We start from the raw sequence: 283,017 nt of genomic DNA on the forward strand, positions 1-283,017 counted from the left end.
ATGATGCAGCGAGTGTGGCTGGGCATCAGAGAGGCCTTGGTTTCTGGGCAGACCCTGCTGCCATCGAGTGGATGCCCACGCAGTGACCCTCCAGGACAGGGTCAAACTGCCCCTGTGGGTTTCCGAGACCAGACGCTTTACCGGAGTAGAGGGTCCCAAAGCCCCTTCTCCACCCGTGGAGCGGCTGGTGGTGGGGAACCATTGCTAAATACAAGGCTTGCATGCTAAATTTTAGCACAACCTCTGCTGCCTATTCAGAAACCTTTGGGGAAACAGGAGAGCGGTCCTCCCCGCCAGCAGGTGGCAGCAGACTCAATTGCTGGTCGCTGCAGAGCCAGGGGTTCTGTTCGCCCGGTTTGTTTTCTGCGAAAGGAATCAAGTGCATCCAGAGATGGTTTGCATACAGGAGCTGGGCAAGTTTGTCCAGCCGGGGTTGCACTGCACAGATCCGATGTCTTCCCTCTCCAGGACAGGGTTCTTGGTGACAAAATCCAAAATATGTTTAAATACATCCAAGCACTTCTTTTTCTTTTCTCACCCCTGAACGTGTTCTGTTTTGCAGTGCACTTAACCCCTGTGGCAGTTACATATGGATTAAGAGTGTAGGGGTGGGGTCTAGCCTGTCAATCAGGATATAGCTAATCATGCCTCTGTGTGGGCACGGCCTTCTCCTGAGGATTCTGGGAACTCCTGTATTTCTTCCTTGGGGGCGGGAAACACTCTTCCTCACTGCTCACTCCCTGGGAGACATCCCTGTGGAGAAGACACATGGAGAGAGGCTGATGGAGCCAGACCTCTGGAGCTGGAGAAGCCAAATGGAGACCCCTGCCAGAGCTGAGATGCTTCCACCGCTTCTGGATCCACAAGACTTTGCACCCACTGGCCTATGATCTTCCTGCACTGGGAGTCATTGCATGTGTTTCCTGAGTCTGAAGAGGACTTTATAGATATCGGCATGGGACATATGGGCTCATATCGAACTTATAGACTTGATCTGGACTGGGCTGGGATGTTTTCTCAATATTCAATTTCTCTTGTAGATAAAGCTCTTTCTCATACGCACAGGAGTCTCCCTGGATTTGTTATCTAGTCTACCGGGACTAACACATAACCCAAATACAGCTCTGTTTAGGGGCAGTTCTACTCGGTCTCAGTCTTGTGCTAGAGTCCGAGTCAACTCAACAGTAGGGCTTGGGGAAGGAAAACCTGGAGGAGCCCTTGTGGCACAGTGGTTTCGTCACTCGACTGCTAGTCAAAGGGTTGAAGGCATCCCTTACCCACCCGTCACCCCCTCCCTGGGCCCAATGCACACTGTGTTGCAATCTCGACTTGGAACCCCAAATTACAACCCAGTTCCTGAGGGGAAGTGGATTTCCTTGCATAAAGTAAGTACAGCCCTTTATCCAAGACCCACTGCTATTGAGTTGACGCCAATTCACAGAGACCCAGCAAGACAGGGTGGGAGTGCCCCTGAGTTTCGGAACCTGTTCATTCCTTACAGGAGTGGAAAGCCCTGACTTTCTCCCCCCAGGAGGGGCTGCTGGTTTTGAACTGCTGACCTTGCTGTTGGCAGCCCAGGGCATAACCAGGACACGCCTCCAGGGGTCCATGAAATAACATGTTGTTGTTATTGGTTTGGGGGCCACCGAGCCGATTGCAGGCCATAGCCGCCCTGCGACACACAGCCATCCAACGAGGCACTGCTCCGGTGCCTGAGCCCATTGCTGCAGAAACAGTGCCCATGCCTCGCCTGGAGGGCCTTCCCCTTGCCCATCGCCCCTGCTTTACCTAACACGAGGTCCCTCCCCAGGGCCTGGCCTCTCCTGATGATGGACAACGTATGTCAGGCGAAGCTCTCAACCTGCGGCTCTCAACCTGTGGGTCACAGCCCCTTAGGGTCGCCCGATTCATCACAGTAGCACGACAGTGATGAAGTGCCAAAATACATAATGTTATGGTTGGGGGTCACCACCATGTGAGGAACTGTATGAAAGGGTCGTGGCATTAGGAAGGTTAAGAACCACTGGGCTAACCGACGGTCCTGCACATCTGGGAGAAGGCCCCTGGTAGGCGCAGTGGTTCCACATTGGGCTGCTCACTGGAAGGTCAGCGGTTTGAAACCACGAGCTGCTCTGAGGGAGAAGACAAGGCTTCTACTCCCGATAAGAGTTACAGTCTTGGAAACCCACAGGGCAGTTCTCAGCCGGCCTCTAGAGTCACCATGAGTCAGAAGTGACTCGAGGGAAATGAGTGCATGGGGACAACGGGACAGTCTTCCACAGGGAGCCTTGAGACCAGGGGATCCAAGAAACGGGCTCCCCACTGCACCTGAGACAGGAAATGTCAGTTGTCAAGGGCTTTGACTTGCAGAGATTGGACACAACTGACATGGAGACTCTACTTCCGACCCTGTGGCTTCCCCTCTCCACTAGGCTTTGTAAAGACTCGTTCATTCGACAGCTGTTCCGTGCGGGCTGGGTTTCAAGGTGTTTGGGGTGCACGGGTGTGTCAGTCTGGGTGGACTAGGGAAACAAATTCACAGACACACTCATATGTGTATAGGAGAGACCTTTAGAGACCAGAGCAATTGAATATTGAGAAAGCATCCCACCCCAGTCCAGATCAAGTCCATCAGTCCGCATCAGTCCGATATTAGCCCATAGGTCCGATTCCAATCTATAAAGTCCTCTTCAGACTCATGAAACACATGCAATGACACCGAATGCAGGAAGATCACAGGCCAGTGGGTGGGAAGTCTTCTGGATCCAGTGGCATTGTAAGCATGAGAGAGAGGTCTCAAGCCTCCAAGGAGAAAATACAGGAGTTCCCAGGATCCTCAGGAGAAGGCCTCATTGGCTAGGACCTGATTGACAGACTAAACCCCACCCCTGCACTCTGAATCCTCTCAAGTCCCAAATCGACACCAGATTAGGTAGTTACCACAACAGGTACCTGAACGAAGACTTCTTCCCTCGTGGAGTTTCGGGTCCTGTGGCTAATGAACAGGTGTGGCACTTACCGGCGGGCACGCCTGAGACTTGGCACTCGTTCATTAGCCCTGGGAGACGCTGTTACCTCTGTAAGTGAAGGGCTCGCACTGCAGGACGTCTGGCTGTCAGCTCTGAGAGCGCCATGCAGTTCCGTCTCATCAGCCCTGCTGCCTTTGCCATTAGCGTGAGGAGGAGCGGAGCGGGCAGTGTGCTTGCTGACCTCTGAGGGATGCACATGGCCCCCAGACTAGCCCTTGCAGTTATTTAATGAGCCAGCGTCCCTTCTGCGTTACCGAGTGGCACCAGGTGTGTGTGCGTTGAGAGACTAACCGCTTAGATCATTTCCTTGTGCGGGTGTGCGGTTCAGAAGAGAAAGCTGGCTTGAAAACGTGGATGTCCTGGAACTATGACCCCCTGGATAAAGAGGGATGGCTGTATTCCTCTCTATCATTTTTCGTATAATTTCTCAAAAGCAGTATTGTCCCCTCTAGAAGGTCCTATTATGTGGTCCATAGAAGAATCATAGAATGATCGAGGTGAAAATTATTTTAGGATAGCTATTCTAACTCGCAGGACCAGAGAAACGACTTGCCACCAGTTAAGACAAACCTTGGCTATGACCTGGTGTGGTGTGGCATGCCAGGCAGAACTGACATGAAACTTAAAGAAAAATGTTAATTAGATTAATAACCAATTGAGTGGAACACTTCAACACTTCCACACAATATTTTCATCTGCTAACTTTTTCAGAGAGTCAAAATTTCACCTTAGCAAGCTTCATAAATGCTTGGGTGGGGGGTCAGAAAGAATCCAAATGTAATGTTTGGTTCCTCTCTTTCAGCAGAGAAGCTGTGTGAACTACTTTTTAAATGAGACTTTAAAAAAATTCGCTAATATTTTGATGAAAACATAGGAAAACAAAATTAGTCACATTTGTGAGATGAGGCCACAGGTTAAAAACAGAGAGCAGTAATATTATATATCATTGCAAATTGCTGAATTATGTAAAATTAGATTAGTTAAGACAGTGGTTCTCAACCTGGGGGTCTTGACCTCTTTGGGGGTCGAATGACCCTTTCACAGGGGTTGCCCAATTCATAACAGTAGCAAAATGACAGTTATGAAGCAGCAACAATTATTTTATGGTTGGGGTCACCACAACATAACTGTATTAAAGGGTGGAGGCATTAGGAAGGCTGAACCACTGAGTTAAGAGGTGCTAACAACTTTCTGCCTCTTTGGGAACTTCCAGCGAATCCACTGGTCTCAGGTTTGTTAGAGAACACTTTGTTTTAATACTCAATGCACTAGCACTTATACCTTTGCTGTTAGATGAAATGTAATTTCACCTAAGAGGTGTTGGGTGTGAGAAAAGCGTTAATTCCAATGATAGTAAAATGCAAGTTCGTAGCAGAACAACATTCCTATTGAGAATAATTTTACAAAATCTGGCCAAGATACCAAAATGAATGAGCGAAGGAGCAGATGCAGAGCTGTGAGACAGGCAGGATGTGGGAACCGAAACGCAAGATGGAAGGGAAGCTGAGGTGAATCCAACCACCTCCTGCTGCTGGTTTTCTTCTTGGGAGTGGCGTTTGCTGGGTCCTGAGGGAAGAAGACCAGAGTCATGCATGGGGAAGAGGGGCTCACGGAGAGAATCACATTTGCAATGATTTTTCTGGCTGAAGGACTAAAGAATGAAAGAAAATGCGCAGCAGGGATTCTGTGATAGTTAGGTTTGTTGTGCCAACCTGGCCAATAGGAACATGCTAATCAAGTCACAGTTTGATTGGAGGGCCGAGATAAATGGCTCTGTAAGCCTCCCTCCTCCCCCTCTCTGGTGATCAGAGCATGCTGGAAAGTGCTGCTGCTAGCTAGTTCTCTGCCCCAACCTGTGAACTACACTACCTGTGGGCCAAGACAACCCGTGGGTAGTGTGTACATTGTTGGTGTGTGCATCCCTTGAGCTTGAGGCTGGAAATCCTGTTGCCTTGCAATACTTGCATTTGATATCCCATCCTGGCCTGCTTCATTAAGCTCCCGAGCCAACGCAAATGCTGTGTTCACAAGCCTGCAATAAGTGTGTGACACGTAGATGCGTGGGCAGACATGCAGGCTGAGGGAGGGAGGGTGAGAGAATGGGAATACACTAATAAACATAAGTAGGCTAGACAGAGGACACGTGTCTATTAATTTACCTTTGCTGAAAATAGATGTATGTGGTCGAGAATACGGGGCTGGGGGGGCGGGCAGAGGACTTTTTAGATAGAACCAAACTCCTTGAGGAACATACGAAACACCAGGATGGGGAGCTCCCGGTCCCAAGGGCTCATGACTATCATCTTGGGGCGACATTAAGATCAAGTTGTAGAATGCAGTCCACAAAGACATTGTTTTAAGCCTATTCTTGTGAACCCTAACACTCTCATGGGTTCATAAGCGCAACTGTATGGTTATGATATATAAAGATTTTAATAAAGTCATAGACAATAGAAGAGATAGGAGAGTAAAATAAAGGAGTCAGACACATTTCATGGTAGCATGCTCACCTCGGCTCTTCTTGGAGGTCCATGTGGGAATGTGGGAGGAGAGGGCAGGAGGGAAGGTGGTTTATTTCTAACCAAGGCTTATATCTCTTTGGGGCATGTAAGCCCCATTACAGGTAATGACCTATGTCACTGGAAGGGGTTATACCATAGGCAATACAGCAATGGAAAGGGGATGATTTAGGGATATATACACTCTAGGAAGAGGAGGGATTAGGGGTATACATGTGACAAGATGGGTGGATACTAGATTCAGGATGGCAGCCTAACCTTGGATGTCACTGAGCTGGTTTGACCTGTTCCCTGGATCTCCAGGGAATCAGTAGGGTGTGAGCCCCACCATTGGTGGACCAGACAGTAGTCTGCTTGCTCTGGATGGCTGATGCCTTTAGGGAGAGTATCTTGACAATCACTGACCATTAGTTGCCAGCAGTGTCCTAGGTCTGACATATATTTGGGGAGACGAGTTGGGGAACAGCCTTTTGATATCCCACATACTCTGGTGAGCAGCAACTATTGGCCTCTGTGCTGGGAAGAGCAACATGAAGTATATGGAAGCAGCAGGAGAACAATTAGGACTATGTAAGCATCAGTCTTCGTGGCCCTGAGAACAGCGTTAGATGGTGCTCACCGACCGGTATCAACTTCTCTGAAAGGGATTACATTAGAAAGTCCGGGGTGGAAGGGGAGAAACTTGTAGAACAGAACTCGAAACCAGAGTGATCAGGCACAAACTGGGCTAACAAGTAATGGGGGCACCCCTCTTTAGACACTCCCCCTTAGTCACTTTTCAGGCCTAGAAATGAGCTCACTCCCGTGGCTCATCTGAACCATGCACAGGCCTATAAAGGGAACGACAAAAAGAAAGGTTTCTCAGACCTTAGAATAAGCAACCATATGGGAACAAAAGGACACATGTCCAAGGGCAACATTCAGAAGGGGTTGGGAAGGAGGGATGGAAAAGGGAAACGCAGGAAAGAAGCGGATGGTTGCTACCTTGTGGGGACTGTAACCAAGGAGATGACACAAAATGCGGACGAACTGTTCCATGGAAAACTGATATGCTCCGTACACCCTCACCCACCTCACGATCGGAAGGCTCAAAGAAATCCGTGACTCCCACTCACCACAATGGAAAGTTACCTGCCACCCCCACCGCTCATCCCCACAAATACAGGAAACTCACAAGAAGCTGCGCCTTGACAATCGGCCACGTTTGGCAAGCATCCTTGTTTGGAACGCGGTTATAGTTTTACCCAAGCATTTGCCAACACAATGTTGTTTATGTTTTTGTTTTTTTAAAGCATGACTTAAGAGACGAGACCCCTGTATTTGGTGACTTCCTCTTTGCGGGATTTTCCAAACTCGTAGGTTGTTCAGTCAAGGTGAAAAGGTTTAAAAGCAAGGAGGACCACCAGGGGGTTGGTTAGTTGGGGAGCTCAAGCCAGGTGCTCAGACATGCCAAGAAGGATGCGCCTCCTGGGGACTGAGTCAGAGATGCGCCAGTCTTACAAACACGGCCAGCTTATTGCTGTCTGTTTTTAAAAATACACACCTGGCATTTGTTTGGGGGGTGGGCCCAGTTATCAAATTTTTCTGAAGCAAATTTTAAATAACCTTAGCCCGTGTGTTCAAAAGACAACAATGGCAAGAGGAACTTCAGTGAACTGAGATATGAAATACAACCCACATTTATTTATCACCAACATAAGGAAACAAAAAATGAAGACCTAAATTAGGATCAGAGACTTTTGCTATTAGCTGCTATGAAGTCAGTCCCTGGCTCATGGTGGCCCCCAGGCGACAAGGAAACAACTCTGCCCTGCCTGCCGGTCCCCCACGGTTGCAGATTGGACTATTCCAGTGACTAGCCCATCTTAGTCTGGGAACTGTGCTGAAACCTACTGAGCATCACATGGTGACACAGCCGCCTCCACTGACAGACAGGTGGTGGCCGTGTAAGGGGTGCGTGGGCAGGGACTGCATCAGGTCTCTCGCAAAGACGGCGAGATGACCACTACACCCCCAGTGCCCCATGAACATTTCTGAATGTACATCGCCGTGCAACTAACTTCACAGGAGCCTCGCAGCCCCGAGACCACACTCGGCTCCGAACCACAAGGCTGGCAGTTTGAAGCCACCAGTGGCAAAAGAGAAGGCTTTCTGCTGTAAAGAGTTACAGCCTTGGAAACCCACCGGGCTGGTCCACCCTGCTCCACAGGGTCGCTCTGAGCCGGAAATGGCGCATTGGCAGCCAAGTTTGGGCTTTTTTGGAAGACTAACTTCAAAACACGTTAAGTAAATTTTGATAGTAATAAAAGGAGACGTTTACAAATCTATAATCGTGTGACCTCATCACCTCTTAAGACTTTAAGTCTTAAGATCCAGAAATCAGAAAAGCTACTGCAGATCTGAAATTCTGATTACTACATTGGACTTAATCAATGATCAACACAATACAGCAGCCAATAATGACAGAATGCACTCTTTTCAAGCAGGCACAGAGCATTTCTCAAATCTGATTATATGCAATTTGATTATATGTGGGTCATACGAGAATGCTAACTAAATTTCAAATGAGTTAAAATGATCAGAGTACGCTTAATGAGCATGTGACATTATATGCTAGACATCGTTTTTTAAAAAAGCTAACTAGAAAACCTCCAAATGTTTGGAAATGAAGCAACATGCTTTTAGGTTCTCCGCAGGTTAAAGAACGGAAAAAAAGAAACAATGCAACAAGCAGAAGAAAACCCACCCCAAACATGAGACTGCTTTGAAAGGCAGCAGTGAAAATAAGTACACTGTAGGATTAAAATCCTGGCATTAGAAAGCCTAAAAATGCGTGAGTAAACCAGCTATGCCAAGAAGTTAGAAAATACACAGCACACCAAAGGACATAAATATTGATGAAATTAATAGAAAAATTATTTGAGCCTTGAGCTTACCTTTGATGGCGTTTATATTCCACTTGAATCTCCAGGGACGCACCTACGATATAAACTAACCTTGTTCCACCTTTCCGAAAGCTCATCACCCCAGCAACCGTAAGCCCACTCTCAGGAGTCTCCATCTGTAGCTATTACATCGCTAGTGACTTGATTTATATTGAGGCAACCATCTGACACTTTCCTATTTTTGTAATGTAGTTCTACAAGAGCATTTACCTATCGAAATACGATCTTATTTACTCCTTTATTACATTACAAACCCTATGCTATACCAAATACATTAATACAGGCAAACGTATACGCATTTCAATTCAGGATAACGTGGAATTAAAAAAACTTACTTCTCTACAACTAGGGACTATGCGGTCGAGAACCACGGGACTGGACTCAATGTCTCAAAGCCCCTTGCTTTCTGAGAAGTGGCCCCAGTATTTCTAAGAGCGGCTTCGACACACTGTGCAGCTAGTATGTGGCAGGCATTTGGAACACCATCTCACTTACAACTAATAACCGCCCTTAGAGCCCCCCCACTAACACCACCACTCACCGGAACGGAGTTCAACTCACAGCGACCCTATAGGACAGAGTACAACGGCTCCCCACAGCTCCAGACAGTCCATCTCCATGGGAGCAGTCTGGCTCCTTTCTCCAGAGAAGCACCTGGTGGGTTTGAACCCACAACCTACCATGTGGTCACCAGCCCAACATGGACCCACCCTCCTGATCGGTACCATTATCGTCATGGCTTATTTGGAGAAACATTCAGACAAGTTAAAAGACATTGGTCTGAGTTCATGTATCTGGGAAATGTGCAGTTGCTTGACTTCTAATGCATGTTGACTCAGGCCCCTACCAACAAAGGTCAACAGCAGATGCTACTTAAGCTAGAAACGTTGGGCCTGGTCTGAGTACGGGAAAGAGGTTGTAGAAGAGATGGCTGCGGAAGAGAGGAGGGATGGAACAGATACCCAGCCCAAACCAAAGGCACTGCCCGAGAGTCCATTCTGACTCAGAGCGACCCCCACAGGGGTCACGAGGCTGGATACCTTTACAGGAGTGGACAGTCTCCTCTTCCTCTCATGGAGTAACGGGTGTGTTTGAAGCGCCAATCTTGTTGTTAGCAGTCTAGCACTTGCCTGACTGGGTAAGTTTTAAAAAGCCAGGACTGATTAATCAAAGGCAGTTAGGAACATGTGACCTTTAAAACATACACAAGTACAATTAAGTTGCAGGCCATTCAAAGTTCACCAAAACATTTTTTTTTATTTCCAGTGTTTAATTGGGTATGCGCACAGGCATGACACAGGTTTGGATTCATACGTCCTCATGCAGAATTATATTCTCTTCACAAAAGAAGCCAGCCAGTTCCATCCAGGATCCACTATCTACACACCTATGTTACAACATTTATATCAAATCTGGTATCTGAAGAAAAGATACACATAGAATATGTTCATTTAAGTTACTTATTTTACAGAAAGATTAAAAATTCAAGTCACACAAAACTCAAAAACGGTATTAAAAGTTTGAATATAAAACTCAAGAGATCCACCTGGAATGACTGAAGAAAGCAAGTTCTGAGTCCACCTGTGTTGAAACTGGTCAACGGAATGGAACTTGTTACCAAGAAACGCATCCACTTATTCAAGGTCAGTTATCTAATTTTAACAATATGGCACCTAAAAACCAAATGCGTGTGTGTGTGTGTGTGTGTTTTGTTGTTTAATGATGAGGCACTTTTTGTTAGTGATGAATCCAAAGAACAAATTTGCTGCATCCTAAATGCCAGCGATTTTCTTCAGTAATCTTGGGCATACACTATGTAGTAAGTTGCAACAAATACTTTATTTGTGTACAACTATCCGATATATCTTTAAATATATATATTTATTTATATGTTCTTCTGGCTGGAGGAATGCACTGTAAAGCTATTTCACAGTGCAAGATCACGAAAGCAGCCCACACGAAGGCTGCGGAGTAACAATTCTGGTACAAGGAGCTATTTACAGAGTTGCAGGCCGTGGAACAGCAAGTAGCTTTTTACTTGCCCGGGTGGGCACACCCCCAGCTTAGAGGGGGTGGTGCAACCGCTGCACTGCCTGAGGTCTCGGGCAGTTTGTGAGGCTGGGCTTTTGATGCCGAACTGGCATGCTGGCTCCTGTCCTGGAAGCTTTCTCCATTTATTTGGTCTGGTGACGGCAGCGGTGGTGCGGGACGAGGGGTCCTGTTCATCGGGGCTGAGCTACCGGGCGAGCTGCGGGTGTCGGGCTGGACCGACGGCGGCGGCGGGGCGTCCGCCGAGGGCGCCTTCTCCAGCTGGGGGTCCCCGAGGTCTCGGCGCGGGTCGGACGCCCCGGGCCGCAAGCGCTCCCGCGCAAGCCAGTCTGAGATGGAGAGATCCTGCGCGGGGCACCTGGGCTTCAACCGGGTCACCGCCGAGAGCTCGGCCTCCCGCTCACCGCTCTGCTCCTGCGCTTTCCAAAAGCTGAGCACGCTCATTTCCGCAGCGTCCCGGTGGCCGCCCAGCGTGTGCCGGCGCTTGATGTTCTTCCTCTTGGCGGCGCCCCCGCTCAGCTTGGGGTCTCCCACCCCGAACATGTCGTCCGCAGGCGCCCGGAGGGGCCGCAGTTTTAAGCGGTCGGCGATCTTGGTTTTCCAGGTGGGCTCCTGCTTCTCGGGCTCGCTTCTGGCGGGCGCCAGCAAGCTCCCGGTGGACTTGCCTTTCTTCATCACGTCGAACGCCTTCGCGGTCGCGGACGGGGCGTCCTTCTCGGCCTTGGCCTCCCCGGGAAGCCCGCTGTCCGACTTGAGCCGGGCCGGTTTTCTCCGGGACAGGGTGTCGCATTCGATGAGTTTATGGGAACTGAAGAGCTGCCGCCGGCCGTCCAGGCTTGGGGTCAGGCTGCCCTCGGCCCCGCTGACCTCGCTGCCTTCCGAGCTCCGCCGGCTGGCGCGGGCCGCGTCCGCCGCGCCGCCCCGGGGCGCCGTCGGGGAGAGGGGGAACTCGCTCTCGCTGTCCGTCTCCGCGGGCCGCCCTTCACTGATGAGCTCGCTCCGCTCGTCGTCCGCCTCGTCGCCCTTGCTCTCCACCACCGACTGCACCTCCGGGCTGCGCCGGCTCGAGTCCAGGCAGGTCAGGTACGCGGGGGAGTCGTCGGGGGCGGCCAGGCACTCGGGGCTGGCGGCCTTCCTGGGGGCACCACACCTGCCCAGGGACGCCTGGTTAGGGCCGCTGCGCGGCGGCGTGCCCGCGTCCGACGCGGCCTCTGCGAAGGGGGCCGGCTTCTGTGTGGCCAGCGCCCTGGGGCTCTCTTTGGGCCGGGCCAGGTGGCCGCTGCGCGCGGGCGACTCCTCCGAGGGCGCGCCGGCGGCGTCTCTCTTGGCGCTGCTCTTTCTGCCCCCTGCCGCCGTCTCGCCCTCTTTCCTGGACTCTCCGCCACGGTCGTCCGGCCCCTGCGGGGCGTGTTCTTTCTTAAAGAAGACGTTGTCCAGCTCGTCTTCCGAGCTGCTGGGCTGGGCTTTCTCCTTGGGCTTCTTCCGCTTGCGGCTGGCAGCGGCGAAGATGGAGGAGACGAGCAGCTCCCGGCTGTACTGGTCCTTTCCGGATCCCCAGGAGCCCTGCGGGAAGCAAGCGGGGACACGGGCTTCAACACATGCGCACCGAACCCACGCGGAACCCAGCCAGCCCTGGGGTCCAGTCGGATGCGGGCGGAGTCAAAGGGCGGGCTCCACGGGGTTCCTTCCCAAGGCTGCAACCTTCATGGATGCAGACCGCCACATCACTTCACCACTGCGCCACCAGGGCGGGCACTGTGCACAGGGCTGGGTCTACTTTCTGAAAAAGCTCCCCCCACCCCAAATACTTCTTACTGAAGCAGCGCTCTGAAACCAAGAAATGCCTCATCAGCTTAAAAACATCTCTTCTGATCCGTTGTACCTAAAAATACTTTTTTTTCTCCCGAAGCTTAGGACTTATTGGAAAAATAGGGAACATGAAAGTGTGTGAATCTTAACTCGGGTTAGGGAACCTGATGGATGCATACTGTAATTCATTCCAACCTCCAGAAAAGTTCATGGGAAACTGAAACTGGGCAGGGCATTCACCCACCTGTTAGCAATAATAGTGGGTGGGAATCACAGAACCCATGCCAGCACTTACAAATCCTTGCATTTAACCTATGTGTTTGAGATGCAAATCATGGAGCTGTTGGTGCACTTAATCCACGTCATCTTCAAAGACACCTTAAAGGCGCAGCAGGAAGACTGGAACTTCAGAATGTGCTTCCATTGGGCTGGCACAGGGACAGCCCAACGGAAGAGAGCCGAGAGTCTGCAAGCCAACACACTGACTCTTGACAAAGTACCAGGTCCAGTCATGGGGGAGACCCAATGAGTGAGTGAGTCAGAGGTGCCATTTAAAGCAAGCAGGGAGGCAGCCAGCTCGCTGATTGCGAGAGACAAGGGTCTGCTGATTACACTATTGCCATAAAAGTCGCAGCCAGGCAAGCTGAAATTATTATGCTGAAGTCTTCAAAACAGAAGCCATCCCCCAGGCTGTGTTGCACTAGAAAGGTCCTTTGAAAGACGAGGGTCCCTCAATAGGACTTTGTTTCTATGCGTCAGAAAGGCTTGCCAGGCGCTGCTGCACGCTGCTGCGCTGAAGGCCCCTGGGCACAGGGCTGACCTGACCTCCTTCCATGAGCTCCTGTGCATGGTGCCAGCATGCGAGACGTCACCACGTTAGTCTTCATTTAAGTGACATGATCAGATTAGACCATCTACAAGGTTTCCTCGAAAATTCTGATTCTGCCTTCTACGTACCCACTGCCTGGTACCGGGTTGTGACTACCTGGAGCCCCTGGGATTGTGTCTTTCTCCTGAAGAGGCTGGTGGGTTTGAACCACCGGTCTTTCTTCTTTCTGTTAGCACGAATTAACTCTCTTTACTTCACATCTGAGAAGCTGTTATGGGTAAGACCTCTTGACTAACCACTAAACGGCAGGCCTGTTGCAACAGGAGGGTTACGATGAAGAAACTGCTGTTAAAATAGGCTTAAGGAACATGTATTTAGAGAGAGGTAAAACAAGGCTTTCAAACAGGTCTGTCTGAATTAAGGTCTTATCTCCCAGTTAAAAAAAAGGGGGGGGGCTAAGGAATTTATTAGGACCTTTGGGAAAATGTACCATATATACCTGTGTATAAGCCAAGTTTCCCACCACATTTTTACTGCAGTTTTTGAAGTACAATTAGGTGCCTCGGCTGGTATTCCGGTCGGCTTATACTAGAGTACATACAGTATATAAAAATTATTCAAGTTAAAATTCCCACGTATGGTAGCCATACTGTGGTGACATGGAGAATGCCCCTGTTTTCAGGAGACTCGTGATAAAATGGGTAAGGCTAACATGTTTTCCAAAAACAAGTTTTCCCATCCACAAGTCCCTCTCAGATGGCAACCAGCCAATGTCAAGATTTGACAGCCGACTGTGTGTGGTGAGCAGGCTTGGATGCTACTTGTTTTATTCTGTAATACAAACATTGCGGCAAAAAGATAGCAAAGATCACAACATAAGCCAGTGTGACTTCTAAAACATTACACATTTCCTTATGACTTTTGGCAACAATAATTTAATCATGTGCAACCCCATTATCATATTAAACATAGTTATGCACAATTCACCTCCTATTCCTAAATATGAATATTATTAGTTACGGATGCTCCCCGTTGCTACTGCCTCAGCAGGGCAAAGTTTGGACAAACAGTGAATACACACTTTCCAAGAACTGTAAGCGCTCTCTAAAAACGACTCATAGTCTTATGTAAGTCTTGATGTTGCTTTCAATGGGATACAAATTATGTAGGTATTTTTTTTAAAAAAATAGACAATTTAGCTCTAATTAGAGCACTTTTATATGGAACGCGTAAAGAGCCTCATGCTTATATTGGTACTGAAGTCTTTGCAGAGGAGACATGAAGCTTGGAGTTTACTTTGAAATCGTCCCAGGAGGAGGCAGGGAGATGGGGCAGCAGGATTGGTCAGGTAATGATCACTGTGGAAGGTAAATAATGGGCACTTCCTGTGCCCTGGAGTTCATCCAGACTCACAATGACCTCCTCGGGCAGAGGAGAATGGCCCGGGAGGGTCTCCCGGTGGTGCTCCCTGTGGAGGCAGAGTGCTCCATCTTTCTCGCGTGGGGAGGGGCAGGTGGGTTCTAATGGCTGACTCTTTGGTTGGCAGCTGGGCACTTAACCACTGATCTGCCTGGCAACTGGATGGGTACTTTCCCCCACTCACTGCCATCAAGTCTAGCACATCTCCGAAGACCCCCACCGGACAGGGCAGAACTCTGCCTCTGTGGCTTTCCAAGGCTGCAACAATTGATGGGAGTAGAAAGCTCATCTTTTCATCAGAGGAGCCGGATGGTGATGTTGAACTGCTGACCTTGCGGTATAAACCACTATCCCACCAGGGTTCCCGGATGGGTAAATTGGGGCTGGTTAGACAATTCTCTCTACTTTTGTATGTTAAGCATTTTTCATATTAAATTGATTTTTAAAAAATAAAAAGCCTAGTTCTTTGTATTAGGGTCAACTACACTAAGAGAAACTTCACATTTCAACTCATCATCCTGTATTCTTCCACTGTAGCCTAAAAGTCACATTTATGACTGTTCGCCACTCCGCCGTCTCATCAGCTACAGCCAGGAGCTGCTTTACGTTTGCATATTAGTCATAACCATCAGCCACACCATCACCCCCTCCCTCCCCTCCGGGGTGGGGGTGGGGGAATCTTTCAGGAGCCTCAGGAAACAATTTACCTTAGATTTTGTTGAGTCACTAGTAGCTGAGTCTGTGAGAAGTTGAAACAAAAAACAAAAAACACACACAGTCAGTATTAGCCCATCTTTGCCGCTTCCAACAAACAGTGCAAAACTTATGGAAAAGACAGGCACGGAACAAAATGGAAAAGCAGAACTCAAACAAAACCAGAGGGCACAGTGGATCATCAGCGCTCACAAAGATGCAAGCCGCACCACAGAAAGCCACCGCCATGGAGGGATGCTGTGAATCGTAGGCAGAACCAGCTCAATGAGAGAGGAATGGCAAAGGAGCCCTGCGCTGAACAGAAACAGAAAGACTATGGATCAGCTCTTCTACAGACTCGATCTAGTAGTCGAGAAGCTCGAAGACCTTTACCAGAAGTGCACTCTGTCCCACATCCTGTGTCAGGAACTGACACACAATGCAGGACGTGTAACCTGGTTGGCTGCCTTCGCTACGAATTGAGACACTCGGTGTGGTCGTCTTGATTTTTGTCAGACTGTTAAATTTAGTTCCTTGAATTTCATTGCATATCCTATATGCACAGGGTTGCGGAGAGTGGCATCAGGATAATCCTGCTTCCAGCTCACTTGGATCATACGAGAAAGCACGCTGACTTCTGGGCTTTAGACGCCACTGTTATTAGCAGTGCAAGTCAGGGATCCTTTTGGCCAGAGTTTGGTTAACTTGCTACCAGTTTCTGTGCACTTGTCCAGTAACAAATGCTATTATGAGAATGAAAATAAAATGGAGACCGTATTTCACTGTCTGGCAAAAACTCAGATTATACAATTACAAAGACGTAGAAAGGGGCTAGCACTGTTCAGGATGGTTTGCAATTTTGGAATGGAGTCTTTCCACACTTGGAAGGAGATAGGTTTTCAAAATGAGTGTGCCGAGCCCCGTGCCACGCCCCTTTTTGACACATGGCTAAGATGCTGTATGACTTTAAGAACTGGGAGACCGTACCATGCTATTTCTCCTCAGGGTCTGCTTCAGAAATAACAAGAAACAGCAGAAAAACTGTTTTAAAAGTCGTCGTGATCTGTTTACAGTCAGCTTACGAGAAATGGCACAGCACAGATGGACTGGGTTTGCATTACAAGAACCGGGGGTTTCTGCAGACCAGGCAGCTACAGTGTGGGCAACAGTCCTCCTTCTTCCTACAGTTCCAGCTGTCCATCAGGGACACCACCGAATCCACTAGGGACATGACCGTGTGATAGACTCCTCCCACTTCGCCTGTGTCAACATCAGTACAGATTTGCCTGTGTCAGTACGTGCTGGAAAAAAGACCCCCGAGGACTACAACAAGAGCTAGAGGCAAAGGGAGAACATTGTGTGAGACGACATGCTAGATTAGTGCAACAGTTTGGCAGGAGAGATTTGTCAGCAAGAGAGACGCTCGAAACGAATACTTAACCAAACCTGAGGGCGCGGCAATCGAAAACAGAAGAGGGTACATTGGGTCAGAGGCTGATTTACACTGTGACTTCTATAGTGACGGATAATATACTGCATTCAAGAAAAGGATGCTCAGTAAGCAGTTCCATACACACATATCTGTCTATCTCTATCTATCTATCTATCTATCTATCTATCTATCTATCTATCTATCTATCTATCTATCTATCTATCCATCCATCCATCCATCCATCCATCCATGTTGCTCCATCCATCCACCCATCCATTCATGTTGCTCCATCCATCCATCCATCCATCCATCCATCCATCCATCCATCCATCCATCCATCCATCCATGTTGCCACTTTTGAAACACAGCTCCCAGCTCCAGAACCAGAACTCTATTTGCATTCTTTCTATTGTCTGGTCAGACCTCCTGCCCTCGGAGCAACCTCATACTCAGTAGCATAGCTCTGTTTCACCTTGTGATGACTTACATGAGAACTGTGAGCTGAAGGGAAAAAAAATGAAGGAAGGAAGGAAGGAAGGAAGGCAGGCAGGAAGGAAAAAGAACAAAAACAGTGTGGTTGGCATGCTCATTTCCCTCCTACTTCCATTCTGACAAGCATCACAAACTCCATGCACTGCCAATGGCAATAGAGTCACGGGTAGATCATAAGATCAATTAGGAAAAGATCACGTTTCTTAGTAGAAAAGAAGGCGAGCAGAACGAAGAAAGGAAAATCACAGGGAATTTGTTACTTAATGATTGATTTGCTCTTTCACGTTATAAGAAGTTAGCTTTGAACCATGAGAGCAATTCTGCTCAGGCAAGAGTTACCTGATACATCTCCCGGGGACACGCCCGTCCTTCCAATGTTGGTGAGCAAATGATCTATGTTTGGCACTGGCTGGGAGTCTACTGTGCTTTCCTCCTGCACTGTTGTCTATGGTTAATAAACAAAGAGCTCTTCATCATCTCTTCAAATGAATTTAACATTCAAACATTTAGTAAAAGACAGATGACTGAGTGAAGCATAGGTGCTGGGCTTGTTTGTTTGTTTTTACTTCACCCTGTTTGTATACAATTAACTGGAGCGTATGCATCATACTTGAATTTTATTAGGTTAGAATCTCAGGGGCTAGAGGCCTGCTTCCGGGGCGCAAAGCAGACAAGCGCGTACAAAGCAGGATGCTGGCTTTGTCGGAGCACCAGGATTGTGGATCCCAAGTGGAAAAAACAGGGTAGAAGCTGGCGGAAAATACTTACAAGAGGCTCTTCGGCACCTTCTTCTGTGAAAAACCAGTCATGCTAAAATTCAAAACGGAAAAGGGTGAAAAGAGAAGTGAAATGCCCTCCCCATCTCAACACAGCTTTATCTTGGAGGGTGGTATGAAAGAGTATTTCAAAACTTTCACAGGAAAAGAAATTATTATAACCCAATCTGTCCAGCCAAATAACAGCTGCTCGGCGAAACGAATGTTGGTAGAGACGGACCGTCCACTTACGTGTTGGATAAGGGTTTCTACAATTTTGTACTGGTCAGGCATGTGGGTCACCATGTGCGTCATGTTATCCTCCGAGCTCCTCACAAGAGTGGGACCAAAAACGATGGCGAGGTTTCGTGGCTCCATCTGAAACACAGGGTAATGCCCGGTATTTTTCTTAACAGGGTAGGCTTAAGTTTCCATTACACACTGAACGGTGGAGTGGTATGCGGTCTGGATTAGCTACTGATAAAATGGATTGAGGGGGAAAAAAAAGAGAAAGAACCATACCAATTCAAAGGGAAGAATGCCAAGGTGACCATAAGATATCTGAATTAGAGAAATGGATTTCATGACTTTAACGTAGAGTTAAAGTGACAGAAAGGTCTACACATAAAGGGGGAAAAAAACTTCCAACAAATTGTTACATAAGATTGACAGGTTCTATTGATAAAAAAAGAATTCAAAGAAGAATATCCAGCTAAACATACAAATAAAACAAAAACAGTGCATCCTCATTAGGAAAACTTTTTCCATAAGAAAGTCTATGTACAAAAAAAAAGTCTGTATACATCTTTTTTCTTACTTTAACAGCAATATGAAATGCTTTATCAGCATACATTCCCCTCAAGAAGTCTTTGAAAGCAATTAATTACAAAGAAGAAAGCAATTAATTTGGTTCCAAACTAGAGTGATTTTTTAAGTCCAAGGAAGCAAACAAAACAGGAAAAATAGGAAAACTCTCTGCAAAACCTGAAAAATATAAGAGAGTGCTGAAAGATAAAAAGAGCTTTGAAATGTGCCCGAGGGCCACCCTAATTTCACACTGTGTGAAGACTCACATGTCTGCAAATACTCCTTTTGATCAGCTTTTATCTTAACCAAGTCTCTGAAGCACTTTGCCTTGTCACACACCAGGCCGAATGCCTGAGTCTCAGTTACTTACATGCTTCCTCTCACGTGACAACATAGAATCACAGTATTTCAGAGTCCACACCATGAACGAGAAACGTTAGGGCAGTTATTAAAGAGAAATACACTTACATCGTCCTGTATATGACTAACATCCTGCTTGATGCATTTTGATGTTGCTGATTTATAAACCTACTTTTGATTGGTTTTCATAAAGCATACCTTTCCACCTAATCTCATTCAAAATACGTTGTCTTCCGTATATACTTTACATACCTTGTTTTTTTCTGAATTTTCTGCCACCGTCTTCAGATGAGCCGAAAGGAATTTAAGTGTTTCAAAATGATGTTCGGGTAAATCATGAATCTGAAACATATTTTTTTCATGAAGAAATTGAAATATTCAAACGATGAAGCCCAGTCCTGCCCCCAGAAATATAAAATAATACCTACTAGTCTTTTTAATGTTTTCAGGCGCTCTAGGGGATCTTCTTTACGGTTGGCGTCAATAAAGTCAGCATACTTATCTGACAACACCAAGAGGCACAACATAGTCATCTCAACCTGCTCAGGTGAGTCATAGTCTACTTTGCCTTTAACGTTCAATTTCAAGCCACAATTATTAAAACGTAAATAAATAATAGGAAGGTCCCAAATCATTTTGGCAGTGTCTCTAAAACTGCTATAACTTCTAAATGATCCTCCAAGCCTCAGCATCAAATAAGACTCTTGGGAAACGTGCCGTGGATTGCATGGTGGATTGAACTGTACCCACCTCCCCCGCATGTGTGTCAACATGGCTGAGCCGTGGTTCTCGGGGGGTTAGCAGTTACGTACTGTGGCAGCTTTGTAATGAAGCCATGTGGCAGCTAGGTAACGGTGCAATGTGGCAGTAATCCAGTGATCTCTCCCAATGGGATCTGTCACATCCCTGATCCTCTGTGAGGGGAGTTTCCCTTGGGTGTGGTCTGCAACATCTATTTATTTTACAAGAGCTCAGGCCAGAAAGAGACCAGCAGAGAGCAAAGGGATGTACTACTACCGAGGAAGCAGGGCTAGGAGTGCCGTACTGCCTCTCGACCTAGATCCAGGGGGAAATGCATGTGAAGACATTGGTGATTACTAAGGAATGACGGGCCTCTGGATGCTGAAAGTAGACAAGGACCTTTCCCCAGGGCTGACAGAGAGCGAGAGTCTTCTCCAAGGCCTGGCCCTCTGAATTCCAGTGTCAAGCCTCCGTCACTGCAGGCGGATACATGTCTGTCTGTCCAGGCCATCACTGTGGCATTCATTCTATTACCGTAGCACTACACAACCAACACCGAGCGTGAGCACCCTCTGGGGGCCATCCTGAATTTTGACAGCCGGCCCTCCCTTTCTGCCCCCGACCACTGCATCCGGGACAGTGTCTCCCACACCATTTCCTTACAGAGAAGATGTCACTCAAGTATTCATCTTGCCTGAAACATATTTTCCCCTGTTTTTCTTTCCTCCCAATAATTGTACCTTGTTGTGTCTGAAGGTTTGGACCAACAATAATAATAGCGTGTTTTCAATTTGACTAAACCCATGGGAGAAGCTGAAAGTAAACATGGATCCCAAACTGTTTTTTAAAATTGAAATTTCCTATGTAAACTTGTCAGGGAAAGAGGAAGGGGAGAATCCAACGTCAAGCCCATAATTATGCTTCTGTCAAGACCATGACTGTGCTTCTCCTACGTGAACAGGAACTAGAATCACTTTTATCTGCCTCTGACATGACCTTTTCCCCCCTGGTTCAATCTAACCATCTATGGTTTTTGAAAGGCCACAATTTCAAACGGCTTCATCTGGTTGTATGTCTCATGGGAGGAAGCTCACCGTTTGTGAAGAGAGGTTCTGGGAGTTTCCTGAAGAAGGATTTTAGTAAACTGCTTATCACATTCAAATCACGCCATTTCTAGGAACAAAATGAAAACACGGTATTTGGGGAGTCAACAGCACACAAAAAAATAAAAAAGTGGGGCAGGCGGACATTCGGTAAGTGTGATGAACACACTTACATCATCTTGTATGTCAATGTCGGCCATTCCCTTGTTGAGCTCCTCCTGCATACTCGAGATGGCTGCGTTGTTCCCAGGAACTCTGTAAATACCTGTGTATTCAAGACCTCTTTCTTCAACTAATTTGCAACATATGTCAACTATTAATGGGATATACTGCAAAACAAGAGATAAACACCTTATTCAATAAAGCACACGCGTGCAGATGTAGCTGGTGGTTGCTTCATCAGTAGCGGGCCTTCGCATTCAAAAAGGAAATAAATAGGTACACTGCCATTGTGTGCACAAGGTAGTGTGGGGCCGAAAGGAGGTAAAGCAGTAAGAGACGCCGGACAGCGGGGCCAGAGAAACCAGGGCAAGACAGAAAGAAAAGGGCCTACAGGGAGCTAAGAACACGGAGACTGTGAGGAAGTCTGGTTGAATAAAGGGGGGAGAAAGTAAAGAAAAAACAGGGGAAAGAAAAACATCCATCAACTCATGACTGGAATCCTACCAAGGGCGGGTGTTGGGAACACACGCGCACGCACGCGCGCGCACACACACACACACGCACATTTACATTTATTATCCTTTCTTAATCAGCTCCTTGTTTTCATCCTTGTTTTAAGATGCGAAAAGCAGAAACACATGAATTTGAAAATAAATGCCTGCCCACCATTTCAGACCTGCTTCGAAGACATGCCTAGTGGATTTGCTGCGTACTTCACACTCAACACATCTGAAACAAGCCTCGAGAGATACAGTCATGCCGCACGCTCGTGGAGTTCAGACGTGTTTGGGAAAGCTAAGGCTTGCTCCAGTGATGAAAACACTCAACAGATCGGCACCCCCCCAAAGACCGTACATTCTTCGTGACTGCAGGAAGCCCCCTGCTGTCTCCTACCCGGTTCGTGTGAGCGGGGGGGCAGTCGTCCAGCCTGACACCAAACGTCCCTGTAGCAGCAGGCTTTTTTTCAAACGTCTTCCTCATGATACTCGGAATACCCTTTCTCCAGGTGCCTTTGTCTTTGGGGGGGCTGGTGTCATCTTTTGATTTTTAGGAAAATCAAACACAAAGTAAGTGAAAATAGTGTTGAAAACATGGCTTTAAGAATCCTTGACAATATTTACATAAATTGGAATCATATCTATATGTACACATATGGTATTTGTCTATTCACATCTGAGGGGTACCCCCCCAAAAGATCCGGAATTGCGCTGGGTGCAGCGGAGCTTTTGTAGTAAGCATTTCCCCCCACTCGGTGAGCATCGAACAACTTGCTCTGAGTTCGTGCACCCAGTGGTGTTGCCTGGGAAGGTTCTCTTTGGCCACAGTGAATCTTTTTGTAAAAAGCCGTTTCACTCAAAGCTCGTTTTTTTGTGATGGCCCATTTAAGAAAACTGCCAGCATGTGGTTGTGAAATTTGTTTCCTGAAAAATGCCGGAGAAACTGTTGTGATGTTGAACACAGCTTACAAAGACAGCACTATGGGAAAAACTCAGGGGTTCTCTCCTTTCAAAAAAGGTGAAATGTCAATTCAGTGGCTCTCTACCTTCCTCACGCCGAGACCCTCTAATACAGTTCCCATGTTGTGGTGGACCCCCCAACCCTAACATTATTTTCGTTGCTTCTTCATCACTGTAATTTTGCTACTGTTACAGATCGGGTGACCCCCGTGAAAGGGTCATTCGACCCCAAAAAGGGGTGCGACCCAAAGGTTGAGAACTGTCGTGTCAAGTGATGAGAAACCTTGTTCTGGATTTCCGTCAACTTCTCGAATGGACGAAAATGTCAACTCCTAGTGCATCTGGGGTTTGTTCCACCAGGTCACACTGTTATTCAAGCTTCCCCTCTAGATCAGCGGTTCTCAGTCTGGGGGTTGCGATCCTTTTGGGGGGTCGAATGATCCTTTCACAAGGGTTTCCCAATTCATCACGGTAGCAAAATGACAGTGATGAAGCAGCAACGAAAATAATGTTATGGTTGGGGGGGGTCACCACAACACGAGGACCTGTATGAAAGGGTCGCGACATGAGGAAGGTTGAGTGAGAACCACTGATCTACAGGTTCTACAAAGAGCGAGTAACAGTGTATGACAAAAAGGCCTGATTTGTGGCAGATGTGGGACTGGTTTTGCCACCACAACAATGAACCTGCTTATGCAGCCATCTCAGTGCAACAGTTTTTGGCAAAAACCAGCACGCCTCTCTTGCCTCATGCACCTGAATTACCTAGCCTTACTCCATGTAACTTGTTTTTTTCCCCCCGAGTGAAGAGGGACATAAAAAGATACCGATTTGACGACATAGAAGAGGTGAAGTAAAACAAAACAAACAAACAAAAAACACGAGGGAGGTGCTCTCAGCTATCCAAACAGATGAGCTTGAAAAATGTTTCTGAGAATGGAATCGCAGATTTGACAAATGTATTAAATGTAATGCAGAGTACTTTGAAGGCGATATGTTTGTTTTGTAAAAAATTTAAATACATAGCTTTGGGGTGGGGGATTTCTGCTTTTTTGGGGGAGTACCTCCTCATATGACTATCTATATGTACTACTTTATTGAAAATTTACCCTCTTAAGATAGCGTGCCTTTTGAGCAATTTAGCAGGTATCACTTCTATATCTAATCTGCCCCATTAGTTTCTTTAACAGGCAAGAACATAAGCTCAGCTCCACAGTGAGATTTCAGTACCAGGGAACGTAACGGTGGCATCTCACAATGACAGATCCGGGCCCTCTGAGTCTTTTAGGTCTACAGTGTCTCTGATAGTGACGCTTTCTGTCCTGCTGTCCTTCCCTTTGTCTTTGTTTACAGCAGCTGGAGTTTTGGACCACACGGTAAAAGGAAAAGCTTCATGGCCCACCATCATCTTTGAGCTAGCTGAAACCAAACCCAGCTCAGTAGAAATGGGACACACACCACTGAACTATTTTGTATAAAGATCTCGAGGGTACATCACTGTATCTGTTCGATCTGTCCGTGCCAGCGAGCATCCAGTCCGCACCTTTAGTGAGGAGCTTCCTCTCCGACTCCTCCTTTGGGGAATGTGGGCTTTGCGTCTTTGCCTCGGATTTAGCACCGAGCAAGGTTTGCCTGATGCTGAGACTCTGGCGAGGCGTTTTTGGCAACTGTTCTGCTTTGCTGCTAAAAAAATAAATAAATAAGCAAACATTGCTTAGCAGCTACCTATTTTTGCATGCAAATGAAACTGCAGGCATGGTGGGAGGCTCACCTCATCAGAGTGTTATATTCTTTTATTCTCCGACTAATTAGATCCGTGTTAGTCACTCCCGTGTCCTGCGGCATAAATAGGATGCAACAGTAGGTTACTTTTTGCACATGAATCGAGAGCCCTATTTTTCTGAGGCTTTCTATCATACTACTTTCCTTCTTCGACACAAACACGAGACTTGACTCAGAGTGAATCTACTTCATACCTCTATTCAACATCACCATATTCGAAATGCCCCCACTGCCAAAGTGTTCCACTTATTTTCGGTATCCCTGTAAGAGCTAAAGACAGCGTTCATGCTTCCTGAATTGGGATTTGTAAGGATTGGGGGGGATAAAAGATTTGGAAGGAGCAGAAAATCGGTTTCTTCTCCCTCCTAATACCCAGAAAAATATCAGCATTAAACCCACATAAAAAAAGGTGGTAAAATACTGCCAGGATTTGTTAATGATTAATCTGTAGAAACAGAGGTTAGGGCGTGGTGTCAGTAGCGGCAGTAAACCCTGGGGCAATAAAAGCGCAAGGCGCATGTTTCAAGTTCAGCGTGCTGTCTTTTATGACATGCCATATGGTAACCCCATAAAATAGGGACATGGCATTCTCTTTCCTGCGTGGCATAAGTTGCTGAGTGCTTGTCAACTAGTGGGGAAGTTGATGGTCTGAACCCAGCCCAAGGCACCTGGAAAGACAAGCCTGGCAGTCGGCATCTGAAGGGTCGCAAAAGCGCTAAGAAGCAGTGCTACTTTACACACCTGGGGCTGCCATGAGCTGGAAACCATTCAACATCAGCCAATAACACCCCCAGACCAAACCTAACTCACTGCCATCAAGTCCATGCTGACTCATCACAGAGGCCCCTGTGGGTTGGCGAGACGCTGTTTACGGGAGTAGGAAGCCCAGTCTTTCTCCCCAGGAGCTACTGGTGGTTTAGAACTGCTGACCACGGAGAATGCAGCCCAGAGTGTAACCACCACACCACCAAGGCTCCTTAATAACAACACAGATCCCAATTACACCCTGACATGTGTCCACATTTCCTTTCTTTTAAATAGTTGCTTCATTTTGATTATAATGAATGACAACAATTTGCAAAGAATGCCGACTTTAGAGTTGAACAGCCATGAATTCAAATAGTCCTCCAATTCCAAGCTGAGCGATCTTATGGCTAAGATCTGGAATAAGATTACCCGGGTTCAAATCTGAACCCTGATACTGACCTGACCTCAGGGAAATTACTTACTAGCCTCTTTCTGCCTTACTGTTTCCTCCTTCATAAAATAAACTCAAACCCAAAGCCATCCAATTGATCCTGACTCATCGTGACCCCACAGGAGAAGAAAAAACCGACTCTGCATTTATGAGACTGTAACTTTTTACAGGAGTAGAAAGCCTCATTTTCCCCCATTCGCGAGGCTGGTGGCTTTGAACCGTTGACTCTGTGCTTAGCAGCTCAGTGTGTAACACACTATGCCACCAGTGAGGATAATAATATTAGTATGTATTTGTAGGACTGCTGAAGTAAGTTAATGCGAAGTACTTAAAACAGTGCCAGACACACGGTGCGTGTTCAGTGAATTCCACTAAGCGGCATCCTTTATAAGCATTATCCATTCGACCCTCAAAACAATCATGTGTTTCACGGACGAAGAAATGGCAGCTCATCAGGGATCGCTTAACTCGCCACCAGCGGGCTGTTAGCAAGCAACCGAGCAGTTACACCTAGGTCTTTCTGAATCTGGGCATGAGATTGCCACCATTATACTCACTGCCTAATAGAAATGCCTAGCACACTGCTGCTGATTAAATGGGAATTCCATTGAACTTCTACTCCCAGCTGCAAGCTACATCCAAGGTCTTATTCTTCCTGAGTAGTTTGCAAAACTCTGGTCTAGGTGCTGTCTTTCTGGTGGACGGTGGAAGTACAAGAGTGTCATGATACAGATCTGATGTTAATTTTTAACCAGAACGAAGGCAGCGAACAAGCTACCAAAGACAAAAGCAAAATCCTTTCTCCTATGGCGTTTTCCCACCATTTGGATGGGATACGGCGGAAGTGGCTAAATTAGGAAATGCGACGTGAATGCTCAGCGAATGTGGGCGTTCCGCTGTACGGTGAGCAAGGAAAGTGAGCTCTGTACAACGGTGACACCAAAGTTCTCTTGCGTAAAAGCCAGACTTAATCACTGCGGAGAGCTCGCTGACAGTGCTGTCTGTCGATAGTTCCTAAGTCCCTGGATGTCAGTCCTCATTTTAAAAGAGGACAAAACAAAAAACTAGTTCATCAGGTGATCTTTGATAATGCTTGTTTACTTAGAAACCCATTATTGTTATGACCTTTTAGTCTCGTCGGTATGAACGTCGTGAACAGTAATCATAGTGCGGTATCTGGGCATGGGCAGCGGTGCGTTTTGATAGGCATTTTCGCTGGGACTTAAGACCTACCACAGCCTGTTTCTATGGTAAGAGAGCAGATTCGGAATCATTCAGACAGAAAGGTAATGGCCAGCACAGGTCTCCTTATCGGTCGCTGACTGCTTCCAAGAAGGCACGCCGAGTATGTGAATAACCCACTTTTCCAGTTCAGCAATGTCCCCATCCCTGGAAATCATTTACAGTAAGCACTTCTGAGTGTGCTTTAGGATGACTGCTACTTTCTGAATGCAGATGTGAGCAACCGTCTCAAAAACTCACACGGAAGCTCACTACCATCGAGTTGATTCCAACCCAGTGACCCTGTCGGGAAAACTGGAACCACCCTGTGCGTCTCCGAGCAGAAAGCCACATCTTTCTCCTGGGAACACAAACTGCTGACCTGCGGTTAGCCGCTCAATGTGCCACCAGGGCTCCGTAAGACACCGTGTGGCATGTTACCATCTTGTTTTCTGAACCCGTTGATGTATCGCTGAAGCACTGTGGTCTTCTCCGGGAGAAGCGGGGTCCGCGTTAGTGTCAGGTGTGAGCACTCACCTCCTCATTGAGGTTGCTGCTTTCCTGGATAGCCTTGATCCACGCTAACATGTCATCCCTGTCTTCAGCCTGAAAGAGGCATTCACAGTCTGACGTGGTCAGTCGAAACACATTCTTCCTCTTGGTCTCACTGTAGGAGATGTCTATTAAACAAGTGTTGACACGGATGGGCTGCTCCTCCTCCAAAGGAGTCGTCTGTTCTCGCTTGTCTTTGTACAAGTACAGGGAATGGCCCCGGAGCACGACGTACATCTGCTTCCAGGGCCGGATACTCCCACCGACTCGCTAGAACACAGGAAAGGGTTCGTGAACGCCTGATGCTCGGCTGCATCACCCCCACACCCCGAGAGGATGGGCCCATGAAGGCACACTGCTGAAATGCACACATGGGTCAGCCACGCAGCAGGTGTCTGGCTGATGTGAAGAGAGGCTAGTTAGGGGAGGAAGGAGCCGTGGAGGAGGGGCAACCAGATCAGGCTGCGTGCTCATACCGAGGTCAAGGATGGTGGGATCCAAACCTGAAGTTAGCGGGGCAGGCAGAAAACAAAGCCACTAAAGTACGTGCTCTGCGATGCTAACGGCCCAGAAAAGAAGCCAGTAAAATAAGCTTGAGACAAGGTATACAGCATGCCCATCATGAATGTGACCTGAAGGACAGCAAGACAATCGACCCCACCGATGAATTCAATTAACGGCGTTCACCAGCCTTGGACGACCAGACAGAAGACCCACACCAGGCGGGTTTTCTTTGTACTGATATTATGACATGGATTTATTTGAAAATATCTGTGAAACAAGGAGATTATGGCGGCCGTTTAGAAGGGTACAGCGAGACGCCAAAAACAAGATGAACCAACGACACCACCCAGGTTCACTGCCATCGAGTCCGTCCCGACTCATAGCGACCCTATAGGACCGAGTGGGACTGTCCCGGTGGGTTGCTGAGACTGCAGCAACTCTACCGGAGGAGAGAGCCTCATCTTTCTCCTGTGGAGCGGCTGGTCGTTTTGAACTGCTGCTATGGTAGCTCGCAGCCCAACGCGTAACCACTACGCCACCAGGGCTTCAACAGAAATCCTAAGATTATGAACAAGAGGTATTGTGGTTTCTTAAAGGGCTAGTCCATCGACAAAACAAAAAGATGACCTAGCCCAAGGATAGTTGACAGGCAGGATGAAAAGTACACCACCAAATCAAGGACTAGAGCTTTTAAAACCATTTCACTTTTGTGTAGAAACATGTGTGTGCGTGCGTGTACAGAAATCACTGTACGCACGGATCGCAGTGTAAATGTGCACATGGATAATGATTTGTTCCAGATCTTTAATCTGGATATTTTCCCCTACGTCGACTGTCTTGTCTGCCATATTTATCAGCGCCTGTGTGTCTCTGAGGTTCATTCCCGTGGCCGCTGGGCAACGACAGACCCTACCTTGCCCTTCTCGGTGACGAGTGGTCGGAAATGGAGCCACCCTTCCTTGGCGGTGTCGCTGAAGACCTCGGAGGCGGAGTCTTTCCGGGATGCAGAGTCTTCGCAGGACTTCTGGCTGTCTGCGATCTACAGGGGCGGCCAAGAGGGCGAGAGTGGGATAGAAATGCCTGCCCTCACGACGGGGCCCATTTCCAGAGTGCTCGAGAGAATCTTTTACTTCAGATTCCACGCACAGAATTATTTCTGAAAAATCCTGAAAGCATCATCAATTACATTAGTAAAACTTTTCTTTCTTTTTAAAAGTGAATGGACTCCCGTGATGTATTGAAGTCATCAGAAGTCTTTTTTATTATCTTTTTAATCTTGGGGAAAAAGGCAACCAGAAGCCGTCTAATCTCCAAGGCTGTGAGAGGGCTACACAGCCACGACTGCCATCGGCGCCAGTTCGGGAACGCAAGCGCAACACGAACCGAGGAGTGAGTAAAAATATAAAATATACAGCGATGGCTCGGCCACGCCGCCGGAGAAAGGAGCTCTCCCTGGGATCACAGCTCAGCTGAATTCTGGAATGTGAAAATAGGGTGGGAAAGGCCAGGAGGGTAGAGAAGTCTGAGGAGCATGTGTAGCTCAGGAAGGAATCTTCTTTGAGTTCCGTTTTCTCACAAACACCTCAAAGCCCCTCGTAGATCCACAATCGCCCCATTAAATGCTCCCCGGCATCCTAAGTGCTGGAAAGCTGCTAACTGAAAATCATACAGCCCTTTTAGATTACGGTCGGAAGCATGAAGGGCAGCGATTGAGCATTTAATCAGGGGCCTAACAACATTCTGATTAGACTGCTCAAAGAAAACATTCTGAAAAGACCGCTCGTCTTTTGGTGCTCGGCTTGCAAACGGACAAGCACACACAGTGTGTATGTGTGTGTGTGTGTGTGTGAATCCAGCAGGGAGCACGGTGGCTGGGACCACTCACGTGACTGAAGAGGAGAGAGGCTGCAAGGACTGAGAATAGGTTTGGGAGGTGGAGTGCCGGGATTTGCTATTTGAGGTAGGGGGGGGGGGGGGAGGAGGAAATGGCCATACTTCTTGTAGTTACAAAATCTGTTGTCAATTTGAAACCTAAGAGTGAACGGGTGGAGTCTAGCCTGTCAATCAGGTCGTAGCTTGATGACCTCATTTGGAAGCCCTAAGGAGAGAAATAGCTCGCTGGAGGCTGGGCACATGCTCACTCCCTGCGAGACATTGCTGTGGAGAGACGCATGAAGCTATGCTGGAGCGCCGGAGCTGGAGGGGCCACGTGGTGACCGATGCCAGCGCTGAGAGGCCTCTACTGACCCTGCATCCACAAGACCTTCCACCACTGGCCTGTGATTGTCCTGCACTTGGCATCATTGCACGTGTTTTGTGAGTCAGAAGAGGCCTTTATAGATTGGTATCGGACATATGGGCTAATATCAGACTTATGGACTTGATCTGGACTGGGATGTTTTCTCAGTATTCAATTGCTCTTGTCGATCAAGCTTTCTTAGACGCACGAGTGTCTATGAATTTGTTTCTCTAGTCTACCGGGACTAACACAGGCTTGAGTAAGTGGGAGGGTGGAAGTGAACCTGGTGAGAAGTACAAGACTGAGATCTCATTCTGTCTGGGGATCATCCAAGTCTTGTGACCTTAAGTGCTTACTGATCATTCCACTGAAGGAAATGCCACACTGGCAGTAGTTTGCACGCGGGTGACGGTTTTAGTAAGCTAATGTTTCAGATAGAGCACTCTTGGGGATCCGAGCATGAAGAGCAGAAGTGTGAGTGGGTGGTGTTGTTGGAGGTCATGAAATAAAGGAGTTCCGTTGGACCATTCCTAGAACCCCCTGCCCCACCCCCCGCCCATGAAGTATGAAGAAAGAGGAGAGGAGAGGATAGAAGTGCACCGGAAGGAGGAAAGGAGAAGGAAACAGTTTTGAGAACAGGACAATGAACGCACGTGGAAATGCAGAGTTGGTAACATGAGGAACCCCAGTACAACAAGTACTGTGCCCTTGATGAATCGGGGGGTGGGGGTGGGGTAACACTCTTAGGGGAAATGACAAAATCAGGAAATAATATTTCAAACAAAATATTTTCTGAATGCAATTTGTTTCTGCAAACCCTTAACGATCACACCCCCGCAGTCCCAGAGTAAAAGGCGCTGTATTAAATGCCTAATGGCTGAAAGACACATGACCCTCTAATAAGCTACAGTAAACCACAGTAAGCAGAAACAGTCATCGTTTACATTCTAGTTTTAAAATATTGAATACCCACCTTGATTCTCTTCAGGCTAGATACAGGCTTAAAGGACCTGTTGAGAAAGAAGTATATAGATATTTATGACAAATGCATACAGTAGCGTGAAGATATAAGAGTATTGGAAAATCACAAATTAACCTTTCGTTAGTGGATCGCTAGTCACTGTAACAGGTAGAATGTTTCACTGTTCAGTGTAAATGAGAAAAAAAACACCTCAAAACCCAGCTAATTTGTTGTTGCCATCATTCTTTTCTAGACATTTACTTTCTATTGGTTATCAACTCTTTCCCCCTCCCCCACCCTCAGAACCCCTTGATAGATTGTACATTGATATTATTTCCATGGCGCACACTGACCACTGTCTCCCTCCCCCCATGTTTCCTGTTGTTCTTCCCCCTGGAGAGGGGTGTATGGTTGTGTCGATGATTGCGATGGGTTTCCCCTTTCTTCTTTCTCTCCCCGCTTTCCCCTACCCTTCTGATATTGCTCTTCCCACTCCTGCTCCTGGATTCCATGTGTCGTGAGGGCCCATCTCTTATCTATACCTGTGTACATGCTCTGGTCTAGTCTAATGAGAAGCAGCGCTGGACATGACAGTGGAGGGTGAGGAAGCCTCAAGGAACCAGGGCCCAAACCCAGCTTATTTTATCGCTATTTCAATTTCATGACACAAGCTATCCTAGTTAAGCTGGTACATTAAAACTTCCTGCTTTAAGGGTGGGGTTTCCCTATCTTGCTTTTAAGAGCCAAGAACAATCCACTTGGGGCAAACGTCACACAGCCTATCTGATGCTGTGTGAGGCATGTGAGGTTGGCACACTGCTGTCACCAGCAGTCAGAGACAGACAGGGCCGCAAGAAAGCCATCCTGACAGTGACAGCCACCACTCTACCCGAGGGGTTTCAATCAGGAGACTGCAGTGCTTGCCGACGAGAAGGCTTGCTGGGCTTTCAGAAGACAGGCTTACATTAAGAGGGCAGTTAACATGTATTCCAGGGCTCTTTTTCCTTTGAAAAATTCTTAAATTCACTCAAGCTTTTATTTAGTCTCGGAAGATGGCATCATCCCCTCCTCCTCTCAGCCCACCCCAAGATGACACAGTATTAAACAAATATGCCAATGCCGTGGTCCACAGTATCGGGGACCAGCTGTCATTTGGAGCCACAGTGTAGGAAGAAAAGTGGCTGGCTGCAGCCACGTCACAAATGGGAGCCACTGGCTCCGAATCTCAAATTTGACCAGGCACGGTTGAGTGGGCGAGGCACACCACCCCATCCCTTGTTTGAAACGATGGGAAAGAGGCCACTGGAGCTGCTGACAGGAACCTTACTTGTCACCATGCGACATGAGGGGGGCAAGAAGCAGTGTGTAGTTGGTGTAGGGTACAGCAGACTCGGAAGTGTGGCAGCACTGCAGCTGCTGGTGTCGTGTGGTGAGGGCGGAGTAAAGGCGAGAGAAGGAAACACTGACACAGCTCACCAACTGTATCCTTAGAAAGATCCCTGCCAGCCTGGAGCCAGGCCCTGACTGCACCTCACGCAAACTTCCGGAGCAGAGCTGGCCCAGGAAGAACTGGTTTTATTAGCATATAAGTAATCATCAAGGGGACCAAGCAGAGGGCCCCTATGAAGATATTACATTAAAAAGACTAGTTGTTCTTTGACAGAAAATATCATGAAGATAACAAGTAGTCCCTAAATGAATCTATACATTAAAATGTGTCAATGGACATAGCCTTATAAGTTTAAGAGCTGGGGAAATAGATCAATGCAAATATGAAAACAGGACAATAGACAGGAAAATAAAGTAGAAAAACCCAAAGAGGAAATACGATAATAAAAACATTAAATAATAGGTGGTGATTGTGAGGGGACCAGCAGAGATGTCTGTACATCACTGGTGGGAAAGAGACTTGGAATAATCTCTATGGAGGACTATTGATAAAGGATACTACAACTACACACTCCTTGCTCTAACAATCTTATTTTCAACTACGTGCTACATAACTTATGTATAAATTCAGCCTTTAAAGTGTTCTTTGTGGTACCACGACATTCCATCAATCGAAATGTCGATTAAGTATATTACGGTACAACTGCTTAATGGAAAATCAGCTGTGAAAAAGAACGAAGGAAGCAGAAATCTCTGCTCTCAATTCTCTCCGACGCACGGCTTGAAGTAAAAAAGCAAAGAAAAAGTATGCGTGACATTCTATCATTGATTTATAAAATTCCTGAGAGTGAGTGGAATGTATTTATGAATTATACAAAAGGAAACACAGCTCTGCCTGAGCGTAGAGCTGGGTGAATAAAGGCTGGCGTGTGATTGGTATATTTTTTGTCCCATGTCTGTGTATCAGTGATCTTAAAAATGAAACGCTGCTTCTTTAAACAATCAATTTTGGACCTCGGGTGGCATCATGTGAGACACATGAAGGCTCTCATTACTCTCAAGACGTGGATGTGAAGCCAGGCTGAACACCCAGATCCACTGTGTACCATCGCATGCACGGCACTTACAGTTTGGCATCTTCTCTGTAATCATCCAGCCCTTCGTCGTAAGATTTGGATCTTTCCGTCTTTGAGCTGGGCTGGCCATCCAGGCTGGGAAGTCCGACAGATTCTGTAATTCAAAGTCAACATTCAGACACTGGCACATGCGCTCCAGGAGCTTCTGATAACGGGAAAATTGCACCAGTCAGCCACACCACTCCGAATCAAATCCTGGGGGTGTGCTGTGGTTTACAGGGCCTTTCCTTTCACCGTACCGTGGTCATGCGAGAGCTGACGTCGGATTAAAGGCGCTGAAGTGGTGAGGCTGGGAGGAACCGTTGCTATGGGAGGGACTTGAGAGGCAGAAGCTGAGATGACAGCGGAAGCAGGGATGTGTGCGAGATCATGATCAATGCTGGGGCTAGTTGGTTCATCTGCAAGGTGGGATGAAAATAAAGACTGGAATGTTAAATGACCATGGTAAAATTAGTCGCTGATCATCGGCATTAAATCTGGTAAAGATTTTGACCTTGAACCCTGAAGGGCACACACATGGTTATTACTCTAATCATTACAAATAACCCCCAGCATATGACATGAGAAATTAAACTATCTGCGTCTTTGACTAGTCAATTCATTCCCTCACTGATTGATGTGATACCAAAATGTACAGAGGTTCAGAACTGAAGCCCCTCAAGTCCAAACACTCCTACACCACCCGAGAGAATTACGTTTCATATTTAAAAGGAGTCACAGATCAACAGTCCAGGAAGCTAAGAGATGAACTGGCTGAGGCTTGGCTTTCAAAGTACCAATGCCTAAAACTTACTCCCACACTTCAATTTCTACAGAAAACCAAGAGAGTACAGTCTGTAAGTTGCCGGAAGAAGTAACATAGGAGGGGACTTCAAAAAGTTCCTGTAAAAATGGAATTAAAAGATAGTGGAATCTTCCCCCGAACGTTTCCGGAGCTTCCTCGTAGGAACAAGTGTTGCTGCCAGTCTGGCTGGCACTTCTGTGCAAATCAAAACACAGACCCGGTTTCCCACACAGCCCATTCATTCACCAGGAGCAGGCCCCACGCACCCCCTTGAGCAGACGTCTTTGTGCCCTTACAGAGAAGGTAGATCTGTTAGGTTCATGAAGTTTCAGATTCTCAAAATCTTTCCAATCTGTCAAAGGCAGGAATACATATGCATGCGTAATAGCAATAGTTAAAAAACCAACAGTTTTTAACAACAAATATTTTACATATACTATTACACTCAATAAGCAGGAAATCCCATCAAGAAGACAGAGAGAGGATTAAGTAATTCATCTACAGCAAGGGAGGGGAATCTTTTGGGTGCCAAAGGTCACTTGGCTATTGATACCATTCTCGGGCCATACAGGGCAAGCATTTAATGAACTCATCCCTAATACAACGGTTAATTGCTGGGCTGCTAACTGCAAGGTCAGCAGTTCAAAACCACCAGACACTTGGAGGAAGGCAGACAGGGCCTTGTACAGTCTCATAACCCCACAGGTACAGTTCTACCCTTTTCTATAGGGCCGCTATGCATAGGCATCAACTCTATGCCAGAGTTTGGTTTGTTGGGGGGGAAATGTGATGGTTGGAACTGCTTCTCTTAGGGCAGGTATATGTTATTGATGATTTATTGATAAGACGGCCTGAGGACTGGCCATTCCTCACCCTGATCTACAGTTTTAAAGCCAAAGGGACAGAATCCGATACCCAAACCACCCGAGGCCAGTCGTCCGGCTTTATAACTACTGTGTTTGTTTTCCAAATTGGTGAGCAATACTTTTGTGCAAAATTCCTACTCCTGTTATATAACATCCAGGGTTTACATTCCGAGATTTTTAGGTGAAAATACTGTAAATTGATAGGATGCTGGAATTAGCCAGAAAATAAAATACTCTACACCTCAGAAGTCCAAATGCAGTCCTTCCTTTTAAGAAAATACTCTCATGATAAAATGGGATTTTGGTTTATTTAAAAACCCAAACCAAAAAAATGAGGAGCTGATGCCAGGAACTTAAGTGCAGAGCAGATGTTTTGAGAATGATGAGGGCAATGAATGTACAAATGTGCTTTACACAATTGATGTATGTATGGGTTGTGATATGAGTTGTATGATCCCCTAATAAAATGATTAAAAAATTTAAAAAACCCAAAAAACAAACTATTTTAATTTTGACCAAATCCCAAGATTACTCTATAATCTTAATCATCAGCATATTATTAAAAAAGGCTACTAATCTTACAAAATTGAATAACTGCTTTGGCTAAAATCAGTTAAGTCTTAACTATCTTAAGCTTATTCAAATGTAAAATTTAAAAAAACCACAACTGTTTATATTTTAACAATAGGAAGAATTTTTCTAAGTATATGATAAGTTTAATCCTATGTATCAATGAGAAAGCAATAGCCCTTTTTCCGAAAGCAAGGAAATAATAATACTGCCTTTTACATTAATTCAAAAAGAATATAAAATTAATTTTAATAAAAGGGCTATTTGCCTCTAAAATTATAATTATAACAAATCTAACAAAGGCTTTTCCATTGAGAAATATGTGTTAAACTAAGCAGGTTTTACAGTCATCAAAAAGGTTTCATGGTTTCCTGAATGACAGGCCTTCACAATGTGTGTGGGAAAAACTTCACTGTCTGATTTTTAATTCTGTTTTTCCAAGAACTTTTTGAAGTCCTTGCTGTGAATCGGCATGGACTGGTACCAGTGTGGACTGATACCAGTGGGGGCTGCTACTGAGGATACCATATGCTCCGTATGGACTGGATGCCCGTAAGTTTGAGTCTTTTGAGTTTTTGTACTAATATAAGTGTGGAAAATGGTATACTTTAAGACCTCTTAGATCTTGTTTCTCCCGGCAGAGTAGCTGTACCTCTCAGGAGGTGGTCGTGAGGTGTGCTATCGTGCGTCTACCAGATGTGCGGGGATAAATCTTCAGAAGAATGAATAGTATGCTTTGCTGAGTTATTGAAGGCATCTTGATATGTGCTTATGTAAAATAAAATAGCATGAAGTAGACTTCAAAATGTACATGGATTAAGCACTCAGCAAGATTTCAAAGGTAATTTTTGGATGGTCCCAGAGATTCCTATATTGAAGTCTCCTAGATAGGGGAAGTGGTTAAGCACTTGACTAGGAACCCAAGAGTTGGTGGTTCAAGCCCACTGACAGGCACCTGGAAGCCAGGCTGTTGATCTGCTTTGTAAAGGCCATGGTCTTGAGAACCTACTGGCACCGGTCACGTAACACACAGTCACCATGAGTCAGAATGTAACTGCACAGCCAACTACCAACAACAGGTTTTCTGAGGGTGCTCATTCAATCCGTTTGACTTCGTATTCTTTGGAGGAGAATTTTGAAGGGGCACGTTGGTTTATTCTGTCCTCTAAGGTAGCTCTGGGGCAGAATCAACTGCTAGAACTCAAGTACACATTTGCAAAACGGTGGGGAATATCTATGAGTACTACTTCTTCTAGGCAGAAGGCATGGGAAACGGGACCTGAACACTGTGCCTACACACTGCAGTCATGTTTGCACTCTTTGTAATAAAGCTCTCTTAAAGGGAGAAAAGGACAGACTACATTAAAAAATATATCACTTAAATCACTCCATAGTTTCTGGATTATACCCATGAATCAAATTCTATATTCCCAGTGCAAATATGAAAACTTTGCTATTGCTTTAAAATCGCTGCTTTGGTTTTAATGATTAATTAGAATAAAAACAAGAACAAGAAACCTAACTTTTATATCTGCTTTAATTATTGCTAGTATGAAGGTTATATAACAAACAAAAAAGATTCAGGCTTATTGCATTTTCCGGTATAAGAAAACAGACATTTAGTAGTCCAAAGAGAAAATGCAAAATTTTCATTCTTTTAGCTATTCAAAATCATTGTGCTGTTAAATTGTGAATTAATTTCAAGACTTATAAACAAACAAACAAACTTATAAGCAAAATCATTGCTCTTTGTCAGAGGCATGTCACATAGTACATTAAAACATTAAGTAATGTCCATAGGCTATATGTTTGTGAATTATATTATCAAGTGGCAAATCATTTACTGGAAACTCAATTAAATAATCAAAGAATTAACGTAAGAATTGAGGACTCTTATGGATTGAACTGTGTGCCCCCTCCCCCCAAAAATGTGTTGTCAATGCTAATCTCTGCCAATGCTTAGACTCCTACTCAGGATGGGTTTTTTGTGGTTAGTTTGCAGGATCCATGGGGCATGGAAGGGTGGTGTCTTGAGTCACTCTTTTTTATTTGATGCAAAAAGAGAATGCACAGGCAAGCAAAAGAATGATAGAATAAAACAGGTGCCACTGTTGATCTTCGAAGAACCAAGAAGCAGGAGATGAAGAGACAAAGGACGTCCCTCCAGAGCCCGCAGAGAGACAGAGCCCTCCATAGAGCTGGCACCCTCAGAGTGGGTGACTGGTTGGGTTACTAACCCCAGAGTAGACGTTCTGCTACAGCCTCAGTCATCAGAAGACCCCAAACAAACAACCATTTTGAGGCGAATGAAGGGGGTCCGAATGGAGCCCCAAAGCCCATCTGTAGACAATTGGACATCCCCTCACAGAAAGGTCACAAAGAAGGGACCAGCCAGTCAATATGCAGTACAGCCCCAATGAAACATATCACATTCCTCCAGTTCTTTCATGCTTTGTCCCCGCCACTATCATGACCCCAGTTCTACCTTACTGTACAGAGCATGTACACTGGTACAGATAAGTGCTCTCAACACACAGAATCCAGGACAGACAAACCCTCAGGACCAATAATGGAAGTAGCTATATCATGAAGGTAGGGGACCGTGGGGGGAGAAAGGGGATTGGCGTACAGCCCTCCCTCCTCCCAGGGGGATGAACAATGGAAACGTGGGTGAAGGGAGGCATCGGACACAAGGATCAATCTAGAACCCCTCCCAGGGGGACGAATAAAGGCAAAGTGGGTGAGGGGTGACTTAGGACAAGTAAGATATGGAAAAAATAATCTATAACTTAGCAAGGGTTCGTGAGAGAGGGTGGGCAGGGAAGGGGGGAAGAAATGAGGGGCTGATATCAGAGAATGCTTTGAAAATGATGATGGCAGCATATGTGCAAATGTGCTTGACACATTGGAGGAATGTGATAAGAGACACATTGTATGGATTGTGATAAGAGACACATGTGATAAGAGACACATTGCATGGATTGTGATAAGATATGTAAGAGCCCCCAATAAAATATTAAACAAAATAAAAGTACTTTATAAATTATCAAGGGTTCACAAGGCTGGGAGGGTGGGAGAGGGAGGAGAAAAGAGAGGAGTTGATACCAAGGGCTCAAACAGAAAGGAAACATGGCAAGGATGATGGCAACATATGTACAAATGTGCTTGATACAATTGATGTATGGATTGTTACAAGAGCTGTAAGAGCCCCCAATAAAATGATTTATTTAACCAAAAAAAGGAAAACTCATGACATGAATAAAAACAGAGTATTAATCTAGCAATAAAGGTATGATATAAATCTAACAATAAATATGAAAAAAAAAGATGCCTCAGAAACCCACCAGAGTCGGTTCTATTCTGCTATAAGGGCCATATAGGTTGGAATCAGGTTGATGGCAATGAATTGTTATCACTGAGTTGTAGCTTCCTCGACTGTGAGTCATTTTCTGTTTATGAGAACCCTCCACTGCTGTGTTTCTGCTAGAGCAGCACGCATATCTAAGACCAAGCTTACATGCACTCTGCTCACTGAAAGCTCCTTGGCACTCGGTCATAAAGAGATGGTAGGAAGGCAAGGAAGATGTTTGTGCATTAAAATCCAGTGTGCTCACAGAGGGGATTGTGGGGACATGGGAGCTTATAGTAACGAGTACAAGAATGCAGAAAAGCTTATAGAATTGATAGTGGTGGCGAGTGTATGATTCTTTTTTACATGCTTAATTATATACTAATAAAACTGCTTTTAAAAAATCCAGTGTGTTCATCACAGGGTTCATCATGTCCCAAACTTTTGCTTTACTTTTGGAAAATAGCTTCTCAGAGATAATATATACTCCCCTAATTCCACAGAGGAGATATACAATCCTTAATTCCATTTGCATTTTTACCTGGCAGGGGCTATTATGTCAACTTTGAGTTGACTACTCAGAATTGATTAAGAAGCTTTTACTATTGTTATTTTTTATTGGTTGATTGTTTAAGACTATCTAAACATTTTCACAAATCAAGAAAATTTGGCAGGCCTACTGTGGAGCTGTAATGCATAGTTGCTATAAAGCCAGTTTTCAAATAGGAAATGGAGAAAGAATGGCAGTCCTAGAAAAATAAGTCGCAGTCGTAAATAGGAACCATTAAGTTTGCAGTGGAAAACGGATGAAGCACACGAAAAGACAACTCAGAGAAGACAGACAAAAGCTTAATGAAAACCTAAAAAAAAAAAAGCCTTTACGAAACTTGTCCTCAATAGTCACATAAACACAAATGAACATGAGCACCACGTTGTTTTCCATTTATGAAACAGGCAAGACTTTCCTCCTGAAAGTGTTCACCGCTTGTCCCCCTTGTGGAGGAGGGCTCTATGTGGCTGAGCAACCTACCTTCATCACAGGGGACGGAGCTGTCACCTGCAGGCCTCACCTTCCTCCAGTCACCTCCCATGCAGGTGGAAGGGCCCATGACCCAGGCCTGATCCACCATGGCCCTGTCTCTCCGGGTTCATAGTGATTTGGCCAAGAAAGGGGGTTGAGGATGGCCCACTTGGGACCTATTATACCGACATATTTTATTAAACTATAAAATGTATAACTATAGTATCTCCACCTGACCCAACCTACACAAACAAACAAAGAAAAGTCACAGCACAGTGACCCAAGAGGACAGAGTAGAACTGCTCCTTTGGGTTTCCAGGGACAGGATGTTTCCTCTGCCTCAGAACAGCTGGTAAGCTTTAACAGTGGACCTTGCAGCTAGTAGACCCACTTGCAATCCACTAAGTCCCAAGGCTCCTGATTGAAAAAAAACCATTACAGCCGCCCTCTTCCCTTCCTTTAGAACAGGAAGTGTATGAATCAGTAAACCGTGAGCTGCCTTCGGCTATCTTCCCCACCACGTGGAGAAAACGCACCTGAGAACAAAGAAAGCGAAACGGAGAAGACACACAACCCTGCAGGTCTTACCCCAGAATGCGGATCCCCAGAATGTGGATGCAGCCATGCATGGAACCAGGTCAACCTTACAACACCGTCACTGCCAACTGACATTCCTTTGTGGCCCAGGTGAAAGAAGTTTCTCGTAAACAACCCAAGGAATTCTGACTAATACAAAAGAAATGCCGTGTATTGCTCGAGCCCTCTGACAAGCACTCCTCCTCACACCCTGGAAAGAGCACCACCAAACAAGGCTGCTTGTAAATGACCTTGCTTAGGACGTCACGGCACCCAGTGTAGTTTATGTTCCACAAGGGTCCCTGGACAGTTTCTCACAACCGAGAGAAATTAGGCTTGTAGAGCAGATTGTTGCAAACTTATGTCAGTTCCTTGACATACCTTGCTGCTTATTTGGCCTCTGCTATGACACAATCATGGCCTCCTCTTAAAATCACATCGGAACCATTTTATCTCCACAATCAGCAGCCATGGAGTAGCCGCTAGGACTTCAAACGCGTTGGGCAAATCTGCTGCAGAAGAATGCTTTAAAGTGTAAAAAAGCAAAGACTCATTTGGAGGGCTAAGGTGCATCTGACAGAGCCCAAGGTCAGGGTCACAAAGGCGGAAAGGTGACAAAGACCTTCCCTCCGACCCAACGGAGAGAATGCTCTGCCTTCTCCTAGAACAGGCAACCGGGAAACTGGGAAAATAATGTTCTGTTCGCTAAAGGCACCCACGTGTGGTAATTCTTCGACAGCACCAGGCGGCTGAGCAACAAGAGCTCTCCATTTAAAAAGGGCAATGGAAGCAGGACTGGGTGATCTGCCACAGGTTTCCGTTTCTGTCATGACTCGGCTGAGTGTTTGCAGACCCACAGATCAGAAAAGCTAAGGTATGGTGTCTGTACGTGTGTGAGTATGTGTGCCCTCGCCTACGTAGTGTTTGAGAAAGGACCCAGCGTGTCCGCTGACAAATAATGGATGTGTGAATTTCAAGAAATTCATGATCTCTTTCAAGAGAACTGCATAAATATCAGGGCACTAGTGTTACAAACCTACCGGTAAAAGTTGTAACTGTAAATTCCATGTTACATAAAAACTGTAAACGAAATAAGGAGAACTGAGCAAGGTGTCAAGAGATTGGGTCCTGGCTTGGTTGACTGCATGAAAGCCATTTGAATTTGGGGTAGTGTTAGATAGTACCTACAAGACCAGGAACTTCAACGAAGTTATCAGAAGGGTCAATTTAGCCCAAGAGGGCTACAATGATAAATCAGCTAAAAGGGTAGAATTACCTGTTCACTGTGAGTAAAAATACAAGACAGTCCTAAGTTTTTATAAACCAGAGGGCTTATCAATCTGGATCTATTTTTAACTGATTGCCTAAATAAATAAGCAGGGTGCCTTACAAGTTGTGCCACAGGTGAATTTGATGCCCATGAATATTTGAGGGAAAAGCTACTGCTATCGCAAAAGGAAGACAGAGCAGCATCTAAAATGACTCATTAGTGAACAGTTTTGCCAACAAACCAGGGGCAGGTAAACTAAGCCAGTGAAAAAGTGCCACCGCAACTTTGGAGCTTCTGAGCTTAGAAGGGTGAACACTAAAGTGAGAATTATTTTTTTAGGCTATGACTTCAAAGAATAAAACCCCACAAATTAAATTTTATTCACATTTTTCGGTTTGAGTCAGAGCCAGCTGTCAGTTACCGGTTGACGGACCTGATGCAAACTACCTCCCGCTCCTTATCCAGTGGGCTATTAATCCCTGCCCTCAATTCCTCATGGGGTTATAAATAAGGACTGGGACATAAAATACTTGGCAGGTTGTAAAGTACCATGCTTGTTTTTATTTCTTATTATGTTAAAAGTAACCACAGATCATTACTCAAGTTCGGAAGCAAAATCTCTAATATAAACGAATTCTAAGTTGAAGTTCCTACCAATGGAGTAATAGTTTTAGAAGGAGCTGATGCATGAGAAACAGGACAAGATGATAAATCAGAGCATAATTACCCTCTTATAAATAGATTATTTGCTTGGTAGAAAGACGTAGAAACCGTGTTAGTTAAAAGAGGGGCTCGGGCACTCCTTACATCATCCCATGAATACAGCTTCCAAAGGTCCTCCTCACTCGTTCCAAGAATCCGTATAGACACTGCGACCCAGCCTTATCTCACACACGATCAAGTGTCTGAACGGCCGGTGCATTTCAGCTTAACATTATCCAAATTATCTAAGCATACGATAGACTGGCCAAATGTGGCGGGAGAAGAATTAGAAGGAAAACTAGAAATATGTCAAAAGGAAGGAAAAATAAATTTGAGGTAACTGTGGCGGGCATGACGCTCACAGCTTAGTAAGCGTCCTGAGGATGACGTAGTGTACACCGTGCTGAAAGCCAAGTTTGGGGAATCCGCTGCTGCTGCTGTTAGCTGTCATTGGGTTGGTCCTGGCTCATGCCCCCCGCTCCACCCTAACAGAATTGCCCCACGGCGTTTTCAAGGCCGTGAGCTTCTGGAAGCGGATCAGGAGGTCCGTCTTCTGAGACCCCTGCCTGGGTGTGAGCTGGCAGTTCTTTGGCACTTACTTATTCAGCTCTCCCACAGGCCTGCTACATAATGCCACATCACTTATGAGCAGTCAGTCATGTTGTTTTGTGCTTGTTCCTCAACTTAAAAGGTTTACGCTACTTAAATTTCATAAACATTATTATGTGAGAGAATAAGTAACCCATATTCCTAATTTAAAAGCAAATAAAATGGCTTATGGTCCTCATTTTTCTAAATCTTTGTGACTTGGGAGAAAGTTTAGGTATTACATGTATCCACAAATGTAGGAATATTTTCTTCCTCTAAGACATGCTATCAGTGCTGTATTCAAATCATAGCCTTGAGCCAATTCTGACGAAAAGCTAAGCAGTGTGGTAGTTACATACTCTGATGTCAACTCGAGACTATTAAGAATGAAGGGGTGGAGTTTAACCCAGGCGTCCTCAAACTACGGCCCGTGGGCAACATGTGGCCCGCTCAGGACATTTTTCTGGCCAATTTTTGCCCCATTTTTTCCCCCACTTCAAAATAAGATATGTGCAGTGTGCATAAGAATTTGTTCACAGTTTTAACTATAGTCCAGCCCTCCAACAGGCCTGATGGACTGAACTGGTCCCCTGTTTAAAAAGTTTGAGGACCCCTGGTTTAGCTTGTCAATTAGGTCACAGCTTGATGACCTCATTTGGGGGCGCTAAGGAGATAAATAGCTCATTGGAGGCCAGACACACTCTCTGCTACACATTCTTGTTGACAAGACACATGGAGCTATGCTGATGGAACCAGAGTCCTGGAGCTGGAGGAACCACTTGGAGACGCATGCCAGCGCTGAGATGCTTCCACCACTGGATAAACAAGACTTCCCACCCAGTGGCCTGTGACCTTCCTGCCTTCGGCGTCATTGCACGTGTTTGTGAGTCTAAAGAGGAATTTATAGACTGGTATTGGATATATGGACTAATATCGGACTTACGGACTTGATCTGAACTGGGCTTGGATGTTTTCTCAGTATAAAATTGCTCTTTGATATATAAAGCTCTTTCTTCTGCACGAGTCTCACTGGATTTGTTTCTCTAAGTTACCTGCACAACTACCACAGGCAGTGTTTCCAAGTCTGTGAATTTTAATAGTAACATAGCCTCCTCATCATTCTCTAATGAAGTGGCTGCTGGGTTTGCATTGCCAATCTTACGGTTAGCTGCCCAACACCTAGTCCACCAGAAAATTAATAGACTTGGGTAATAAGGCTAAGAAATTTCATTGTTACATTTTGCATTGGTCTGTACAATTTTAAAATAACAAAAATAATTATTACAATCACATAGCATAAAAATTTTTTGGATGTGTTGATATAAAAATAAACATTCATTTTGTTCTTTTAAATAAATATTCCATTAATTATAGGTCAACATTTCTCAGGGTGTTTATGATATATTAAATTCACGAGACACTCAAAATAGATGGTTCTTAATCTGTGGGTTGCGACCCCTTTGGGGGGTCGAAAGAGCCTTTCACAGGGGTCGCCGATTCATAACAGTAGCAAAATTACAGTGATGAAGTAGCAACGAAAGTAATTTTATGGTTGGGGGTCACCACAACATGAGGGACTGTATTAAAGGGTTGTGGCCTTAGGAAGGTTGTGAACCACTGCTCTATGTTCAAATACTTTGGGGGAAAATAATATTTAATCCTGCCCAGAAAACTCACAATACTTAATATTACATTGATGATTCTCAGAAGTGGACGTGTCTTTGGAAAGGACAAGGAAAACTAGTCTAACTATTTAATAAGCTCAGCCTTTCTATTCTTCTCTCTTCCTTATAATACTTGTGACCTAAGAGAATTGGTCATCTTGGTGAAAACCTAGGGAAATGTTGAAAATCACCTCTTTTACTTCATTACAAAGCTGTTCTGCTCTCTCAGAAGTATGCATTTTAAGCAACTAAGTGAACAGAGACACATCTAGAGGTCAGATAAAATTGGAAAGCTTGCCAATAGTAGGCTCTCAATACTACGTTTTGGAACTTAAGGATTATGCTTAATGAAATGCTAAAAGTTCTTTTATTGATCAGGTGTTTATATTTTTAACATCTCCAGAGAATTTTTTAGACCACAGAGTTATGGTAAAAGCTTTTCTGTTAAAGAACTGAAGGCTTTTTAGGGCAAAAACTATAGTAAACAAAATATACTTTTAGTGCTATGCTTGAAAAACCAGATAAATGCTTCACTTCTTCCCTCAGGCATTATGTCTAAGACATTCTTCTTCTTTTTGTTAAATAAAAGCCACGGAAAGCTGTGAAACTTGGGCGGCATGGTGCTGCCCTCCCTCAGGGCTCAGAAACGTCTACGACATCCAGGGGCCACGCAGCAACACGCTTAAGTACTGTGTTAGTACCTCAGCTCCTTAGTACATCATACTTCCTTAGTGCGGGATCTATGATATTCCATAGTAGTCACATGATACATGGTAAGGCTCTAGTGAAGCAGCAGCAACAACACAAAACCCAAACCCACAAAAAAGCCGAGCTCAGAGCAGCCAATAGGGGAGAAGGGAACTGCTCTACAGGGTTTCCAAGACAGTAAAATCTTTATTGGAGCAGACAGCCTCGTTTTGCTCCTATGGAGCAGCTAGTGGGCCCAAACTGCTAACCTTGTCATTAGTAGGTCAGCGCTTAATCCACTGCACTATTAGGGCTCTGGGACTGTAAAGATGTTTCTCTGGTGGGTGACTTTTTAAAATCCAGGCTTCACACAACAAAAGCTATGAAGGAAATTCTGATAAGAACTTAGAGTCCGATCAGAACTAATCAGCGAATACTTTTCTTAATAAACAAGTAAAATGGTTATTCTAATAATTTTCTAAATCATTACATACAGAATTATATCAATTTTTATTTTATATTTTCCCAAAGCCTTCTCTTATAAAGCTATAACTGACTCAATGGCTTAATTCTATACTTCCCATTAACTAGTAAGAAACATTGCCATATAAAACCAGGACATTTTAAGATTACGCCAATGTAATCCAGTTATGTTGCTCAATAGGAAGCAATGCTTATGCTATTATTCTGATAGGATCTCACACATCACAGTTACAGATTATAGGACTGTATGTAGAAGTCATATAGGAATCATTTGTTCTCAGTTATTTTCTTTAAAATATCTGGGTGATGTATGCGATTCTTTCTTTAGTGAACATTCTCTAATTCTCTGGCCTTATGGGTACAGATGAGTTAGAGTACAATTCGGGATTCCACACAATGTTCACAACTTGAACATATTATATATAGAGAGAACAGATAAGCACTACATGGAACTTAAAAAAAATGACTTCGAAAGACTCTCAACCGACAATTCCAATAGCTTAATAACACAAGTTTCATATGATTCAAAAGTGCAAGCAGATTACATTATTCAAAGTATGTTGAAGCTTTTCCATCAAGTTACAGGGTGCCACAGTGGTCTCAAAGCAAGGCCGGTGCATCGCACAACTCCGGGGGCACGCCTCACAATGTGTTCGACATAAATGGTGCCCCTGGGGACCTAGACTCCCTGTCTCGGGCACTTAGTAAGGGTGCCTGCCACTTACTTCCTTGTGACATTCGGAAATTCGTGGCATCTCTCGATGGATCACACTTTGATCCCATTGAGCATGGGGTCAACGCTGACCAACTCTATAGCTGTGAAGGACAACATTCTTCAAATTTCTCATCGACAACATGAGAATACTAGGAGTGTACATCATGGTCTAGCTAAGAGTGTGTCTCAAAGCTGCAGGGTAATTATGAGGAAAACATGTGTGTTGAATTTCCTTTTGGAAACCAAACTTTTAGCCGCCACCTCAAAGGCTATCCATTCCCCATTGCAACAAACACTTACTGCATGTCTTCCGTGCATACGCCAGCCGGTGTTCGGGGCGTGAAGGCCACACAGTGAACAAGAGAGCTAAGCAGGCGGCTCTCACGTAGCTTAGGTTATCGCTCCGCAGAGAAGCACATAACAAACATTCAAGAGATGACAAGAAACAAAGCAAAGCGGCGGGAGGGACCAGAGACGGTCGGGGTGAGTGCGTGGTGTGGGGGCTGCCCCTTTGAGATAGGTCAGTCCACACATGCTGCTCTGAGGCAGTGACATCTGAGCAAAGAGTCAGTCAGGGAGGCAACCTTGTGAAAATATCCGTGGAATGTGTTTAGGGGACAGGAAGCGGCCAGTGAGGCAGAGCGAGGAGTGTACTAGCTTGTTCTTCCAGGAAAGCAAGGAGGCAGTGTGGCTGAAGGAGGGGCAGCACAAGGATTTTGACGACTGAAGAAGGGACTGGAGGAGGGCCGGGGAGATAGGGGGGCACTGCTTGCAGGGCCTTGCAGGCCATGGCAGGGTGAGATGGGAATGCGACAGAAGGTTCCGATTAGAAGAGTGATGGTGTGGTGATTTACATTTTAAATGCCCCACTGTGCAGAGCATGCACTTGGGCTGTGTGGGAACAGACCACGTGGGGGGTACTATCAGAAATCAAGTTAACTTTCAGATTGATCCAGAGCTTTATTCTAAGACATTGGAAGACGTCTTTCCTTTAAGCCCAAGTTAAATTCACAAAGAAACAAGCTGTAGGAAGCAGAGGGCACTATGTAAACGAAAGACGTTACCCAAACTTGCTCCACTTGATTTCTGATTCAGTTGAATCAACAGTAGACAATGTCACTTGGCATAACAGACTCAAACCAGGCACCGCTTTGAAACACACATCAAAACATTATTATGGACAAGAATGCGGTGTTCCAGATGTTCTACAGTGTATCTGGAAGTGCTTCCGTAATGCTTTTTCGTGCATGGGAAGGCACACCACATGCAATATACTAAACGTTTGACTAACTGACAGTAGATACCAACCATACATACCTGCATGCTCAGGGTTCCGGACAAATTTGAATTAAAGACAGATTTAGGAATGGAGCCCTATTGTAATCCAGGGACTTACTGTATCTACAAGAGGCTTCAAAAAAGCTTGTGTAAAACAACAACAACAAACAACCCCCGTTATCTTTTAACTCCATTTGCCCGTGAACTTTTTGGAGCCCCCGAGAAATACAGTGTTCACACAATATCCAAATCATCACCCGCCGCATTTCACTGAACGCACTGTGGGTGTTAAGTGGCGCAGGACTGGACCCGCCATACTGGTCTGAGAAGACTTCTTCGGTAGGCGTCCGTGGTGACAGAGCACGGACACCAGGAGCTCACCTATGAATGGGATGGAAGCCAGGGAGTCGCCGGGCGGGCTGCTGGTGGAGGCCTTCCTTTCCTCCATCCTTTTTATGTGGACCTCGCGGCGGGCGTCATTGGGCAGCCAGCAGGTGGTGTCTGAGCCGCTGTCCTGGTCATTGACTGCCAAGATGTACGACTGATGCCGCAAGGGCTGCGGTGTTTGGCGGCCAGACGGAGGTTTGTCCCGTAGGACAACAGTTTCTTTACTATCCAAAACACTCGACTGCGGGGTTTCAGCATCTAGTGAATTCAAATCTTGGTTCCTTCCACCGACAGACAATTCCAAATCTGAAGAGCCAGAGGGTTCACTGGTCGGAGGGACCAGCTGAGCTGAGGCCCCAGACAGGGAGGGGGGCTTCGCCGTCTCCACCGGGTGAGCTGAGGTGCTTTCTGTCCTTAACGAGGTCTGATGATTTAACAGACTGTTTTGATGCAGGTGATTTACGGGTCTTTGGTCTTTGATAGAAACAAACGAGTTTGTGCTGGACGAAGGTTTGGGGACGAAAGAGGAAGGTGCTTTCAGAGAATTGCTCCGAACTTTCACAAGAGGCGACCTGTCTTGTGCAACACCTCGGGGCAGGGGCATTCCACACGCAGTTTGGAAATTTCTGCTGGGCTGCAGTGCTTTGAGATCCGGTGGGATTTTTTTAAACTGAGGCGCGGAGCCCATTCCCCGGCCACCTATTCGCCGGCTGTCGGAATGAACCATACTGGGAGCCACAGTGAAACTCGAACCTCGGAAGGATTTATGGATTTCTTGTTGCCGGGGTCTTTCATAAATGCCCCGTCTGTCATCCTGCTCGGTGAACCCACTCCATTTGTAGGTCTGTTTTCGCTCTCCATTGGAATCAGGGGTTTGACTTCCAGAATTGGCGTGTTCCCCGGCTTCACCCTGTCCTCCAATATAGTCCCACGAACGTGTCCTATGGTTACTAAAGCTGACAGGTGGCGACGTCAGTGCGCCTTGCGACGCGCTTCGAGGACAGTACTTCATCAGCACAGCATCCTCCAGTCTCTCCTGGGACACACTGCGCTGCCGGATCTGAACAGACTGGGGCCCTCGGTCGTGAGAGGTGCTCCTCCGTCGTCCCTGCAGAGCCGTGCGGTTGGGGACCACCTGGTTATAATCTGCTGTGCTCTGGGAGGCGGCTCTCAGACTGTCTAGTCTCTCTTGAATGGTCCGACAACCGAAGTGCAATCGCCTGTTATCAATATACTCTTTGTAGGTTTTGTAGTTTTTCCAGTCTATGTGCTGATGGGAATTTGGCGAGTAGTGGTTGACGGGCACAGGCGGAGCCTCCACCACTTGAGGTCTACTGCCTGAGAGGCCTTCTGAGTGCCCACTGTAATTTCCAGATTTAAGTAAACTTGCGGAAGGCTCTAGTGACCTGGGGCCTGCGGTGGGTAGGATCAGGCGAGCAGCGGTGGGTGCGGCGGAGGAGGATGCCGGCAGCGTGGTTCGGGACAGGGGCTTGAAAGGGGTGTGTTCGCTGATGCCATACCTCACTTCTTCAGTTCGATGTGAAGGAGCAGCGTGGGTGTTTCTATTGGGCAGCACATCTACAACCTTCTCAGAAGGCACAAGGACGGTCCTCACACTCTCATTGCAAACACACACCGCTGTGTTCGACTTGGCAACCTCCGTGGGTGACGGAGGCACTTGTATTTCCATTCTATAGGCCCGGCCGGGTTGCGTCTGTATTGGGGTACTGGTTTGCTGTTGGTTCAACGAAGAGTCTGGAGGGGCTATTTCAACGGGCTGGGCCGTGGCTGGAGGGGCCGGTGTTAACCAGGTGTAGCAGATGGGTGGAGGCTCAGGAATATTGCGGGCATTGCCACTGAAGGCTGCGTTGCCTTTCAGGTAGGCGTCTTGAGAATAAGCCTGTGTGGGAAGGGAAAGAAGGTGTTACTGTAAGATTCTGCGAAAGAAAAGACAAATGTCCACAACAGTCCGGTGTGACTTTCTAACGCCCTCCCTTGTTCCTGAAGGAAGTGAATGACAGTGTGCATGCAAGCACAACACAAAGGTGGTGCCACCGTTTTGGAAAAGAGCTAGTCTCCCAGAAATCAAACACATGTAAACGCTGCAGTCAATGTAAATGAAAGCCGCCTGGTTTCTCAAAAGATCTAAGACCCGTCAGAATTGTTCCCAACCGATTAGGTAGCGCCACGTCGCTTCTAAAATTCTCTCTATTCAAGCTTTATGAGACAGCAAGGGGCTCTTCAGTAGTCGACGGGTTAAATGGCTGCCCAATAAATCCCAGAGAAGGTGAGAAGATTAAAAATCTTAGTCAAACGCATTTTGACTGTAAGCCCTATGACAATCATAGGTGAACTGTAATTTATTGGACAGTGTCTTCTCAAATATTACTGAGCCCCTAAAAATAATCCATTTTGATGAATGAAGCAATTCAACAGGCATGCTTAATATTTCATATTTCAAGTAAGAGAACAGACACACGTAAGCAATTAAGCATAGATGAGATAAAAACAAGCACTACAGCTTTTTGTGTGTAATATATTTTTATAGTAAGCTAATGCAAATTACATTGCTTTAATTTATTCGATCTCCCTTAGTTATAAGGAAACATTTCTCGATTGCTAATAGGCATGCATGCAGGCATCAGCTATTTCTGAAACTATCTAGCCAGACTTTGAAAAATTGAAACAAAAAACTCAATTTAAATAGAGACTCCACAAAATGGAGCTAATCAGTACAACAGGGGACTACAGTCAGGGTGAGGCAGTTAAGTGTGGCGTCATATTACAGACCCTCCCCGAATCAAAACCAGCTTTAATTCAAGACTCCCCCGCCCCCTCGTCCAGTCTTTGCACGAGACAGCTTGCAAAGCTCCAGTGCAGCCATAAACTGAACAGCAAGGTACGAGGCAAAGCCAGCGTGCAAGATACTTTGAAAAATGCTGATGCCAAGAAATGCCAGGCTTTAAAACAGCGAGCAGAGGAAACCAAACAGGAAAAAGTGAAAGGAAACCACACATGACAAACACATTCTGCAAATTAGTAAGGTTAACATCATGAAGGGACCGCTCTAAGCAAACTGACGGCTTCTACTACGTTGCCATGTTGCAAATCTCTACAAACCAGGGCTTAAAGAGGCAAGGCAATGGCTCCTGTGCGCTTCTTACCAGTGCTGCGGCATCCTTTGAAAACTGTAGCTAGCAGAAAATAGGAAAACACAGTAGAAGCTGCTTACTGATACAAACACAGAATCACAGTGTCACACTGATGCTGGAACAGCACGCGAGAAATACACCTAGACTGGTTTCTCTGGAAGGTACCAAGAGAGGTGAAGGGAGTGGAGCATGGAGAATCGCTCCCGCATCCTTCCGAGCATCGTTCTCCCCTCATGCTTTTCTCCGCTTCTCACTTGATCTGTCTGCCACTCTTGAGAGCAAAATGCATCTGGTGACACGCATCCCTCACAGCTGTTTCCTGCCAAACGCACGGCTGCCTGGGAGCGTGCGGCCCAGCTTTCCTTCCGCAGAAGCAGCCCTGGCGTCCCGCAGGTCCCCCAGCTTCTTCCATGCCGGCCCCCGATGAGGAGACAAACGCGCTCGTATGCATTTAAAACAGTACAACCTCCGCCTTCCCCTGGGAATCAGAGCATCCCCACAGCTGTCAGCTGACTGCGGCTGCCTTTGCACTTACGATTCGGCAAGCAAAGACTGCTTTATTAAACACATTTCACTCCAAAAAGCTGGAGCTTCCGATAAGGCACCTTTTGTGTGGTTTACTAGCTTAAGAGAATAACTGCTGAATAGATCTAAAAGATTACTTCTAAAGCGATTCTCGCTACCTTACAACCAACATCATAGGAAATATGGACTCGCGCATATTGACAAGCAACTCCGGGAGACGACTGCAGCTAAGAATGCATACGCAGGTCAAAATACTCACAAGGCATGGAATAGCGCCAATAAACGGGTACATCTGGGTTGTGTGGATTACCATCACAAGTGTATCTTTTTCATGCTGATTCTATCCAGACCGATAATTATGTGTAGCATGAAAACTGTCTGGACAAGTGAACCAAATGTTACAGTACGTACTCCCCACAGCATGCTTTGTGCAATTCTGTGGGAGCTGGCGGAATTCTTCTGATTAATGTAAGAAATCAGCTGATAGATTTCTAAACTTCTCAAAGCCTCTACTACATCACACATGCACGTTCACACACGCGCGCGCACTTCAAAAAGTGGATGGAAAACCCCCATGATCTTTCAATTCCATTTTCCATGAACTTTTTGAAGATCCCGTTTGTATGTAGGGCTCTGTAATTATATATGTATGTGAAATCACATATAGACCAGAAGTAATGAATATTTGAATAATACTTAAATATGTATACAGACATCCTTAATCTTCTTAGAAAGCCATTGTAAATACTAAATCATCTCCATTTATGAGTCCTAACTTCTGTGTAAAGATGCTCTGGCTGTGCCGCTGGACTATTAACTGCAAGGTCAGTGGTTCAAACCCCCCCCCCCCCCCGCCCTACACACACACACAGCTCTGAGGGAGGAAAATGAGGCTGTCTGCTCCCATCGAGATTTACAGAGTAGGAAATCAGAATGAGTCAGAACTGAGTCTATGACAACATGGTTTAGCCAGAGTACATATAGTTCACTGCTTTTTCTACTGTTCAGTAGAAACACATTTTTTTTGCTTACTCTCCTCACCAGTGGTCAGTTTTCTCAACATGTTTAGGAACTGATCAAGTATTAAAATCTTTCGATTACATGTTGGGAAACGTGCTGGACCGAGTGTCACTGTTAGGCACTCAGTATAGACGTCTTAGAACATACTGCTGAAGACCAGACACACAATGTAAAGAGAAGCTGAAAACACCACCACTAACTAGAGAAAAGCTAGCAGACGTATCTGTGCTAGTTGTTTAGGATAATATGAAATTACAGGATTTTCATCAAACAAGTCAAGCTCTCCAGGATTTGAGAAATAAATGTAAAGACAGGCGCTGATCTCTGCTACTCACTAGTACAGGGTAGTTAGGTAAGAGACATTTTAGAATTTTGTGAAAATACAACAAGACAGACACTGATTATTTGTCTATACTGACAATCAACCAAAATACTGATCATCCAGCAGTTCACAGAAGCATTAGAAACAATTAATAGATGGAAGTGCTCTGCAGCTACACCAAGTGCCAGAGATCAGTTTCACAAGACCACAGACACACGCCACCATTGACACACTTGAATCTTACCAAAAGGGCAATGGGATGAGGGAAAGTAAAAAAGAACTGCTATAAAACATGGAAACCTTTATTAAACAAAAACATTAAAGTGTGAAGCGATTATTTTCTGACATACCCACTGAAAAACTCTGCACTCTTTCAAGGTCTTCCCTTTCAAGGTTACTTGAGTTTGGTAAACAAAGGCAATCTGAAAGGAAGAGATCAGGGCTGAAGGACGGATAGGGTGAGCTTCCCCATGGAAATTCTGCAAGACAGCACTTGCTATCTGAGAAGAATAAGTGGGTGGATTGTTGTGATGGCCACCAACAAACGTTTCTGGCCTTTTCCACACCTATGCGATTTTCTTTCTTTTTAAAAAATCATTTTATTGGGGGCTCGTACAACTCATCTCCATCCATCCATCCATCCATCCATCCATCCATCCATCCATCCATCCATCGTGTCAAGCATATTTGTTGCCATCATCATTTTCAAAACATTTTCTTTCTACTTGAGCCCTTGGTATCAGCTCATTTCCCCCTCTCTATCATGAAACCTTGATAATTTATAAATTATGATTACTTTTTCATGTCGTACACTGATCAGTGACTCGACCCTTTACCCACTTGTCTGGTGTCTGCCCCCAGGGAAGGGGTTATATGTAGATCATTGTGATCGGTTCCCCCTTTCTCCCCCCACCTTTTCCTAGCAATTTTCTTGTGTGTGTGTGTGTGTGTGTTGTAATTTTCTTAAGACTTCTTCATAACAAGTCCAAGTGATCATCCTGTGTCGTTCAAGAAAATCTACCAAGGTGATCTCTCTGAAGTCTTGAAGAACAGTTACCCAACTGTCTTGGCGGACCTCTCTGCCTTGAGTTGAATTAGTCAGTAAACCCCTTGGAAGGCAGTTTTGATTGGATGTTTTTTTGGTAAGACACCCTCAGAAGACTGAGACCAGTGTATTACTAGCCGAACTTGTCTGGAACTATTCACTGATTGCAGAAACCTGTTTTGTTTGGAATAAGCCTGTGCATGTATGAACTAAAACCTAGTAGGAGTGTTCTAACCTATCCTCATATATGAAGTTCTTCCAAATGTATTTTCCTTCGTAAGCAATGTGGCTATACATCAAAATTATTGCAGACTTGATTTGAATGCACTCTTTTATGGCGAAGTGTGACTCCTTCATCCTTACGTGAGAACTAAGTTTACAGATTCGGGAAAGATAAACTTTGTTCCTGTATGCCGCTATGATTCCATAACAGAAAATAAAGCACAATGCCCATTCCTCAATGTTGCAATGGCTTTCTGTACACTCCTAACTTTAATCCTCACAGACTGCACAGGAGAATGCTCATTTCACCCTGAAGAGACTCGAAAGCTCTCAGTGCACGGTGAATCAAGAGAGATGTGCTACTGCACTATCCTTATTTCGCGAGGAGGCCGCTACTGTTTGGCAGCTTAGCTATGGGAAATCACAGGAGAGTTCGCGAGCACAGGGACTACACAGGAATGTCTGTTCTATAACATGCTAGAGATGAAAGTGCTACACAAATAAAATACAGTAATTTGTTAGCATAATTTGCCTCTGAGCATTACATTTTCTCATATGACATCTTTTATTTATTACTTTATAATTATAGCATTTTTTTTAAAAGCATCAAAATTGAAGCCTGAGTTATTTAAAACAAAGTTGGTAAACATCAATTCTTTTTTGTTGTTGGGGGTCAACAACATTTTACAACAAAACCTAATGACTCCTTTTCACTGTTGCAGAATAGGTCGAAATGTATATATATATATATATATATATATATATATATATATATATATATATATATATATAGAAAATGCATATGGTAAAATATGTAGGGTATGTTCAGATATGCAGTGACAAGTTTAGTGCCCTGCAGACACTAAAAAAATTGGCCACCCAGTCTTGTCTCATTGGGATTCCATGGCAGGTGCCACTTTCCAGTTCAGTCCTTACGACAATCACATTTAAAGTGAAGTCACATGATGGACAGCTGACGCGCGTGCATGCGAGTGCACCATATATCTCATTCCAGTGTATGAGGAAGCAGAGTAGGAGCCCCACAGATTTCCAGGCATATCTTAATTTGGGCCTGCCTGCTGTGTGCCAAGTAAGAGCCCTGGGCCCAGAGCCCCGAGTTGTGAGTTGGAATCGCAGCTCTGACATTAACAGTGTATTTTTGTTAAGCTAGTGTCAAGCTAGAAGACTCCTCATGTGCACGCTATCGATAGTGTGCGCTCAGATCTGCCCGGGTTCAAACCCCACTGCCACCACGTTCATCCATACTACGCCCCCCAAAACCGCACCCACGGCCATGGAATCTTTCGTGCTCACCACGACCCTACGGGGCAGTGTGGGTTTCCTCTGCAGGTTCTGAGCCTATATCTTTTAATGGGATAAAAAGCCTCAACTTTCTCCTGCAGGCAGCTAGCTGGAGGTTTTGAACTGCTGACCTCATGGTGAGCAACCCAAATACACCACCCGGGATCCTCTATTATAACGAGATAAACTGCTCCACCTTTCTGGGTCTGACACAGAACAGCGCCAAAGATGTTGAAACTCCCCTGGTCAAACCCTGAGGCAGACCCAAGAGTCCCCAGGACTAGCAGAACTGATGAACTTCTCTCTCTCTCTCTCTCTCTCTCTCTCTCTCTCGCTCTATAAGTGCACCGAGCAAAACTCCTTTCAAAGGGACATCTAGGGTATCTGCCAGACGCTGGAACCTGTTTCTCGTATTATCTTTCTGTTCAAGGAGGCATTCCCTCTAGTCAGCACCACTGCTTCGGTGACTGGGGAGGTAGTGGCTACTTCCTTCACACACATACAATGGATACAGTAAACAAAGTAATTTCGTTTTAAAAAACATGAAATAGGAAATGCTTTCTGTTTTATATTAACACCTTGAAATGTTAAACCTGCCTAAGATATCATAGTCTAAGGTATCGTTATGAAATACTACCAAAATGACTAAAATGAATATGCTATTCATCTCATTAATCTAGAATACATTCTTTTTAAAAATGAGGCTGACAGACTTCTATTACCAGAATTAGCTTAGAAACATGATGAGTTATTCCTGATTCACCCTCTGATTTTACAAGATATATGTCACCTATAAATTACAATTTCATTCTGAAAGATCAATCCTTACACATCAAGTTTTAAACCAAATGCAACTTTAAATTTAACTTTCTACCCAGCATTTAAAGAGGAGCTGAGAACCTCAGGGAGCTAAAACTTCACGGCCCACCCCATCCTGGCTGGTGGCCGGGTAAGCAAGCCAAAATGACAGTGGGCTTTTCCATGATTTTTATCAGGCCTGTAACAACGTTCACGTTTATGACTTTTAAAAAGTGAGTATTCAACCTCCTAGGGATAGAACCATCTCTGAATCATATACTCCTTTTTTGAGTGACAGCTATTAACTACATGAATACTCCTTTAAGGCCCCTTACAGAACATTTTAGCTCTGGGGTCTATGTTGAAGGGTCAGATTTCAGAATATTTTTTTATTTATGAAAAAAAAATTCATTCAGTGTTTTAAAATCACTTTTTAAAAGCACAGATGGATACTTCTGTCATGAACCACACATTAGACAGACGTACTCTTATTTCCTAATGCGTGACAGCACATTCAAATGTGAAGGAAGGCTACGTTTTACAGCAAGGTTTCTTTATCACCAAGGACACGTGATTTCTATTTTCTATGACTAAAAAATTCAAATAACATTGTTCAAAAATGAACTGTCTTAAAGTAATGAAGGAGCCTCGTGAAGTTTGGAAATTTGAATGAAAAGATCATGGAATTTGCCCACGAGAAATGCTTATCACTAGTATTTGTTGACACTTCAATGTGAAAGTTCACAGAGCAGATTAGTTTCCACTCAATAACTCACACACATCTTGTTGCATGTCACTGATCACGATCCCTTCGATGTAATACCACTTGGTCCACGTTCTCCCGTCTTCCTGTTTTCTTTGTCTTCTTTCTTAACTCTTCTCAATTCTTTCCTTGGGTAAATGCCACCCTTAAGATCTCAAATGGTTGACGATTCACTAGAGTCGCTGTCCCCTGTACATCTATTGTTTGGCTGGAAATTCCTGCCTGGGGCTGAGCGCATTTCCACACGTGAAGGGTCCTAACAGCCAAGGTCTCGGGCATGCCCACGGGCACGCCGAGGCCCTGCTATACCAGACTGTTTACTCACTGATGAACTGCGAAGAGTTGTATGAATAGGCCAACTGAGGGAACCCTTTTTCTGGGTTTTTAACACCTCGTATTTCGCTTTAAGTTTGAATTGTTTTCTTCATTTTAGAGATGACGAGATGAATAAACTAAGTTTTGCACTGATCGCCTCCTGAGAAAATGATTTCTCCCACTGCATCACATGGCTTGCTGGCCGACATCAACCCTGGCAGGCTAGCACAGCAATTCTCCCGGAGACCTCCTCCTCAAGAAGCACTGCTTTCTTTCCATCAGCCAACCAGTGCCTTCTCCCCAGCGCTGGGAGTCTGCCGCAGAGCAGGGGACAGTGCCGTAGTGGGGTTTGTCTTGGCATCTGAAGATGATTACTAAGAAGATTGGGGGCTGTGGCGGTGTCATGGTGACACGTGGGCTGCTAACCGCAAAGCCGGCAGGTGCAACTCATGAAGTGCTCTTGTAAAGAGCAGTCTCAGCAACCCACGGGGTCATCCTAGCCTGTCCTAGAGGGTCACAACAGCCAGAATCGGCTGGAGGGCGGCGAGTTGTTGTCTTGTTTTGAATACTCTATTATCATCAGCTAGTATTTTATCTACGTAGAGCACCAGAGGAGCGAGCAGCCCCTATCGACGAGGAGCTTCACCAACATTCATGGAAAAGAAGCAATGGAAAGATACTGGAGTTTTTTTCTATGGACTTTTTGAAGCCCCCCCTCGTATTCCAGGTTGAGTGAATTCCATGGCCCTTGGCTTCTGTGGTGTCTGCTTCCCTATCATGATGCTCAATTGTGTGCGCAAGACCTCTGCAAGTACCTGCCCTGGAAAATGACTGTGACACCCTGCCCGGTCCTAGAGAGCCATGTGCTCAAGGGACACACTCTCTTATTAGTCATGAGTTATCTCTTGAGTAATAAGGAAGCTTGGTGTTGTAACAGTTAAAATGCTCCAGCTGCTAACCCAGAGGTAAGCCAAAGAAGGAAGGAAGGAAGGGAAAGGAGGAGGAAGAAAGAAAGAAAAAGAAAAGCTTGAGTCCACTTGTAGTTCAGCAGAAAACGACGTGGAGCTGAGTGGAGCTGAGCTCCCACAAGTCCGGCCGCCTAGGAAGCTGACAAGGCAGTTCTGCCCTGCTGTGTGAGGTTGGGGTGCACCGAAGTGGGCTCAACAGCACACAGAAAGCCCAAACCAAACCCCACTGGCAGCAAGCCAGAGGGCAGCGGAGAGCTGCTCCCTAGGGTTTCAGAGGCTGTGCATCTGTACACAAGCAGACGGCCTCATCTTGCCCCTGCAGGGTGGCTGGCGGGTTGGAATCGCTGACCTTGCGGTTGGTAGCCCAACGCCTAACCCGCTGCATCACAGGGCTCCTTGACAACCTGAGTAACACGGACATGCTCTGAAAACACGGGGCTCGTCTCCTGAGTTCCAACAAATTGTGCTTTATATGCCGTCAGGTGAAGTCAAATCACAGAATCGGCTTCAATGACTGTACTAAACTCGAATGCCTTAAAAGTGAAAACGTAATTTTACCACTTCCCCATCCACCACTAAAATTCTGTAAGTTCCTTATTGTACTTTGGATTTGGCTATAAATAATAACAAACCCAGCTGCTGACTGGAAAGAATTTTTTAACTCCACCTTCCATAAGCAGCGCCTCATTTTACATCTGATCGTTAGCTTTCAATGTGTACGGCCAGGGCTTGCTCAGGCTACAAGTGCTACTGAGTTATATAGTCGACACAGAGAAAAGGTTTTCTTTGTCTGAAATGTATATTTTCAGTCATCTTTTTACTCTCGGTAATACTTAGATTTAATAAAGGAGTCAAAAATACCATTCAATTTATTTTCTTTCTAAAATAATCACAAAACAATTTTGAATAAATGCTAGAGTTTTCAACTACATAGTTCTATTTCCATGAGCCTAACATTTCCCCCGTTAGTTGAAAACTCAGTTCACTGTAAAGATTACTGCTAATAAGACTGCTGAGTGAAAAATTTTTTTAAAAAGACTGCTGAGTGAGTTAATTTACAAATGAAATGTTGATTGAAAAATTAAGAGATTGCTTTCAAAAATGTCTGTCCTCATATTCAAAAAAGGTTATATGACAATCTGTATATATGTGTATCACTCTATTAGCAATAACAAAAAGGTGAATGAATGGATGGACAAAATGCGGTGCATATATACCATGGAACACTCCTCAGTCATACAGAGAAACCAAGTCCTACAGCTTGGATAAATCTCAAAGATACTACACTAAATGAAATAAGTCAATCATAAAAACCAAATCCTGCATGAGCTCACTTGTATGCAGAGACAAGAGTCTAACTCTAAGGAGACGACCAGTCATCAGTGGTGAGCCGGGGCAGAGCTCATCCTTCCCTGGGAAGCAGTGCCCTGAATACGGGCCGTGGGTACACGCTTGACCACTGGAACGGACATCACAGCAGCAAAAGGGCAAGATGGCAAATGTTGTGGCAGATACAGTTTGTAACAACAGTAAATCCACCCCCAACCCCCGACAGAAAGGAAGGACAGACAGTTGCTGGTATTACTTAGGTGCAATCCAACACTGACATTGCAAAGGACCTCTATGAATGACTGCCACTTTCAGCAGGAAGCCAGTACAGCTGATGGTGCCCCACTCGCATTACCAAACATTCAGATCAAGGACTCAAGAGGGAGAAATGTGGAACAGGATTTCATTTGTTAACTAGAATTCAGCCATACTGAACCCACCGAGGCTGGAGGAATGCCGAAATCCACTGCCTTGAGAAAACTTCTGAATCTTGAATGAAACTATGCCCGGAAGATAACTTGAATCTAGCAAAAGGACAGCTGAACTAGGACAGAATGCTCCCCTTGCACATGACACGCTTCTAAAGAATTGTCTCTGTCACACCAAGCTGACCAGAGTAACTCTCAAGCATCTAGGAGTAGTCGATGGAGCGCTGAGTATAAATCAGAGATGGAAAAACAGTATGAGGAGACACGGCAGGAATAGTGACACGCGAGAAGCGTGTTCACAATGGTCGGTGAACTGTACACATGGACGCTGTTGCACGGGAGTACGATCTGTTGCGCATATTCTCAGGGGTTAAAAAAAGGACTCTAGTACCTGGCTTCCTGCACCTGCACTGACTTTTGGCTTGTGGTTAAGGGCTACCTAGAACGCAATACTGTGGTGGCAAACTCATCGTACGTGACAACATTAAGAGAGTTCACAGTGGATTCAATAAAATACTTGCATATCATCTACTCGCAAAAAACTAACAATTGCCTTAAAAAAATAAAATACAGAGAATTCCTTAATCTGCTAAGTGACCCAGATAGATATATTTAAAGTGTTTCTTGACTCAATCTGTCTTAATTTCCAGGACTTTTCATGAGCATTCATGACTATATAACAACTCTAATATTTGAATAAAGCTTACCACTTGGAGAATATCTTCATCTTTTGGCATAACACTAAGTTCCAATGTTGTATCACTGAAATCGAACATAAACATACTATTTTAGGGAGTAGAAGTTACAAAGAAAATATGAAAGAGAAATAGCCGACTCAGAAGCAGTTTCAAAACTGAGCTTAATGTTTTACTTTTTTTATGTCTTTACTTTTTATTACCAAATCCTTAGGGTAGACAGAAGTCACTTTTAAACACATAAGCTAGTGATGTACAAAAGAGGGACTATCTTGGCATAATTTTAAGTTTTTTCCAGTCAGAGAATTCTTTATAGTATGTTTCTAATTTAGAAATAAGAAGACGCTTGTATTAAATAGTCCTAGAACAAACTCATAGCAATATCAGTATACAATTGTGTATGACTTCACCTCAAGTTACAAAGCAAATTAAGAATATTATGATACATTCTGTTTCTCAAGTTGAGGATTCATCAGCGTAAAAGTAAACCGTACAACTCTCCAATTTAACCTGGAGGGTAATCTTAAAATCTCACTTTCTTAATAATCCACCGCTGACCTCAGAAGAAAAAGAAATCAGAGTTCACTATTACAACTACTGAAATAACTGCTCAGTTAAGCAAACAAACAAAAACTATACAGCATCTCAACCATTTGCTTAATTCTTTATGGTTTAATTTTAGAACCTTCCAGGAACAGCTGAAGGTCTTTTTAATTTTTGTAAACATTCACTGTAAATGTCTCGTTCAAGCAGACAGGTAGAACATTTCCCCTGTATGTTTGACAAGAGTTGAAAGGGGTAAAGGATGCTGCGTTCTGTGATCAGAGGTTAGATTATAGTGAGATACGGCAAGGCTAGTGGTACTATCTCCACCAAGCGCTTCAACATCCAATCTAACCATATCAGACGCTCCCCAAGAACAATCAACACATTAAGAAGCAATCAGAGGGAGGGGAAAATGAGGAGCTGATACCAAGGGCATAAGTGGAGAGCAAATATTTTGAGAATGATGAGGGCAATGTACTTGACATAATTGATGTATGTATGGATTGTGATAAGAGTTGTATGAGCCCCCAATAAAATGATTTTTAAAAAATTAAAAAAAATTAGTAATCAGACAAATAACGGGGAAAAAAAGAAAATCTGGTTGTGTACTGGTATCTTTTTTGGGGACAGAATTGAACTCTTATTTTTAGGTTCATAAATCTTGCGAAGATGGTAAACCACTAAGAACCAGAAGTTCAAATAAACTTAACTAGTGAGGTATGTAGATACTTTATTTCACTAGTCAGCGCTGGTAGGTAATACATAACGATGGTCAGCTAGTCTTCTGCAAGCAGACGTTTTTACATTAATACACTGCAGAGTCTTAATAGCTTTGTGCTGCAGTATCCACTTGTTGCCAATGATAGACAAAAGGAACAGTTTATGATGTATATCCAACATTTTAAAAAACCATGTAACTAAAGTGAATTAGAGAATGCTTTGCCACCATTAAAATAAAATAATAATTACACGAATAACAATAGAATACAAGGAAGGAGAAAATGTTCTAAAATTGAGTGTGGTAATTAATGATGTACAACTCTTCTTGATAGGACCGAACTATTAATATGTGGACAAAGTGTCATAAAACTATTAATAAAAAACAACAGTTGTGTTTTTTACATAAAAATTAAAAGAGAATAAAGAACAGCAATTCTCTATTTTTTAACTTACTTTAGTGGTTGAAAAATCAAGACTGTCATTCTGAAAAGTTATTGCTTTGAAAGATGAAATGCACCAGTAACAAATAAATAAATCAAATTAATGAATGTAGATTTTGAGGAAAGCAAAGATCAAATTATAATTACTTGGAAAAATAGTTTTTAAAAAGAAGAGCTACTAACAAATATACTAAAATATTCTTAAATGATTGGCTGAGGAAAACCAGGCCATACTTAGGAAGAGCTAATCAGTTTTGAGAAAAATAAAATTTGGTGGGTCTCCAGCTAACCCATAGGCTCCCAAACAGATCTGGCCTATCACCCTTTCCAGGCAAATAAAAAATGTTTTTCTCAGCACACCCCTGGCAATGAAAGGATTTTGTATCACTGTCCATCACCCAGGATAAAGTGCATGTGTCTGCTTTTGCCCCCCACACCCCCAACGCCCCGCGCGCCATCCTACCTCCCACCCCCTGCATGTGCAAGATCGTTTCTATGGCCACCAGGGGACAGAGGATGTTTCTTTTTTTGATTTTCAATTTCTGGTCTCTTTTTTCTTCTTTATTAATCATTGTATTGGGGGGCTCTTACACATCTTATGACAACCCATCATTCTATTAAGCACACTTGTACTTAAGCTGCCATCAACAATTCCAGATCATTTTCTTTGAGCCCTTGGTAGCAGCTCCTCTTTTGCCCCTCCCACTCACGTGAATCCTTGATCAATTATATATTTTAATTGTTGCTTCATGTCTTACACTGTCTGTTGTCTCTTTTCACCCACATTTCTGTTATTCATCCCCCCTGGGGGGTGGGCTATATAGCCAACCTTATGATGGGTTACCCCTTTCTACCCCCACAACCCCACCATCCCCCTACCCACTGTTCCTGAGGGTTTTGTCTGTCCTGAATTCCATGTGTTGAGAGCTTTTATCTCTACCAGCATACATGCCCTGGTCTAGCTGCATGTGTAAGGTTGAACTGGGGTCATGACAGTGGGGGTGGGGTGGGGGGGAGTATGAAAGAACTAGAGGAATGGTGTGTGTTTTGTCAGTACTATACTGCACCCTGGCTTGGAACCCTTCTGTGGGGGATGTGCAACTGTCTACAGATAAGCTTTGGGTCTTCACTGACACCACCCCAGCCCCGTTCACACTGATGTAATGGTTTGTTTATGGCACGGAGACTTTAACTTCACCACCTGTCTCCAAACTCCTAAATCTCCTCCATAATCAAATAGGCACCATAATCAGGAGCCCCTCCCATCCACCATTAGTGGAAAGATTTCAAATGTGTCTTCTCTTGGAATTTTAATACGTATTAAAATAATAAACTCTGCTATCATTCAGTCATGGTTAGGTCTTTTAATTGCCCCAAATGACAATGACTTAGGACATTCAACAAACAGTTCAGATGACAGAGTGCCCATTGCTTTAGGCATGGTCAGAGAGGTTTGACAGCAAGCTTGAGGACATGACAAAAGCTTCCAGTACATCACAGACAGGTAGGTAGGGCTAACACAAAGCACTAGGTCGTCCAAAGGTTACAGGTCATTTAGATCCTGGCAGCACTTCTTCCAGTAGAGAGGTGACCTAGAAATCTGACCACAGATTTTAGGATCAGTCTTGAAAGAAACCTAGTTGTGCTAGATGTATAATCGTTTGCCAATGTGAGGATTAAGAGTCAAGGGGTGGAGTCTAGCTTGTCAATCAGATCATAGCCAATGAGGCCTCTGTGTGGGCATGGCCTTCTCCTGAATTCTGGGAAATCCGGTACTTCCTCCTTGGAGAAAGACACTCTGCTCTCACCCTGGGAGACATAGCAGCTGACAAGACACATGGACCCACCCTGATGCAGAAAGACCCCTGCCAGCGCTGAGGTGTTTCCAATGACACTGGATCCAAAGACTTTCTACCCACTGGCCTGTGATCTTCTACATTCGGCGTCATTGCATGTGTTTCATGAGTCTGAAGGACTTTATAAATTGCTATCGGACATATGGGTTAATATCAGACTTATGGACTTGATCTGGACTGGGATGTTTTCTCAATGCTCAGTTGCTCTTGTCTATAAATCTCTTTCTTATACACATATGTGACCACCCAGACTAACACACTAGGAGGACACCTTCCACCTTTAATTAATTATTTATTTGTGAATTTCTTGGTGTGTGATAGCAAGAGAGTAGGGCTGATTTATTTTTCAGGTCTCACAAGTCATTTTATAAATACTGGTTTACCTAGAATGCCCAACCCTCTATCCTGCTAAGTACTGGCACAAAACGGGATCAAAGCAGATTCTTTACTGTCTTGGGTGGGTAAATAAATAAATGAATGAATGAATAAATAAATACTAAGTATTCAAATGGCACGTACAGAAGACACATAATGAAGAGCTGGTGGTACACGCTGTAAGATGAATGAACCTTGAAAACAAGGCTGAGGGAACTAATCACAAATGGGCAAATGTTACATGATCACACTTACGTGGAATAAGAAGCGTTAAATGCATAGAAACCAAACTTCATTAGTGCTTACAAGGGCCAGAGGGGGAGCGGGAAGGGACAGTGACTGATTAGGAAGCAGTGAGTGGGTTTTTTTGCTCAAGAAATGGGCAACAATTAGGCTTGGCGGTTACACAACATGATTAATGGAACTGATATTACTGCACAGCTCAAAAATGTTGAATTGAGTGTGTTACACAAGAGTTTAAAAGAATCTGAAAAAGTAGAACTACAAGATTTTCTCTCATAAACTCCTTGAAGACCCCATGTATATATATTTTTACAAGACTAAAAATAGTGGAGGGAAATAAACCAATCACACCTTAGTAATAGGTTTAAAAATAAATTCTAAATCATTTATTTATAAATTAATGTAGCTTACAAACAAATCATACATGGGATTATCAAATATATATATATATATATATATATATATATATATATATATCTGAAATCCAAGATATCTAAAATAAAATCTAAAACCTATGGCTCTCAGACTTTAAATGATTTTATTTTATAGTTTTATTGGGGACTCTTACAGCTCTTATAACAATGCATGCAATCAATTGCATCAAGCATGTTCGTACATAATGTCACCATCATTTTCAAATGAGCCCTTGGTCTCAGCTCCTCTTTTATCACTCCCGCCCCCACCCTCCCACCTTCATGACCGCTTGATAAATTATAATTATTCTCATGTCTTACACCATCCGTTATCTCCCTTTACCCACGTTTCTGTTGTTCACCCCCCCAAGGGGGGGCTTATACATGGATCATTGCGATTGGTTCCCCCTTTCTCCTCCTTCTCCCCCCACCTGTCCCCTACCCTCATGGTATTGCTACTCCCATTACTGTTCCTGAGGCCTTTATCTGTCTTGGATTGCATGTGTCGAGATCAGTTATCTGCACCAGTGCACATGCTATGGTCTAGCTGGATTTGACAGGTAGAGCTAGAGTCATGATAGTGGGGGGCGGTGGGACCATTAAAGAACTAGAGGAGTGTTGTGTGTGTGTGTGTTTTGTTAGGGCTGTACTACATCCTGGCTGACTCATCCCTTCCTTGTGACCCTTCTGTGAGGGGATGTCCAATTGTCTCCAGATGAGCTTTGGGCCTCCACTCTGTCCCCTTCCCCACTCTGATCCCATTGATATGATTGTTTGTTTGGGGTCTTCTGATGCCTGATACCTGATCCTGCTGACACCTCGTGATCACAGGCTGGTTTGCTTCTTCTATATGGGCTTTGTGGCTTCCCTGATAGATAGCCACTTGTTTAACTTCAAGCCTTTAAGACCCAGACACTGTATCTTCTAATAGCTGGGCCCCATCAGCTTTCTTTACTACATTTTCTTATGCACCCACTTTGACATCAGCGTTAGTGTCGGGAAGATAAGCATCACAGAATGCCAGGTTATTAGAACAAAGTATTCTTGCATTGAGGGGAGTAACTTGAGTAGAGGCCCAATGTCTAACGGCTACCTTAATATTTAACATATAAATATATGCATATAGACCTATATTCCTATCGTTACATATATATTTACATACACTCGTGCCTTATATTCATACCTCTATCAATGTCTTTTGCCTCCTAGTTCTTTCCTCTATTTCCTTTTACATTCTTCCTGTCCCACTAGCATGTTCGACCTTCATTTGGCTCTCAGTAATTCCTCTTGGCTACATTCCACTTGATCAAACCCACCAGACATTCTAGGCCTCCTCGCCGTAAATTTTAGATCACTTGTTGTTCTCTTCTCCCTGGGTTTGTTGGCTCCTTCCCCCTTCCTTTCCCCCACCTCTCCCTCTTCACGTCTGATAAATCTGCTACAGCCAAGCCACCAAATAACCTATCGTCAAGTGTCTGATCTGGCAGCTCTCAAACACCTTAACCACATCTCAGCATCACACCAGTTCCTTACAGGAATATGGTCTTGTATTAAATCTTTTTGCCCTATTGATTTGCAAAACCCATCTTTGGCAAATGAATCATGCTCCCAGAATCTTACCTGTTCTGAATTAAAGCAATTACTTGAGAATAGGTCTTTCCAATAACACTTTCTCCATTGACTTTTATAATTCGGTCACCTTCAAAGGGGAGATAAAGAAAAAAGGACAATACATAAGGAAGTTCTAAGGAAAATCATTTTTGAAACATTTCTTGAGTAATGCATTTATTTTAATATATCCTTGCTAATTAGTTTTTAGTAAGCATCTTTTACAAAAATAAATCCAAATTTTAATATAACCAGAACATGAAATATTCATGTTTTGAATGAATTTCAGTCCTTTATTAATTTGGAACTTTTAAAAATCATAGTTAAGGAGCTTGGGTAGTATAGTGACTTATGCACTGAGCTGCTAACTAGAAGGTCAGTAGTTCAAACCCATCCGCTGCTCTGAGGGATAAAGATGAGACTTTCTACTTCCATAAGATCTATAGCCTTATAAAATCCATGGGGCAGTTCTACCCTGCCTATAGGGTCACTCTGGGTTGCAATTGGCTCACTGGCTATGAGAAAGAAAAGTTACAGTTACCCAGCTATCACAGTTAATATTTTTTATACTCCCCTATGCATTGTTTTCTGAGCTGTACAACTATTGAATTATTGCTCTATGTACCCTATCCTTACTAATAAACCCATTGCCCTCAAGTTGATCCTGACTCACTGAGCCCCTACAGGGCAGAGAAGAAAGACCCCTCAGGGTTTCCAAGGCTGCACTCTTTACAGAAGCCGACTGCCTTCTTCCTCCCATTAAGCAGGTTCGAAGGGCAGACCAGGGCTTTTCACTGGGTCAACAGAGCCCCGTCTCCGACCAATGGAGAAGCACCACTCAATTCTCCAGTGACTGATGGCTGTGCCTCCGTGTCCTCGACCTTGGGTCCAGCTGACTTCTGCACAGACCCCTCTCAGTCTGCTCAGTTGATTGATAAACTCAAACACGGGTATGCATGCTGTAAGCGTTATACGGCCCATACTATTCTTATTTCAGGACCCTTGGATCACTCCTATAAAGTCTGAGGGACACAAAGGAGGCAGAGAGAGAGAACAAGGCAAAAGGGGAAAACAGAAGAAAAATCTACTGACTCACAGCTGTGGGTGGATATTCACAGCACCCCTAGTTCATCTTTCCCACTTTGTGGAGCTCAGTAAATGAAGACTAGATTCTATATAATGGAATCCCCTATGTCCATGGATAACATATATTACACAGACTGATGTCATAGCAACTAGGCTTACTTTAGATACGATAAAAAGTATTGATTAAGTTAAGGAATTAACAGTGAATCTTCCAGACACTCGCTACCAAAATTATTTGTAGCTGCAAATGCAATGTCTTATTCCACAGACAGGAAAAGAGAGTGTGCTCTTTAAACCGAGACCAAAGAATGAACTAGTTTTGAATCTCACCACGACTACTTTGTGACTATTAAAATCACACACACACACACACACACACACAAATTCATTAAAAAAAAAAAAAAAAAAAACCCTTAACAGCAAGTGAAACCTTATCTATTATTATGACTTGGCTTGGTGGCACAGTGGGTAAGCACTGGACGGCCAACTGCGAGGCAAGCAGTTCAAGCCTGCCAGCCCCTGCAGGGCAGAAAGAGGAGGCTGTCTGTTCCTTTACTCTGTCCTCTGGGGTTGCTCTGAGTCAGAACCCACTCAAAGGCAGCGGGGGGTGGTGGTGGTGCTAGAGTACTCTGTGGGGGCAAATTAAGGAACCCGCCCTGGCAGATGGCAGTTCTGGCATAGTGCTTGCGCCTTAGGTTGCTAACCACAAGGTCTCTGGTTCAAAACCACTAGCTTCTCCTCGCAAGATGCAGCTTTCCACTCCTTGAAAGAGGTAGTCTCGGAAACTCACAAGGGCAGGTTTGCCCAGCCCTGTGGGGTCACTTCAAGTCGGATTCACTCAGTGGCAGTGAGGTTTGAGTTTTCTGCCAGATAAAGCACATTGAGAACCTGGACACCTCCGTCATGTTCCTATTTTGAGACCCTTTGTCAGAATGATATACATGCAAAACAGGTTCTTCTTTTTTTCATCATTTTATTGGGGGCACTTAGCAACATTCTACACATCAATTGTATCAAGCGTATTTATACATATGCTGCCATCAACCTTGTCTAAACATTGACTTTCTACTTGAGTCCTCCATCTTCCTCCTTTGCTCCCTCTCCCCTACCTACCCTCCCACCCTCCTGATAAGTTATTATTGTTTTCATATCTTATACCAACCACTGTCTCCCTTCACCCACATATCTGTTATTCATGCCCCTCTCCGTGTATGCGGGGGGGGGGGGGGGAGGTGGTTATGTGTCCATCATTGCGATTGGTTCCCCCTTCCTCTCCTCCTCTCCCTCCCCCTGCCCCCTCCTGGCTTCCAGGTATTGCTACTCCCATTTCTGTTCCTGAGGGGTTTATCTGACCTGGATTCCTTGTGTCATGAGCTCTTCTCTGTACCTGTGCACGTGCGCTGGTCTACCCAGAACTGAAAGACAGGACTGGGGTCATGATAGTGGCGGGTGAGGAAGCAGAAGAATATTGTGTGTTTCATGGGTGCTATACTGCGCCCTGGCTGACTCATCCCTTCCTTATGACCCTTCTGTGAGGGGATGTCCCATTGTCTACACATGGGTTTGGGGTTTCTGCTCTGACCCACCTTGTTCTCAACTATATAAAACAGGTGCTTTTAAAGAATCTTTTAATAGTAGAAAAATAACACCAAGAATCTACTATCTGGGTGCCAACTTTAGGCGCCCACAATTTATATGAAATTATTTCTATTTAAACCCACCCACATGGATATTAAGAAACATGTAAGTTATTTCATCTCAAAAGTAGTAATTACGGATGAGAAGGAAAAGGAGGAATCATAACGAAGGCTAGGAAAGGAAGAGAGATGGAGCAGTCAATGTGAGAGGAGGCAGAAATGGTATAAAAAGAAATGAGGAAGTCTTGGTATAAAGGAGAACATCAGCACCTGTGCATAATCCAGCCTCAAAAGCAGGCCCGCCTTCCTTCACTTGCTTAACAAATATGGTGTCCATGGGCTCCAAGTGGTTCCTTTGTTTGCCTAAGGGAAAGACCACAAAGGATTTTACTCTGTACAGCTTTCCTAAAATAGCCAAGTAACACAAAACTGTAATTGGAACAATCAAACAAAAATGTATCAAGTTTTAAACATACACCCTATACTGTAATGCTAAAATTATACTTCAGGGTTTTTAAAAATTAATTCAAATATTTACTTTGCTTCTTCTAATGCAACACAACGATTGGGACAAAGTAATGGTTTCCATTTACTGGGCACATTTTGTCTGTCAGCCACATGCTGAACACATCTGAACTCATTTCTATCGCAAATAACTACTACCGTCAACACTGAATATAAGCAGAAACTGAGGCTCAGAGAGGTTAAATTACTTTTCCCTGGTCACATCGTCATTGTGGAAAGATTTACATGAGAAAAGAGATGGCTTTTTTCTTAGGAGTGTCTCCTAGTTCACAGTGTTCCAAAGGTGACAATACATACTTATATTTCAAAACAGAAAATGCAAACGGTGACTCGTGCATTCTACCAAACAAATGCCTGTGGAGGGTAGCCATGTAGTGACTTCTGAAAATTCGGGTAAGAAAACTCCCATTTCCACAGAACAAATGTGCTCCAAAGTCATTTGGTGCTGAAATCACCGCAAGCATGTACATATTTCTAAAAAGGAAATACTAAATTTGCAATCACTGCCGTGAAAAAAAAACAGAAACAACTTACAATGCCTGAAAGCACACGACAGTGGGCAAGATGAAAATAGAAGCCAGTACAACAACCGGCATTGTATCTGCTGGGTGCTGCCGTTTGGATTCTTGTTCAGTTTCCTTTCTGGGCTTGTCCCCACATTTTAATGTATTACGGCTACTGAGATGTTTTTCTGTTTCTTCAGTACAGTAAGAACATTCTTCAAAAAAATACCCCCCAATTCCAGGCATGCTTTGAGATATAATATACATTGCTCTTCAATTTCCATATTCCTTGACTCCAAATTTTGAGTCAATACTTACCTCATTAACTTGAACAGCATCTTCTTTTAAATACTTGGAAATCAAAAGCATTATCCTAACTACACTGTGATGTATCCCTATTTCAATCTATGTTTTTAATGGTTATAAGTCGGTCTTTAGGCAAAACCAAAGCCAAATCCCGAATCCTGATGATTAATTCATCAGGAAAAAATATCTCCTTACTTTTCTTTTAATTTTAATATATCATTTTATTGGGGGCTCTTATAGGTAGCTCTTAAAGCAATCCATGTATCAATTGTATCAAACACATTTGTACATATGTTGCCACCATCATTTCAAAAACATTTTCTTTCTACTTGAGCCCTTTCACCCACATTTCTGTTGTTCATCCCCCATGGGTGGTGGGGGTGGCTGTACACCGATCATTGCTATTGGTTCTCCCCTTCTCCCCCCACCTTCACCCTACCCTCATGGTATCGCTACTCTTATTGGTCCTGAGGGGGTTATCTGTCCCGTATTCTGCGTATCAAGAGTTATAGCTGTCTGTACCAGTGTACATGCTCTGGTCTAGGCACATTTGTCCTTACTTTTCTATATGACTATTTGGCATAGCCAGATCAGATGGTTTCCTGGCAATCCTAATTACTGTATAGAAACTAAAATATGACTCTACATCTGCATTTAAAAATTTTTCAACTTGGGAGGAACATACAGGACATGCTTCAAAGAACTGTTGAAAATCTTATCCAAAAGCCATTTCTCTGATCTTATAAAAATAAATGGAAAAAGGTCTTTTTTTAGCACTTGTATACAACTAGGTCCTTCCTGTGTTTACAGAGAAAGAATTAAAATAATGTGGAAGTTATATAATCGTCAATTTGAGAGAATTACGAATGAAGGGGTGGAGTCTAGCCTGTCAATCAGGTCATAGCCAATGAGGCCTCTGTGTGGGCATGGCCTTCTCCTGAGGATTCTGGGAACTCCAGTCTTCCTCCCTGGAGGCGGGAGTCACACACACTCTCTCTGCTCTCTCCCTGGGAGACATTACAGCCAACAAGACACACGAAACTATGCTAATGCCCTGTGCTGGAGGAACTACGTGGAGACCCCTGCCAGCGCTGAGAGGCCTCTACTGCCACTGGATCCACAAGACTTTTCACCCACTGGCCAGTGATCTTCCTGCATTTGGCGTCATTGCATGTGTTGTGTGAATCTGAAGAGAAATTTATAAACTGGTACTGGACATATGGGCTAATAATGGACTTATGAGCTCGGACTGGACTGGGCTGGGCAGCTTTTTTGATGCACAATTCCTCTTGTATATAAAGTTCTTTCTTATTTATACACATGAGTGTCTATGAATTTGTTTCTATAGTCTACCTAGACTAACACAAATAACAATAATCTTACATGGATGAGAATGACGAATGTGACTAGACACAGAAAAGTCCTATTTTATTTTATTAAGTACACAAGAAGGTTTTAAACAAGAAGATAAAAACGTGAGTTGACTTGGCAACGACTCATAGACTGGAAGTGGAGTAAATTTACATTGTATGGGCGGCAGCTGTCTTCCAACTACTGGACGTATTCTTCACACCCAACAAAGTACAGTAGGAAAAATGCTAGATCCAACTTGAAGTCTGTTTACATGGTTTAAAATACTAGTTTTACTAATTATTTCCTGGATTTGAAATATCTGCGACATATTTATACTAGAAAAATCTTAGTTGAAATTAAAATTTAAGTCTGTGTGTTGCATTTTGTCTGGCAACCCTCTCTCCAAGCGATCTTTCTCTTTGGGGGGGAACTTCTCACTGTGTTTGAGGTGAAAGTTTACATGCAAATGAGTTTTCCATTGGTCAGTAAATAGTTCATGCACAAACTGTTCCCTGACCTTGGCTGCAGGCCCCACAGACCGACAGCACTGTCCTCATTTCCTCCGTGGGTTCCTGGTATCCGTTCATTTGGTCTCGCTGGCCTCCCACACGTGACTGTTCTAGGGAGCGCATGATCGTGGGTGTTCTATTTTCCTGTGCTAGGCCCATCTATGATTTGGGTGAAGGGTGTCTCGGTGAGCACTGTCGGTCTCGAGTTAGAATGTTTTCTCAGGGGCACAGTCTCAGGAGTTCCTCTTTTCTCTTTCAGACTACTAAATCTTATATCTATGAGGGTCCACCCCCCTCTCTCCCAACATCAGAATGACGCGGAGAGCAGCTTTCACAGTACTCATTTCCCCGCTAGGGGGCATGAAGCAAGTCGCTCTGAAGTAGTGCACCCAGCAGAGAATCCTGGGACGGTCCTACTCTACGGTCACAGTGCATTTTTTCTGTAAGAGCAGTTTTGCTCAAACCTCATTTTTTGGGATGGCTGATTTACGAGAACAGCGTATGGCTGTAAAATTTTGTTTCCTGCAGGGGGGCGGGGGTGATGCCAGAGAAACTGCTATGATGTTGAACACAGCTTACAAGGACAACGCTATGGGAAAAACCCAAGTGTGAAAGTGGTTTGCTTGTTTCAAAAAAGGAGAAATGTCAATTGATGATAAAACTTCCTCTGGATGTGCATCAACTTCCTGAGTAGACGAAATGTGAACTCATAGTGCTTTGGGGGTTTGTCCCACCAGGTCAGACTATTAATCAAGCTTTCTATTGAAAGATTCTAAAAAGACTGTTAACAGTGTGTGACCAAAAAAGGCCTGATTTGTGGCAGATGGGGGACTGGTTTTGCCACACAATGTACCTGCTGACACAGCCTCTCAGTGTACCAGTTTTGGGCAAAAAACAGCATGCCTCTTTCCTCCCCCCCCCCTCCCACACACACACTTGAGTCACCTGACCATGCTCTATGTGGCTTCTTTTTGCTTCTGTCAACGCAGAGGGACATGAAATGCCAGCGGTTTGACAACGTAGAAGAGGTGAAAAAAAATGGAGGTGCTGTCAGCCATCCAAACAGGTGAGTTTGGAAAATGTTTCCGAGAATGGAATCGCAGATTTGACAAATGTGTTAAGTGTAATGTAGCGTAGTTTGAAAGTGATAGAGTTGTGTTGTTAAAAAAAAAATTATACATAGCTTTGAAAAAAACAATTGTTTTTTGGGGGGGTACCTCTGTATATATTTGAATCTTGCACTCCATAGTTCACCCAGTCTAACCAGTGGTCTGGGTTCTGTTGTGGTCAGCATTGATAGCTGGGCCCCATCTGGTTCTGATCTCAGGTAGAAGGCTGTGGTGCATGTAGTCCTCCAGACTAATCTCTCCAAGTTTTTGTTTTCCTTCCTTTGCCTTTGCTCTAGGAGAAACCAGTAGCTGCTTCGGAGATGGCTCTTAAGGCCACCCACCAGGTTATTCTGTAAAATATTCTCTTGATGAACTGTGTTATTCCAATTGACCTGGATGTCCCTCGAGACTGTGATGCTTAGCCTTCTCTAGCCCAGTGGTCCTGTCCCAGGGTCTAGGCAGTGTCTCAAACGGTGCCTCTCTATGCCATAGTATAGTCGAGAATAATCCGCAGTCTGGCTAGAACCTTGGATAAACAAGAATATCAAAATGTGAAGCTACCGTTTCTCAAACACACCCTCTCTCTAGGTCTGTACACGTCTGAACACGGCTTCCATCTCTCTCTCCCTTCTCTGGAGAATTCTGCACGCTTCGATTTACACTCTGCCAAATGGAGTTTCAGTATCCACGAGGGGCTCAAATCATTCCTTCCTAATGTTCTTAGAGCTCAGAAAATTAAACGGAACCTGGAGGAGCCACATCAGGACTATACAGTAGCCGTGTGAATTTTTCCAGTGGAATCCACTGAGGGTCCAGCCTTTGCTGCCCGCAAAGAATGAGCAGATGCCTTGCGAGGTGGAAACAATTCCTCAGCACAGCTCTCCTGACCTCCTCCCCCAAGGCCATCTTCAATCTCCTTCAAACGTCTTCATGTTAGGCCCCGTGACTGTGCCGCGACCCTTGAAAAGATCTATCAGGAGTACCCCTTTGGTGTAACACTATCAAGATCTACCACTAAACATGAAAAGATCTATCAAGATCCCTCTGGAGTAACACTAACAGCTGTCATAGCCTTGAGGTGAAGCGGATGAGTCCAGTGGATCCCCTAGAAGGCACGGTTTTGATTGGACCTCTTTTTTTAAGGGGTCCTATAGATAGTAAGACACATGTATTACTGAGAACTCGTCTGCAGTCATCCACTGATCACAGCGATATGTGTAATCACAGTTGCTTGGCACAAACCCATGCAGACGTGAACTTGCACCCCAGTAGCGATCCTTTTCGACTTACCCTTGCATATGAATGTACTTGCGGCATGCATAAACACTTATGTGGAGATGTCTATGTGGTGTGTGCAGGTGTGTGTGTGACCTGTCTCTGTACCGATTCATGTACTCACAATTACCGCGCAAACCTGCTGTTACAGCCGGGCTGTACGCACCCGGCACAGCATGGGTTGCAGTTGCCCTTTAGTCTCACGTGCCTCTCAGTAACTTGTTTGGTCCTGTGGTTCTAACGTCCCCCCTGATGTGTCCTACCTTTCCCTTCACCAGAATGAAGGCTGTCTACTATCTAGGTCGTTGTTGTTATATGATATATATTTATTTAATTAAGAAGACTGAGTTAATGGTATTCCCCCCAGGGGATGGGGGAGTTGGAGGTAAAGGAAAAAAGCAAAAACAGCCCAGCTCCACCCCCACCCCCCCAGAAAAAAACCCAGGTGCTCCCTCTACCTGCTTCATTCTTCTCCCCCGTCCCTGAAGCCCTGGCAGCACTCAGTCTTTGTCCTGTATGTCTCTAGTCTACAGCTCTGACTGTCCCATGATGCCATGCCCTTGAAATCATGGTGTGTTGCTTTTTGGGACTGGCTTCAGATTCCTCCTCGCTCATTCCTAGCGTCCTCGCTTACTTCTTTCCGTCACCGAATCCTCCTCCAGTGGACGGAGGCCCCCCACCGACTCACCTGCTTACCTAGCGGATGACATCTTAGATGCCTCCAAGTTTGGGGCTGTTATGAATAAAACGGCTATTAGCAAAGCCAGACAGGTGTTCTCAAAGCTTCTACACTTTACGTGCTAACGTCCAGAGTGATAGCCTGGGAACGATCACTTTAAACTAATGCCCTCAAATCTCCTAATGGTTGGACCTGCATGATAAGTGGAAAAATTACATTACAAATTCAAGAAAGACATACCAAAGGGAATCTACTCTGGAGTGTCACTGGCAGGAAGGAAAGGGAGGGAAGAGAGTCTGGGACTGGGCTGGAGATGGGGTTAACGTTGGTGTACTGGACGACGGGAACTCACGAGTGAAGGAGAGTAATCCAGGAGTGGTGTTATTAGTAGTTTAAATAGGTGTATCCAAAGTTGACGGTGCAAAATGTAACCCCCACCTAATCTCTTAATACAAAAGGGAGGGTAAAATCTACTAAGACTGAGCAAGCAGACCATGTTCTGATCTAATTCGGTTGAATTTTCCATCCTGCGACCTGCTTCAGGCCCTGGGTGTACACAGCAGCACTGAGCGCCAGGGCTTGGCGGGTTAGGAGCTTTTAGAAACGCAGATCGCCAGGGCTTTTCTTCTGCAGCACCGCAAGGTGGGTTTGAGCTATGTACCTTCCCAGTAGGCGCCGAGTGCAGACCGTTCATGCCGTTGCAGCCTCACACTCACCTAGTCTTGTGTTGTAACTTCTTATTGTGGAGAATGCTCGGCACTGCAGCATACACAGTGGAACAGCGCACGCCACCACCACCCAACCAACGCACCAAGCTTGGGGTGAAGACACATCTGTCAGTCTTGCTTCAACTATTTCTGCTCACCTTTGGTGAAATATTTCCAGGAAAATGCTAGCTATCATGTCAGTATATTCACAAATAGTTTGCATGCTTCAGTATGCATCACTAACAGACTGAAGCACGGAGAACATGGTCCTTCGATGGTGCTCGTCGGCTATCCTATGCTGCATAATGCAGGTATCTAACTAACGTCAGCTGGCAACAAGCCCAATCCGTCTTCTTAAATACCTACTTGGCTGTCAGGAAAAGCAGTAAGTCATGACATAAGACGGAGCTTCAAAAGAGTCGTGGGAAAACACTATTATGTCTTTATTCCATTTTTCCACAAGCTTTCCGACGCTCCCTCATAGAAATGTGGGCATTAAAAGCTGAAAAGTGAACCGCGAAAGGTTCACAGGTAAAAACACTAACAGAACCCCACACTAACTTCCTCAATAAAGCTTCCCACTCCCAGTACAAGTGCCCGGGCCATGTATCCCTATTCCGCGTGTTCACCAGCCTTAAGCTGGAGACCCCTAAGACAGGAAGAGGATGGTGCCTCCAGCTTGGAAAGGGAACATCTCGGGAGGCCCTGGAGAGAGTGAGGGAAAACTCGACGCACTGCTGACTGCTGGGAGCCGCAGACTAGATAGAGCCTTTTGTCTCTCTGCAGGCCTGGAACCAACGTCTTCTCTGCGGTGCAGTTTTCAGCTAAATAATAGACAGGTAGCTACAGGCAACAGGGATACTAGGTACTTACTCCCTGAGATGCAGTGAATCACTTGATGTGGCTCTCCCAGCCATTGCCTTGGAAATGGCCACAGAGCCAATGGGAATGGGTGGGGTCACACCAGTGGGGAGGTCTGGATTTCCACCATGGTGTGTTAGTCCAGGTGGACTAGAGAAACAAATGTGTACAAGAAGGGGCTTTATATAAAGAGTACTGTACATTAACATCCTAGCCCAGTCCAGATCAAGTCCGTAAGTCCGATATTAGCCCATATGTCTGATACCAATCTCTAAATGCCTCTTCAGACTCACGAAACACATACAATGACACTGAATGCAGGATGATCACAGGCCAGAGGGTGGGAAGCTCTGTGGATCCAGTGGCCTTGTAAGTACCTCAGGGCTGGCAGGGGTCTCCATGTGGCTCCTCCAGGGCAGCTCAGGGCACTAGCGTAGTTCCATGTGTCTTGTCAGCTGCAATGTCTTGAAGGGAGTGTGTGTTTGTCCCGCCTCCAGCGAGCTATTTATCTCCTTAGCGCCTCCAAACAGGTCATCAAGCTGCGACCTGATTGACAGTCCAAGCTCCGCCCCTTCACTCTCAAGTCTCAAACTGACCCCAGATTATGTAACTACCACACAGGGCGACTGGTCGGTTTTGACACCCTGCAGGGTCACGCCATCTCAGAAGCAGGAAAGGGGCTCTCCCTAACACCTAGAGAAAAGAGCCAGGGGCAGAGCAGGTCCGTTGGCCTCCGGTGTCCAGGTGACCCAAGTGTGACACCTAAAGCCATGACAACACCCGCAGCACCAGGAGCAAGAGAAAAAGCAACGCTGAGTGCTTCAGGCAGGAGGCCCAGTTGCGGAGTGGGTGTTTCCAGGCATCTAACCAGTTTGCTGACTCAGGGAGCTAGAGCTGAGCACTTTCAGGATAAAGCTTGTGGCGTCGTGGAGTGCTTTGGGCATTTATCAGTAGTGCTAAAAGAGCTTCTGACCCTTCCTCTGACTAAAGTAGGAGGAACAAATGGGCCATGGGGTGTGAGGTCCAACCAGAGAGATGTATGCTTGTGGGCACAGCTGGGAAGAGGCACTCCAGCCAGAACTCTGGCTTGACATTTCTGACCCTGAATCGTAACCTGTTAACTTTCTTAAAACCCCAGAATCATGAGTATGCGTTGTGCAGCCACTGCAAATCATCACTCCCGGCAGAGAATCCCTCGGAGAGGCAGTCGGTGTGAAAACTGGTCAAGGGGGGTGGGGGGAGGGGTGCAGACCTGCCTCCAAGGAATGAGCCTTGGGCTGCTGTCAAGTTTGATTCTCCTTGCCCCAGGAGTAGCCAGAGGGGGTCCAGACCCTGTCCTCACAGTGCTCTTACAGCAGGACTTAAGGCACAGTAATCATTTGAAATCAAGGTTCACAGGTCAGGAGAGGAGAAATGGAGACAGGAGGAAGTTGAGGCGTGCTTGTTTACATGGTGGGGAGACGGCAGCCAATGGGACGAAGCAAAATACGCGTGGCGGTTAAACGGAAAAGTGATTTGCTTTGGAAACCTTCACCCAACTCACAGTAAAAAGTAAACTATGTAAGTAAGAGATGAAAAAAACATTGTATGTGCAACCATGCGCCCACATCAGTTGCAGAGAAGTACTGCTATCCTCTTCTTCGTCTTGAAAATGTCTGGCATACCGAGGATGCTCAAGAATATGTGCCAACTCCAAGAGTGAGGCATCTCCAAACCAACTAGGAGATGTGCTGCTTCAGGACCCAAGCAATTATGCTACAAATAATCTGTACTGGGAGTATTTCCTCTAGAATCACCAAAATCCAAACTCACGCCCATAGTCAATGCTGGCTCATGGCGACCCAACAGGATAGGCTAGAACTGGCCCGTGTGTTTCAGAGACTGTACCTCTTTACAGCAGTAGGAAGCCCCGTCTGTCTGTCAAGGTGGTTTTGAACTGCTGACCTTTCTGATGGTCTCCAAAAGCATAAGGGCGACGCCACCAAGGATTCTTCATTTCCCTCAAAAAATTAGTACACGGGAAAATGCTGCCACCTAATAGTTATTTCAGGATGCCGCCACTAGGGGTCAGGCACGAACCAAGCATTTCCTGGGTTTCTACACTAGGAGACTGGGAGGGTGTTACTCATTTCACAAATATTTATTGAGCTCTTTACACTGTGCCGGGAGGTGATCATACCACAGGGAACAAAACAGCCCTGGTATCTGCCTAGTGGAGTGCTTGAAACCATGCGAAATCATTACTCTCGCTCAAGCGTCAGGGAGTTCACCAACCGGGTATCACGTCTAGGTTTATAGCCCATAATTCCAGTTGTAGTAGATTTTAATTTTTTCTGCAAACCCATAAAATGCACTAACCCTGTTCTTCCGCTGGACCACAGGCTTTTCATTCCCTGCCCTGGTGGCGCAATGGTTAAGCACTGTGTGCTAAAAGAAAGGAGGGGCCGTCTGCTCCTGTCAATGTTACACTCTTGGAAACCCTATTGGGCAGCTGTAGTCTGAGTTGGAATCGAACAGATGGATGTGGGCTTGGCTCTGAGGACTGTTCAAGAAAACCAGCGGAACTTCAGACTTCCCTGACATGCTTATTACTTAGATTATCCAAGGAATCTGGATTTCAACAAAATTCACCACAACCGAAACTCTTTCGCCACTTTTTCTAACAGTTTGATTAGTCTATCACATCATCCAATTCCAATAGTTTAATCACATTAAGAAGAGTTTTAAAAGCTTTCAACTTGCCAACTGTGGAGAATTTCATCATCTGCCTTCTCTGTCTGGTTCTTGGCCCACTAATACTGCTGTCTGTATAACTTCATAGAATTAACGTTTCAAGTCCAGATACATTCTTGACACGGCTCAGTAAAGTCTCTTGTTTCACTTTAAAGTCTCTTGTTTCATTCCTCAAGGTAATGGCTTCAGAAGTCTAATAACCTTCTTTAGCTTGCTAATCCATTCGGATTTTTCTCAAATTAGGTGTATAACCTTCTATCTCAACTATAATATAGTCCATTAAAATAGGTATTTCTCACTTATTTCTGTTATTATCTCAGATGAGGACTGGTTATCAGTTCTTGAAAACCTTGTTCTCTAGTTACCTTTCCCAACAGGTAAAATTTCAGCCAATCTCTATTGTCTCTCCAAACCCCACACATACAAGTCTCCCAAACGTAAAACAAAGGACAAACTCTTCCACCGAGTTAACAAGAAGCAGCAATTCAAGGCACGTTATCAAGAAAGTGAAAATAAAACTGACAGAATGGGAGACAATATTTAAGAAGCAGATGTCTGATTCAGAGGACCGAATGCAGAACCAATAAATAACTCTTAATGCCTACATAGCAACAACAACAACAAAAAAAAACCCAACCAACCAAATTTTAAAAGGAGCCAAGGCCTTGAATTAGACATTTCCCCCCAAAGATACACAAATAGGCAACAAGCACATGCAAAGTCATTCACCGTCATTAGTCATTGTTGGGTGTTCTGACTCACAGAGCCTGACGTGCAACAGGGTGAAACCCTGTCCGTCTTGAACCACCCTTACAATGGTTGCCACGCCAAGCCCATGGTTGCCACCACTGCGCTAGTGGATCTGTCGAAGGTCTTCCGGATCTTTTCTCGCTGACGCTCTACTTCACTCACAGGGATGTCCTTCTCCACTCATGGTCCCTCCTGATAACGTGCACAACACACAGGAGATAAAGTCTCGCCATATGTGCTTCCGTGGCGCATCTGGCCTGCACTTCTTCCAAGACAGATTTTTGTGGTTCTTCTTCTGTAGTCTGCCGTACATTTACTATTCGTGGCCAGCACTGTAACTGACACGCATCCGTGATCCTGCTGTCTTCCTTACGTCCTACAGGGTCGGTGAGAGTCAGAACTGACCTAAACGCAGTGACCGGTACATGGAGAGGATTCCTTAAGAATTGCCCAACTTTCACATGCTTACGAGGCGATGGAAAATTCCATGGCATGGGTCAGGTGCACTTTAGTTCTCAAAGTGACGTCTGCTTTTTCACACTTTATTTTTATTTTATTTTTCAGTTCAGCATTGTATTGCTTTCCTTTTATTTGACCTTAAAAGTATATTAGAATACAACTATTATACTTGAGTATAAGTTGACCCGAATATCAGCTGAGGCACCTAATTTTGCCACAAAAACTGCATTAAAAAATGTGCTGGAAAACTCAGCTTATACATGAGTACATACGGTAATAAAGCACTTATTCTAAATCACCTTCTTACTTAATGATAAACAATTACTTAGATAATTATTTTGTAAAATTCTAAAAATGGGCAAGCAGTATCTTTGGAAAATTTACTAATGAATGTAATAAGAATGTTAAATACGAAATAAAGCTCTCCTATCAAAATCTGCTTCCATTCGCTTTTTGGCGGGGAGGGGAATGGAACAATCCATATCACATCATTAAAATATGACTTGAAAATTCTAAGAAATCATTTAATAATAATTAAAGAAAAATAAATCTCCCCTTCTCTATGATAGTAACAAATTTCTTCTTGAGTGACTTTGTTATTAAACACTCTCAAGTTAGCTCTGGGTCATAGCTACTCTGTGTACAACAACCACCGCGTGGCCCCGCACCGGCTCATGGTCGCCGACCAAGAGAGCTTTCACAGTCAATTTGCTCAATGTCCCTCGTTCTTGGATTTCCTGACTGCCGCTTCCATGCATTTCCTGTGAATCCACGTAAAACGAGATTCTCGACAGCTTCAATGCGTTTCCCATTCGTCGTCCACTTGCGAAGATTTTCGCTTCCTCGTTGTCAAGGTGTCATACATCTTGAGTGTTGTTGGAGTCCGGGATCTTCTTCGTCCGTCCAGTGCTGCAGGTCCTCTTGGCTTTCGCAGCACCGCTGTGTCACCTGTGTGCTGCAGATTGCTAGGAAGTGCTCCTCCGATCCCGACATGCCAGGTCCCTCCCTCTTAGGACAGTCCAGCTTCTTGGGTCATCTGCTCAGTCTACAGACTGCAGGAGTATGGGGAAAGCACACAACACACACCTTTGCCGACGCCAACCCACGCAGTGCTCCGTTGTCTGTGAATGGCGGCCTCGTGCTCTATCCGCAGATTTCTTGCGAGCATCATAAAATGTTGTGAAATTCCCATTCGGCGAGGCTACGCATAATCTGTTCAGATTCACACGGTTCTTGCTTAGCAACAGGTAAGCATCTTTCTGATATTCTATGCTTTTACTCCTAATCCATCTGACTTCAGCCATAATATTCCTCACTTCATGCCTTCTTCTGAGCCTGGCTGGAATTGCTCCGTCACGGTCCTGCCGTGACTCTTTTCTCTTCATCAGAACTTTTCTGGATTCTCTGGATCACCTTTCTTTTGAAAACCCCAGTGAAATACTACGTCATATCCTATGAGCGTAACTAAGGTTTTTTAAAGGTAAATAATGAGTGTTGTTAAGAACATGGAGAGACGGGAACTCCACTGTGTTCGGGTTCAACCGCCCTGGAAAGCAGGTTGGCAGCGCCTTCAAAAGTTAACCGCAGAATTACCATGTGATGCAGGAACTCCACACTCGTGTACCCTCCTAAACGAACAAGCATGGCCGCTAACAGATACTTGTGTATCTCAGAGCTTCCTGCAACTTACTATGGTTCACCCTACTTTTACAATGCTCACATTATTCATGACCAACACACAGAAACCACCCAAGTGCCCATCCACAGAGGAAGAGATGAAGAAAACGTGGCATATACGCAGAATGAAATCTTATTCAGTCATATACGGGAAAATACAGTGCTGATACATGTTCACAACGAACAAATGTTGAAGAAATTGAGTGAACTAAACCAGACACAAAAGGGCAAAGATGACATGATTCCAAAGGTATGCAATCTCTCAGTGAGGCAAATGCCTTGAGACGGATAGCAAACTGGTGGTTGCCAGGTGCTGGACCCAGGGGGAGAGCAGCAGGGACGGCTTCACAGGCACAGAGCCACATTCTGGGACCATGGAGATGTTTCAGACTAATCAACAGTGACGACTGTGCGACACTGTGAATGTACTACACGCCCATGAATCATTTGCTTTTGAATGGTTAATTTTATTATAGGTGAGTGTGAGAGGTAAATTTATTGTGCCAACCTAGCCAATGAACACGTGGGATTAACTGAAGGGTGGAGAGATAAATGGCTCGCCTTTCTTGTCTCTTGCTATTTGATGGTCGGAGCAGTGTGCGGCTGTCTTAGCTTGTTCTCTGCCTCAATTTGCGAGCTACACTACCTGTGGGACACCAAACCCGTGGACTGTGTTGACTGTAGTTTGAGGTTCCTTCAAGGCTGCTTCACCACGCTACTGGAGTATACAGCGTTTGAGCTGGGGCCTGTCGGACCCTGTCATGTGGCTGACTGTTGGTGACCGCCTTGCTGTTTGTGCCTGTGAATAGCCTGTATTGCTCTACAGAGGACTCCGCCGTCTGCTTCCTTGACTTGCACCCAGCAGCCCTTGTGAGTTGAAGGACTGCCGTGTACTAGCTGTCTCATGGAAGTGAGTGGCACTGAGCCATTTGTACTATTTGTACTGCTCTATAGATTAATTAACTGCTTATTTCTTATGTGTTTTATATATATATATATATATATATATATATATATAAAATCTTAAGTGTCCCGGTTTTATTTCTCTAGAGAACCCTGTCTAACATAGTGAGTTTCACCTCGATTAAAAGTTTAACCAAAAAAACCTGTTTTTGAGATTCATTCATATCACTGTTTTCAAATGTAAGAAATATCATAATTTATTTATCTACTCATATGTTGATGGGATTTGGGGGCTTAATATATTATCTATCTATCTATCTATCTATACTAAGGAAGTTAGGCGCATTCCTGTACAAATCTGTCAATATGTTTTCATTTCTTGGGTAAATAGCTAGGAGTACCTTTATCATTAAAAAAAAAGAAAACCAATATAAAAAAGTTGATTATCAGTCATAAATGCATTGGCATCAAACATTTCAATGAAGCAAAGGCAGAACTGCTTGCACATATTAGAGCAGCGATTTCTGGGCCTAAGCTCAACAAACTTGCGCTCATACAACCCGTTCCACGCTGAAGGCCAAGGAGAACATACAGGAAATGCTGACAATGTTACCCAAAACGGTATCTGACGGTGGAGGCCAGGACCGTTCACTACTGTGTGTTTTGGGAAGCAGCAGAACTCTCTTTTAAAAATCTCTCCAGATTTTAAAGATTTTCCAACAGCTGAACATTTTCTGAGAAGGCACTGGGGAAAAAGGAAGTTGGAACTAGCCAGCCTGTGTTTGCAGCCTGGTGGCACCACCAGCTTCTCACTTTAAATGCCCCTGGCTTCACTCTCCTCATTAAAAAAAAAAAAAAATGGAGGTGATAGGAATTTGCACCTCAGAAGGTTGTTCTCACTGCCACCCAGTCAATACTGACTCATGGTGACCCTACAGAACAGAGCAGAACTGCCCAGTGGGATTTCCAGACCGTAACTCTTTACAGGAGTAGAAAGCCTCATCTTTGTCTTAAGAAGCAGCTGGAGGGCTCAAACTGTCGACCTGGTGGATCACAGCCCAGCAACCACAATGCCACCAGGGCTCCTTCAGGGGGTTGTCACATGGATTAAACGTGTTAATCCACATCAAGCCTTAGAAGGATGTCTGTCAATTAGTCACTGCTACCATCACCACCACCACCACCACCACCATCATCATCATCCTTACTCCCTAAAACATCTTTCATAGTATTTGCAAAAGCATGTAAAAGAGGTGTTGTACTGAGCATCATTAAGAGTTAGTAAAAGCATGCAGGGAAATGGCGTAGTTATGTAACTGTCAGAGAAACCTATACAGTTTAAACTATTAATACTATTAAAAAACCAACAAAAAAACCACGAACCCAAACTCAATAGTGACCCTGTAAGGACAGCGCTGAACTGTCCCTTCTGGCTTTCCTAGACTATGAATCTTTACAGGAGTGGAAAGCCTTATATCTTTCTCTACAACGCCTCTTAGTTTCAATCTACTGACCACCTGGCTGGAAGCCCTAACCACATGTAACCACTAGGCCAAGGGGCTCCCTTCAACAGTGTTGTATCCCCAAAATGGTTCAGGTCATAATGCTCCTTCCAAGAGACACCAGGAAGGAGACCCACGGAGGTCACTTACTAATATTACTTTTCGAAACAGCAATGGAAATGTGCTTGAACATTTCACCACCAGGCCATACACCAGCAAGCTGCCCATGATAGAGATGCCTTCTTCCCACGACATTTCAGGGCCAGAGTTGAGTGTTACCACACTCTCACACAATAGATTTTGGCCCTCTAATGGAAACCAATAGCATAAGATACATTCAATTTTCTCAACTTTACAAAATTTGTTTCTTCATTATGCTGAAGAACATTTGATCTTTTTTTAAAAAATCATTTTACTGGAGGTTTGTACAACTCTTATCACAAATGTGCCAAGCACATTTGTACATTTGTTGCCCTCATCATTTTCAAAACAATTGCTTTTTACTTGAGCCCTTTGTATCAGCTTCCCATTTTCCCCTCCCTCACTTCGCTCCCCCACGAATCCTTCATAGTTTATAAATTATTATTTATTTTGTCATGTCTTACACTGTCCGACATCTCCTTTTCTGTTGTCCATCCTCCAGGGAGGGGGTTATATGTAGATCATTGTGATTGGTTCCCTCTTTCTACCCCACCTTCCCTCCACCCTCCCAGTATCACCACTCTCACCACTGGTCTTGAGGGGTTCATCTGTCCTGGATTCTCTGTTTCTAGTTCCTATCTGTACCAGTGTACATCCTCTGGCCTAGCCGGATTTGTAAGGTAGAATTGGGATCATGATAATTAGGGAGAGGAAGCATTAAAGAACTAGAAGAAAGTTATATGTTTCATCGTTGCTACACTACATCCTAACTGGCTTGTCTCCTCCACGCAACCCTTCTGTAAGGGGATGTCCAGTTGCCTACAAATGGGCTTTGAGTCTCCACTCACCCTCATTTACAATGATATGATTTTTTGTTCTTTGATGCCTGACACCTGACCCCATCGACACCTTGTGATCACACAGGCTGGTGTGATTTTTCCATGTGGGCTTTGCTGACTCTCAGCTAGCTAGCTGCTTGTTTATCTTCAAGCCTTCAAGACCCCAATGCTGTATCTTTTGATAGTCAGGCACCATCAGCTTTCTTCACCACAAGTGCTTATCCATCCATTTGCCTTCAGTGATGTATTGGGAGGGGAGCATCATGGAATGCCAGCTTAATAGAACAAAGTGTTGTTGCATGGAGGGAGTACTTGAGTGGAGGCCCAATGTCCATCTGCTACCTTAATACTAAACCTAAAAATATATGCACATAGATCTATTTCCCCATCATCATATAGTGGGTACTGTATTACTTGGCCTTAAATAATTAACTGGACCAATTAGCGCTCGCTCGCTCTCTCGCTCTCTCTCTGTCAGGAATTCAGAAGTGTTATGATGAGAGAGGAAGGTGGGATGACGATGAGGCAAGGGATGTATCTTACATAGAGCTCAGCTCAAAAACAGCTCTTCTATAATCAAAATTATTCATGGAAAATCCCTTACACCAGTCTTAAAATACCAGTACTTGTGGGGATTTTGCTATGGTTAATTTTATCCTGTGCCTTGTTGGGTCCCAGTTCCAGTGTCTGTGGGAATCTGGCACCCTATAGTTCCCGACTCTAAATTTGGGAAATCACGGGTGCTTTGTTAGAATGAACCCATCTGTCCTGAGCTGGTGTGAGGCCGTTTCTATTCCTTGTCATGAAAAGAGCCCTGATTCGGTCACTTGAGCACAGACTAGTAAGAGTTCTGTAGTCAAAACCAATCTCAACCACAAAATATGAATATTTTTCTTAGAGAATTCCCAATCACAAGTTTTGTTTTCCTCTTAACATGTTCACATACAAATTTTACTGCCAGGGTAGAAATCCAACCATCATTAAAAACCCTTCCATAGAGATATACACATTTTAGAGCAATGAAAAGGTCCCAGCAATTAAAGTAAGATCCAATTTTCACTCATGGAGTACGTAGACAAGTACTGATTGTCCATTATTGACTGTAATTATTTGTGAATATCGATATTCACAGAGCTATGAAGGGCAGCAGGATGTCAACAGGGTACTTATGCAACGATTATGGCTTCTCCGTTTGAAACAAACCATATCTATCACAGAACATAAAATCTTTCAGAAATAGCAGACGCATTGAAGTTCAAAGTACAGAGAAGTAACTGAAGAGGGAGAACTGTTTTGAAAATTACGAGAGAGTACACATATTTAGGATACAGGAAACAAGGCAGAGCAGACAAGGCAAGCGGGGATAATCGGAGCCTCCGATGGCAGCGATCTCACTCACTTCCCAGAAGGACAGAACACCAGAACAAAAGCTTCGACCACTGCACACAAGATTGGCACCGCAGCAGGCCCTTGGTCTCCGCTCACGGCTTGACTTGGGTTGTTACACTGGAAATTGTCAGAAAGCTTTTACACTCAAAACAAATGCTCCACAAAAGGACTTCAAAATCTCTAAAAGCGTGGAAAGAAGTTTGAACAGGAAATGAGTTGCTAAAACTAAAACGCTATCACTGAGCTGAATTTAAAACAATAAAGTATATGAGGCCTTTCCCCGAATAGGTTGTAGTTTCAAAAACTGGCGAAATTAACTATCTAGAAAGTAGAAGAGTCAACCTCCACCCCCATCCCGACACACACACATATAGTTTGTCTAAATGGCTGGTCAATTAAAATGAAATTAGGAGCACTAAGGCGCCTAATTTCATTTTAATTGATCAGCCACTAGGATATATTGTATATGGGAAAGAAAGGATTTCTGGTTTCTGAACGGTTATTTTCCCTGGCTTGGGAATACAATCTATTAGGAGACAGACTACGTACAATTATGAGTAAGGAGCCCTAGTGACGCTGTCAGGTCAGCACTGGACCATTAACCACAAGGTCGGCAGGCAATCCAAACCCAGAAGGAAAGCAAAGGCTGTCTGCTTCCATCAAGATGTATGGCCTCACTGGAGATCCCCTCGCAGAGGGGCTGAGGGGAGGAGATGCGTCAGTCAGGGTGCGACGTAGCACCAATGAAGAATACAGCTTTCCTCCAGTTACTAAATGCTTCCTCCACCCCCCACCCCCCAACTATCATGATCCGAATTCTACCTTGCAAGTCTGGATATAGCAGAGGTTGTACACTGGTGCAGATAGGAGCTGGAGGCACAGGGAATCCAGGGCGGATGATACCTTCAGGACCAGGGGTGTGAGGGGCGATACTGGGACGGTAGAGGGTGAGTGGGTTGGAAAGAGGGAACCAATTACAAGGATCTACATGTGACCTCTCCTCCCTGAGGATACAGACAACAGAAAAGGGGGGAGCAGGGAGGGAAGGGGAAAAAGAGGACCTGATGCAAAGGGCTTAAGTGGAGAGCAAATGCTTTGAAAATGATGAGGGCAAAGAATGTACAGATGTGCTTTACACAATTGATCTATGTATGGATTGTGATAAGAGTTGTATGAGCCCCTAATAAAATGTGTTTTTTTTAAAAGATGTATGGCCTCAGAAACTCTATGGAGGGTCTGTTCTGAGTCCAAATAGACTGGATGGCAGTGGCTTTGGGTGCTTGGGTACTTACACTAAGGAGCCTGGTGGCGCTGCCAGCTTAGCGTTGGACTCTTTGATTAGACACATAAGGTCGGTGGTTCAAACCGACCGGCTGCTTCAGGAGAGTACAAAGGAGTTCTCTGCTCTAGTAAAGAACCCTACTAGACACACAGGGTCACTACGAGTCGGAATCTGACTCAGTGAAAGTAGGTTTTAGGTTTATACTTAAGCTAGGAAGTTCTTGATGGTTATAAATAGTTGGCGGTCAACTAATAGCTAAAAGATATAGGTTCAAACCCACCTGGAGGCACCTCAAAAGACAAGCCTGGCTACCGGTTTGTGAAAGGTAGCAACGGCCTTGAAAACTCTATGGAGCAATTCTACTTCGCTTACTCGGGGTTGCCACAAATCCAAATCGACTTGACAGCAACTAACAATTACACCGACAGCAGACGTAAGCTAACTAGGTCTCTTCCCTATCCCTAACCCCAACGGCCATCTAAGGTGGGACCAAGGCAGAAGGACCAGTAACACCTGAAACTCATGAACCTTTCCCAGCCCAATGCCAGCCGAGCATTCAGAAACGAGTTGCCAACTACAAGGTATTCAGAGCTCTAAACTTGACATCCCCATAACCTGCGTGTGACGCCTCTGTTCTCAGATGTCTACAGCAGGGGCCCTCGTTTCAGATTTCTCGAAGCATGGCTCATGGGGTTGGTTTTCTAACACAGTGCTGTGCTGCATTTAGGGCTCTTGAGTCTCCATAAGTAAAATTCTTCAACAGACAAAATAACTTTTAGAACCAAGGTACAGAAATGAAGAAGAGTTAAAAACAAGTCAACTGAAGTAGAGTTAGCAGAAGATGGGCTTCAGTTAGACACATCATACTGCCAGAAGAACACCCCAAATCTGCCTTGCAAGTCTATCCAGAATGCGCCTTAGAAATGAGCACTTCATCTCATGTGCTCTGGGCATGTTATCAGGAGGACCTGGGCCCTAGAGAAGGGCATTATACTAGGTACAGCAGAGGGTCAGAGAAAAAGAAGACTCGACGAGATGGATGGATACAGGGGTTGTAACCATGGTCTTGAACAAAACCAACGCTATGAAAGTGGCCCAGGGCTGAGGAGTGTTTCATTCTGTTGTGTACAGACGGGGTGCTGTACACAGGAACTGACTATTGTCAACAACAATGTGAGTCCAGCTCTGTCACACTGACTGGCTGTACGGTCTTGGACAAGTTCTTTTACCTCCTTTCTTAGTCTCAGTTTCCTAAGCCTACAAATGGGAATCTTATCACTTATCTCCCAGGAGTCATAGCGAGGAGTAAATAAGATCGAAATACATATGATGTTTGATGCTGATGCACCAGTTTTTACCACTCCCCCCGCATCTCAAGCAGTTCTTTTGCCATAGATAGTACAGAACAGGTTTCTTCAGCTGCCCTGATCATCTTTTCCTATTTCTTCTTCTTGAAGAGAAAAGCTAAGGATTTTCTAGACTCTTGATGAACCTTGAAGGTAAAATGATGGAGTTTTCACTTTGTACTTTAAAGACTTAGCTTCATGTATCTTTAAAACTTCCCTGGCAAGTAATTTAAGCTGTTGATTTTAAGCTTCTGTTGACTTAAGACTGTAATTGCCTCCTGTTCGCCCTGCCTTCAAGTCAATTCTGACTCATCAGATAACTTTCTACATTTCAGTCATTGACAGTCTGTTGACTTTTTTTAAACCATCTTACCTCCCAGTAGTTATTGACGCTGCATTTTCTTAAAATGTAATCTTTCTCTTACTTACAGGTTATTAGTATTATTAATTCATCATTTTATTGGGAGTTCCTACAGATGTCATAACATTCCATAATTCAAATAGTTCAAGCATAATTGTACAATTGCTATGACAGTTTCAAAACATTTCCTTTCTTCTTGAACTCTGCTAGCTCCCTTTTTCCCATTCCTCTCCCATCATTCCCCCCAGTTCTTATTGTTTTTATTATGTATTATTGTTAAAGTCCTGTTATATATATATTTTTTCATGTAAAATTCTGTTACTTGCTCCCCTGAAGTGCAGTTACACAGTCATCATTGCTATCAGTCCCCCTTCTCTCCCTGTCTTCCTGTATCCTCAGGGAATCATTGTTGTTTCTGTAGGGTCATCCATCCTGGCATTCCTGCATGAACTATCTTACTTAAATGCCTGACCCTATGTAGGTCTCACAGTATTAACGAGGTGAGCCATAAGCCTTACTAGTAAGGGGAAGAAATATGAAAGAGCCAGAGGATAGTTATCAGCTTCATCACTGCTATGCTGCAGCCTGAATTCCTCATCCCCCACATGCAGCCCCTCTGTCCAATTGTCTTGTAGGTGGGTTTTGGTCTCCACGTTGTCTAAGCTCCTTCACATCCATTTGATTGCTTGTTTTTGAACTTCTGATACCTATTCATTCCCTTCGATACCTCATGGTCACACAGACTGGGTGTACTTCTTCCATGTGGGCTTTGTTGCTTCCCTGCCGTTTGTTTGACGATAAGCCAATACCCAAGATGCTATGTTTTTTTAATAGCTGGGCACGATCAGCTTTCTTCACCACATTTGTTTAAGCATCCATTTTGTCTTCAGTGATCATGTCGGGAAGGTTAGTAACATACAGCATCACTTTCTTAGAACAAACCGTTCTTCTACTTAGCTGAGATTTTAGTACATGCCCAAAGTTCATCTGCTTCCTTGCTGAATACATACATATACATATACATATATATATATACATGTAGACATATACACCTATATTTGTATATCTATATGCATACCTATATATAAATTGCTTTCTTCTTTTATTTTTAAAATTTTTTCCTGCCCCACATCAGTAGAGGAAACAGTAAATTTAACCTCACATGACAGTAATTACTCAGTTCAGGTCAAAAGTTCAATAATAATAATCCTAAAGAATATTATAAGATGTGTCGTGTCGAATATCCACTCTTTTAAAAGGTCTGAACATTATCACTGCATCAGGCCAAACATTTGGAATCACATTATTTTGTTAGCCATCGCTTTAAACTTGGGTCTCTCAACCTTAGTCTATTGACCTTCCAAGAGGAAGAATTCTTTGTCACGGAAGTTGTCCATGCATTAGATGGTGTTGGGCAACACCCCCGGCCTACCAGATGCCAGCCAGTAGCATGCACCCTCCTCCCTGTGGTGGCCACCAAAATGTCTCTGGATAGTGTCAAATGTCCCCTATGGGAAAAAAAGCCATCTCCAGGTGAGAAGCAATGCTATAAATTGAACGGAAGTTTGAAGGCAGTTTACAATAACATATCCCTTAAAAATAGTAATGTGAAGGAATGGTCTGAGAAAATTATCTACTTCATGAGCCTTTATTTACCATGATGAGGGCCCATAGGAGAAATGTACCTCAGACTTCTATTAAAATGGTATGGTGTTTTCTTATGGATAATGGGAATCTAATAATTCTTTTTTCGGGGGGTCTGTTTGATTAACAGAAAACTCATAAGCAAATCTGACAGAGACACAAGACCTACAGTATGACTTATGTGTACAAATTCTCCATAATATCAGTAACATTGTTTTTCAGTAAATTATAAATTTTTGAACTTCTTTCCTGTATCCTACCATAACACATGTAAATGTAGACATTAATCCTTTTTTAGAATAAAGTATAAGTTGGGAGAAAAATCTGTTTCTGAATTGTCCTTTTTCACAGATGACCTCACCCTTTGCTGCTGTGAATCCTGGGGCATGGAGTCCGTGGTGCCCCACAGCGATCCCGTGTACAACCCAACGAAGCGCGGTCTAGTCCTGCACCAGCTCCACAACTGCTGGTATGGGTCGGTCCACTTCATCATTCCCCTCAGAATCGTCGGCCAGTGTTCAGTTTTCACTTACAAATGCTTTCTCTAATCAAAGCATGTCACTGAACCTGTTCACTGCAGAGTTCTGGGCTCAGTGATACAAGAGTTTTTCTGCATCAGTCATGCAGCTACCTGGATAAACGCTGGAACTATCCCCGCTAACATTTGATGGAGGTATGAGACTCCATATGCTACAAGTCCAATAGACAGCACAGGCAACAGTGAATTATTCTGTGGCGTGCAGGAGAAACAGCAAACCCCTATTTTCTTTTCTCTTGTTGATGCTGGCTTTGTAGGTTCTCCCTTTTCCTAGAAGCCCATTTCTAACCCATGGCAAGTCACATTTGGAAATCTTGAACCCTGGTGCCTGACAGACAGTGCTATCGTTGGACCAGTTAAACCCAAGCTTAAACACACGGTGACAACAACTGATCTAGCTGGCCCTACACGATGAGATTATGTGTTGACCATGCTGAAAGTAACCGTTTCCTCTGATTTTAACATACTTTCTAAGATGACTGGGAAGACGTGGCCATTACATAGGTGAGCAAATAATCTAATGTGGTATATCATACAAAGGAGAAATACTAAGCAAAAAAAAAGGAAGATCGCAGTGAGTACCTACATTTATGTAATTAGGTCAATCTCAAAACTGTTGTGCCAAGCAATGACACCAAGAGCACAAGCTGTATGTTCCACTAACAAGACGTTCTAGAAGAGGTCAGAAACCAGCCTACAGTGAGGAAAGTAGATTGGCGCCTGGCCAGCTCTGGTGGAATGCTGGCTGCTGAAGGCGCACAAAGAGCTTTATGGAGTGATGGAAAGGTTACTTCTGATATCCCATCTGGATTGAGAGAGTGGTTTCAGAAGTGGTACATTGATTGAAACTCACCAAAGGATCCACTTAAATTAGGTGCAAATTGCTCTTGCTGAAAATCGCAACCTAAGAACCAGGGGTGAGAAAACCCAAGACAACGCCAAATAGAACAGGAGTCGTCAAACCAACTGCCCAGAATTGCGCGGACAGATCGAGGTCATCCAGTGCAAGAGAAGCCTGAAGCACTGCTGCAAACCAGAGGCAGTTAAAGGGACACAGCCACAAAATGCAACAGCTTAAGAAGGTGTTCCTTTGAGATGTCTTCCGAGTCTGGGGAAGAAAAACAAGTCTGAAGGGGCAAGAGTTCAGGCCTGCAAGATGGATGGGGTAGGGCTTCCCAGTGAAATTCTCACAGGCCAGCCTTGGCAGAATAAGCAGGCGCGCTGGTCAGGATGGGACAAAAAACTCCACAGTTCAACTTCCCTGGCCCCTTTCCCACCAAGCCAATCTTCAATTTTCTTAAAGTGTGTGCCTAATATGCACGCCCTCCTGAGGGTCCTATGTCCTTTGGGGGGGAAAAAAAAACAACCCAAACTTATCAAGATTACCCTTAGGAATCCCCCTGCCCCTCCAAAAAAAAAGTCAATGCAATTTCCTGCCTGGAGTTTAACTAGCCCAGCCCACTGGTTGGACTGCACCTTGCTCTTTGAACCATATTGGTAAAGTCAAGACTCATCCTGTTCAGTTATGATTCATTCCATAAAACTGTCGACATTAATTCCATCTCGCAGATAAGCGTGATGGGCGGAGTAGCTAGCTGACCTCCCCTCACAGCTTCTGGTACCCATCGGGCTGAAGGCTCACTGAGGCCAGGATGCTTCCTTAAAACAGCAAGTGCTGAACCAAGTGTAAACCCAACTTCAGGAGCTGTCATATGAGCAGTGATTCCAAGGCCCTCCTTCGCCATTCTGGGGCCGGCAGTCAGTTTCTCCATTGGTTGAGGTCTTCCTGACAATGCTCGGTCCATCTAGAAACTGGTGTCTTATGTGGGGCAGCATCCTGTCGACTTGCTGCAGAGAGAGCTTCTGTGATTGGGGAACATGTCCTCAAATCATTCTTCTCCATGGCACCTTTTTTTAAAGGCACCCAAATAAGAGAGACTAAGAGGAGTATACCTGTCAGACTGTGCTCAAGCTCACTTCGTTTGGAATGAACAGGAACCCTAATGCAATACTTTGACTTACCCTAATGCTTTTGCAAATTTTTAACATCAGGGAATGCAGAATGAAGGGTATTTAGAAACTGCACTATTTTTGTATCTGTTCTGTACGTTTAAAATTATTTAGAAATAAAAGCACGATTTTTTCTGCATAATTATTATGGCAAATTTAAAAACTAGGACAGAATTACCTGGAAACTATTAAGAAGTAGCACTATCCCCAGGAAGCCCTAGTGGCACAATGGCTAAGTAAATCAGTTGCTCACCAAAAGGTTGGAAGTTCAAACCCACTCGTGGTTCTGTAAAGGAGCTGGCAATCTCCTCCCATAAAGTTTACAGCCTAGTACACACGTAGGTCCGTTCTAATCTGTTCTACGGTAAGGAATTGACTTGTCAGCACACAGTAACAGCTCAATAAACCCAGTGATAAAATGCACAGCATTCTTTACTGAAGGAACCACTAAATAAGAAATGCTATTACTTTCCACCTAATAATACAATCCTCACATAATTTCTAATGGAAATGAACAATAAGAGTGTTATATGTTCAAACACAGACAATGGAATCAAATTCTGAGGTCCATAGTATTAAATATTCCATATCTATGACTCTTACACCTAAGAATTATTATATATTTGAGGCCCAGAAACAACATATTATATTGAATATTATTTAAAGAACAGCAAGATAAAGGAAAATTAAAAATTTTACCACATACCTCTGTTTCCATTCTCTTCATCCTGCAAAGTAAAAAGATATGCATATTTACAAAGCCTGAGCAAATCAATGTAGGGCTCGATTCAATTCACACTGCTCACCCAAAATGTGCCAATTCACATTCTCACTGATTGTGCCTCTTGCCCACACTCTTCCTCACAATGGGTTGACATAAATCTTAGCCATCTTTAAAACTTTAATAGGCAACAAATTATTCTATGATCACACATTTGTTTAACTACTGGTCATGTTTGCCAATCTTTCCTGTGTTTTGGTCATGAGTACTTCTTCCGTGAGACACCCATGCAGGCATGACCTTTCTCCCCTTACTCACTGGGAACATGGCTTGTACAACCCTGAATCCTGTACCACTGAGTCTAATGGTTTCCCAGGGTCACCCTTTATCATTTGATACCTCTGTGTTTTAGATTTTGTTGTTTGTTCGCTGTGTATCTTTATGTAGTCATATATGTCCATCTTTTCGTCATCTGTGGTTTTTGCATTTTCTGTTAAGCTTAGAAAGTCCTTCCTCTCAGGTGGTGGGGAGGAGTCGAGCCAGTCAGGGTTCAGCGTAGCACCGATGAAACATAAACTGTCCTCTAGTTCCTAAATGCTTCCTCCCCCCACTGTCATGATCCCAATTCTACCTGACAAATCCGGCTAGACCAGAGGATGCACACTAGTACAGATAGGAACTGGAAACACGGAAACCAGGACAGATTATTCCCTCAGGACCAGTGGTGAGAGTGGTTGTACTAGGAGGGTGGAAGGAGGGTGGGATAGAAAGGGGGAACCAATTACAAGGATCTACATATAACCTCCTCCCTGAGGGACGGACAACAGAAAAATGGGTGAAGGGAGACATCGGACCGTCTATGACCAATTATAATTTATAAATTATCAATGGTTCATGAGGGAGTGGGGAGCAGGGAGGGCAGGGAAAAATGAGGAGCTGATACCAATGGCTCAAGTAGAAAGAAAATGTTTTGAGAATGTTGATGGCAACAAATGTACAAATGTGCTCAACACAGTGAATGTATGTATGGATTATGATAAGAGTTGTACGAGCCCCCAATAAAATGAAAAAAAGAAGTCCTTCTTCTCACTGCTTCCTCCCCTCCTCCCCCACCACTATCATGATCCCAATTCTACCTTACAAACCCAGCTAGACCAGAGGATGTAGGTTGTTACAGATAAGAGCTGGAAACACAGGGAATCCAGGACAGATAAACCCCCTCAGGACCAATAATGAGAGTAGCGATACCAGGAAGGTAAGGGGGAGGTGGGGTTTCTTTCTTTCTTAAATCAAATTTGTTGGGGGCTCTTACATCTCTTATCAGAATCCATTCATCCAGTGTGTCAAGCACATTTGCACATATGCTGCCACCATCGTTTTCAAAGCAATCTCTTCCCATTTAACCCCGATATCACCTCCCCATTTCTTCCTCCTCCCTCCCCCGCCCGCCCTCACGAACCCTTGGTAAGTTACAGATTATTACTGTCATACTTTGCATTGTCCTCTGTCGCCCCTCACCCACTTTTCCATGTTCATTCCCCTGGGAGGGGGTTCTAGTTTGATCCTTGTGATTGATTCCCCTTCTCCTCCCATCCTCCCCCAATCCTCCTCGTATCTCTACTCCCATTATTGGCTCTTAGGGGTTGATCTGTCCTGGATTCCCTGTGTTGCTGCCTCTTATCTGTATCAGTGTGCATGTTCTGGTCTAATCCAATTTTTAAGGTAGAATTGGTCATGATAGTGGAGGGAAGGAAACACCAAAGAACTAGAGGAAAGCCGAGTTTCATTGGTGCTATACTGCCCCCTGAACTGGCTCATCTCCTCCCCACAACCCCTCTGTGAGGGAAAGCCAATTGTCTACGGGTGGGCATTGGGTCTCTACTCCATGCACCCCTCCCCATTCATACTGGGTATGATTTTGTTCTAGGTCTTAGATGCCTGATACCTGATCCCATTGATAATGTGCATTTTTTCTCTTTTCTATTGGTAATATGCATGTTTTTAACCCAACTGAAATTAATTTTTATAGAAGAAATGAGGCCCGGATCCTGAAGGTAGGGTGTTTCTTTTTTTTTTCCTCCTCACAAATGGCTAGCCAATGTCCCAACATCATTTCTCTTTCTTTTCGACAGAACTACCTCCCCTTTATTGTGTATGAAATGAGATATTATACAAATGAATTTTACACATACACGAAATATACCCCCTTATATGCCAAAGTGTTTAATTCTATTCATTTTGTGAAAACTTGTGATCTATGGCACATTTCTCTCCTTCACTGAATTCTGATGAGTAGGAGCATACTTGTCACTTTTCTTACTGACTCAGAGTCACTCATTCATGCATTCATTCATTCACCTAATACTATGTGTCAACTGCTTGGGACCCATCGATCAGCAAGACAAACATCCCTAGTCTTCTGGAGCTTATAAAAGAGTAAAGAAAGCAGCCAACAAATCATTAAAAGAAAGAAATTAAGTGAAATAGACAAGTATATTAAAAGGAGATAGTATGGTAGGGCGTGGGGATGGGGTGGAGGGAGTCCAGTAGGGTCAGTGGGGTGGACAATGTTTGGAACGGGGCTGTTACAGCACTGAAAGGAGTGGCCTGTGTGGCCTCATTATGAAATTGACATTTAAAGCGATGAGGGAGGTAGACTTGAGGCCAAAAGTACAGTCAAAACAAACAGCTAGTGCGCAAATTGTAAAGCAAAGATGTGCTTGGCACGTTCCCGGAACAGCAGGAAGACCAGTGTGGCTGAAGCCAATGAGAGAGGGAGATCGGCAGGAGTGGTCAGAGAAGTTACGGTGAAGGCAGGTCACACGGCGCCTTGAATTCCGAGAGAAATGAGGAGCTGGCGTCTGATTTTCAGCGGTGTAACATGATTTACGCTGCAGCAGATTCGCTCGGCATCTGAGCTGAGAATAGACTCCGGAAGCAAGAGTGCAGTCCAGGAAACCAGTGAGGAAGCTAACTGCTGGGACGCTGGCAGGACCGGATCAAGCCGAGAGCTGGTGGTAGCAGTGGGAATCGGAAGAGGTGGAATGGTTCTGCATACACACTGAAGACATGACAGGATTTCTGACAGGCTGAATGGGGCTGTGAGAGAAGAAAGGGGTTCAAAGAGGACCCCCAGTTTTTACCAATGGAATCAGAAAGATGGAACTGTCATGAACAGAGATGGGAAGGTGGTGCGTGGTGACAATTTCTGGGAAACACCTGAGGAGATCAGTTTGGGCAGCTGGGGTGAGGTGTCTGGCGGTGCTATCCAAAGAGAACAGGCAGATGGGCAGAACTGGAGTGAGGCCCAGGCTGTTGCTCACTTGCTGCGCCGCACTTCCACAGAATACCACTCTTGATTCCAAGCCCACGGCCTCTGAGGCAGTGCTGACCCAGAGGGGCTCCCCTGGGGGTCTCTGAGACTTTAAGTGTTCACGGGAGTAGAAAGCCCAGTCTTTCTCCCACAGGGCTGTTGGTGATGGTTTCGAACTGCTGACAATTCGGACTGCAGTCCAACATGTAACCACTACATTACCAGGGCTCTTATGAGGCTAGCGTTGTCTTTATGTAAAGTGATTGACTCTAAGCTCCGGTACATTTAAGTTCTTGTGTGCAGTTTTAAGCTTATCAATTTGGTGTACCAGGCTAGCATGTAAAACACAATTATCCTAATGTTTGTTGAATTGCTACAATATGGAAGCCACTGTTACTGTAAAAAGAAAAACATTTAGTTAACTGACTGTCATCAAGTCAATTCCAACTCAGAGATATTTTACAGGACAAAGTAGAACTGTCCCTGTGGTTTTCCAAGACTTTAACTCGGTCCAGGCACAGTCTCAGCTTTCATCTGCAGTGCTGTTAGTGGTTTCAAACTGCCGACCTCATGGTCAGCAACTCAATGCATAAACCACTACCCTGCCAGTAAAAGGCACAGTAATAAATGATTAATTTATTCATATTATTACTTGACCTGGTTTACAATTTTTTAACTTTGACTACCCTAATTGTTCCTTTTCCTTTTCTTTATGGTTATGAACTCTGTTCTAAGCTAGCGTATACTCGAGTAGATATGGTATATTAAAAACTAAATTTACCATGCAGTGATTGTACGACAATTCCTGTGCTGCATGTTTTACATGCACGCTGTCATGTAACTATCACAATGCGCTGAGTGTGTGTGAGGGGACAGACCCAATGTCACGGGGCTAGTGAGAGGGCAGTGAGGACAGAACTCGTTAGACTCTAATGACTACCATGCTGTTTGAAACCGGATTTTCCTATTTACATTTCAGAGGCCCTGGTGGCATGGTGGGTTACACATTGGGCTGCTAACCATAAGGTCAGTATTTCAAAACCACCCGCCATTCCTTGGGAGAAAGTTGTGGCTTTCTAGTCTAGTAAAGATTGACAGTTTATCCTGTCCAATAGGTGACCACATGTCCGAATGGACTAGTTTTATGGACTAACATTTCTAGAAAATATTTTTCAATAATATGCTTTTACCTCTGCTTAGTAAAAATTTTATCTGCTCAGCATGATAAAATTAAATTGTGAACATCTAACTTGTGGAAGGCCATGGAGGGCAGTGGGAGCCCCAAACCCATCTAGTATCTAGTCAGATTAAGCCACTGGCAGATACCTGCTAGCCACAAGCAAAGGCCTGGAGCAGCCTTACTATCAAACATAGATCACTGTAACCCTGACTATACTAGATCAACCTGATACTCGGTCAGCGGACCTCCCTCTAGAGTCTAGACCCAACCTGAATTTACTGTAGGCACAAAGAGCTCTGGCTTGTTCCAGCACAAAAATTTCTTCTCTAGCTTTTTTAAATGTTGATGGGGTCTTTTCTTTCTTATTCACTTCTTATATTAATTCTTTGTATTACTATTGTTCTATCCTTATCATTTTACTTCGTTTTTGTTCCTTATTGTTTCTGTTGTGTTTTCTAGTTAGAGACGCACAGAAGTGGATGTACAGGGACCAGAACTCATGCAAGGGTTTGTAGGGGATATGGGGTAGAGGAGGGAGATGGGGGAGGTATGGGGATTTCAGGAATAAACAATGAAGGTGGGAGGTGGAGGGAGCACCAGAACTGAATGTGATTCCACAACTCATTTGAAAGATGATTTAATCATAGGGGGGAAGAAAGAAAGAAGGGAAGAAAATGTCCTACAATTGATTGAGGTAATGACTGTACAATTCTTCTTTATATGACAGAATGATTGACTTGTATGATATGGGGATTATGTGCCAATAAAACGGTAAGAAAGAAAGAAAATTAAAGCAAGGTGACTAGTCACTTATATCAAGCACTTTCACATACAACCTAATATATATAAACAGAGCTATTGTCACCCTTGGAAAGATCAAGTAGATGCGTACAGCAGCAGTCAGGTCAGCAGTTTTACAGGCATTTTCAGGAAACTCAAACTAATAAATTTTAATTCTACAAAAACCACTTAGTCCTTCAGGAAGCTTATCCTGTTAAGCATTTTGTTAGAGCGATATGTGAACAAAGGTCTAATAAAAAAGGATGTGGCTCCCAAACAACACAGCGCTGCTTTAACAGCCAGTTTTAGATGTACAGAGAGCTGAAAGTAGACAGGACTACGGGGCAGTTCTCGTCTGTCCCTGGGGTTTCCCTGTGGCAGAATCGGCCCATGGCAACAGGGACAGGTTCTCATCTTCTAGTCTGATTCCCTCAAATTAATGTACAAAATTGGAAGGCGAAATAAATAATGTGGCTTGGCCACAGTCTAATAGGCCCTCTGAATAGTGTTCCTCTCACAACACTGCCACGTAAGAGTTCAGCATCACTCATTCAGACTGACCAAATCCTACCCGTTGGGTGACCCAGATCAGCTTCCACAGCTTTCCTATGGGGCTGATAACAGGGCCGCCCATAGGACTTCTGAGTGGGTAGATAACACGCTCACCAAGTATAGTCAAGAACACAGAGTAAATGCTTAATGCGTCAGCTACAATGACAAGAATTCCTTGTGGTCCCTGAGATAGTTAAGGTTTATTGTGGCAACCTGGCTGGTAAACACATGTGGGATTAACTGAAGGGCGGAGACCTAAATGGCTCTGTGAGCCTCGCCTTTGTAGTTCTCGGGTCTCTTGTTTCTGAGGGTCCGACCAGGGAACAGCTGCCTTAGCCAGTTCCCTGCTTCAGCTTGCAAGGCTCACTTCCTGCAAGACATCCGTGAGGAGAAGCCACAGGGACCTACCCTGATGCAGCCCTAGGTGCTGGCGCAGCCACATGGAGACCCCTGCCAGCGCTGAGATGCTCAAACGTTCACTGATTCAGCTGACCTCCTGCAGTCGGCATCATTGCGTGTGCTTCATAAGACTGAGGAGGGCTCTGTAGATGGGTTTAGTCCGTATGGGCTAACGTTGGACTTACGGGCTTGGACAGCACTGGGTTGGGATGCTTTTTAAATGTACACTTACCCTTTATATAAAACTTTCTCTTAAACATATGAATTTCTGTGGATTATTTCCCTCGTTTACCCAGACTAACACAGCCCCCTTATTAAGACTGTGTTGCTCTGCAATGAAGTATATTCATGTAATCGAGTACAGCAAGACACTGCAGTAGTTCCTTCTGGCTTCCCATCATATTACATATCTAAAAGTTAAGTATTCATTTAGCCCTAATACCCTTCATAACTGTCAGAATAGTTTAATGAATTGTTTCCTCTGCACACGCTGGCAAAAACCCCACCATTCTTGTAGGTGGTAGAAAAACAAGTAGGATGAAGTAGAAAAACAAGTAAAACAAGTAGAATGAAATTAGAGTCCTAGAAAAATAGATCTAGGGCTCGGAATCAGCAGGACCTGTTTGAGAAGATGAATGTTTTGTTCTAAAAAGTAAAAAATATCTGTGGGGATAAAATAAAAGAAGCATGTAGTAAAAAGTTGACAGAATTATTTTGAGGTAGAAGACAGGCAAAAAGAGGAAGATAAGAGAAGGCCCAGAAAACAAAACAAAGCGACCGACTGCCCGGAAGTCAATTCCAGCTCCTCGTGACCCTCCTCACAGGACAGAGCAGAACTGCTCCCGTGGGTCTGAGGCCACGGCACTTCGTGGCTCTTCGTCCTTCTCCCGAGAAGCGCTGGTGGAGCTGAACTGCTGGCCTTGTGGTTCGTAGCCCAAGGCACAACTCACTGCACCACCAGGACTCCAAGAAGGACCGAAAGAGGATGGCAATCGCCTTTGCTTAAAAAAAGTGATGGTAACCATTTCTCTCACCTTATATGAAAACTGAATTGCAGACTCTGGGGGATAAACGATAAAATGCCTTAATGTAAAGCCAAAGCCTTGAGATGTTCTTTTCAGCATAACTGTCTTAGGACCCGGCCAGGAGAAGGTTTCATCTTCGGATGGTGATACAGTTTCACTTTGTTCTTTTCCATCTTTAGTTTTTGAGACCTAAAATGAAAAGATATTTAAAAGTTAAGTACATGACACAATGTAGTTAGCTTATAGAAGTTCTTTGTAAGAATATAATGCTTAAATCTAAATATTAACTTAATAAAGGAAAATAACCATCTTCTGATATGTGATGTATATACGAGGGGCTTCCCCCCCCAACAACCAGAATTTTTTTCAAAGCTTTTAAATTAAATTTTGTTACAAAACAACCTTATCACCTTCAAAGTACTCTCCACTACACTAAATACATTTGTCAAATCTGTGATTCCATTCTTGGAATCATTCTTCAAACTCATCTGTTTGGATGGCTGACAGCACCTCCCTCCTTTTTTCTTTACCTCTTCTGCTTCGTCAAATCACTGTCCTTTCATGTCCCTTTAGCAGAAACAAAAAGAAGTCCCACAGAGGGAGGTCAGGTCAGTCAGATGTGTGGGACAAGAGGCATGCTGTTTTTCTGCCAAAAACTGGAACACTGAGATGGCTACATGGGCAGGTGCATTGTTGTGGTGGCAAAACCAGTCCCCCGTCTGTCACACACCAGGCCTTTTTTGTCGCACACTGTTATGCAATCTTTTCAGAACCTCTTACTAGACAGCTTGATTAACAATCGACCTGGTGGAACAGACTCCAGATAAATAAATGCACCTCGAGTCAACATGTTCGTCCAAGTTGATGGACGTCTAGAGCGAGGTTTGTCATCAATGACATTTTCCCATTTTTGAAATGAGAAAGCCACTCGTACACTTGAGTTTATATTCCCATAGTGCTGCCCTTGTAAGCTGTGTTCAATACTACAATGGTTTCTGTGGCATTTTCCCAAGCAGGAAACAAAATTTCATAGTCGCACACTGCTCTCTTAAATCGACCACCACAAAAAACGAGGTTGGAGCGAACTTGCTTTTATGAAAAAATTCAAGGTGACTAGAGAGAATCTTCCCAGGTGACGCCACTGGGTGCACTAACTCAGAGTGAGTTCTGGAAGTGCACCTAGCGAAGGATCATGTGTACTACAAAAGCTCCACTCCACCCAGCGCAATTCCGTTTTAGGGGTACCCGCTCATTTATTTCAACATAAGATATTGATTATCAAAAGCCAACTTTTCCACAGGAAAGGACATTATGACATATGAATAATCAGAAACAAGAGACGTAGAAATTTAAAATACCGTATATACTCAAGTATAAGCCAAAGCACCTAATTTTACCACAAAAAACTGGAGGGGGGGGAGTGTTTCAGCATTAAAAATGTGCTGAAAAAACTCAGCTTGTAATCAAGTTTATACGGTATAATGGCTACAGTGAAAATGACAATAAAAGGTGGGTGTTAAAGGTAACAGAGAGAAGTACAGTTAGGTACACAGTCCTGCAAAACCCAACAGACGAGTCTCTAAGGCGCAGTAATCACAGGAGAGAACTATGCTCTCCTTATGAAAGTCAACCGCATATCCACAGATCTGTTTCAGAAGGATTCGGAAAGAGGAGGGAATGGAAATGGGAAACACAGGCAGTCACTTGGATAGAGGACGCTGCCCGGTGGAGGCTACAATCACCGACACAAAACAAGACAGAGATCCATGGTTGAATGGGAAACAGATCTGCTCTGGACACCTTCACCCAAGTCACAATGAAAGGCTAAAATAAAGCAAAACGAAAATGCAAAGCAAGGGGTGGAAGGAAATCTCTCAGAGCATGAGGGGCTAAGGATCAGAAACTAAGGAAGAGAGCGCCATAGACGAGAGAAGTATCATCAGAGCGTCCAAAGAAAGTTAGAAAACAGTAGAAAAGGATTCCAAAGTTCCCAATACAAGTCGAGAAACCACCTCAAAGACAATCCTGCCAATACTGAATACTCTGGCCTCACAGGTCTCCCACTGCTCCCCTCCCCTCACAGCTTTGGCCTGGTGGAGACTTCCTAGAAGTCAGTCCCTCGGCAAAACCTGGCTGGGAACCCCACCTGCTCACGCTAAGCCTGCACCTATGCAGCCGGACAGGAAAACCCCAACTACCTGTTGTCACCTTGTCCTGGCCACTGACCTACGGAGTTCTGCAGCAAAGGTAACGCCTCCGCTCCTGGATGACTACCTCCCGCGTCCTCATCGGTCCTCACCTGCAGCAGCTGCGCTGCTTCCTACTACCCTGGGAAACAGAGGTAAACCTTATGAAGGCTCGTTTAAGAGTTCATGGAAAATGCTATTATCAAAAAACTGTGCGTGAATTTTTTTTAAAAGCACCAAAGCAAATGTGGACAAACTTGCTATCACGTGTTTGCACAGGATCTCACCTGAGGCACTGACTGCACAGGCTAAGACATCATTCCGAAACGAGCCCGTATCAGAAAAATTATTAGTTTGGCTCAAATTAAAGCAAGATCAAACATGAAACTGGTGGTTATGTTTGGGTAGAAAACTGGTAAAAATCACTCATGCTGCTTGGAAAATTCATGGGGGATAATATCCCAAAGAAATCAGCATTTGTCAAATGGATAGCTCATTTTTAAAAGCGCTAAAATGATGTCGAAAATGAAGCCCACAGCAGCAGACCATCCACTCCAATGTCCCAGCAAACAACGAATCTCGTCCGTGCCCTCAGAGGAAAGGACCAACAGGTAAGAGCAGAAACGGTAGCTAAGACCAGAGGCAGCTCACCTGGCTCAACTCACAAGACTGACGTGGAACAAACATTCTGCTCCAAGGATGCTAAAACTCAACAAGACACGGGCCCAGCTTTCCATGGACACTGTAAACAGATGGCATCGATCAAGCTCCTAGAGCGTTTTTTAAAAGAGCTGTAGCAGAAGATGCGGTAAGATCCTGAAGGTCAGAGCATCATCAAAGCAATGGCTATCCAAGGTCCAACCCAAGCAAAAGCAAGGGCCAGGAGCAGGGGTCACGGCCACGTGTGTTTGGAATGGTAAGGTCTGCTGCTTCAGTTGGTACTCTGGTGTGAATGGCACCATCAGCTCGTTGTGAGCGTTTAGCAGAAGCACGCCCAGGAACGTGTCATCAGGGCGCGCCTTCCTCATTAAAAGCACGCTCCTGCTCAAACCTCTCCTCCAACAAGGGCCATTTAGTGACAATTTCCATGGGAACGCGACCCTGTGCTCTTGATTTGACTTCTCTCAGGGCCTCTACGTGTTCCTAACCTTAAACAAAGCGCAACACTGCAACATGAGAACAATTGTGAGACCGGCACAGATCCAGGTAGCGCTTGTTCTGTTGTGCAGAGTCACTATGGGTCGGAAACAACTTGATGGCACCTCACAACAAAAACAATCTAAAAACAAAACAAAAACCCCACAACCATAAAGGCCATCCTGACAAGGTTCAATCCGTAGGCCCTTCAGTTCCTTAGGGAGAGACTAACAAGATGTTATCCAGCTTACATGTGTCAAAGTCTCCAATGACTTCCATATGATTAAACCGAACAGCTAACTGTCCGTTCTTATTTTTAAGCGAGTGGTCAACTCGCTCCTTGTTTGAAAAAAAGATCTCAACTGGGCTTCCAGGATCTGCTCCGGTTGCTACGACCCAACCGCTAGACCTCTGAACCTTGAGTGCCAGGGCCTTAGTCTGTGGACTGATGATCTATCTACAGTCTAGTCTTTTTGTGATTTAATTCAGTAATGACATTAAATAGTGCTATACAGATGTAGATGAAAGTGCTCTGGGGGCCCCACAGATATGGATACAGATACGGATACGCATGGGGCTGTCAAACAGCTGCTCCAAGGGAAAACGCGGCCGTCTGCTCCAGTAAAGGTTTACAGCCGTGGGAATTCTGTAGCTCAGTTCTACTCTGTCACAGAAAGTTGCTACGAGTTGGAATCTTCCTGAAGGCAGTGGCTGGAATTTATTATTTATAGACAGTTTCCGGTGGGACAACTGTGCTAGACTAGATTCGAACCTCTCTGGACCTGCGTCAGCAGATCGGTCTGGCGATGGGCCTCTGAAATTCACAGCCTTGAGAGCCGCGTGGAACACACCGACTGCCTATCTAGCGTCACCATGATTTGGATTTGATTCGGTGGCAACTAACAACACAGGCAGATGACGCTCAAGTTTTTCTCTACAGCTCAAATCTTTTCTCCCGTCTGACAAGTATCTCAAATTTCTGTCTATTACTGTTGAGATTCGGTATTAAATTACCCAATTTTTATGTGAATCATGCACCCGGTTTATGTTTTGTTCACAATTGGGCTCAGCCGCAGAGCAGTATTTTTCTATTGCAAGAGGTGGACAGCACTGAACTTCACATAGAAACTAGGGCCACCCTGTTAGCAAAAGATAGAGTGTCTGGGTCTTAAAGGCTTGGAATTAATTAAACAAGCAGTCATCTAGCAGGGAAGCAACAAAGCCCACATGGAAGAAGCACATATGTGATCACGAGGTGTCCACAGGATTAGGTTATCAGGCATCAGAAGACCCAAAACAATCATATCATGGAAATGAGGTGGGTCGGAGTGGTCACCCATAGCCCATCTGTAGACAGTTGGACATCCCCTCACAGAAGGGTCACAAGGAACAGAAGAGTCAGTCAGTGTGCAGTACAGCACCAGCAAAACACAACATTCCTCTAGTTCCTGAATGCTTTCTCCCCTCCCCACTATCATATCCCAGTTCTACCTTACAAATCTGGATAAACCTGAGTATGTAACGTGCAGTGGTACAGATAAGAGCTCTCAACACACTGCATCTCGGCCAGATAAACTTCTCAGGAATCGTTGTGGGAGTACCAGTACCATAAAAGTAGGGAGAAAGTGGCTGGAAGACAGGGGGAACAACTTATCATGAGATTGCATATATAACCCCCACCCCAAAGGGGAAGAATAGCAGAAATATGGGTGACATGAGACCACTGGCAGTGTACGACACGAAATAACAATAAAAATATATCATTGATCAGGGTTCATGAAGATGGGAGGAGGGGAGTGGGGGGTGGGGGGAGAAAGAGGAACTGATACCAAGGGCTCAAGGAGAAAGAAAATGTTTTGGAAATGATGATGGCAACATATGTACAAGTACGCTTGATACAATCGAATTATGGATTGTTATAAGACCTACAAGAGCCCCCAGTACAATGATTAATTATAAGAAAAGAAACTGAAGCCACCTGCCTCAGAACATTGGTCTAGCCTAGCAAAATAAAATGCCCTCTGAGACCATGGGAAGGAACAGGTGGGTAAACGTCGGACTGCTGTTGGGTAAGCACTGGACTGCCCGCCTCAAGGTCAGGGTTCATATGCACCAGCCACTCTGTGGAAGAAAGACAAAGCAACCTGCCTCTGTAAAGATTTACAACCTGGGACGCACTAAGTCGCGCCATGGTGAGTCTGGACTAGAATCTGGCAGTGGCCGGTCGGGTGGGCCCTGGGGTGGAGCACGGTCACGTGGGGAGGTCACTGGTCCTATATACAGATGAGACTTACACCTAGTGTTCCTCAGCCAGCCTAATTCTGGCGTCTCTCCTTCGTTTAGATGGGATGTCACATTTTACGTGGCTATTTTAGCCATCCATGTCAGTATATGTGAACCTGTACCAAGCCCTGACGTTGGGTTAAATCCTGTGCCGTGCAAAAATGTCCCTGTCTCGACAGTTCTTATCCAGCTTTCTCTTCCATACCCCTTGGACCTGAAACGCCCAGCACCACTCCCAAACACTCCCCCTTATCCTGTATACGGGCCAGAGCCTAGAGCCGCCCTTTCTCTTTCCTTTTCCGCACATCTTGTTTGCTATTTTCTTCAGTGGGACCAGAGCACGCTCTAGTCTGGGGCTAACTGGGAGAGAACTATGTGACAGTCTGCTTCTATAAAGATTAGAGCGCTATGTTTTTGAAAAACAAACCTTGGCATAGCATACTCAGGAAAATACCTTCCAGGGGGAAGACTTAGTTGACAAAACAAACAGAACTAAGCATAGATCGTGCATGTTATTTATATAAAGGATGCACCCCAACAATTTTGAAAGGCAACCTTTATCAAACAGCAAATACTTGAATATGCCTGATCCTTTAATTTGAACTATATTTCACTAATTAGTCTGTCTATTCCTCTATACCACTGGTTCTCAAGCTGTGGGTCGAGACCCCTTTGGAGGTCGAACGACCCTTTCACAAGGGTCACCCAATTCATCACAGTAGCAAAATGACAGTGATGAAGCAGCAACAAAAATAATTTTATGGTGGGGGGGGGAGGTGTCACCACCACATGAGGAACTATATGAAAGGGTCGTGGCATTAGGAAGGTTGAGAACCACTGCTCTATACTGGTGTGTTATATGAAATGTTAATATTTTTTAAAGGTCTTGAATGAAATTTATGCACAATGAAAGTTTTGATAACATGAGGGAAAAAAGTCAAGAGATATCTAAAACCCTAAATACTTGCATCAGATAGTCACTATTTGGGCTGTTGCTAGTTGGCTGCTCAACAATCTTATTTTTTCTTCTTTGGAGAGACCGCTGGACAGCAACACCCCCTAATGACACGTGTAGCAGGGGCAGCCGAGTGATCTAATCCTCGTCAGGAGAACGTGAATCAAACAGTGTGCAAAAGCAACCATAACTACTTCTATAATCCAGTAAATGGAAATGTAAAAGATAATTAAATCACCACTTAGAATAGCAGTAAGAAATTAACTACTTAGGGATGCGTTTGACAAAGATTCACAAGATCTGTAAACGTGCAGAACACCGGTGAGAGTTGTTAAAGAATGCTTAAATGAAGGAAGCGATCCATCATGTTCACAGTCCACAAAACTCGGGATTGTTAAGGTGTCAAACTCTCCCCAAATGGATCTATTGAGTCTTATCAACATCCCAGGAGATTGTTATGTCCACGCTGGCCAGCTACACTAAATCCTTGACAGCGTCCATCTTTTCTGTCTGTCATGACGTTTTCTGTTGCCCCACTTCTGAGGATTGTGGTCCCCTTTACACTGAGCTGCCACCCGCAGTGAAGACAGCAAGTGCTTCAAGTCCTTCTCATTCTCAGCAGGTCAGGCTGTCATCTGCATAGCCCAGGTGGTTAATAAGCCTTCCTCCGATCCTGATGCCAGGTTCTTCATACACCGTATATACTCGAGTATAAGCCGACCCGAATATCAGCCGAGACACCTAATTTTACCACAAAAACTGCATTAAGAATGTGCTGGGAAACTCGGCTTCTACACGAGCATATTCAGTACTCTAGCTTCTCTGGTCCTTTATCAGCACAGAGCCCGAGTAAGTACGGTGAGAGGACACAACCCTGCCACACACTTTCCCATGCAGTAGTCCCTTGTTCTGTTCATTCAACTGCCTCTTTCACGTTACCCATAGTTGTTATGATCCACAAGGTTGAATGTCTGCGGAACACCCAAGACGTGGAATACTATTCCCTACTAATAAAGCAATCAACTACTGACACATGCACTGTCATGGGAGAGTCTCAAGGAAATTATGTCCCTGGGGAAAAAGAAGCAGATACTTTACTATCCCACTATGTAAAATTCACTTTTTAAATTTTAAAGCCAGGTCTACAGTGACAGAGAGCATATCGCTGGCCTGTGGCAGGGCAGGAAAGGATAGATTAGGGAAGGACAAGGTGAGAATGTGCAGTTTAAACACGTACCGCTGATTACACGTCAAATATTATCTTCATAACGCCTTGGAACCCAGTAGATATTTGTGAATAAGGTTCACGGTCCCAGTGTTGGGGAGGGAGCATTAAGTATTTAATATTCAATGCTTTCCAGAATTTCATGATTTCATGAGTCAGACCCAACACCGGCCCCTGCTGATGAAGTGGTTAAGCATTCGACCACCAACCAAAAAGTCAGAGACTTAAACACCCTAGAGAGATGTTGCAGTCTGCTTCCTTAGAGCCTTACGGTCTGTGAGCCCTGTGGAGTCGCTCTCCTCTGTCCTCCGGGTTGCGCTGAGCTGGAGTGGGCACAGAGCAATGGGTTTGGTTTGGACTGCAGGTATGGGACTTGCCCTGGGCGCCACTTGAAGACAAGCGACACGGAGCAGTTTCTTCCTTTTTAAATTTTTTTATTATTTTAAGATAACTTTACTGGGGGTTCTTACAGCTATTATAACAATCCACACATCAATTGCATCAAGCATGTTTGTACATATGTTGCCATCATCATTTTGTAACAATTATTTTATCCTTCATTGACAATGTGTTTCAGGCGGCACGAATCACCAGCTTAGAGAGACTATGCCAGCATCCAGTGTATAGATGCAAACATACTTGAAACTCAGCCAGGTTAACGTCTATCTCTCGGCACACATACTTCTTCCTAGAATTCATGAGGGTGATTATTTCAGTGCACATTCTTGTATGTTTAGCATAACTGGGCAGGGTTAAGTGATTTGCCCTCATTTCAAAAGTTGAGATGTTTTTAAAAAAAAAACGTTTTATTAGGAGCTCATACAACTCTTATCACAATCCATACATATATCAATTGTGTAAAGCACATCTGTACATTCACTGCCCTCATCATTTTCAAAGCATTTGCTCTCCACTTAAGCCCTTGGCATCAGGTCCTCTTTTTTTCCCCTTCCTTCCCCGCTTCCCCCTCCCTTTCTTTCTTTCTTAAGTCAATTTTATTAGGGGCTCGTACAGCTCTTAACACAATCCATACATCCATCCATTGTGTCAAGCACATTTGTACATTTGTTGCCCTCATCATTCTCAAAACATTTTCCTTCTACTTGAACCCTTGGCATCAGCTTCACATTTTTCCCCTCCTGCCCTCATGAACCCTTGATAATTTATAAATTATTTTTTTCATCTCTTACATTGACCGATGTCTCACCCACTTTTTGTTGTCCGCCTCCCCTAAGAGGGGGTTATATGTAGATCCTTGTGATCAGTTTCCCCTTTTTCTTCCACCTTCCCCTTACCCTCCAGGTATAGCTACTCTTACTATTGGTCCTGAGGTGTTTTATCTGTCCTGGATTCCCTATGTTTCCAGCTCTTATCTGTACCCGGTGCATGCTCTGCTCTAGTAGGATTTGTAAAGTAGAATTGGGGTCGTGATAGTTTGGGGGCGGGGGAAAGCATTAAAAGAACAAGAGGAAAGTTGTGTTTCAATGGTGCTTTACTGCACCCTGACTGGCACGTCTCCTCCCCATGACCCTTCTCATTCACAATGATATGATTTTTTGTTCTGGGTTTTTGATGTCACCATCATCATTTGCAAAACATTTTCCTTCTCCTTGAGCCCTTGGTATCGTCTCATTTCCCCCCTCCCTCATGCCCTGTGCAGTTTCTATGAACCAGGTGAGGCCCAGCGTCCTTCCTCAAGCCTGGTACACATCCAGAGGGATTGCGAGGGGTACTAGAGGGGGGCACCAGAGGAAGCAGAAAATAATATCCCATGGTGCCGCAAGTATGCATGGCGACTTGGACAAGAGAGGGAAGACATTTGTGCTGCCCACCACTGCAATCCACACCTATCACCCTGACACCGGGGGGTGGGGGGGGGGCAACTTAGATACTGCCCCCAGGTGCGTGTCACCCACGCTCTCCCCAGGCGTGGATGCATCTAGCACAGTTCCATACAGTGCGGATACAAGTGTGAGTACGAGATAAAGAAGCTTCCTATTTGGAAATAAGTGCAGCTTCACAGTCAGCTGTACGAAATAACACAGCGGAGTTCCATGGAGTTCCAGTCTTTGTGCAGTTTCCCTTAACAGTACAACAGCACACCCAGATTGCTGGAGTGGCTACAACTGCCCATCTTGTTCAGGTTCACCCCCACCCCTTGTACTTACACGTGTGTGTGCATGTGCATGCGTTTACCTCGACATTTTATCACAAGTGTAGGCTAATGTGCTCAGTACTTTTCAAGATACAATGACCCGTCACCACAAAGGTCTTCCCTCTTAGCTTTTCAGAGTGCACACATTCTTTCCCTCCACCCTTCTCCAAGCCCTAAACTCTGGCAGCCACTAATTTGTCCCATATTTCTATCACTTTGGCATTTCAGCAATATTATATAAATAAAGGCTATAAATGAAACTGGTTTTTTTTTCAATCAGCAGAATTCCCCAGAAATTCATTCAACTAGATTGTTCTTTTTTTATTGCTGAGTAGTAAGTAGTCCAAGGCAGTAGAGTGTTACTGTTTGTTTAATTACTGACCAATTGGAGGACATCTGGGTTGTCGGCAGTTTAGGGCTCTTAGGAGGAATAAGGCTTCTATGATCATTCATGTACAGGTTTCTTTCTACTTGAGCCGTTGGTATCAGCTTCTCATTTTTTTCTGTCTGTCCCCCACCCTCCCTCCCTCATGAACCCTTGCTAATTTATAAAATTACCCCCCAAAATTTCATGTCTTACATTGACCGCTGTCTCCCTTCACCCACGTTTCTGTTGTCCACCCCTCTGGGAATGGTTTCCCTTCCCCCCACCCCCCAACCTTCCCCTTACCCTCCTGGTATCGCTACTCTCAATATGGGTCCTGACGGGTTTATAGGTCCTGGATTCCCTGTGTTTGCAGCTCTGATCTGTACCAGTGTACATGCTCTGGTCTAGCCAGATTTGTAAGGTAGAATGGGGTCATGATAGTACGGGGGAGGAAGCATTAAAGAACTAGAGGGAAGTTGTATGTTTCAACGGTGCTATACTGCATCCTGACTGGCTCCCCTCCTCCCCGCGACCCTTCCGTAAGGAGGTGTCCAATTGTCTACAAATGGGCTTTGGGTCTCCACTCCAGACACCCCCTCATTCACAATGATATTATTTTTTGTTCTGAGTCTTTGATACCGGATAGCCAATCCCATCGGGAGAGTTACATCTTTATAGGCCTACGTAGAATGAGAACACACACACACATACACACGCACACCTTCTTCACTCTCCCTGCTCACAGACTTCGGGCCTGTTGAAGTTTATAACCAGGGCAGGCTCTGGGCACATGCACTGGAGGAGGGAGCAGGCCCAGATCTCTCCGCTTCAGGAGCCCGCTAATCTCAATCCTGCACATGTCCAGTCTCCCCAGCAGGACAGTCAGTGTTCATGTAGCGATAGCATCACAGTGTCCAAGAAACCAAGAAGGGACCAGAACCCCTGCCGTCAAATTCCTTTGGTTAAGAACTGTTATTTGATGCCCTGAGACGACTTCATAGCAAGGTCCTTTGATTGAATAATAGCTCAAGGTTAAAAGAAACCAAAATAAACAGACAAAAACCAGCTCAATAAAAATTAGATGTGACAGTCTGACAAAGCACCCACCAAGCAGGGCTGAGAGGAAATACGAAAGGACCACACCAATCATAAAACAATAAAAGTGTTCATAAAAAGCTCGCGTATAGGGACACAAACATAAGAGAACTCTGGGGAGGAATGCTCGAAAGTTAGATGGCAGTGATGGCTTCGCACATGTATAAAATTACTGAAAATTGTTGGAATGCACACTTACATTTGGTAGATTTTGTGATACGTAAACTATAATTAAATAAAGCTGTTTAAGGGCGGGAAGCATGTGTAAAAAACGTAACATGCAGATGTTCGAAGTGGAAGGGGTAGTTGACAGGAAGGCAAATGCAATAAGAAAGTCGTGAAGGAACGCTTGTGTGCACAGAACTACGTGTCCATAACTCCTAAGCTATCTTTTGTCATGATTTGTACTTCAGGTAGAATGGGAATAGCTTCCTCGTACATCCCTGCAATCATCTACGACAAAATATAATTAAGCATTGTTATGTTGTATTCCCCTTAAAAGATTCCAAGATCTGGTAATGATTGTACAACTCCTCTTGATATGACTGAAGTATTGACTATGTGCCAACAAAACTGTTTGTGTGTGTGTTTTTAATGAGAATAAGAAAGTGTTCTAAAATTGATTGTGGTGATGACAGCAAAAAAACACAAAGATTCTAATAGCAATTTTCTCAGATAACTAAAGTTGGGAATCTTATGGAGTCTGTGGTTGTTACATAATCTCCCTTCAACTTGTGAAAGGGGTGGAGTAGCCGGTCAATCAGGTCACAGCTTGATGACCTAATTTTGGAGGCTCGAAGGAGATAAACAGCTCAGTGGAGGTCAGATACAGGCAGAATCTCTGTTTTATCTTCCTGCTGACAAGACCCATGCAGCTGTACTGACAGAGCCATAGCCCTGGAGCTGGAAGAGCCACATGGCGACCCACACCAGTGCTGAGATGCTTCCACCACCACTGGATCCACAAGCCTTTCCACCCACTGGCCTGTGAGCTTCCTGCAGTCAGCGTCATTGCATGTGTTGCATTGAGTCTGAAGAGAAAATTACAGACTGGTATGTCTGCTAAATTACAGACATATGGGCCAATATCGGATGTATGGACTTAACCTGGATTGGGCTGGAATGTTTTCTTAATGTACAATTGCTCTTTGATATAAAGTTCTCACTTATACACATGTCTATGAGTTGGTTTCTCTAGTCCACCAGCTTAACACAGATTCTTTGAATATACATATATATATATTTCATTTTACTACAGACGCTATCAGGTATTTAAAGTATTATTTTCTTACTTATTTTACAATTAGACACGCCACGCTACAGAAACACCTTCTTAATGGTGCATGTGCAGAGAAAACACACAACAGAGTTTCAATGTGTGTACCATTGGGGCAGGAGCTTTGGTGGAGTAGTAGGTTACATACTGGACTACTTAGCCTCAAGATCAGCAGTTCAAGCCACTAGGCCGTTTTCAGTAGATGAGATTTTCATCCTTGGAAACCCCAGGGAGCAGTCCTACTGGGCCCTATAAAGTCAGAAGCAACTCAATGACAGTGAGTGGGTGGGTGGATTCTGTTAAACTATTATGTATGTAGTTGTAACTATTGCCTGGCTTAATTCTTTTTTTCACTACCTGGGGACTTGGTATTCAAAGAGGTTCAGAGCATGGATTCTTAAGTCAATTCTCTAATTCACTAATCATGGGCCTTAGATAACCAAACACATCTGTACTGCAGTTCCTTGTCTTTTAAGACGAGGACGGCAATGCCAATACCGCCTTCATATGACTGTTATAAAGCGCGCATGAGTTGAAAGCATGCTGAGTATCTAAAACAGTACCTTGTACTTCAGAATTATGTAACAGCTTTTTTAAAAAATCACAGGGCAATCAATATATAAAGACTTCTTTCAAAAATTAACCACCACCAGTTTACCAGGGAAACAGTACAACAATACAGACCATCCTTCCTGAAGAGCAAACAAGACCCAGAATAGCTGTGTTAACATCACATCAAGTCGCAGCACCCAGGCAGGAAATGCTGGAGCTAGATAGCTTCCCTGCGTGCTACCAAGCAGGGAGAAAATGAGCCCCACTGCAATATGGTCAAAGTAATTCCCCAAGATCAACTCTGAACTGGACTACGGCTTTAAAAGGCTAGATGTAGAACTGAGAACAGTTTTTCATCTGATTAGAGATCCATGTTTAATGTGATCCATGAAGTTTGGGGCTTTTAAAAATGATGTAACTTCGGTTAAGTATACTTGGTGTCTTGTTGCTCTTCATCATCCCTATGTCACAGACTATTAATCTTGAAGCACATTACTGGGTTCATTTTTGTTTTATGAGCATTTCCTTGAAATCTCTTCGGGCATATGTAAAAATTGGACTTCAGAATTCCAAGGATTTTGTTTAAATTCCAGCTGAGTTAAGACTTCCCCCCCTTTTCTTAAGCAGACCTGACAACACTCAATTATGCCATTTCTTTCTTTTTCCTCAGAGAACATGTATTAAATCTTAAATGGAACAAGGACAAGACACTTACAGAGACACATCATCTGGATTACAAGGTCCTAACAGGGTCTAAGTCTTTGCTAAGTTACAGAGGACAGAGAAAAGTGTCACCAAAACCCAGGTAACCGTAGGTCAACACACTAGACTTGCCTATGGGGATCTCAACATGCTGTTTCTGTTTATGGAATTGAGGTCAGTTCAAAGGTTTGGGGTTTTTTCCAATCCGGACCAATAGCAATTAGAACTGTTTTGCTATTGGGTATCTAGATGTATTTTTCCACGAAGAAAGTCGGGCAGTCGATGAGTATCTAAATACTTATGAGATGAAATACGATGACAAAAAGAAACCGTGACATTCTCACGACTAGAAGATTTTCCCACATGATATTTTAAATTGAAAACTGGAGCTGGGGCTTTAAAAGTGTGACTCTTGATTCTGAAGTTTGTTATTTACTTGGGCATTCATTACCACTGTCTGCCTTAGAAGTGGGCTGTGGACTGAGATCTTTTCTGCTGTTGTTTCTCTTTGGTTCCATTTATGAATTATTTCAAATGGTTAGTGCATTTCAATGTGATTTCTTTTCCTAAGTAGGTTCTCCTTTTCAAATATAATTTTTACCTAAAATATAAATTTTACCCACACCCCCACTCACCACTCACTCCCTTACTTTTGTTTATTTTCAGTTCCAAGAGATGCTACGTTCTTAAATCCTCAATTTTAAAACGTTACTTTCATGGAAGATTAAAACAACAACAACACTCAAATTCACTTCCATCAAGTCGATCCAGACTCATAGCAACCCTTTGTACAACAGAAAGACACGCTGCTGGATCCTGCACCGTCCTCACAACTGTCACCCGATTTGAGTCCACCGCAGCCACGGTGTCAATCCATCTCTTGGAAGTCTTCCTCTTTTTCGCGACCGCTCTACTTAAGCAAGCGGCATGTCCTCTTCCAGCCACTGGTCTCTCTTGGGAACACGTCCGAGGAAGGTGAGGGACAGCCGCTCCATCCTCCCTTCTCACAAGCATTCTGGCTGTATTTTTTCCAGGCACATGGACTCATTCTTCCGGCAATCAGTCCCTAGCACATTCCATATTCTTCACCAACATCAGAAGTAAAAGGCGTCGCTTCTAGTCCATTGTTCCTTCTTCATAGTCCCCCCTGCAGATGAGGCAACTGAAAATACCATCGCTTGGGTCAGGGGCACCTTAGTCCTCAAAAAGTTTCCTTTTTCACGATGATGGCACCAAAGGCCAAGAAGGAAGCTCCCGCCCTTCTCAAAACGGAAGCCGAAGCAAAGGCTTTAAAAGCCCAGAAGGCCGTGCTGAAAGGCGTCTGCAATCACACAAAAAATGAAGATCCACGCATCACCCACCTTCTGGCGGCCCAAGACCCTGAGACTAGGATGGCAGGCCACATACCCTGGGAAGAGCGCCCCAGGAGAAACAAGCTGGACCATTTGCCATCATCACGTTCCCTCGACCAGAGTCTGCCGTGAAGAAGATCGGAGCTAACCACACACGTGTGTTCACTGTGGATGTCAAAGCCAACAAACAGCAGATCAGACAGGCTGTGAAGAAGCTCTAGGACAGCTCTAGCTCAGATTATCGGCTCATCATAAAGACTGAAGAAATATGGTGAAAACACACAATCTGGATGCACACGTTTTCCTGACTTGAAACCTGCAGTCATACTTTGATCTATCGAATGTCTGCCTCTTGGTCTAAGCACAGGCTCCACAGAAGCATATGAAATATTCTGTAATTCCTATCCTTTGCATTAGTCTCCGTAAATTGTTATGGTCTACACTATTGAATGTCTTTGCATCGTTGCTAAAACCTAAGTAAACAACTTTCTCTGCCGTCAGCCGAGATCCATCTGACACCAGCAATGATGTTCCTGGTGCCACACACACATCCCCCTTCTGAACCTGGCATGAACTTCTGGCCGCTTTCTGTCAAGGAACTGTGCTTCAACCATTTTTTATATTTTCAGCAAAAATTTACTTGGGCGCAATATTAATAATACAGTTTAAGAATTTCCAAATTTTGTTGGAACACAGTTCTTGGAAATGGGCACAGTGATGGATCGATGTCATTCGGTTGCCCAGATATCTGTCTGCCAAACTTCTGGGGAATAAATGAGTGAGCACTGCATTGCTTTGTTGAGACATTTTTGCCAATGCCTCAGTGCAGCTTGGGCGTCTGCGTTCAATTTTACCAGTTCTTGATCAACGGCTGAATGTTGCCCAATTCCTCTTGCTACAGTCCCTGTGGATTCCTTCTAACTTTTTTGATATCTCATTCTTTATTTTGCTCAGACTCCGTAAATATAACAATAATCCTTCAATACAGTTTTCTAGCTCCAAGTCTTGCACATTCCTCTAGAATACTTTACTTTGTCTTCTCGGGGAGCCATTTGAGATTCCTATTCAGGTGTTTCACTTCATTTCTTCCATTTGCTTTCTAAAAAACCTCACGCCCGTGGAGTCATGCCGACTCCGATCAACCCTGCAGGACAGAGTAAAACTGCCTGTGAGCGCCTCAGAGACTGTAACTCTTTGGGGAGTTGGAAAGCGCTGGCTTGCTCCGGCTGTGAGGCTGGTGACTGAAGTAGGGCCCTGGAGGACCAAAGTTCCACATGTAACCACTCTGACACGGGGCTTCTCTACATTCAAGAACAAGGTGCAAGGTCTCCTCTGATACTGATTTTGGTTTTCTTTCTTGTTTTCAAACGAACGTTCGCTTTCCTCAGGTCTGATACCCTTCATGTCCTCACAACCCACCTGAGGGGTCTTTGGCCGTTAGGGTCAATGTGTCAATGTGGCAAACCTATTCTTACGAGGTCTCTACATTCACATTCCGAGGGACTACGCTGAGGGTCATAGTTTGGCTCTCATGGTCTCCATGGTGACTAATTATACAGCAATAATTGTAGCAGTCATGGTATAAAAATATATGACATATCTTAATTACAAAGAGAAGTGAATAAATAAAATCATTTATTCATATGATGCAGGAACACAACCTTAAGAAAGAATGATATAAAGGTGATTATTGACAAGAAGAAGCTGCTGGTTGGAAGAATGAACCCTTGTGTAGTTTTATAGTTTGTGTTTGTTCACCTATGGGAAGGTCTGGGAGAACAGGCATACCAAAATATTAGCATTGTTTTTCTTATGGATCGTTAACTATACAATGTTACACACTGATGGGAAACGTAACCATGGAGTGCATACACGTTACATAGAAAAGTGAAATCACCTTTTAGTCTAACATGACATGTATTGTGTGCGTGTTTAAAATAGTCTTGAGCATACTGTGAACTCTTATATTTTACTTTCCCCCTACCATTCTCTTTGGACATGTTTCCATGCCATTGAAAACCCTTTAGAATCATGACTTCAGTGGTCACATCATAATTCATTCAGCCATTTCTAGTTGTCTCCGTTGTTGTACATCTAAATGGTTTCCAGTTTGACTTTATTAAGAGCTGCAGCGGTTATCTTGTACTCTGAAACTCTGCTTTTATCTCTTATTATTTCAGGTTAAGAGGTTAAAAATGGAAACGTCTTACTAATATTGCCAAATGACGATAGAGAAAGGTGATTCCGCCAACAGAAGTGCATGACAATTGCTGTATTATCCCACCTTCTTACACATCAAGCAACCAAACAGGCGAGTGTCCTCTGCTTGCGGAGAACCATGTTCATGATAGCCTTAACTAATCTTCACATTCCTAAAGCAGTATCTTCAGAAGGCTAACATTTTAGAAAATTAGTATTTCCCTTATAAGTAGAAAATGTCACAGAATAAGATTTTAGGTGTTGATTAACCTCATATGTAAGAGAACAGTTCTATCAGTACAGTATTATATTTGGAAAGAGAGAGGTTTGTTCATTCTCATTAAATGACATCCCCTTACAGAAGGGTATCGGGGAGGAGATGAGCCAGTCAGGGTGCAATGTGACAACGATGAAAAATACAACTTTCCTCTAGTTCCTAGATGCTTCCTACCCCCCCCCACCCCCCATTATCATGATCCCAATTCTACCTTGCAAGTCTGGCTAGACCAGAGGATGTACACTGGTACCGATAGGAACTGGAAACACAGGAAATCCAGGCCGGATGATCCCTTCAGGACCAGCGGTGTGAGTGGCGATACTTGAAGGGTGGAGGAAGGGTGGGTTGGAAAGGGGGAACTGATTACAAGCATCTACATGTGACCTCCTCTCTGGGGGACGGACAACAGAGAAGGGGGTGAAGGGAGATGCCGGATAGGGCAAGATATGACAAAATAATAATTTATAAATTATCAAGGGTTCATGAGGCAGGGGGGAGCGGGAAGGGAGGGGAAAAATGAGAACCGGATGCCAGAGGCTTAAGTGGAGAGCAAATGTTTTGAGAATGATGAAGGCAACAAATGTACAGATGTGCTTTACACAATTGATATATGTCTGGATTGTGATAAGAGTTGTATGAGCCCCTAATAAAATGTTTAAAAAAAATTATAGTTCTATCATTGCATCTAGGATTAGCAAAAATTTTCTGGCAAGTTAGCAACAAAAGACTATAGCTAAAACTGTGCTTTCTGATTTCTGCAGGTATGCTTAAAAGGAGATCATAAATGCTTTTTTGGGCTAGTTAGGCTTTCATGGTAGGAGCAAATTACCTATGCTCAGATAAATTGCATTAAGTTGACTTAATTTCTCTGCTTGCTTCTGGGGGATGAGCTGTCACTGTACTCCTTTAAAAGGAATCCCAGGGGTGTAATGGGTTATGGGGATAGGACCCTAAAGAAATCAGCATTTTTCAAATGGATAACTCGTTTTAAAGCCCACGGCAACAGACCATCCACATCAATTTTTGAGGAAACACGCACTTCTATTCCACCAGTCACTCCACTGGAGACAGACAAGGCTGTCTGTCTGCTCCTGGAAAGACTGACGATTTTGGAAACGGCTTGGCAGCCGTGGGTTGGGGTTTGAGTGGGTACTCCACTCTTTTAAAGAGACTCTGGGCACAGCGGTTCAGCATTCAGCTGTTTGTTAACTGAATGGTCGCTGCTCAAATACATCGAGCGGGTTCACAGGAGGAAGAAAAGGGGTCTGCTCCTGCAAGATTTCAGCCTAGGGCATCCTTCAGGCAGTGCTAGTGTATCTTCAAGGGTCACTATGAGTTGAAACTGACTTAGCAGCACATCCCACAACAAGGCACTCTCTTAAATGTGTTCTGAGTACATTATATGCTTTTCTTCCTATCCTTGGGAAGTTACAACCTTGTTAAAATATAGGAAGAAAAAAAGAAATTTGGCATCAATTTTAATACATATTAATATAGTATGGTTTGTTGGAGAAGCATATGGATAGCTAAAATTAAATTTCTTGAGTTTTAAAACTTCAGGTATTTCACTGAATCATTATACCTTGTTTTCCCTTACCAAAAAAAAAAAAAAGTAAACACTTACCCGAAGCACTTCAAATAATTTTGACAATCTAAACTTACGTCATTATTTACCATAAACCCATTCCTATTACCATGAGAAGGCACTCAAGAGTCAAACTGAGCATGCTTTGTTTTTTACAGGGGTTCAGTTTGGAATGTTCGCTTCTGCAAGGTCTATGTGATTTATGATTTAATTAACAAAGAAAAGTGTGTGAAGCATCCCGTGGACCATTGTTTCGGATGTAAATATATCAAGACAGCTGCGTTGGTCTCATTTCTGTTTGCCAAGAATGAAGAATGGAGAAGGACATCCTGCTACTTCTCGTAAAGTAGGAAGGGCACCCCCAAAAGGGGGGAACTCCTCAAAGAGATAGGTTGCCACAGTGGCCACAACCATGGGTTCAAACATAACAAGGCTAGGCTAAATGGCCGGCCCCAATACCAACTACATGGACAGCCACCACACCCCACCACCACCACCACCACCACTCTCCACAGAAGAATTCACTTCAGGGGACAGCACTGAAGCTACAGCTCAGGGAGAGGGACACGTCTGATCAGAACACACAGGAGAAAATGAAGGGGGAGGAAGAGACAGTGGAGCACATCCTGGCCCACCAAGCCCTGCGGATGATATTGCTGCTCAGAGCAGCCAATGCACAGAGAGGAGCATAGGGCCGGCCCCACTATGAAACACGATATCCCTCACTGACCCATAGTGCTACGGGGGACAACACTGGAGACACGGTGTAGGAATTTTGCCCCACCTGACCCCAACACAGAGGTGAACACTAACAGCATGCCACAGAACACCAAGAGGAGCTGAGCAACGAAGTCCCCAGGGAATACCAAATATAGACTGGGGCCAGGGTGTGGCACCCCATCAGACTTGACCAGAAAACACTCCTAAAGGTCAACAAACAGACCTTGAACTATTTACAGGCTTTTCTTTTTTTGTTGTTGGTATTTTTGTTGTTTTGTTTTCTTTTATTGCTTTGTTTTGCTCTGTATTGTTTTTGTGCATATTATCTCTGCAGGTCTATCTAGATAAGATAGGTGGGATAAACAATCTGGAGGAGAAAACAAACCCCATGGTAAGGGTGGGGGTGGGGTGGGGTGGGGACATGGGAGAGGGGGAGGCAGGGGAAAGGAAGTGGGTGTTAACAAATCCAGGGACAAGGGAACAACAAGTGATCTAAAATCGATGGTGCGGAGGGTATAGGAGGCCTGGTAGTGCTTGATCAAGGGCAATGTAGCCCAGAGGAATTACTGAAACCCAAATGAAGGCTGAACATGATAGTGGGACAAGGTGTATAGAGGTCTAAATACAGGCATGTACATATGTAAATATACATATTATGATGGGGAAATAGATCTATGTACATATATTTATAGGTTTTGTATTAAGGTAGCAGATGGACATTGGGCCTCTACTTAAGTACTCCCTCAACGCAAGAACACTTTGTTCTGTTAACCTGGCATTCCATGATGCTCACCTTCCCGACATGATTGCTGAAGACAAAGTGGGTGCATAAGCAAATGTAGTGAAGAAAGCTGATAGTAGCTGACTATCAAAAAATACAGCCTCTGGGGTCTTAAAGGCTTGAAGATAAAAAGCGGCCATCTAGCTGAGAAGCATGAAAGGCCACATGGAAGAAGCACACCAACCTGTGTAATCACAAGGTGTCAATAGGATCAGGTATCAGGCATCAAAGACCCTGGACAAAAATTATATTATTGTGAGGGGGAGTGTGGAGTGGAGACCCAAAGCCCATCTGTAGGCAACTAGACATCCCCTTACAAAAGGGTCGCGGGGAGGAGACAAGCCAGTTAGGTTGCAGTGTAGCAACAATGAAACATACCATTTTCTTCTAGTTTTTTAAAGCTTCCTCCCCCCAGTATCATGACTCCAATTCTACCTTACAAATCTGGCTAGACCAGAGTGTGTACACTGGTACAGATAGGAGCTGGAAACCCAGGGAATCCAGGACAGATGAACCCCTCCGGACCAATATTAAGAGTAGCCATGCCAGGAGGGTAAAGGGAAGGTAGGGGGGAGGGAGATAGGGGGAACCAATCACAATGATCTATCTATAACATGCTCCCAGGGGGATGGACAACAGAAAAGTGGGTGAAAGGAGACATCGGTCAGTGTAAGACATGAAAAAACAATAATAATTTATAAATTATCAAGGGTTTATGAGTGAAGGAGGATGGGGAAGGGAGGAGAAAAAATGAGAATCTGATACCAAGGACTCAAGTAGAAAGAAATGTTTTGAAAATGATGATTGCAACAAATATATAAATGGATGGATTGTGGTAAGTTGTACAAATCCTCAATAAAATGATTTTAACAAAAAGACTAAGCTAAATGACCAAGAACAGAGTTGCTGGCTCAAAACATTTTGTTTGTTTTCATCTTAGATTTTAAAAATGTCAATGTTCCACATAGCAAGTAATCAAATTACTGTATATACTTGTGTATAAGCCGAGTTTTCCAGCACATTTTTAGTGCAGTTTTTGTGGTAAATTTAGGTGCCTCGGCTGATATTCGGGCCGGCTTCTACTCGAGTGTACATGGTACAAGTACACTGCCAAGACATGAGAATGCTACCTCATCATCTCTGAGAGCCAGCTAATCCTGAGTCATCTTGTTTCAATCCTTATAAAAATGCTGAGAAAAAACATGGTTCTTAGTGTTGTTTTCCTTTATTTTAAAAATTTCTTTCATGACCACTGTGACTGCATTACTCTGCCTGTAATTTCTGATTCTTAATATCCTATAATATAAAGAATACCGATAAGAAAATTCAGGGAGTATTTATCTTTTTAAAGATTAAGTTATAAAAATGCTTATTGTCGTTGCCATTCAGAACACCTACTCCCACGCAAAGTTATAGACAGCAGTTGGTAGGAATATCTTAAAAGTGTGTAGTAAAAACTAAAGCAAAATCCCAGGGAACAGGCAAAAGTCAACAAAGCCTAACTGCAGCGCCAGCAGGTGAATTCCAGCTCCGACTGAGGCCATGCAGGTTTCTGGGACTATACAGCTTTACAGGAGCAGACAGGCTCATTTTACTTCTGAAGCCTCAGATAGATCTGAAATACAAACTTCATGTTTCAAATGCTTCTCCCACAGCTCCATCGGGGCTTTAGGGAACTGCTAAAGAAGCTTAAAATACACAGGTTCCAGTGGTCACGACCACCCAGCAGATCCAGGTCTCAGACAGAAGAGGACTAGCTACCACCCCCACCCCCCAATATGGGCACATGGAGTTGCCCTACCTTCTGATTAGTCTGAGCCCTGTACCCATTCAACCTCCAGGTGCAAACACCAGAGCGGAAATGGCTTTGAGTTGTCAGGTCCAGCAAAACAAGCAAATAGCATGAAGCTGAGCTAACAGCTTCCCCGGTTCCCTGGGGGAAGATGGGCTTGGAGATGGACTAACTAGGCTGCTATCCAATTTGTAATGGGGTGATGTACAGTTCACTAACACGCTTCCAAATGTATTGTTCTTTCTCGGCCAAGCTCAAGTGTCTTATTTATTCAAAAGCCTATCTAAGCAAAACTTTCAAACTGCAGGAAGACCGTACTTTATAATTAGTTCATGCAAGGTAAGAGTTGAATATAGGGGGACAGACAACAGAAAAGTGGGTGAAGGGAGACGTTGGACTGGGAAAGATATGACAAGATAATAATTTATAAATTATCAAGGGTTCATGAGGGAGGGGGGAGCGGAGAGGGAGGAGAAAAATGGAGCTGATGCCAAGGGTTTACATGGAGAGCAAATGTTTTGTACAAATGTGCTTTACACAATTGATGTATGTCTGGATTGTGATAAGAGTTGTATGAGCCCCTAATAAAATGATTTTTTAATTAAAAAAAGTTGAATATAAAAAAATGTTTTATACACATTTAAGAGGCTCTGGGGGAATGAACTATGTAAAGGAAATTTGAGGTTTTGTAAGCAAAAAGAATTTTGCCCTTTGTAAGCAAATAAGAAAAGTTTTTAATCACTCCTTAATGTTCTGTGATGCCACTGTCTTTCAATATGACTTTGCATAGAAAAAAACATGCTTTAAACGGCTAAAACACCAAAGTGAGCCAACAATATATCAGAAGAGCAAATAAACATGAGAAACCTCTAAAAACACAACTGTGAATTGTCACCATTTTAAATAACCATAAATAAACCAGTTGTATATTAAACAAAGAGACTCTCAAAGAGTTACAAAGTACATACAACACTCCTAAAACACATGAATCCAATATGCCAAAACATTTCCTTAACATTTATAAGCTAAAAATGAGAAACATTAATCATTCCGATCCGCATGAACAGCCCAATGGGAATTCTATATTAAGAGAAGGACAGTCTCATTCCTGTGCTGTGGTAATAGTGCAGGTGTTTATGGGAACACTAGACGCCCCAGGGCATTTCTTAATATACTAACTGGCTAGGTCACCTCCCAACATAAACTAGGAGGTTTGTGTTGATAGGTTAGTGCTGGTGAAATGTGGTAGACAAGCGGAGGTGGTGTTGGGAGGGTAGAATCAACGTGTCTGATGCGGGAGGACTCATTCAGGAGTCCGGCAAGTGAAAACCCAAAGAGGGTGGAGAGGAGCCAGTGGAAGAGGAGCATTCCGGAAAGGCGCAGTGCAAGGGCCCTGAGGGGCCAACAGCCAGGAGACCAGGGTGGTTGGAGAAGAACAAGTAGGGGAAAGAGGCAGAAACAAAGTCACTGGGCTACTGGAAGGCAGGAACCAAATGTTGTGTGGCACTGCAGGTCCCTGTAAGGGTGTCAGCGGTTATTCCGAGTAAACTGGACATCTCTGGGGCCTCGGAGCAGAGTCACACATTCACCGTTGGGCGGAATCACCTTTATTGGCGGCTGAGCTGAAAACAGACCACAAGTCTGTATTCGAATATATCTACAGGTAGCGTCAACATCTCCCATGCCTAATGTTCTCCAACATTCCTTCTGAGTTTTCCATTTATGAGCTGCACAATTTTAATTGCCATAGGACGTAAAGGGAAATCACAAATGGCTTACAGACTAGCTCTGACACAGGAAATCCTAATGCCCAACTTCTATGTGACTCCATTGTCGCCAACCCTTCAGCTCTGCAGCTCCTAGCTCTAAATGCGGATCAGAAAATCTGAAGTTTATCATGCATCAAGGCAGGGGGTACGGGGTACAAAACAAACCTTTCCTTTTTAATACTGTTGTGGGAATTAAAAGTATGACTATCAATAAAGTTAAAAAAATCACTCATCGCTCACAAACACAAAGTCAATCTCCTCACTACAATGTTCCCAATTAATACATAACCGGACATAAATGAGCCCTAGTAACATCGAGCACTAAGTGTTGGGCTGCTAACCATAAAGCTGTTTGTTCAAGCCTATCAGTCAGTGCTCAGGACAAAGATGAGGCTCTCTACGCCTATAAAGACTTAAAATCCTGGAAGCCACAGGAGGAAGTTCTACTCTGTCCTACAGGGTCTCTATCTGAGTTTCAATCCACTCAATGGCAGTAAATTTGCTTTATATTTTATAAAAGCTGTGCCTTAAAAATATTATCATCCTAACTCAAATTTTACTTGTTTGAGAGTCTTTTGTAGGAAAATAATTCTACCCAGGAAAATATTTTTAATCACAGAAATATTCATCATATTTTAAGTTAATAGCAAAAAGCTAGAAATAGTTTAAATGTCTATAAGGGAATATTGTCTAATATGCATAAGGTCCTCTAACTAGAATATTGAGCAGTCATGAAAAATGATTCCACAGTGTCAAAATGTTTATGATACAATGTTAGATGGAAAGCATAAAAACTACTTTAATATATGACTAAAACACGCATGGGGCTTCAGAAAGTTCATATGCAAATAGAATGACAAGATAATGGAGTTTTCCAACAAACTTTTAGAAATACCCTTGTGCATGATAACAACATTCAAACACATGCAAACACACACACACAAAACTCACTATAGGCGGGGGTGGGGAGGGCTGGCAGTAAATACATTAATATATTGTGTTAGTCTAGGTAGACTAGAGAAACAAATTCATAGACAAACTCATACATATATAAGAAAGAGCTTTGTATACAGCGCAATTGAATATTAAGAAAACATCCCAGCCCATTGCAGATCAAGTCCCTAAGTCCAATATTAGCCTATATGTTCAATCCCGTTCTATAAAATCCTCTTCACACTCACAAAACATTATGCAATGATGCCGAAAGCAGGAAGATCACAGGCCAGTGGGTGGGAGTCTTGTGGATCCACTGGCGTTATAAGCCATCTCTGCACTGGCAGGGAACTTGTGGCTGCTCCTGATCAGGGTACTTGCATAGTTCCATGTGTCTTGTTAGTAGAGAGTATCTCAGGGAGTGAGTGTGTGTCCTGCTTCCAATGAGCTCTTTTATCTCCTTAGCACCTCCAAATGAGGTCATCAAGCTGCTGACAGGCTAAACTCCACCCCCTCCCCTTCACTCTTAAGCCACAAGTTGACAATAGATTACCATATACTCGAGTATAAGCCAACACGAACATCAGCCGAGGCACCTAATTTTACCACAAAAACTACATTAAAAATGTGCTGGAAAAACTTGGCTTCTACGAGTATATAAGGCATGTAACTACGATTACATGTGAGTGACTGGATGTGGACTACAGGAACCTAGAGTATGTACACATAAAGGTAGTAATAAGCATGTGAAGGCTTGGTGCCACCGTGACTAAAGGGCTCGTCCTCTAGCTGCAAAGTCCACAGTTTGAACCCACCGGCTGCTCCAGTGGAGAAAGACGTGGCAGTCTGCTTCCGTTGATATTACAGCCTCGGAGACCATAAGGGGCAGGTCTTTCTGTCCAATAGGGTGGGCTTCTGAGTGGGTTCAACAAAACAACAGCAAGTGTGCACACTAAACACTTAGCATGTGCCAGGCCCTATGTACAATGCTATATCTGTGTTTTCTCACTTACTCTTCTCAATCATCCATGACCCAGGCACTACCAGAGAGAGGCAGAGGTAAGTCACACCCAAGTCACAGTTGTCAGACAAGTCAGAGTTGACAGACTGCCAAGAAAGCACCTGGATGTGAATCCTGCGCTTGAACCCTGAAGACTGTGCTACAAACTACAACACTGTGCTGCCTCCTATCCCTGTGTGTACACATTTAATAAGTAATATGAACCTGCACAGAAACACTTGCCTGTGGGACATCAAAGGGCCAACAGAGCCACGAGGTGGCTCTCTCACTTGCCATCTGTGATTGTTACATAATCTGGTATCAACTTGAGACTATTAAGAATGAAGGGGTAGAGTTTAGCCTGTCCATCAGGCTGCAGCTTGATAACCTCATTGGAAGGTACAAAGGAGATAAATAGCTCACTGGAGGCCAGACACATACTCTCTGCTTCATACTCCTGAAGACAAGCCACATGGAGCTATGCTGATGAGTCAGAGCCCTGGAGCTGGAGGAGCCACCTGGAGACCCACGCCAGCTGAGATGCTTCTACCACCACTGGATCCACAGGACTTTCCACCCACTGGCCTCTGATCTTCCTGTGTTCAACATCGTTGCCTGGCTGCGTGCATCTACAGAGGAATTTATGGACTAGTATAGACTAGTATGGGGTAATATTGAACTTATGGACTTGATCTGGACTGGGCTGGGATGTTTTCTTAATGTTCAATTGCTCTTTGATATAAAGTTCTCTCTTATACACATAAGCGTGTATCTAGATTTGTTTCTCTAGTCAAGCCGGGCTAACACACCATCTTACCATTCTTTTGTGTCCCCTACTTTAATTTGCCTCCCCTTCTCCTCCTCCTGCCTTTTCACTGACACCTCTTCACTCCCCACAGGCATATCTTGGAGATGCTGCACGTTCAGCCCAGAGCACCACAGTAAAGAGAGTGTCAAAATAAAGCGAGTCACACGCGAATTCTGGGGTTTGGGTGATATAGCAGTTATGCGTCGGGCTGCTAATCACAAGGTGAGCAGTTTGAAACCACGTTTGATTCCACAGCAGAAAGATGGGGCTTTCTACTCCTGTCAAGAATTACGGCCTCAGAAACCCCCAGAGGCAGTTATACCCTGTCCTGTGATTCACAATTTACTCAATGATGGCAGTGTGTCTGGTTTTTTTTATAAAGGCTTTGGTTATCTTCTACTGTCGTCTATTAAATGTGCACTAGCATCTTCAAAAAGTGTGAAATATTGCGTGAGAATTGACAAAATGCGACAGAGTCAAATGCAGTGAGCGCACGCTTTCGGACTCATGGCACCGGGAGACTTGATACAAGGCTGCCGGAACCCTTCCAGCTGTAGAACCTTACACAATAGCTGCCTGGCGAAATAAAGTGAGATACAATAGAAAATGAGGAGCCTCTCTGGACCATACACCTATCAGGATATCCAGCAACACCTTGGGGCACCACGTGTGGTTTTAGTTCTAACTTCAAAGAAGCAAACCACTGCCTGAAGTTGTTCTGCAAATCAGAAGAGCCACATCCCGGCAGCAGGTGTTGTGTGTAGGCCTAGCCCAAATTCACTGCCACCAAGGGGGTCTGACTCCGAGCGACCCCATAGGACAGAGTGGGACTGCTCCCGTGGAGTGCAGAGACACCCTCTCTTTATCGGAGCAGGAGTTTCTCTTGGTGAGCGCCACCTCGTGGGTTAAAACCGCTGACCCTGCAGCTAGCAGCCCAACACGTAATCCACTCCGCCAGCTGGGCTCCCTCCAATCGCGTACTTTGAAGATTGAGTAAGCCACCAGCATTTTTTAAACTAGGACAAATTCACTCTATCGAATCTGTGAAGACGAAACCATCTGGCAACACGAGATCCAACATGGCAACAACCTTCTGCAGCAAAATGGCTGTTGCCCCCCTTTTAAGCAATGTATTGCCATTTACCCAGAGGCCCCACTAGTCCCTGTTGCCTCATACTTGAATCCCTTTACTCTTTTATAGAGTTTATCTTGGTTACACATCAGGTAAGAGTAAGACTGATAACTGCAAGGTAAACAGTCCAAGCCTACCAGCTACTCCTTGGGAGAAAGATGAGGCTGTCGGCTCCCATAAAGCTTTACAGACTCCGAAACCCTATATAAGAATTGGAATTAACTTGATGGCAGTTAAGTTGGGGTTTCAAAGCCTCAAAGGCCAATTTGTGACCTTCCAAAGATACTTCAAGTACTGGTAGAGAAACCACAAGAGATGTGGTCACATGCTATTTTTATTTTATGGTAAATTTTGCAAACTCCTCCACTGAAGAGATGCTAGCAACTAAATGGCCTATTGTCAGAGCTAAACCACAGGGAGAGGAGGTAGCAATCTTGGCAAACCCCCAAGCCAAGGTGCAACCAAAAGCAGTTCCAATCACTGGCTTCTGGGATCACGTCATCCCCAAATTCTATTGCAACTCAAATACTCCTTTGGAATTCGCCAAATGACGGTGTTTTAAAAAGGCTCAGGACCTCAAATGAAACTGTTTTCTGGTGTGACTACTAATAAGTTCTGTAATGGTGAATAGTAACTTAGTAAAAGAGTTTAGTAATCACTAACTAGTGGCCAAATACTTAAAGAATTTTTGTTAAAGATTGGGCTTTGTTAGTTAGGTCCCGATATTTTGACTTTTATATGTTAAGATAACTGCAGTATCTATCTTCTTTTATTCTCTAGGTAACCATTCAAAATCCATATATTTATGATAATGTAAATCCATTAAGGAGTGAACTAGAAGGTGCATTGAGGGATCAATCATACCCTGGAAGAAATATAGACTAAATGACCTTCCCCATCTCTAATTTCTTTGAAACATTAGTCTACTGTGCACAGCCTAAAACTATGAAAACATTCTTTCACCATTCTAGAATACAGAAAGTAAGGCATAAAAGAAAATATCGGTGGCTCAGAAAGTCCCACTTAGAATTTCAATGTTGAAAAAAAACTAAGAACCTCAAGCCTCGTCTAAGAGAGCTGTCTGTGATCAGTGGGGGCGGGGGCATGCTCAGTATAAAACATTTATGCTTTTAATAATGTTCATGCGTCCAATACGATTTCAAGTTGAGTTTTTCTTCTCCATCTCAAACAACAGTAAAGACCTTTTTTTTTAAAAAAAATAAGAAAGATGAATATCCATAAAGTGCTTAATGGCCCACAAGGTAACTAGCCCAGAGTTTGCTTTTGTTTTGTGCTTTACAATTCTGGATAACTGGGACAACAGCTGCAATCTGAGTTCCCTTCTGCTCTGCAAGAGAAGCCATTGTGCCGGGCATGTGCAGAGTCACGCATGTTGCACCTGGTGGCAGCATGACAACAAAGCTGATGGGGCGGGGGGGGGTGAGGGGGGGCATTTAAGAGTTTTTGTGTCTTGGAGAAGAAAACTCAAGAACAGTTGATAACTATAGTAAAAATATCTATCCATACTTCTCTATTGCAAAATTACAACTTCCTGAGAAGTCTATCAAATGAGAGAGTACATTAAAAAAAAAAAAAAAGAACTTGGATTTGACACCACATTGCAAGAAACCAAGTGCCAGATTTCATTCAGAACAAAAACCCAGCAAGACAGCAGCACATTCCAGAATCTTGCCTTTCCTTTTAGAGACACTTGAATACAACTGTCGCCCCAAATAGTTCGCATACATCTCCTTTCACAATCTGATTCCTCTCATTTACCTTAGTTTTGGTTCCAAGTCATACGTCCCCCTCCCCCCACCACCGCTTAAAGCTCTACAAATAAGTGCCCCCCTGCTCCGTAACAGTTAACAGTTTATTCTCTTGGAGACATTCAGATCGTTAGAGATGAGCTATGTCACTCTAAAACAAGTATTTCTAGAAAGGAATCGTCTAAATGACTTGCCTCTGCTTTACGGTTACAGGAAGACACTGCTTTCCTGTCCGGTATCATCACTGATTTCTGTTAGCTTTCTACATCATAGCAGCCACGAATTACAAAGAGAGAAAGGTACGTTAGTCGGACAAACCTGATCACTCCACGCACAATACAGATTACACAGTACACGCCAGTTGTGGTTCATCACGCAGTCCAAGAGCCTGAACTGGGCCATGCCTGCCTATAGCGCAGTCTCCATCTCTTCTCTGACTCAGCTTTTGTCAGCGAGGCGCGGCGGTGCTACGAGAGCTCTCTCCGCAGAGAGGCGGGCTGCGATGGGATCGCAGGGAGCAATCACTAAGCGGCAGGGCTACAGCATTGTCCTGAATGCAGATACCTTTCATTTAGGAGGCTGTAAAAGTAAGACTTCATAAAAGTCCTATTCTGTACTTAACACTATTTGATTTTCTAACGACTACTTATTGCTATTTCCTTCCTTCCGGACACGGCCAACTGGCATGCTCAGGGAAAACACAACCTGGAAAGGCGACCAGACAAAGCAATGGCTGACTGCATTCTGCAGGGCTCAGCGCCCACACCTCAGGGGCTGGGTCTCTAGAGAGATGCCAGTCCTTCCTTGATGTCTTGGTAGCTTCTCCCCAAGCTAACGACACAAAAGTCCTTTATTCCTGGGGACCACACGACCCCTCTCCTCCTCCCTCACTGCTGCTCTAAGCACGCCTAGGTAGGAGGCAGAGGATCAAAGTGGGGAAGTCTTGACAGACTTGAGTTACTCTGCTGCTGTCTACCGGATGCATGGCCACGAATTAATGACTGGACCTTCGAGCTATACGTATATACTCGAGTATAAGCCGACCTGAAGATCCACTGAGGCACCTAATTTTACCACAAAAAAACTGCATTAAAAATGTGCTGGAAAAAACTTGGCTTATACTCGAGTATACACGGTATTTCCCTCTGGCAGCCTGTACCTGCCCAGTGAGCACCCAACCTGCAGGAACAGCAGCACCATTTATGGGCTCTGTCCCCGGAGCCAGAAACCAGAAACATCATACACACCCTCTTCCTGACCTCTCACATCCAGCTACCAGGTCCTGCTTCAAGTGGTTTGTTAACATAAGACAAATAATACCTGCACTTTAGCAACGGAAGCACATGGCATCTGTAACATGCTTAAAACCGTGTCTAACAGACACTTAATGCATGGTGATGATTAATGCTTACGACTGGCACCCCTTCCTGCCTAAAACAGAATTCTATCCTTGCCTTCTCACTTCTTTCCGGATTCCTAAATGCTCTCCAACCTCCAGACCCACGATTTTCAGTATGGATTACTTCCAAATCTCTCTTCCGGCCTACCCTTTCTCCCAGATTAGCATGTCTAAACTCCAACTAAACACACACAGGTACTTTATACTACATTGTTCATGCCTAAACTCACTTCCCTCTCTCCCCATGTGGCTCCTCAGAAGCCCCAACCAGCAGAGCGCCATGGCCTAGCCTACTTGCGTTAGCTAGGGAACTCTAAGAGAGACACCCAGAGTGCAGCTCTAGTTTGCACTTTTTTGAGTCTAGACTTATTTCATAATAAAAAGTTAAAACATAGATACATAGATAGGTAAATATGTATGTATAGATATATAGTTTATAAGTTATTGCAATCCAATAGCAATGACCATCCCTAACATCCAGATGTAGTCTTGGAATATCGTTTATCGATAAAAGAAACCCAGCTTCTTGGAGAAATGACTGGTTCTAGGTCTTAGGCAGGAAATATACAAAAAATGTGAGCAAGAAAATCACATCAAATAGGCAGGAAGCTATGGAAGAAAAGTAAATTCATGTTAAAAAAAGGCTCAGAATAAAACTTAAAGATGCAAGTGCTGGCTAAAAATGAGATAATTTGAGCTACAACACATTAAAATACATGGCATGTGATTGCATTTACCAATCAAGAATCACTCTAGGTAGGTAGATAGGTAGGTAGGTAGGTAGATAGATAGATAGATAGATAGATAGATAGATAGATAGATAAAGAGAAAAATTAAGGGGGGGGGAACATGAAGTGTCTGTTATCACTTATTTTCCCCTAAACTACAATTCCTGAAATACTTCTAAAATAATCACTATGTACCTATAAACCCGTAACAACTTCTGTAATTCAAACAGTTCGGCACGTCAAAACGTCTTCTGTAATTTATTTGATGGCAAAGCCAGACATGGCTTGAGCTAACATGCAGTTCTTTATAAACCCCTGTTTATTCCCCCATCGTGTAAGGATTCATGTATCTTACAGCAGAAATTACTGTTTGATAGTAATCCCAGAATCTGAGCCATTCCAACCTGGCTAAAATCTGAACACATGTACATGATGAAAAAGTCAAGGCTCTTGGATAAGGTCCAAGACGCCCTACGGATCAAGTTCTACTCTGTGGTCCAGGGTCCTTCCGACTCCATCTCCATTCTACTACAGCAGGCTGGAGAGCCTACCCACTCTTTTTTCCTTGCAGCCATCAAGTCTATGCGGATTCAGAGCAACCTTAGAGACCAGGGTAGAACGGCCCCTGTGAGGTTCCCAGACTGTCGCTCTACTAGAGTAGAAAGCCTTATCTAGGTTTGGGGAAATACTTTCTACCAGGGTCACTAAGGTCAGAGAAAGCTTTTTAAGAAGTTAAAATGTGAACCCGTTAAGGAGTGGGTTACGCGTGGAAGTGCTAACCACGAGGTTAGCAGTTTGAACCCCTTTCCCCTCCAAGGGAGAAAGATGAGGCTTTCTACTCCCATTAAGAGCTACAGTCTCAGAAATCCACAGGAGCAATTCTACCTCCATCCCACAGAGTTGCTGTGAGAATCAATTTGATGGCAATGAGTTTGAATTTTGAGGTTTTGAAAATTTGAGGCAGATTTGGAAGGAAGCATGGGATTTACATAGATGGCAAGATACAGAGATGGCGCTTCAGACAAACTGAACATGAACAGAAATGAAAGCATATGTCCAGGGGACAATGGATACACCAAGTGATTTAGGCAGGTGTTTCATGCTGGGCCAACCCCCAAGCCAAACCCACTACCATCTAGTCATGTCCCAATCATTTTATACACCACCTCGGCTCTTGAAAGACATAGAGCTCCTTGTCCTTTTGCCAAAAGATACAATGCCCTGTTGATAAAATGTTCAAGCTCTTAATTTGCCACTGAAGGGTTTAACCAATTAAGTCATTGACCAGAACTATGTCCACGTATGTGAAACCAGTCGATCCAGATCAAAGTAAAGATTTTCTCCCTGCTGTGTGCTTTGCTTTCTCTCTTCCTAGAATGACTCTGGTCACGTGAACACGGTATCCACTCAATGATCACCTATCCCTTCAGTGATGGCCTTGCCTGAGCTAATCAGGCTCTCATGGAGCCTAGTTCCACATCTGTAAAATAAGGAGGTCAGTAACATCTCGGGTGGCTGTCAGGACAAAGAGAGGTAAAGAACAAGGGTTAGGGTACTTGATGTGAGACAAAGACGAGGCATTCTACTCCTGTAAACAGTCTCGAAAACCCACAGGGGCAGCTCTATCCTGTTCTCTAGGGTCACTATGAGTCCAGATCGACTCGGAGGCAGTGTGGGAGAGTACTTAATAAGGGCACAATGTTTTCTCTTAAAGCCCTAAAACATTATCTAAAATCTATTTTATCTCACTGTAGGTACGCCTGCGTGATGCCAGTACAACCTAGCACACAGTACAACCTAGCACTCACAAATGACCAAACAGCATATTAAGGCAGAATTAAGCGTCATGACTTTATTAATAAAAGTCAACAGGATGGATGCCAAAGCCAAACCCACAGCAAACCCTACTGCTATAGAGCCGATTCCACGAAGGGTTTCCCAGGCTGTAGACCTTCTTCAATGCAGTTAGCCTCATCGTTCTCCCTACTAGGATGCTTACTAGACAGTGCCAGTAGGACACCTGAGGCTCAACAGGGAGCGGGAATATTCAAAGGTGGTAGAACATTCAGAACTCAAGGCAAAGCAAGCAGGCTTATACTGCAGGCTAAAACTCAATGGATTATTTCTAAGAAACAAAAACCCAAACCCACAGCTGTAGAGTCAATTCCAATTCAGAGAGACCCTATTAAACACCATAAAACTGCCCCTGGGGGTTTCCGAGGAGTAAAAAGTCTCCTCTTTCTCTGGAAAAGCAGCTGGCAGTTTTGAACTGCTGACCCTGCCATTAGCAGCCGAATACATAAACACTATGTCATCAGGGCTCCTCTATGGAATATTTAGACACAGAATATTTCTGTCACACTAACAAGTCCCCTCATCCCCCTTTGCAATGAGAGTATTCCCTAGACCACTAATCTGCTTTCTATTACTACACAACTCTAGAATGTGTACATGTGTAATCATACACCATGTCTGGCTTTTTAACTGAAAATGTTCCCAATATTCATCCATGTCACTGCATGCATCGTTCTTTTTGTTCTTGCTGAGTAGTATTCCAGGACAAATGCACCATAACTTAATCTTCCATTGTCTATTGTTGAACATTTGGGCGACTGCCAGTTTGGGGACACAAAGAATAAAGCTACTGTGAGCACTGAGGTATAAGAGTTTGTGTAGAGACTTTTCATTTTCCTTGGGCAAATGTCTAGGAGTGAGCTGGATGGTGAATGTGTGCCTAACTTCCCGTGGAACAGCAAACGTTTTTGTAACTGGTTATATCATTTTATACTCATTAGCAAGGTATGAGAAACCATTTGTTCCACATATTCAACAACCCTTGGTTTTCATTTTCGCCATTCTTGAGTGTAGTTCACTGCATTTTTAATGACTGATGCTGTTGGATCTCTTTTTATTTGCTATTTGCCATTCACATTTTATTTTTAATATCTACTTAAATCTCTTGTCCACTTAAAATAAAGGCTTGTCATGATTGAGCTGTAGCAGTCCATATGAGGGTAGACAAAAAGTACTGCTATAAAATCATACAAACCTTTATCTACAAAGATGCCCAACTATGAAGCTGTCATTTCCTGTCATATCCTTGACCTAGGTCTGTGCAGTTCCACCAGCAGTGTTTCCATCTCCCTGAGCCTTCCAGAAAAAATGCTGCACTTTTGGATTTACATTATGTCAAAATGGCAAGCTTAGCATTCTTCAGGGACTCAAATCGTGTGTTTCTTTCCAATGCTATCTGAATTTGGGGACAAAGCAAAGTCTGAAGGGGCAAGATCAAGACTGGAGGATGGATGGGGCAGGGTTTCCCAACAAAGCTCCTGCAGGGCAGCCCCAGCCACTCGAGAACAATGAGTTGATGTGTTGTCATGGTGGGCAAACACTCCCCAGCACAACCTTCCTCGCCATTTTCTCACCAAGGCGGTTTTCAATTTTCTTAAAACTTCTTCCTAATAAGCCTCCACAATCACTCCGTGTTCTATGAGAAACTCTATCATGATTATCCCTTGGGAATCACAAAAGACAGTTGCCAGAACCTTTTGAATTGACATCTGTACCAAGAATTTTAGTGGTCCTGGAGAGCCCCGTGGAAGTCACTCCTCTGGGCTGAACTTTTTTTTAAGGGATCTGGTGGGATGGGGAGTGGGGCGGGGCGGGGGTGGGGGTGGGGTGCTAAAAAGCACTCTGTGGATAAGGAGTTTCCCATTTACAAGGTGTGCACTTCAAAACTGTTTGTTCCCATAAAGATTTATAGCCTCAAGGGTGGGAAGAGAAGGCTTTGTAAATGATGATGGCATGTGCCATGCTGTTTTCGATAGTATATGTACCATTTTACAATCCTACCAGCCAGAAATAAGAATTAAAATCTTCCTTTAACCACACACAAACAAAAAGAAGAAAATGATGATGGCAGCCTATGTGCAAAGGTGCTTGACACACTGGATGAATGTATGGATTGTGATAAGAGATGTAAAAGCCTTCAATAACAGTATTTAATAAAAAAGAAAGAAACCCAAAGGGGGCAGGTCTACTCTTTCCTATAGGGCTGCTATGAGTCCGAACTGACTGGGGCGTGAAGGAGACTGAGACAGGCGTATTTCTGAGGACTTGCCTGCAGGTACCCGGAGATCACAGATAGCGACATTTTGTTTGGAAGAAACCCATGCATGTATGAACTGGAGCTGTATTAACAATACTTTTAGCTTAATCTAGTATATTCTGGTAGCAACTCCTTTATCCAATAAGTCTTTCAGCAGCCTGACACATAACCCACTGCCACCTGGGCTCCTGCACAGCACGGCAGTGACAGGCACGACAACGGGGGGGGGGGGGGGGGGGGGGGGCCTTGGAAGATGCTTCAGAGCTTTGCTTACACATCTTCCTTTCAAAGTCAACTAGAAAGCTTAGGGTGTTAGGGTGTTCCGTTACTCTGCTGTTTTTCTGAAAGTTTCTACTAACTCTCAGTCCTGCTGCCTCTACAGAGGGAAGGAAAACAGAACAAAGCAAAACAAAGAGCTCTGGAAACACCGCTATTCTGTCTTCTATGAATACATCCACACCCACTTTTCAGTGTCTCTTGGCCTTTAGAGTTAAAGAATAGGCTCCGAACTAAGCCTCACTTCCTGCAAGACAAGACGTCTGCAATCACAGTCACACAAAACCTGGAATACAAACCCTGTTGGGAGTTATTTTCCTAACATTGGAGATCATCTGCACTGTGAATAAATATGCTACCGTGAAATAAAACCTGTCCTCCTGAAGGCCTCGGTTTCGCCAACATCTCCTCTCCGCAGAGAATTAACAATGTACTGTTTAAGTTGTGACAAACAGCCCGGGGTTGGTTGGTTGGTAATGAGAGAAAAGTGGGCTTTCTACACCCACAGAGTTCCAGTCTCCTAAACTCACAGGACCTATTCCACTCAATCCTACAGGGCGCTTTGCGGGGCATGGCAGGGAGTCAGGTTTTTTGGTTTGTCAGTCGTAATCCATACAGTGGTGCAATGTGTAATTTGTCGATGTTAACATTCTCAGATAGTCACTCACAGATGCACAGGGCTAGGAGTTAACGTTCACAACAGCACCCTACAGCAATAATAACCCGGGTGGGGGCCTGAGGAGGGAACACCTCCCTCAGAGCATAGAACAGCACCTCATCAAAAGCTGCAATTACCTAGCCTCAGTTTCCCTTCCGATGAAAAGAACAAAAAGAGCAGGAAAATGGGCACTCAGGTGAATCTATGTAAACTGAAGAGCAAAATTTTACAGCAAAAGATGGGGGGAGGGGGGTAACTCTGATTAGGATTAGTATCTGGAAAATGAAAAACTATCCAAACAGCTTATTTTCTCTTATTCAACATAAAATTTTATTACAATGGTCAACATGAGCTAATTCCTAGAAGGAACAAAAGTGACTCAAATGCTGATGAATTGGGGGGCATAATTTTCCACAACATCATGTTACAGCACAAGGTTTCATTTGCTTCGGGTGAAACTTGTGCAGCCTAATTTGCAAAAGTATTCAAGGGGCATCAACAGTTTTCTTAAGAGCTTTACTTGATCCTACAAATTCAGATCATTTTTTAATAAAATCATTCTACTAGGGGCTCGTACAGCTCTTATCACAATCCATATATACATCCACTGTGTCGAACACATTGGTACATGTGTTACCATCACCCTTCCGCAAGGTGCGGTAAAGTCCGAGGGAGCAGTTCTACTCTGACACACCAGGGGTCGCCACCAGTCAGATCTGTCCCAATGGCAACTGGGTTGGTTTGGGGTTACCAAACCTTGGGTTTTGCTTTCCTTGTTGTCACCTAGTCTCATTCGATTGGAGCTTCTTGGCCAGTGGCTTTGCTACTTGTCCCACATTATTCTCAATGACTTCAAAAAACACTGCATTAACAAAAACAGAAGGAGATCCATCTCTCACCATATACAAAAATTAAAGATCATTCAAAACTCAAAATCTACAACCCTAAAGATCATCAAGGCAAAAATGATGGTCGGCCTAAAGGCCTTCATACGTCGCACAAATAGACTATCAAATGTAACTCACTCACTGCCCCGTGGAGTCAATGCTGACGCTTAGCGACCCCTGTTGGTTTCTGAGACGGTCGCCCTTGAAGGGAGCAGAAAACCAGTCTTTCTCCCTCCAGAGCTCGTGGTGGTTTCAAACTGCCAGCCATGCGATCACATGACCACGGCTCCACCATCAAACGTGACAAAAAGTGCACAAACAGAAGACAAACCAGATGACTGGGCCCTCCATCAAATCAAACATGTACAGGCATCCAACGACTTTATCAAAAACATAAAAACTGAACCTCCCCCGAGTGGGAAATTTTATTGGCAATGACATACTGGACAATGGGGTTAGTCTCAAAAAGGTATAGAAAACCTCCACAGCAAACCCACAATCAAAAACTGGGCGGAGGACAGGAAGAGAACAAATGCTAAGGATCATGAACCATTGAAAAGGCAAATCAAAGCAATAATGAGGTATCTTCTCACGCCAGCAATAAGAGCAAAGTTAAAAAACAAAAAAAGACAGTGTAGTCTATCAATGCTGGTGAAGGTGTGCAGCGGCTGGAAGCTGAACGCGCCAAAGATGGGCCGTAACTAGTGCAAGCACTGCGGGAAGCAGCCCGGTGCTCCCTTTCAAAGCAGTAAAGAGAGACACCACAGGAGCCACGCATTGGCATAGGAGAGGGCTTTAAAAAGTTCATGGACGCATTCCACTATCATTTCCCCACAAACTCCTGAAGGCTCTTTGGATAGCCAACAGAAATAAGAGCTTCGACACAGACAGACGTGCACCCAGATTCATCCCAGTATCCATCACACTGGCACACCGTCATATCCATGATCCAGCAATTATCGTCACAACAGCCATCTAAGAGTGGGTCACACACAGGCACTCATGCTGGAACGGGGGTGTGAAGGTGACTCTTACAAAAGTTCAAGAAAAAATTTAAATTAAAAGTGGGATTTTCCCATGACATCTTTGAACCCATTATATGGGATTTTACAGAAAATATTTCTAGATATGAATTTACATGTGCTGCCAGTGTATCCATGAATGTAGTATAGCATGGTGGGGGTGGGGTTATAACCCTATGAAAACTTCTGAGCCATACTAAAAACCGTAAGGAAATGAGTGACTGAGACCACAGGCTCAGGACTATAGTCTTGGTGGACACTATGTGCACCTGACCTATGTCCACCAAAGTAGGTAAACGGTGACTAGAGGCCTAAAAACTTGTGAGCAACCACCGGAAGTGCTCCTCATCTGGAGCAAAGATACAAAGGAAGTGAAAGATGGAAGGAAACAATTAGCCTAAGAGACTAATGACCAGTGGATCATGTGAGCCTCAGCCCTCATGATGACCAGCTACTGACAGCTGCTGATAGCTCTAAAAGGGAGAACAACAGGAGGTCCTGAATACAGTGGGGGACAGGTAGAACAAAGCTCCAAACTATAGAAAAGATCAAACTTACTGTTGTGATAGAAAGTCTGCCCCTTAGACACCCTGCAGGGCTAAAACCAAGTTCACCACCACGGCTCAACGTTCCGCCAAATAACAGGCCTATCTAGTGAACAACGACACCAGGGAGGATAGGTACTCAGCACAATCAACCACTGGAGATCCAAAGGGCAGCCCCTGCCCAGTGATAAAGTTCAGAAGGCAGGAGAGGGTAGGAAAACAGGGTGAAGGGGAAAGGTAAACACAGGGAGAAGTGGGAACTGCTATTCTGTCATGGGGGATGCAATCAATATCACAAAACAAAATATGTATGAATCGTTGAATGGAAAAACCAGTCAGTAAAAAAAGAAAAATGAAAGAAAGCCAATTAGCTCTGTAAACTTTCACCTGTGTGATCATGAGGTGTCGATGGGATCAGGTATCAGGCATCTAAGACCCAGAATAAAACCATACCCAATGTGGGTGAGGGGGTGCATGGAGTGGAGACCCAATGCCATCTGCAGACAATTGGACATCCCCTCACAGAGGGGTCACAGGGAAGAGATGAGCCACTCAGGGTGCAGCATAGCATCGATGAAACACACAACTTTCCTCTAGCTCTTTGGTGCTTCCTTCACCCCACTAGCATGACCTCAATTCTACCTTACAAATTGGAGTAGACCAGAACATGCACACTGCTACAGGTAAGAGCCCGCAACACAGGGAATCCAGGGCAGATAAACCCCTCGGGGCCAACAAGGAGAGTAGAGATACCAGGAGGATTGGGGGGTGGGGGGGAGGAGGAGAATCGATCACAAGGATCAAACTTGTTTTAATCTGGGTACATTAGTTATGGCCACATGATCAATTGCAAAGGCAAGGTTTGTAACTGTCAGTGTATTTTCTTTATATGTGCATATTGAATACCTTTCCTTTGTTCATGTATGATATATCAGATACAATTGGACTGTGTTTTCATTTATGTCTGATAGATGTCTGATAATAAGCATAAGTGTGATTTCATTAATGTCCAGAAATTAAACGAGGCTAAAGAATTATGTACACGTGCCAAGTTGGCAAGGGTTGGATTGAGGTAGTTAGTTTATTGTGCCAACCTGGCCGATAAACACATGTGGGGTTAATTGAAGGGCAGAGGGATAAATGGCTAGGTGAGCCTGGCCTTTCACGTTCTCGGGTCTCTTGCTTTGTGGTCGGACCAAGGTGCAGCTGCCTTAGCCAGTTCTGTTTCAACTGGCAAGGCTCACTTCCTGCAAGACGTCCCTGAGGAGAAGCCACATGAACCTATCCTGATGCAGCCCTGGGTGCTGGAGCAGCCGTGTGGAGACCCCTGCCAGCGCTGAGATGCTTACATGTTCACTGACTCGACTTTCCTCCTGCAGTCGGCATCATTGCGTCTGTTTGGTGAGATAGGGGAGGACTTTGTCGATTGGTGTGGGACATATGGGTTAATGTTGGACTTGTGGGCTTGGGCAGCACTGGGTTGGGATGCTTTCTTGATGTACACTTACCCTTTATATAAAACTCTCTTATGCATGAATTTCTGTGGATTTGTTTCTGTAATGTACCCAGACTAACACAAACCTAAAATCCTCTCTCAGGGGGACAAATAACGGAAAAGTGGATGAGGGGCAACAGAGGACTATGTAAGATATGGAAATAATAATCTATAATTTATCAAGGGTTTGTGAGGGAGGGGCAAGTGAGAAAAGAGTGCTTTGAAAATGATGATGGCGGCATGTGTGCAAATGTGCTGGACAAACTGGAGGAATGTATGGATTGTGATAAGAGATGTAAGAGGCCCCAATAAAAGTATTTGAAACAAAAAACAAACTTTCACCCGTCACGAAAATATAAAAAGAAATGGAAAAGAAACCGTGGCTTGTTGGCCGCGTTGGCAGCAGGCCTGGGTCACCAGGCCTGCATTGTAGTCAAGGAGCCCCGGTGGCACAGTGGGGAGACATGGGGCTGCTAACCACGGGCCCTCAGTGGAAGCCCTCAGCCAGTCTTCCGGAGAATGCCGGAGGTTGCGGCAGGGAGGTGTCCACTGGACCCACGCGGGGGAAGCACACCAGCCTGTGTGATCCGGTTATGAATGACAACATCCAAACCCAAAGGACGGAATGGTATCAGAGCTTAAACTGTGAACACCCAGTGTGCGGGTGAGGTTCTGGGTGACGGGGAAAGGCCAAACCCATTTGCAGGGTCCTAACATGGATTAAGCCAGCGGTTCTCAACGAAAATAACGTTATGGTTGGGGGTCACCACCACATGAGGGACGGTTTGAAAGAGTCGTGGTGTGAGGAAGGTTGAGAACCCCTCGATTAAGCCTCTGGTGAATTTCCTGTGAGCTAGACCAGGGCTGTGGATAGCCTTGCTCTCGTGCAGAATGCAATGGGCTTTGGGCTGTGTTTTGTTTCTCTGTATTTTGCTTTCTGTGGTTTCCTGTATATGAAACCCAGGATGCGTCGAGCCATGGAGACAGGGACTGCATTGATGGGTTCTTGGGGGGATGGCAGGCGTGGCTGGGGGGAGGGATGGAGCCGAAGGCAGCAAGTACAAGCACTGTACAAGTCTCTTTAATCTGATGGACCCCCTGAATTGTACGGCATGTGAAATACCTGCCAAGAGAACTCTTAAGGGAAGAAAGCTTCGATGTTGTAAAGGATGCTCTGTCCTTGGGTTCATGGTGAGTGCCCATGGAGCAGCGGTCTGGATATCAGACCATGAGATAACATTGCACCAAAACACTTCTTCAGAGTGTTGAAAAGCAAGGATGTCCTTTCAAGGACTGAAGGTCTACGGTGAGCCTGGCCCGAGCCACTGTATTTCGGATCAGCTTGTACGTGTGCAACGTGTGGGCAATGAAACAGGGTGCTGACAAGAGTGCTGAATGCACGGCAGGCCACACAGAGGGGACTGCTGCTTGGAAGCACGGACGGCGAGCTTTCCTCTCACACACTTGGCACATGTTACCAGGAGCAACCCATCCCAGATGAAAGGCACCGCTCGATAAAGTCAATAAAAAGGCGGAAAATTCCCAACAAAACCGATTGGCACAGTGGCTGCTACAGTGTCCTCAAGCTGATGAGGACCAACAGTGATAGGTGCTGTTGTACAAGGAGTCACATCGACACGAACACTCTAAGGGCGAGAAGGGGGTCTGTGGTATATGATCAAATGAAAGAGAGTCCATTGGAAACGTTGTCTTAAAGCAGCTACTGAGCCATGGGATGCCCAGTCCAATACCATCCTGATGGGGATTTGGCAGGTGGGGTCCACTGAGTTTTACACTGGCTGATTTCAGAAGTAAACCCCCAGCCTTTCTTCCTGCTCCGTGTTAGGCTACAATCTCGGTTCAAACTTGTTCAGCATCTGAGCAGCTCCCGAGCCTCCACTGGCAGGCAGGTACTAGCTGCCCATGAAGTGCACTGGTGAGGAGTGGACCCCGAGCGTCCTGCATGGAACGGTGAGCTCCACCACTACACTATAGCTATCACTGGAGCTGTGTGGCCAGAACGTCCTTTCCTTCCCTCCCACACGCTTTTGAACATGCTTCCAGAAGCCAGTATGTAGAGCTGGAGGAGAAAATGGGTCCTGTAAAATACGCAATCTTACTTATTAGAAAAAATATTGGGGATTAAAGAGGTTTCAAAAACTGAGTTCAGGTTTTGGTTTTTTTAAAGGGGTTATAGTTAATTCCCAAGCTGACATTAACAAAACCACACACCCAGAATGAATTTCCAAAAGTAAACAAAAATAACTTTGCATTATTGCTATTAAGAATATTTTTTTAAAAGAATACTTTGCATCTATCAAAAGATACAGCGTAGGGTCTTAAAGGCTTATAAAGGTAAACAAGCGGCATCTAACTGAGAAGCAACAAAGCCCACATGGAAGAAGCACACCAGCCTGTGTGATCACGAGGTGTTGAAGGGATCAGGTATCAAGCATCAGAGAACAAAAAATCATATCATTGTGAGGGGGAGTGGAGACGCAAAGCCCATCTGTAGGCAACTGGACATCCCCTTACAGAAGGGTTGCAGGGAGGAGACAAGCCAGTCAGGGTGCAGTGTAGCAACGATGAAACGTACAATTTTCCTCTCGTTTCTAAATGCTTCTCTCCCCCCTCCCCCCGCCGCATTGTGATCCCAATTCTTCCTTACAAATCTGGCTAGACCAGAGGATGTACACTGGTACAGATAGGAACTGAAACACAGGGAATCCAGGACATATGAACCCTTCAGGACCAGTGGTAAGAGTGGCGATAACGGGAGGGTAGAAGGAAGGTGGGGTAGAAAGGGAGAACAAATTACAAGTGTCCACATATAACTCCCCCTCTCTGGGGGACGGACAACAGAAAAGTGGGTGAAGGGAAATGTCGGACAGTGTAAGACATGACAAAATAATAGTAATTTATAAATGATCAAGGGTTTGTGAGGGGGGGCGGGGAGGGAGGAGGGAAATGAGGAGCTGATACCAGGGACTCAAGTACAAAACAAATGTTTTGAGAATGATAATGGCAACAAATGTACAAATATGCTTGACACGCTGGATTGTATGTATGGATTGTGATAAGAGTTGTACGAGCCCCCAATAAAATGATTTTAAAATAATAATACTTTGCACAAATAAGGAGAAAATCAGGATGTTCTAGGAATACAAATCCTGTCAAGATATATTAAAGTTTTGAAGAGAAAAGTGGACATGCTCATTAGGTTAGAAGAAGGAAGCAGCTGTGGGATTACAAACAGAGCTGCAGGTACATCACTACGCATAACTATGTCAGATGTCTATTCAAAGGGGAGATTAGCAACAGGGGAAAAAGCAGCAAGTAACTGATTCTGAATGAAAAATAAGCCCAATATCAAACAGAAGCCTCCACAGCAGGTGGTCACCAGGGCAAGATGACTGACGTCTTTGATGTGCCTTTTTGGATGATAATAATAGATAAAAGGTTCTGCTCTGCCTAAATACTTTCCCTTAAATAGATGAAGAATCAGAAATATAAATCTGAGTTGTGAAACTATTCTTTTATTCACAAATCTACATCATTACAAAGTAGGGCTTTGGGGCAGAGAAGAACTACCTCTTGTAGATTTCTGGGGCTGGAAATCTTCACAGGAGCAAAATATCTCTTTTTTCTTCCTGGGAAGTGGTGGTGATAAGCTTCTTAATTGTCACGTGTCCTTCGAGAATCTACCTAGAGTACGCCTTCCATAGTGGAAGGCCTGAGACTACAGTCCCTACGAACTCAGCTCGATTGAACTTGGCTCAGTTTTCAGCCAAACAACAGACAGATCCATAAGGAAAATTATAAATCAATAACTAGAAGGAAGGGGTCTTACTGTAAACAACAAACAACTTCTATCACACTGAGTTTCCTAAACATTTAGTACAGTCTATCCAATGGCCTTTCAGACCATTCTAGAGGTACAAAGGGATGTCTTCCAGATGTTCTTGTCAAAGAGAGTTGCAATGAAAGCATTGGAACCATTTTTAAACAAAAATATCAAAATGTGACATTCCCCTACATCGCCTCCATCATGTGTGTACATTTCGGAAGGTGGAGTTTCCGCCACTTAAAAAAGCTGTGCTCTTGGATTTACAGTACATCGGGTTTACCTGGTGGCAGCACATCGGGTGTAACTGGTGGCATCCGTGAGAGGTTCAAATCATGTTTCTTTTCAATGTTGTCTGAGCTTTGGAAACAAAACATAGTCCAAAGAGGCACAACTTCAGGGCTGTGGAGCAGATGGGGTAAGGTTTGCTCACCAAATTCTAGGAGAGTCTCTGCTCCCCAGGTGCATTGGGCAGTGGGGAAAAATCCTGGGTGCAACTGTCCTGACCTTTTTCTCACCAACGCAGCTTTCAATTTTCTAATAACACTTTCACAACTCAAGAACTCACAGCCTACTCCTATGGGTTTCCTGGACTAGAAATATTTTTGAAATCTTTTTATTGGGGGCTCATACAGATCTTATCACAATCCATCCATCCATCCATCGTGTCAAGCACATTTGTACACAGGTTGCCATCATCATTTCCCTTGGTATCAGCTAATATCCACCCTTCCCCAGCCTCATGAAACCTTGATCATTTTTTTCCATGTCTTACACCGAATGCTGTCTCCCTTCGCCCACTTTTCTGTTGCTTGTCCCCCTGGCAGGGGATTATATGTCGGTCATTGTGATTGGTTAACCGCCCCCCCCCACCTTCCCCTTATCCTCCTGGTACGCTACTCTTATTATTGGCTCACTATAAATCTTTACAGGAGCAAAGAGACTCATTATTTTCCCGTGGAGCAGCTGGTAATAGGCTTCTTTAACTGTCACGTGACCTTCAAGAAAATCTATCAAGGGTACACCTTTGGAACCCAGGTCTATGACCCTTGGTCACCCTTGGGTCTGAAAATGAACTTGGCACCCTGTGCTTCAGTTTTCAGCTAACCACTAGCCAGGCGTGTAAGGGGGAGAATAGCATGGGTTATGCACACCTTAGACTATGCAACTGTTTGAAATAAGGAGGGCAGTTTTACCCAAAGACCAAGTCCGAAAGGGTTAAGAAAGAAGAAGAGATGGGAACAGGAGATGTAGAGAGGAAGTCGGATTAGGGATACCACACTGCAATGGATGAGCTGACACAAAACATGGATGGACTGTTGACTGTACAACTGATGACCGGCTCTGTCAGCCTTCACTCAATTAGCAATACACATTATGGGATCCCAGGAAAATTAAAATGAGCCACCATAACCTTCTGAGTTGACCTCTCTGCCTAGAATTTAACTGGCCCAGCAGATTCCCTAAGAAGACACGGTACTGATGGGACCATTATTTTGAGGGCGCGCTATTGAGATGAAGACAATCTATTGCTGATAGAGCTTGTCTGCAGCCATCCCCTGAATGCAGAGATGTGTTTTGTTCGGAATACACCTGTGCAGGTGTGAAGTGAAACCCTAGCAATGACTCTTTTTCCCTTACTCTCATATTTGCACCATATTTCAATTGCATAAGAAGAAGGCAACTCAAACTGAACACTGCTTTCATGGAAGCAAGCTAAAACTGAACCTGAAGGAGAAGATGTCGTCCCACTGCAAAGCAGCAAAACAAATAGAAGACTCAGTAATATATTATCCCGTGTAAAATCTCATGGTCCATTAACATTAAATACATAAAGGATATTTCACTCCAATAACCCTTCCTTTTACTAATCTAATCACATCAAGTAGAGAGAAAAACAAGTGCCTACCATATGGTCTTTCTGTACCAGAAAATAGCTGTGTTCAATAACAGCATCTGTGCATCTTTATCAACCCTGATGCTGCCCATACTTAAATGAGCATATTGTTCAATCAGAGAAGATGACAGGTCCCGTCGTCACAAACCAGAAAAGCAAAGAAACCCAGGATCATTTTTGTACTAGATGCTAAGCAGGATCAAAATGTGCTAAACCTCATAAAATGTTATAAATGCTAAGAAACATCAACAATTAATGGAAAGGGAAAAAGAACCTCTTTAGCTACAAGTGATCCTTTTTTAAATGGCTTTATGTAGTGAAAAATCCCAATGAATATATTCAAATCCAGAACTTCTGCTGAAATTCCACTCCCTAATAGCTGTTGCTGGCTACTGTCCTTCTTCTCCATTCCAAGACCGTTTGCATTCGGTTCTAACTTTTACCCTAACACTTTGGGCATGCCAAAGTATTATGACATATTAAAAATGTTTTACTCTGTTGTCATCAAGTTGATGCAGACTCATGGTGGTCCAAGTGTAACAGTCACACTGCGCTCTGGGGTTTTCCTGGCTGTACTGCAGGAAAGCAGACCACCAGGGCCAGTCCAGGACGGTGCCAGTGCATGAATTCAAACCCTCAACCTTTTGGATTGTAGCAAGTGTAAACCGCTGAGCCACTCAGGGACCTTCTAACACATAGATTTACGCACATGAAGGAACATGCGTTTACAATGAAGTAATAAGCATTATAATAAAGCTTAGCTTGCTACTAAAAACATTTTTAAAGGCTTACTATCTTGTACACTGCTCATGTATTTTTTTCCCATATATCAAGACGGGTAATGTGCTGATGTTGTAACAAGGTTTATGGGAGGTACATGTCACCCCAATGTGTGAAAACCAAATCACCATGCTTAGGAACCAGAAAAGGATCGAGTTTGTATATACTTTTAAGAAAATATTTCAATGGTGTTTTCATTAGCATAGGTTTACTGAAAACAGATTTAGTAACAACGACCTACAATGTCCTTTTATTATAGCTTAGTAATAAGAAAAGAATTTCTTATCCAGAATTAACAACTGTTCCCATTCTAAGATATATGGGAATGCTATGGTTTTCTAAAACTGTATTAAGTATTAATGACATAAAAAGATGTTTAATGCACACTAAAGAACACTCAACTACTTTAAGCCACTTATTTTAATAAATAAAGCACTGTCAATAAAGACCTCTTTTTCTTTTTTCTTTTTAAATAGTTTCTCGTATCTGCCAGTTGAGAGACCTGGTAGCACTGTCAGGTAAGCACTGGGCTACAAACCTCCCACCATCTCTGCAGGAGAAATAGTTACAACCTCAAAAACCTATAGAACCGCTATGCATTGGAACAGACTTGATGGTATAGGTCTGGTTTTGCTTTATCTACAGGTCTAACTCCCCTTCTGCTAGTCTATTAATTAACATGAGCTCCTCCCTTACTGCACAATGCACGTTTGTACTAATCACTGTTGGTTACTGGTACTTGGTTACCAGTTTCCCAAAGGAAAAAAAAAAAAGTCCAAGGAAAACAGCCACCCATAAACATCAGCAGTTGTAATGGAGACGGATGGAACTGGATGTGCAATGAAAGTCGCAGTAAAACATACACTTCACGCTCTACATGCTTTTGTATAACCTAAAATCTCTATCTATTCACACCTTGCAGTCCTAATTTAAATACCCAATAACAAATCAGACACTTTAGAGTTTTTCTAAGTCTTCATTCAGTTGAATCCAAACATATTTGTTGGGGGCCTAGTATGTGCCAGGCATAAGAAATACAACATCAAATTAAACAAACTTCTAGGTACATTATCTGTCTCAAATAAATTAGTAAAATCTACAGCATGCCAGAAGAGCTTAAATGAGATAGAGAAAAATAATACGGGGGTTGGGGGTGGGGAGTGGGCAGGGCAGGTTAGGGGTGAGCGCAAAGGCTGATTCATAAACAGGGTGGCCAGCGTCAGCAAAAGCCTCACGGAGACAAGGGCCTCTATGCAAAATCCAGAAGGAGGTGAGGGAAGAAATGTCCCAAGCAAAGAGTACAGCATGCAGAAAGGCCCTGAGGCAACCTCGAGCCCAGGGGGCGTGCGAGAAGCCCAGCGTCCAGAGTAGGAGACAGAGATAAGCAGGGTAAGCGATCAGGGTGGTGGGCGGGTAGACTGTATATGCTGACTGTACAAGTCATCCTGAAGACTGCTTTTCATCTTGAGGGAAGCAAGAAGTCCTTAGCGGGATTTGAATACATTACCTGCCTTAGGAAAAATCCACTCTGCTTATGGTGTGCACAAGAGGCTCTCGGGTGGCAGCGACCAAAACTTAGAGATGAAACCGGCTAGGAAGTAACGGCAATGATCCATGTGAGTGAAGATGACAGCTTGATCTGAGGGGTTAGTGGTTGAGGTAATATGCAGTTAAGAAAATCCTCTGTGTGCATGCGCACGTGTGTGTATGAGTGCACACACACACACACAGGGTAAGTAAAAAAAGTTGCTAACTCACAGACCCTTTATTAAACAATTAATAGTAAAATGTAAAGCTTTTGTCTCGACAGCTCCTCCATCCCGGTGAGTCTAGTTCTAAAAGGGTGGTTTCGTCATGGTAACCCTTCCCTGCAGAATACCATGCTCCTCAACTGACAGCAGGTCAAACGGCACTTTGGACATCCTTGAGAAACTCACCTCTGTGCCTTTTAAATATCCTCTGCATTTAGAGGACCAGAAGAAGGTTGAAGAGGCAAGGCCCGGCTGCAGGGGAGCTGGGTGACATTTCCCAGCACATTTTCCTAGGGCAGCCCTTGCCACCCTCCAAACAAAGACCGAGCAGGTGCTCGAGAGGAATTCCTCTGCGTAACGTGGTTGGCTGTTTTCTCACCGATGTCACTTCCAACTTTCTTAAGAGTTTTTGGTAAGTGCCTGTGATCCACCTGTGTCATTTAGTGAAAAAAAATCTTTAAGATGATTCCTTTGCAAATCTCAAACGTTACTACAACGTCCCCATAGATCTCCTCAGCAGTCAAGGTTTTGAGTGGATCTCTTTTTGAAGGCACTCTACACTAGACTAAGCTTATTACTGACAGAGCTTGTCTGCAGGCAGCCAGCAGTCACAGAGCCGTGTCTAAACAGGTTTTTGCTTTTGGAATAAACCTAAACATGGATGAACTAAAACTTTAGTAGCAATCCTTTTTGACTAACCTTCCCGTGTGTGTGTGTGTGTGTGTGTGTGTGTATTTACAAGGATAGACATTCAAGACAAGGATTCCAAGAGCTTGTGGAGAAATTCCATTATCAGTTAATTCCATTTTTCCATGAACTTTTTAATGAACCCTTCCTATATAAATATATATAGATACAAAATACACATATACTTATATCGACATAGATATAAGCAAGTACATGTATATGCTTCTATATCTACGAGGTATCCGTATATATGTTAATTTTTATAACTATAAAAGCAGATGTAGAAGAAAATAAATGCAAGCTGAGCACTAAGATGTGCCTTAAATTAAGCTGGACAGGATGTTGAGTGAACTTTAAATAGACCAAGGAGAATAATCAAGTGTGTGACATATTGGCATCAATATAGATCTATGTATTGACATTTAATAAAATATAAGGTTTACCAGCATATTTATTTATTCGACAAGCACTTATTTAGCACCTGCTATGTCCCAGACACTTCAGAAGCAAACAGAATGCCCTTTCGTAGAGGACTTACAGTCTGGTGGGGAACCTGGAAGTGCTACCACAAGAGACAGTGCAAGTGCCGGGGGGGGGGGGGGGGGGGGGGGGGGGGGACGGGGACGGGGGGGGGACACAAACTAAGGACAAGGAATCCAGACTGGGAGGGTCAGGGTAGGCTGTTCAGAGGGAGTTCAACAACCAAAAACCTCACAGCCATCCATCACTGCGGCCGCATGGTCACTGCCCTACAGGACCGTGTAGAACTGCTCATGTGGGTTTCGGAGACTACAACTCTTTACAGGGGAACGCAAGCCCAGTCAGTCTTTCGCCCACGGAGACCTTGGGGATAGCAGCCCAGTTTGCTACCGGGGCTCCCGTGGCGGAGGGGGTCAGAGAGGAGAAGGGAAAGGAAACAGCATTTACAGAACCTGAACTGAAAGACACTAAGTTATTCAGTGCAGGAAGTCCAGAGAGGAGTGACACTGCAGACAGAGGGCTCGGTTATGAATGTCTTTTAAACTTCTAGGGACTTTGAACTATCGTTTCAGTGATTCATCAAGGAGACGCGGCGGCCCGGTAGTGGCAGCGGGGAGGAAGTGACTAGGACTTTGGATGCGAGGAATGAAGAGAGAGAGTCAAGGATGACAGCCTCGTGTGTGACTTGGACACGTAAAGGAAGTACATGGTGCTGCGCCTTTCTTAGGAAAAGACGAGACAGGGGTGGTGCGTGCTGCGTTCAGTATCTAGACAACTGGCCACGGAAGTCTACCTACCACTTGGCCGTATACTCGAGGCTCGAGCTGTTGGTCTGGAGACCCCAGTATAAAACTAAAGCCACAAGGGTGTGTACATTGAGATCCAGGGGGTGAAAAAGAAGACAGCAGGTCAATGGAAAGGGCCTGCCTTAGATAGAGGCAACGGACAACCACCAAGCACAAGGCAAGCAGAGGCCCAGGAACAAGGGGACCTGGAAACAGTGTGTCCCACAAAGGAGAAAAGGCTTCAGAGGTGTGATGCTGTATTTTATTATTTATGCTCTTCTAAAATCAACCAACAATTATTTTTTTAGTAGCTCCAATACAGCTAAGGAGCCCTGGTGGTGCAGTGGTTATGCTTTGGGGTGCTAACTGCAAGGTCAGCAGTTTGAAACCCCTGGCCAGCTCCTCAGGAGAAAGAGGAAGCTTTCTACTTCCCTAAAGAGTTACTGTCTCAGAAACCCACAAAGGCAGTTCTAGCTTGCTCTAGAACAGTGGTTCTCAACCTTCCCAATGCCAAGACCCTTCCAAACCAGTCCACATGTTGTGGTGACCCCCAACCATAAAATTATGTTAGTTGCTGCTTCATCACTGTCATTTTGTTACTGTGGTGCACTGGGCGACCCCTGTGAAAGGGTCGTTGGACACCTAACGGGGTCACGACCCACAGGTTGAGAACCACCGAGGGTCTCCATGAGTTAGAATCTACTCCTCAATGGCAGTCAGCTTGGTTTTCTGGTCGCTGGGCAGGGGAAAGCGGTGACAGCCAGGGTCTGTAAAGAACTCCAGCCTTGGAAAGTCTCTGGGACAATGCTACTCTGTCCTACAAAGTCCCTCCTGAGTTGGAAATCATCTCCATGGCAATGAGTTTATAAAACATGTACGTATATGATCATCTTACTTGGGCGAGAAGTAGAGCATAAATATGAAATAAGTTAACTAGCATGAATCTGTTTTCATAATAGACAGCAAAGGTGTGGACAATTCGAGGACTGGGCAATCCTGTGGACTACAGACCAATAAATAAATAAATATTTGAAAGGAGCAAAAAATCTGTGGCATAAAAACTTGAGGAAAACTATGTTTTCTGTTTGTGCATGTGTTGGGGAAATTAGGTTAGACCATGAAAGTCTGAACATGAAGGTGGGGAGGGCAATTTACCACATTGAACTCAAAGGAAAAGTGTATGCATAGATATTTTATCATTCGTGTTACTAAAGAACACATCACAGATGAACTTTTATATCAGTTCAACAAGACACTCATCTGGTCCACAGTGAGTGAAGCAACCTTCAACAGCACATCTTTAGATATGCAAAGCACACTATTTTGCATGAACACAATCAATGTCATCCTTCCATCCTTTGTGCATAATGCCAACAGTGTTCTAACTGTCACAGTTCCTGATTTGAAGGAAGGTTTTGTTTGTTTGTTTGTTTTGTAAACTTCCAATACACTGAATTCTAGCACCTAGAGTAAACAGAGAAGCTTCTGATTGTTTATTAAACAAAGGAACAGATCTTAAAATTAATCATAGAAGGTGAAATTAGCTACTCAGATAAATTAAAAAGAGAGAGATTCCTATTAATCCACTACTGCATAGTTGAGTGTAGGGTTTGTTTTTGTCTTGTTCTCAGCGACTAGCATTACTATCAAGACAGAAGTACTGAACTCTTGATGAGTTAAAAAAAATTTTTTAACATAAATTTGATTCAATTACTTTTAAAAACAGCTCTTGTTTTTTTTTTTTACAAATTGACAGTACTCTGGAATGCAGACATGTCTAAGAAAATTGGCACAAAACTTAAGTGCAGCGCTTAAAGATCTAAATATTTTTTAAGAATTCCGATGGCTACTCCCTTTTTATCAGGAATAAAAAGCCCCAAGGTTTAATGTACACTGGCAGCACCAATGAGATTACTGGAGGCAATGACAATTACACAAGTTCCTCCCCTCATCCTCTGGGGTATTCAACAAGGTCTTCTGATGACTACAGCCCCTGCATTTCTATTTTCATGTAAAATCAAAAGAAAACATCTGCCTATGCTGAACAATGCTGAACCACATCACACTGCTTCCTCACCAAGGATAAGATGTACCATATATACTCGAGCTTACGCCGACCCGAATATCAGCTGAGGCACCTAATTTTACCACAAAAACTACATTAAAAAATATGCCGAAAAACTCGGCTTCTACGCAAGTATATACAGTATTATAACTTCTAGGTCTGTAGCATCCTCGAAGTGACAAAAACCAAAATTAATAATCCAACTTTTCTTCTTCCCAAATGACACTACTTCTTACCCATAAAATGCAAATAAGAGTACTAATTAAAGTATTCACAAGACAACTATGGCAAATAAGGCTTTAGGATTATAGCACATATCATGCAACTACAACACACATTAAGCGATCCCCAAAGGAGTTATTCTGACATGACACGAGCAGAGCATTTCGGTGTGATAGTTCAGCTTTTGCCGGCAAGCAGGTGTCTGTGGATGTCAAGAAATAAGAATGCTTCTAAATGAAAGCCTTCTAAGGCAAGCTCGCTCAATAAACCCTAACAGCACACTGTGTTACTGTGCATAGGCTTTTGATTCTGAGGTGAAGTCCAATGTGTGAGGCACATTGTCCTACATGTGTTCTGAAGACAAATTGAACCTCTGATTCACTTTTATTATGATAAAGCTCAGAGAATACGTAGAACTTGACCTTGCTGCCAAGGGGCTAGGAAGTTAAAGTTTAACAGTTGAGTTACAAAGAATTGGTAAGACCCTAAGGCCTAGTGTTGTCCACCTTTCCACAAAAAGCACAGGTACTCTCAACAGTAAAATCTAGGGGCATAACACTACGCAGCATGCTTCCTAAGCAAAGCAAGGAACACCATCAAAGACAACACAAAAACAGGGCATTCGTTATAAAAGAAACCTCCAACTACAAGGAGGAAAAAATAAGACAATGGGTTTTCTTGAATCCCATTGGATCACTGCTATCAAACTCTGCTTGGTATGTGCAGCGGAGAGCCCCTTACAAAGCTGTGAATAAAGACTCAAGGGCTGAACAGCCTGAGCAGGCTCTTGGAAAGCGCCTGGTCTCCACAGCAAGCCACCAGCTGGCACACTGGAGCGCTCACAGAACTCCTCGGTGGTGAAAGAAGCTCATAAATAAAAGAACAGTACAGGCCCGGGATTTGTCAGGGAGCTGGAGTTACTATCAGACGCTTCTCCAAGGCGCTCAAGCCCAAAACGGTCCACGGGATGACACTTGTTTTTCTCCGGAACACAGAGAATCTACCCTGCACTGGGTCATCGCTCCGAGCCTAAGTTGCCAGTGTAACAAGCAGACAAGCCCCCCTTCTTGCTCACCACCTTCCTTGGAAAGCAAGACCCACAGCCAAGGCACCAATCTACCCACTGGCCAGCATCCATTCCTACACTGCGGAGGGCTGTGGGCAGATACGGGGTCCTCCTTCTTGGTTCACAGCCATCCCCAATGGGAGAACAAATGGGCCGCCCTGAGTAGGGTGGACAGCACTGGAACATTCCAAAGTGACAAACACATTATTGAAAAGGATCACGGGAAATTCCTGGGACCAAACATAGGCAAAGCTTCGCCTCACTCTCCATCGAGCACCCACCAAGGGGCTAGAGCCCCTATAACATGCTTAGGTGCTGAGATCTGGTGGCAGCTGACCACCAGCTGGCACGCAGCCCCAAGAGAACACACAGGTGCAGCCGGGCAGGGGTGCTCTTACCTCGCAGGCCGGGGACACGCAGGCCTTCAGCTTGTCACCATCTCCCTCGGGCAGCGCCGCCGGACGTGTGGCCATCATTTCATTTCAAGTGACAGAGAAGAAACAAATCCTTTGGAGTCCACATCGGGAGGGAAAAATGCCACCACAGATCCGCAAAGAAAGGATTCGCCCCCAGGCTCCCAGGTGGTTGCAGGGCTGCTGAGCCAAATAATAGTGCCAGGAACGGCCGGTGGCTGTGAGAGCCCTGCACAAGGCCTCGCTCGGGGTTGCGGCGGACTTCAGCGGACGGCGCCGGCTCCTTCCACGTCTCCAGAAGGAAGCAACAAAGAACGGAGGGCGAGGACGTCCCGTCGAGGAAGACAGGCGGTGGCCACCTTTCGCCTAGTCCTGCTGCGCCGCCGTCCGAGAAGCATCTGAGTGTGGCATGAAGGCTGGCGCTTCGGCCCCCAGGAAGGTCCTTCCTAGAAGAGGAAAGTTAAAGGGCGTGAACTTTCCCCGCACGCTGAGTTTTCGCCGTGTCCACAGGTCTACACCAAGTTCGCCTGGACCACCCTTGCGCGAATTATCTGGCCCAGGCTGAGGATCCGCACGCGCGAACGCGTAAGCCAGCATCCCATACAAAAGAATGGGCAAAAAGGGGGGAAAAAAAGCCTATCAATCAGAGAGGACAAGGAGAAGCGTCAGAATCGGAAGGGGACGGTAAACAAGACTGGGAGTTTTTCCTCTTTAAACGCGCGTTTGGAAGCACATTTTAAACAGCATCGTTGCTGAGCTGAAAGCAGGGCGTCTAGCTCCCGCACTGATCTGACCTAAGACCAAATAAATCCTCGTACTTTTCCAACACCCTATATTGTCCCTTCTTCTCCCCCCACTTGCCAGGCCCAGCCCACGAGGGCAGCGGGCAGGCAGGCTGCCCGGCGCCGGCCCCGGGTCTCCGGCGGAGGCGGCAGTTTTCCGTGGCCCGCGGCGGGGCCGGGCGGGGTGCGGCGCGGCCGCGGGTGCGAACCCGGAGCAGCTCCCTCTCGGCGGCAGGAGTCTCCAGCCACCGAAATGCAGCCGCAGCCCTGAGCCACTTGTAGTTCGTTACCTGCGCCCCAAACTACCTCCCGACGCTGCCGTCCCCCCGCAACCACCTGGGAGAGGGGGTCCAAAAAAAAACAAAAAAAAAACAGGGAAAAAGAAAACCCACCACCCACCTACCACTCTCTCCTCCGCCCCTTCCTGGGGCGGATCGGTGGCCGCGATCTCCCGGGAAGAGCGGCCCCAACATGCACTTTGTAAAAAGGTGCGCGGAGACCGGGTCGTGCGGAGGAAACGCGGGCCGGCTTACCCTGGCCGCCCGGCCGTGCCCCGGCTCCGAAGGCGCGCGGGCGAGCAGCGGCGGGGACGCGGGCCGGGCGCGGGGCCCGGCCGGGACGCGCTAGGCCGCAGGCTCGGTTAATATTCATGAGCGGCCGGCGGGCGCCCCTCCTCCACGGCCGGCCGGCCGGACTCCGCCGCCCGCCGCCGGCCTTTGTGCCCTTCCCTCCGCCCCCGGTCCCTCCCTCGCTCCGCACACGCGGGCGCGGCCCCTCCGCCCCCGCCCGGCGCGGATCCCCCCCCCCCCCGGCCCGCGCCGCGCCCGCGCCGGGCGAGGCGGCTCAAGGTGGCGGGAAGGGAGGGAGCGCGCGGCGAGTCGGGATCGCGACCGGCCCGGGAAGCGCAGCGTGTGCGCGCGCGCTCTCGGCACAGGCGGCCCCTCGAACGGACACGCACCGGACAGAGCGAGGCGAGAGGCTCCAGAGGGGGCTGACCGGCCCCCGGACAGCGCGCCCCGCCGCGCGCCGCGCCCCGGAGCCAGCCCGGGCGAGCCGGAGACGCTCGGGCGCTGGCCGCAGCCGCACTCCCAGGCCGCCGCCCCCGGCCCGCTCGGCCCCGGGCGCTCGGCCGCCGCGGGAGGGCGTGGGGCGGGGCGCCCGCGGCCGCCGGACTCTCCCCTCGCCTGGCCTCGCCTCGCCTCGCCGGGCCGGGCCCGGGCCCCGCTCGGGCGCCCGCGATCGCCAAGTGACAGCCGCGCCGCGCCGCCGCGCCGAGCTGTTTCCCGGGGGCGGACTTCTCGCTCCTTCCTCCCTGGATCCACCTCCTCCCACTCCACCTCCTTCCCCTCCCCTCCCCAGGGGAGGCTCTGGGGCTGGGGAGTTTCTGTCGGGAAGAATACGCTCCCCTGGAGCCGACCCGGGGAAGCGGATTCTCCCGGGGTGCGTGTGCGCCCGCCGACCCCTCCCGGCGTGTCCCCCTCCCAGCCACCCGACGCGCCCCCACCTCCCGGGCAACAACCGGGCGCGCACACAACCGCCCCGCCTTCCCGGTCTCCCCGGCGTGGAGCGGGAGCGGCTGGGCAGCGGGCTCCGCCGGCCGAGGGAAGCGGCTCGGGGTGCACGGTTGTCAGGGGCGGAGCGTCCACCCGCTGCTTTCGGGCGGGTTCCCACTCACGGCGACCCTCGCCGGCACACCGGTCCGTCCCGGAGGGCCTCCCGGGCTGCGGTCTTCCCCGGAGCCGACGGCCACCTCCTTCCCCTGGGAGACAGGGTGGGTCCCCACTGCCCGACCTTTCGCTTAGCAGCCGGCGCTTAACCACTGCGCCACGAGGGCTCCTCCGGGGCGGAGAATGAGGAACAGTTACAGAGTTGGGGGAAGCAAAATCGAGGCAGCAAAGGTCCCGAAGGAGCGGGCAGCGCCCTCGTCCATGTTTGCCTCGCGTTTGGGGGTGGGGGACTGCGAGGCGGTGTGGGACTGCAAGATAAGGGTGTTCTTTCTCTCCGGACAGCCCAGTGGCTTCCCCCGTCTGGGGGGCGCAGGGGTGGGTGCCGGCGCGAAGCGTTACGGAGTGGGGTCTTTCCTCCGGGTAAAGCTCCCGAGCCGCTGGACGGGGTTGGCGCGCCTGGCTAGAGGCGAGGGGAGGCGGCCGGGCGCCTCCACCGCGCAGGTCACCGCGGGCCCCAGGCCCGGAGCAGAACCGCCGCCCTCCGCCGCCAACTCCCGGCCTCCTCAGACCCCGGGCGGCTGGCCCCGCCCCGCCGCGCCTCACACTATCTCCCGCTGTAAATTATCCAATCGGGAGGCGCGGCGAGAGAGCACGCACCAATCGGGAGCGGCTGACTCAAGCTGCGCTCCACCCCCTCGCCCCTCCTCCTTTGGGAAAAGCCACGCCCCTGCGGCCCCTCCCACTTCCCAGCCCGCCTCCCGGCTGGGAGGTGGCTCTTTTCTCTTAGCCTGGCGGGGCGCGGGGCTCCCGCGGAGTCGCTCGCCGAGGCGGTGGCGCCTGTCAGCTTGTCACTCTCATAGGAGCCCCTCATCAGCCCCTCCTTTTCTCAGCTCCCCTGCTGGTGCTGTTGAGGGTCATTTCTAGCTTCCCTCCGGCGGGAGGCTTGCAGCTATTGTGTCTGATCAGCTGCCACCCCGTCCTGAGGGAAAAAAGGGAGAAAACCGAGAAGCTGTGGGGTCTGCTTATCTTTTCGTTCGCTCTTACTGTACACACACACACTCACTCTCGCTCTCTCTCCACCATCAACACCCACCACACGCGCTGCGCCCCAGGTCCTGTTGCTCTATTAGGGGACGGAGAAGGCAGTAGTCTGCTTACCTGTACCTTAATTTTTCATATCTTTCTTAGAGGAGGCAATGCAAAACACCCATATAAAATACGCAGCTGAAACCCACAGCCTCTAGATCAATTTTATATGGTCATGAAACGTGCATGTTTGTGACAGTACCTGGCCAACTCGTCAGATCAATAACAAAGGTGTGGGGGGGGTAGGAATAGAGGGAGTGCCTGCCAGTTGATAATTGACTGCAAAAAACACTGAGGTATAGCAGTATCTAGTTCTAGATACTGTTGAGTCAATTTGCCGGAAGTGAATGGAATACAGGTTTCAAGTAGTGTAAGTCCAGTGGGTTTATTACGGAATATATCCAGTAAAGGAAAAACAAGGTTAAGCACAAAGCGCCTCCTCACCAATGCTAATGTGCATGCATGGCATAAATGGAGTGCAGTTTGGGAAAGAAAGAATGAATTGTGGTTATGGAAGGAGATGTGCTACGGACGGGTTTTATTTGGTTGGTGTTTTTCAGGGGGGGGCAGTAAAACATTATCATAGATTGCGCTGTGTGCCACCCCCAACCCCCAAATCTGTGCTGTAAATCCCAGCTCCTTTAAGGAGTATGCTTTTCTTCGTGATGTCCATGAAGCCGTTCAGTGCCTTAAACTTTGGAAATATAAAATCGCATTTGAGGTATGAAAAGAGCAGAAACAAGTAAACACAGACGAGAGAAGATAGATAGCATGCCCCACCCCCCGAAGACCTTCAAGGAACTGAGGCTCCTCCAACATGAAGAAAGGACTCGGGCCAGAGCCCACAGAGAAAGGCTTCCCCTACTGCCAGTGTCCTGAATCCAGACCTGCAGCCTCCTGAACTGTGAGAAATGCATGTCTGTTCAAGCTGCACTAAGAGATAGGACACAACTATTTTAGGAATTGGGGGGCAGAGGGGACAGAACCTAAAGAGGCACTTTTATTATTTTTTTAAGTGGGAAGATGTGAGAATCAAAGCTAAATTTAGTCCAGTACTGTCATTGACCATGAGACCTTGCGAAATCATGACTTGTATATAAGTACTATCAAATCATAGGGCTGACTACAAGCTGGAGCCCTGGTGGTACATGTGTTAGGTCCGTGGTTCTCAACCTTCCTCATGCCGTGACCCTTTCATACAGCTCCTCATGTTATGGTGACCTCCCCCCAATCATATTATTTTCATTGCTACTTCATCACTGTGAGTTTGCTACTGTGATGAATCCGGTGACCCCCATGAAAGGGTCGTTTGACACACACACACACACACACACACACACACACACACACACCGAAGAGTCACGACCCACAGGTTGAGAACCACTGCTGGGTTAGGTGTTAGGCTGCTAACTAAGCAGTTTAAACCCTGCAGCTGCCGCTCTGGAGAAGGATGAGACTGTTAGCTCCTGTACAGGGTTGTTACAGAGGCAAAATATATTTGCTATATATTTTTTATATTCATATCTATTTGTCATGTTTGTTACATGGGCAGAGTATTTGCGGTCTCAGAAACTCTATGTAGGGTTGCTATGAGTCAGAATCCAATTGACAACAGTGGATGGGACCTATGTATGTGCTGGGCATTCCTCTGGGAACTTTATATACCATGGCATACGTCTATGGTCTCACCCCAAAGCCCATGATTTTATCCACACCGCCACAGTACCTCTAACTCGGCTGATAGTGACCACGTCCACAGGTGACATTTATCACACGTGTACTATGTGCTAATGATCGTGCTGTGTGTGTGTGTGTGTGTGTGTGTGTGTAATGACTGTTGTTGAATTGCACCCCCACCCCAGAGATATGTTAAAGTCCTAACCCTTGGGACCTATGAATTTGGAAATCAGATCCCCTTATTTGGAAATACAATCCCTGAAGGTGTAATCGGTTAGCATGAAGTCAGACTGGGGTGGGGGTGGGGATGGGGACACAGGTTCAATATGACCAGTGTTGCAGAAAGAGGCACAGGCTGACAGGGGAATGACAAAGACCGAAGCAGAGAATGGTGTTATGCTGCCAGAAGCCAGGCAACACACCTGTCGAGAGCCCTCAGACAGGAGTGACCTTAGTTTGGACTACCTGCGTTCAAAACTGCGAAGCAATAAATTTCTGTTTTGACAAACCTCATAGTTTGTGGTAATTTGTTACAGCAGCCCTAGGAAAACCAACACATAATTATCTTAATCCTACTCCCTGAGGTAGCTATGATTATGAGTTCTGCTTTACAGAGGTTAAATAGCCTATCAAGAGCCTGACTTTTTAGGCCTTTACCAAAATTTGGGAATGCTGAAAAGAACCGGGAGGGTAAATTACTATCATATGTCTCGAGCAGGTATGAGTCTGTCTGGACAGAGAGAGACAAAGATCACAGGACTATGAGAAACCTGGTCCTCAGGTTGATCCAACCACTCCCTGTCTCAGGACCTCTGGCTATGAAAAAGCACCTTTGTTACCGTGCTGGACTGTCAAGAACATTCAAGAAGACAATAAACATCACCAAACCAAATTCACTGCCATCATGGAATCAATTCCAGCTCATAGCAACCACACCGGGACAGCGTAGAGCTGCCCCTGTGGGAGGCATAGTGACACAGTCGGTCATACTTTGGGCTACTAACTGAACAGTCAGAAGTTCGAAACCACCAGCTGTTCCATTGGAGAAAGATGAGATGTCAAGGAGCTTTCAAAATTGGAAAAGCAGTATTTCAAAGAAGCAAAAACAAAAAGCAGTAGTATTTCAATTGAAAGGCTACAACGGGAGTGTCTCCTGGTCTCCGCAGGCACCCTGTGCTTGGTAACCTACTATTGATAGTTAAGTTAAACGAGTTCAGTTTTTTTTTTTCCATGTGAACTGCATTCACTCCATGTGAACTGCTCTTGTAGCTCGGTTTGGAATAAACCCAAGGGGACTCCCTCGAGGTATGTGAGCAACCGTAGCCAAGAGTCAGCCGGACGCTGTTCCCAGGGTGGATGGTCTAAGTGGCCGGGGCTCCGAGCCGGGGAGTTCTCCTCAGCTGCCCATCTTGGGCATTTCACTCATGAACATCTCCACCAGAGGGAGGGCAAGGGAAAGGAACAGGAGCCAAACTTTGGAGCACATCTCGTGGCTGCTGATTGGCGGCTCCAAGGAGAGCTTTGGTGGAACAATGGCTTTAGCATCCCAGTCACTGAAATGACGTTTTGGACTCAGCTGTGAGTTTCGCAACCGAGCTTCCTCCTTTTCTCCATCCCGGATACCAAGGGCAGGCAAGAACCAACAGCGACTCTAGCCTTGTTTCCTTTGAAAGGCTGAGATTTCTCTCCTTCGAGTGTAGCTCACGGATCTGTGGCTTTCTTCTCTCACCCTTCCTTGAAATAGCCTCCGCCCTTGTGCCGCTGTACCAATACAGCAACTGCAGGACAGCCTTGCACACTGTGAGCCTCCCCGTGTCGGCAACACCTTGTTCCAGGTGGACACTGTGTGTTCACAAGAGAAGGGGTGGCTTCGCCAGTGATGAAACAATATGGTTCGGCGAAGCTTGTCACGGGAAAGTGCCCAAGCCAGAAATTGGATGAAAGAGCCCGAGCCTGGATTTAGGCTCTCCAAACTCACGACCCTTGAGTGGGTGCCGACTCATAGTGAGTCCATGGGACAGGGCAGAACCACCGCTGTGCGTTTCTGAGGCTGCCACCTCTGAATGGGAGTAGAAAGCCCTGTCTTTCTCCCTCAGAGCGACGGATGGTTTCCATCTGCGGCCCTTGCTGCTAGCTGCCCAACACATAACCACTGTGTCACCAGGTCTCCTTTGGACTTTGCTGTTCTGTTCAAATCGGTTGTCGTGTTCTCCAACTATTGAACTTGGACGTGCTAAGAGACACCACACCACATTGCCTGTGAAGTCTTTAAACAATAAAACTTATAATTGGGGGTAAAGTTCTTGCTAAACTATGTGTCTCAGGGGATTAAGGGCAAATGCACTCAAAGGAGTAAGCATTCTTTGGTTTTAGGGAAACGCTCTTAGTTTCTGATTCACACAATACCAAAAATGAGTTTCCTGGTGAATTAAATAGTACAGAAACCTAGCTCTTCAGCAAGCCTTTTTTACCTAGTCTTATCCTTGACAGGACAATAAACAATTTCTAAGATTCTTCTCCGTTTGCCATCTCTTTTAAATCAATCATTAAATGGTTTCTAATTTGATATCTTGCATGTGTTTAAAATGCCATTTATGATTACTCTCCACCCAATTGAGATCTAAAATGATAAATATCTAATCTAGAGAGAAAGGAGCCCTGGTATTACAGTGAGCTAAGCAGTGGCCTGCTAACCACAATATCGGAAGTTCAAACCCACCAGCCGCTCCTCTGGAGAAACAGATGCAATTATTTGCTCCCATAAAGAGTCATCGTCTCTGAACCACTCAGAAGTAGTTCAACTCTACAGCACAGGGCTGATAGGCAGTGGGTTTGATATTGAGGCTGATCAAAGCACAGATTATCAAACCGATTTGGCCGACTGCCTCCTTTCCAGGAAAATAAAAAATTACTCAGCGCTCCCCAGAGCAAATACAATTAAAAACCTTTTTTTAATAAATAATGTAAAATGTTGGTACTGCAGCCCATCAGCCAGGATAAAGTGTAGGTCTCTACTTTTGCAGCACGCCCCTGAATCCTTCCAGAACCTCTTCGGCATGGTGTCACCCACTTTGGGAAACACTGTTCTAGAAAGTACTAACACCATTTACTTCGATGCACACAGGACCTGGCAGAGTACGTCATTTAATAAGCATTCTGAAATAACTCCTCTGCCCTTAACTTGCAGTGACCTCTTTCTCCTCCGCACTAGGACGATGCTTGCTGGAGCCAATCTTTGCTTTGCTTTGCTTGCTTTTGCTCCTTTGTCTTTTTTTCTTATCATTAATTGGTTACTTCATCATAAATGATCTTCATTGTTACTTAAATGGACGTTATCTCCTCGTCTTTCTTGATTGTAAGTTTCTTGGAAGCAGTTTCCCAGAACCGTGACTCTTTTTCAGAATTCCGTGATACCACAATTTTGTGTACACATACAGTCAAACCCGGGAGAAGCCGCAACCCGTGTAAGGTAGAAACCTGGCAGAAAAGGATACCTCATATATTTTCCTCTAAAACAAGTGAGAAGTCAGAAAACGAGCAAGACCCAGGAAAACTCGACGGCCCTAACCTTCCAGCTCTCACAGGCTTCGCTCACTACAGAAAGCTGTCAGGAATGAAAGGGATTGGCCATGGACGTGGTGATGTGCCCTGAAGCCCACCGTGACTCAGAGCCAACCTATGTGACAAAGTAGGTGTCCTTGGCTGTGCGATATGCCATCTTCAGAGGTGCAGGTCAGCCAGCACTCCATCGCTTCCCCACCAGTGGCCGAATATGCTTCACTAAAGGGGCCCTTATCCAAAGGCTCTGGGGTTGTAACCACGGGGGGCTACTCCATGGGAGAAAGATAAGGCAGTTGGCTTCCCTAAGAGCAAAGCTTTGGAAACCAGCTGAGTTCGCTCTACTCTGTCCTACAGGGTTCCTATGAGTCAGAACCGACTCGATGGCTGTAGGTTTTATACTTCAAGAAAGTCCCAAAAGTCGTCTCGTCACAGGAATGTATTTGTCTATGTTTCTACGAATATGCCTGTGTTAGTCTGGGTAAACTAAGGAAACAAATCCACAGAAACTCATAAATGTATGAGAGAGTTTTATATAAAGGGTAAGTGTGCATTCAGAAAGCATCCCAATCCTGTCCAGTCTGAGCCCAGAAGTCCGACTTAGCTCATATGCCCGACACCGATCTACAAAGTCCTCCTCAAACTCACAAAACACACACAATGATGCCGAATGCAGGAGGATCCCAGGCCAGTGGGTAGAAAGTCTTTGAATTCAGTGGTGATGTAAGTATCTCAGTGCTGGCAGGGGTCTCCATGTGGCTGCTCCAGCACCCAGGGATGCATCAGGGTAAGTCCATGTGTGTCTTCTCCTCAGGGATGTCTCGCAGGAAGTGAGCCTTGCCAGCTGAGGCTGGGAACTGGCTAAGGCAGCCACACACTGGTCCAACCATCAGAGAGCAAGAGATAAGAGAACTAGAAAAGTGAGGCTCACCAAGCCATTTATCTGTCTGTCCTTCAATTCATCCCACATGTGTTTATTGGCCAGGTTGACACAATAAACTTTAACTATCGCAATACCTGAAATGGAGAATGTCAGTTTGCCAAGATGTGGCCAGAAGATACACCAGGCATGCGCCTCAAGTGTCATGCTTTCTGCACCTGTTGAACAAGGCATCGTGTTAAAAATGAATGTCACTTGAATTTGGGAAGTTATTCTAAGACTTCAACCTAGACTTTACCCATAGTCGTGTATGAAATCTTTGCTTGTGCACACAGGTGATGTTTCAGCACCAGCATTTCCATGGTTGAAATGTAGTGTTGTTCTGGGAATCCTATCTGTTAACCCTGGCTTGGTGGTTATGTATGGGCTGCTAGCCACGAGGCCGCTGACCCCTCCTTGGGAGAAAGACAAGTATGATGGTCTCTTTCTGGCCGTCACAGTCTCGGGTCCCCTCTCCTATAGGGTTGCTGTAAGTCAGATTCAACTCAATAGCAGGGAGTTTGTTTTTTGGTTTATCCATTTGTATATTTTAAGATGAAATTAAGAATGAAAAAAAAAGCATGTCAATGTTCATTTATTCTGAAGAGCTGTGAGCCTTATTTAAGTACTCCAGTTTCTCTTAACAACACGCAACCCATTTTAAAACTGTTTCCACCCACCCAAAAATGCGAACCAGAACATTCTGTGAAAATACCGCACAATCTGGCTGGAAATCCATATGAAAACTGGGAATCCAATTTAAGTATGCTTTTATTAGAATACTAAATCCATCCATTCTAACCAGGAAGCTCTCCTTGCGACTGATTTCCAATGATAGTCCTACACCAGAGCAAGCCTTCAATGAGAAAATAAGAAGTGTCCCACACTTCTGTGCTTATGGAAGTGACTCCCACAAATCCCAGCTCTCTGCCTGTGGTTATAATCCCATTTGGGAATGGCCTGCCTCGGCTATGTGAATGAATAGAAGGAGTGCATTTTGAGAGTCCATCTCTTTGAGATATAAAAGAGATTAAACAAATGAACAGAGGAGATATGGGGGCAGATTGATGCCAAATCACAAGGAGGGATCTCCAAGAATCCAACTGGAAGAGACAAGCTCTTCCCCAGAGACGAGAGAGGAAGCCCGTCCCTACGCTGGCATCCTGAAGTCAGAAATCTAGCCTCCAGAGAATGCAAGTCTGTCTGTCAAACCCATCCCCTGGTAACAGCGACACCAGAAGAAAGACACCCATTTCAGGAAGACACCCGAAGGCCTTGCATCCTTGGACTCAGTGGAAGTCCGGGTGTCTCTCAGCACTCCCAAGGGCTATGGGTTCCTTACCTCTCTCCCTATCTGGGTCTGCATGCCTTTGCAATACAAATGTCAACTGAACAAGGGTTCTCCATTCAGCTAAGAAAGGACTGTGGGATGGTATGTAGCAGTTCACCCCGGGGCTTACCCAGGCTACATCCCGGCTCGCATAGCATTTGTCCTAAAAGATGGGTACAACCTTCAATTCTGATTTCAAAAAGCAACATCAAAAGGGGGGAAAAATAAATGTTAAAAACTACGGAGGGGTGAACAATTGTACTCCCACATCGTACAACCCCATTTTCTTCCAGCCCGATCCTCTGATTTCAGGGACACGAAAGACCCACGGCCTTTATCATAGAAAGAGTAAATCTAGATTTTAAAAAAGCCCAAACTCACTGCCATCAGGTCTATACCGACTCATAGTGACCCTATAGAGCTGGCTAGAACTGCCCCCACCCACACACCCCACGCCCACCCCACCAACCAAGTTTCTGAGCCTGTAACTGTTTACAGTAGAAAACCCTGTCTTTCTTCCAAGGCGGCTGGTGCCTTCAAACTACAGACCTTGCAGGTAGTAACCTAATGCATGACCACTACGTCAGCAGCACCACCCCTCAGCAAATGTAGATAGCATATCCTGGTCCAAGATGAATGGGGAGATAATAGGAAGATGGGTAGAAACATTTTAACTTGGGTGTAGAGCGGCGGGGATGAAGTAAAGGAACATATGCTCTAGAGATGAAGGAGGCATTCTGGAAGACTGGGTTAGCCTCAGTAGACTAGAGAAACAAATTCAGAGACACTCATATGGGTATAAGGAAAAGCTTTATCTAAAAGAGCAATTGTAAATGGAGAAAACATCTCAGCCCAGTCCAGATCAAGTTCATAAGTCCAATATTAGCCCATATGTCCGATACCAACCTGTAAATTCCTCTTCACACTCATATAAACCATGCAATGATGCTGAATGCAGGAAGATCACAGTCCAGTGGGTGGAAAGTCTTGTGGATCCAGTGGCAGTGGAAACATCTCAACGCTGGCAGGGGTCTCCACGTGGCTCCTCCAGCTCCAGGGCTCTGGCTCTATCAGCTCAGCTCCACGTGTCTTGCCAGCAGGAAGACCAAGCAGAGTCTGAATGTGCCCTGCCTCCGGCGAGCTATTTATCTCCACAGCACCTCCAAAGGAGGTCATCAAGCTGCAACCTGATTGACAGGCTAACCCCCACCCTTTCGCAAGTTGACAGTAGATTATGTAACTGCCACAAAGATGCAGTGGATTACATTGTAGCATCCCATCCTACATATCTGATGGAGCCTGACCCTGGCTCCTGTGGCTAGAATCCCCTTCAGAATATGGTTTCTTCATCATGTTCATGAAGCTTGGCAGCCTGGGGCAACCAGGGCCCAGGAGTAATGTTGCGGAGTGGTGTAAGAGCTGCGAGGACTCAGCCCCCAGGGAGCAGGATGGGGATGACAGAAGAAGTATAGCTCAGCCAGAGTTTGCCAATTTTGCTTTAGGCAGTTCATTTGATCTGCTTATTAGATTCCATATTTTTTTTTGGTACCCAAGTTCAATACTTTCCCCATGTCCTCATTTTTCTTTAATAACATTCAGAATCTTTTTTTTAATCCTCGGTATTGCAAAATACATCACACATCTCCATTAAGATAGAGGCTATGCTCCTGTATTAAAAAAAAAAAACTCTGAAAAACACAGCACAGCTTACATTTAGATGCTTCTGTGAGACTCATCAGTGAACCAAGGAGTTACAGACGCAGACACAGGGCCGGCCCCACCCCTCCCAGACGGCAGCAAAAGCCTTCTCCTCCTCTCCTGAGCTGAGAAAACCAGTTTCTGTTCTTCAGAGCCAAGCAGTTGAGCCGTCCCTATGATGGCAGCTGAGGAAACTAGGATACCTGGTAAACAGAAGGAAAATAGAGACAAATTGGACAGAAGAAATGTCTGGCAGAAAACAGTGGGGGAGGATGAGAGGGTTTCTTTTTGAAAAACACATGGAGTACAAAAGAGAAAAAAGGCAAAGAGGTTTAAATCATTAATCAGGAAATGAAAAACAGAAATCCACTTTAGGAAAATTGATGCCTCTGACAGAGTTTATAATGAATGAAAGTTAGAAGAAATTATTCCAAGAAATAAGATTATAGAATATTAAATGTCTCCGTTATCAGTGTCTCCCTCTGTAAACATAGAGTTTTAGCTGGGCCTGTGATTACCAACTTGATTTCTCTGTCTACCTTCCCAGTGGGGTGGCCATGTTTGCAAGAGAGGTGGGGAGATGTGATTGTGTGCAGTCAAGAGGGCTGGCCTTTGGTAGGATTGGATGTGTGCCTCTGGGCGCCTTCTCTCTTCATCGTGGCTGGGGATTAGGGCTAACATATCAGCGAACGAAAATGCAGGGTGCCCAGCTCAATTTGAATTTCAAATAAAGAACAAAGGATTTGTTCATGTAAGCCGCTTTCAAATATTGCTTGAGATTTGTTTACATTGAAACGTGTGTGCAAACCTTCACTGAATTCACAATAAGTTTTTTGGGTTTTTTCAATTTGCTTTTTTCCCTATCTTACAATTAAGCCATATTTCTTCTGGAACCCTTACTGGAAGTAACTGGAACTAGAGTGTCTATCTTGGCCAGAGATGTAAATTAAATGTTAAAAAATGGGGGAGACATTGTAGGGTACCAGCAGTGCCTACTTCTGGATTATTCATGGAAAAAAAGGGGTAGGGGAGTTCTATGTAACCAGTTCTGTATGTAAATTCTGCTGTATCGTTAAGGTTTTTTCATTCAGGAGCATAGCCTAGATCTCAACTGATATGTGAAATGCATTTCATAAGATTGAAAATTAATGGGATTTCAAATGTTTCAGGACATATTTTTAAAAAGTGATTACGTATATGGGGAAAATATTGAACTATGGGTACAAAAAAGGAAAACCACAAGCAATCAAAAAAATAACGATGTATAAATTACCAAGGGCACATGAGGGAGGGGGGGAGAGGGAAGGGAGGGGGAAAAAAAGAGGACCTGATGCAAAGGGCTTAAGTGGAGAGCAAATGCTTTGAGAATGATTGGGGCAAGGAATGTATGGATGTGCTTTATACAATTGATGTATGTATATGTATGGATTGTGTTTGCCCTCTTTCCCCTCTCCTGACTTGTCTTCCCCATCAGTAGCTCTCATCCCTCTGATTGGGCTGTCGACCCGTCGGGGGCAGGGGCGGGGTGTGTGTGTGTGTGTGTGTGTGTGTGTGTAAACCTCATTGTAGATTTACATGGCAGCTACTTCAGTCGACAACATCCCCTTCTCCTCCCTTGACCATTTGATTCCAGCTGACACAGGCGCCCTCCGGCGAAGGGACCTTCAAAATACTTACCCAAAGCGGATGCTGTGTGGTTCATTGGCACTGGTCAGGCTCTCTTCCAGGCTATCTGCCCCCCCCCCCCCGCCCCCGGCAGAAGACTGGATGCCCTAAAAGCATGAGCTTGTGTGAGTTCTGCTGCTTGTTCCTACTGCAGTGGACTCATCCACTCTCTGTCCTATTGTGATTGACTGCCTTCACTCAGCACACTGTCTTCCAGATATCTTCACAGCTTTTGGTAGGGATGCTTAGTATTCCATTGGGCGCATGTACAGAGAGGTTGTGTTTTTAAATCATTTCATTGCAGGATCTTACAGCTCTTATCACAATCCATCCATCCATCCGTCCATTGTGTCAAGCACATTGGTACATATCTTGTCATCATCATTTTCAAAACATTTTCTTGTACTCTTCATATCAGCTCATCGCCCTCCCCATCTCATTGCCCTGGATAATTTATAAATTATTATTTCTTTCATATCTTACACCAACTGCTGTCTCCCTTCACCCACTTTTCTGTTACAGTTCATCCCCCTGGGAGGTGGTTATATGTAGATCATTGTGATCGGTTCCCCTTCTCTCCATCCTCCTTCCTCTTACCTTCCCGGTATTGCTTCTCTTATAATTGTTCCTGAGGGTTTATCTGTCCTGGATTCCCCGTGTTGGGAGCTCTTATTTGTACCAGTGTACATGCTCTGATCTAGCTGGATTTGTAAGGTACAATTGGGGTCACAATGGTGGGGTGGGGAGGGGTGGAGAGGGGAAGCATTAAAGAACTCGAGGAAAGGTATGTGTTTCGTCTACACCAGTGTTTTTTATCCAGTCTTCTGTTGATGAGGATTTAGGCTGTTTCCAGCTTCTTGCTATTCTGAACTGTGCTGCAAGGACATGGGGACGCAAACGTCTGTTCACTATCTGTTTGTTATATTTTTGGGGTATATGCTCAGTAATGGTATTGCTGGATCATATGGAATTTCAATGGCGGTCTGTTTTAGGAATCGCCAGACCACCTTCCACCGTGGCTGTACATATTGACAAGCCCACCAGCAGCAGATCAGAGTCCCAGTTTCACCAAACCCTCTCCAGCATTTGTTTCTCTCAGTTTTGTTTTGTTTTTAAATTGGGCTACAGTTATGGCTGGTGTAACATTTTTCTTATCTGACTCGACAGAAAATGTTTACTGATCCCCAACCAAAAAGAAAAACATAAATGATCTCAGATATTTTCCCCCAGCACCAAATGATATAAAAAGAGGTTTGAAGATGATTGTGGCTAAAGATCACAACTCTGCCCCCACTCACATCCAAAAACAACAGGAAGATATTCTCAACTAGGCGAAAACTCAGGAAACAATCTACCAAGGACTCCTGATGGCACAGTGGTTAAGAGTCGGGATGCTAACCGCAAGGTCAGCAGTTTGAAACCACCAGTCAATCTATGGGAGGAAGACTATGTTTTCTACTCCTGTGTATAGTTACAGGCTGGGAAGCCCACAGGGGTGAGTAATCTACCAAGGGGTGATCCAAGGTAAACTTGAAAGACGAGATCATTAAAATAAAACAATTTCAGTTTAGAATCAAGGTTAAGCGGTGATGATTACAGTTATAAAAGAGTATAGGTGCTAACCAAACGGAAGGAAAATACTACCATGTAAAGTAATGATACTGTAATACCTTAGAACAAACAGAAAAAGAGGATAAAATATTGAGATGGGGAAGGGAAATGAAAAGTGTGAATTGTCCTGATTTCTTTACTGGTTATAGGGAATTATGGAAATCATCTTCTTTTATTATTTAATTTAGAGTGGCTGAACAACTACTTGACTAGAAATAAAGTTAAGAGGTTGCCTATCGAAACTGGCAAGTTCATGAAACCCAGGAAGATGGTGCTGGCCCTGACCGGACCCTTCTCTGGGCACAAAGCCGTCATTTGTCACAGAGAACAATGACATGACGATGGCCCCTCAGACAGTCCTTACAGCGTGACTGGATGGCTGTCATTAACTGCTATCTCCGTAAAGACACAGCTTTTCTTACTCATAGGCAAGAAAAAATTCTCCAAGAGGTAAAAGATGGAGTCTTTTGTGAAGGTCTATAACCATAACCACCTTATGCTCACAAGGTACTCACGGACAAAACTGTCATCAACAAGAATGTCCTCATGCTCGTCAACACACGGCCAGGTGGGAGGTCAAGGTCAAATTTGAAGTGAGGAACAAGACAGGCAAAAGCAAGTGGTTCTTCCAGAATCTGCGGGTTTAGATCTTCTGTCAGTCTGGGTAGACTAGAGAAACAAATTCATAAACACGCACATGTATATAAGGGAGCGGTTTATAGACAAGAGGAATCGAACATTGAGAAAACATCCCAATCCAGTCCCGTCCAAGTCCATAGGTCTGATATTAGCCCATATGTCTGATGTCAATCTATAAAGTCCTCTTCAGACTCACGAAGCACATGCAATGAAGCCAAAGGCAGGACGATCCCAGCCCAGTGGGTAGAAAGTCTTTGGGTCCAGTGGCATTGTAAGCATCTCTCAGCGCTGGCAGGGGTCTCTCTGTGGTTTCCGAGATCTGGTTGCGTCCATGTGGCTTGTCTTCTGCAATTGTCTCTCAGGGAGTAGGAAAAAGAGACAGAGAGAGAGACTTCCGCCTCCAAGGAGGAAGTACCAGATTTCCCAGAATTCTCAGGAGGCCACGTCCACACAGAAGTCTCATTGGCTATCTCCAGATTGACAGCCTAGACTCCACCCCTACACTCTTAATCCTTAAATTGACACCAGATTAGGTGACGACTACAGATCTTGTTTGATTCGGTCATTAACATTAACACCCCAAAATTCCTTTGTTTGATGCTACACGTGTTGTGAGATGGGGAAAAGGAACATTGGTGAGAAGGAGACATTGGGTGGTGGGGCAGGACAGGGAAACAAATGAAAGTGACCTTTGTGAGACATAAAAAAATAATAAAAAAGAAAGAGAGTTCAAAGATAAGCCATAGATCAGCAGAATATATTTCTCATATGCGAGTGATATAACCACTCATCAAAGATTTTCTCTCTATAGTTTATACATAGTCCTATAAATCAATCAACAAAATAGAAAAATGAATATGCAGTCCACAAAAGAAGAAATGCAAGTGCACTGAACAGAAGAGGCTGGGTTCTCTAGAAGAGTAAAACCAGTGATACTTAGACAGACAAAATGATAGAGACAGGTAGGGAGATAGACAGACAGACAAATAAATACATAGAGACAGGTAGGGAGATGATAGATAGATAGATAGATAGATAGATAGATAGATAGATAGATAGATAGATAGATAGATAGATAGATAGATAGATAGATGTAGGTAGATAGATAATAAATAGATAAATAATTTTTAAAAACTTACTGTCATTGAGTCGAGTCAATGCTGACTCATAGGAAGCCCCTTTGGGTTTCTGAGACCGTAATTGTTTACGGGAATAGAAAGCCCAGTCTTGCTCCTGAGGAGATGCTGGTGGTTTCAAACTGCTAACCATGCAAAGCTCCAAGACAGATAGATAGCTAGATAGATAGATAGATAGATAGATAGATAGATAGATAGATAGATAGAATTTATGTCAAGAAAATGGCTCCCACACTTTAGGCAGGCACGTCTGGACAGGCAACAAGTCGGGGGTCAGATGTTAGGCTGAAGACTACTCCTGACTCACATAGCTGTTGGGGCTGATGAATCCAAGATTGGCAGGAAGGTGACAGACTGGTGCAGAGTTCTAGAAGCAGGTAAATCCAATATGGTCTCAAGTCCACGGCTCAGATGTTACGCTAGAGGCTTCTTCTGACTCTCACAGGTTCAAGGACTCGTGAACCCAGGAGCTGCAGGAACAGCACAGCTGCAAAGGCGAATGGACCCACGGTCGGCAGGTCAGGCTTATGACTGGGGAGGTGACTAAAGCCAAAGTCGGCGAGTCACATGGCAGGCCACCAATGGTTTCAGGAGTGGGCAGTAAATATGCCAGGCCCTGGGGCTAAGTACAAAGAACTGGAGTCAGCAAACTAGATGTGGGATCTAGACCCGCTAGAAAACAAGCTAGCTTTCCATGAAAACACCCCAAACTCACAGCCATAGAATCAATTCTGATGCCTAGACACTCACCTTATAGAGCCTAGCTGCCTCGGTGGACTTCCACGACCGTGAATGTCTAGGAGAGTGGTAAGCCTCATCTCTCTCCACGGAGCTTCTGGTGGGTTTGAACTGCTGATGTTGTCATTAGCAACCCAATGCAACACCCACTGTGCCACCAGAGGTCCTGTGCTTTCCACACCATCTATTTGTATAGGAAAGGAAGTAGGCCACCCCGCCAAGGAGACCCTCTCAATTGCATTAGGCCTGGGACCTGAGTAAGGAGATTACATTCTACCCCGATCTTCTTACATCCGCTGGACTTTTCATAACAGATCCCACCACGGAGTTGATGACACTGAACTAGATCACATCATGGGGCATTACTGGGCCTTGGGAAAAGTACACCCAGAGTGCTCCCTAGAAGCAGGGATGGTGAGACTCGATGTTGTGTCCTCTGGACAGAGTCTCAGGAGAGACCAGTTCCTTGAAAAGGACATCGCACTTGAGAAGCAGAGTGTCAATCAAAAAGAGGAAGATGCTCGGAATGATCCAGTGGCTGCAACAATGGCTCAAAGATCAGAACAGTGGGGAGGAGGGCACAGGACGGGGCTCTGCTCTGTTGTGCACAGGGTCACCATGAGTTGGCATGGACAACAACATGGGGAGTATTTGATAGGCATGTTTTCATTTATGTGCCGTACGTGACTTAAAGCACATTTCTCTTTATGTGTGGGACTGAGAATGTAGGAGGGAGGGGAAAAATAATTTTATTACATGTTTTTGTCTTGTTGGTATTCATTTTTACCAGAAGGAATTTTAAAAATAGGACACAAATTTAAAAATATCTCGCTTGAATCCTTGTCTTGTCTGACCAATCAGATATAAAAATAAGAATATTGAGTACTTGAATAATCTAATACACTATCAAATTCTGCATTGGGGAGCCTGGGGGGTGGTGCGGGGAGACTGCCTCTGTCCTGGAGTCCATGAAACAGATATCATAAAGAAATTCCCTATTAATCCAAACGAAAATCCCAGTACAGTCCTCAAATTAGAAATAGCACAAAATACATTTTGCCATTTACAGCTCTAAAAACTCAGGACCCTGCAGTCCATGCGACCTCAGAGTGACCGTGGAGGTCAGGGTTGGACTGCCCCTGTGGGTTTCCCAGAGCGTACCTGCTTACAGGGGTAGAAAGCCTCACCTATCTCTGATAACAGCTAACACGTAACCACTCTTCTACCAGAGCTCCCCCACAGGTTATCAGAAATAGTTAATAAAGGGAGAGAAAATCTGTCCGCCCCTTTAAGATGCTCATCAGCTCTCCTAACCAGATCATGCCTGACAAAGGCGATCACAACCAAAATAATTTTTAAAATATTATTAGGGAGCACCTTTTTGGTAGCGTTTGCGACATTAAAAGATGTCACGACTTTTATTTTCTGTTTTCTATATTTTTATAACATTTCAAGAGTCTTCCATGAGAATAGCTTCATGTGTAGCTTGAAAAGGGAAAAATGAGAAAATGAAATCTTAATACCTCCTGCTTCAATCGAAACACATGCATTTTTCTCTATCAGCAGTGGAGATGAAAAATATGTTCTGCTCCTTCACAGAATTAGTCCTGAAAGCCATTGCTAAATACATTTGTAACTTTCTAATAACCAAATAATCTTGCTTGGCTCAAGCACACAATATATTTAGTAATGGCTTTCATATACAGGCTTGACCTTTAAGGAAATTCAAATCTACTCAGGAAAGAAAGTACCCATATCAGAAACAAGTGCAAGGCAAGATTATAAATGCAGTTAAATCGGAGAATTATATTCACCAATTATGTTCATGAAAACAGCGGAGGACCTGGCATTTCCTGGGGACTTGGGGGGGCTTCCCTCTCCATGGAGAAAGAGGATGGGAGAGGAATGGGGTGGGTTTACAGCTGCCAGGTCTCCTCAACATTCCAGAGCAGTGGTTCTCAACCATCCTAATACCGCAACACTTCAATACAGGTCCTTGTGTTGTGGTTAAAAATAAAATTATTTTCATTGCTACTTCATAATTATCACTTTGCTACTGTGATGAATCATCATGTAAATATCTGATAGGCAGGACGTATTTTCATTGTTACAAATGGAACATCTTGAAAGCATAGTGAGTCATCACAAAAACAAATATATTGTGAAACATTTACTTCTAATGACAAATAAATGAAACATCGTCTTGAAGCATGGTGTATCATTAACAGTCTTCATGCCGGGTCCTTGTATGTGGGCGTATCTGCATGTGGGCGGACCCACCTGGAGACAGGCAGAGGAGTGGTGTCTCGGTTCCTAAGCCAATCGGAAATATGTGTTTTCCGATGGGCTTAGGCGACCCCTGTGAAAGGGTATTTTGACCCCCAAAGGAGTCGCAACCCACGGGTTGAGAACCGCTGTTCCAGAGTACCTTGGCTCTACCAAGGGCCAGCACAGGACATCCTCGTGGCATTATTCAGTTGGGAGGCTGTGTGATATGGAGGAGAAGGGGAGCGGAAAGGGATGTCATTGGGAGAGCCAGAGTGGCGGGTGACAGGACTGTGAGAGAGGAGATCGTTTTAGCGCATTCCCACAACTGCGAAACTGGGATGAGGGGCAATGCCTAAGGAGTATTGTGGGTGCTGGGTGTAAGCCTATTCTGCATCCCCGAAGAACGCCTTCTGGCAAGAGTTGTGATCACGCAGCGATACCCACCCCCAATTCAGAGGGTTCACAGAAACAACTGCGTCTTCATGCCGCAGCCTCCGGGGGTCATTGCTGACGAAGCCAAGGGTCTGAGAATAAATATCTCTGCGATCCTTCTTCTGGTTGTGGCTGAGCGCTGTGGCTAGATTCAGAGTCATTGCGACCCCATGTGAGAGGGAAACGGACCCATAGACTTTTCTAGACTGTCATCTTTATGAGTGATCACCGGGGTTGAACTTCCAGCCTGTGATTAGCAACCAAGCTCCTCGCTGTTCAGTCACTGGGGATGCTTCGCAAATAATCAGCGAGGAGCAAAGCATTGTATGAAATAACAAAGAAACAGCAACGGATTTCAACATCTCAGTCTGCTCTCTTTGGGGGACAAGGCTTTGAGGGTCTTTGTTCGGGAAAGTAGATTAAAGGGCTGAATTGATTTATTGCTAGGTCCCTTTGAATGGCCCTGAGTAAGAAAGGGAGAGGCAAAGAAAGGAAATTGCTCTGTGTTGTAAGATACAATGGGGGTCTCTGGTGTGGGGCGGCACCATGCCCCCCAACTTCAAAGTCACAGCCACCGGCTTGATTCTGACAATTCCACATCATGGATTCCAACTCAGTTTTTAAAAAGCACAAAACCAGATCCTCACCATTGACCCAAGAGGTACCACCGTGGCCCATGGAGATAAGATGCACAAGGTGTGAAAGAGCAAGGTTGTTACTTGGAGGACGAAGTTGCCCCCACTCAAGGCCTGCTATTTCAATCACCTCCCGTGCCTGAGAAAGTCAGACTTCGAATGAGGACGATGGAAGAACAAATGCGTTTGAATGACGGTGCTGGCGAGGACTCTTGAGAGTGGAATGCTCCACCGGAGGAAGGAATACGTCTCAGAAGAAAGTGCAACCAGAAGGCTCCTGAGAAGCAAGCGTGGTGAGACTGTCTCACGCGCTCTGGGTACGTCATCAGGAGAGACCCGTCCCTGAAAGAGGACATCACAATTGGTAATGTAGAAGGGCAGGGGGAAAAAGAGGGAGACCCTCAAGGAAATGGGGTGACACAGTGCCTGGAACAATGGGCTCCAGCGTAACAGCAGTACTGAGGATTGTGCGGGCCGGCAGTGTGGGGGTCGTCCCAGGGGTCCCTCTGAGTTAGTACCTCCTGGACGTGCCTAACATCGATGGGCTGGGCACAGTAGAGCTGCCCCTGTGCATCCGAGACTCATCTCTGTGGGAGTGTCTCTGGGCGCAGGGGTGTTTGAGCGGGCTTCTGAGACCTGCGGCCTCTGGAGGGATGAAGACTTTGCCCTTTGATACACAAATGTCAAGATGGAAGCACAGGGCTTAGAGCACTAGAGACAACCTTGGACACCGCCTGACAAAGCTCACCTTGACGAGTCCACTGAGGTCCACGAGGTCACCCAGATGGTGATGTTGCCTACAAGAGGCCCAGCAAAGTGTGACGATCCAGGGGCCAAAGCCGGCCCACAGCCCATTTGAAAAGGAAAAATCAACTTGCCTTAGCACGTGGCCTCGTCCGGTGGTTTAGCAGGCTGCTGCGTTCACAGTGGCGGAGAGTTCCATTGTTCGGCAGAGCCCAGGAAGCCCACAGTTCTAACCTCTTTACCATCTCGACTTTTGCACAAAGTTTGCTGACATTTGGCCTGAAGATGCCGCGTCCCAAGGGATCATTGTGTCTAATCCACATTGCCTTTGAGAATTCCTTAGCAAGATGGACGTGTTATTTATTAAGGCCTTACCAGTGCTTTTTCCAGGTGATTCCAACTCATAAAAACTCTACAGGACAGGGTCGAACTGCCCCTGTGGGTTTCCAAGACTGCAGCTCTTCACCGAAGTAGAAAACCAAGGCAGAGAGCTGATGGTTTCGAACTGCTGACCTTGAAGTTAGCAGCCCAGCTCCACCAGGAGCAATCCCTCCGGCACCAGGGCGCCTTTCTGCAACAATAGTGGGACCATTGCTTCTTCAGGTGAGTGCTCCACAGGTGGTTGGTCTTGAGAGAGACCGTGTTGTAAGAAAGGCATGTGTTAAAATAGCCAAACTGCCCTCAGCTTCCCACCACTCACTGCCACCAAGTCGATTCGGACTCACAGGGAGACGCTTGCTCTAGAACAGAGGAGAACTGCCCCCTGAGTTTCTGAGAGTGGAACTGTTCACGGAAGCACAAAGTCCCATCTTTCTCCCTTTGCACAGTGAGATAAAAAGCTTGGGGATAATGTTACCATGTAGGGGAAATGCAGATATGTGTCTCATTTTCTCTTTTGTTCTAAGTTTTTTTGTTGGAGTAGTTTGTAAAATGTCTTATTAAGCAAATGTTCTTTTTTTTTTTAAGTCTCTAGAGGAAGGCAATTTCAGGTTAAAGCCTGTTTTATCAAAATGTATGGCTACTAACATGATTTCAAACATATTACAGATGGTGGAAATCTAGGAGTTGCATAGGAGATGGACAGGTATTTTAAGTTTATCTTCTTGGTAATATTTCTATATGAAAATTAGGTAAATTTCACAAATAAGCACTTATACACAAAAATTGGAATGCTTCCTTTTGGCAGGGTTGAATCTTCCCTCTCTGTGAATCATGCCGTTGGAGATAGAAACTGTATTATTCTCATCACCGAATGTATATCATTAGGTATAATAAAGTTTTAATCACATTAGCAGAGAGCAGTCTTCGTCCTCACAGTAATCTTTTTAGATATAATGGAATTGTGGAGGAAAGAACATGAGCTCTGGGACTATTAAGTTGCAATTTGAATCCTGACTAGAACATTTGACTAAGTTTTTTCCTCCTGAATGTTATCCATAGGGAAATGCTGCCCCTTTGATCTTAAGAGGTTGATTATTCTAAAGTGTGCATGCCTCACTAGTACGATTATTTCCCTCCCTTATAGACCTGTCGACTGTATGGCTCCAAATTGACCCATGGAGGTGAGCTCCCTTCAGGACCTGAAGGATTTTGAAGGGTCATAGTCTTGGGGGTTTCATCAGTCTGTAACTGACCAGTAAACTCATTTAAAATATTATTATTAATCATAATAATGTTGAGCTTTGATCTGTATCTTTCTCCCATTTTATGCAGGACCTGCTAACGTGATCCCTTTCAGAAGCATTCAGTAGTGGTAGCGGAACAAACACCATTCAGGGGAGACCGATGTTCACATGGCCCATGGGTCCACTGGACTCATTGTGTCCGTGTATCTTTCTATTTCCATTGCTTTTCTTTCTTCTGGACAGGGAAAGCCCTGCGATGGCTGCTCACAGCTTTTCAAAGCCCTGACACTTTTTACTAATAAGATATGCAGCTTTAGCCGCCCTACAGAAATTGTGGTTGAATCTCAGGAGGTGGCACGTAGAGTTGGAACCCTGTCGGTGCAGTGATTGAAGAAAGCACTGGGCTGCTATCCCAAACGTCGATGGTTCAAACTCAGTAGGCTCTCAGCTTGAGAAAGCTGTGGAGTCGGCTTCCCTAAAGATGGACCGCCTTGGAAGGCCAGGGAGGCAGTTCCACTCTGTCCTACTGGGTCACTATGAGTCAGAATCAACCCAGAGGGAGTGGGTTTGCTACGTGGAGTAGAAATTGAGTAAATTCGGCAACTATAAGGGAACAGATTTTGAGAAGTATGCTGTGAGGGTCTTGGTTGCTGGGGATTGCCTTCGGGAAAGAGGGTGAGTTATTTAAGAGTCTGAGGGGGAAAATTCCAGTACTGTGAAGAATTGGAGAAAGGTCCTTCGGCAGAGAAACAGGAAAGGAGACCTTGAGGTGGGAAGATAGGAATTTTCCTTGAGAATTGCCTCTCTCTATACCCCCCACCCCTTCCCCAGGCACTGAGACTACTTCCTTTGTCTACACTGTAATTCTTTCCAGTTTGTTCAAAACTTCATTAAATTTCCTGGCCTATTCAAGTTGGAGTATTGGGTAGACCCATAATATGAGGAATTTCATGGAGAGTCCAACTTGGCAATAGAACATTGAATCAAAGATAGGGGCAGGGTGGTGTCCCAAATGGGATCGTCTCAATTTTTTTTTTGCAACAACCAGCAAGTGAACGAGGCCAAACCAAAGATTTGGGAGTCACAGAGGGAACAGAGGACAGGAGAGACAGAAGTGCATGGTTGCCTGATTCCCAAACAAACCTATACTAAATGTGTAATTTCTTTCCCACTCCCCAAAGTGAGGGACTCCTGAAAACGGCGGAGAATACAAGGGTGCCAGTGGGGTACATACACAAATTACATAAATGGAAACATTTTCTATCTGCATATGCTCATGTATGTGTTCGTACCACAAGGTTAGCTGTTCTTCTCAAGTTCACCCACTTTCATGTCTCCCTTGGAGTTCCCCCGTGGCAAGTAGGATTCCATTGCAAAGCTGAATTGAGCTGCCTTCAAGCCTGACTGCCTTATCCAGCTCAAATCAGTACTTCAGCCAAATTGCAATGGGCTGCGTGTCTGAGACCTCCAGTTTTTGTGACAAAAGTCCCAGTTGAAAATGTGAAATCTAGTTCCCTCATTTAAATAGACCTGTCTAATCACGGACAGGGAAGTTTAGGACTTTGATTAGTCTGCTTTTGAGTTCCAATTACCTTTCTGAGAGTCCACGTTCATCAGTGTGTTAGTCTGGGTAAACTATGGAAACATATCCACAGAAACTCATATGTATAAGAGAGTTTTATATAAAAGGTAAATGTACATTCAGAAAGCATCCCAACCCAGTGCTGTCCAAGCCCGTAAGTCCAACATTAGCCCATAAGGCCTAAACCCATCTACAAAGTCCTCGTCCATCTCACAAAACACACTCTATGACGCCGACTGCAGGAGGAAAGCCGAGTCAGTGAATGCGTAAGCATCTCAGCGCTGGCAGGGGTCTCCACACGGCTGCTCCAGCACCCAGGGCTGCATCAGGGTAGGTCCATGTGGCTTCTCCTTGGGGATGTCTTGCAGGAAGTTAGCCTTGCCAGCTGAAGCAGGGAACTAGCTAAGGCAGCTGCATCCTGGTCCGATGATCAAAGAGCGAGAGACAAGAAAGGCGAGGCTCACCAAGCCATCTATTTCTCTGCCCTTCAATTAATCCCTCATGTGCTTATCGGCCAGGTTGGCACAATAAACCTTAACTATCTCAATCAGGATGACAAAAGTAATTTAGTAATTTAGATATGATGGCAAATGAAGTAGCTCCTGAACTTGGTCAAAGACATACATGAAGCCAGAGCTTCTCCATCCAGGCAGCACCTTAGGCCCTCCAGAGAGCTTTCAAGACCCGTGATGCCCAGGGCCCAGCAGAGATGAACTCAGAATCTTGGGGTAGGGCTCAGGCGTCAGCCTTTTTCAAAAGCTGGTCAGAGGATTCTATCTTGCCATTAAGATGGAGAATGCAACAAGGCTCGTGGCTAGAGAAAGGGACCAGTCACATCACAGAAACCACCAGACTCGAGACACTTTGAAAAAATGGACAAAGACACTCTCTCTCTGCCTTCTCTAAGAGGCAGGAGCATTTTTAGGGGTGCTCATCCTATCCAGAAGCGTGAGCTGTTCTGTTTAGATTTCATGAAAGCACGGGTAGGCAAGGTCGTAGTGACGTCACTTCAACCATCTGGCAGTGGGACAGGAAGTTATTCTGGTTTAGTCGGAAATGAAACAAGCGGGTGAGGCAGCAATTAAAACTTATCAAAAGAGCTTTGATTTTCTGAGCGGTGCAGAAGGGAATTCATCTTTTCCAAAGGGACCCCCCCCCCCACCCTTCTCTCTTATTTCCATAGAAAAACATTTCTAAAGCTAAGATTTAATTTATTTGTAACTATTATATGAAGAAACAAGATAAACTCCAGTTCTTTAAAGGTTTTCACAAAACCCTAAAGCTCAGCTTCCTTATTCTCAAAGAGAAGCACATGTAAATCCAATTACAGGGCATTTGAAGTGAATTTGGAAGCACTGTGAAAACGTGGACAACTTGAACCTGTGTGGCGACTTGAGTGCCGCAGGATGGATTTGCAAACACTGAGCATTAACCGATGCACACGGGCAAAGAGGTCGGGATAGAGTATGTTGTTACACCTATGTAGAATGGTGCTTGACACAGTGGATGCATGTCTGGATTGTGATACGAGCTGCAAGAGCCCCCAATAAAATGATTAAAATAATATGTTGTTACTCTCACTTAGTCACTTGGTAGGCCCAGTGCGTTGAGATAAGCAGCTAGAAGCTATTCTGTGCTTCCAGTTTTGTTCTTTTAAGAGTCCCTGGGTAGCATAAATTGTTAAGACACTGACTGCCAACCCAAAGCTTGAAGGTTCAAACTCAGTCAGACGTCCTTCAGGAGATAAGGCCTGCCATCTACTTCCAGAAAACCAACTTATGGAGTACATTTCTACTCTAACATACACGGGTAGCCAAGAGTTCGAATGGTTTCAGTGGGGACAACCTTGGGCATTCCCAGCTGTAGTTAATCAACCTCAGAGTATTTTGTAAATAAATACTGATTTTCAACACAAATGAAGTTTTAAAAAAATATTAACAGTTGTATTGTCACATAATTTACATAACACACCATTTAATACATTAAAAATATTTTAGAACACTGTCTTCTTTTTTGTGCTCACTATTATTGGTTTTCCATCCCTCTCCCATCCCTACCAACCTCCCCTGCCATCAGCCCAAGGAACTATGAATCCAGTTACCGTCTTTATAGATTTACGGATTCTGGATTTTATATAAAGAAAAGCCATACAAAAACAAAGAATCCTTTTAAGAAATTATTCTATTTTGCTATTATCGTGACTATACACAGCAGGACAGGCACGGATGCAATTATTTCTATCTGTGCGTCCAAGGACACTGTTTTGATTCCTCAAGTCAGGCAAGCAGAAAGAACGGCTTTCAAACGTTATTAGTTGTTACTTATGTGTGGCAGTTATAGAATCATTTGTCAATTTGAGAGGTTTAAGAGTGAAGGGGTGGAGGGTAGCCTGTCAACCAGGTCATAAGCAATGAGGTTTCTGAGACACTGCAGCTAACGAGACACATGGAACTTACACTCGTGCCCTGAGCTGGAACAGCTACATGGAGACACCTGCCAGTGCAGGGATGCTTATAACACCATTGGATCCACAAGACTTCCCACCCACTGGCCTGTGATTTTCCTGCATTCTGCGCCACTGCATGTGTTTCTTGAGTCTGAAGAAGACTTTATAGATTTGTATCGGACATACGGGTAATATCGGATTTATGGACTTGATCTGGACTGGCCTGGGATGTTTTCTCAATATTCAATTGCTCTTGTCTATGAAGCACTTTCTTATGTACATATGAGTTTTTATGAATTCTTTTTTCTCTATTCCACCCAGACTGACACATTATGGAAGTCACTTGGCTCATCAACTCAATCTCACACTAGCATTGTTTTAGGAAAAAGGCTTACTGTGAAAGCTTGCAGGCCCCATGCGGTTCATTCTTTGGAGGTTACTGTCTATGGAACTCTGTGATTTCCCTGACTGACTCTATTCTGATTCGTTTTGGCGGATTAGGCTTGACTTAGGATGTATGCATGCACAACAGAACAAAACAGTGCCTGGCTCTGCACCACCTTCCTGTTCACTGGCATGCTGATGTTCATTGTTGCAGCTCCTATACATGGTGAATACCTTCCTATTGAGGAGGCGCATCTCCCAGCATTGCATCTGAATACGTATATACACATTCCCAAACACACAAATAAGACGCTAACAGGAACCTTCAAAGACCAAGGGCTAGCGAATTAATTTATCTCTTTGCTTTTAAACAGTCAGTTTTCAAAGTGAGGTTTGATTCCTTGTTCGCCTTCTCTGTCTAGTCCTCTCTTTGCGGCTCCTGCAGTGACTAGAGGGATTTAACCTTAGGCAGAGGAGAGCGTGTCCTGTTTAGCCATTTCGGAACGCTGTACAAGTTTAGTGCACATGAGCATGGACCTAAAACAACAGCAGCGGATAGCCCTTTGGGGCTGAGTTGCAGAAAACGCACAGTTTCAGATGGAAAGAGCTTATCAAGTGTTTATCAAGCATGAAGGGATACACACTCTCCTGTCTCTGTGGGTTGATGACAGCTGGGAAGTGCCAAGAAAAAGAAAAATCCCCCACGCCGCACAGGCATTTCTTTAAACGGTTACTAGAGAGAGAGTGGCAAAGGAATTACCCTCAAAATTGTTTTCTGTGATATAAAATATTAAAAGAGAAGGTCAAACCTTGTGACACTGGTTACTTCTATTATCTTTTCATTCCGTGGTATTATGCATTCTATGACGGGTAGATGAGTCCTTGCAGCTAAAATTAACTGGCCATTTTCTATATTCTAAGTATTATTTGAAGCACTTTGCATGTAGTAGCTCATTAAATACGGAAAACAAAGGAGGTAATATTCTTGTGCCGCGGAATGAACAACTGAAGAAAGAGAAGTCGTCTAAGGTCGCAAAGCCTGGACTTGGTTCAGCCAGGATTTGGACCTTGGAAATCTGAGAGCAGCTGCAACAAGATGTGTCAGGTCCAAATGAATATGCAGATGTGCAACACCCCCACACTCCCAGTGGCATTGTTTTTTATAATTAGGCAAAATGATTCTGAGTTTCATATGGAAGAATTGATTTGCGGTAACAGTCCAGGGACTTTTGAGAGTTTCTTGACTTTATAACAGTGGTCTCATGCAATATTTATCCTTTTGTGATTGGCTTATTTCACTCAGTATAATACTGGTATTTAATAACTTTAACATTTAGCCTTCTTATCCAATAACTTGGGATTCCAAAATGATTTCATGAATACATACTTCTTGACACTTCACTAAATAGCTAAAACTATTTTTATTGTTATTGGCAAATAAATTCTAGTACATCTCCAAAATGCAATATTATAGTTATTAAATGGATTAAGGAGATAGAGATGCAATGAGAGCGATCCAAAGCATGAATGAACTGAAATGGACTGGAATTGGCCATGTTGAATTAGATAACCACGTGGACTATGATAGGTAGGTTTATTGTGCCAACCTGGCCAATAGGAACATGTGGGATTAATAAGGTCACAGTTTGATTGGAGGGCAAAGAGAGAAATGGCTCGTCCATGCCCATCCCTCTCTCTCTTGCTCTCTGGTGATCGGAACCAGCATGCGGCTGCTTTAGCTAGTTCTCTGCCTCAACTTGTGAGCTACACTACCTGTGAGTCAGCCAACCCGTGGATTGTGTCACCAGAGCTTGATGTTCCTTTGAGACCTGCTTCACCAGGCTGCTGGGCTGCTGGTATGTACATTGCTTGAGCTTGAAGCTGCTGGATCCTATTGTTTTGCATTGCTTGGGTTTGATACCCCATCTGGGCCTGCTTTTCTAAGCTCCCGAGCAGCTGACTTTTGGTGACCCACTCTGCTGTTTGCTGCCTGTGGCCGGACTCCCTGCCTTGCCCTAGGGAAGACTTAGCTGTCTGCTTCCTTGATCTTGGACCCAGCAGCCCTGTGAGTTGAAGGATTTCCAGTATCTTAACTGTTCCATGGAAATGAGTTGAATTGCGCTTTCTGAACTACCGTGTGGACTAATTAGCTGTCATATTCCTTTGTGCTGTATATCTATCTATCTATCTATCTATCTATCTATCTATCTATCTATCTATCTATCTATCTATCTAATCATAAGTGTCCTGGTTTGGTTTCTCTAGAGCAGTGGTTCTCAACCTTGCTACTGCTGCACCCCTTTAATACAGTCCCTCATATTTTGGTGACCGTCCAACAATAAAATTATTTTCGTTGCTTCTTCATAACTGTCATTTTGCTACTGTTATGAATTGGGCGACCCCACGAAGGAGCCGTTCAACCCCAAAGGGGTTGCGACCCACAGGTTGAGAACCGCTGCTGTATAACAAGAAATCATACCGAAGGAGATATGATTGTATGTCAGCAGCCTCAGAGGTACTGGTTTTTTTGTCACCGTTGTAAATATTTCTAGACATAACTCTTCCCAGTTCAGCGTCTTGCAGCAGCAATTACAATATCGGGCTCCGCAGCCCTCCCCTTTCCGTGCCTCTTCCATCACCGTCACCACCCCTTCTCTTTCTTCCTGCCCCTGGGAACCACGCATGAACTTTGGCCTCTATACATTTCCTCGTGGTCTTTTTTTGTTTTGTTTTTAAATCATTTTCCTGGGGACTCATACAATTCTTATCACAATTGATACATCCATCCATATGTCCATTGCACATATGTTGCCTTCATCGATTTCAAAGCATTAAAGAACCAGAGGAAAGCTGTGTGTTGCATCGGTGCTACACTGCACCCTGACGGGCCCCTCTTTTCCCCACGACCCTTCTGTAAGGGGATGTCCAATTGCTTACAGATGGGCTTTGGGTCTCCATTCCGCACTCTCCCTCATTCGCATTATGATTTTTGCTTCCTCTTGGTCTCTTCATATGGGTGAGGTCATGCAAATTTGACCTTTGGTTACTGACTTATATCGCTTAGCACAATGTCTTCAGGCTCCATCCATCCATCCATACAGTAGCATGTATGGGCGATTCACAGAATCGTCATTGGCTGATTTTTAAGAACAGGCGCCAGATCTTTCTTCCTAGTTTCTCTCTTCGTCTGGAATCTCCACTGAAACCTGTGCAGCACGATGGCCACACCCACGCCTCCACTGACATAATGAAAATAGCACCCTTTGCCCAATCACTTCCTGGGTGACGCCTCTAGAACACAGGCATCAAAGTGGTCATGAAAATAGGGACTGACTCCCGCTCAGCGACTCCAAGGGCTGTACACCCGCTGCCCCAGCCACTGTCAACCAGAGGGAGATGCGGGAGAAGGACAGGGAGGTGAGGAGCAAGGAGCAAGAATGAGTACAGCAGCTGCCATATAGCTCAGGGTCTGCGGGGAAAGTGTCCTCCGTCCCATTTCCTAATTGGTCCAGAGAGAGGGTCGCTGATTACAGGGATAACGGGACTGGTGAAGGACACGTCCCTGTGTCTGATGGTTTGGATGTGCTGTGAAGTCCAGTGGAAACGGATTTTAGTCCAGGGGGGCTCTAAGTTCTGTCAGGGTGGATGCTGTGGTTATTTATGTTCTCTGTTGAGTTCCGAGAACCCAGCACAGTGTTTGGCACAAAAATACATGCTCACTGAGTGCCTTTCCAATTATTATTGGTTCAATCTGTTTTACTGTAAGTACAGAATCCTCTCAGATACCGTAATCTTCCTTGTTATAAATTTTTATTTTTGTTACTTTTTTATTACAGTATCCAAAAAACTGGGTATGCAAGTTTGGGGGAATCTCAAGACCCCTCGTCAATCTTAGGAATGTGCCATCTCAAGATGTAGATTTAAACTATAAGGAAATTTAAGTGTAAAGAAAAAAAGAAACAGAATTTTCTTTATAAACATTCTGTGTGTCCCTCACTACTGATCACATATTCTCTGTAAACCCTGAAAAATTACCCTGTAAAGCAAATTTTATATGTATACATACACACGCACAGACTATGTGTGTGTATGTACACACACACATAAATATAAAGCATTGGTAGCGCCCCTTCCCTAAAGATCAGCTGTTTTCCATAATCATCTGTGTTAGTGTCAACAAACGGCTACAAATTTTAGTTTTTTACTGTCCTTCCATAGCTATGTTACATTATATTCAGCTCAGTTATCTAGAGAAACAAAACCAGTGATATTTGTACATGTATAAGAAAGGACTTTATAGGGACTCCAGGTCAGATGACCCTTCAGGAGCAGTACTGAGAGTGGCGATACCTGGAGGATGGGGTAGAAAGGGGAAACCGATTACCAGGATCTACATACAACCGCCTCCCTGGGAGACAGACAGCAGAAAAGTGGGTGAAGGGAGATGTCGGAGAGTGTAAAATATGACAAAATAATAATAATTTATGAATTATGAAGGGTTCATGAGGGAGGGGGAAGTGGTGAGGGAAGGGAAAATGAGGAGCCAATATTAAGGGCTCAAGTAGAAAGCAAATGTTTTGAGAATGATGATGGCAACAAATGTACAGATGTGCTTGACACAATGGATGGATGGATGGATTGTGATAAGAATTGTATGAGCCCCCAATAAAATGATTAGAAAAGAGAAAGGACTTCGTATAAATAAGTAATTTTATATCAAGAAGGCGTCCCAACCCACTCCCACTCAAGTCCATGGGTCCAATGGCAGTCCATCCAGCAAAGGCCAACGACACAGAAAGGTGAAGTGAGGTGCAGGTAGATCACAGGTTTGTGGGTTCAGAGTCATGTGCATCCAAAGTTGATGCTAACATGGCAGGGTTCTGGCAGCTCCCTGGGTCAGTGGCCCATATGGGCCCAGCCCTGGAGGCAGACACAGAGGCCAGGAAAGGAGGAAGGCAAAGGGCAAGAGGACAGGAGAGGAGTTCTCATGGTCTCTCTTATAACAGAGCTGGACCTTCAAGGAGGCACCATTCAACCTGACTGATGGGTTGGAATCCCCGCTCCATTTTCACACAGATGCAAGTTGACATGAGCTCTAACTGCCGCATACTCACGTGTGCATAAATGATTTTATTAACGGCGAATGGATCCACTGGCAAGAATTTCATTTTAAAGTGCCTGTCCCTTCAGTGAAGCCATCTTTTTCCCCAACAGTTTTATTGGCATATAATTCACAGACCATACAATTCAATAGTTCAATCACATCAAAAGTCGTGTGCAATTGGCTTGAGAACATTTTCTTCTTGCTTGTACTCACTGTTATTAGCTCCCCATGTCCCTCAACTTCTCTGGCCATGCCTCCAAGGAACTTTCAATCCAGTTACTGTCTCTGTAGATTCATCTACTCTGGAGTTACTGTTACATTAAAAAACAAACAGACGCACAAAAACTAACAAGAATAACAAAGTAAAATGGACAAAAACCTCAACAGAAAAGAAAGCAGAAACTATTTTAAAACAGAAGAAATTTAAATGTTTGCCCGAAGAAGATCAAATGGCGGGGTCCTAAACTTTAACCTAATGCATCTGCAACAATTCACTTTCCAAGGCCTTCTGCCTATTAATTAGCAAGGCTCTTCACCTCCCCATCTCCGACTCCCCTTAGAGACATCGCTGTCACCTTACGCAGACAGCAGTATGAGTCATAATAGTCCTGAGGCATCATTCACTGCCATCAGCTCCATGCTGACTCAGAGGGACCCTATCGGGAAAGGGATAGCTGCCCTCATGAGTCTCTGAGCCTGCAAATCTTCAAGGGCGTGGAAAGCCTCATACTTCCCCTGCAGACCTGGCTGGTGGTTTCGAACTCATGATCTTGTGGTTATCAGCCCAATGGGTATTCACTACTCACTGAGAGTGTCACTACTTTAGCCAATAGGACAGAATTCAAAGCACTGTTGAGAAAGGAAATTGTGCAAGTGTAAGTCGTCTATGAACCGCAAGGCATAAACTGTTGACCTGTACTCTTAAGTGGCCGGACACTATTTACACACACAACGGGGGTTGGTGAGAGGGCAGATCTTCATTCACAGCAGCGGAGTCACGCCTTCCAGATGAATAGGTGTCATAATGAAGCAGGGAGGTTTACAGTGCCAAGGAGATGAGGCCATCTTTATGGCAGCCATCCCTCTTGCTCTTTGTCTTCATGGCCCCACCTGCTATGCCTACTCTTTGGGCTCAGACCCTTAGATTTAAAAACTAGCTTCATGCGAAGGACCAGTCATGTGTCCAGTTCTCCCATCCGCCTCACTGAAAGTCAAGAGTCCAGGAATGACATAAGCACACGCTGGAACATCAGGGCCATTTGGAAGGTCACCGCGAACCTCTGCAATGGACCATTGTATGTATCCCACAAGCCTGAGGGTGCACAGCGCTGGGCAAGGTGACCTCTCTGTGCACATGCGTGATTTCTAAGAGGGAGAGGGACTGATGAGGGGGCTGTGACTTGATCTCCCCAAATCGGCACAATGAGAACAGACACTGAGCAATGGACACCAGGACTTGAAATGCCACATCCCTGAGAGGTGCTGGCTTTCAATGCCATTTTGAACACGCATTACAGAAGAACTTTTTTTCTTTTAAGGGTAAAGAAAAAGAAATAAATTAAAAGAATATCTACACCATTTTGTCCTGGAAAATGGGCATCATGTCTTCTTCCTCCATGGCTAGTTCTTGTGCAGTGTGATTAGTAGGAATCCTGAGGGAACTCATGGTGCTCCCTGCCAGCGACAGTGCGATTCCTTGGGGTTCTAAGTACATTGCCGTTTTCCCCGTGAAGTGAGTCTCCCGGACATCTTTTGAATGACTTCGAGGTTGAAGTGTTCTCTTCCTTGTGATGTCCCAAGTCCTTAGTTGGGGATTTTGCCTCCTGTCAGGAGGACCTCTACCCTTCACCCACCGCAGCCAGGCAGAAGCTCGCACCAGGGTTGACAGATCCGTCTGTTCCCCACTCCGGAACACGGTGGCTCTGCTAACGTAATTTTAAAACCGTGAGTCACTTGAATGAACTGTGGACAGTATTGAGTCAAAGCAGAGGAATGGTTCTGTGAAAGGTCAGTACACTAGATGCTTCCTACATGGAATTAAAGGACACAAGATAATGGCTGCCAAGAGTCCCTGTCGCAGCCTCCCTCTCCTCAGCTGTATGAGGGAGGGAAGGACAGCTGCCTTCCAGGTTTTGTGGTAGACGTGTGGCGGGCAGGCAGAGAGGGGAACATTTGAACTGATCGAATGCACGTCAAACTACTTTGCAGATGTACCATCTTTCATTAGCTGTGTTAGATGTTTTGGCGATTATAATGATCATTCTCTGCCTCGAGAAATCTTTGTTCAACATCTTTTTGTGACCGAGACTCCTACACGTATTTTATGCTGTCATTCCCAGACGCCAGCAGAACAGTGTGATACTCCATCTCTCTACCAGATCCACGTGTCCTGAGCTTTTTGTCAGGGAGAGGGTCACGGTTGGGAAAAATCTTACTATGGGACGTGGGACAAGCCACTGAAGAAGTTGCATAAACCTTTGTTCCTTTTGTGCAGGTGTTTGGCTGTGTGGACACAGCCCACATCTGTCATTGTGTTCATTGCCTTTTCACAGAGAAAGTAGGACTTAAGCTGCAAACAGAAAGAGGTTTTCTGTTTAGCTGTGAGGCCTTTCAGGAACATAAAAAGAAATCAGCAAGAAACGTGTGAAAGAACATTCACATTCGAAACACAATTAAAAAGAAGAAAGGAAGAGCCAGAGGAGAGGCACTCTGTCAGAAATACTGTAGCTCTTGGAAAGGCAGGGGGTAGGAGTGAAAGGTAATTTAATTAGTTCAATACATAATGGTGCATCTCTAATCATGTGCAAGCAGAGTTCATGGAGGCTTCAATCAAGATATCAAACAATAGATTGCACTGGGAAAATCTATGTCAAGTGGTCAGGAGCCCCATGGGGTCACTTTGAGGTCTAAGGTGAGCCTGATCTGTCATCGTTACCTTCAAGCACCTCATATATATGTGAAAGCTGGGCAAAGACCCAGGAAGACCTCGGAAGAATGGCTGCATTTGAATGATGGCATTGGGGAAGACTAGGGAAGCCTCTGTCTTGGAGGAAGTGGAGCCAGAATGCTCCTTGGAAGCGAGGATGACGAGGTTTTGTCTCATGCTCTCTCCATCCCCCTCATTATTCCATCTTTATTATTGTAGGAAAAGAACCAGAAGCGAATCTTAGTGGGGTACGGAGTAGTCTGTCCTGGACACAAACCTGGTGTGCATTTCTGGCTCCTCTTTTTTTTTTCCCCTCAAACTTTTACATTGTGATTTAGCTGCAGGCTTACAGAGCAGACCATCAATTTGACCCTCAACAATTTATACACCATTTTGTCTTAACTCGTCCACCTCAATGGCTTCAACGTTCAGCACTTACCCCACGTCTGCTCAACGTGGCCGGCTTTCATTCAGCCTTCTTGCCTAACCTTCTGTCCTGGAGCAAATGCTGCCGCTGATCTTAAACGGTGAATTATTCTAACACGGGAAAGGGGTGGGGAGCGGAGTTCCGTTCTAGACCTGACGGGGATCGAAGGGTCAATGTGTTGGAGAGTCTCACAAGTCTCTATCCAATCAACGAGCTTGGTCTCATGATTGTGAGTTCTTTTCCACATTTTTCTGCCATTCAACTAGAGTCTCAAGTACTTTGCACGTGCCATCAGGAGAGACACATCCCCCGGGAGCACACAAAGCCTGGTGAAGAGGGTGGTCAGTGAGAAAGAGGAAGATTCTTCACACAATGGATTGGAGGGGGCACTGTTTTGGTTCTGTTGTACCCAGGATCCCCGTAAATTGGAAACAACTTCATGGTATCCAATGACAACAGCAAGGATGTGCGGAAGCCCTGTGGGGCATACGCAGGTAGAGAAGACACGATCCTTGCCCTCACAGAGCTTACAGTTGATCAGAGAAGACAGAACAGCCACAACTCTAGTGCTAAACATACAGCATGAGAACGTGGCTCTACACCAGCCTGTGTGATCACGAGGTGGCGATGAGCTCAGGTACCAGGCATCAGAAGACCAGAACAGTCACATCCATGTGAATGAGGGGGGTTAGGAGTGGACACCCAAAGCCCATCTGTAGACAATTGCACATCTCCTCACAGAAGGGTCACAAGGAGGGGACGAGCCAGCCAAGGTGAAGTATAGCACTGAAAACATACAACATTCCTCCAGTTCTTGAATGCTTCCCCACCCAGCACTATCATGTCCCCAGTTCTACCTTACAAATCCGGTTAGACTGGAGTATGTACACTGGTACAGATAAGAGCTCTCGATACACAGAATACAGGACAGACAAAACCCTCAGGAAGAATAATGGGAACAGCAATACCATGAGGGAGAACTGATTTCAATGACCAAAATATAACGCACCGCCCCTTCTCCACCGCCACCTCCCACCCCAGAGGGGAATGAAAAAAAGAAACGTGGGTAAAGGGAGACAGTGGACATTGTGAGCTATGAACATAAAAATAATTTATCACTTATTAAGGGTTAGCAAGGGTGGGAGGATGGGGGAGGGAGAGAAAAAAGAGGAGCCTCCAAGACAGAGGCTTCCCTAGTCTTCCCCAATGTCATCATTCAAATGCAGCCATTCTTCTGTGGTCTTCCTGGGTCTTTGCCCAGCTTTCACATATATATGAGGTGCTTGAAGGTAACAAAGACAGATCAGGCGCACCTTAGGTCTCAAGTGGAAAGAAAATGTTTAGAAAATGATGATGGTGATATATGTGAAAATGTGCTTGATACAATTGATTTATAGATGGTGATAAGAGTTATAAAAGCCCCCAATAAAATGATTTATATATATATATATAAATATATATATATAAAGAAAGTGGCTATAACCAGTGGCTATGACATTCTCCATTCGAACAGATACTAGGAAGTATTCGTTGTACTAACACATATTACTTCTCCCATTACACATTCACTACAAACGCATGTTAAAATCTTCTTCTCAAACCTAACCCTTAATGAGTCCAGAGCACACACTCCAGGAGAGTCGTGTCCCATTGTCTGGGAAGACATAAAGAGCATATGAGCAGCTCTGTCCAAATGCCCATCTCCGTGTCTCGTTGATGGTCACGGGAAAAGCAGGGCACGCAGGAAAGAGTCTTTCCAACGTGAAAGCATATTTGTGCCCAATGGGACGAGAGCTATGTGCGGCATGAGAAGGGGAGCCAGGGCCATGGCTGAGCTCCTGGTTGCCATCCATACCTGTTTCCCGAGTGACCCCCGACTGTTGGTTGTCCGCATCCTTCTCTTCCCTTGGATTAGCAATTCCTGTTATCAATCTCCAGCTGTTCACCCCTCGCTTCACGGTTGCCTTTGTTAGTGTGGAGCCTGGTCTCAGTATTGGCATCGATTGAATCTCCTCTCCGGCCATTCAGTCGCATTTCTTTTACAATTTTCCGAGCCTACATTGGTTTCAGCAAGCTATGGACTTCTCAAAACTAAACTGCTGGGCAAAGTGGGTGCTCAGGAGGGCATCCAATTTTTATAACATAGTCACTGTAAATCTGAATAAGAATATTTGATGTTTTACAGTGTAGAAATCTGAAGTTTAATTGAAAAAAAAAACTTAGAACCACAAACAAGCCTTATGAACCAATTTTTAGCTATTTGACATCTGTCCAGGTTGTTGATGGTCATCTGATTTCTAAGGCAAGGTCTATGCAGCCTGACACACAAATCTGCAGAATACATACATTTGGATGTTTTGATAAATGGATCCATCCATGAAACCACCGCCCAGAGGTAGCACACATTTCCATCACTCCAGAAAGCTCCCTCGAGCTTCCTTCTGGTTAATACCAAACACCCCTGAGCAACCGCTGCTGTGGCCCTTGCCACCACCCATGTCTTGCCTGCGCCTGTATCTTCATACAAATGCAGTGATATCGTACGTACACTTTTGTGGGGAATGGAACAGTAACTTTTCGCTTGATCGGTGTTGTGCGCACACGGGATTCTCCAATGTCCATAGAAAGGTGAAACTGAAATGGCTTTCCTGTTCTTTTTCTGAGTAGCGTCTCATTGTGGGAGCAGGCCACTATCTGAGTACACATTCAATGATCGATAGGCGTGCAAGCGTTTCCACTTTGGGCTCTTGCACACAAAGCTTCTAGACATATCCTTGTAAAAGTCTTTTTCTAAAAAGTTTTAAAAATCAAGTCATTTGGTAGACATCCTTTGAGGCAGATAGATAGGCCATAGGATAGGTATGCATTTAACTTTACCCCCACACAGTTTCTAAAGGTGGTTGTACCCTTTTACACTGGTAGGAAAGTTCCACTAGCCCCACATTTTACGGGCAGTTGATGTGGTTGTTCTTTTTCGTTTTCATGGCAGTGGGTTGGGTGGCACAGCAGAGCGAGCATTGGGTTGCTAACGGAAAGGTCAGCAGTTCAAAATCCACCAGGTGCTCCAGGGGAGACAGATGTGCCCATCTGCTAGTCCAAAGGCTTTCAGCGGTGGAAATGCCATGGGGCCCCTCCTCTCTCCCCAGGGAGTCACTTGGAGCAGTGTCCACTCAATGACAACGGGGTTTATCTTAGTTTTAACTATGTTGGGCATGATTACGTGGATGCTATTCCGAGATCCTCTTTGAGGTGCCATTCAAGATCTGTGCTCCTAAAAGAGTTAGGTTGTTTTACCTTTCATACTGATTTGTAGATGTTCTTTTTGCAAGCTATTCTTTTTTAATGTTTTTCTTTTTAATTATGAATTAGTTGGAGGGTTACATTTCATTCCACCAACTCTTACACACGTTATTCACACACACACACACCAGTTATTCTTGCTATAAGTCATATATGCTTTTCCATCACTGCCATCGAGTCAATGCTGAGTCATAGCGATGCCCCGTGGGTTTCTGAGATTGGAACTGTGTACAGGAGTAGAAAGCCCAGTCTTTCTCCGAAGTCACTGCTGGTGGTTTCAAACTGCGGAACATGCGGTCGCAGCCCAACGGGTAACCACTTCACCAGAGCCCCACTCATTTATCCTTAGTAACAGCATATACATGTGAAAGCTGGACAATGGCTAAGGAAGATCGCAGAATAACTGTCTTTAAATCAAGTCTGAATCGACTTGGTGGCAGACGAATCGCGGTGTGGTGAAGAGCAGGGACTATCCAATGGGCTGCCAGGAAAACAGACACACCTGTCTAGAAAGACTTGCAGCCTTGATGTGCCTTAGAAGCACGATGGTGAGATACTGTCTTACATACTTTGGACATGTTATCAGGAGAGACCTGAGAAAAGGACACGGTGCTCTATAAAATCGAGAATCAGTGAAAATGAGGATGGTCCTCAATGAGATGGATGGACACAGTGCCGGACAGAATGGGTTCAGACATACCACCAATTGTGAGAATGGTGCGGGACTGGGCGGTGTTCCATTCTGTTGTACGTAGATACCTAACAACAATACCACATACTCACACGTATCTACACATCTACTCCTCATTTATTGACTACATGGTGATGTGACATTTCATAGCTATGGCACTAATTTAAAAAATCTACTACCCAACCATCTTGTGCATTAACAACATACATCTGGCAGTTCTGAACACAGAGGGCCGGGGTTAGGGTACTGTGTGCTGTGACAGGTAAGATTATGTGTCGCCTTGTCTGGCCCATGGCTCTCAGTAATTTGGCAGTTATGCAATTATATAATCTGGTGGTTATGTGATGATGTAGTCATCCTTCATTTTGTGATCTGATGTGGTTAGCCTCCTTATTCACATAATGCTGATTTTTGCATAATGAGCCTGTCTTAGGCTGAATTCTCTAAAGAAGCAAATTTGGTGAAGCTTATATATGTTAATATAAGAAGGCGTCCAAAATTCATGAAAAAAATATATATACATATATATGTATATATGTATATATGTATATATATATATCTCAGGCAAGAGGCTCATGCAGTTGTAGAGGCTGGCAAGTTCTAAGTCTGTAGCTTAAACACCAGCAGGCTGCTAACTCAACTTCAAAGGGTCAGAGGTTAAATAATGATGAACAAAATGATAGAGAACTTTCCCAGATTGTTCACATATATTGGACAGACGAATATCCACCTCCGAGTAAACCTCCTTTCAACGGAGTGGCTGCTCATAGCGGATATCATCCTGGAAGTAATGACCTCTTATCGGATCTCATCCCGGGGGAACTGGAAGCCCTGAGAACTATGTCCCAGTCAACTTGGCACACAACCTCAACCATCAGGAGCCTAATCATGTTCTAAAACGAGGCCTGGCAAGTATCTATGGGGCTTGCAAGTTTGTAGAAAAGTGGAATTGAAAAATAATGAAAAATTTCCATGGGTTTTTAAAAGTCACTGCTGATCGTGTCTCCTGAAAACAGTTTTATGGTTATGACATCACTCTTGGATTATTTGCACACCCATCTAAAAAAGGCTAAGGATAAAGTGAAGCTGTGGGAGAAAGGATCAAGAACTTATAACTGATTGGAGAAATAGTAAAAAGAGCTTGAATGAAGATGGAGAGATTTGAAGAATACATAGAATATTATAAATAAAATCTACAGTATAAACAAAGCACAGAAGGAGGAATGCTCAATGATTCTGGGTAGTTAATTTGAATAGAAGGTTTATTATGAGTAAGTGGATTTGTGAAAAAATAAAGTCTCAACATCTATATTATTGAGAGTTCTTTGGGGAAGTAAAAAGTGCCTTAGGGAAGCATGTCTTGATTATCCAGACCAGGTTAGTCTTTTGAAATAGCCTTTATTTTCCCTTCCTGCACCATTCAGAGTGCAGATTAGCTTTTTGTTTAACTATTCATGTGGTATCTTTCTTCCACACCTGTGTTAGTCCGGGTAGACTAGAGAAACAAATCCAGGGAGACTCATAGGTGTATAAGAAAGAGCTTTATATACAAGAGCAATTGAATATTGAGAAAACATCCCAGCCCAGTCCAGATCAAGTCCATAAGTCCGATATTAGCTCAAATGGCTGATACCAATTTATAAAGACCTCTTCAGACTCATGAAATACATGCAATGATACTGAATGCAAGAAGATCACAGCCCAGTAGGTGGAAGGTTTTGTGGATCCAGTGGTGGTGGAAGGATCTCACAGCTGGCGTGGGTCTCTACGTGGCTCCTCCAGCTCCAGGGCTCTGGCTCCATCAATGTGACTCCACGGTGACTTGTCAATAGGAATGTGTAGCAGAGAATGTGGATCTGACCTCCAGTGAGCTATTTATCTCCATGGTGCTTCCCAATGAGGTCATCAAGCTGCGATCTCATTGACAGGCTGGACCCCACCCCTTTGCAAATTGATAAGAGATTATGTCACTGCCACACCTGGCATCATCTGGTCAATTATTAAAAGAAAAAAGAGAAAATTTGAGGATAACAATAGTTCAGACAGAAGGGAAGGTGACCCTGAACTATGGCATTCGGTAAAGAATTGGAAATAAATTGGCGGTGGTGATTTTATAGAGGGAAAACATAAAACATGGAAATCAGTGATAGGAAAAGATAGCAAAATCAGTGATATGTTGCTAGTTGACAGTGGAAAATTGAGAGAAAAGTGGCACCATTCATAGGACCAGATAATTAATAGGAAGAACTGGTTTGGGGAGGGAGTTGTTGATGTTGGGTGAAGGAACGATGGAGCAGAGAAGGAAGACAGGGACAACATGGAAGCACTGACGATGAGGAAGGAGGAATTCAACAAGGGGCATGGATAAAGACAGCGTTATGGAGTTCAGGGACCAACTGGGAGTGGTAGGTCATGGAAGGAAAGAGTTTGGAGTTCATACGGTATGTAGAAAGATTAAATAGCACACACACTGAAAAGGGGTCTTTGGATTTGATCATCGAGTCACCAATGAACGTCAAGAAAACTTGACCTATTTGATCCGTAACAATTCATTGAGGTATTTTATCCTCATTTTGTAGATGAAGACACTGAGTGTTTTTCTCAGGGCCGCCCAGATATGAACTTGCAGAACTGAATCTTCACCTCACAGCCTTTGATCTTTGACATTCTTCCCCAATCCCATACGTCATCCTATTTCTCCTAACATTCTTTAGAAAAAAAATGCATCCCTTCTCAAGCCTGTATTCCTGTTGTTTTTAATCTCCTCATTGTTTACTTTTCTTTTTTACAACAAGTTTGTTGCATACAATCCACGTATCATACAATTCAATAGTTCAATAATATCAGGCAGAGTTGTACAATCATCACCACAATCAATTTCAGAACATTTGTCTTCCTTGTACTCACTATTATGAGCTCCCTATTTCCCCCCTAGCTCTCCTTCCATACTCCCAAGAAAGTATTAATCAAGTATACTGTCTAGAGAGATGGCATCTGTTGGATTTCATATACAGAAAAACATGCCACCCCCCAAATAAACTAAGAACAAAAACAAAGTGAAGCAGAGAAAAAAACTTCAATTGAAAGGAAAGTAGAAACTATTAAAAGCTCTAACACTTGCAGATGGACTAAAAGACAGCTCAAATGGCAAGGTGTTGAGTATTAACCTAACCACACCTGCCGTAATCCACTTTCCAGTGCATCCTGCCTGCTATCGAAGCTGCTCACCTCCCTGGCCTGTGGTCAGGGGGAATTCAGCGGAGGCTTAACCCATATGTATTTCCCGACCTATTGTTGAATTTTCCTTGGAAATCTGTATAAGCCCTTGCCTTGGCTCTTGCCAGTGTAAAGACTGGTACTAGTAGCTGATATCTTGTCATTGAATTAGAAGGAACCAAGACTAAGAACCTATATTTGTGAGGTGGATGATTGCTTGTTTAAATCATACAAGTGAAACCAATATCATGAGTGACTTTCTCAAGAGGGAAAAAGACATCAAGAAGTAGGTCAAGTTTTCTTCATCAAATGCTGGAAGTAAAGGAACTTATTTTCTTCGGCGTAAACTTGATTACAGACTCGTGCATGCATTCACTTACTTAGTCTAGTGATTTACCGATATCATCTGAATGTCATACCAACCCCCGCAAAAAGATTGGTGGCATTTTATGAGGCGACTGTAGCTCTCTCAATCCCCAGAATAGCATGCCTAGTCCACCAACGTCATCAAACACTCATCAGAAAGGCAGGTGGGTGCAGGAAAGGCTGAGAGACTGCTGACTGGCAGTTAACCTTCCTTCACTCTCACACAGAAAGACACTGGAGGTAGTTCGCTTCATGAACTCGTCTCTGTCTTAAGTGAAGGAACAAACAAGGTGGGATCGTAACACACTATTGTCGTCTTACTTTCTGTGACGGCCATTTCTGCGGAGGAAAGACTGACTCTGCCATCGCAGTCGAGGGTCATTAACATACTTTCGAAGAGTCAGGAGGGAGTGTTTCACGTTCTTCAGAGAAGGGTTGTCCTTATCATGCTGGCAGGGCCGGTGTGCTTACAGTTCCTAAAAAGAGGGAGCCGGTGTGAGCGATAGAGAGTCTTCTGACTGTGAACACAGGTGGATGCATGTTCTCAACTGTCTGCTTCGTCCTCTCACCCCCCACCCCTGACTTGAATATTAACACCAATGAAAAACCGTAACGCTATCTTTTTTCCCCAGGGGGAAAAATACAAAAACAAACCAAGAAAACTCCAAGGACAAGTTAAGAGCATTTCCATGGATATTCACTTTTCCCTTGCCAAAAAGGAATGAGTTGAGTCCACAGGCTTGGATCCATTTTGGTCAAAGAGCAAATATGTGACATTTTAGAATCATGGGCTGTTTGACTTTTAACACCCATTTAATCACCGATTGGTGACTAAGGTTTGGTGGAATAAAGTAATTCTGTAGATTCAGGCTTGCTTGGTTTCTGGCCTTCTGTAGCAACTACAGTTTTAGCAGGGAAAGGAGGAAATAAACACTCTCAGCAACTCAAAGGTCAACCGCCTTACAATTGGCCTGGACATTCTGGATTCATCTTCATGGCTTTCTCTTGTTCACCCCTAAATTGTAAGCAGATTTGTGTGGACTTTTTTTGTTTCGGTATGTTTATATTTGAGGAAGGAGAACCTGGAGTATTGCTCTTTTTTCTTTTGTTTTGCTTTTTTACATTTATAACCCTTAGCAATTTAAAATAATGAAACCCCACTATCATATATTTTTCAACCGAAGATCCAAGACTCAATAGAAATACTTTTGTTGAAGACGGGAATGATTTTTTCCCTTTTTAAACGACAATGGAAAAGGAAACCCTTTATTCTAATAGCACTCTCTCGAGTGTTAAAGAGGCGCTCTGTGGTGGCATAGTGGTTACATGTTGGTCTGGGAGTTAGTCCGAGCAGACTTGAGAGACCAATTCACAGACACGCGTGTGTGTATGGGAAAGAGCTGAATAAACGAGAGGAGTTGAACATGGAGAAAACATCCCAGGCCAGTCCAGAGCAAGTGCGTACGTCCGATAGTAGCCCATATGTCCCATATCAATCTATAAAGTCCTCTCCAGACTCACTAAACACATGCAATGACGCCGAAGGCAGGAAGAGCACAGGCCAGTGGGTGGGAAGTCTTGTGGATCCAATGGTGTTGTGAGCATCTCAGTGCTGGCAGGGGTCTCCACGTGGCTTCTCTGGCTCCAGAGGTCTGGCTCCATCAGCCTCTCTCATGTGTCTTCTCCACAGGGATGCCTCGCAGGGAGTGAGCATGTGTCCTGCCTCCAGCGAACTTTTTTTTTTCTTAGTGCCTCCAAATGAGGTTGTCAAGCTACTACTTGATTGACAGGCTAGACTCCACCCCTTCACTCTGAATCCTCAAATTGACACCAGATTATGTCACTGCCGCAGGCTCTGATCCTCGAGGTCTTTTGTTCAAAATCACCAGTGGCTTCTCGGGAGGAAGGCAGGGCTTCCTACTCCCGTAAGCAGTTACAGCCTGGGAAACTCAAAGGGGCAGCTCTATCCTGCCCTATGAGTCAGCACTGAGTGAGAGAGTGCTAATGAGCCTTAGGGAACACTGGGCGCTGATCAGGCTGGAGTGTGGTGATTAGTCTACACATGTGCATTGGAAGTATCAAAGGGGAAAAATGTGTTCTGAAAGTGAAAACTAGGGGAAGCTAACGGAATTCCTCTCATGTATACACTACGTCGGCGAGAAGACACCTAGTCACAGTTTCCCCCTTCTCCTTCTTGGGCCTAGGCAAAGCTCTTGACATTGAAGTTCCATGACAGTGCTATATACAAATACTTGTGTATACAAATGCTATGGCCTTCTACGATACTACCCCAAAGATCACATATATGAGCCCTGGTGGTGTAGTGATGACTCATGGCTGCAAGCCACAAAGTGGGCAGTTGGAAACCAGCAGCCAGTAACTCTGCAGGGGAACAACTGGACTTTCTACTCCCATGAAGAGTTATAGTCTCAGAACCCCCCAGGGGGGTTGCTATGTTCAGCATTGCCTCAATTGCAGTGAGTTAATGATACATATAGTCTATATTATACATAATATGGATTATATGAAGATTACATAGTCTGTAGTATTATCAATATGATATCATTATGTTATACAATTATATACTATACTATATATTACACATAATAGATTATGTATATTATGTATAATAATATGTATTGTTATATTTTAACATGGACTTTAACCATATTAAAACAGAACAATTTGGGGGAGTTATGGAAAGTATACTAAACCCCCAAAACGAATCCACTGCCATCAAGTTGATGTTGACTGACAGTGACCCATTATAAGGTTTTCACAACTGCAAATCTTTAGGCAATCCGACAGCCTCAGCATTTTCTCCCACAGAGTGGCTGGTGGGTTTGAACTACTGGACTGCAGTTAGTGGTGCAATACCTAGTCCATGGGGCCAACCGAGGTCCTTGGAGAGAGTGTTAGCCTTGGAATACACCGGGAAACCATACATCATCGAGTTGACACTGGCTCCTGAGGACCCTGCCTGCCTCAGAGTAGACATGTACTTCAGCGCTCTCTTCTTCCTGCCACGTTGGTTGTTTGTGTGTGACTTCACCTCATGTCTCCTCATAGCAGTATTCCAGGACAGAGTGGAATGGCTCCATCGGGTTTCCTAGATGGAAATCATTACCGGAGCGGATGGCCAAGCATTTCCTCCCCTGAAGCAGCCGGTGGGATGGAACCAGTAACTTTTCAGTTAGTGGTTGTGATAGTTAGGTTTATTGTGCTGTCGTGGCCAATAGGAACATGTGGGCGTAGTTTAATCAGATTGAAGATTGATTGGAGGATGACTGAAATAAATTAAGACAGTCGGCATCCCATCTCCCTCTTGCTCCCTGGTGATCGGACCAGCATGCTGCTGTGTTAGCTAGTTCTCTTCCTCAACCTGTGTGCTACACTACCTGTGGAGCCTGAGGCTGGTGGAGCCTGTCACCTTGCTTGAGTTCAAGATCCTATCAGGGCCTGCCTTGCTAAGTTCCCAGCTACTGACTGTTCCTGACCCACCCGGCTGTCTGCTGCCTCCTGCCTGCAGGCAGACTCTGACTGCTTTGCCTGAGGGAAGACTCCACTGTCTGCTTCCTTGACCTTGGAACTGGTAGACCAAGAGTGTTGAAGGACATCCTGTTCTATGAAAGTGAGTTGAACTGAGCCCTCTGTACTGTTGTGTGAACTAATTAGCTGATATATCCCTTCTTACTGTATAAATCTATCTATCTATCTATCTATCTATCTATCTATCTATCTATCTATCTATCTATATTTATAAGTGTCCTGGTTTTGTTTCTCTAGAGAACTCTGCCTAACACAGTGGTAGAGAGCTTAACCTACTGTGTCACTAGATCTCCTTGTAGTTCACCCCTTAGAATTAAAAAAAAAAAAGCCCTCTGGTTCAGTGTTAAGCATTGGGCTGCTAACCAAAAGGTCAGCACTTCAAACCTCCCAGCTTCTGTGTGAAAGAAAGCGGATGCTGTCTGCTCCCATAATGATGCACAGCGGCATGGGAAAACCTCGGAAGAGTTCTGCCTTCTCTTACAGCGTCCCTGGGTCAGAAACAAGTGGGTGGCCGGCAATTTGGTTTGAATTTCTATCTGATTGGGGGAGCCCCTGGCTGGTGCAAATGGTTAATAGGCTCTGCGGCTAACGAAGACGACAAAGGTTCCAGTCTACCCAGTGGGCACCTTAGAGAGTCCTGTGCTAGTCTCACACCATGGGGCCACAGCGAGTTGGAGGGGATTCAACAGACCAGGGGTAAGTCACTGGGAAGGGGACACAGTAAAGTCAGGACAGGGTTCAGACAGCAGGTCATCCAATAGCATAGCACTACAGAAGGATAAACTCTACTGTCTCTGCTGTCACAAGAACCAAGAGCTTAGTAGATGAGAGAAATTCAAGGACGCCTGGTTCAGAGGCCAGGCTCTCTTCCACACTCCTCCACTGCTCTTTAGGGGGCTTTGCTGTCTCCAAGATTTTTCAGACTGCCAGGAACCTTGGTTTCCCTTAACAAACGGTTAATACTGTCAGTTTAGAGCAGCGGTTCTCAACCTGAGGGTCGGGACCCTTTGGGGTTGAATGTGCCTTTTCACAGGGGTCGCCCAATTCATCACAGTAGCAAAATGACAGTGATGAAGTAGCAACGAGAATAATGTTATGGTTGGGGGGTCACCACCCCATGAGGAACTGTATGAAAGGGTCGCGGCATTGGGAAGGTTGAGAACTACTGGTCTAGAGGAAGCCGTGTTTGTCATCGAGGCAGTTTTGCAGTAAGACAATCATCTTCTCAAGAGGGTCTCAGTGTTGGCGATCGTTTCCCTCCTCAGGAAGTGAGGAGAAGGCTTTTGCCACTCTGGGTTGGCGAGTCCCTGGGGGGTGGTCACAGTTTCTGAAAGATTGCCCAGGATCCAGCGCTGAGTTGACTTGTTTCTGATTTCGTTCCCTTCTTAGAGAAAAACAAAACTGAGGTGAAAAACCACCATCAACAAAGATGAAAACGAACAAACAAAAAACCCCTTTGCTTGAGTTAATAGATTTCTTATTGGGTAGCCCAACTTCTCTGCTTATTTTCCTTTCCTGGGGGTTGCCATTTTATTGCTTTCAAAATGGAGCAAACACTGTGATAGATATATTATCTTTTGCCAGTTTGAGGATTAAGAGTGTCGGGGTGGAGTCTAGCCTGCCCATCATTGTATAGCCAATGAGGCCTCTGTGTGGGTATGGCCTTCTCTTGAGAATTCTGGGGAATCCTGTTTTTCTTCCCTGGAGGTGGGAGACACTTCTCTCAGCCCACTCCCTGCAAGACACTATACTGAAAAAGGCTGGCTTCCTGTGGGACATCCCTAAGTAGAAGCCGCATGGACCCACCATGATGCAGTCCTGGGACCTGGAAAAGCCACGAGGAGACCCCTGCCAGCACTGAGATGCTTACAACGCCACTGGACCCAATCCTCCTGCATTCCGCGGCACTGCATGCGATTCATGAGGCTGGAGTGGACGTTATAGATTGCTATCGGACACATGGGCTCATATCGGATTTATGGGCGTCGACTGGACTGGGGTGGGATGTTTTCTTAATTATAATTACCCTTTATATAAAACTCTCTCATACACGTAGGAGTTTCTATGGATTTGTTTCTCTAGTCGACCTGGACTAGCACACAATGCTTAAGAACTATACCACCATTGAACACGATTTTCTTCAGGCGCAGAATGTCAGGACACCAGAGCAGCACTACGGATACCCTTTGTTCCACATCATCAAGTTTGGCAGCTGAAAAGCCATACTGAGCCCTGTTCCCCCAGCACTATGGGCATGAACTGGTACCGAGTGAGGGTCTTAGAGTTGCGGCACCTCATTCAAAGTTATCATTGGATTAATGTAACTCTTTCCCTTGTGATCAATACTCAGCAACTGGAAAATCAGAGTGAGAAGATGAGGCCCCATTTGAGTTAGCTTTGCATTATGTTTCCATATGTCTTACACATTATGTACATTTGACACACAGCTCTATTTCGAGTATTTCGGGCCTGTGTGTGAAATGAGGTATGAGCATCCCAAGATCAAAATGATGCGATACCTGGGTTCAGAGGAGGGAGAGTTGCCACTTCCATGTGCTTTTTACCAAACAGTCGATTTCAGCAGCCCGAAGCTTCCCACGGGGGTAAGAGAGAGAGAGAGAACTGCATTGTTAGGGCTGACACGTCCCTGCCCTTCTCAGAAAACAGCGTGGAGGCTCCAGACATTTTTTCCAAGTGAATACAGGCCTTGTTTGAATGCAAGACAATCATTTTTCCCAAACATGGTTATAAATGGTGATTCAACTGCCAAGATGATCCACCAAAACCAAACCAACCAACCCAAAACAAAACAAACAAACAAAAAAACCCCTACACATTTCCATTACTTTAGGGGTTAAATCAGCTTTGAGCAGCTAAGAGGAAGACTAATCATGAGTTTCAGAATTATTTCTGGGAAATGTCACCCAAGCTCCAAAGAGACAGCCTATAAATTTTTAGAACATAATCCACTTGGAAGCCGGGGGCTTCCTAGATTTCAATCAGGTTTAAAGTGGGAGTGATGTTTGCTTAAGCTTTTTCAGCCATATAATTCAATTTATGAGAGGCAGCGTAAAATAAAATAACATTCTTTTTTTTAAAAAAAAATAAGATCATTCTATTGGAGGCTCTTAGAGCTCTTATAACAATCCATACATCAATTGTATCAAGCATATTTGTACATATCTTGCCATCATCATTTTCTAAACATAAAACACCAGATTCTTCATGCAGAATGACTAGCTCATAGGAAAAGCTAAGAAATATAAAACTTTAACACAGACATAAGACTACTAGAAACATTCAGGGGGGCTCTCTAATACCAGTAGGCAGGAACATGTCTTATTGGGAAAATAAATGCCGCGGTTGAAACACGTGCACCAAAGATGCGCTCGGCCAGTGTGCATCAGCTGCTCCATAGCGCTGTTCGGCTCTGAAAGCATTGGGAGCTGCAGTGATGAGGCATCAGTGTTACTTCCAAACGAGATCAATTTTGAAGGAGAGCTATTCCTGAGACTGGCTGATAAATGTCATTTGTAATGGGAAACATTTGCTTTCTGGCTAGTTTAGTGCATTTAGGTAGACAGTAATGAGTTGCAGCTGAAGGGTGGAGAGCCCTGAAAAAGAAGGATATTTCCTTCTTTGCCAAATCTAATGAAAAAGCATGACTTCCAACTACCCCATGATTGAGATTCATTCAAGAAAGATTCTTGCGATGTGACTCTTTCACAGCAAAGCAAAAGCCACTGGAAAATCAGAAGAGAGGGTTATTGCAGCTCAATAAACCATATGAATAAACAGACAAAGAATCAAGATTCGTCACTATAGAAACAAAGACGAAATAAAACAAAGAAGATGCCTGAAGTACAGGAAAATACACGGGTGAAAAATCACAAATTAGTCAGCACGGAGAAGTTTATGTTTTGTTACAACCAAATCCCCAAACCTCAGGGCCTTGGCCCCACAGTGGTTGACTTTTGACTGGCTGTCTCCAGCCTGCGTTGGCAAGGAGGCTCTGCTCATCTTCATGCCAGGTTCTGACTTTGTCAATATAGCAGGGGGGCCAGGCGGTGCAGTGCTTACCTGCTTGGCTGCTTTGCCCGAGAAGAGACACGGTGAGGTAGTTTATTGTGCCAAGCTGGCTGATAAACACAGAAAAGGTTAATTGAAGGGCAGAGAGAGAAATGACTCAGTGAGCCTCGCCTTTCTAGTTCTCGGGTCTCTTGCTTTCTGATGGTGGGACCAGGGTGCAGCTAACTTAGCCAGTTCCCTGCTTCAGCTGGCAAGGCTCACTTCCTGCAAGACATTCCTGAGGAGAAGCCACATGGACCTACCCCAAGGCAGCCCTGGGTGCTGGAGCAGCCGTGTGGAGACCCCTGCCAGTGATGAGATGCTTACACGCCCACTGACTCGGTTTTCCTCCTGCAGTCGGCGTCATAGTGTGTGTTTTGTGAGATGGAGGAGGACTCTGTGGATTGATGTCAGACATATGGGCTAATGTTGGACTTGTGGGCTTGGGCAGCACTGGGTTGGGATGTTTTCTTGATGCGCACTTACCCTTTCTCTCTCTCAGACAGGAGTTTCTGTGGATTTGTTTCTCTAAACTACCCAGACTCACACACACGGTGATCTGTTGCCATCAAGTTTTCAGCCTGTGAGAGACATGCGACTCTGATTATAAGATGATTACGACACAAATCACGTTGAAGCCACACAACTGCCACCATCAATATGACCCGAGGGAGGGAGGGCAGCCATGCCGACTGCTGGAAATGAGATGCCTCCACGCAGAACTGGTGCCAACAGTTACACACACCTGGCTGCTCACCCAGAGGTGCCAGGGAAGAAAACCCAGCCATCGACTTCTGACAGCGCCACCATGAAGCAGCCTGCAGAGCGCGGGGGTAGTCTGACACTCGCGGGGCAGACGGAGTTAACTCAAAGACAACTGCTTCCTGTTTCTTTTGTTTTTAATGTACAAATGACCCACATTTCCCCCCTTCTTTTTAATAAAGCACGAGAAATCAAAAAACAAAACCGTTTTTACTGTGAATGGAGTGACAGTAAGCCAGCTTTCCATGATAAAATCCACACGCATTTTATCTCATGCCATTGATTGGAATCCCTACAATGTGACGTCACTTAAACCCCCCCTCCCCCCGTGTTCCTGTTGCCATCCCTCCTCCTTTCTGGACTCCTCTGAGTTTGATGACACACGTTCTGTTCTCATTTCCTTGACCAAAGACATCTTACGGTCACCACGAAGTTCAACAGGGTGGACCATTGTAGTTCTAACCTGTACCCAGGAGACCCAAGAATGTTTGTGAACAGGGTGCATGACTATCACACCATTGGACAAGAGCGCTAGTTACAGAACCTGGTTGGGGGTGCGGGGGACTTAGGGGGACCGGGGGAGGGCGTAGGGCGGGTGCGGGGATTTGGGAAGCAAACACAGACTCTGGGAGGGAGAAGCAAGCTCTGGAACTGATTGTGATGACATATAGACAACCCTTTTTAAGGGCAATTTAACGATGGGGGTGGATGTGTGTGTGGGAGAGATCTTGATATAATGTGAAAAATGTAGTCAATGTCATTGAACAATATGTGTAGACATTATTCAATGGGATCCTAATTTGCTATGTTACCTCTCACTGAAACACAAAAAACTATATTTAAAAACAACAACCCCAAACAAGAACTAGTTACAGGACCAAGAGCCATTTCAAGCAACGAGAGCTGATGTGGAGCATTGATATCGACAGCCAGAGGTGTTTGTTGACTTTGAAAGACTAACTTGTGAATTTATTGCTAAAACAAGAACAGTAGAGTCCTCCAAAGGGCCTTGTTTCAGTTGTGCAGCAGGAATCACGTGGTCACGTTCCTAACATCAGTTTCACACAAAGCCCTGCTGGCCTGCCAAGAAATTCTCTGCATACCGTCTCAGGAAGCCCAAGAAATTTTCTGATCACTTTTCTTAGGAAGCACGGTCTTTCTTAGACTTCAACTCTCTTTAGATTTTTCTGAAGCCAGTGGAAATGATTTCTCCCAATAGGTGCTCCAGGGAAATCCCACATCGCATGTGGAAACGGAAGGTGGAGGTGCTGAGTTGGGAGCCCAGGGCCAGAGCCCCCACAAATGGTTCTGAGGCAGTTGACGGACGAGCCCTGGGCTAGGCTAGGCAACCGTTTCCAAAACACGTCTTCAAGGAGAGTTGTCTGGCTGCTGACCAGTGGGAGGCTTCGTTATAAACAGCCAAGGATTAGAAACATGACAGTGGTGGGGTGGGTGTCTCAGTTTTGTTCTCCATTAATCTATATCCCATTTCTTAAAGAAGTGGTACAATGCTTGTTCTCTCGTTTATTATGTGCTATAGATGACGACATCATTTGCACCAGTGGCTGTGCTATACGCAGGGCCACGGGATTACCTTCAATGGCATATGAGTAACCGGAGGGCTGTGTAGCAGTGCCCCAGGGGGTCTGGCCCCAAGGCAGCCTCCCACATCTTTCCCCGTGGAGTGACTAGTGCTTTGAACGGTCAACCTTTCAGCTAGCCGCCCAATGCTCAGCCTGCAACGCCATGAAGACCCCTTGACTGCACTGTGGAGCACACAAGAATAAACTGATCAGTCACACCCACGTGTCACTGAAAGGAAAGTTCCGTAAACTAGAGCTTGCCCTCACTCCCTGCCGTATACTCTGACGGTCTCCTCTGGGCTGCTTTTGGATTTTTATCTCTCGTGCTGTTTTTCACTGGCTAACTTGTTTCACGGGCCACTAAAGGATCACCAACCACACTTTGGAAAGCAAGGATCGAGGGGAAGTTCCTCCTTTGGTCTACGGCTTACAGATCTGACGTGTTGAACATCTCCGTCGGTGGTTTGCATCGAAACCTCAAGTGAGCACTGCTCGTGATTACTGCCAGGCTGGAAGGTGTAGCTTACGATCTCCATTGGCTGCAACAATGGGACCAACAAGCTGAGTTGTTAAAAAGCAAATTCAAAGCCCCCCGGAGGAGCCCTCGTGGCCTAGTGGGTTATACGTGGGCTTACTAACCATAGGCTAGCAGTTCGAAACCACCAGCCACTCTGAGGGCAGACAGACAAGGCGTTCTACTTCTGGAAAGATTCAGCATCTTGGAAACCCAGAGGGGTGGTGATCCTCTGTCCTACGTCACTATGAGCCAGGATTGACTTGATGGCAGGGAGATGCAGGCACTTTGGTGGCTTCGTTGGGTCACAGTTGGCCACTGGAAGCGGAGGTGGTGGATCCCACCCACCCACCAGCTGTTCTGGGGAAAGAAACTTGAAGCACTCTGCTCTTTCGAAGATGTACAACCTTGCGAATCCCTAGCGAGGGGCATTCTGGCAGTGGGCACGGTTTGGGTTTGATCTTATCCTTGTGCCTAAAATAATGTCAACTCATGTCCCAAATAGAAGAGGGATTTTGCCTCTTGCTTTATTCCTGTGAAAGGAGATATGCTTTCAAAGTAGAACATATGGAAGATATTTTAATTTTCGACATGCACAACATGAGTCATCGGTGCTCAGTTTGCCAGAAGGACCAGGTGAGGGGAGCTTTGTGGACGTACGATCAGGGGACGGGTCGGCGAGTTGGCTCAACGGCCGGCACTCACGGGATCTTTGCCTGCGGGTCTCAGGGCAGACCTTGCCAGTCGAAGAGCGGTGCAAGTGGGAATACATTCAGTAAGAACAGTGGGGCTCTCAGGACTGTGCCACACGAAGAAGACTTAACAGAACCAAGGACGGTCAGCCTGAAAACAGATGAAAAGAGAGTGGTCTTGGAGTAACAAAATCCCACAGGAAATCCTCAAGAAAGAGGGGTCCCATTCCCCTCTTCTCTCAGCAGGACTCCTTCATTTTGGGAACACCTGCTGCGCACCTCCCCTGCATCTGTTAAGCCAGGCTCTGCAGGGACAGACCGCCACCCTATGTCAGTTTGCGTTTTGTGGGGTTCGCATGTTGCTGTGATCCTTAGCCATGCCATTGGTATTCCCAAACCCAGCAGTTCATGGAGCCTATGTTGTAGGGGAGCTTCCCGACGGAGACAGATGAGGGGAAACGGCCTGGCACGTTACCAGTGAAAAGGAGCCGATACCAATGTTATGGATCACAAGTGAACATGGTCTGCTTCATTTGTCCTGGGCCTGTCATCAGGAAGGATCATTCCCGGGAGGAAGGCATTGTATGTGGTGACGTGGAGGGCCAGCCGGGGCAAGGGTCAGCCTCGATGGGACTCGTTGGCCCAGGAGCCTCAATCCTGGGCTCCCTCATACACTGCTGATCACGAGGATGACACAGGATGGGCAAGGCCTTGTTTCACTGCACATGACCGCACTGAGCAACAACGGTAACACAAGTGTAGGAGTAAACGCAAGTGTACTTGCTCTCAAGGAAGACAGTCTATCAGGGATGGGGAGCGTGGTCCAGCTTTCTAAAAGCGGGGTTGGTTTCCCTTGGTGACAGTGCCGATCGCTCTTGCTGCTAGCCCCGACTGACGGTGTGCTGCCTCTCCTGCAGGGTTGTCTGACTGCCCTGGCCCAAACGTGGTCTGCACCCTAACAGATCGCCTCGTCATCCCGCGAAGAGCTGTCCAAAGGTCCCACGTACCATAGGATAAGATCCAAAGGACGCCCAGGGCTTGTTTGCACAATCTGTCTTTTGCCTGTAGTTTCATCCACACCTTCTACCACTCACCCAATATACGCCACGCACTCTGGTCACTCTGAATTAGTGTTAGTCCCACGAGATTGTGCTGCCTGCTCACGATGTCCACAGGCTGCGGGAGCGTCCTCACGGTCAGGCCCTGATGGATTCCTGCCTGTCCACATGAATAACTGACAACCCAGCCATCCCTTTCACCTGCTGTCTTCCAAGCCCCTCATTCGCTGGGTCCCTGGGAGCCTTGTCCTGGTCCAGGCGTTCCTTTGTTATTGATTCTGCTGTTAGTTGACATGACTTGGCTCTCACTCACGGTCACCTTACATATGGCAGAAGGAATGCGGCCTGGCCCTGTGCTGGCTTCATGATTGTTGGTTTCAGGAGTCCATTCTGGTTTTTTTTTATAACCATTTTATTGGGGCCTCTTACAGCCCCTATCACAATCCGTGCATATATCCATTGTGTCAAGCACATTTGTACATATGTTGCCCTCATCATTCTCAAAACATTGTCTTTCTACTTGAGCCCTAGGTATCAGTTCATTTTCCCCTCCCCACCCTCCCTCCCTCATGAACTCTTGATAACTTATAATTTTTTCTCATGTCTTACACCGACTGCTGGCCTTCCTTTACCTACTTTTCTGTAGTCCGTCCTCCAGGGAGGGGATTATATATGGATCATTGTGATCAGTTCCCCCTTCTCCCCCCACCTTCCACTTACCCTCCTGGTATTAATACTCTCATTATTGGTCCTGAGGGGTGTATCTGTCCTGGATTCCATGTGTTTCCATATCTTATCTACACCTGTGTGCATGCTCTGGTTTAGCCAGATTTGTAAGGCAGACAGTGGGGGTGGGGTGGAGGGAGCAGGGGCAGGAGGAAGCATTAAAGAACTAGAGGAACGTTGTATGTTCCATCGCCGGTGCTACACTGCACCCTGACTGGCCTTTCTTGCGACACTTCTGTAAAGGGATGTCCAATTGTCTACAGATGAGCTTTGGGGCTCCATTCTGCACTCCCTCTCATTCACAATGATATGATGGTTTGTTCTGGGTCTTTGATGCCTGATACCTGATCCTATTGATACCTCATGATCACACAGGCTGGTGTACTTCTTCCATGTGGGCTTGGTTGCTTCTCAGCTAGATGGCTGCTTGGTTATGTTCAAGCCTTTAAGACACCAGATGCTTTTTCTTTTGATAGCCAGGCACCATCAGCTTTCTTCAGTACATTTGCTTAGGCACCCGCTTTGTCTTCAGTGATTATATCAGGAAGGTGAACATCACAGAATGCCGGGTTATTAGAACAAAGTGCTCTTGTGTTGAGGGAGTACTTGAGTTGAGGCCCAATGTCTGCTGCTACCTTAATACTTAACACATAAATATATGTACATAGATCTATCATTATATAAAAATATATAATCTATCATTATATAAAATATATTTACATATGTACATGCCTATATTTAGACCTCTATAAATGTCCTTTGTCTCCTAGTCCTTTCCTCTATTTCCTTTTACTTTCCTCTTGTCCCACTATCATGTTCAACCTTCATTCAGGTTTCAGTAATTCCTCGGCTACATTGCTCTTGATCAAGCCCTACCAGGTATCCTATACCCTCATCACCATTAATTTTAGATCACTTGTTCCCTTGTCCCTGGGTTTGTTGACATCCCCCTTTCCTTTTCCTCCCCCTCTCCTGTGTCCCCCTGAATGTCAGTCCCATTGTTTTCTCCTCCAGATTGTTTATCCCAACTATATTATTTAGATAGAAATGCAGAGACAATAATAAACACAAAAACAAGACAGAGCAAACAAACAACAACAACAAAAAAACAAGGACACAAAAAAGGAAAGCCTATAAATAGTTCCAGGTCTGTTTGTTGACCTTTAGGGGTGTTTTCTGGTTGAGTCTAATGTGGTGCCATGCCTTGGCCCCAAAGTCTATTTTTGGTGTTCCCTGGGGACTTCATTGCTTTGCTCCCCTTGCTGCTCTGTTATACGCCCTTGGTGTTTCACTCCAGTGTGGTGGGGTCAGATCAGACACAATTCCCGCACTGTGTTTCCAGTGTTGTTCCCGATAGCGCTGTGGGTGAGTGAGGGACATGGTGTCTGTGTCTTGTGGTGGGGCTGGCCTTATGGTCCTCTCTGTGCATTGGCTGCTCTGATCAGGAATATTGTCCTCGGGGCTTGGTGGGCCAGGATGTGTTCCACTCTCTCTCCTTCCCTCTTCATTTGCCACGTGTCCATCCTTGAAGTCACTTTTCTTTTTTACTTTTTTTAAGTGTAAAGGACTCATCTACCAGCATAACATTAGGTAATACTTCTTTTGCTCCATATGTTTTCACCAACTAATTTTTGGAAGAAGGTCATCAGGCCTTACTTCCTAGTCTGTCTCCAACCGGTAGTTCAGCTGAAACCTATCCGCAGTGGATGAATCTGCTGGTGTTTGAAACCCCGGTGGCATCGCTTCCAGTGTGGCAGTAACACCGCAGTGACACGCTGACAGAGTGGTGGGGTTTGCTTATCCTAGTCAACGACCGTTGTCAGGTGTCTGGTCTGTAAACTGCTTTTCAGTGATCTTAGCACCCGTGGCAGAACCTGGCGCTGAATTGATCCTCTAAAAATGTGTGTTAAATGTCTAAATGAGTAACTGATGTTAACTTACTCTGGTAGTCCAAGTTGCACTGCCAGGTATCTGAGAGAAGACTTAAGATGTTTATTGACTTTGAACTTTTGAAAATAAATGTAAAATAGATTCGTAGAATGTCCATTTCTAAGTTCAGTATTATTGTTGAACCCCACATGAGAGAGTTAAGGTTTATTGTGCCACCCTGGCCGATTAAAAACACGTGGGATTAATTGAAGGGTGGAGAGAAAAATGGCTGGGTGAGCCTCCCCTTTCTGTTTCTCGGGTCTCTTGCTCTCTGATGGTCGTTCCAGGGTGCAGCTGCTTTAGCCAATTCCCTGCTTGCTCTGGCAAGGGTCACTGCCTGAGAGACGTCCCTGAGGAGAAGCCACATGGACTACCCCGATGCAGCCCTGGGTACTGGAGCATCCGCGTAGAGACCCCTGCCAGCGCTGAGATGCTTACGCACTCACTGATTCGGCTTTCCTCCTGCAGTCGGCATCATTGAGTGTGTTCTGTGAGATTGAGCAGGACTTTGTAGATGGTTTTAGGCCATATGAGCTAACGTTGGACTTATGGGCTTGGACAGCACTGGGTTGGGATCCTTTCTTGATGTGCATTTACCCTCTCTATAAAACGCTCTCTGATACACACATGAGTGTCTGTGGACTTGTTTCCCTCGTTTACCCAGACTGACCCACCACGGAGTTACAGTCATCAGCTAATCAAGCCACAGGGAGTGCTCACCAAACTTGCTTCCCAGGTACCTGAGGAGAGGAGAGGAGAGGAGAGGAGAGGAGAGGAGAGGAGAGGAGAGGAGAGGAGAGGAGAGGAGAGGAGAGGAGAGGAGAGGAGAGGAGAGGAGAGCAAGCATTATTCACAGCCCTCCCCAGGAGAGGGATTTCCCCGTGCTTCTTTACAAGTTGTCCTCACAGCGAAAGGGACACACCGCATCGCCTTCCTGCATGCAGCCTGGCACGGGGCGGCCCAGGCGTCAGGGCAGTAGACCAGTCTCACATGGAGGGCAGCACGTTGCCCAGGGACTGTGCCAGCCGGAGGGAACAGAGCTGCCTTTGAGAGACACAAAGAGCCACTGTCCTCGCCTCTTTTTTGCTTCTCCCCAAACACTGAGAGGCCAAAACTTGCCATGGAGATAACAAAGGCTCCGCGCAGACTGAGCGGAGGGCTGCGACCGTTTCACCTGTCGGACTCCAGCCAAAGCCCACGCCCGGGACACAGCCCACACCATTCCAGGCGTCCAACGCCCCTTTCACCTGGGCCGTGATCTAAAAGGAAAAGCAGCTGGACCGAGACGGAATGTCCCTTGTCCCCTCAGCCTCTGCCTGCTCTGCTTCGTCCTGTCCTCACCAACCGAGTGGCTCAGCTCCTGAATACCAAGACGTCCTCTTCACACGCAACCCCGCATGCCAGGGCCTTCTGGGAGGAAATGCAACTGTATTGCATACGAAAGCATGAGGGGAAAGTTAAGCAACAATGGAGTGGCTGCCCGGAAGGCAAACCCTGTCTGAAACGGGAGGTTGGACTGGCTGGTGACTGAAGAGCCCTTTCGGGTTCACTAGTTCAATCGTTGGAGACGGAGGCACGTGTAGTAATTCATTCAAACTTGTGATCGCCCAGTGGTCACATTAATAGCGAAATGTCTCACGTGTGGCCTGTGCTGCCATAGATTCAAGTGCAGAGCACAAGAGTAAGGGGAGCATCTAAGAGGTGCTAAGGGAAGCGGTGGCTAAGATGGAGAACTGCTGTAAATAACACCTATGAGAGTTACACAATCTCACGTCAACTTGGTAAGTAAGTAAGAAGGAAGGGGTGGAGTCTAGCCTGTCATTCAGGTCACAGCAGCCTGGTCCCTCCTGTGAGCATGGGCTTCTCACGAGGATTCTGGGAACTCCCTTGCTGCTTCACAGTCCTGACGACAAGTCACACAGGGCCACGCTGACAGCTGCCAGAGCCCTGGAGATGCTTCCACCGTGATCTTCCTACATCCGGCATCGTGGCATGCGTTGTGTGAGTCTGACGAGGAATTTATAGACTTGTATCAGACATGTAGGCTAATATCTGACTTATGGACTTGATCTGGACTGGGTTAGGATGTTTTCCTAATACGCAATTACTCTTGGATAGAAAACTTTCTCTTACACACGTATGAGTGTCTCTGGATTTGTTTGTCTAGTCCACCCGGACTAACACACCACCCTGACCTTGGATCTGGCTGTGTGTCACTCAGAGACTAGAGACGGAGGGTGAGACTCCCATGACTGTGTGCAAATAGCGGACACACACACTTACACCGGCTAGTACCATACAATGGGGTCATGGTATCTCAGAAGCAGCATGATTGACCAAATGGGGGGAAAGTGAATGTAAACCGAGGCTGACTAGCAGGCCAGTTGCCTGAGGAGGCTGTGGGAAGGGGCTCCGTGGAGAGGGAGCAACAGGCTCAACGCTATACAGTCTCGCAGATGAGGAGAGGGGCAGGCAGTGGTTCTCACCCTGTGGGTCGCGACCCCTTTAGGGATCGAACTACCCTTTCTCAGGGGTCGCCCGATTCATCACAATAGCAAAATGACAGTGATGAAGTAGCAACAGAAATAATGTGATGGTTTGGGGGGGGGTCAGCACCACAGGAAGCACTGCATGAAAGGTCGTGGCGTTAGGAAGGTTGAGAACCGCTGTTCTACAGCCTCGTCTTTCTTCCTCAGCGCAGCTAGTAGTTTCCAACTGTTGACCTTGTGCTTTCTCAGCCTGTGTGACCACCGCCCCATCAGGGCTCCTTAACTTCCCTGGTAAACTCCCTTCAACTTGAAAAACAAACGAACAAACGAGCAAACGCAAAACCGAAACGGAGGCCCCACCAACAGATGAGAAACTAAACAGAAAGATCCCCTCCAGCACCTTCCTAGTGCAGACGAGGTGATGGGGGTTTGGAAAAGCCCAATGGAGCTTCCTATTCAGAGGCCCAGCCCAGAGGGAAGACTGGGAATGACGGACTGGCATGTATCTACTTTCGCACTGTCATGGTGGATTTCCCCCTTTCTAAGGCACATTTCCAGGAGACATAAGGAAAATGACAAGATGTTTTACCCTCTATGATACGTGCTTTACACAATTGATGTATGTATGGATTGTGATAGGAGTTGTATGAACCCCTAATAATATGATTTTTAAAAAGTGATTAAATTTTTTTAAATAAAATAAAAAAGAAATATGTAATAACCTCACCCCCCTCCCCCCAAAAAAGGAACGGTTATAGGGAACGAAAGGCCCAGAGTCTAAAAGGGTTAACTCCTTACTGAAATGTTGTTGTCCCACGTTTCCCCATGGGAACAGAGCCATGCTCTGTTGCTAAAAAAACCAGATTGAAGACTGAAACCTACCCAGAGGCACCTTGGCAGATAGGCTCAGTGGTCGACTTCCAAAAGTCCTCCATGGAAAGTCCTTTAAAGACCAGTTCTACTCTGACACGCCCAGGGTGGCCGGTTTCCGTGAGAGGGGCCGCAGATATGAGTGTGAGAAAATGAAAAGAAAGGATTGCTACAAAAGTGCTGAATTCTTTATTCCACAAAAACATCAAAATGGGAAGTTGTACTTCCTTGACATGGACTCCATCTAGGCCTGCATACTTCTGAAGGCAGCGTTTCCCCTCTCTCCCAATTCCCCAAAGACTTTTGTGTTCTTTGATCTAGTCGACATCTAATCAGCTATTTTGGGATTCTCAGGGACTCAATCACATGTCACTGGAATGTTCCTTGAGTCTGGGGGTGGGGTGAAAGTGTATGAAGACAGAAGATCAGGGCTGTAGGGTAGGTGAGGTAAAGTTTCCCCCAAATGTCTCGAAGGATAGTATGTTAGTCTGGGGAGACTAGAGAAACAAAATTTATAGACACTCATATGTACGTAAGAAAGAGCTTTATATACAAGAGCAATTGAATATTGAGAAAACATCCCAGCTCAGTCCAGCTCAAGTTAATAAATCTGGTATTAGCCCATTTGTCTGATATCAATCTATAAATTCCTCTTCATATTCATGAAACACATGCAATGATGCCAAGTGGAGGATGGCCACAGGCCAGTGGAAAGTCTTGTGGATCCAGTGGCAGTGGAAGCATCTGCACTGTTGTCACGTGGCTTCTCCAGCTCTGAGCCACTGGCTGCCCTCATCCTGTCTCCGTGTGGCTTGTCAACAAGAATTCCTGCCTGGGAGTGAGCGTGTGTCCTGCCTCCAGCGAGCTCTTTATCTCCTTTGCACCTGCAAATGAGGTCATCAAGCTGCGAGCTGATTGACAGGCCAAACTCCACCCCTTCACTCATAAGTCTCCAATTGACAACAGATGATGTAACTACTACCACAGATAGCCTTTGCCGCCCTCGCAGAAGGAGTTAGGGGCGGTGTCATGATGAGGGGGAAAAAAATCCTTAGTGCAACTTGCCTGGCCTTTTTCTAAGTCCAATTCAGTTTTCCAGATTTTTATTTTCTTCCAGCGTCTTCCTAAGAAGCTCTAGTGATCGTCTCGTGTCCTTGACATCACCTATCAAGATCACCTTTTGTGATCCCCAAAGACCAGTCACTGTCACCGTCGGAGCTCTTCTTTTCTTTGGACTATAACGGGCTCAAGGGAACCCCTTCAAACGCCACTCTTTGGAGTGGGCCTTCTTCCCTGAATAAAGTTCCGAATCCCAAGACTTGTTCCCAGTTACGGCTTGGTCCACACAATCATCTCCAGTAGCTTTAATCTTGCTGGAAGGGCGGGTGGAAAGATCAGCTCGTCGAACCAGCTGATGGTCACACAGTGCTTGCTGAGTGAAAGACCTTCCCGAGGAACAGAACATGCTGACTCATGGGAGGCCTACTCCCAAGAGCTACCGCACCAGGGATGCGTCTCCAGTCTTCTCTCTTCCTCTTCTTTTGTCAAGTCTGATGGTCTTACCTGGTTTGGGTCCATCTTTGGGGTCGGCACGGCCCTTCCTAAAACACTGGGTCCAGCTAAAATCTACTTTACATGGGGTGGCACTCCGATAAACATACTGCTTCAATGATTTGGGAAGATGTCCACTTGAATTTTCTTCAACATGTGATATTAGCCCTGACCTCGAAACTATTGTTTACCTCCGTGGCTAAGAAGTCATCCTTATTTTGAGAGGTCACCATCGTGAGACAGACAAGTAACTACTTGTTGGCAGCCAGACACGGACCAGAGGGACATGACGGATCACATGTTGCTTGGAAGAAAGCTGCGCCTGTGTGATCCGGGATGCCGGCAGCAAGCGTTTCTGACTTGCCTTCTTACGAGGGACAAAGAGAGGGGTGCTTAGGGAAGAGAGGCGGCTGCAGCCGGGCCAGGGACAGAGCTCCCAACCATCCTTACCGGACAAGGCCCAGAACGCTAGTCAGTTAATGGGGAGAGGGGTGGCTTATTGAAACCGGCTTTGCTGTACACCTTCTCTTGACCTACGGGTAGAACCAGTATGTCTAAGAGCCCTGAGAGTTGTATTGGTTTCCTGGGCATGCAAGTTCAGCAAGCATCAAAGTGCATTGTCTTGGAGGCTCAGGGGTTCTTGAGGTGACAAGAGAGACACTTTTCCACGTTCCACGCCTTCCGCCTAGCTTGCACCGGTGTTCCTGGGCTCACAGCTGCAGCATCACATGCCCCCCCATCACTTTGCATATCCTCTTTTATGAATACAGCACACACATGGGATTAGGCGCCACTCTCCTGCACTATGATCTCATGCTAACTGATGCAGTCTGGAAAGACCCTCTTTCCACACCGGGTCTGGTTAGCAGGTCCAGGGCTTAGGAAGCCCCACCCCCTCCGGCTTCTGGGGCAGGGGCACCATTCAACCTGGGACACTTGAGTTATCCGATCAGGTGGTGGGGAGAACGCTGTGAGGCGCTTCCTAGTTCACTTCACTAGGGAAGGGAAGGTCAAAGAGGTTAAGGAACTTGCCAAAGTTACAGAACTGTGAGGCCCCAGAGCATCTGAACCAGGTCTTTCTGTCCTCAAACCCATTTGTTTATATTTCTGTCCCCCTATGTCGCCGACCTTCCCCCTACAGCCCCCTTTGTGTTTCCATCTGTAAAAAGAGACTAGTAAGGGGAAAACACAAACATTCCTGACCTTCCTTAAGGAAAACAAAACAAAACAAACTTCCCAAAACGAGTGAACAAACGCGAGCAATGTTTTGAGAAGAGGAGATGTAACAGAGAATGCGGTGCAGGACTCAGCCTAGCAGGCCGCCTTCCTGGCTCACGTTCTCCTCCTCAGGATCAACCAGCCAGAGCGAGCCGATCCCCTTGCTGGTGCACGCGAGGCCGGGGAAGGGGAAACACCCCAGAAGAAAAACAAACCCAGAACAAGGCCGGCGAGCTAATCTTGACCGTGAGGCCCTGCGCCTTTGTGGGCCGGCTGCTGCCGTCCAACCCTGTGTTTGGGTTGCTGACAATTGCCACGGAAGCGCTTCATTTCGTTTGTTTATTATTTCTATCCCGCTGGCTTCCAAAATAATTGCAAGGCGTGAAAGGGAAGCCTTTCACCCTTCGATCCGTTCGATTCCTATCTCAGCGGCGTCGCCCTGTTTGGCTGATACGTGGGCTTACAGAGCAAAGGCAATCGTGTCAGGAATGCTGGACTGCCCCAGTGTGCTCTCAATTCAAATATTTGGATTTGACGCGGCGGTCTAATGCCAAGGACATGCTGATCTGTGGTTAAGGAGCGAAACGTAAAAGTCCCCGTCTCTCTCCCCTGATCCACTGTGAGAAGGCACTGCGAGTGCGCCTACTGAATCTGTCTTGCTGCTTCCAAAGCCACACTGATTTTGTAAGGGCCTGGTAGAGGCTGGGATCGGCGCTCCCCGCGGACCCTTTGTTCACAGCAAAGGGCTCTCGCAGTAGCCAGCTGAAGGCCTTTTCTTTGTGTCATGATTGACAGACATGAATTAAATATCACCCCACTGGGCCTGCTGATTGGCGAATGACGGTGCATGACAAGAATGTCTTGGGAAATGGGCAGTTCATGACAGGAGGGCAGCTCTTTCAGCGAATCCTGAACTTGACGGCAACAGAGACCCTGATTCTGGGCTCCGGTTTTTAAGCTGGCTCTGTGTGCCCAGGCCTGAAAGGAGTGATGCCGCAATGGTTCGAGGGAACAGAAGGGAACAGAAGAGGAAGAAGCCAAGGGAACTGAAATCGGGGGAGGAGGAGGAGAACCTTGCTTCTTTTCAATGGCTAATGTTTGGGGAGACAGGCTTTGGGGACTCTTTACTAAAATGGGCCTGCTCTTGTCCCCAAGGCATCCCCTCTCCTTGATTTATCAGCGTGGCAATTAGTATTCCTCAGAGCAATAATATGCTTTATAGTCTCCCCTCTTCCCAGCATGCATCACACAGCCTTGGGCATAAAGAGCTCTGCACACATGCACACACACGCACGCACGCACACACACGCGTACACACACGCACAAATGTGTGCACACACGTGCACGCACACACGCACACGTGCGCGCACACACGCACACCTGCTTTGGTTTAGAACAAGCAGAGACAGTGTGATATGCTAACGCAGAGGGACAGAAGAGAAAGGAAGGTTTTCTAGAGGTTTAGGTGACACAGCCTGTAGGTGGCTAGCGAGAGGAAGAGGGAGGAAGCGGACTGCCTTGTGACAGGAACACGCCTGTGCGCTTGTACAAGAACCAGAATGAACATTCTCACAGTGGTTGGAAGCACCATCACTAGTTATAGCTTATATTTCGTGAATCGGATTTTCTGGTGGGGCTAACCTGTGTTGGACTGTTATATTGCCCAGCAGGCTCACAACCAGTATTATGGAAGAGATTATGGCCAGTTACTATGGAGCTGATGCTGAATCATGGCGACCCCTTATGTGTCAGAGTAAAACTACACACGGAGGGTTTTAAAAATAATTTCTGTAATTAATTTTATAAATTATTACACACAGCAGAAGATACACTAGTGAATTCTACATGTCCCTCGAATGGGAAGACATTTATCGCATGTGTAAGCCTTCTCAACTTCCTCTTCTGAGTCATGTCCCCTAAACTTCCGATCCAACTTCTTGGAGTTGCTACTCTCAACTTAGTCTCATACAGATCATTTAATAATCTCAAGTTGACACCAGATTGTGTAACTACCGCAAGGAGGTCCATATTTGTACCCATTCCAAAGAACGAGGACTCACCAGAATGCTCAAATTATAGAACAACATCACTGATAGTTCATGCAAGTAAAATTTTGCTCATGATGATCCAACAGTGATTGCAGTAGGGCGTTGCTAGAGGTTCTGGCTGGGTTCAGAAGAGGGTGTGGAACAAGGCATATCATTGCTGATATCAGATGCATCTTGACCGGAAGAGAGAATACCAGAAAGATATCTACCTCTGTTGGATTGACTATGCCAAGGTATTTGACTATGTGGATCATAACAAACTATAAATAGCCTCGAGGAGGATGGAAATTCCAGAACACTCCGTGGTGCTCCTGCGGAACTTGCGCATGGATCAAGGAGGACAAAGGAGGAATGCTGTGCAGTTTGAAATCCAGAGAGGTGTGCATCAGGGTTGCATGTTCTCTCCAGACTTATTCAAATGATATGCAGAGAAAATAATCGCAGAAATTGGATTATATGGTGAAGAACGTGGCATCAAGGTTGGAGGAAAGCGCGCTAACGACCTGCAATCTGCTGATGACTCAACCTTGCTTGTTGAAAGTAAGGCGGGCCGGAAGCGCTTGTTGACAAAGATTAAGGATTGTAGTCTTCAGTAAGGATTGCAGTCTTCAGTGCGGGTTACGACTCAATGCAAGGAAGAACAAAGTCCTCTCAACTAGACCAATAATCCAATAGACCAACTGAAGCAAACATGGAGAAAAGGGTGAGGTTGTCGAAGATTTTGTCTCAATGCTCATGGAGACAGCAGCAAAGAGCTCAAACTAGGCGTTGCATCGAGTAAATCTGCAGCAGAAGACCGCTTTGAAGTGTTGCTTCGTACGCATTGAGTAAGGAAGACCAAAGAGGAAGATGCAGTGCATTTGAATCGTGGTACTGGTGAAGAATATTGAAAATTACCATGGATCGCTAAAACAACAAACAAGTCTGTCTTGGAAGAAAATCGAAACATGACACTCCAATACTTCGCCTGGCATACTGTGGACATGTCATCAGGAGAGACGAGTCCCTGGAGGAGGACATCATGCTCGGTAAAGTGGATGGGCAGTGAAAAGAAGGTCCTCCGAGATTGGATTGACCCAGGGCTGCACCAATGAGCTCAGACAGAAGAACAACGGTGAAGAGGGCTCAGGACCAGACAGTGTTTCCTTCTTTATAAATAGGATTGTGATGAGTTAGTGACGAGCCATCCTTGGCACCTAGCAACCAGAACAGACTTCCCAGTAGTTTAGACTTCAGCGCTTTCAACTCTCAGTTGCTTCATGGAAGAAAGATGTGGCAGTCTGGGTCTTTAAAGATTCCAGCCTTGGAAACACGAAGGGCAGTATGTTCTGTCCTAGATGGGCTATTGGTTTGTCCTGACTTTATTCATCTGACTGGCTGAGTGGTACTCTGTTGTATATATGTACCACATTAAAAAATCTACTCCTTCACTGATGGGTATTTACATGGTTTCTACTTTTTGGCTCCCGTGACAACTGCTACCAAGAACACTGCTTTATGTATGCCAGTTCACACTGCGCCATGAAATCCCTGCTCTAGATTCCTAGCAGTAGGGCTGGTCAGCTGGTTGTTCCGGTTTTAGTTTTTGGAGAAACCACTACAGCTCTCGGACTGGCTTCTGTTTCAGAAGTGGATCACCTCAGGTATCAGGCCTCAAAGAACAAAAAATCATATCACTGTGAATGAGGGGGAGTGCAGAGTGGGGATCCAAAGCCCATCTGTAGGCAACTGGACATCCCCTTACAGAAGGGTCACGGGGAGGAGACGAGTCAGTCAGGGTGCGATGTAGCAACGATGAAACATACAATTTTCCTCTTGTCCTTAAATGCTTCCGCCCCCCAACTATCATGATCCCAATTCTACCTTACAAATCCAGCTAGCCCAGAGGATTTACACTGGTACAGATAGCAACTGGAAACACATGGAATCCAGGACAGATGAACCTTTCAGGACCAGTGGTGACAGTGACGATGCTGGAAAGTGAGAGGGAAGGTGGGGTAGAAAGGGGGAACTGATTACAAGCATCTACATATAAGCCCCTCCCTGGGGAATGGTCAACAGAAAAGTGGGTGAGGGGAGACATCGGTCAGTGTAAGACATGGGAAAATAATGATTTATAAATTATCAGTGGGGAAAGAGGGGGAAAAATGAGGAGCTAATATCAGGGATTCAAGTCAAAAGCAGATGGTTTGAGAATGATGAAGGCAACAAATGTACAAATGTACCTGACACAACGGATGAATGTATGGAGTGTGATAATAGTTGTATGAGCCCCCAATAAAATGATTAAAAATAACAAAAGAAGTGGATCACCAGACCTTTCTTCAGAAAAGTCTCTGAGCTGACCTGAACCCCCACCCCTTTGGTTGGCAGCCCAGCACATTCACTATGTACACGATCCAGAAGAACTCTGTGCTGTTGTTCTTTTAGATGCTGTCACGTCTGCTCCAACTTTCCTTGTAGAGTTAACTTACTGATAAAGAACACGTGCGACCTGGCTCTGCGTCATCTTCCCAATTGTTTCTATGCTTGACTCCGTTGTCCCAACTATGCTCATCCAATACTGATGGAAAAGACCAATAGGGAAGAGTTACTTCCCCGGCTTTCAATAACTATTAAGATTCTTGTTGCCATGAAGTTGGTGTCACAGTTACATAATCTGTCAACTTGAGGAAGAGGTGGAATCTCCTCCACCCCGATCTCATTAGGAGGCACAATGGAGATAAATAGCTCACTGGAGGTGGGACACACTCATTCCCTGTGAGACATTCCGGTTTATAAGACACATGGAGTTACTCTAGCACCCTGAAGCAGGAGGAGACACGTGGAGACCCCTGCCACCACTGAGATACTTCCACCGCCACTGGATCCACAAGACTTCCCACCCACTGGCCTGTGATCTATCTGCATTTGGTGTCATTGCATGTGTTGTGTGAGTCTGAAGAGGAATTTACAGATTGGTATCGGACATATGGGCTAATATCGGACTTGTGGACTTGATCTGGATTGAGCTGGGATTTTTTTCAATATACAATTTCTCGTTACATAAAGTTCTTTCTTGTACATGTATGAGTGTGTGTGAATTTTGTTTCTCTGGTCTACCCAGACTAACACAGTCGGGCACAAATTTTGCATCCCCAAAATGAAAAGAAGAAGGAAGTGTTTAAATACTGGCCAGCCTTTGGGCAGTAGGAAGGAAAAGGTGGTACGTACATGTGGTGCTTGGCCTGGGAGTTTTTCCTGGATCTGAAAGATCATGTCAACATTAGGCCTGGAGATCTGAGCTGGGCTCATAAAGTTCAACCCCTGAGCCTGATCCTGGTGAGCATGTGAGGATGAAGGATGAGCAGCTGGACACATAGCCAAGCAGAGGCGGCCTGATCATGGCTGGAAATAAGAGGGCATTGGGTACAAGACTCAGTACATGAGGAGGAAAACTGGGCAACTCATTCAAAATTCAGGCAAGGTGTGGTAGTTTTATAATCTGGTGTCAACTTGAGGATTAAGAATGTAGGGGTGGAGTCTAGCCTGCCAATCAATATAACCAATGAGGCCTCGGTGTGGGCATGGTCTTCTCCTGAGAATTCTGGGAACTCCTGTATTACTCCCTGGAGGCGGGAGGCACTCTCTCTAAGCTCACTCCCTTGGAGACATCCCTGTGGAGAAGCCACATGAGAGAGGTTGATGAAACCAGACCTCTGGAGCTGGAGAAGCCACGTGGAGACCCCTACCAGCACTGAGATGCTTACACCACTGGATCCACAAGACTTCATACCCACTGGCCTGTGAGCTCCCTGAATTCAGGGTCATTGCATGTGTTCATGAGTCTGAAGAGGACTTTATAGACTGGTGTGAGACATACGGGCTAATATTGGACTGATGGACTTGATCTGGACGGGGCTGGGACGTTTTCTCAATATTCAGCTGCTCTTGTATATAAAGCTCTTTCTTATACGCATATGCGTGTCTATGATTTTGTTTCTCTAGTCTACCCAGAATACACAAGGAATTTGGACAATGAGTAGAAAGACTTGAGTCCCCAAACTTATTTGAGTCAACACCTTCTCTCAGCCTCAATGTGAAAATATTCCCTGAAGAAGAAGCAAGAGTGAATCTTGACATGGCCAGGCTGCGTAGGTGGTACAGTCATAGGGTTCCATTGGGGTATGCTGGGGGCGGTGATGAAGAGAGACGTATAAGACAGACATGTCAGGGTGCAATGCTAAGAAGGTAAGCACTCACATTCTCTGAGACCTACAGCAATGACATCCTTTGGGGGTGATGGCTTTCATGTCCTTGTAAATTGTCCTCTTAGGGAAGTACGGATTTGGAGACGACAACCGTTGTGGTGGCGATCAGCAGATGCCTGCCTGGTTGTTGAGCTAAGAATGCAGCAACACCATCTCCATGGAGCCTTTCTCAACTCGCAGCATCCTACACAAGGAGGAAGCCTGAGTCATAACCAATATGCTTTTTTAGCAGATCACATCTTGCTGAGCTTCAATACGGCACACCCCCACCTCCTACCACCAGGTGTTTTTCTTCCTAAAGCACACGGAGTTGCTAGGAAGATGTATTAGCTATGTGTGCCTTCAGTTTCTGCCTAAATCCAAACAGCGAGCTCCTACTGTCTTTGGACATGATTTTTGGCTCAAGAGACAGCTGAAGACAATGGGGACTATGAAGCGGTAAGAGAAGGGGCCGTGATAGAGTCATGTCACTCAACAAACCCAGTGGGTACAACTGCTGTAAGGACCGTGGTAGTGCAAAGGCTAAGCATTCAGCGCCTCACCCAAAGGCTGGCTATGACTGGAACCCATCTAGCAGCTCTGCAGGAGAAAGCCCAGTGATCTGCTTCCATAGAGGTGACAGCCAAGAAAAACCCATGGCTGTCTCCTCTCTCAGGTGGGTTCTCGATGAGTCAGAATTGACATAGCAACACACAACACAACTGCGTGAGGGTCTGCAAGACTGCGGTGGCATAGTCTTCCTATGAAAGTGTTTGATAATTCTATGATTGATTACGACAACTATTACCATGGGTATATTTGAACAGCACTCTTGGTGAAGCCTTGAGAAAAGGGATTCCCAGAAGGGGAGGAAACCCAAGTGCACACCAGCCCCTAGGCAGATTGCCACAGGCAGAGATCTGACATGCCTCCAAGCTCCATCCTTCTTATCTCATTCTGACACCAACTTTCCCTCCCTCTGAACTTGGCTTCTGGGTTAGGCTTGACAATCTGCTGCAGTGGGTACCCAGAAGCCACAGGCAGGACTCATAATTAGGTAAAAGGTAAAAGTCACCCCAAGTCAGGGTCAAAATGCACTAAGGACACAGCCTTTTGTCCCCAGCAGGGCCCCTTCTGAGGCAGCAGCCATGTGTCTTTCTGGTCCCCATCCTCTCAACCACATGTTCGGTGGCCTCTGCCTTGTTCTGTGGGTCGGAAGGTCAGCCTGCTATTTGCCTCGTGGTCTCCGTGATGTGGCTTCTCTGCTTTGTCTCATGGTGGATATGCCATGGTCCTTGGTGCCTCTGCCACTTCTGACGGGGATCTCACACCAGCTGCGCTGGCCACTCTTGGCCTTTTTTAAAATTAATATGTAGATCATATCATTCCATAGCTCAATCAAGTCCAGCAGAATTGTACAATTGCTACTACAATCAGTTTCCAAGCATTCTTTTTCTACATGGACTCCTTGATATCCTCTCCCCCTTCACCCCTCTCCCCCGGAAACCCTTATTCTACCTGCTGTCTCTACAGGTTGGTCAATCCTGGGTTTCATGTGTTGAAAAACAGAGAAACCTGTAACACAACTTCAAGAGGGTGATCGCCAATGGCATGACACCTCTGAGACACACCCTAATTCGGACAAGCCAAACCCAAACAGAACTATACAAATCCAAAATACAGAAAATGTTGGAAACCACGTCAGGTCATAGCACACATCACATTTTTATCTACTCAAGTGATATTTACACCTTTCATCTTCTGTACTCTCCAGAGTTCTCTGTTGAGTAACCCCTTTCCTGGTTATCCCTCAACTGGAGCCAGAGGGAGTTCTCTGGTGACTTTTTTCCTATGTTGTTCCACAAACTTACTGCCTATGGGGTTTCACTGTCAACGGTAGCCTTCTGTACACTTTGTTCTCACAATCTAGGCTCTGAGTCCTTTGTTTGACTTCAGATTATATGGGTTTCCATCTTTTGGAGACTGATGATGGGGTGCCTCTTCCATGCGGACTTATTTGACACCTCACTCAGAGGGTTGCTTGTTTGGAGCTAGGCTTTTAAGACCCCAGATGCTATTGTATCTGCTAGGCGGCCGGGCACTGTCTACATTCTTCGCCACATTTTGCTGCAGCCCCCATGTCTTCGGTGCATCCTGCCTGAGGGCGAGTACTGAGCAGGGCCATGACCTAAGAACTAATTGTGGTTGGGTTGGAGCAAAAGGAAATCAGTCGACGTTTCACCTTGTTTGAAATGAGAAAACCACTCGTATACTGGGGCTTCCCCGTAGCGCTGTTCTTGTAAGCCGTGTTCGACATCAAAACAGTTTCTGCGCAAAATTTCACAGCCACACGCTGTTCTCTTACATCAGTCATCACAGCAAATGAGGTTAGAACACAACTGCTGTTCTGAACAAATTCACCGTGACCAGAGAGAGAACCTGCCCAGGCAACGCCACTGGGTGCACCAACTCACAGTGAGTTGCCGGATGTTCGCCTAGGGGTGGGGGTTGGGGGTAGGGGATGTGTACTACAAAAGCTCTTCCCAGGTGAAGCTTTTTTCTGTTTTGTTTTTTTGGGGGCGGGGGGATATCCTATCACACATATGTCATATCATTCCAAAGGTCAATCTCGCCAAACAGAATTGTGAGGTTGTTTCCATCATCAGTTTCCCAACACACTTTTCCTTCCTGGTCCCCTTGATATCATCTCCCTCTTACCTCCCCTGCCTCCCTTGCACCCCAACCACACCCCCATATCCTTGTTCTATTTTCTGTCCATAGGGTGACCCCCAAAGACATAGCCCGTCTGAGAAATACCCTACTATTAACAGGCATGCACAGCATGAAACAGAATGTCTTCTTTCTGGACGGTTGTGGGATTCTTTCCACTGCTGCTTCCCACTTGGTTTTTCCTTTTTCTTATTTTACGAATTAGGTGGAAGATTGTTTCAGGTCATCTTTTTTTTTCTATTCAACAATTTAAACAACTTATCAAAACTCCCAATAGCTTGCCCTCTACCCTCCCCATCTTGTGTTTTTTTCTCCCCAATCTTCTCTACTTTGTGAAACATTGTCTTCTTCTTCACCCTAGCTACCACTTGTCTACTTTGTAGCTTATTGATTCCTCTTCTTGTCCTTCCCCTCCCAGCCCTGGTAGCCATTAGAGACTGTTTCTTTCGGTATGAACAGCACGTATCTTGATTTCCCCCCTTTATAGCAATGGTATCATACTCTTGTTGACCTTTTGTGACTGGTTAACCTCACTCAGCCTAATGTCCTAGCAATCCATCCATGTCATCAAACAATTTTTCCATTTCATCCTTGCTCCTTAGCTATGAGTAGCATCCCATTGTGTTTACGTGCCAACGTTCATGCTGCCATTCTCCCACTGGTGGGCACTTAGGATGTTTCCGCCTCCTGCTCTTGTGAGCTGTGCTGCGGTGAATGTGAGTGGGGGTGCATCTGGGCTGTGGCTCTTCTTTTCTGAGGGTGTACGCGGAGTAAGAGGATTGCTGGTCCGTGGGATTGCTACTCCCAGTCCTTCGAGGATGCCCTACGTGGTCCTCTCAGACCCAGAGGAATGGCAAAACCGACCAGCCCCTGAGTTAGAATCCTCAGTACTTTCTTTGCATGGTTGCATTTGGTGGGTGTTATAGAGAGAGGAATACAAGAGCCATCAGTATGTAATTGTAATTCGCCACAGGAATACTAATTGTATCACCAACTTCAAGGAATAAATGAATCTGTCTGAGAAGAAAACAACTAGATATTCCTTGGAGGCAAAGATGGTAAACCTTTGACTCACTTTCATCCCATCACTGGAAAAAGACAATTGATAGAAAAGGGCATTGTTTGGTAGACGGCCAAGGAACAGGAGAAAAGCTATCAAGGAGATGAATTGATACATAGCCCCAACAATGTACACGGACATACCAATGATCATAAAAACGGCGCAATATCAGGCAGCCTGCTGTCCTGCTGTACAGAGGGTCGCCATGTGGCAGTCAGCCTGCCTGCAGCAAATAACAAACTGCTGTCCACACCCGTGGGCATCATATTGTGGTGGTTACAGCCCTAGTTCAGTGACAAAATCTGGGCAGCAGAAACCGTAGTTCCATCTACGGAGATGTTTCTCAGAACGTGCTCTGCCGCAGCACCAGATAATGTGCCCCTCGCATGCTCTCGATAGCTGCGCCCCCCCACCCCCACCCGTCCCCCGGGTTCCTACGTGCACTGTGTTACGTACTCGTGAGCTTTATTCAGGTAGGCACGTTATATGTGACAAAAATAAGGTCTCCTTGGGCATTCCGTAGACTCAGATCTATACAATTTCACCGCTCCTCGCCTCATCCTAGAGCGGAGATGATTTATGTATGCATCTTAACTTACCTACTAAAGCGTACACCTCTCTGGGGGGCGGGGGGGGCAGGGTCCACGCTTTCGTGGCCTCGGAAGCCCCGGCAGTGCTTAGAGCACAGCGTCTGAAGCACAGCGTCTGGTCAAGGAATATTTGCTCAATGGATGAAGCTAATCTTAAACATTAGAAAAACAGACCCGCTTACTCATTTCCTGGAGTTCTTCAAGGAAAGCACCACTCTCCTGTCAGTTTCGATGTTATTAATAGTGGTTGAGTTACCAGAGGAAGTCATAATCCCACTGTGGGAAAATTAGGCCACATGTGGAATATTGCGGCAGTTCTGGGCCTACACAAACAGTCTCTGCCCTAGGTGTTAGGGAGACAGTAGGGATGAACATCTCATCATCCAGGAACACTGAGGGTAGCAGGGGAGGCCTCCTTGCGAAACAGCTTGACTGAATGAACTGACTATTCAGCAGAGCCAAGAACACCAAGGGGAGAGATGTCGTAAGTGTTTGCAAATATCTGAAAGTCTTTCTTAAGGAAAAAAAGAAACAAACGTAGCCCCACCCCCTGCCACTCCCAAGGTTGAGCCAGGGCCCCTGGTATAAGAACAAGGTGTCAGGAGTCAATGGTCGACAGAATTGTAAAACATTTGGAGTGCCCCAACATTGGAATAGGTTGTGTTACACAGGACTGTCGCTACAGAGGTGGCCGGGGATGCAGCAGAAAGGGAAAGAGGTCTGCATTCCATAGATTCCTCTTTGGGCCATCTCAGTTTGAATTTGCAGCCCTTGCTACAAGAATGACATCCAGTTCACTTGACTGGATGCAATGGCTTCTCTTATCTTTAAGGATCTTAACCCTGCCGGCTCAGCAAAAGCAGCGTCTACCAGTTACGTGTGGTACCTGCCTTGGGCTGAGTTTTCTCGAGAAACAAACCCAGGGACACGCCTATGTTTATAAGAAAGAACTTTATCTCAAGACAGCAGTCCCGCCCCAGTCCAGCTCAAGTCCAGAGGTCAGCCCTCTGCAGACCCGTGCAGCTGCTGGTGGATGAGGCAGGAAGCTGGGGCAGGAAGCTGGGAGATCTTGGCCTGTAGGAGTCTTGTCCACAGGAACACAGCCGGGTTCCCACAACTCCCAGGGTCGGAAGGCCACCTTGGTCACCCCGTGAGCCAGATGTGGGCTCCAAGCAATCAGCAAGGGAGAGAGGCGCAAGAAAGAGAAAAGTTCTCAGTGTTTCAGTTATAAAAAGACCATACCCCAAGGAGACTGCGACCTCATGGACACCGTGGCCTCTCCCGCGATTTTCCCCCGCTCACCGCCATCCAGTCTGTGCTGACTCATAGTGATGCCCCTGGGGGGTTCCGGGGCTGTGACTATTGACACGAGTGGAAAGCCCGGTCTTTCTCCCGAAGAGCAGCTGGTGGTTTAGAACTGTTGACCATGGGGATTGCAGCCCAAGGTGTAACCAGACCACGGCCAGGGATCCTTAGTCCCGTATATACTCGTGTATAAGCTGAGTTTCTCAGCACATTTTTAATGCAGTTTTGTGGTAACGTTTGGTGCCTTGGATGATACTCGGGTCGGCTTATCCTGGAGTATATACGGTACATACAATCTAAGCATCACAAGGTAGCCATCTTCAGACATTGTTGCTGTAGGCGCTTCTGATTCGCAGGGACCGTATGTACAGCAGAGTGAAACAGCCCAGTCAGTCCTCGGCCATTCTCACAGTTAGTGCTGTGTTTGAGCCCATTGCTCAGCCAACTGTGTCAGTCCGTCTCCTCGAGGGCCTACCTCTTTTTCACCGACCCTCTCTCTACCTTACCAAGCATGATGCCGTTTTCCAGTGACTAGTCCCTAAGCACAGGAGACAGAGTCTCACTGTTCGGCAGATAGGCAGGGATGGGATGTCCAATGCCGCATGCCCAGAGAGCCAAGCATGAGAACAAAGGGCGGTGCACTGCACATGCTCAGAGGCCTAGGTTTCCCGCGGTGGGCATGGGTGGGCGTTAAACCTGGAGCGGCCCACCTGGGCCAGGTGAATTCAATCCAGCCAATGGGGTCGATCTGGGGTCACCCACCACGCCTCCCCCTGGAATCCTTGAAAAGGCCGGAGCCAGGGGGAGAGGAGAGGAACTGGGGAGAGAACTTGAGACAGGACTTGGGAGGAGAACTTGGGAGAGAGATCTTTGCATGACACCCAGCAGTCTCTGCCAGGCTGCATGGTCGGGAGGAATCCTATGGGTGCTGTGTAAAACCTAGAACTTCTTCTAACTCTCATTAAACTCACTTGGATCACGAGCCAGGCTTCGGCATGAATTCTTTCTTGTGAAGAGCCAAGGACCGAGGTGTAACTCTATCCCCAGAGAGATCTTACATCACTATCCGGCTTCTTAGATGTATTTTGGCTATATTTCTGCCAAGACAGATTGGTTTGTTCTTCTGGTAGTCCGTGATATGTTTCGTATTTGCCATCAACCCTAGACTCCAAAGGCATCATTTGTCTTCCCGTTTTTCCGCGGTCATTGTCTGGCTTTCCCATGTACATGAGGTGGCTGAGCCTTAGTCTGCATCCTGCGTACATTTCAGTCCTCAAAATGACATCGCTCACGACATTGGCGTTCCTCGGAGGGCTGGTCATTCCTACCTGTGAGCTCACCTGTGTAGATTAGGGCTCTCTCACTGGGGTGTTCCCTCCTATCACAACATGGAGGATGATGACAACATATTACGGTATGTTAGAGCAATTGTCCAACATGTGCCACACAGTGACAATCACAACCTAGCCAGTTTACGGGTAACAATAACTAGCACACAGGGAGTAAGAAAAATCTCCCGGATCTCCTCAACTATCCCCTGAATTACTTATGAAATGATGTGATTACGCCAACGATCAAGCCAAGTAGAAATTGTTGGTTGCCTTTTGTACTTCTTTGATCTCTCTCTCTCTCTCTCTCTCTCTCTCTCTCTCTCTCTCTCTCTCTCTCTCTCTCTCTCCTTTTTAAATCATTTGCTGAGTTTTGGTTTCTTTTTGGGGTGGTGGTCTTTCTTCTCCTTTGGGGGGTATTTTGTCATGGAAGACAAAATTTGAATTTTTCAAATTCAAATTCACCAGTATCTCAGGTGGTGTGGTGGTTACCCTTTGGGCTGCCAACCACCAGGTCAACCGTCCAAGGTCAGCCATCTAAGGTCAGCTGCACACGGTACCAGCCCCTTCTCAAGAGAAAGATGGGGCTTCGGGCTTTGGTAAAGATTGACAGCCTTGGAAACCCACCAGGGCCGCTTGACTCTGTCACAGAAGGCCACTGTGGGTTGGCATGAACACAATGGCAGTGAGATGTTTTGTTTTGTAATTAAGTATCAGTCTTCTACAGGCTAAATTCAGGAGACTTGTTTTTCAGATAGCTCTTTTTCTCTCATCACGTACAGCTGCCTCTGCAAAGCTTAGCAAGCACACAAAAAAACGTGGCATCTGCCATCTGAGATGCCTGGGCTGGCACCTCCACATTGCCCTTTAAAATGAATAAACTTTGCCTTTGTATTGAAATGCCTCGTGAAAACAGCATTAGCGGTCCAGCAGTCACACCAAGATGCTTTTAACAGAAAGGGCAAGCCCCTCTCCGCCTCTCCCGCCGGAGCTATCCTCTGTGGCAGCTTCCCGTGGCATTCCCTCCATGACTCTAAGCAATGAGTCTCCATCACGATTTTAAAGCATTTCATCAAGGCTGACACGGCATCCAACATTCTGGAGGGAAATCTGGCTTTCTCTGACCCCCACTCTCCTACTTTCCATTCTTCCTAATTTATGTAATGATTTTAGTGTGAATCGTTATTCAGAGTTTACATTATTGTGACGGCAATTTTTGCTTAAAAATTGAGTTAAGTCAAATGGTAATGAGTGTGTTCACTTTCTTTTGTTAAAAAAATAAGTTAAAAATATTCCTGGAAGTATGAATGACCTCTTTCTATTTTTCTCTTTAATTTGTGCAATATTTAACAAGCATTTATTCTAAATATGCTAATAGCTCGTGAAATGCCTCTCGTCTAATTTCTACATAGTGAAGTGTTTCGGTTTCTAATCCTGAAGCTCTTTCCCTACAAGGCTTCCCTCCCCATATTCCAAACATCCCCTACCCCCCACCCCCGGCCCCTGATGTTTCTCAAGAACATTGTGCAGTATTTTTCTGAGCAAGGGCTTATGAGAGACAAAACACTTGAGGATTTTAAATAGATAAAATACATATCATTCTACCTCGGGATTTCCAAAGGCGATAAATTCACAGATCTGCAGCGTCTGCTATTGTGAGCCTTGGTGGTGCTGCCGGGAAACTGCAAGGGTGGTGGTTCAAATTCACCAGCTGCTCCCTGGAAGGGAAAAAGAGGCTGTGTGCTGCTGGAAGGATTGGCAGCTTGGGAAACCTTATACGGAGCCACTCGGAGTCGAGTCGGATGTCCACGGCTGCAGCAGGGAGCAGATCAGAGGAAGCATTCTGCATACTGGGTCCATCTCCTGCCCCAGACCTCTAAAGTGCTGTAAAGCAAGGGCGTTTCCAAGAGAACTAAGGCACGCCTGGCCCCAGCCAGGTATCTTTAATCACTTCAAATGCATGTGAACGACGGGCATTGAACAAGAAAGACTATGACGAATGGTTGCGTTTGCATTACAGTGCTGGCGAGGAATACTGAGGAGAACAAACAAATCTGTCCGGGAAGGAGGACAGCCAGAATGCCCCTTAGGAGCACAGGTGGTGAGACTTCACCTCCTGTGCCTTGAACCGGTTCTCGGGAGAGCCCAGTCCCTGGGAAAGGACGTCATACTTGGTGAAGCAGAGGGGCACTGGAAACAAGGGGGCCCTAAGCAAGAAGAAATGACATTGTGACTGCCACAAAGGACTCACACCTAAGAACCACTCCGAGCATGGCGCGCTACCGGGCCCGTTTGTTTTGTGTCGTGGCACCCAGGATGGCTAGGAGCCGGAACTGACTGGCAGCGCTCAGCGACAGCGGGCGCCGGAATGAACTCACTCACAGCGGGCTTGCTTTGGGACCACCGTTACCAAGCGAGGCGATTCCAGTTTGACTCCTGATACTTTGTCGGTGAACATGGTTTTTTTTTAAGCTCTAGAAAAAGGTCACTGTCTTCATTTTTAAAAACTAAATATCAAAGTTTATTAATAGTTGCTAGGGCCACAGTAGAGAAAGGGGGGGGTGAAGGGTAGAGGTGATGGAAAAACTACATGGATCATGGAACGGTACACTTGCAAACAGATTCTTGTAATTGCTGTCAGTAAGGCTAAAACCTGTAAATAACTGAACAGGCAAAAGTTGTGTGATAGACATACAAGGGGGCTTCAAAAAGTTTCTGGGAGACTTCCATTGTTTTCAAATTTATTTGACGTCATCCCTGGGGCTATTTCTTGCTGCTGGTTTCCTTGTTGGCCCGCCCTCTTCTCCCTGCATGGCCAGGACCAGGGCCTTCCTGAAACCTGGAATGACATGGTCCACTGCGGTGAGTGGTGTCGCCCAGGCCCCATACTCACTCAAGGCAGAGCTGCCAACACCTGTAGTTGCCCAGGAGCCAGCAGAACAGCGTCCCCCTCCCCAGCCCCGAAACCCCGCTCCCCCTTGCAGCCAGCCCCACCTTGCAGGAGAGAGACGTAACTGGGATGCATGGCTGCTGTGGGTTGTGCTGTGTTCTCAGTTTTCTCCAGGTCGTAGTCATCTTGGGAGGGCTTGCTTTGAGCTGAAGAGGTGCACGGAGTCTCAGGGAGGGGGCACCCACTACACAGTGCTCCACTGTCTTCATTTTGATGTTTTGAAATGTCCCGGTGAGCTTGGCGCCGCGGGTCCTTCTGGGTAGGGTGCTCCAGCCTCTTGGTGATCTAGAAACGAGTCATCTGTTACTTCGTATTCAGGGCACTAGACTTTGAACTACTGTTTTGTTTCTGACAACTTTGGCCAAGACGAGAGGGGAATGGGATTGCACACGGTGATGCCACCGCAAGCTGAGTTCCGACCCCATGACGGATTTGATGGTCCTTGTGCGAAGAACACACATCCTCTGGTTAACATGAGTGGCTCTCCCGTTGGGTCGTGAGGGCCCTGACTGGAGCCAGAGGACCTGGGTATTTCATCTGGGCGCCACCACTTATCAGCCTGTTAGAGGAAAACATGTCTCCTCTCAGGCCTCGGTTTCCTCACCCGTGAAACTGAGCTACGATAGTAAGTGGCCCATAGGATCATCATGAGGCCCAAAGTGAAATCATGTCGTGTCCAAATTGAGCACTGTACCCCCTTTGCTCTTGTTGCTGTCGCTAGTGTCAATGACAGCGTGTGGGGCTTGTCACTGTGGGTTTTCAACAAACCCATGGCAGGGAAAGCACCACGGAATGCCGTGGAGAGCAGCTACTGGTCAGATACATGCTATTGGGCCAGAACCTTAGCAACCATGCTTCCAGCGATGAGCCTCCTGCTTGAAGACACGTCCTTCTCTCAGTCCATAGTGGCGGTCAGCATTCTCAAAGCGCGCGCGCAAGGCTGCCTAATAGAGCTGGACGCTGTACTCCACCTGTGAACAGAGTGGGCCACAGAGACCCATGCAGCTGAAAGGCCTGTTCTTATTGGACTCCTTGTTCTGAAAATAGATGCAATCTGTCTGAAAGGTTGGGAGGAACTGAGTGCTTTCACTCCGATTGATCTGCAGCACTGATGGGTGCTCCTTAACATCCCGAGGCTGCCCGAGGAGGGGGGCCAAACACTCAGGGACGCCGAGGACAGAAACTACAAGCAGATGGAAGGGTGTCTTGAATCCTCCTCGCCCCAAACAAGACTTGTGTGGTGCCAGAAAGAGCCCAGGGTCCAGCATCAATCAGGTTCGGGTTCCGGTTCAATTCCTGATCCCGTTTTTCTAGAACTTTATCAACTTGGTTTCTTCTTTTGTCCCATGAGCGTTTTTAAGTATTTGCTGGGTGCTGTCAAGTTGCTTCTGTCCAAGTGTTGTGCCGAGCCGCGAACGAATGCGTGGGAAAGTGCTTGGCCTCTCATCGGGACTCCCTTTATTCTCATTTGTCCTTCCTGAGCCTGGTGGCGTCGTGGGGGAGACGTGGTGCTGTTGACTGACAGCTCAGCAGTTTGAAACCCCCAGCCTTGCACTTCAAGGGGCAAGGTGAGACTTTCTACTTCGATAACGATGTACAGCCTCAGACACCCAAAGGGGCAGTCTGTCCTATGAGATCACGAGGAGTTGGAGTGAGTCGGTTTTGTTGTTGTTGTTATTGGGATTCCTGTGACACAGAGGTAGGTAAACACCTGGCATGGGGTTGACACCCACTCACTGATGTGTAACAGAATGCACCCTTGCCCAGGCTAGAGCCAGCTTCCTGAGATCTGGCACACTCGAGCCCATCAGAGTGGTTATTGTACCCGTCCATCTCCGAAAGAGCCCCCCTCACCCTCGCTGGCCCTGCACTTCAAAAAGAATGCCCTGCCCCAGAGACCTTTCGCTTGAAAAGGGGTCTAGAGCATTGATTAGATCATCTCCTGGTGTGACTGGTAAGGTTTCCATTGGCTAGTTTTTGGAGGTCTTTCTTCGTCGTCTTTCTTCTATGGAGATTCCACTGAAGCCTGTCCCTGAAAAGTGGCCCTTCTGGTACTTGAAATCGCAGTGGCCTAGCTTTCATCGCAGCGACACACGTGGCATCCGAAAACAGCAAACTGAGAGTGCGTGGTGGGCCACACATGACTAGTTGATAAGTGCATCCCAGACTCCAGCAACAATGCAGCTCCTGTTCTAGACGAGACCAGGATGTACGGGCGCCGTTGAGAGGATACTGACTGACCTGCCTTTACAGGAGCTGCAGCGATCCAGGTGGTCAGAGCGATCCAGGAGATTCTACATTCCATTATCTTTTGCCCTGGCCTGTTTCTTTCAGAAATTGAATCACGTGGATCTAATCGGCTGAACAATCCACATTCAGCTCTGCCCTGTGTCCTAGGCACTGCCGAGAAGAAATTATCGTTGCTTCCAAGGAACTTCCAACCGGAAGGCGCCAAATGACTGAATGAGAAATATAAGCATGCTCCTTCTGAATCCAGGAGGGGAGACTTAATCGCACGCATTTTGGACACGTTACCTGGAAAGCCCAGTCTGTGGAGAAGGACCTGGTGCTTGGCAAAGTAGAGGCTCAGTGAAGAAGGAAGACCCTCCACGGGGGATGAGGGGTTGACACGATGGCTTCAACAACGGGCTCAGACATGGCAGTGACTGTGAAGGTGGGCAGAGCCAGGAAGTGCTTCATTCAAGTGCACCTAGGCTGCCACGAGTTGGAACAAAGTCCACAACACCGAGCCACAAGCAACCAAGCGATGGATGGGGAGCTCTGTCTGCGAGATTTGGTGGAGAGCTGAGAGGGTACGGGCAGCTTGAGTCCCTTCTTTCCTGACCCTGGTCTAATACAATTTCAAGTTCACTGAAGAAATCCCCACCGTGCCCAGGGAAAATTAGGCTTTCAAATGAACTAGCTGTTGTCAAGTTCATTCTGACTCGTGGCGGGCTGGGCCCGTGTCACAGTAGAACTAAGCACCACCAGGTTTTATGGCTTTGAGCTCTCAGAAGCAGATCATCCTCGGAGATACCTCGGGATAGACTTGAACCTTCAACCTACTGGTTAGTGGTTGAGTGCATTAACGTCAGCTGGGAATCAGGGCATTACATGCTGGCGTGGAATGGAGCCTGGGGCAATTCTGGGAGTGTGCCCACTTACAGATTTCAGGAGCCAAAATGCCCTTCTGCTCCGGGCTGTTTTCTCAGAATTCTGGGAAGGAAGCAAATGGAGATTGCTGGTGGATACAGAGAGTTCTCTGGGGGATGTGCTCTGTGCCAGCTTCAGCTGCCTACCTATTTCTACTTTTGAGTGATTTGTTTGAAGCTGCGCCTCGTTTCTATGGCCTGGAGTCTTCCCAGGGACTGATTCTTTGCTGGTCTGCTGCTCTCTGTTTGACTCAGGGAGAATAGAGACCCTTGAGGCCCGGGCATCACGAAGCTCTTGGCCACCCCTTGTAAACACATTCAAACCAACTGCCCATTGCCCTTCCCAATCCTGGTTATCGGAGGTCAACACTTTCTCGGCAGGATCCAGAGGTTGGTAGGTAGCAAATGCTTTATTCCCCCTTCTTGTATAGAAGTTGGAAGGCAGGCTTCACCATTGCCCTCCGTCTGATAAAGCTACAATTATACGGTCGTCGGCCCTTGTCATTGTTGTTAGTGGTTCGCTCCCAGGCACAACACGATAAAGGTTTTCATTGACTGCTTTTCTGAAGTACCTCTCCAGACTTTCTTCCCAGTCTATCCTAGTCTGGAAGCTTCACCAGAACCAGCTCATCATTGTCGCAACAGGCAAATCTCCACCAATAGGCAGGTGGTAGCTGTGTATAAGGTGTCTTTGCTGGGAATCAAACCTGGGTCTCCTTCATGGAAGCTGAGAATCCTAACATGGCTCCACCACGGTCCTCCACAGGACTGCTATTGTCGCTTTCGTTGAAAGAGGAGTCCTGGTGGTATAGTGGGTTTTGCATTGAACTGCTAACCACAAGGTCGGCAGTTCACACCCACTATCCCCTCTGCGGAAGAAAGATGAGGCTTCATACGCCCCCAAATATTTACAGCCTCAGATTCCCATCGGGGCAGTTCTACCCTGATGTACAGGGTCACTTTGATTCAGAACAGGCTCTGTGTCAGTGAGTTTTGATCGAATGCCTTCCTCTGTCGGACAATTCTCAGCTGATGGTCTGCAGAATACGTTAAGGGCAGACCCACCCACAGAGTTTGCAGTGCCCGTTGGGTTAAATTCAAATGACATCTGGCACAGCTAATCTCGAGACCTCCAAGTTTCCAGCTGGTATGCTGGACATTTCAGAGAGAGACTCGTGGGGTTCAAGTTTGCTCAGGCCACAAAGGCCTCGGGAAAATGGGGTCACACTGACGGAGCAACAATCCTTTCCTGGTTCGGGCTTTCATCTGCCCTTGTAGCTCCTCGAGGACCTTTGAAAGGCTGGTGTTTGGTGGAGATTTTCACCATGTCTTTTCCGTGGTGGTCACTTTTTACCTCCCGAGCTGGCTCCTTTAGGAGATGTGTCCCTGAAGTTGCCAGGAGGCCCCCGTTCTCTGCAGAAACACTGGCACTAGGGTAGACAGATCTAGATCCCCAGTTCTCAACCCGTGGGCTGAGACCCCTTTGGGGGTTGAACAGCTCTTTCACAAGGGTTGCCTGAGACCATCAGAAAACACCTATTTCTGATGGTCTTAGGAACCGAACTGAGACACCGCTCCTCTGTCTCCAGGCAGGTCCGCCCACATGCAGATACACCCACATATGAGTACCCAGCGTGAAGACTGTTACCCATGCTACACCATGCTTCAAGATAACATTTCCTTGATTTGTCATTAGAAATAAATATTTCACGATATATAATTACATATTGTCTTTGTGATGAATCACTATGCTTTCATGATGTTTCATTTGTAACAATGAAAATACATCCTGCCTATCAGATATTTACATGATGATTCATCACAGTAACAAAATGACAGTGATGAAGTAGCAATGAAAATAATCTTATGGTTGGGGGTCACTACAACATGAGGAACTGTATTAAAGGGTCGCGGCATTAGGAGGGTTGAGAACCACTGTGCTAGATCCTTCACTCCAGCTGCAGAGTAGTGACACGGGCGGGTGGTCGGGCCCTAGCAGCGCCGTCAGTGCTCATTGGCTACTGCCCAGAGTGGCTGCCCTAGGGTTAGTCATTGGGGGGAGGGGCTCTTCCACACCCAGGGCACATGCTGACCTCTGTCTGCTCATAGGGCTTCAATAGCCTGCTTCTTCCGGGGCCTCCTGGGAGTCTTAATGGGTCAGTGGTAGCCCTGACAGAAATAACCCCGACTCTCTTTGGAATTCTAGCCATTAACAGTCCCCAAACCCTATTTTGTTGCAGGGATGAATGATAGTGTGATTAATGAAAGACTTTCAATAACGACAACAACCTTTATTAGAATAACATTCTACAGGAGATTGGAAGGGATAGATACATTCAAGGACAACAAGGAGAGATCATCAAAACACATTTAAAAAGACGAATGAAGAGTTTTCTCAAGGTTGATTTTTTTTTTAGAATAGATGAAAGTGAGCAACAAATTGCTGTGATTTTTCTCATTTCATCAGGCACATGGAAAAGCAATGTGCATTTTCCATTTGAAATATGTGCAACTCTTCTTGTGATAAAGGGCTGTCAATCTCAACTCATAGTAACCCCATGGAAAAGAGTAGAATTAACCCCATAGTGTTTCATAGGCTGGACTCCTTATGGTAGCAGATTGTCAGGACTTTGCCCACAAAGCCACTCGGTAGGTTTGAAATGCCGATCTGTTGGTCTTGGACATGAAAATGATTGAAACCTATGTGGGGAAAATTTGAGCGTGGTCCTTAAAATAGGTGAGAAAGTACATAGCTTAAAAAAATTAATGATATACATATATACATAAACACAAATATTCTATAAGCACATTAGAATATTTACATCAAGAAATGGCTTACACGGTGGTAGAAGTAGTTAACGTCAATCTGATTCAAGTTCATCAGGGAAGGGTTAGCTGGCGGCTTCTCTGACTCACATGGCTATGGAAGCGGACAACCAAGAAGCAGGAGAGTAAAGCAGGAGGGTCACAGGCTGGTGGATGCAGAGGTCAATGGATCCAAAGTCAGCAGATCCAAAGACAGCTCCTGGGACCGGCAGGCCTCATCACAGGAAACCAATGACCAGTTGCAGGGTCCAGTTCCAGGCCCAAGGAGAGGGGCAAAGGAGAACTAGGTTCTGTTGAGGAGCTCTCTCTTAGATGAAAGTCACCCCCCCCCCCACAAGAAAGCGTCATCAGGCTGGGGCCTGATTGATAGGTTGGGCTCCACCTCCACCTTCACCCAGGACAGGCTGCTGGACAGAAGCAGTCACCACCACACTGCGGTGAAAGCCATTGTTTTCGGGACACTTGCAGAAAGGAAGTTGACCTCAAATTACCAGTCACCAGACCAAAGGGAACACACCCTGCAGGGAACCGCCATAACACTTCTATTTTAAAGTCTAATCTCTTCTCATTCTCCTCCTCTGTCACCGCCTTCTGTTTTTATTTTTATTTTTTTTAATGTTCCAAAAAAAGGTGTCAAAGCCTTCGCGTGCTTGGCAGAGACGACGGGCGGGGAGGAAAGACACTGAGTGAGCAACGCTCCGCCTTCCATGGGAGGCTGTTATTGCTGTCCTCCGAGCGTCAAACCCAAGTTGAGAGGGAAGCGTTGGGAATAAATCGGTGCCTGTTGATTGAGAGAAACTTTTCCTGATCAGAGAAAAAAAAAAGAGTATGTGTCGCAGGAAGACATGGCATGTCTGCCAAGCATCTTTTTTTCTTTTCTTTTCTTTTTGTTCTGTTGGTAGAAGACAGTCTCCAGGGCTGGACAGAGAGAGAAGCACCCCCCTACCCGACCCCTTACCCTGTAAGCTGTCTTGTGGCCAGAGGGACAGTGCTTTCTTTAAACAAAGAAATTTCAGGGAATTTTGGAGCCTTGGCTGTCGTAGTCCAAGATAACATTCTTGTGCTAGGAAAGCAGAAGGGGGCCTGATGCCAGCAGCAGGAGGCCTTGTCAGGGCTTTTCATGCCAAAGCTGCTGCCCGGAGCTAAGCATCAGCCCCAGAAGGCTTCAGACTCAGAGGAAAATTAAGAAGGAGCTCACTCCATGTCCTCCTTAACCCTGGGAAGGAGTTCCCGAGTCAGGTTTAAGCAGTGAAGACAGTGAGGATTTCAACAGTAAAGAATTTGGCTTGTATTTAAATTGTTGTTTGTGTCATTGAGCGGATGTCTACTGGTATCCATACGACATGGCAGCATAGGATCCGGAGAATTTTCCAGGTTGGGATCTTGATGAGGGCAGGTCACCAGATCCATCTCCAGAAGGGCCCCTGGGTGGATTTGAACCACTGACATTTTGGCCAGCATTTAACCACCCTACCAGCAGGACTGCTTATAATTATGTAATGTACTTATTTAAGTCATAGTCTAAAGTCTCACGGGAGTCTGTCTGAAAACACGGATACATTGTGTCTGCTGTGAGATTTATCCTGATAATGAAGTATGCACAGTTTCATGTGTGTCTCAACCTACACACGTAGATATCAGCTGCCGATGAGGCAATGGGACTCACGAGGCAATGGGACTCATGGCGGCCACGTCAGTGTCAGACTGGAACTGGATCCCATGTGGTTCCCAAGGTTTGCTTTATTTAGCAGTGGATTGCCAGCTGTGTCTTCTGAGGTAGACCTCGGGGTGGAATGGGACCTCCAACCTTTCCATCAGCAGCAGAGTGAGTGAACTGTTTGTAGTATGCCAGGATTCTGCAAGCAGTTTCACATATATGTTCTACGGGAAATGAACAGCTTGTGAGCCCTCCTGCTCAACGTTCCATGCATCAGCTCCGCCGTGCTGGGAAAAGCTCAGAGGGTGAGCTTACTTTCCACGCACACATCTTGAGGGATCGTTTACCCAGCTAGCAACACCCCAAATTGCCAGCCTTGTCCTTAAGAGGAGAAAATAGTCATTATCTGTTGCCCTTGCCAGCCCGACGAGCCTCCAGGTGAGGGCAGGTGTGCAGTCATGGCTGAACACCTGAAGGCGGTAGCTGCAGTTGTTTCTGGGCCTGGAAATAAACGTCTGCAGGCGCCTCGCTCCTTCTCTGATCCCCTTGGCCTAGCCCGGACTCATAGTGAGGGACCCTACAGGGCAGCATAGCCCTGCTCCGTAAGGTTTCCAACACTGTGCATCTCTACTGCAACAGACAGCCTCATCTTTTTCTGGTGGAGCAGCTGGGGGGATTTGAACCGCGGGCCTGGTAAGTAGGAGCCCACAATGTCACAGGGTCTCCTACCCAGGGCCTCGAAGCCAAGAGTCCACAGTCCGATGACTCAGCTTGGGCCGTGGGGAGGTGTGTTAAAGGAAATCTGAAGACGCTTCCTAGAGTCCCATGACGGGGGTCCTCTGGCTGAACCGGTGTCAGCCTGCCATGGGAGGTGGGCCATCTATAACCTAGCACCTGAACTTGGTTTAGATGCCGGCACCGCTCCACCCTCTTAGTCATTTTTGGTGTAGCCGCCCCCGTGACACTCAGCTCATCACTGTTGCCAGCTCCGCCAGTGAGTGCTGTGAATGAAGCTTCCGGAGAGAGTGTGGGTCGCTGCCCCCGCAAACCCCACCTCTGACCAGCCCAGAGGTGCACACATCAAAACTGGATTCCTTGGCCAAGTGCCAGGGACGTTGGAGAGCGCAGGGCATCCCGTCTTGGTACGTGGCTCACAATTCCTTTCCGAGTGAATACCGCCGCGGCAGCTCCCCTGGCTGGCGCACAAGTGTTCGCAGCTGTGTGTAGGATGTTGCAGGGGACAGAATGGCTGCTGTGTGTGCCTGAGTACAAACAGTCCCACCCAGGCCTGGCCGGAGCACAATGGGGCAGCAAACAGCCCTGCAGGACAATGCATTCATTTCCTGCCACGGCGGCGTGGGCCTGAATGAGGCCCAGGAGGCGGCTCCACCTGATGAAATCATCGTGGATGAAATCATGGTGCAGGCTCGCTGCTCGTTAAGAATGAAAGACACGCACGCGACAGAGGGAAGGGGTACTTTGGGGGTGTCCGATCTTTTTCTTTTTCCTTGCTGCCGAGGAAGAAGAGATCATTAAAATGATATATGTCCAGATCAAACAGCCTGGTGAAAGCACCGTGGAAGGGGTTAGGAGCCTTGTCAGTTTTACGTCTTTCTAGCGCTGCAGGCCTGTGATTCACCACCGCAGCTGAAAATACTCGCAGGAGGCCCCGAGATTTCTCTGACTCCCAACAAGTCAACCAGCTACCCCCCCCACCCCCACCCACCCCAGCTCGCCCCTCCGACCCCGCCTGAACTTACACCCCCTTGGGAACTGGCGGAGTGGGCTCCTTCACCATCTCCTAGCAATAACAACACCAGCTTATATCGTGGGGCGCGTACCCGTTCTGAGTGCTTCGACCCTCGTGAGCCCCCCCCCCCCTCACCCACCCTGGGAGGTTGGTGCCATAGGAGTCCCATTTTACAGAGACCCGACAGAAGCATCAAGAGGGTTAGCAACCCGCCCAAGGCCATAGCTCATCTTTGCTGAGGCAATGCGCCCAAGGTCCCAACGCGTCCGTTCAAACCCACGTGATCTGAGCAAAGAATGGCCGATCCTCATGCCCAGGATGAAAGGACACCAACAAGCTCCTGTCTTGAGGGGTTACTGAGGGCGGGGCCAGGGCAGGAAGTCTTTGGGGTGTGGGGCGGGATATAGAAAGGCTTCATGGAAAGGAGGACTCTGAAGTTTGTTCTTTCGGGGGCCCTTTTGAGATTACAGAAAGGAATGTCTGCAGCTGGAGCCCCAAGAAGGCTGCTGCCCTTCAGGGGGGACCCGGAGCAGCCTCTCCCTGGATCTGCTGGCAGTCTTTCTTACCCAGAACCCGCGGGCCGTGCAGACCCTGCTGGTGGCTGCAGGTGGGGGCGCCACATCTCCTGCGCAGCACCTGCCCTGCGACCTCGCTCAGGGTGTTTTCAAAGTGAGGGGCGGCAGTGGGCAGGGGCTGGGCAGGCTGGAGGAGCCATTGCCCCAAAGAAATTGCAGACGTGAAGCTTTGGGACCGAAAGAGCTCTAAAGAGGATCCAGCCTCCTCCACACCTTGTTTCCGAGAGACAGAGCGGGAGAGAGGAAGCCCCCCAGCAAAGAGCATGCAGGAGGCTCAAGACGGAGCCATCATTACAGACTCAGAGGGAGTTCAGGTCTCACCCCTGGATATACATTAAAAAAAAAGACAAATTGTTAAGTACCGAAAACCGAGCCGGACACCAAAACCATGGCTGTGCCTGGGTCTACCAGGCGTGCAGATGTGTGCTCCATAGTATTGTCAATGGCGGAGTTCAGGAAGTAGATGACCAGGCCGTTTTTTCTGAGTGCCTCTGGGAAGACCGCAGAGCCCAGGCTAACCTTTTGATTAGTCATGGGTGTTAATTGCCTGCACCAACCACCCTAGGCTCTGCTAAGAACAGAAGGCTGTCATGGAAGGTCTGTCCTCAGCAAAGGAACAGAACAAGTGAAACCGCCCATCCGGCCCAAACCCAATCAACCCAACCCATTGCTGTGTTGTCGATGCCTGACTCCGTGTCCCTAGAAGGCAGAGTAGAACCGCCTGGGCTTACCAAGGCTGTACAGCTCTAAGGGATCCCACTGACCTTTGGGTTAGCAGTTGGGGGCTATACTATAATGCTAGATGCTCTCTTCTTCCCCTCTAGAGGCTTACAGTTCTCTGGGGATGCATGTAATGCGTCCTGCGGGTCTTAGCCTCTTACCTAATCTATTCTGCGCGCATGCCGGCTTGATGGTGAAGGATAACCAAACAGCCGTCGACTCCATGCTGACTCACAGCGACCCCTGTGGGTTTCTGAAACTTGAACTGTTTACAGGAGTAGAAAGCCCAGTCTTTCTCCCAGGGAGGTGCTGGTGGTTTCGAACTGCCGACCCTGAGGATGGCAGTCCAACGGGTAACCGCTACACCATCAGGTTAAGAAATACAAACCCCTTGCCTTAGAGTTGATGCCGACTCACAGCGATGCACTAGGAGAGGGTAGAACTGCCCCCCTGTACCTCTGTAGGGGAGTAGAAAGACCCGTTTTTCTCCTGATGGTCAGTTGGGTGTGTGTTTGTTTGGGGGGGGGGTGTTACTCCAGGAAGGGTGCTGGAGGTGCACTCGGCTCTGTGCTGAGGCGGAGAAGAGGGATGGGAATTGCTAGAGAAAATGGGAAAGGCATTCACTGTGGAAATGTGCTAGTGCAGAACAGCAAAGCAGCAGCGGGGGAGAGGCCTGGGGGTGCCCTGCCCCCCCCAGCAAACAGGTTAATGCGTCTGCCCAGGAGTCATCACCGTAGTGAGGGGTGATGTCATGCAGAGAAACCAACTCCACACACATTCCTGCCATGCCTCGAGGGGCATACCTGGGAGGAAACGGCCCTGGTCTGATGGCCAAGGAGCAAAGGCAGTAGGTGGAGGCACGACGGTGACACGGAGCCGCGCTTTCCCCAGTGCGCGGTTCGTGGAAATGATGCTGGGTGTGAGGGGTGGGGGGGGGGTGCTCTGCGAGGAACCAAGGCTTAAACGTACCCAGAGGCCAGCTGCAAGCTTGGCCGGTTCACAACCGTCTCGAGGCATCTCATTAGAAAGGCCTGGAGATTTATTTCTGAAAAAGCCAGTCCCTAGAAACTCTCTGGCGCACGGTTTGACCCTGACAAACACGGGTCACCATGCGCCCAAACCGGGTCCGTGGTAACGGGTGTGATGAGTCCAACATGATGACGGAGCTTCCTAGGCGTGGCGCAAGGCACCAGGAGGGACCAAGCAAGATAGGCTCCGCCCCGATCAGTGGTGGGTGTATTTTTCTTTTTTTGGTGAATGAATTTGGCTATAGTCACAGCTCTAGCAAAACAAACCAACGCCCTTTCTATGACGAGATCATACCCACCAGTGTCCAAATGCACGTCTAAGACTCAAAACCCACTGTTGTCGAGCCCATGCCGACTCACAGGGACCCTGTAGGACAGGGTAGAACTGCCCCTGTGCGTCTCTGAGGCCGTAACTCACACGGGACTAGAATGTTCTCTCTCCCATTAAGAGTTGTGGTCTCAGAAACCCACGGAAGAAAGTCTAGGGTGTGTTAGGGTCACTACGAGCCGGAATTGACTTGATGGTAGTGAGAAATTAATTAAGACTTTATATACTTACACACGCACGTGGGCTCCAAAAAAGTTGGCGGAAAAAATTCCACTTTTGAAGCCCCTCATGCGTATGTCTACATATAGGTGTGTGTGTACAGATAGACAGCTATAAAATAAACCCACTGCCATCAAATAGATCGCAGCTCTGAGACCCTATTGGACAGAGAACTTCTCGTAGGGTTTCTGAGACGGTACATAGTTATGAAGGCAGACAGTCTCATCTTTCCCCTCTGAAGTGGCCGACGGACTTGAACTGCTGATCTTGCAGTGCTTAGCCCATTGCTTAGCCCATTGCTTAGCCCATTGGGCCACCAGGGTCCACAGATGCACATATACACACATACATATCACATACACACATATAATTGCACACACCTGTGTATGTACACACAAACATGAGAGTTGTCCCTGAGCTGCTTCTGACCCACGGCATGCCCAGGTGTGTCAGAGTAGCACTGTACCCGTCGGGTTTCAGTGGCTGGTTTGGGGGACGTAGATGGCTGGCCATTCTTTCACGGTGCCTCTGAGGGGACTCTGAGCTTAACGCTTCACCATTTTCACCCCCTGGGCTGCCCTCAAACAGAGTGCAGTTCCTTTCTAGTAAGTTTGGAGTACTTTAATGAGCTTCCGTTTCTAAAATGCATTTCTTCCCATCAGAAACCTGCAGTTTAAACATTGACATACTGCAGGACAGGTATATATATACTTTGCTATAAGGATCCCTGGAGGCATAGCGAGTTGTGTTTTCTCTGTGCTGCTGACTTCAAGGTCGACGGTTCAAAGCCACCAGCTGCTCGAGGCCTGCAGTGTTACCAGCAGCAAGAACACCCCCAAGGATACTGTCAGAAGGAAGAGTAGCGGAGGTGTGGAGCCGCTGAGCCTTCCCATCTGCCTCTCTCGGCCTTTCCCGTTGCTCAGAGCTTGCAGGCTCACCGTTAGGGGTTGTGATAATCTGGGAGCTATGAATCGGAATTTAAAGGAGGCAGAGGTGAGTTTAAAAGGGGCTGAAGCCACCCAGAAAGACTTGGGCCTTTTAGCCTGGGATAACCAAGTGTTTGTACCAAGAACTGGTTAACTTGGGCATCAGACTATTGACTAAATTACACCGGATTTTCTGAATGGGGAGGCTCTAGTTTAGATGGATGAGTGTCGGGAGCAGAGAACGGGAAAAGAGTGTAGATGGGTGACTCTTTTACACTAGCCTGGCAGGCTAGGTTTCTGGGGTGGAGAGAGGCCTTCACCCTTGTGAGTTGGAGGTGAGTCCCAATCACATCATTCTCATCATTAATATTGTTCCCCACTATATCCTCCCATCTTGGTGCTGCCTTAAGGTTACCTCTTACAAGCACACAGCTGGTTGCTAGGTAGCCAGCAGCTCTAACTAGAGGACCAGACACACATGCTCTCCAGGCTCTGAAGATAGCCACTCCCGCTTACCTGCCCCTGGCACTGGGGTCAGGTTACTCCTCCTATGGACTTAGGGCCCTTTAGGGTTGGGGTACAGCCCACTTTGTTACTATGTGGTTACCTGTAGTTAGGGGGCTTGCCTGCCCCCTGGGTGTATATAAGCCTTGGTTGGAAATATATTCTCTCTCTGCTTGGATCTGGCCCCGGAAGTCACGATGGCCCCGGAGGTGAACACTTGCATGCTTTATCTTGTCTGAGGTCTCTTTGATTTTACCCCTCTGTTACATAACCACCCCTTGGAGCCATTCAGTTGTGGATTCCGGTATCCCACGGTGGGGAAAGCATATAGTGAGTCGGGGAAGCCAATGGGTGATGACTCACTTTTGACCTTGCTATTTATCAGCTCTTTGGCTGTCAGCAATCTTCTTGTAGCCTGAGTTTAGTTATCTGGAAAATGGGGCTAATGTGGAACAGCTGTGTGGTCCTCTTATGTAAAAAGGAGGGAAACTATGTCAACATCAAATAGTTTTATAAGAATTAAATGAGATAATGCATACTACGTGTTTAAGGACATCTCTCACACATGTTGTCCAGTAACGATTAGCAGTTAATGTCAGAGAATGGGAACAAGGATTAGAGATAATGCCGACAAAGCACTAATACTATCTGACATGTTGGGTGTCTAAGAGACATTAGATGTTGTAAAATTTTGAGCAGTCCAATAAGCATTTTTTAACAAATACCAGTAGAGGAATATATCTTTTTGTCTTTGACTCTCCGGCAGTTAATGCTGGTAGGAAGTAGGTACATTAATTAGTATCCTGTTGCTGATGTCACAGATCACCACAAATTTGGTGGACTAAATCAACACATAATTATTCATTTAGAATTCTAGAAGTCAGAAGTCCAGAATGGTTGGGTTAATCTAGGTTGACTAGGGAAACAAGTTCATAGACCCTCATGTATGTGTAAGAGTGAGCTTTATATGAAGAGTAATTGTACATTAAGAAAACATCCCAGGTCAGCCCTGATCAAGTCCGTAAGTCCTATATTAGCCCATCATGTCCGATACCAATCTATAATGTCTTCTTCAGACTCAGGCGACACATGCAATGAAGCCGGATGCAGGAACATCACTGGCCAGTGAGTGGAAAGTCTTGTAGATCCAGTGGCAGTGGAAGCATTTCAGTGCTGACAGGGGTCTCCATGTGGCTCCTCCAGCTCCAGGGCACTAGGGTAACTCCATGTGTCTTGTCAGCAGGAATGTCTCGCTGGGAGTGAGCCAAGTGTCCCGCCTCCAGCAAGCTAGTTATCTCCCTAGAGCCTCCAGATGAGGTCATCAAGCTGCGACCTGATTGACGGGCTAAACTCCACCCCTTCACTCTTAAGTCTCAAATTGACAAGATTATGTAACTGCCACAATGGTATCCAGTGGGCCAAACGGAAGGTATTGGCCATGTTGTGTTCCTTTCTAGAGGCTCCTGGAAGAATCTATTTCCTCGCTCTTTCCAGCTTCTAGAGAGCCTAATAATTCTTCACGAGAGCCGACCTTCTCCATCTCCAAAGCCAACAGTGTAGCATCCTCGATGCCCTCCAACCTGGACCCCTACTTTTAAAACTCGTATCACCTTCCCTGACTCTTAGGCTCCTGTCTTACAGCAGGCCCTTTGTGGTTGAGCTGGGGTACGTACCCTGGGTGACACACAGGCCTGAGTATTCAGTAACCAACAGGTCGGATGATCTGACTGTACACCGTCATAGGCACGGAAACCCTATAGAAGTACAGTTCGACCCGGACACCCAGGGAGACACCGTGAGTTGGAATCAGGGTTTGGTTTGCCAGTTCAGCGAGGCCTGCTTGGAGGAGCCAGAAGGCCTCCATCTCAAGACCCTCAATCAAACCTGAAAATTCCCCCTTTGCTAGGTCACGTAACATGGTCTGGGGACGAGCCAATGGGCATCTTTGGGCAGCATCATTCTGCCTACCGTGTCAGGAACGGATGAATGGCTGGGTGTTTATCAGCACTTCCTTCTAAGTCTGCTGTCCGCCATGCGTCCTCGCCCAGCGTGTCTTCCTTTGAGCGATTCTGCTCTGGGGTTTATGTAAATTCCAAGGGTATTTAACTGCGCAAAGGTCCTTATGTGGGACTAAGATTTCTTTTTCTTTTTAAATCATTGTACTGGGGGTTCATACAACTCTTATCACAATCCATCCATCCATCCATTGTATCAAGCACATCTGTACATTTGTTGCCTTCATCATTCTCAAAACATTTGCTTTCTACTTGAGCCCTTGATATCAGCTCATCATTTCCTCTTTCTTTTTTTAAAAAATAGTTTCATTGGCATATAATTCACAGATCACACAATTGAATCATTTAGTCGTATTAATTTAATCATTCAACCCTATGGAGAAGAGTTGTACAATCATCACCACTATCCATTTCAGTGAAATTCAGTGAGAATCCTTTGTTTGTGTGTTTGATTGCTTTTCTTTTTGCAAAATTAACAGGTGGATAAATTGGCTTTACTATGGCGGCACCATTAGCTCAAATATTATTTTTTCTTTCCTAAACCAATAGTTCTTTTCTGTTTTGTTTTAAGATCATTTATTGGGGCTCTTATAGCTCTGACAACAATCCGTACATCAAATTTATCAAGGATATTTGTACATATGTTGCCATCATTATTGTCTCAACATTGACTTTCTAGATGAGCCCTTGGAGTGAAATATATTACTATGGTTCTTCTACCCAAGCCTCTGTAACAACCACCAAATGATCGGGCACACTACGCACGCAGGGCATTTGTAGTGCTGATAGAGGGGTTGGCCAGTTTTCCTTACACGACCCCCTGGCTCTAAGGATGAGGCATCTTTGAAGCAGGAGCAGAGGGATACATTCCAGGACCTTTGGAAGAAAAGCCACAACCAACATCTTGGACATGGCAGAGGCTGAGAACAGAGGCAGCAGAGACAGTGTCTAGAAACTAGGGGGCAGAGCAGAGGAACCAGGCTGAGCGAAAGAAACCGCTCAGACTATGGGACTTTGAGGCCAAGGGATCAGGACCCGGGAGAAACTCGGCTGCTGGACGAGGAGAGGTGTTGCTGTGGACCAGTGACTGCATCCTGATGCTTACTGATTCTGACTGAGTGACCAAATAACTTCCCAGTGAACGCCCATCGTGGTGAGTGTTGCCTGTGAGTTCCGTGTGGCCGCTGCAATGCATTGTGGAAGCTAGCACAGAAGTAGTGCCGAGGGAGTGGGGGGTGGAAGCATGTCTACCAGCCGGAGGAGGTCAGAAGTGACTCCTACACTGCCCTGCAGCAATAGCTCTCACTGCCATTGAGGGGACTCCCACGCACAGTGACCCTGTAGCACAGGGTAGAACTGCCCCTGTCATTTCTGAGACCGGAGTAGAGGACGACTCTACTCCAGCAGAGGAGTCGAAAGACTTTCTCTTGAAGAGCAGCTGGTGGTTTTGAACTGCCAACCTTGTGGTTAGCAGCCCACCTTGTAACCACGACGCCTCCAGGGCTCAGTCCAAAAGAAAAAACACAACATCAGACTCACGGCCATCCAGTCCACGCTGACTACAGTGACTCCCCATGGGTGTCTGAGACTGTCACTGTGTACACGAGTAGAATGCCCAGTCGTTCTTCCACAGAGTTGCTGCTAGCTTTGAACTGCTGACCATGTGGATGACAGCCCCCAACACGTAACCTCTACAGCACCAGGGCCCAGCAGACCTCTTCAAATGCCATCAGCTTTGCCTCCAATGATAAAGTGAAGTATCCTCGTCTCCGTGCCACTTTCTGAGCACCCCAATGTGAGTGTGTGCCAATGGCCTTCACTTCCTTCCGTCCTGGCTTTTGTGGTGCGTGACTGATGACTCATCACAGATGCCCTGTGGGTGGCCTGGTTGCCCCCCCAGTGCTTATCGGTATGGAAGGACTGCAGCTTCGAGAACTGTAGCGCAGGACTGTGGGAAGAATGACTCGCGTTCTGAGGGGGTGGCTTCTTTAACTGGGAAAAAAACGAGTGGCACCCGGTTGGCCTTAATTATTGAGAGTCATGGCTGAGAGTTATGAGGAGAGTCAAGTCCTCTTTTTGGTCGGCACACGCTTTTCCCCGGTGCCTGATCTGAAGGTTGCCCTAACTTGAGGAAACTAGCCTGCGCACAGGGCCTCTCGGTGGATGCCCGCTCAACTTGGAAGTGAGTTATTAAGTTATTCCGGCTTCCTGAACGTTCCCAGGAACGTTTTTCAGAAGTTTTCACCGCAATCAGTTCAAAGATCCTTGTCAGAATAACTTGAGGGGGAAAAAATACAGCCATCTGTTCAAAATTGAACAGCTCCACAATGATCTTAGCCACAGTTGCTTAAAGAATACGATTTTGAACTCTCATAACAAAATCACGGCTCAGGCATGTATTACCCGACCTTAGGAATATCCAAGACTTATTTAAAATATGATCTGAGCTGCAAAGAGAGAGATGAAGCCGAAGAGTGCACTCAGGGCAGGACCACAGGGACTGACATCATCACTGAGCATCGACATGTGGCCATTCGTCTATGGTGCGTGCATGTTGTAAACAACTGGGTGGATGAATCCTACTCTGGGGGGACAATGACTTTACCTGGATTACCTTATCTGAGCTTCCAGCAGTTCTGTGGGGTGGGCATTCTCTCCATTTACCGTAAGTGCAGAGAGGTTAAGCCGCTTGTGTCTGGGGCACAGGTGGTGGTGTCAGGTGCCAGAGAGTCAGTTCTGACTCAGCCCCGTTAGGTATCACAGAAGGAAAGCGCGTGGGGTCCCGCGCCGTCCTCCCAGTTGTTAGGTTTGAGCCCGGGATGGCAGCCACTGTGTCTCACCAGCTCCTGGAAGGCCTTGCACCTTTTCACCGCCCCTCTGCCAAGCATGATGTCCTTCTCCAGGGATTGGTCTCTCCGACGACATGTCCAAAGTACATGAGACGCAGCCTCGCCTCCCTTCCCTCTAAGGATGTCTCCTGGGTGTCCTTCTTCCAAGACAGATCTGGCTGTTCTTTCGGCAGTCCATGGCACGGGCAATATTCTTCGCCAGCACTGTCGTTCACATGCACCAACTTCACGCCGGTCTTGCTGCAAGTGAGACCCTGGAGAATACCATGTCCTGGGTCAGGCGCACTTCAGTCCTTGCTCAGAGTCGCATCCTTGCTCGGCAGCACTTTAGAGAGGTCTTGGGCAGCAGACTTGCCTCCTGCAGTGAGTCACCGTTACTAAGTGGGGAACTGGGATGCGCACACTGGCCCGCCTAACTCCAAAGCCTGCCTTTGGCCTCCTGCGCCCCTCTCCTCTAGTGTGATACGCTGCGAGGGGAAGGAGAGGCCGGGCCAGCGCTTCACGTTGTGATTTCCTGAGGGTCAACCGGTCACTTCATAAAGAGGCTCCAGATGCCAAGTCACACCTATCAAATTTGCTGCCATTTTCTCCTAAGGAGTAAAAAGGAAACTGCTTTCCGTTAGCAGGTACACAGTTGGAGGCAAACGGAGTGCAGAGTGGCTCCGAGGATGCCCAGCTGGGAAGCAAAGGGATTTGCTTGAGTAAGACTGGCAGGGGTGAGGTGGCTGGAATATCAGCACAGGGTTGCAGGGTAGGTAACTTGCCCCGATTAGTCATAACTGCCAAGCCTGGACTTGAGCAGCAGCGTCTTACGGACACAGCGCAGGAAGTGGGCCACCGGCTGGGCACACCAAGAAGCCGTGAAGCCCGTGGCTGTGTAAAAGGGAAGGCCCCAACGTCAGGTGAGCAGGCAGGAGTCTTCTTAGGTCAAGGACAGGCAGACAGAAGCCAGTCAACCAATCAGGACCTCAGACCCTATGGCACCGGCAGACCTTCAGTAGGCCCCGCTCGCTGGAGACCATGTATCGGGCACTCGCCCTGAAAGCAGCTTGTTCCCCGGTCTGTGTGACGGTCTGGGGTTCCCTGGAGCCCCAGACTAGAGCTGGGTCAGGAGCAGAGGGACGGTGCCGAAGGCAAGTGTCCATTCCGATGGCCATGAATTTATATCCCTGTGAGCAAGCTTTCACCACCATGTCCATCTGCATTTTGCGAAACAGCATGCCACCCGTTTATTTCCAGGAGTCAAGTAATGTTCATAAATCTGCTTAGGATACATCTAGTAATCAGTGGGCAACATCATCGTTTAAATGGCCTGTCTCCAGATATTTTACTGGGCGATATCTAGGATATTAAATCCAAACCAAAGTCAGTCGATTCCAACTTAAAAAAAATCATTTTATTGGGGCTCATACAACTCTTATCACAATCCATCCACCCATCCATTGTGTCAAGCACATTTGTACATTTATTGCCATCATCATTCTCAAAACATTTGCTTTTCTACTTAAGCTCTTGGTATCAGCTTCTCATATTTCCCCTACCTCTACGCCCCCTCCAAACCCTTGATAATTTATAAATTATTGTTTTTGTCTTACACTATCCAACGTCTCCCTTCACCCACTTTTCTGTTGTCCGTCCCCCAGGGAGGGGGTTGCATGTAGATCCTTGTGATTGGTTCCCCCTTTCTACTCCACCTTCCCTCCACCCTCCTGGTATCGCCACTCTCACCACTGGTCCTGAAGGGGTTCATCTGCCCTGGATTCCCTGTGTTTCCAGTTCCTATCTGTACCAGTGTACATGCTCTGGTCTTGCCAGATTTGTAAAGTAGAATTGGGATCAGGATAGTGGGGGGAGGGCATTAAAGAACTAGAGGAAAGTTATATATTTCATCTTACAAGCAACCCTACAGGACAGAGTCGAAATGCCTCTGTGGGTTTCCAAGACTGTAACTCTTTATGGGAGGAGAAACTCATCTTTCTTCCATAGGACGACTGGTGATTTTGAACTGCTGACCTTGTGCTTAGGAGCCCAGTTTTTAACCACCATGCCACCAGGGCTTGTGATGTGGTATGTTTTGAGTCAGAACTTTGCTGAATGATTGAGTGGCCCTGCCTCAACACAAAGGCAGGCTGGTGCTTTCGGCGCTCCCTCAGCAAGCCTGTGTTGCTTTTCGCTGCTCCCGAGTCTCTCTTCCCAGACCCCACTTACCACGACCTCATGCACCAGGAGATGAAGTGCTGACTGCGGATCAGACTATTGTGATCCTCTGGGTGTGCAATGGCAGATTCTGAGACGGAGATTGCCCAAACCCACACAAACCCAAAGAAACCTGCCCCTTACGCGCACGGTGAAAGCCTTAAGTGGGGGGACACCGTCTACCTGGCCCACAAAGGAGGCTTTTAGACAAACGTCAGTGTTGGAGGTAGCCAGTGGAATAAAGGTAGCACACTTTTGGTGGACGTCCCGTGGGCCTTCTTGTCGCAATTGTCGGTGTGGACAGAGCTTCGTTCTGCAGCCTGAAGAGCGGGTGCACCAGCAGCCGGCAAGGAAATGAGTTACAGGGCAGACTCTGAACTGTTAGCGGGGGAGCATCTGCTCTGCTGCCAACACCTGCCCAGCAGCATCGGCCGCACCGCACACGCGGGGCAAGAGCGGGCCACAGACACGGCAAGGCCCTACTATGTGCACCACACTCTCGCCCCTTCTTTCCGAGGCTGCTGCTCTTCGTGTGAAAACGATTTTCCCATCCCAAGAGATGCAAGAGAACTCACACTCTTCTAGGTGAGCGAGGGCCTGAGGTAATTGCAATTTTCAGTACCTTTTAAATAAAGGCAGTGACTTAATTGCTGACAAATTTCAATTCTGAAAATCCCCTTGGCCTGAAACCTGGGCGCTTCTAACACCCAGCAGGGCTCAGACAGCCATTAGGATATGGTAATTAATTTCTCGGAAGGTCGTGAAGAAGAAATAAGTGCCGGCTTATGATGCTCTGGGAGATATCAGCAGGTTTGCGTTCATCCCTCACACAATGGGGTATTTTAAAATAAAATAAAAGCTGGCAATTAAAAACCCTCTCTGAAAACAAACAAACAATCCCCACAATGTGAAGTCGCAAGTTGCCCAGAGACGAATGTATGGCTTTAGGGTCCTCTTGGGAAGGGAAAATGACGGAGGAAGAAAAAGTAGATTCCCTTGGAAAGCACCAACCCCTGAAGCTATGCCAAGACCTCCAGGGATGCTGCTGTTAGTGTCTGGAACGTGCCAGCCCCTAGTAAACGGGTGACGTAAGACCCGTCCCGCCCCCTCTGCTGGGGATTATTGTGATAATATTTCCTCTTTCATGAAATATCCTGGAACAACGATGGACAGAGAAGGCAAAAACCTTACATTTATTACAAAGTTCCAAGTCACCCAATACGCAAGCGACTCGGCCCTTCACTGGACGAGATAAAGATGAAGCAGTATTGTTGAACAACACCTGATCTGGAATCGGAATGAACCTATACTGATGTCAACATAGTTTTCTAAAATTCATCTTGACACTCAAGTGTCTAGAACCAATTCTTAGCTCAGTGTCTTTCATCAGGGTTGCTAATGTATTATTTAACCCCTGGGGTGTTTTCCCCAGCAAAGTGGAAATGCAAACCGATGGAGTGTAAGAGGCTCAAGCTCATGGTATCCTGAAGAAACAATACTAGATCTCTGCTTACAGACGTCATTGAAACGAATGCCATTCCTGTTGCAGACAGCCACTCCCATTCCAAAATGCAATAAACGACTTCATTAAACATAACAATAAAAACTCCAGGGGGGTGTGCTTTCAGACCTGGCACGGGGAACGTGCCTGCATCTCATGCGGACTTTGCCACAGTCTGGAGCCTGGGAGGAGAAAATTAGTGCAACTAGAGGTAGGGCCCAAAATACCTGGTTGTCTTCAGTTCACTACCTCAGATGTGCCATCCTGAGGGCCCAATCCTGGGGAAAGGCTGCATGCTTAGCGGCCTAGCGGGACAGTGGGAAAGAGGAAGGCCCTGCACGAGATGAGTGGACACAAGTGGCTGCACCCATGGCCTCAGACGTGCCACCCATGGGGAGGGGGGCGCAGGACTGGGCAGAGTGCCACTGAGTCGTACGTGAGTTGGAAGGGGCCTGATGGCACCGCACACGTACAATCCTTGTTTCAGTGGGCACCAGACAGTTAAAAGGACTTCATCGATAAGACGCCCTGAAGGAAAACAGCATGTGTGGGTGCACGCACTTCTTCTAATGCAGTCAAATCCAACGTCGTCTTTTTTTTTTTTTAAGACAGGACACACACTGAGCGAATTAATAGAAGGCCTTCAGGAACCAATCACGGTAAAATTGATTGTGCAGCACCACACTGAATTCCTGTCCCTGCCAATCTTTAGTTTTAGGTTTTTTTAAATTTTCAAATCCCAGTACTAGACTGCACGAGGAGAACAACTCAGAGGAACGTGGCAGTCTGCCAATGGTGGAACGATGTTGTCCAGAAAAATCCCTGATGGGAAAGAACATCCTGGATCTCTCCCCAGAGGAGCTGCCAGATGTTGTGGGAGAGATTTTTTAAAAAGCTTATGAGTCACAGGGCGCAACCGTGGTTGAGCAGAAGCATGTTGTGTTGTGGTCCCCTAGACTCTGAACCAAACAGAAATTTAAATAGTATTTAAGTCATGAACGGAAATGGTATGGAAAACAGGTCCCATTGAAGCAAACACTGGTTTAAGGTATCTTGTGGTTAAAAACAAAACTCTATTACCCACTGCCATTGAGTTGAATGCCACTCACAGCAACCATACGGGACAGGAGAGAACTGCCCCTTTTGGGTTCTGAGAGCAGACAGCCTCACCCCTTTCCCTCTGAGGGGCTGGTTAGTTCGAACTGCTGCCCTTGTTGTTGGCGCCCAACAAGCTACTCGAGACTGCATCAGGGCCGATAACACTGAAGAGGTCTTGGGAGGCGGTTCGTTTGGACAATCCCACAGGTCACTTTGTTTATCGAATGTGTATTCACATGTAGAAATTCTCTGGTATGTGTATTGTATCTTCGGGTATTTATTGATTGCGAATTGGGTGAAAGAATAACACTTCCATATAATGAAATTATGAGAGGGCATACAAAAGCTTGCGGAAGAACGACATGAAAAGATAATAGGTTATATTGTTGATTAAAATGGTCAGTTTCTTTTTATGTTAATGCTTTAAATTTTAAACACTTTATTATGAATCGGGTGAAGAGTTAGAGAGCAGTTCTGTTTTCCATTTAATAATTCATCCACTGATTACAACCCTCACAATGTAATGCCACTTATTCTACTTCCTCTCGTTTGTTTCCACTCCTCCTTCCTTGCTAAGCCTGAACTTTGTCCTGGGGTCAGTACCACCCTTTTAATCTCCAATGGCTGCTTGCCCTAGGTCGTGCTCCCTTGTGTTACTGAAATCGGGTCACGGGAGGTGAATTCATTTCCAGACCTGAAACGCTACTGAGCACCAGAGTCTTGAGGGCTCCTCCGGGCTCTACCCGGCCAGTCTGATCCACGTTTTCATCCCACTCCATCCAGGACCTCCTCATGCGATCCCTTTCGGAGCAGCGGGGAGTGGTAACCAGGCACATTTAGTTCTTCTGGGCGCCAGGTAGTGGAGACCGATGTTAAACTGGTCCATTCGTCCTGGGAACGAAATGCTGCATGCATCTTCAGTTTTCTTCGCTCTTCTTTCCTCCAGACAGGGAGAGACAAATCATTGTACTTAGATGGCCACTCTCAAATGTGAAGACCCCAGTCGCTGCTAACCAAAGTAAGAAGCAGAACCTTGTCATTGTGGGTGATGTCAGGACCACGGACCACGTGTCCCTCGAGACGATGATCCTGAGCCCTCAGGCCCAGCAACTCAGTCATTCCAAGTTTCTGGTGATGTCTAAGAAGGTTTCATAACATGGTCTCCTGTATGCACCACCACACCCCATAGGTGTAGTTGCAGCAAAGGTAAGTGCACACAGAAAGGTCAAATGCAACGGGGAAGGCACAGATATCCCCTGTCAAACACATATATACACACACGAGGGTATATATACATATTTCACATGTACACACGAGTGTGTATACACATATTTCACATATACACACATGAGTGTGTATATACATATTTCACATACACACACGAGTGTGTATACACATATACACATGAGTGTATATATACATATTTCACATATATGCACGAAGGTATATATACATATTTCACATATACACACGAGTGTGTATACACATATACACATGAGTGTATATATACATATTTCACATATATGCACGAGGGTATATATACATATTTCACATATACACACACGTGTGTATACACATATTTCACATATACACACGAGTGTATATATACATATTTCACACATATACACACGAGTGTGTATATACATATTTCTCATATACACACGAGTGTGTATATACATATTTCACATATACACACACGAGTGTGTATATACATATTTCACATATACACACACAAGTGTGTATATACATATTTCTCATATACACACACGAGTGTGTATATGCATATTTCACATATACACGCGAATGTGTATGCACATATTTCACATATACACATGAGTGTGTATATACATATTTCACATATACACACACGAGTGTATATACATATTTGTGAGTGATGGTGCACTCTCACACTCATCCAGCAGCCTGTGTGCCTCCTGTCAAGCATCTACATGGAGAGCACCCCTATCGCAGGAGAAGTGAACTCGATGGTCGTGAGTTTTATTTGGGGTTTGGTACACCTGGTGGTATAGTGGTTACACGTCGGGCTGCGATCCACATGGCCAGCAGTTCAAGACCACCAGCAGCACCGTGGGAGACAGACTGGTCTTTCTACTTCTGCGAACAGGGGCAGTCTCAGAAACCCACAGGGGCCCCCATGAGTTCACATTGACTGGCTGGCAGTGCGTCTTATCGTCCAGTATTTACCTCGGCTGCCTTTCTCTCAGATCTCCCTCTTATTGTAGACTTCCTTCCCTCTCCCCCGCGTTCACTGGTGTCTATCTTGTAGTTCAGTGGTTCTCAACCTTCCTCATGCCGCAACCCTTTCATGCAGTTCCTCATGGTGTGGTGATCCCCCCAACCATATAACTATCTTCGTGGCTACATCATCACTGTCAATTTGCTCTTATGATGAATAGTCATGTAAGTATCTGAAATCCAGGATGTATTTGGTGACCCCTGTGAAAGGGTCTTTCACCCTCCAAAGGGGTCGTGGCCCCCAGGTTGAGAACCATTGCTCGAGTCAGTAACTCTCCCTCCCTTGGGAGCCGGTAAGGTGTGTTTCCTCGGTGTGAAAAGTCTTCTCTGGAGTTTTGCAAGAGTGGCCGCCCCATCAATGTTTGTCCATTTGCAGCTGGCCACATTCACCCAGTGCAAGTCCTCCTGGTATTTGAAACACCCGGGGGAATAAATGCCTTCTACACTTGCCCATTCAGAAAGTCTAAAATACTGATAAATATTGTCAGAAAGTCTAAAATACTGATAAATACTGTCCAATGACTTTGGGGTGCTGGGGTCAGCGTATCTACAGCTCTCCATGTCCCCTCTCCACCCCTACTCACTCTTCAGAGACACTTCTCTTGTTTGAAAAGGCCATCGGAGGCAGTGTCTGACCAGACAGGGAATTGAGAAACACGTCATTTGGACTGCAATTTGTGCAGGTGCCGTGTCGGGCCATGGCTTTTCTTTATGCCACGGGAGGCAAGGACTTGAACACGTGGACTGAAGTCTCTGGAATGCACGTTCAGGACTTCAAGGACTTCACTTCCTAAACATGAACATTGATGTTTTTCATCCTTCAATTTCACCCCATCCCTGGATTTCCCTCCACGTTCCTATCATCTTTCTTTAGAGACCTCATCTACCTTTTCCTCTCTTCAGGTTTCTACTCTTGCCTTATCCTGTGTGATAGGTAGGATTATTGTGCCAACCTGGTCAATAGGAACACATGGGATGGGATTAATAAGGTCACAGTTTGACTGGAGGGAAAAGAGATAAATGGCTGGGGAAGACCTGCCTGTCTTTCTCTTGCTCTTTGGTGATCGGAACCAGGGTGCGGCTTTTGCCAGTTCTCGGCCTCAGCTTGTGAGCTACACTACCTGCAGGGGAGCTGATGGATCTTGTCACTAGAGCTTGAGGCTTCTTCGACACCTGCTTCTCCAGGCTGCTGGTCTGCTGGTGTACACATCGCTTGAGCTTGAGGCTGTTGGATCCTGTTGCCTTACTTGCTTGGGTTCAGTATCCCATCTGGGCCTGCTTCGCTAAGCTCCTGAGCTGCTGACTGTTGGTGACCCACCCAACTGTTTGCTGCCTGTGGCCGGACTGCTTGCTTCGCTCTAGGGAAGACTCAGCTGTCTGCTTCCTTGACCTTGGACCCAGCAGTCCTCAGTCCTCAAGGACTTCCAGTATATTAACTGTTCCATGGCAGTGAGTTGACTGAGCCCTCTCTACTGCTGTGTGGACTAATTAGCTGTTGCGTTCCTTCGTGCTGTATCTATCTATCATCTATTTATCTATCTATCATCTATCTATCTAAAATCATGAGTGTCCTGGTTTTATTTCTCTAGAGAACTCTGTCTAACATATCCTGTAAATAGCCTTTCAATCTATTGCGACTCCTATTGACCCCCTAGTGTTTCCAAGGCTGTAAACCTTCATGAGAGCAGACTGCCATGTCTTTTCCCCAAGGAGTGGCTGGTGGCTTCAAACCACAGACATTTTGGCGAGCAGCCTAGTGCTTCACACTGAACAACCAGGGGTCCTTCCTAAGTGATTTACTGACTTTCATGATGATGAGATCAACTCAAGCGTTTCATTGGGGCTCATGCTGCCTAGTGTCACCATCACCTAAAGCTACCAATGGTATCAGAACTGAGTCCATAACTGTGTAGAGCCAGGTGGCTACTGACAAGCAAGGGGGACCTAAACATCATATCAACTGCAAAACACTGCGCTGCATAAGAGTGGCAGCTCATCTTCATCTGTCTGAACTGGACAAGAATTAACCTGTTCCCTAGACGCCGTGGGAGAGAGCAGGTCAATCAAGTGCTTTGCCAAAGCTTTAAGTGATGCTGGTCCAGCTTTGATATGATAAACTCTTAACAAACCAAAGTCTCCTCCCCAAACCTGTTCATTTTAATGTGGGAATTGGGGGTGGGGTGGGGAGAAGCACAACTAGGCAGAGAAACAAAATCCCTATAAACACACGTACACAGATATACTCATATTAGAGCCCTTTCTTCCTGCAGCCTCGGTTCTCACACTAAAAGGAGAAGGACAAAGTATTTGAATTCCAGTTAAGCCATATAGCTGCCAATAGATGACAACAGTTTGAATATGTGGTAGTGACATCATCTGTTGTCAGGCTGAGACCTCAGAGTGAAGGGGTGGAATTTAGCTTGTCAATCAGGTCGCAGCTTGATGACCTCATTTGGAGGCCTAAGGCGATAAATAGCTCACTGGAGGTGGGACACAGCCTCTCCCTGCAAGATATTACTGACAAAGAGCCTGATGGAACTACGCTGATGCACCAGAGCCCTGGGCGCTGGGGGAGCCAGGTGGAGACCACTGCCAACACTGAGATGCTTCTACTGCCACTGGATCCACAAGACTTTCCAGTCCACTCACTGGCCTGTGATCTTTCTACAGTCAACATTATTGCTTGGCTGCATGAGTCTAAAGAGAAATTTATGGACTAGTATTGGACATATGGGCTAATATTGGATTTATCGACTTGATCTGGACTGGGCTGGGATGTTTTCTTAATGTACAATTCCTCTTTATAGAAAGTTCTGTCCAATACATATATGAGTGTCTGTGAATTTGTTTCTCTAGTCTATCTGGACTAACACAAGTACAAAAAGTAATCCACTGGATATGTTATTTAAACATGTCACCCCAATACATGTTGAAGTTCAAACCTGGTACCAATCAAATTTGGTACCAATGAATGTGACCGTGTACATAAATAAGTAGGGACTTTTCAGATATAATCAAATTAATATGAGGTCATGCAGTGTTAGAGTTGACTCTAATTTAATAGAACTGTTATTTTTACATAAAGAGAACTGCACGGTGCCTGAGGATTTTTACTAGACATTTTGAATAAAAGTTCAGTTAAATAATCCCAATCAAAAGGTAGAAAATGCAACAACAAAAAGTCAACTTTTCATGGAATCCAGACTTTCTGGATCCCTAGATGCTGGGTGAATCCAGGAAACTACTGTCCTGAGGTAATCTTTAAACTTTAATTCAGAAATAACCATTGATGTCTGCTTAACACCAATAGTTTAGTTTAATTAGTGAAGAATGTCTGTCTTGAGTGTTTTGTACCATCAAATTGATAAATAAAAACTGGAAAGATTAGATAAGAAAAGAAGCTTGGGGAGCAACAAGTTTATGTTATTAGAGGAAACACAATTTAGAAAAAGAAAGGTGAGCGTTGCTAGCTGTGGTCGTTACTTAATTTCATGTCAACTTGATAAATAGGTCACAGGGTGGAGTCTTGCCTGTCAATCGGGTCACAGCCTGATGATGCCTCCTTGTGGCCTGGCCTTCTCGTGCGAATTCTGGGAGCTTCCACTCTTCCTCCTGGAGGTGGACATTCTTTTGCTCTGCTTTACACGCCTGTTGACAAGCTGCATGGAGCCACGCTGATAGAGCCAGTGCCCTGGCGCTGGAGGAGCCGCGTGGAGACCCATGTTAGTGCTGAGATGCTTCCACCGCCACTGGATCCACTGCCTTTGAAGTCACCCATTCCCTCTGCCTAGAACACTCCCGCAGGCCTTCTGATGGTGTATGTGTTATCCGACAACGCTTTAACAGAATCACCCAAAGTGGGTGGCTTAACAAAGAGAAGCGTACTCAGCAGTCTACAATTCCGAGTCGATGTCTAAGCTTTAGGGGAGGCTTCCTCTCGGTTGGCTCTGGGGGCTTGTCTCCTTTCAGGGTCACTTGAAGAGTTCTACGCATCTCGACATCACTTTTCCTCTGGGTTTGGAGGTTCTCTTCACAGAGACTCCAGGGTCCCCAAGACGTGCCCTGCACCCACCGCTTCTTTCTTCCGAGTTACTGATGACGTCTCTCCCCTTGGCCCTCTTGTAAGAATCATGATCGTGCGGGCCAAACCCCAGGGGAACACCCAGGGCTGTGACCTGAGGAAGAGAGTTGCATGTCGCCCTAATCCTGCCTCATTAGCATAATAAACACAACCCAATCTCCATTACTACAGCCTAATCCTGATTCCAAATATGACCTTGAGTACAGCCCACGTGAATTTTGAGAGCATCTCAATAACAGATTTGCTGCATTGAATGCTAACCGAGAGAAGACTTGGTTCACTGTCGGATGACGTCAAGAACATCGTTCGTGAAGAAAACAGAAGGTCATTAAAAAGATAGTAAAAAAAAGATAGTAAAAAAATGAATACATCAAAATGGACACCAGAAGAGACTCTGAAACTTGCTCTTCATCAAGGCTAAGGCGCACGGAAGAAATGATAAAAGCTGAGCATAAAATTTCAAAGGGGAGCTCCAGAAGACAAAGTCAAATATTATAACGAAATATGCGAGGCCTAGAGTTAGAAGACGAAGAAGGGAGAAAACATGCTCAGCTGTTTAAACTGAAAGAAGTGATGAAAAAATTCAAGCCTTCAGTTGCCCTCTTGAAAGATTCTATGGGTAAAATATGGAATGATGCAGAAAGCCTCCAAAGAAGATGGAAGGAATACACAGAGTCACTGTACGGAAAAGAAGCGGTCGATAGTCCACCATTCTGGAGGGACGAGCCAGAACCACTATTGCTGAAGGAAGACATTCAAGCTGCCCTGGCTGCATCAGCCAAAACCAAGACTGCAGGAACGGATGGGCTACTAATTGAAATGTTTCAACAAGCCGATGGAGCACTGGAAGCCCTCACTCCTCTGTGTCAGGTGATTTGGAAGCCAGCTACTTGGCCAACTAACAGGAAGAGGTCCATATCTGTCTGAATGCCAAAGAAAGGCGACCCACAGAATGTGCGAATTACAGAACAATTTCATTCAGATCACAGGCAGATAAAATTTTACTCGAGTCTACGTGACAATGGTTGCAGCAGTACGTTGACAGGGAGCTGCCAGAGGCTCAGGTCAGATTCAGAAGAGGACGTGGAACCATGTCAGATGGATCTTGGCTCAAAGCAGACAATTCCAGAAACAAGTTTACTTGTGTTTCATTGACTGGGCCAAGGCATTTGACTGTATAGCACGTGCAAAACGATGTCCGGCCTGGAGAAGAAAAGGAATTTCGGAACACTTCATTGCACTCCTGCAGAACCTGTACATGAATCAGGAGGAAATTGAGTGAACAGAACAAGGAAATATTGTATGGTTTAAATCAGGGAAGGCTTTATCAGGGTTGTGGCCTCTCACCTTACATATTCAATTTGTATGCTGAGCAAATAATCAGACAATCTGGTTGTATGAAGAAGAATGTGGCATCAGGACTGGAGGAAAGCTCGATCGATGCAGATGGCACAACCTTGCTTCCTGAAAGTGAGGACCGCTTGCAGAATTAGCTGATCTCTGTCAAGGACTGCAGCCTTTAGTATGGATTTGCACTTCATGTAAAGGCCATAATCCTTTACAGCTGTAACATCATGATAAATGGAGCCAAAGTTGAAGGTGTCCACGATTGTGTCTTACTTGGATCCACAATCCAGCAACAGTCAAGAGACCAAAGGATGCACCGCCCTGGGTGACCCTGCTGCTTACGGCCTTTTCAAAGTGTTGAAAAGCAAGAATGCTACTTTGAGGACTAAGGTGCACCTGACCCGAGCCACGGTGTTTTCAATCGCTTCATATGCAGGTGACAGTTGGACACTGAATGAGGAAGACCGCAGAAGGATGGGCGCATTTGAATTTTGGTGCTGGCAAAGATACTGAAAGTACCACGGACTGCTGGAAGGACAGACACATCTGTCTAGGAAGTACAGCCAGAGTGCTCCTTAGAGGTAAGAATGGCAAGACTTTATCTTACATACTTTGGACACATCAGGAGCAACCAGTCCGTGGAGCCTGTTTGGTACGGTGGAGAAGCAGCGGAAGAGGAAGGCCATCAATGGGATTAATTGACACAGCGGCTGCAACAACAGGCTCAGGTTTAAGCACAATTGTGAGGACGGTGCCGGGCCAGGCAGTGTTGTGTTCTGTAGTGCAGGTAGAGTTGCTATGGGCTGGACATGCCTCAAAGACACGTAACAAGAAAAACATCAGGGGGCATAATAATGCTTAACTCTGAGTCATCGTTCATTTAAGAAAACAAAAGGAGAAAGAAGGCGGATAGAAGCTGGTAGTTAGGCAGTGCGAAGGTATAGTTGATTGCTGACTCAGATCCTGAGTCAGGAATGCAGGTTGTTGGCCAAGTGATGCAACTGAGTTTGAATTTGATTCACATGATACTGTCCTCCTGGTTGGCCCGAGTGTTTAGGTCGGTAACCCAGTTGTGCGGTGGAAGAAAAGCAAAGCATTGTTTTCTCACCTCGGCAGGGGAACCAGAGGTGCCACGATCTGTTCTATATCAATGACACCTCGAAATTGTAGCAGATAGTCAGTAGCAGACACATTCTGACGCACAGCCATACCACACATTTCACCCTTCTCACAAGACTTGCCGTCGACATGAAGGGAAGTTGGGGCCACACGGATATCAAAACACAAGAGTGGTGTGCACGGGGAGTTATTTTAGAAAAAGCAAAATAAGACGCAAAACAAAACAGAGTGCCCTTGCCTTTTCAATGCCCAGGCTTGGCATGTTGGCGCTAGATAAAGAACCCTGGCAGAAATAGGCTGAAGAACTCTCTTACCTCATCCTACCCCCGTCCTTAACAAGGGCTCCATTATCCATCAGGGTTTTCAAATTCCACCCAGAATTCCTTCACTAAAAGCCAACGACCGTCACTGCCTTGGCAGGGCGACGCTTGCAAAGGTAGCACAGCCAGGAAGCTGGACAGACATGTTGAATAGGAAACTAGTAACAGAGGGATTTTCATTTTTAAAGAAAACTGACATTGTCACAAGTGTGACCTGTGAAACAGTCTTGTACTTTTCTCCATTAAGCAGTTGAAAACAAATCTGCCAGAGGATGAGTTGAATAGAAACTGCTATTTTTCATCAGCTTTGCATATTTTGGAATTTAATTTTCTTAGAAGAAATTTTGGGTGTATGTGTGAGCCTTAGGGGAGGCGGCTTTTCAACTTATTTTCATGTGTTTCTGCTATTTAGATTTTTGGGGAGGAGTTGGTCATTTTTGGGAGGATTATGTTTAAGACTTTATAAAACATGTTACCTAATTCTTGTCATGTTTATTTGGTTGGATTATTTGGTTTTAGTGAACTGTGTTCATTTTTTAAACATTCTGACTCTAGCCCTTATGAAATATGTCCCAAAGCAAATTGTTTCTACTTCTCAATGGATAGCTTTTGGTATATTTTTACACGTAACAACACACAAAAACGAGGAATTTTTTTTCTGGGTCTATGGTACTTCTCTGTTGACTTTCAATTTTTTTACTTTCATTAATTTATTAGGGGCTCATACAACTCTTATCACAATCCATACATCCATCCATTGTGTAAAGCACATTTGCACATTCATTGCCCTTGTTATTCTCAATACATTTGCTCTCCACCTAAGACCCTGAGAAATGAGGAATTTTATGGATCGAACTCGACACTTGGCCAGTTGACCGCCCTGTAGCTATGACCTGAATTTCTCGGGTGCAGGTGTCTCTCACGTGTTCCACGACAGAAATTTCTTCCCTGACCCTGTGAGTGTTGTTGAGGGTCTTTTCCTCTGATGCATTAGTTGTATTTTCGTCTGTCCACTACTATGCTTTGATCTTTACCACAATTTTGTTTTGAATTGTTTTTTGTTGGGTCTCCAAGCTGTGAAGCCCAGAAGGAGTTCATGCATAAGATACTAACTGATACTAACAAGGGATATAGGGAATACAGGGGTGCGGGGAGATGATAAGGAGAGAAAGGGGATTTCAGGAGTGAACAATAAAGATGGGAAGGAAGATGGAGCACTAGAATAAGTTATTGCACAACTCATCTTAAAGGCTATTTAACCATTGGGCGGGGGGGGGATGCTTTAAGATCGATGTGGGGTGATTGTACAGCTCTCCTCGATATGACTGAGTGATACTGAATTATATGATATGCAAACTACTTGCCAATAAAACTCTGGGGAGGGAGGGGGAGCTTTATTTATTTATTTCAGCCAATTCACCAACCGATTCTCATATTTATTTTGAAATCCAAAGGGTGTAGGATTACCCGAATGATTTTTAAAATAAAAAAAAGAAAGTTGGAGGATGAACATTTCCTGATTGTAAGACTTGTACAGCTACAGTAATTAGGAAAGTGTGGTGCTCACGTTCAAAGTCATGCAACATAACCGGGTCCAGAGATAGATTTCAAAATGTAGAGTGCATGAGGCTCGCCTGCCTGGCTGACCTCCCCGTCTTATTTTGATCCACGTTTCTATTTAGCGTTAATTGGTGGCTAACCTCCTGAAATCCAAGCATGTTATATTTGGGGAAACAAACTCCAACAGTGTTTTTCCTAACCTTGAGAAGCCTCTTTCCGTTGATACTGAGACAGGTGAGTAGGGCTGGCAACCCCCCTTCTTTACTAGTTGCACTCCCCATGCCAGTTCAATCGTGTAAAAAGGAATTCAGCTGCTGCCTAGGCAAATGATGGCATTGGTAACATACCTTGTGGCATAAAGAGTTTCCTTTCAAAATGCCCGCTGGACAAGGGCTTTGAGTGAAGTTGGTCACTCTCTATACAAGTGGTAATGATTATGTTATGCACTGTGATGTGCAGAGTGTCTGGTTAGAATGGCTTGGACACAATTGGCTCCATCCAACAGCACAAGCATATGCCGAGCCCACTGCCATGACCCAGAACCTGACCAACTGGCTTGACATTCTAGAAGAGGTTTGGTTCAATAGAACCAGAAAGGCCTGGGACAGAATTAATCTTGAAGGTACTATTGTGTGCATTAACATGTCCCCACCTAAATGAGCTATTTTCCCAAGAATGCCTATCTACCTCATAAATAGGTAAACATAATGTTTCTTCCCTCCAAAAGTTTACAGAATTCTCGCCACTTGTTTATTTGGGGAGGGAAGGGGTTAAAGTGTTGCCCAGGCCCTCCCGACCACTATCTGCAGGACACTCCTAATACATTTTTTTTGTTCATGTGGGAAATCTCCAGCTGTCCTAATCAGTTTCAGTTGGCGAGAGGTAAGAACCTTCTCTTACAGGGTTGGCTGGGAAATGTTGCCTCTGGTAACAGAGTCAACTCATTTTCAACAAAAGACCCAGAGGTAAATGAGTGGGGAAATGATCTTTTCATCAGGTGGCGATGTCACAGATTGTTATCCCTACGGAACACAAAAAGCCTCAAGTCTTAACCTGAAGCATGTACGAAAATTAACTTGAGATGTATTATAACCTAAAAGGAAGAGCTAAAACTATATAATGATTCTACAGGGGAACAGGAGAGAAAATTGCTGTGGCCTTAAACCGGGCAAAGATTGTTAGCTAGTAAGCAGAAAGCATGAACTCTGAGAGAGGAAACTGATCAAATGGACGTGATCAAAATAGAGAATTTGGAAGCTAGACACCAAGACGGACTCCCAGAGCGAGCCCTCTGAAATCAAGACGACGTAAAGCACAAGAGGAAGAGAGCTGCGGAGCCCTAGCTCTCGCTGAGAAAAGAGTGGCCGAGTGAGCTGAACACACTGGCAGGGAAAGCAAGGGAGAGTACAAAACATGGGACGTGAAGCAGGCTGAGGATTCTCTGCCATCTTTCTTTGAATGGACGGAGATTATCTGTTGTCTCTGAGACATGTTGCTCTTGTGTTTCTTTCTACGTATTGATCACATGGCAATGAATGGAGTGTATGGTCAACCCTACCCGCTAGTTCTAGCTGTTGGGGGATCAAGGGTGGCTGTGTCATATAGGGCCTGTTGTCCACATAATGTGGGGACCGCTGACTCCATCGGGTGAAGTAAGAAATTAATCATTAAAGCAAAAATAACAACAAAACCAAGAAGCATGAAAGGAAACAACCCCCTCCACTCAGACTCAAAAACACCCAAGTCAGAATTGAAGCTAGTTCTCTTTCTCTCAGACGCCAGTGAGTGCTTCTCAGGATATCACCCAGGGTGCAGGCAGGAGGAGTGCACCTAGGGAGCCTGAGGGTGGGGAGGATGACTTTTCAGGTCGACCGAATTCTGTAGGAGATATATACATGGATTTCTCCTCCTCTGCATCCTATGTCTCTCCACTGGCGCTTTATCAAAAACACAAAACAAACCCCCAGTGCAGATCTGGCCACTGGTTTCCTAAAGGTCCCTTTCCCTCGACTGGCTTCTGGGGTTTGAAGGAAGAGAGGACCTTAGGGTTGGGTCTGCCCTTATTCTGGCCACATTGGCAGCTGGTCACCACAAAAGGAAGGAGGAAAAAATAAAGATAAAATACGGCAGCAGTCCTAGCAGCTGCGTTCAGCTCCAGGGCACCCAGGTGCTCAGGGCGTCAGCTGGTGTGGCGTTGGCGCTTTCCACCTCTGCTCTGGTCTAGAGCATGCATGTGTCCGCCAGCGTGCTCTCCAGGCACCGGGGGCTGTGGGGACCCAGGGTGAGGCTCCTTCCATTAGATGCTCCACCTTTCAGACTACACTTTAAGCCTCAGGGAGGTATGAAACCAACAAGTAGGCTCCCTAGGATTGAGCTGGTCACTCTTGTTCACCTACACAATGAGGGGAACCGGGGGGGGGGCATATTTCCTGATGGTGGATGTAGGAGGTTGCTTTATGCTCCTGGAGAGCTATTTGCCTATTGGTTGATTAGTGGAGAATTCACTGTTCCCTTTTCTAGTGGTTCCGTTTCCGGTTCCTCGGTTCCAAAAGTTATTGGAGCCACCACAAATGAATTCAAAAAGATGATTATTAGGGTGCCTTCATGGATTGAGCAAATGATCAAGAAAGCTGTAGGAAATTAAAACAAACATGTTAAAAGAATCCAGGACAACACCAGAAGAGGAATCCGAAAAAATACATGAAAAATTAGAAACCATAAGAAACAGCCAATAGGAATCCAGAAGGTTAACACTAAAGTATTAGAAACAGATCATACTTCGCTAGCAAACCAGTAGAACAGAAGCAAAGGAAATGTGCACAATGAGCTTGAAGATAAATCTCTTGATACCAATCTAGAGGAAGAACAGTCTACAACAGGGACAAATAAAAATCCGGAGAAGATCTCACAACTATGTGGAATACTGTTGAGGAATCACACAAACCTGATAGGAATTTCAGAACGTGAAGGAAGAAAGAAAAAAATTGTTCAAGAAGTGCCCCAGGAAACTTTTCCTGGTATCAGAAAGAGGAGGACCTCAGCGAAGGTAGAAACAAGAGAATATCATCACAATATCACAGCCAAACTTTCTGATATCAAGACAAAGGAAGAATCCCCAAAGTGTCTCAGGAAAAAAGAAAATATACCTACAGGGAATAACTGACTTTCGAGCACGAAGCATACAGGCAAGTGTGCAGTGGAACAGCATATATACAACTCTGCAAGAAAAAAATGCCAACCAAGAATCTTATACCCAGCAACATTATCCTCAAATTCAAGGGAGATAAGCGGACATTTCCAGATGAGGAAATCTAAGACCAATTACTTCTGATGATGTGGCCCTGCTTGATAGAGGTGTTTTCTTTTGTTGCTTTGTTTTGCTCTGTCTTGTTTTTTGTGTGCATATTATTATCTCTGCAGGTCTATGGAGATAAGATAGGTGGGATAAACAATCTGGAGGAGAAAACAACAGGACTGAAGGTTCCAGGGGGACATGGGAGAGGGGGAGGAGGGGGAAAGGAAGTGGGTGTTAAACCCAGGGACAAGAGAACAACAAGTGATTCAAATCGGTGGTGAGGAGGGTGTAGGAGGTCTGGTAGGGCGTGACCAAGGGTGATGTAACTGAGAGGAATTACTGAAACACTAATGAAGGCTGAACATGATAGTGGGACAAGAGGAAAGTAAAAGGAAATAGAGGAGAGAGCTAGGAGGTAAAGGGCATTTATAGAGGTCTAAATAAAAGCATTTATATATGAGGATGGGGAAATAGATCTATGTGCATATATGTATAGATTTAGTATTAAGGTAGCAGATGGACACTGGGCGTCCACTGAAGTACTCCTTCAATGCAAGAATACTTTGTTCTATAAAACTGGCACTCCATGATTGTGTCCATCCCGACACAATCGCTGAAAACAAAGTGGGTGAATAAGCAAATGTGGTGAAGAAAGCTGATGGTGCAAAAGATATAGCATCTGGGGTCTTAAAGGATTGAAGGTAAACAAGTGGCCATTTAGCTCAGAAGCAACAAAGCCCACAAGAAGAAGCACACCAGCCTGTGTGATCACAAGGTGCCGAAGAGATCAGTTATCAGGTATCAAAGAACAAAAAATCATGTCATTGTGTGCTCACCTCCCTGATATGATTGCTGAAGACAATTGGGTGCATAAGCAAATGTGAAGAAAGTTGATGGTGCCCAGTTATCAAAAGATATAGTGTCTGGGGTCTTAAAAGCTTAAAGGTAAACAAGTGTCCATCTAGCTCAAAAGCAACAGAGCCCACATGGAAGAAGCACACCAGCCTGTGAGATCACGAAGTGTCGAAGGGATCAGGTATCATCAGAACAAAAAATCATATCATTGTGAATGAGGGTTAGTGCAGAGTGGAGACCTAAAGCCCATTTGTAGGCAATTAGCCATCCCCTTACAGAAGGGTCGCGGGGAGGAGGCGAGCCAGTCAGGGTGCAGTGTATCGATGATGAAACATAAACTTACCTCTAGTTCCTAAATGCTTCCACCCCCCACCCCCACTCCATCATGATCCAAATTCTACCCTACAAATCTGGCTAGACCAGAGGATGTACATTGGTACAGATAGGAACTGGAAGCACAGGGAATCCAGGGTAGATGATCCCTTCAGGACCAATGGTGAGAGTGGTGATACCAGGAGGGTGGAGTGGAAAAGGGAAACCGATTACAGGGATCTACATATAACCTCATCCCTGGGGGACGGACAACAGAAAAGTGGGTGAAGGGAGACGTTGGACAGTGTAAGATATGACAAAATAATAATATATAAGTTATCAAGGGTTCATAAGGGAGGGGGGAGCAGGGAGAGAGGGGATACAATGAGGAGCTGATGCCAAGGGCTCAAGTAGAAAGCAAATATTCTGAGAATGATGAGGGCAGCAAATGTACAAATGTGCTTTACACAATTGATGTACGTATGGATTATGATAAGAGTTGTATGAGCCCCTAATAACATGATTTTAAAAAGCAAAAAAAGCAAAACTGACCCAAAGAAAAATCAAGTAAAAGAGGGAAAAAGGAACAAAAAGTTTGGTAAAATGATACGATCTAAAATATCAGAAATTAAGTCTTGAAATAAGAATATGAGTATTTACAACAAATAATACCTTGGGTAAAATTTATAGCTATAATTATCAAGAAGCACAAAGAATGGACATGCAAATGCTGATCATTCAAATGAAGCAGCTGTTCTCTTTTAGAACAATGTAACACCAGAGATTAATGGAGTAGCCTGGACAAGACGGGGTGAAAGACGAGCCTTCACTCCTCGGAAGCCCACGGGGACAGTGGCGCCCTGTCCTGCAGGGTCACTGTGAGGTGTACTGGTCAGGTCGAGGGCAGCGGGAGAGAGTCCAAGATTGGAGAAGCATTTGAGGTTAGAATTCCTAGAATAGAGGTCAGCATTTTTTTTCTATAAATGCTACAACAGTATGCTTTTATGACATTGCTGTCTGCATACAGTGTCTTTTGCATATTTTTAAGTATATATTTTTCTTTTTCAACTCTATAAAAATGTCAATAAAAACCATTTTTAGCTGGAAGGCCAGATGAAAACAGCCCACAGGTTGGACTTGGCCTGGAAGGCATGCCTCGCTGACCCTTGTCTTAGAGCAGTGGTTCTCAGCCTTCCTCATGCCCAGACCCTTACCCGCAGTTCATCACGTTGGGATGACCCCCACCGCCCCCACAACATTATGTCCGCTGCTACTTCATCACTGTCATTTTGCTACTGTTATGAATTCGTCATGCAAAGATCTGACATGCAGGATGTAATTTCATTGTTACAAACTGAACATAATGAAATCATGGTGATTCATCACAATAACAAGATGTAATTATATGTTGTGAGATATTTATTTCGAATGACACATCAATGAAATGTCCTGAAGCACGGTGTAGCATGGGTAACAGTCTTCACGCCCGGTACTTGTATCAGTGGGCGTATCTGCATGTGGGCGGACCCGCCTGCAGACAGAGGAGCGGTGTCTCGGTTCTCCGTTCCTAAGACCATCGGAAATAGGTGTTTTCTGATGGTCTTAGGCGACGCCTGTGAAAGGGTCGTTCGACCCCCAAAGGGGTCGAGACCCGCAAGTTGAGAACCACAGTCCTAGAAGCACAGTTAGAGACAAGGGTTCTGGGACATCATACTTCTCGTGCCGCCCCCTAGAATAAGCGTGAGGGAATCAGCTAGGGCAGGAGCAGCTGAGCAAGAATGTGGGCCGCCTGTCCCATAAGCAGTTCTGGAGCGTGAACTGCAGCACAGAGACGGCTGGCTCTCTTTCGCCTCCCTCGCCAGGAAGTCACTGACTGATATTAGGGAGAAGGTAGGAATATCTAGGGAGCAGAGAAGGGGCTGCTGTACTCGCAGCATCTGGGGGATGGATTCCAGGCTGGGAAAGGGGATCCACTAGAAAACGATTAACAACACTCCAATCAGTTTTCTGGGAAAGTTTGCTGCCACTGAGTCAACTGTGACTCATAGTGTCCTGCAGGACAGAGTAGAACTGGATTTTTGTTTTTTCAAGGATATAAATCTTTTTTTTTAAGGGAGTAATAAATGTTTTATTACTCCAGTTTTTACAACTTTGATATATAAACTATTAAGATCATTCTTTTAAAAAATCATTTTATTGGGGACTCATACAACTTTTATCACAATCCATACGTCCATCCATTGTGTCAAGCACATTTGTACATCTGTTGCCCTCATCATTCTCCAAACATTTGCTTTCTACATGAGTTCTTGGTATCAGCTCCTCATTTCCCCCCTCCCTCATGAACCCTTGATAATTTATAAAGTATTATTATTTTGCCATGGCTTACACTGTCCGACGTCAAGGATATAAATCTTCATGGGAGCAGAAAGCATTCTCTTTCTCACAAGGAGCGCTAGGTGGGTTTGAACTGCCGGCCTTGTGGTTGGCAGCTCAATTCCTAACCACCAGGGCTCCTTAAATAAAACATGGACCAGAAATAAGAAATGATTCTATTCACATGGAGATTTTAGAAAAGGTTCTTGATGGGACAGGCTATTGAGGGGGAAGGGCGGAGAGTTGGAAGAATCCCATACATGGAAGCTTTGACAGGATATTGCTCATTTCATTTCTTGAGAAGAGCTGTGTAAAAATACATAATGTTTCTTTAAAAACAAACAAACAACAGCAAGTTTTATCACATGCATAATCAAAATTTCAAGGACATAAGGGTTAGCTGAAATATGAAACATTATATTTTTCTTTGATTACTGCACAGAAATATGTGATCAAAGTAATAACTGGTTTAAAATTTTTGTCACTATTCCTGCTACAACTGGATCCTTTTTGTAACTCGAAAGAAGTTTGCTTATTTAATTACCATAAAATCTGACTCATGTTTTAAAAAGATCATATTATTGGGGGCTCTTACAACACTCCATACATCAATTGTATCAAGTATATTTATACGTATGTTGCCATCATCCTTTTCTAAACATTTGCTTTCTATTGGAGCCCTTGGTATCAGCTCCTTTTTTCTTGTGACCCTTTGATAAATTATAAATTATTATTATTTTCATATCTTACACTGACTGCTGTCTCCCTTCATCCACGTTTCTGTTGTTCGTCCCCCGGGGGGGGGGTGGTGGTAAAAATTTCTATGGCCAACTGTTTTTTTTTTCATTCTGGCCGTGCTTTAAGACAGAGAGAGGGCTTGGTCCTTTAGGTACTTACAATATTCTTCACCAACAGCATGTTTCAAAGGCACTGCTTTTTCATCGATCTTCCTCATTAAATGTCCCCTTTCACATGCATACGGGGATGCTGAAAATGCTATGGTTTGGGTATGGTGTACCTTAGTTTCAAAGTAACACCCTTGCTTTTTGTGTTAGTCCAGGTAGTCTAGAGAGACAAATCCATAGAAACTCCTATGTGTATTAGAAAGAGCTTTATATATAAGAACAATTGAAGACTGCGAAAACATCCCAGCCTAGTACAGATCAAGTCCATAAGTCCGGTATTAGCCCATATGTCCGATACCAATCGATACAGTCTTCTTCAGACTCACAAAACACACACAATGACACCGAACGCAGGATGTTCACAGGCCAGTGGGGAGAAAGTCTTTGGATCCAGCGGCTTTGTAAGCATCTCAGTGCTGGCAGGGGTCTCCACATGGCTTCTCCAGCCCCTGGGGCAACATCAGGGTAGGTCCATGTGGCTTC

At 45.5% G+C, this 283,017-nt stretch overlaps 1 protein-coding gene and 1 non-coding gene across 8 annotated transcripts; both read right to left on the reverse strand.

The window, feature by feature from the left end:
• Positions 1–9,723: 9,723 nt before the first annotated feature.
• On the reverse strand, positions 9,724–161,820 carry ARHGAP21 (Rho GTPase activating protein 21). 7 transcript variants are annotated; one of them, XM_075552511.1, is made up of 25 exons: positions 161,437–161,820; positions 158,849–159,309; positions 103,712–103,891; positions 96,438–96,460; positions 70,602–70,696; positions 67,621–67,699; positions 61,420–61,474; positions 48,518–50,423; positions 33,823–33,981; positions 33,575–33,677; positions 31,071–31,107; positions 28,772–28,897; positions 27,340–27,624; positions 24,373–24,437; positions 24,145–24,284; positions 22,039–22,181; positions 21,156–21,311; positions 20,974–21,052; positions 19,567–19,640; positions 19,391–19,480; positions 18,224–18,349; positions 17,985–18,026; positions 17,556–17,661; positions 15,307–15,338; positions 9,724–12,105 (listed from the first exon to the last, which is right to left on the reverse strand). In XM_075552511.1, exons 2-25 carry the CDS (start codon positions 158,924–158,926, stop codon positions 10,528–10,530), a joined length of 5,757 nt encoding a protein of 1,918 aa, XP_075408626.1. In that variant the 5' UTR covers positions 158,927–159,309; positions 161,437–161,820; the 3' UTR covers positions 9,724–10,527. The 7 variants fall into 7 exon arrangements, with proteins under 7 accessions (XP_075408626.1, XP_075408627.1, XP_075408629.1 ...); XM_075552512.1 differs by lacking the exon at positions 161,437–161,820 and adding an exon at positions 160,604–160,726; XM_075552514.1 differs by lacking the exon at positions 161,437–161,820 and adding an exon at positions 160,179–160,341 and having other exon boundaries at positions 70,602–70,694; positions 96,439–96,460.
• On the reverse strand, positions 151,442–151,546 carry LOC142452288 (small nucleolar RNA U13). Its single transcript, XR_012785306.1, has one exon. It is a non-coding gene; the product is annotated as a small nucleolar RNA U13 (small nucleolar RNA).
• Positions 161,821–283,017: the final 121,197 nt, after the last annotated feature.

This window comes from Tenrec ecaudatus, chromosome 6 (genome assembly GCF_050624435.1).
Source record: "Tenrec ecaudatus isolate mTenEca1 chromosome 6, mTenEca1.hap1, whole genome shotgun sequence".
Taxonomy (NCBI): Eukaryota; Metazoa; Chordata; class Mammalia; order Afrosoricida; family Tenrecidae; genus Tenrec; species Tenrec ecaudatus.

Excerpts from the sequence above, each read along its gene's own strand:
- ARHGAP21 (XM_075552511.1), bottom strand. The coding sequence starts at position 158,926 with ATGATGGCCACACGTCCGGCGGCGCTGCCCGAGGGAGATGGTGACAAG. Across the intron at positions 27,625-28,771 it reads TCGTCACCGAGAAGGGCAAG|CGAGTCGGTGGGAGTATCCG; the intron begins GTAGGGTCTGTC and ends CCTGTGTTCTAG. Across the intron at positions 21,312-22,038 it reads CCCCCGCTCACACGAACCGG|TATATCCCATTAATAGTTGA; the intron begins GTAGGAGACAGC and ends CTTGTTTTGCAG.